General features: G+C 37.8%; 3 protein-coding genes across 5 annotated transcripts; 1 reads left to right on the plus strand and 2 right to left on the minus strand.

Annotated features, from left to right (window-relative positions):
* The first annotated feature begins 7,879 nt into the window (after positions 1-7,879).
* CLOCK (clock circadian regulator) lies at positions 7,880-115,404 on the plus strand. Of its 2 annotated transcripts, none has more exons than XM_020975287.2 (22): positions 7,880-8,205; positions 53,057-53,146; positions 63,393-63,483; positions 64,314-64,373; positions 65,604-65,752; positions 66,054-66,145; positions 70,063-70,152; positions 80,356-80,476; positions 82,102-82,215; positions 84,389-84,507; positions 86,329-86,411; positions 86,605-86,711; positions 87,868-88,015; positions 88,534-88,609; positions 93,460-93,601; positions 94,572-94,672; positions 95,014-95,103; positions 98,960-99,118; positions 102,975-103,181; positions 103,802-103,950; positions 106,970-107,237; positions 107,642-115,404. In XM_020975287.2, exons 3-22 carry the CDS (start codon positions 63,437-63,439, stop codon positions 107,816-107,818), a joined length of 2,499 nt encoding a protein of 832 aa, XP_020830946.1. In that variant the 5' UTR covers positions 7,880-8,205; positions 53,057-53,146; positions 63,393-63,436; the 3' UTR covers positions 107,819-115,404. The 2 variants fall into 2 exon arrangements, with proteins under 2 accessions (XP_020830946.1, XP_020830944.1); XM_020975285.2 differs by having other exon boundaries at positions 7,883-8,205; positions 103,745-103,950.
* TMEM165 (transmembrane protein 165) lies at positions 109,641-137,403 on the minus strand. Of its 2 annotated transcripts, none has more exons than XM_078148348.1 (6): positions 137,179-137,403; positions 127,893-128,118; positions 124,529-124,704; positions 123,527-123,709; positions 117,694-117,799; positions 109,641-114,623 (listed from the first exon to the last, which is right to left on the minus strand). In XM_078148348.1, the coding sequence occupies exons 1-6, from the start codon at positions 137,395-137,397 to the stop codon at positions 114,493-114,495; spliced, it is 1,041 nt and encodes a 346-aa protein (XP_078004474.1). In that variant the 5' UTR covers positions 137,398-137,403; the 3' UTR covers positions 109,641-114,492. The 2 variants fall into 2 exon arrangements, with proteins under 2 accessions (XP_078004474.1, XP_020830948.1); XM_020975289.2 differs by lacking the exon at positions 109,641-114,623 and adding an exon at positions 115,864-116,704.
* Positions 137,404-154,670: 17,267 nt separating this feature from the next.
* On the minus strand, positions 154,671-176,401 carry SRD5A3 (steroid 5 alpha-reductase 3). The gene is made up of 5 exons (XM_020975302.2): positions 176,033-176,401; positions 166,651-166,793; positions 163,891-164,088; positions 160,401-160,532; positions 154,671-158,605 (listed from the first exon to the last, which is right to left on the minus strand). The coding sequence occupies exons 1-5, from the start codon at positions 176,266-176,268 to the stop codon at positions 158,346-158,348; spliced, it is 969 nt and encodes a 322-aa protein (XP_020830961.1). The 5' UTR covers positions 176,269-176,401; the 3' UTR covers positions 154,671-158,345.
* Between the last annotated feature and the right edge of the window lie 111,957 nt (positions 176,402-288,358).

Genomic DNA, 288,358 nt, shown 5'->3' on the forward strand with positions numbered 1-288,358 from the left:
CAGTTACAGCAAATGGAGAAGTTTTGAATATTGTGGATAAGTTCATTTACCTTGGCAGTATACTTTCCAGGGATGTACATATTGAAATGAGGTTGACACACAGATTGCCAGAGCTAGCTAAGTGTTTGGGAGGCTCGAAAAGAATGTGGGATTGAAGATCTATAGGCTGCCTGCCAAATTGAAGGTCTACCGAGCCCTTGGGTTGACCTCATTGTTGCATGTGAAATCTTGACAGTATACCAGTACCATACCAGGAAACTGAATCATTTCCATTTGAATTGTCTTGGGAAGATTTTGAAGATCACCTGGGAGGATGAGGTACTGGATACTGAAATCCTTTCTCAAACTAAACCACCAACCGTTCAAACCCTACTGCAGAGTGCAACTCTGATGGATTGGCCATGTTGTTTGAATGCCAAACATAAGTTTACCTAAAAGACTATTTATGGAGAACTCACACAAGGCAAGCACTCACATGGTGGTCAGTCAGACACTCTCAAAGTCTCTCTGAAGAACTTTGGGACTGATTGTGTGACTTGGGAGACACTAGCACACGACTGCCCAGAATCAAAGAAGGTGCTGTGTTCTATGAGTAAAGCAGAATTGAAGTAGCTCAAAAGAAATGCAAGATGCACAAAATTAGAAAATCCACCCCAAATGTTCACATAGACTATTTGTGCCTGACCTGTAGTAGAGCATTCCAAGCTCATAGTGGTCTGATCAGCCATGGTCAAACACTGTAACTTGACTGTGACATAATAATGCCATTTTGGTCCTCTTAGAGAACGAAGTACAACAACTAAAGTGATTTCCCCCCTTCTTGTTGTAAATTTGACCATGTCACTTCAATAAACTCCATTGCCTCTAAAATAAAATAGAAATTCTGTTTAGCTTTTAAAGTCTGTTAAAACCTTCCATCCACCTATCTTTCTGCTTTGTTTTACAGTAACCTCCCTTTCCAAACTGGGTAATCCAGCCTCTCTGTGCCTCAGCCATGACGTTCCATCTTTCACGCATTTATACTGGTAGCTCCCCGTGCCTGAAATGCACTGCCTTCTAACTTCCACTTCCTTCTACTTCCTCTCTTCCTTCTAGACAGAGCTCAGGCAACACTTTCATGAAGTCTGCCTTGAGTCTGTCAACTGCTAGGGCCTTTTCTCTTAAATTACCTTACATTTAATTACTTTGTATTTCTTCTATTTATATTTATTTATTCCATATGTACTTATGTAAATAAGTCCTCTTTGTCTTTCCTGCTGAAGTGCAAGCTCTTTGTGAGTATTTGCTTCGTTTATTGTAACTGTATTCCTAGCAATGCCGCACATTGAGTAATAGTTTTTACCCCCTGATAGAATGTAAGTTTCTTGAGGGCAGGAACTGTTTTATTCTTGTCTTTATTCCCTAGCAGGTAGCACAGTGCCTAATACATAGTAAGTACTTAATAAATGCTTATCAATTCATTGATACCAAAGGCATAAAAAAAATCTCAGACAATGCTATTAACCAAAAGAGGTTACTAAGAAGATGCCAATAACTACTGCCTCACATGTAGTACTACTTTTTCATCTCAACGATAATTTTCTGAAAATAATATGCACTTGCACCAAGGACATTCTTGGTAACGGTATTGTTATAGGAGGTCAGATAGGCTTTCTCAGATGACATTCTGCAGGATTCATAGCAGTGATTGAGAGATGTAAAGAATAAAAGATCCCATTGTATTCACTGTTTCCCAACTATAAAACATCACAAAAAACCGTTGAGTCAATAAAGCATTGCTGTTATTGTTCAGTCATGTCCAACTCTTTTTAAACACCACTTGGATTGGCAAAGAATATATATATATATATATATATATATATATATATATATATATATATATATATATATATATATATATATATATATGTTCCTAACTACTTCTGAGAAGTAAGGAGAGGGCTATAACTTTGCAATAAGGCTAGAGAAGCTGTAGCATAGAGACTTGATCAGATGTATGATGCTTTTTCATAAGAGGTTTCTATCCGTTTCCATAGTCTTTTCATCCAGGGGTTAAGCTCTTTTGGAAGTCAGACAGCTAATCAGATCTCATAAGCATATGTGTCTTTGAAATCACTTCTGCCTGCTAGGAGGATCAATAGTAGCATCAATCCCAAGCCTCCAACCAGGGTTAGAAAGTCCCCTCTGTCCCTGGTCAAGTCCTGATTGCTAATCTGAATTCCCTTCTAGTAATTTTGGGGGCTATCTTCAAAAGACTTCAAAGGAGTATCTGAACCTGAAAAACCATGCTTTTCCTTGGCCCAAATCCCTTGGGTCTTGCCATTCAATTGAATATGAATATAGTTTTACAATTGCTAAACTAATAAGGCAGGGTCATTGTCTTTCTTCTGACCCACATTCCTTTTTTTATTCTGTATATGTGGCTGGTACAAGCCTCACAGATTTTGAGCTGCCCCACACATCTTTCTAGAATCATTTCTCACTATTTAACCTGAAGGAGGTTGGCTTTGGAAAGCAGAAAGGAAATCTTTTCATTAAAGACTAGAAGGAAAGTAGGAGAATGTCTGGAGAAAAAGAGAAGCTTTGAAGGAGATAAGGAGTTAAGTGGGGGTGGGGAAGGGGCATAATTTACACCAAATGACTTGAGATATCCCAATAAAGCTGAAAGTGACCAGAAGGACCTTAATAAATTGATTGATTAAGGGAAGTTTGAGGGTCAGGTAAAAATTGATAGGACTACTTTAGTAAGGGTAAAAACAGTTTGAATCCAATGGAGGAAGTGTAAAGGGAATCAAAAGGATTTGCCAAGCACCGTGAAGGTTATATTGAAGCTAGGTAGTTTGAATGTGTGGTTAGCCCCGTCTGCACAGTTCTGTGATTTCCTCTAGCAATGCTATACAGCCTAGGAACAGAACGGAAGGATGGAAGATGGCTAGGGATTAGATCTAAGGATGGGGAACTGGGAAACCTAAAGGGAGGAAAGAAAAAAGAAGAGGGCATTATTGGACGCTAGCACTAATGTGGCTGACCACTACATTCTGCCTGAGCAGAACTAGTTAAGTGGAGGAAGGAAAGGTCTAATGAATTAGTGAAGTGATGGATATGTGAAACAACTAGAGATTCAAGTGCCGAGGAAGAAAGGTTCAGTGCATGTGGATTAAGTAGCAAGTAAGGTGAATAGGAAGGGACACCATTTAAGTGAACAATTTTAAAAAATGTATTAATTCTTTTGTTTTGCTACCAGTCATTTTCTGATGAGCCCAGTCTTCTTTGAATCCTCTGAATAACTAATTTCATGCAAAATAATTTCTTCTGACATTGCATGTCACTTCTGCCAACTGTAGCCCCTCCATCTCACTGCCCCCCCCAGTCCCCATACAGAGAAAAGTAAAATGGGTTTCATCATCTGTTCTCTGGATTAAAATTGGTCATTACATTTAATCTGAATTCAAATGATGTTCAGTGTTGCAGGCAGTTACCATATATGTTGTCTTCCCCGTTCTTACCTTTTTGTTCTATATCACTTCATATTAGTCTTTCCATAGTTTTCTGAATTCTTCCTACTCATCATTCCATACAGCACACTATTCAGTTACATTCACATACCACAGTTTGTTTAGCTGTTCCCTGATAGTTGGGCACCCACTTTCTATACTTTTTTTTTTTGCTAACATAAAAAGTGCTACAATCAATATTTGATTGGACCTTTTCTCTTTCTCTAGTAGTAGGATTGCAGGATTAAACATTATTAACAGTTTAATGGCTTGTCTTGCATAGTTCAAAATTGTTTTCTAAATGGATGGACTAATTGGCAACAGTTCCCCCACTGCTCCTCCAGCATTCACTATTTCTGTCTTTCTCATCTTTGGCAGTTTGCCAGTTGGGAGGTGAAATCTCAGAGTTGTTTTAATTTGAATTTCTTTTATTATTAGAGTGGGTAGAGTGGCTAGCCTCCAATAATGACGTCTTCTTTCTTTTCTCCCTATGTGTTTCCCAGTTCCCCACTCTTAGAATTACTTTATTATTATATTTTTTTCTACATTCAACAAATAGTCTATTAATTATTGACTGTGCAAAATACTGTGTTGGGAATGCAAAGAAAGAAAAATGCCCTTAAGGATAATTAGTTGAAGGAACTAGACTTGGAAAAGTAGAAAGTAAGGGGAGGGCATGATAGCTGTCTTCTATTACTTGAAGGGCTGTCCCATGGGGGGAGATTAAACTTCCTCTGTTTGACTCCAGAGGACAGAACCAGATACAGAAGAAGCAGCTAGGTAACATATTAGATTGAGTGCTGGACCTCACCTTAGAGAGACCAGTGTTCAAATCCCTTTCTTGAACATTGGTCTCAGTCTCAGTTTCCTCATCTGTAAAATTGATAACAATAACAGAACCTACCTCACAGGTTGTTGTGAGGATCAAATGAGAAAATGCCTCAGAAAGCATCTGAGGAATGTGAGATGAGGAAGAAAGAAGAAGAGGAAATATCAATTTTTTTCAGTGAAATGTGAGATATGGTTCTCATTTGAGAAGGTGGGAGGAGGGAGAGCCATGAGAAGTTTGAGGAGGGACAAAAAGATGCAGAAAAGCCTTTGAGGTTGTTGAGATTTTGCTGAGCCACTCTTATCTGAGAATGATGAAGCTGCAGGCCAGAGACAAGTGCCAGCAATCAGGTAGCAGTTTAATTAGTTTCATTTTGAGGAACAGATATGCAAATCAGGAATTCTCCTGATCAGAATTCCACCTTGCTGAAGTGAAGAAAGAAATTATATATACATAAATCACAAGTGGGCCAAGGGAGGTGGGGGGAGGTGGATTGCGAATAATCCCTCCTGGGGCCAGAGTGGTTTCCCAGGACAAATTTCCAGGACAAATCCTGGAGTCCTGTGGGAGCAATAATGCTCAAGTCCTTGGGGTCATTACTTAGTGGGTCACAGGACCAAGTTCTGTGACAACAGGTTCTACAATCTGTGATTTGCTTCACTTCAGGTACAAAGACAGAAGGGTGCCGGTGATTGTGGGTCTTGTCAAGGTTCTTGAGTGATCAATTCAAGATGCATTGTGAGTCTGACTCACAAGCTAGAAGATGCAGCTCTTGAGAAAACTAAATTACTAGTATATTCATTACACATAGCATATCAATTAATAGGAAAATTATAAATTCCTTGCTCATGGCGAATGAGATAGTGAATAGATTGGGGGGAGAGGAGTTGGTCTAAAAGGATCGCCTTCCTGAAGTGAGAACCCAGTTGAGATTATGTAACATAAATTTGTAGTTGACCCAGTCAGCACTAATTCTACCTTTGTTGGGAAGCATGTGAATAGAATCATTGGTAATGGATGGTGGGTATAATCCAATGCTGGGCTTGGAAGGTGTGATAAGACTATACCAGCATTTCCCTGATTCAGCTTCTCTCCCCTCTCCCCAATAACATAGGCCCAGGCCCTTCATTTCCTAACTGTAAGGGATTATCATTTCAGTAAGAGGAGTCAAATCAGTTCCCAAGACCTGATTAATTTCCACTTCCCCAGACCAGCTTCCTGGTCACCTAAAGGCATAAGAAGTCTCAGCCATGAGCAGAGATTTCTGAAAACCACAGGAGTGACTCAACACTTTTCCATATGGAGACTGGGAGTGAGTGTGAGGGAGGAGGGGGAATGGCCAGAGAAGCTAAGTAACATTGTATCAATGTGTCATCTTTGCTACATTAGGGCAAAGCAAACAACCTTTTGTTATCTGTTCCATGACTTGAAAGTGCCTCATTTAGAAAAAGCAAACCTGAACTGAGAGTGATGGTGTTAGGGCTTGTACAGCAGCCTCTGACAGCAGGGCAAGATTAACTGTAGGATAAGGAGCAAGGAACTCAAGATAAGGGGATCGAGTAGACTTGAATTGGTTCATTCAGGGTTCAAGATGGAGAAGGAAAGGTAATGTAGGCAACTTATGGATGATAGCTGGGGAAAGACCTGAGCAGGGAGTGATTGAAGTCGTAGTGAAGATGAAGAACAGGGCTGAGGGTTATAAGGCAGAAAAAAGTGAGTTTAACGATAGATCACGATCATATAAAGTAATTTCAGAGTCATGAATATCAAAGCAGACGTGGGTCATGGCAAGATCAAGGGTATGACCATCCCTCTGTAGATGAGGTGAGGTTGAGGAGTTAGGGGAAATGGGTAAATTGAACAAGTAGGAGGTAAGGGTCTTTGAGGGAATATCAATATGTATTGGTCTTCTAATGAGGACAGAAGTTAGGGAGAAGAATGTGTTAATGGAATCAGATGAAAGGAGGGGTGTCTTGGGGTCAGCAGATAAAAGCTAGCAGAATTCTGATTGGGTGATAATTTTGGATTGAATAAATCTCAAAGAAGTTACTTGGGGGGGGATGGGAGGTGTAGAAGGAAAATCTGAAAGTGGCAGCGAAGAGCAAGGCATACACCAAATCCCCACTAGTGTTGGAAAGGATATACAGTGAAGCAGTGTTATAAGAAAGGAGCCAGGTCTCAGTGAGTGCAAGGTGGAAGGAGTGAGAAAAGAAAACATTAGAATATCATCTCCTCTTACCAAGTATTCTTAAGTACCTCTTCCCCCTGCCCCCATCAGTGACAGAATCCTAGGTTGTGTGGACCTAGGTTGTCTGAACAATCATATATGTCTCTTTCCTTGGACATAGAAAAAGACAATTTTAAATAAAGCTTACTGAAAGAAATGTCATTGTTATATCCAGAATGCAAACCTTTAATAAACAATATACACTGATTTTAATTCCAGGGATACCCTTCAAACATGGAAAATGCTTAAGAACTAAACTGGTAACAGCCCACCTCCAAAAACTCCAACCTGCTTTGCAAGATGGGCCAAATATTCCTTAAACACCAACTGGGTCATTAACTACATGCTTCCTAATGTTTGGGAACAATCCAGCTAACGCTCAGGTACGATCCACCTTTTATTTTTTTAAGGAGGCATCGGTTTTGACAGTTACTGCCTAGGGCCATGGCTGCTCCAGGGCATCCAACCTCCCTCCTCTCCCCCTCCAGGCATCAAACCTGGGGGCCCTGTCTTTGACCCGCAGACCACCCGGGAGAAAATGCGGAATCTAGCTCGGCCTCCTCTGGAGGGGGGTGCATTTCCTCTGGACCCACAAGATTCTGGAGAGAGGGGACAGCGAGGGTGGAGGGTGAGCGGCCGTTCTCAGCCCGGGCCACACGCACGCGGGAAAGCCTTCTTTCCTGCCGCCCACGCGGCCTCGGAGAGCAAAGCGCGGGTGGGGACGGCGCTCGGCGGCGGCAGCTGCAGGAGCGGCAGAGCTTTCCTTTCGTTCGGTCTAAGACTTTCTGTCCTTGGGAAAGCCGCTCCAACCCCACCTCCCGGCTGTCCAGTAACGGGATCCGTTCCTGCCAAATGCTGGGAAGGAAGGCAGGAGCGAGACCTCCGGGAAAACCCCAGCTTCCTCAGTGCCCGGCCAGTCTGGGAGAATAGGGACAGAGCTAGAGTCGGGTGGGAGGCGGGATAGGGGCGGGCGGGGGGGAAGGGTAGGGAGGCAAAGAAGCAAGAGGAGGAGGGAAACCGCTAGAGCCAGCGCAGGCGCACGGCAGACACGAAAGCTGGGCAAACAGGAATCCCTCGCCCCTCCCGCCTCGAGAGCCCTCATCCTGGAATCCGCATGCGCACCACAAGGATCGGGGAGCCTTGGAGGCATGGCTGACAGAAGGGGCGAGGGCGGGCTGGGCCTTCGCTGCCGCGAGGACGGCAGTCGGCGCATGCGCGGGGAGAAGGTCAATCACAGATTTGATTTGCGGCTTGCCGATTAAAAAAAATTAGGGAAAAAAAGGGTCTGCCCCTACGCGTGCGCGCTGCGGGCAAGCATAGCCTGGGCGGCTGGGCCCGGGGCCTGTCGGTTGCCGGTAGGCTTGACTTGGCGGCGCATGCGTGCTAGCAGTGCCGGCGGATGAGGGGAGGGGAAGAAAAGAGGAGGAGAAGGAGAAAGAGTGGGGTGGCCGCAGAGGCGGCAGCAGCAGCAGTAACCGCGGCGGCGGTGACTGCGGGTACTACTCGCAGGCCTCGGGTGGCTGCTGCTGCTGGCGGTGGAAGCTTGTGGTGTACGGGGGGCTCCTTGGGAGAGGCAGCAGCTGCCGCAGCAGCACGGAGGGGTGGGGGGAGGGGGGAGAGGGAAGAAGCCACCGGAGCCGCCAGCAGTTCGCACGGTGAGGACTGAGGGCGCTGGGGAAGGCAGGGGGCCGGCCGGTGCGGAGGTGGGGGCGCACCTCAAAGTTTGACAGCCGGGCAGGACAGTCTTTCTCCAGGAGTTGGCCCCGGGGCCCGCCCGAGGAGGGGACACCCCCTCCCCCCCGGGGCGAGCTGGGGCTACCTGGCGGGCCGGGGGAGGGGGGGCGGAGGCTGGGGCGGAGCGGAGAGCCGGGGGACCGAGGGTGTTTCCTCAGGGACCCGCTAGGCCTTGTGACCCACTTTATTTCTGTCATTACTCAGGCACGTTTGGAGCACAGCCCGATTGGGCGTCCGAGTCGCCCTGGGCTCTTGGTCACCCCCGCCCTGTCGCCGGCGCTCGCTCGGCCCAGTGAGCATCCCTCCTCCCCGCTGCCAGTGCCCGCCGGGCTCCCGAGTGTCGTGCCCGGTGCGGCGGGGAGCAGCGCGGCCGCCCCCGCCGCGTCCGGCCCGCCGAAAGCCGCGCCGCGCCGGGCCGGGCCGGCCCAAGCCGCCCCAAGCGGGAGGTCCGAGCTCGGAACCCCCCACGCATGTGTTTCTCTTCAGGGAGCGCTGCGCCCGCGGAGCCCGAAGGGCGGTACAGACCGCAGTGCTTTTGCCTTTTGCCCCTCTGCCTTTTTTTTGCCTCGAGGCTCTTCTGACAGCCGCTCTTGGCCTTCCCGGCCGGCCCGCCTCGCCGCCCTGGGGGTGCTGGGGCAGCAGCGTACTGGGCTAAGCCTTGGATTTCCCATTTCAGTGAGAAGTGGTTTTACTCGTGTGTGGAAGTGCCTTGTTCAGGGGCGATGAAAGAGGCTGCGACCTGGCGGGTGAAGGATGTCGTTAGTTTGTTGTTTCCTGCACTTGGGACTGATAGGCACTGGGAAAACTTTCAGGCTTTAGAGAGTGTGTGTGTGTGTGTGTGTGTGTGTGTGTGTGTGTGTGTGCGCGCGCGCGCGCTTGCGTGTATTTGTGCCGGCACATCTGTCTATGTGCATATATAGTATATATGTATAATATATACACAGACACATATAGGTACCTGCAAGCATGCCAGCGTGAGTATATGTATGTATGTGATATGTGCCTGTTGTGTGCTAATATGTGTAAATATATGCATATGTATATATGTGTGTATATGTAGATTGTGTACCAGTGCATGTATATGTATGTTCGTGTATATAAGGTATGTGTGTGACTGGGGGGATAGATGTATATGTTTGTACATATATGTGTACACATGTGTGTATTCATGCCAGCGTGTCTATATGTGTGTATGTGTGTGTGTGCTGATGTACAAGCACATATGTGTGTGTGACTAAGTGAGACTGTATATATGTGTATATATGTGCCTGCAAAGATATATATATGTGTGTGATAAAGTGAATTTGTTTATCTGTATATGTGTGTGCATTTGTATATGCATGTTTGTGTGTGTATATGTATGCGTGTGCACATCAGTGAGTACATATACTTGTGTGTATGTGTATATCATATATACACATATGTACTGTCTAAGCACCCCCCAAAACTGAAGATGAAAACAGAAAGAGAAGGAGAAACTTGTTTAGCCACACTTTATTTGTTTATTCTTATGCTCCCTAAAATCAGAGTAATGCAGTTCTATTCAGGATTGCATTGCAGTGTCTGGGTGAGGGTGTTTTGGTTGGGGTGAAGGTGTAGAAAAGGAATAGAAGAAAAAGAGACTACATTGTAGTAGACTACAATTGTAGATTACATTGTAGTGCAACTGTGGACTACATTGAATGTATTTGTTATATATATTTAAAGATTAACATGGAAACCTTTTAAACCAGGATGCATTTTAGAAAGTGTATTCCTTTTACTGAAATATGTCCTTTGAGATGCCTCCAATATGATCTTGCTTTAAAACTTGTTAGGAAAGAAAAATAATCTAGGTTCAAGTGTTAAAACATTTGACTGGAAAAAAAAAGATCGTTTCTAAAGTTGAGCATGAATAAAGTAATGTGAAAATTAGTAATATTTCTTTGCCCACCAACATGTTCATTGCCCTTTTTGGAGTAACAACTTATTTTTTAATTCAAGAAAACAAATACTAATGAAATACTCTTATTTGTGGACTTTAATTTTGACTGTGAACAGAGATTTTAAACTTCGGTAGAATACAGAATAATTTGCATTTCCACATTTCACTTCTTTGGTTTAGGTACAGATTATCATGGTGCTCTTTGGATTTGACATAGTGGTTGACGTGCTCATATTTTCATAGTTTAGCTCCATTTCTGCTTCATTAAGCACTACTGTGTACTGAGTTTTCCTGTCAACCACTTAGGAAATGTGAATATTCCAATAAGTGAATTTCATATTAGATTTGGTTTGTCTAGATATTCTGCATTTCACATTATGAAATTTAAGGATGTCAGCAAGTACTGTATATAATATTCATATTAGGAAATAAGAGAGTTCTCATGTAAATAAATATATTAACTGTTTAAGACAGTTTCATGATGAAACTTATACTAAAATGATTTTTAAAAATTTAATGTTAGTACATGTCATGTTTTATATACTTTTAAAATGATCACTGTCCTAATCTTAATGCAAGAAAGGGTATGGGGACTAAAAGGCGGTTAAAATATATATTTTTAAAAATTTCAAACTCCCTCTAGTGGCTAATAAGGTATATATCCTGTTGAAATTACTTCACCAAGGATTGGGCAAAAATATGGGGAAAGTTATTTTTATTCTGTTATTGAAGTTTTTTTTTAAGAAACTTACCAGTCTTACTTTTCTTTCTAAATTTTATATCATGTTTGTAAATCTTTGTGTTATAGGACATGTGATTTTTGTGTGTGATCTCGGCTTACATATAATTTTATTCCTTGGTTCTGAAAGATGGGCAGTTATTTCCAGTTGGCTTTATGTTAGGGGTTCTGTTCAATCTTGAACAACACTGAAGATAACACAACTAGTCATTGTCTACCATTCTCTCAACCTCCTTACTTTTTCTGCCATTGCTATTATTCCGTTGCAACCCATGGACAAATGAATAATTTTATATATATCATAAAATTTAGTTTGTCATACAAAAATGCAACTATAAGTCACATTTGAAAGGCCAGGAGCAGTTTGTGTTGCCCTAGGTATGCTCATACTGGTGTAGACTCTGTGTTAAATATCCTTGATTTCAGGGGGTCTAGTTTTAAGTATGGCTCAGTCTGCACAGCCCCTGGGCTAAGTCTTACTCTGCTTCTGCACACTTTAAAAAATTATTTAGTATTTTACTTTACCCTAATTACATGCAAAAACAATTTTCAGCATCCATTTTTAAAACTCTGAGTTCCAAATTCTTTTCCTTTCTTCCTCCCCACCCCCTTCATTGAAAAAGCAAGCAATTTGATATGTTATACTTGTATAGTCATGTAAAACATATTTCCATATTAGTCATGTTCTGAAAGAAAACATAGAACAAAGAGAAAAAACTCAAGAAAAATGAAGTAAAAAATAATGCTTCAATTTGTAATCAGACACCATCAGTTCTTTCTCAGGGGAGGGATAACATTTTTTTTTTTTATCGTAAGTCCTTCAGGCTTGTCTTGGATCATTATATTGAAGACAATAGCTAAGTCATTCACAGCTGATCATCTTACTGTATTGCTGTTACTTTGTACACAATACATTTCACTTTGCATCAGCTCATGTAAATCCTTCCAGGTTTTTCTGAGAGGATCCCACTCATCATTTCTTATAGCACAATAGTATTCCCTCACAATCACATAGCACAGTTTGTTCAGCCATTCCCAAATTGAGGCATCCCCTCAATTTCCAATTCTTTGCCACCAGAAAAGTGCTGCTATAAATATTTTTGTGCACATAGGTCCCTTTCCTTTTTGTTTTTTGTGTCTTTGGATACAGACCTAGTAGTGACATTGCTAGGTCAGAGGATATGGTTTTAAAACCCTTTGGGCATAGTTCCAAACTACTTTAAAGAATGGTTGAATCGGTTCACAACTCCACCAAGAGTGCATTAATGTTTCATTTTCCCCACATCTCCGCCAACATTTGTCATTTTCCTTTTCTGTCCTATTAGCCAATCTAATAGGCATGAGGTGGTACGTTAGAGTTATTTTAATTTGCATTCCAGTCATTAGTGATTTAGAGCATTTTTTTCATTTGGTTATAAATAGCTTTGATTAGTTCATCTGAAAAGTTAGTGACTTTGGATCATTTATCAGTTGGGGAATGGCTTTTATTTTTATAAATTTGACTCAGTTCTCTATATATTTGAAAAATGAGGCCTTTATCAGAGAAACTTGCTTCAAAAATTTTTTTCATAGTTATAATTGCTAAATGTATTTCCCTCCATCTTATTCCCACCCCCCTCCAGTTTATTCTTTCTCTTTTCGCTATGTCCCTCCTCAAAAGTGTTTTGCTTCTGGCTACCATCTCCTCCCAATTGGTCCTCCCTTCTGTCACTCCATCCCACCCCCTTCTTTTACTCCCTTTCTCTCCTACTTTCTTGTAGAGTAAGATTTCTGTACTCAATTGAGTGTGTATGTTATTTTCTCATTAAGCAAATTCTGAGGAGAGTAAGGTTCATTCACTGCCCCTTCTATCTCTCCTTCCACTGTAAAAGCTTTTTCTTGCCTCTTTTATGTGAGATAATTCTACCTCTCCTTTTCCCTTTCTCCTAGTGCATTCCTTTCTCACCCCTTAATTTTATTTTTTTAGATATCATCTCTTTGTATTCAGCTCACACCTGTGCCCTCTCTATATCCTCCTTCTTACTGCCCTAATAATGAGAAAGTGTTTATGAATTACAAGTATCATCTTCTCATGTAGGAACATAAACAGGTTAACCTTATTAAGTCCCCTGTGATTTCCCTTTCCTGTTTACCTTTTTTATGCTTCTCGAGTCTTGTATTTGAGAGTCAGATTTTCTATTCATCTCTGGTCTTTTCATCAAGAATGCTTGAAAGTCTTCAATTTCATTTTTTTTCCCCTTGAAGGATTATACTCAGTTTTGCTGGGTAGGTGATTCTTGGTTATAATCCTAGTAGCTAGGACCTAGCTCCTTTGCCCTCTGGTATATCATATTTGAATCCCTCTGATCCTTTAATGTAGAAACTGCTAAATCTTGTGTTATTCTGACTGTGGCTCTGTGATACTTGAATTGTTTCTTGCTGGCTGCTTGCAGTATTTTCTCCTTGACCTGGGAGCTCTGGAATTTGGCTATAATATTCCTGGGAGTTTTCCTTTTGGGTTCTCTTTCTGGAGGTTATTGGTGGAGTCTTTTAATTTCTTTTTTATCCTCTAGTTTTAGAATATCAGGGCAGTTTTCCTTGATAATTTTTTGAAAGATGATGTCTAGGCTCTTTTTTTGATGATGACTTTCAGGTAGTCTAATAATTTTAAAATTATCTGTCTTTGATCTATTTTACAAGCTAGTTGTTTTTCCAATGAGATATTTTGCATTATCTTCTATTTTTTATTCTATTGGTTGTTTTATTGTTTCTTGATTTCTCATAAAGTCATTTGCTTCCATTTGCTCATTTCTAATTTTTAAGGAATTGCTTTCTTCAGTGAGCTTTGATACCTCCTTTCCCATTTGGCTAATTTTACTTTTTAAGGAGTTTTTTCCTTCAGTGAACTTTTGTGCCTCTTTTTCCATTTGGCCTACTCTGTTTTTTAAGGTGTTATTTTCTTCAGCATTTTTTTGTGTCTCCTTTACTAAGCTGTTGACCATTCATGATTTTCTTGAATCACTCTCATTTCTCTTCCCAGTTTTTCTTCTGTCTTTTTTACTTGATTTTCTCAATGCTTTTTGAGCTCTTCCATGGCCTGAGACCAATTCATATTTTTCTTGGAGGCTTTGGATGTTGGAGCTTTGACTTTTTTATCTTCTTCTGAGTATGGGTTTTGATTTTCCTTGTCACTATAGTAACTTTCTGTGGTAAGAATTTTTTTTTCAGTTTGCTCATTTTTCCAGTCTATTTCTTGACTTTGAACTCTTTGCTAAAGTGGAGCTCTGTTTCTAGGGTGGAGGGTGCACTGTTCCAAGCTTCAGGAGTTTTGTGTAGCTGTTTTCAGAAATACTTCTAGGGACCTGTAAGTTTTCGGTTCTTCCAAGGTAGTATGATTTAAGGAGAGGTGTGTTTACTCCTGCTCTGGTGTGTGTGACCACAAATGTTCTTTTCTGCCCTGGAATTGTGTTAAGGGTCCCCTCTCTACTGCAGCTGCAAAGAGATCCCTGTAATCTTCTGATCAGTTTTTTGACCCCGTTATTGTCTGTGGGCTGAGAGCTCTGGAAGCAGCCACTGCTGCTGTTTGATTCAGTGGCTCCCAAAGACTGCTTCTGGTTTGCTGGGGCCTGTCTGTGCTGGCGTGGCTTGCACTGGACTGCTCTCCACTCTCACCTAGTGCTACAGACCTTTCCTGCAGACTTTCTAAGTTGTCTTTGCCTGGAAAATGATATCATCCCTTCCTTTTGTGGGTTTTGCTGCTCCAGCAATTGTTTTATGGCATTATTTAAAGGTGTTGGGAGGCGTTTTGGAGAAAGCTCAGGCGAGTCACTGCAGAGAAAATGCCATTGTGGCTCCACCCACCTTTCTGTACACTCCCCCCCCCCCCCCCCCCCCCCCCCCCCCGCAAGAGACAGGGTTTATTGTAATGCCAATAGGAGTGGCCAAGATTCTTAGGGAATCTTCGGTTTAATGGGGTTGAGACTGATGCTTATGTACAGAAAGGACAGTGAAAGGATCTGAATGGGATTAAGGAATGGTGGGCCAGATGCTATAGGGAAAGGGATATTAAGTAATCTGGGATGGGCTAGGAGTGACAGTGAAAGGACTGTCTAGTAAGCTAATTAAGTGATTTAGGTGGGCTGGAGTGGGCCAGATGCCTTGGGTGAAAGTGCCAGTGATCTGGGCTGCTGAAATGTATGGGAAAATTCAGGGACTGGGTTGCTCTCAAAGACATGATCTTTTCCTTTTAGGGGTCCCCATCCCTCCCCTCTCAAACAAATGGGACCCAAAATCTTTTGGGGTAAGGGTCATAGGTCTTGGCTTCTGAAACTGCTTCCAGCTGGCAAGAGCTGTCCCTGCCTCAAGGGGGTCCCAGGGAGGAGGTTGACTGGAACTGAGCACAGACTGCATGCAGGGGATAATGGAGGTCTGCACACTTTTAGCAAACTTGTGCCCAGCAGAACCATATTAAGCTCTGGGCAGTTGTCTGAAATCGACTTCAATCTAGACCCTCATCCCAAGTAAATCACTAGTTGATTCAAAACTAATGGCTAATAGAAAATAGAACAAAGGGTGAGGATACCCTTTGACTTGGCATATGCATAACCAGCAGCACAAAGACATGAACCATCTCTAGGTTCAGTGACTACCAGTCAAATAGTTCACCTGAATAATTTTTGCCAAGCTATTGTGTCATTCTTTTCTGTTGTTAGATTTTCTCTTACCCCTTCTAATCCTTCTGTCATAGGCACACACAAGAACTGGCAGATGCAACTAAATTCCCAGAGACAGGGAAAATCAATTGACTTTTCAATAAGTTATTATGTTCCTACTGAAGTATGTAGGTAAAAAGAGCTAAGTCATTATCACCCACTGCTAGATGCTAAGTGTCTCTGAAATATATGTCAGGAGACTACTCCTTTGCTATTGTTTTGAGAAATGCATGAGAGTAGCACGTATGTAAGTTTATGTGTGTCTATACACACATATGTAGATAGTTTTTAAAAGTCCACGTTTTTAAAGAGTATTCGTCTGGTGATGCTGTATTGAGTCAAGTCATAGAATGCCATAGTCCCTGAACTGTGAACTAAAGTTGAGGGTCACTAAAAGGATGGTGAAGAATAATGGTGGGTGTGAGTAGGCTGCAATTTATTGCGGAGCAAATATGGCCTAAGAGCATTGTGAAGGATGTCATCAGAGAGATGTTTGACCGGAAAAGAGGTCATGTGGAGAGAGTGAGAGATAAATGCCTGACATATACAGTTGGCATCTATGTGATAGCAGGAGAGCCAGAAGAGCTAGAAGCCTCCTGGGCTACTTGTGAAGAATTGATGGGAAGACATGGACTAGCATAGCAAAAGAAGAGGGGGCCACATTGGGTTGCACTCTTTGTCCTCGTAGGGAATACCCACATTTAGGAGATCACAAATGCAACAAAATATTGACATATGGAAAGAGAAATTACATCTTTGATTTTGTTCATTTTTATCTCCGCTTCTTGGGATCTGGCAGTAACAGCAGCATAGTATGGTAGAATAATTTGTGTTCTTTACTTTGTCATTGTAGCAGTGGTTTACCTACTTACTAAGCTGGACACATGGGGACAAATGGTTTCTTGTTGAAAAAAAATCACTAAAGGACCTATATTTTTGTTACTTCTATGTGATGACTCCATCAAAGATTTTGTCCTATTGTACATATATATATATATATATATATATATATATATGTTTACACGTGTACTTATACGTACACATACATATGTACTTATATATACACACCTATCACCATAAAAATGAAGACAATAAATATTCAGACTCCATGAGCGCAGCTTGAATAAGCAGTTTAATGTGACACTTGACAGTGGTTTTAGTACTATTTTTCCTTATTTATTATTAGAAAATTATATGATCTTTAATCTGATAATCATATTAGAATATACATTTTTAGTATTGTTTAACAGTCTAAGTTGGGAAGTAAACATTCCATATCATTTAATAATTTTAAATTAAAATTTATTTTATTTATTATTCTTCCCCAAATATACTCACCAGGTGACTTTTTAATATCCTTTAAAAATGCTAGAAGTAAGATAAAACTAAAGGAAATTTCTTAGAATTTCAAAATTAGAAAATATTTCGGAGGTCATCTAGTCCTGAATAATTATGTAGGAATTTTATCTGTAGAATCTGTAAATTGTTATCCAGCCTCCACTAGTAAATGTCTGCTATTTCCAGAAACATTTCATTGTTTGTTAAGAAGTTTTTCTTTACACTCAGCAGAAGTTGGTCTCTCTATAACTTCCACCCATTCTTCCCAGATCTTCCTTCCAAATCCAAGGAGAACAAGTTTAATTCTTCCTAATTACAACTCTTAAAATTCTTGAAGATTGTTATCATGTGCTCCTTGAATCTTCTCTTCTTCGACATAAACATTCCAATTTGCTTCAATTGCTAATGTTATGCATGGTTTCCAATCCTCTCAGTCACCCCAGTCTTGGGGAAAAAAAAACAAATACCATATTACAGGCTTACTGTTGTTTTCCTGAAAGCAAAGCAATAGTTAATTTCAAATGAGAAAATATATGTAAAGCAGTTTGAAAACCTTAAAATGCTATTTTGAAAAAGTTAGTTATATCATTTGTACCAGCAAAAATCTAGCTTTTTTCTAGAGGTGGAATTATAAATATCAGAAGGTGGTTTTTTTTGGCTTAGTTATTAATTTTCTATAATTATTACACTAACATTTTTATATAACCACTTGTTAATTAGCCTTTTTTACAGCCACTATTTGGTAAGGAACTGAGTGAGCAAAGTGGCTTGAGAATCTTTATTTCCTAATTCTACAGATTATTCAAAGATTAATCTGCCTGAACTCTCCCTGTGAGAATAGTTCCAGCTCTTATGGTATCACTGAAGTGATTCTGATTCAGGCACCTGAAATTCTTTTGTTGCTGAATATCTCATTGAAATACAGTAGTATTGCAGTATCTTTTTTTTTTATTGCTTTAAGCTAATATGGAAAAGTAGCTTATACAATGAATGTGTTTTACCTGAATGTTACTTCTGATTCAAAGGGTTGGGTGTTTTATAGTTCGGAATATGATTCATATTTTATTGCATTAGACATAATTAGTGTGCATTTTATTATGTATCACTTAATTTTTTGAAGATACTCAGCAGTTTTTGTTTTATTCAGATGTATCTGTCATTTAATCAGTCATCCTGCTAATTCTTTTAAAAGTAATAAGAAATGAAAGTAAACCTCAATTCCTGTTTTTTGGCATATATAAAGACTAGCCAGCCACATTAACTTATATGACCAGCCAATAGTTTTTCATTTGTGTTAAAGTTCCATCCTACCTTTATATTGGGCAACATGATAGTTATCAGATGAAATTCATCATTTGAAAAGTTTCAATAGAATGTTCTTCAGGAGGATTAGAATTCCAAGTAGAATTCTACTTGCTTTTAAATTGATATCTAGATAAAATTATTTTTGTGATTTCCTGTTAAAAATATTCTTTGCCCACATAGTTCCAAGAGGACCAGTGGATGATTGCTGGTAACAGCTAAATTTACCTTTCTAGTTATACTTTGTTTAGGTTAATGTTACAATTGATTTAACTTTCTTGAGCATTTAGAGGGCAGCAGGGGGAAGTCTAAGCAATAGTTGGGGGAAAGATTGTCTAGGATTAAAATAGTAATCTTTCTAGAGCAATTTTTTTAATAAGCAGTGAGTCTGAATTCTACTTTGTAATTTTAATCTGAGACGAAAATGTACTGTGCAGCACAGTTAGAAGTTGGGAGTAGGGAGATGATGAATTTAAACTATTTTTAAAGATTTCCTTTTTATTATTAATTGAAACATAGCATCAATTACAATTTATTTTTAAATGATCAGTTAGTAAATATTAAGTGTCTTCTGTGTTCCTGGTACTGTGCGAAGCTCTGGGGGGAAAAGGCAGGCAAAAAGACAGTCTTTGCTCTCAAGGAGTTTACAGTCTAATGGGGGAGACAACATGCAAACAATTAAGGCAAGGTATATACAGAATACATAGGAAATAATTAATAGAAGGAAGACACTCGAATTAAGAGGGGTTGGCAAAGACATCCTGTAAAAGATGACATTTTAATTGGAATTTTAAGGAACTCGCTAGGTGAATTTGAGGAGAGAGAGCATTCCGACATAGAGGTGTGGGGGGGGCACCCAGAGGAAAGAAAATAGTCTATTTGTTATCCATTTTAAATAGTGATTGTTCTCTATTCTTTGCTGTTGGGTTTTTTTTCTGGCTTTTTTTTTTGGAATATACCTTCTGTAAGTCTTCCTACTCAAAATTTTTTCTTTCTTTATATTTATACTTAGTATTAAGATTAGATTGGCAATAATGTATGAAGCATTCTGCTTTTGAAATGAAGCTCTTTTTACTTAGCTATATAAGCTTTTACATAAAATTTCATAAAATTGCTGTACCAACAAGACCCTACCATTAATCATCTTATGGTTCATTGTTACTAATTAATATTTTTACATCTGAATCAGAGCTGCATTTGGGCCACCTTTCACTTTTAATTTCAGTACTTTCATAGCACATGCCACTTTCCCTGTGCTTCTCTTTGAAAACTATGTAAGATTTACCTGTTCTTGAAGTTGCAGATATTTTGTTTGCAGCTTCTTATTTTAAAAGATTTGAGGGGCACTATTCTGAATAGATTTCCTTTTTGTTGTGATTTAGTTTTGAAATTGTTAAATCATTTTCAGGATTCAATTAAATGCAACAAAATTTTCAAGCAACTGCTATATGGAGAGATAGTTTAAGTGAAAAAGGACCCCTGTTCTTGTGAAAAATAAAGTTTATGAGAGTTGTGGGGGAGGTGATAGAGAACAACTACAATATTTTAGAGAGCTGTGTATAAAGTGCCCTGTGAATTCAAGTGAGTGAGGATGGCCTAATTTCCTGTGGAGATCAGAAAAGGTCTCATGAAGAACTGCCATTTGAATTGGGCCTTAATATCTCTGACAAAGTTCGACAGGCCAAGACTGGAATAGAAGACAGTATAGGCAAGTGGGAACATTGAGATTAAAAGTGTAGGATGTAGGAAAACATAGAACTTGTGTAGAGATCAGTGGCTAGTTTAGTTTGGTTAGATGCCAGAAGAGGGGATTAGTATAAAGTAATACTGAGAAGGTTGGGTGGTACAGTATTTTTAGGAGATCTTGAACACAAGGAAAAGGAGTTTGAACTTTAGTAGTAGTCATGGACTAATTGTTTTTAAGTAATAGAGTAACATGACTTTATGAAGTAGCATGGCATTGTGGGTAGAGTGCTGGACTTGGAGTCAGGAAGACTTCAGATAAAATCTTATCTTGGTAAACTCAAAATGGGTACAGGATTTCGATATAAAGACTGATAGTATAAGGAAACTAGGAGAGCAAGGAATAATTTACTTTTCAGATCTATGGAGAAGGGAAGAATTTACGACCAAACAAGAGATAGAGAACATTATGAAATGCAAAATGGATAATTTGATTACATTAAATTGAAAAGTTTTTGCACAAAAAAAGCCAATGCATCCTAGTTTAGGAGGGAAGCAGAAAACTGGGAAAGAAGTTTTACAACCAGTGTCTCTGATAAAAGCCTCATTTCTGAAACATATAGAGAACTGAGTAGAATTTATAAGAATACAAGTCATCCCCCAGTTGACAAATGGTCAAAGGATATGAACAGGTAGTTCTCAGAGGGAGAAATTAAAGCTATCTATAGTCATGAAAAATTTCTAAATCATTGTGGATTAGAGAAATGCAAATCAAAACGACTCTGAGGTACCACATCCTACCCATCAGGTTGGCTAACATGACAAAACAGGACGATGATAAATGTTGGAGACGATGTGGGAAAATTGGAACACTACTGCATTGTTGGTGGAGTTGTGAACTGATCCAGCCACTTTGGAGAGCAATGTGTATACCACTTCTCGGTCTGTATGCTAAAGAGATCATAAAAATGGGGAAAGGACCCACATGTACAAAAATATTTATAGCAGCTCTTTTTGTGGTGGCAAAGAATTGGAAGTTGAAGGGTTGCTCATCAATTGGGGAATGGCTGAACAAGTGATATATGAATGTATTGGAATACTATTGTGCTATAAGAAATGATGAGCAGTCAGACTTCAGAAAAACCTGAAAAGACATAATGAACTGATACAGAGTGAAATAAACAGAACCAGAAGAACATTGTATGCAATAACAGGCTCACTATGCAATGACTGACTTTGATAGACTTGGCTGTTCTCAGTCTTTATTTCTAAATCATGAACCTAATTTGACTTAATTTTGGTATATGGGGTGAGATTTTGGTCTATTTCTAGTTTCTGCCATATGCTTTTCCAGTTTTCCCAGCAGTTTTTGTCAAATAATGAGTTCTTATTCTAGAAGTTGGGGTCTTTGGGTTTATCAAATAGTAGATTACTATAGTCATTGACTACTTTGTCTTGTATACTTAACCTATTCCACTGCTGAAGTTCAGATTTAAAAAACAAAGCAAAATTTGTTACCATAAGGCAAACAATTTGTCTCCATCTGGAATATAAATAAGTAAGCTTCTTGAAGTCAAGGACTCTTTTTTGTTGTTGTTCAGTCATTTCAGTTGTGTCTAACTCTTTGTGACCCCATTAGGGTTTTCTTGGCAAAGATATGAGAGGTTTGCCATTTCCTTTTTCAGCTCATTTTATAGCTGAGGAAACTGAGGCAAACAGAATTGAGTGACTTGACCAGGGTCACACAGCTAGTAGTAGATATCTGAGGCCAAATCTTAACTCAGGAAGAGTCTTCCTGACTCCAGGCCCAGCATCCTATCTACTGCGCCATTTAGCTTTAATTCTTGTTTTTGAATCCCCAGGACTGGACACAGCACTTGGCACATAAAGGCTTAAAATATGATTGATCATTGGTTGATCCTGCAGATCTCAGTCTTCTCCTATCCTCATAGAATCTGAAAAAGAATCAACTCATGACTTTAATTCACAGACTAGAGACTTAAAAAAAAATCTTCCCCATGTTAGGGAGATCTGGTTTTGAGAACCCTTCAAACAAAGAAACACAATGTATTTGAGACTCAAAATATTTCAAACTCTTGATTTTCCCCAAAGTTCTCCCTTTTTACATATAGTTTCAGTTCTTCTGTTTACACCACTGAGTAAGATTCATTTAGGTATTTATGTGTTCTTAGCTCCTCCTGAACATTTTCTAATCTTTTAGCAAAAAGAGTACATGTATACCCTAGGCAGGCATTAGGGAACAAGGTACAGAAGGAACCCTAGTAAAGGCACCTGAAATTTAAAACAGAGCATTGAATCACCAAAACTGGAGAACTATCTGTCATTCTTTAAATAATTTTTATTTGTTTAGCTATTAGATAACAATGTACTGGATTCACTTACAAAGTACCCTGAGGAGTGTATGGTAAGGTGGCTACTTCTTGTTTACAAAGGCTATGCCAGCACAGCACAGGCTCTGGCAGGTTCTTTTAAGCTGGCAAACTCTTTACAACTATTGTCTGAGAACGAGCTAAAATCAGAGAGATTCATCATCAGGTTGGCTGCAGGATGATGAATTTTTTTGGCCACAGAAACTCTCAAAGGAGTAGTATTGGAAAAGTTGTGATTTGTGTATATGGAGTAAGTATTTGTAAATATGGTCACACTTTGTATATGAATTTTGTAGGCTTAGGGTGTTTCCCTTTGTAGCTGAGTTCTCCTAGGATTCTGTACTGACCCAGTAAAAGAGGAGCGTGCTCATAACCTCTGCTTTTCTGTCCTAAAACTATTTCATCTAATCTCCTGCCAACAGTTCTTTAGCTTGTTTTCTTCATGGTGACAGGTTTTGTTTTGTTTTTTAATTCTTAACTTCAACATCGAATAGAACAGTTGGTCATGTTCATATACATAGAACAGAAAAAGGATTGCACATGAAGCTGTAGATCTGTATTTTGTACAATTTGGTCTTTTTAAGAATATAGTAAATTCAGCCTATAGCTTTCATATCTGTCCTGCTGGTCTGTGCTTCCTGGCCTTTTTTCTGCAGTAAAAAAAAAAAAAGCTTTGATGAACCTTTTTCCTTTCTTTTTTTTTTTACAGCTCTATTTCCTCCCCCCCACACTTTTTTTTTCACTACCCCCATGGGGAAAAAAAATCCTTGTAATGCATATAAAATAGTGAAGCAAAAGTTTCATTCTGCCTCTTGAGTCTGTCCCCTCTCTGTAGAGAAGCAGTAGATGACATTTTATATAATCAGTTCGGAATTATTCTTTGTAATGTTATTGTATAAATTATTGTCCTTGTTCTTTGCACCTTACTCTGCATCAGTGCGTATAGGTCTTGTCAGATTTCACTGAAACCATCCACTTCATTATTCCTTCTGGTACAATAATATTCCATTATATTCATATAACAGAGTTTGTTTACCATTTCCCAGTAGGTGGGAACCCCCTTAGTTTGCAACTTTGCTACTACAACATTCTTATAAATTTTGTTTATGTGAGTCTTTTTCTTCTTTCTTTGGTCTCTTTGGAGTATAGGCTTAGTACTGGTATTTGGATCAAAGGGTATGCACAGTTTAGTGAATTTGGGAGCGTAGTTCCATATTGGTTTCCCAGAGTAGACAGTAAAATACAGTTCTTCTACTTCTACTTTTAGGAGCCTTTTTTTTTACTTTTAGGAGAATCAGTCAATTAACAAATGTTTATTAAATGCCTACTATGTGTCAAGCACTGCTGGCCATGCAAAGACAAAAAATCAAACAATTCCTTTTCTCAAGGGGCTTACATTCTTTTGTGAGTAGGGGACAACATATACAAATATAAGTATACAGCATGCCCTAAAAGTCTTAGTGTAGTCTATTAAAGTTTTAAAGCTTTTTAAAATTTTAAACTACACTAAGATTTTTGGAACCTGTATATGTAACATATATTCAAAATAAATATAAGGTAATTTTGGGATGAGGGGAAGGCACTAGAAGATGGGGAAAATTGGGAAAGGCTTTATGTAACTGAACTTTGAAGGACATTGGGAATCTAAGAGTCAAGGAGGGAGTTCATTCCAAGAACAGGGACAATCTGTGATGGCATGGATAATGGAGATGGAATGTAGTATGCAGTAAACCTCAAGAAGGTCAGTTTGTTAAGGGGAATAATATGTAATAAACCTGGAAAGGTAAGGTTGGAGCTAGGTTGTGAAAGGTTTTATGTGCCAAACAGAGGCGTTTTTATTTGATCCTAAAATCAGTAGAAAGCCACTGGAACTTCTTGAGCTAGGAAATGTCATGGTTAGACCTGTACTTTAGGAATATTTTGTTTGACAGCCCTGTGGAGTATGCATGGGAGAAGAGGAAGAGATTTGGAGCAAAGAAACTAGTTAGAAGGCTTTTGCAATAATTCAGGCTCAAGATGAGGGCTTAAATTAGCAGGAGTGGAGAATGATTGGAAAAAAGGTAATGGATAGGAGAGATGTCATAGAGCTAGAATCGACAAGACTTCTATCAGAATGGATATGTGAGGTTAGGGAGAGTGAGGAGAAAGAGACCAATAGAGACATAATAAAGAGATAGATAATAAGCATCAGGAATTTAGTTTAAAAAAAGTTTTCAGAGTATGTCTTGGAATAAATAGCCCATTCTTTTATGTCCCCTGCATCTGATATAATTTATTTCAGTATGAAGATCTTAAAGTACTGCAAAATAGTGATTTTAAAAAATGACTATCAAAGTTTAATATATTTTTAAAGGATTTTTAATAACAGGAGTTGAGGATGGAAAGGTTTGGAGGTCAATACTTGGGTACTTTGAAAATCTAGTTAATCAAAACAGTGAGGTAGCATGGTGCAATGCATATAGGGGTCAGCCTTGGAGTATGGAAGTCCTCTGGTGAAACTCTGCCTGATATATATTGGCTGTGAGGCCCTGAGAAAGCATTAAGACCTTTCAGTCTCCCTGGCTGCTCACTAAATTTTCATTATCCCTAAGCAACTTGCTAAGACTATAGGTTACATGGAGGTTGTTGCCAATTTTCATTGATGGAAGAAATTTTCATGCTAGGTGTTTTCTAAACATTGGAATCAGAAGTCTGGACCCAAACAATGATAATGTTCCCTGAGCATTGCTATTAATTGAGGGTTCACAGTAGGTATTTTCTGATGAAACATTTGCCATGAAATTTAGTTCTTCATATGAGTAAGATATTTAGATTCTATCCTGAAATGAGCTTTGAATTTTTAAAAAGTTTTGCTTTTTGTTTTTGCACTATAATCATCCTTCTCTTCTACCCTCTTTGATATCTTCTCATACTAGAAACATTTGAGCAAAACCAACAGAAACATCATTGTGCCCCTCCTCTTAGTGAGATGTTTTGTTTTTAATGCTTTTGGATCAAGATTATTACAATTACTGGAATGTGACAGCCTTTTAATAGTGTTTTTGTTTGCATTATTTTAATAGTAACTCTCCTAAGTGATAGATGAGCTGCTCTAGGGGGAGTTTCCACAAAAAAATAAATTTCTTAGATTTATTATTGAGATAGTTGATATGTATCAAGTGGATGGACAGATTATGTGAGTGTTAAGAGTATTAAAACTGGATTGACCAGTCCGTTCAGGAAGTCAGAAAAACAAAAAAACAAACTTGAATCTTCTGAGCAGATCAAGTTGTGTGGTAGCCTGCTTTGCCTTGCAATATGCTTTCAAGTAACATCTCATCTCAAAGGCAAAGCTTTTTTTTCCCCACTTTGTCCTTCTCATCTGCACTTCTCTTTTATAGTACAAAGAGAGACTGTAATCTCTTTTAGAAATGGGTTACTCCAGTAGAGTTAAATAAATATTGTTGTGCTATAAAAATGTGGTAAATGTGTAAAATGAACACATTCATTAAACAATAACCAGTCCACTATAAACTATAGATCTGTTTAGAGGATCTTCAGGAATATGATTTTGTGAGACATGTATATATTATACTTCTGCTTTTGGTATCTCTGAAACATTCTTTAGAAAAGTATTTAGGTGAATTTATGAGTTGGTGTCCCATAATTCTTACCTACTTTTGGAGGCAGTGTAGCATCTTTTATTTTAATATATGATATTGTCAAAGACTTTATTTTGTCATACTGGAAATGAACTTATTTTTATTTCTAAACTGTCCATGTACTTCTGAGTTACATATAGGTGCTGTACCTAGAAACTTGAGCCTCTGAAATAAAATATAATCAATGGAGGGATGAATGGACAGTGATCAAGTCATGGAGTCATCTCCTATATGGAAAGACTCAGCTACTATCAGTAGCATAAATAAATATATTTTTACCATAAGAAATTTTTAAAAATTACTGAAACCAAATTAACTGGAAGTAAAAAATCTGGAGAGAGTTGGATATATTTGATTATGATTTCCTCAACTGTAAAATGGGAATAACAATAGCATATACATCACAGGGATGTTGTGAGGATCAAATGGGATATTTGTAAAAAGTGCTTAGTACAGTCTTGGCACATAGTAGGCTATATCTAAATACATATTCCCTTCCCTTTACCTCTTTCCTTTTTCAGTTAAGAGATAGCTAGGTGGTACAGTAGATAGAGCACTGGACTTATAGTCAGGAAGACACTTAACAGCTGTATGATCCTGGGCAAGTCATTTAAACTGTCTCAGTTTCTCAGCTGTAAAATGGGGGTAATAATAGCACCTACCTCCCATGATTGTTGTGAGGATAAAATGACTGGTATTTGTGGAGTGTTTTGAAAATCTTAAAGGACTATATAAATGCTAGCTATTATTGTTTTTTATTTGGGTAGAGAAGAGAACCTGGATTATTCCATCAGTATGAGGAACTCCTGGTATGGAACTTCCTGCCACCCATGCAGATTGGCAACTGGTCTGTAACTTGTAATCTTATTGAGTTGCCTGGGACACTAAAATGTCCATGGTGTCACATAATTAATCTGTGTCAGAGACAGAACCTGAACCCACACTTTTTCAGACTTCAAAGCAAGCTTTTGTTTTGTTTATGCCATGCTGTCTCTAATTTTAAAAAAAGTTGGTATTGTTTTACTAAATTTCACAAGGTAATTGCAAACCAGAGCCAAATATGCTGTTATTTTAATATTAAGTTTGTGAATTACTGAAAGGCGTGGAGATGGGGAGAGACCAGACAAGTCATCTTCAATACTAATGTAATTGTTTTTATCACTGTAGAATGAATCATGTCTGTTATTATCCCTGAAAAGTACCCCAGTGCTCTGTTCTGGACCTTCTCCTTTCCTCCTCTCTCCTCCTTTCCCTTCTCTCTCTCCTCCTCCCTTCCACTGTACTCCTCCTCCTCTCCCCTGCCCTCTCCTCTCCCTTTTTTTTCCCTTTTGTATGTTTTGTTGATCTCATCAGCTTCAGTGGGTCCAATCATCATTTCCATGCAGATTATTTACGAATCTATATACCCTGCCCTTATCTCTTTTCTGAGCCATAGTATTGCATCTTCTATCGCCTACTGGGCATCTTCACTTGGCTATTCCATAGACCACTGGTTCTCAAGCCTTTGTCCCTGTCTTTGCCTTTGTCTGTCTTGCTCACACAGACACAAAAAAGAGAAGCTATAAATATTTTTGTACATATAAAACATCTTCCTGTTTCTTAGATATCTTTGGGGATATGGGTCTGGTAGTACTATTAGTGGGTTAAAAGGTAAACATAGCTTAGTAACTTTTGAGGTATTATTTCAGATAACTAGATCAATTCACAGTTCCAACCACAGTATGATCAGTATACCAGTTTTCTTAGTCTCTCCAACTTTTGTCATTTCTTTTTTCAGTCAGCTGTGGTAGTCTGATGGGTCTGAGATGGAACCTCAGAGTTGCTTTAATTTTCATTTCTCTATTAGTAATTTGGAATATTTTTGTCAGATGGCTATAGAAAGCTCTGATTTCTTCCCTTGAGAACTTCCTGTTCATATCCTTTGATTATTTATTAGTTGGGAAATTTTTTTTTATAAATTTGAATCAGGTTCTATATGTCTTGAAAATATCAGAGAAACTCACTGTAAAGATTTTTCCCAGTTAACTATTTTGCTTCTAATTTTAGTTGCATTGTATTTATTTGTATAAAAACATTTAGTTGTACATAATCAAAATTACACTAAATTTTATCTTCTGTGATCTTTTCTGTCCCTAGTTTGGTTATGAACTCTTCCCCTATTCATAAATCCAAAAAGTAATTCCTGCCTTGCTTCTCTAATTTGTTTACAATGTGACCTTTTATATTTAGGCTATGTGTCCAATTTAGCATATCTTGGTATGTGGTGAGGTATTGGTCTAAAGATCTAAACCTAATTTCTGCCAGACTACTCAAACTACAGTTTTCTTAGCAGTTTAAGAAAAAATAATGAATACTTCTCCATTAGCTAGAGTCTTTGAATTTATCAAACTCTAGGGTATTAGGTTTGTTTGCTGTATTCGTTGTTGTGTACCTAGTCTGTTCCACTCATCAGTCTCCCTATTTTTTGTTGTTGTGTTGTTTCATTTGTGTCTGACTCTTTGTGACCCCATTTGGGGTTTGCTTGGCAAAGATACTGGAGTGATTTGCCATTTTCTTCTCCAGCTCATTTTACAGATGAGGAAACTGAGTCAAATAGGGTTAAGTGACTTGCCCAGTGTCATAAAAGTGTCTGAGGCCCGATTTAAACTCAGGAAGTTGAATCTCCTGACTCCAAAACTGCCACTCTATCCACTGTGCCACCTAGCTGCTCTGTTTTTTAACAAATACCAAAGTATTATTATGATTACAGCTTTAGACCCCTTCCTTTCCTATTTTTTTTATTATTTCAATGTATTGTGATTTTTTACCTTTTATTGTTTCAAATTAATTTTGTAATTTTTTCTAATTCTATAAACAGCCTTTTGTTAGCCTGAATGGTATGGCACTGAATAAGTAAGTTAATTTATATAGTCTTTGTATTTTTTATTATATTGGCTTAGCCTCCCCATAAACAATGAATATTTCTCCAATTATTTAGGTATCTATTACTTTAGAGATTGTTTGTAGTTGTATTCATATAGTTCTTGTGTGTATCTTGATAGGTAGACTTGTAAGTAATTTACACGTACTGTCATTATTTTATTACTTTAAAATAAAGTTTTATTGATATTTTTTGTTTTCTTATATCACCATGCTTATCCCAAGCATCCCTCCCACTCCCCCACTCAAAGAGCTGTCCCTTGTGACTAGTATTTTTTTTAGAAAAGAAAAAAGAATCTACATGACTGATTGATACAGTGAAAAAGTCTGAAAATGTGTAATGTTTAATACTTGTGGACCTCCCACCTCCATATCTCGTCATTTGAGCGCAGCTTGATTTTTGTAATTTTTGTAATTTTGTTACATTTACTTTTGATTTTGGGGGTGTGTCATTTGTTATATTTATATTATTGTAAGTTACTGTATGTTTTCTCGTCTCTGCTTACTTCACTCTGCATCAGTTCATATACATCTGTGCTTTTCTGTATTAGTCACACATATTTCTTATGCCCTGGTAATATTCCATTCATTCATGCACCATAAATTGTTTGACTGTTCCCCAATTGATGGTCACCTACTTTGCTTCCAATTCTTACTTATCACAAAAAGTGCTTCTGTAAATATTTTGGAGTATATAGGGACTTTCTAATTGAAGGCTTTCTTGAGGTTTAAGCCCAGTAATGGAGTTTCTGGTTCAAAGAGTATGGACATTTTAATCACTTTATTTGCATAATTTCAAATTGCTTTCCAGAATGATAGTACCATTTCACAGCTCCATCACCAACAATGAATTAATGTGCCTATTCTTTTACAACCCCTCCAACACTGACTGTTGCTATTTTTTGGTCATTTTTGCCAGTTTGCAGAGTTTAAGGTAAAACCTCAAGAATTTGTATTTCTCTTACTATTAGTGATTTGGAACATTCTTTCATGTTTATCAGGTTCTGTAAAATAACCCCTTGATAATTTATTGGTATAGCATTAAAAGTATAAGTTAATTTTCATATCATTGTCATTTTTATTATGTTGGCCTAGCCTAGTTATGAGCGCTGAACACTCCTCAAGCTATTTAAGTTGTTCTTTATGTCTTTAAGGGGTACTTTTAATTGAATCTACACAAATCTTTTGTGTGCTGTCAGAAGTTGATCCCCAAATATTTTATACATTTTGTAGTTATTTTGGAATTGAATTTCTTTATTATTGCTTTTTGTGTTTTGTTATTTTTGTATAGAAATGCTATTGATTTTTGAGGATTTATTTTGTAGCCTACAACTTTGCTGAAGTTGTTATCTCAATTGGTGTCTTTGCCGATTCCGTGGAATTTTCCAAGTATTGTCAGCAAACAGGGATGGTTTTTTTTCTTCTTTACCTATTTTTATTCCTTTAATTTCTTAAGTTGCTAGCATTTTCAAGAACTAAATCAAATAATAGTGGATAGAGTGGGCAATCTTGCTTACCATCGGTATTTCTTAGAAGAGGTTTTAGTGTCTCTTCATTGCATGTGATGCTTGCTTTTGGTTTTAGTTAGACACTTTTTATAATATTAAAAAGGTCTCACTATGTTTATACTTTGTAGTTTGGGGTTTTGTTGTTGTTGTTTTTAGCACAAAAGAGTGCTGTACCTTTGCAAAGGCTTTTTCTGTCTGTGTTGAGATAATCATGTACTTTTGGATTTTGACTATTGTGGAACCATCTTTGCATCTGGATAGATTGCATTTGAGTATAAGGAATGTTTTCTTGGATAAATTAGCTGTAGTCTGTTTCATAGGATTTTATTTAAAATTTTTGAATCAGTGTTCATTAATGATATTGGTCTACAGTTTTCTTTGTGTTTTATCTTCCCCTGGTGTAGGTATTAAGACTGTATTGATCTCATAAAAGGATTCTGTTAAGATACTTATTTTTTCTCAATTTTTAAGGATAATTTATGAAGTATGGGTATTAACTGTTCCTTAAAAGTTTGATAGAATTCTCCTGTGAATCCATCAGGACCAGGAATTTTTTCTTTAGCAGTTCCTTTATTGATTTTCTTTTAGTCTTTCCAAAGAACTGGCTTTTAGTTTTATTTATCATTTATTTCTATAGGGTTTTTTTTCTTGTTTCTAGTTTATCTGTTTCTTCTTTAGCTTTTAGTATCCCCTGTTTTGTGCTTTTTTTAGATTTATTAGTAAATTTTCTAATTTTTGAAAATGTATATTTTGTTTATTGATCCTCTCTTTTAAGATTTTATTAGTATATGTTTGTAAGGATATTATTTTACCCCCCAGGATTGCCTTATTCTGTGCCCCAGAGCTTTTGGTATATTATTTTATCATTGTATTTTCTTTTTATTATAATTATTTCTAATGATTTGTTATGTGATCCACTCCTAATTTAAAATTTCATTGTTAGTTCTCCATTTTGATCTGTATCTTTTGTTTGTGGTCCCTGAACCAATTTCTTTTTTTACTGCATTAAGAACTGTAAGGGGGTATATTACCTATTTTTATTCCTTTTTGACATTTGTTTCCAGTGTCTCTGTGCCCTAAGTACATGGTCAATTTTTGTAAAAGTTTCTTGTGGTACACACACACACACACACACACACACACACACACACACACACACTCTTTTGTTGTGCCATCTAGAAGATACCATAAGTCTTTTAATTCTAGTTCCTCTAGCAGTTCGTTCAGTTCCACGTTTTCCCTTTTGTTTATCTTTGTGTTGGACTTATCCAAGAATAGAGCAATATTGAAGTCTCTTGTCATTATGTTACTCTGTGTCTTCTTGTAGCTCAGATGTTTTCGTTTATGAATTTGAATGCTAAGGCATTTGGAGAGCATAAGTTTATTTAATTTAATTTAATTTAATTTTAATTTTTTTTTTGTCTAGGCAATGGGGTTAAGTGACTTGCCCAGGGCCACACAGCTAGTAGTGTGTCTGAGGTCAGATTTGAACTCAGGTCCTCCTGAATCCAGGGCTGGTGCTCTATCCACTGCACCACCTAGCTGCCCCAAGAGTATGTTTATTACTGATATTGTTTTGTTGTCTATGATTCCTTTCATCATAATGAAATTCCCTTGTTTATTCCTCTTAATTTTTGAATGTTTTTACTTTGTCTGATACCATGAAAGTAGCTCCTGCTTTTCTGAATTCACTTGATATGTAGTAAAAAAAAATGTCCATACTCTGTTTTATTTTGTGTACGACTTTGTTTTTTAAATGTGTTTCTTGTAAGCAATAGATTGTAGAGTTTTGTTTTCTTATCTATCACTTTTTTATTTTTTGGATTGGTCATTTTCTTCACATTTAAATTTGTAAGAGTTAGGTTGATATTTTCCTTCATTTGTCTCTAATTTTTTTGCAAGTCATTATTTTTTCCCTCATTCTGCTGCAAACACAGCATTATGTTTCTCCAGTTACTTTAATCTTTTTTTTAAAGGTGATATGTTTGTATTGGCTTTCTTCTTACGTTCTTATTACCCCTACCCCTTTGAGGTTTTGTTTAGTAACTCCTTTGTCTCTCTTGCTTTTATCTGGTTTTATAATTCTCTACCCTTCCCTTCCCCTGCTCCTTTTTCTCCTCTCAGTCAAGTAAATTCTCTCTTCCTTTCCCCACCTTCAACTAATCTTGTTCATTAGTTTAATTTATTTTTTTGCACCTATCTCCAAAAGGCACTTCTCTTACCTTACTCTTTTCCTTATTCAACCCCTCTTTCTGTTGTGCTCTGGACTCTATTCTTTGATTCATGACCCCTATGATTATCCACTCTTTCTTTTTTCTCCATTTTTTATGCAGTCAAATCTTTCAAGGTATCCACTCTAGGTTCTCTCTTCTAGTGCTACTTCCTTATAGGACTTAACCCATGGATTCCCTTTTTGCACTGTGCTTCACTCCCAGAACTGCTCATTTTTTGCAGTAACTGTGTTAGAGAGGACACTGCCCCATGATAAGGCCCCTCCCTGTCCATATGCCTGGTTATGTAGCCTCAGTTAGATCTATGCCCTCCCTATTTTTTTTTCTGTACATTTGCTTCAAAATCTTATTGGATTCATGCGTTCCCACTCTCCCTGGTATCATTTGCCCCTAAGGTTTTCAACTCCTCCCCTGCCCCTCACTCCCCATCATGTAGAATAAGTATACTTTTCAAGTACCAGATTCTTACGGTTACATCCAGTACAAAACCCTCATTTCCCTTCGCAGACCCTTTTTCTTCATCCAAATTCATCCAGTGATGACTGTCAGTAGAACCCCTTCCTACCACCCAAGTAAGGTCTTCCCTTCCCCTTTCCCTAATCCACTGTAGGCTCTTCTCTTCCTGAAACCATAGAGTTTGTTTTCTCCTCATTAATCACCTGTGATGTGAGCCTAGCACATCACACTCTCTGTCTCCCTGTGACTCACTTCCCTTTCATGTACCCTCCTCTGTTGTGATATAGTCCCACAAAACAAACAAACAATAACTGATTGATTTTGCCTATAGGTGGGATGTCACTGGTTCTGACATAAAGCACTGAATTTACCTCTTCACTTTTACCTCTATCAGATTTCTTCCTCTACATTGTTTCTTTGACATTTAGAAGACTCTTAGAAAGAAGGTTTCTCTGTTACTCTGTTGCTGTTGTCCTTACTTGGTGTATTTATTCACTCTTCCTGCCTTTCTGTCTTTTGGGGTGTTCATGAAGCAAATAATCTCTTCAGTTCTAGTTTTCTTTCTAAAAAAAATATTTCAAACACCTTTATGATTCAGTATCCACTTTTTTTCTTACATGGTTAAGCTAAGATTGCAGAGTAAGTCACCCTGGGCTGCATCCTGAGATTCCTTGCTCTTGGGAAAACATTATTCCATTCCCTCCTACATTTTCTAATAGGTACAGAATATTCTTGTGTTATTTGAATGTGCTTTCCATTGTATTTGAAAGTCTTATTTCTGATCAATTTTAGAACTTGTTTCTAAGTTGAATTGTTAAATTTAACCACTATGTGTCTTGGAGTTTGCTCCTTTGAGTTTTTTCTTTCTGGAGATGATAGATGAATTCTTTCAACTCGTATTTTATTTTCTATATTCAGAAGTTCTGGGCAGTTTTCTTCTATTATTTCCTTTATTTTGGTGCTAAGGTTTTTTTGCCTGTCATTTTCTTTTGGTAAACCTATGATCTTTTGGTTGTCTCTATGCATACTGTCTTTGAGATTGTTATGTTTTACTTGTAAAGTAAGCATATTTTCTTTTAATTTATTGTTTTTTGCTTTTCTTCTTCTAGATTATGCTTCACTTCTGTATATTTGCATTCCCAATCTCTCTTGGTTTTTTGGTGAGGCTTTCCACTGCAGATTCCAGCTTTTCTCTTCTCCCCATTATTTTTGCTGTGCAAGCTATAAATTCTACCCTCATAATTCTCATTTTCTTTTTGAGGCATTGCAGAACAGATTGTTGTGGTTCCACATTCTCCTGAAATATCACAGGTTCCTTTGTCTCATCAAGTGTTGTTTTTCATGGTTTTGTAGTATTTGTTCATAGATTCCTGAACTCATTTACTAACTCTGAAGGTTATATTTCCTTCTGTTAGTGTTTTTCTCAATGATTTAGTCTGCTTATGTTCAAGATATTCGAGTATTCTTCCTCCTATAATCTTTGGTAATTTTGGTCTTTTCCCCCCATTTATTTTCCCTTTTTGCCCACTTTCTAATTCCTTCCCTTCTGTTTCTAGTGATTTATCTATTTTATTGTTTCCTGTAGAAGACAGCTTCTAGTTTTATTTATTAATGTAAAGATTTTTTAATTTTCAATTTTATTAATCTTTTTTTCCCTCAGGATTTCTATTTTGGTGTTCAATTTGTATTTTTTACTTTTTTTCCCCTAATAACAGTTGCATGCCCAATTAATTTATCTGTTCTTTTTCTCTTTTCTTTATGAAAGTATTTAAAGATATCAGTTTTACCCTAAGTTCTACTTTTTTTTTCCTTTTAGGCAATTGGGGTTAAGTGACTTGCCCAGGGTTACACAGCTAGTAAGTGTTAAGTGTTTTGCCTGAGGCCAGATTTGAACTCAGGTCCTCCTGACTTCAGGGCCAGTGCTCTATCCACTGTGCCACCTAGCTGCCCCCCTAAGTTCTACTTTTGCTGTATCCCAAAAATTTTAGTATATTGTCTGGTTGTTGTTGTTATTATCTTTAGTCAAATTGTCATTTCTATGTTTTGTACTTGGACCTACCAATTCTTTAGGATGAAGTTATTTAGTCTAGAGTAAACGTAATCTTTTTATTGAATATAATTTTTATTGCACTGTGGTCGGTAACTGATAGGTTTAATATTTCTCCTTTTCTGCATTTGTGAGGATTTTATGCCCTAACACATAAGTTAATTTTTCTTAAGACTCATACACAGCTAAGAAATATATATGCTCCTGGTTTTTTGTTTTGGTTTTTTTGGTGAGGCAGTCGGGGTTAAATGACTTGCCCAGGGTCACACAGCTAGTGAGTATCATGTGTCTGAGGCTAGATTTGAACTCAGGTCCTCCTGACTCAGGTCTGGTGCTCTATCCACTGTACTACCTACCTGCCCCTATGCTCCTTTCTATTTCCATTTAGTAATCACTAGAGATCTATCATATCTAACTTTTCCAAAATTGTATTCAAGATACTAACTTCTGTTTATTTTATCTAGGTCTCAACAGAGGTACATTGAAGTCACCTACCATTATAGTTTCACTTTCTGGTTTTTATTGTAAGTTCAGCTTTTTAAAAAGTATTTAGATGCCATGGTATTTGGTCATATGTGTTGTTTTAAAGTTAGTCTGTGGTGAGTGATGTTGAAGTACAATGAATTTTGTTCCTTTAACTCTGTATAAGTCTTTATATTTCAAGTGTGTTTCTTTTAAGCACCATGTTGTTGGATTTATAATCCACTCTTCTTTTATATGGGTGAATTCATCCTTTTCACATTCACAGTTGTGATTGTTAATTACATATTTCCTTCTATCCCGTTCTCTTATCCTTTTTCTTCACTTTGTACCCTACCTTCTCTTTACAAAGAAGGGGATTATGGAATGTGAGTTTGCTTAGCATTGATGTGCTGTGATTGATGAAATCAGCTTTTCTTCTTCTCCTCTTTTCTTTTCCCTAGTCCCCCTTCTGTAAACTCCTTTCTTTCTTTTCAGCTGTTATTCGTGATCACCCATTTTGCACTTAAGTTTTGTTTTACTTATGGCTAATCCTTCCCTGAATCTAGCCAAGCTCTTATTCTCCCTTTCCCCTCTCTCTGTTCCCTCCTCTTTTTCTGTTGCAATGAAGTATTTCTACAATTAACTATTTAGTGCATGTATTCTGTTCTTCTTTGTGTTCCGATTCTCATGAAAGTGAGATTCAAGTAATTCCAGCTCCGTACATCCCTTCCTCATTTCTATGGACCTCTATTTATGGACCCTGATAATCTGTCTCACCCTTTTTCCCCTTTTCTTCCTCAGGGTATCCTTTTTTCTCTCTCTTTACTTTCTTCTTTTAAGATCATTAAAACACAATAAAAACATTCCTGGATCCTCTCTCTTATTTGAATATGACTCCTATTATAGAGTTCTGTGAGGATACTTGTATCATCCCCTTCACCATCAGAATGTAAAATCTTTACTTTTATAAACTCTCCTCTGATTGTGTTTCTTAAACCATTTTATGTTTCTCTTGACTACTACAAAGTTTTTACACAGCTGTGGTCTTTTCATTAAAAATACTTAAATTCCTTTATTTCATTAAAGGTCCATTTTCCTTCCCCATGGCCTTCTCTCGCAAAGGATTATGTTCTGTTTTGTGGGTTAAGTTATTTTTGGTTGTAAGCCTGTACTTTTGTCTTTTGGAATATTGTGTTTCATGTTCCTTACTTCTTCATAGTGATAGCTTTTAAATCTTGTGTGAGCCTGACTAAACTCTTTCTTTTTGGCTGCTTGCAGTATTTATTCTTTGATCTAGAAGCTCTAGATTTTGGCTGTTACATACTGAGCATTTACATTTTGGATTTCTTTCAGGAGGTGATTGTTGTATTTTTTTTCTCATTTTACTTTGCCTTTAATATGTCTGAGTAGTTTTCTTTCATGATTTCTTGAAGTATATCCAAGTCCTTTTTTTTTTGATCATGACTTTCAGGCAGTTTGTGTTGTTGTTCAGTAGTTCAGTTGTGCCTGATTCTTTGTGACCCTGTGGACCATATCCTGTCCATGGGGTTTTCTTGGCAAAGATACTTGAGTGGTTCGCCATTTCCAAGCAGTTCAATGATAATAAATTGTTTCTCCTTGATTGTTGCCAGGTTAGTTATTTTTTGATATTAGAAAACTTTGCATTTTCTTCTTTTTTAAAGAACCTTTTGATTTTAATATTTTGTTGTCCCGTGGATTCATTAAAGTCTGTTCAGTAGTCCATTTTAATTTTCAAAGAGTCTGTTACTTACATAAGGTTTTATAACTCTAGTGTTAAGCTTTTAATTTTTTCCTCCAGGTATGGCTCTCATTTCTTTTCTAGTCATTTCCTCTCTCTCATTTCATTTGTACTATAATTTTTTATCTCTTTACAAAAAAAACCCAACTTTATTTCTTTTAGGAATTCTAGTTGAGGTTGTGGCCAAACTATTTTTCTTTGAGTCTTTGTTTGTAGATATTTCAAAGTTATTTTTATTTCCTGGGTTTGTGTCTTGGTCATCTCTGGTCTTATGTTATTTCTTTATCTTTTTTGTATACTCATTCTAGCCATACTTAATATTGGAACTTTGTGTTAGGATGAGGCTCTGAACGTTTTCAGCGGGACTATCGTGGCCCTGTTTGGTCCTAGTCTCTCTTATCTACAACTGTGTTATCTAGGTATTGAGTGCTGTGTTCAAGGACTAGGGTGGCTTTGGCCTGGGACATGCAAACTTACAGTGGGCTTTTTGTGGTCTAATCAAAGGCATGCTCTGATCATTGCCTTCCAGGACTTTCCAAGCTCTTGGGTCCAGAGAACATAGCTGCAGACTTGTCTCTGAATGTAGTTCTAAGAGAGTTACTGGTCCCAGCCTCTTTCAGCTAGCTGGAAATTTCTTCAGATTTAGAAGTTATAGCTGTCTGCTTAACTCTGTTCTAAACCTGGGGGGATGGGAGTTGGGGATGGGAGAGGCAGGAGTGTCCTTGATCTTAGGGTCAGAGTAACAGTTGTGGCCATGCTCTGAGCCAGGGCCTGAGTCCAAAATTTTCCCTCTAGATGGAATCAGAGTGAAAGTGCTGGGGCCCTGGCCTTAGCCTGAGATCTGGGCTGCAAGCCTCTCCCACCTTTTCCACAGTCCTACCCTGGTCATTTGTTCGTGGATTGAATTTGTGACGTTAGGCTGACAAGATGACCCTTGGTGGTTTCTCCACCCTGGTGCTGTTCTTAGCTCTTTGTGGGAAAGGTTCTAAGGGGGCAATTAAGCTGTTGTGTTTCATTCTAGTTTACCTTTTTGGCAGGTTTCCCATGTCACCTTTTTCAAGAGACTTGCCCTGATATCTCCCAGTTGTTACTGCTTATACTTGTATTTTTCTTTCTTTCCTTCCTTTTTTTTCCTTTTGGTTGGGGAAGTATACATATACATACATATATGTGTGTATGTACATTTATATTTGTGTATGTAGATACTATATGCTTCTTCAGGATAGATATTCTTTGTTTTTGTCTTTTAGTCCCTGCTACTTTCTGTAAAAGAGACAGCTAGCTGGCTTAGTGGATAGTAGTCAGGAAGACCTGAGTTCATATTGTGCATTCTAAGGATGTGCTTACTTATTGACTAAGAAAAGTTAACAAATAAGCCTGTATTTCCTTTTCTGCTCTAAGGGAAACATTTGGATTGACAGTCATTTGTGTATCTTGCCCTCAGACACTCATTAGGTGTGTGACCCTGGGCAAGACATTTAACCTCTGTTTGCCTAATCCACTTGGAGAAGGAAATGGCAAACTACTACAGTATCTTTGTCAAGAAAACCCCCTTTGGGGTCATGGACACAACTCCATGACTGAACAACCACCTTGTATAATGTATATATTTAATAATAAATTCTTTTTAATTAATTGATACTCATCCTACTTCTTTTGAAGACCATCAGTGATAAAGAACTTGATATATCTCAACATAGCCCATTCCAGTTTGGGTGTAATGTTACCTAGAATTTGTTTAGCACTTTACATGCTGCCATGGGCTTTTTCTTTTTTTCCTCTTCATAGTAGCCTAGTAAAATAGATTGCTAAGCCTGCTTCTGCCATTTCCTACTTACGTGACTCTAAGAAACTTATAACTTCTCTGGGCCTCAGTTCCTTACACTTAAAAAGGGGGTGTTGAACTAGATGATTTTTAAGGTCCTTTCTAGCTTTAAATCTATCATGATATCAAGGATACTTTACATTTTTTCTTCACAGTTACTGAAATTGAGAAATTAAGTGGTATCCTTTTTCACTTTGTGACATGGCTTTGGAAAATCAGTGAAGTACTCTAAAATGAAATCTCAGAGTTTGATTAGTTCCTCAAATAGCTGTAGAGAATATTGGCTTTATTTTGATAATTTCCATTGATATTTTCCCCATAAAACTGACAGAATGTATAAGGTTATAGAATTATGTCAACATTTGGATCTTGCCCTTTAACCAATGTGTGTTTCTGAAAAAAAAAAGAAGATAATTGGCAATTGATTAAAAGATGTTGATTTTTAGCATTTATTGCCTGGCTAGGTAGCTTAAGCATTTTGGGTTCTTGGCGTATGAGCAGGTGTTGCATCCACAGCTCAATAATGCCAAAGGTTGGGAAATTGATTGGGACACAGGCCTGAGTGTTTAGTCCAGCAGGATAAGAGAATGCTGAAGAGGGGGAGTATATTGAGAGATAGTACTCTCCCCCTTCTGCAGTGTTGGTGAGATGCGGGTGTCTGTGTTTTTAATTTAATTTTTTGTCTGTCTAGGCAAGGATGACTTACATTGCAATGAGAAAGCCCCTGTTTGTAGCAATTGCCACTTCAAAGCAAGAAAAAATAATGTTGGGGAAAATTTAGGAAAGTGTTTTCATATGTGTGTGTGTGTGTGTGTGTGTGTGTGTGTGTGTGTGTGTGTGTTGTGTGTGTGTGTGTGTGTGTGTATGAATCTCCAAATGTGTGTATAGAGAAAGCAATGGAAAAACAAAGGAAAAGGATTAGACCTGGAATGTTATTGGTATAGATAATTCCCAGGTGAGGGAACTTCCTCTACAAAGCAATTCTGCACCTTGGCTACAATTTATAGCATTAGAAAGTTGCCTAGAGCACAGAGAGAACAAGTGACTTGTTTAGGGTCACACAGTCATTTCTGTCAGTGCTAGCTCTGAGGCAGACTCTATCAACTAGGCCATGACTACCACATTGAAATATAGCATCCACATTTTTTGTTTGTTTCATCATGTTTTGGGAAAAGCCCAGTGCTTCTTAAAATATCCATCATGTTTTCTGTGACTGACCTGTTTTTCAGGTCAGTTATTTTTGGTATGTCTCTCACATCTTTTCAAATTTTCAGTCTTCAGTAAAATGTAAGTTTTTTGAGGACAGAGATATTCTCATTTTTTTCTTTGTATTCCTAACACAGTGCCTGGTGCATAATAAATTATTAATAAATTCTTATTCATTTATTTTGATTGTGCCTTGCTATTTCTTGTTGTATTTGAATTTTTTAGTTTTGTTTCTTCCGTTCTACTTTTTGGGGTATCTTTTAATTTCTTAAAATTCTCCTGTTTCTTTTTTAAGTTGTTTATTATCCTTGCAAGTTTTTCTTCAAAAGTTGTACTATGACTTATCTCTTCCTTCATCTCTTCTTTTCTTTTAGTAGGCCTTTCTCTCTCAGAGTCCTTGTGACTAATCTGGTCTTTCCCTGTTGTATTGTTTGTAATTACTGTTGAGCTAATTTCTTTTATAGAGTTTTATTCTGGGGTTCTCTTAACCAGTAGTTTTAGGAGTTTTCTAATATTTGTTCATTTTTTCAGTCTTTCCACTACTAAGATGGCTGATAAAGGTATGCTTTCCTTTATCCCTCTTGCAATATTTCTTATGGAATTCTGTTGCTTCTTTAATTGCTAGAATTACTGTCTTGCCTATCTTTCAGTTCAGGGCCCAGAGTGCAAGTTAAAGGGTTGATAGAAATTATGAAGAACTCATCATCTAAGACATTTAGTAGAGTAGCTGGCAATTGATAAACTTGTGAGTCCTTCCCTTTCTGTCAAATACTGATTAGGATAAATATTAAGCTAGGTGATAGTGGCTGCTGGGACACAGTCTCTAATTAGGTGGCTACCAAGCCATTTGATTATGTCTGTTGAAGGGAACATTCTTTATGGGGTGGATGTTGAAAAGAGTTTATTGTGCCCTTCAAGGGGCATACCTTTGGAGGTGGAAAGTTAGTAGCCAAGGTGATTGTGGTTGTTGAATGGCAAGCAGCCCCAGACTTTTCTATTTTGGCATTGATTCAGATTGTTATTTGTGGTTATATGGGGCCAGTATTGTGGCCCTTTGTTTTGGATTTTCCTTCTTTACCTGTGGGAATTAATTTACTGTAGATTAAGGGTTCTTAATTTAGGGTCCTGAGACCCCAAACTTCAAAGAGGTCCATGAATACATTTCAAGGGGTCTGTGAATTTGAATGGAAAAAAAATCTTCATTTTTATTTTCACTAACCTTTGGTATGTATTTTATTTTATGAATTTTAATACATTATCCTGGGAGGGGTCCTTAGGCTTTACCGTACTTCCAGTGGCACAAAAAAAAAAGGTTAAGAATCCCTGCTGTACTTTATTTTCCTTCATCTCTTTTGTTTGTGATCATTTGTTCTATTATATGTTTTAGAGACAGCTAGGTTTGGCTCGAAGCTTTCATGTTGCCATATTTGCTAAGAAGGCTCTTTGGGACCCTTTCCCAGGAAGTGTTAATTTATAGTGTTCTCCTTCTTCACCTCACTCCCACCCCTACTTCTTTCCCATCTAGGCAGTTTTGAATTCTAGTCTCCCATTTGTGGGCTGCACACTGACGCATACGTTCTTTATTTTTTCTATGTCCCTTATATAAGGAAGAGGTTCTGGGAGACAAAAGTTTTACTTTCTCCTGCATTTACAGATCTTACCCAATCTTTTATTCCTCATTTTTTCTTTGTTTTGTTTTGTTTGCTTTGTGAGCAAGCAACCCCCCAACCTCCCCCCCCCCCAGTTAATAGACTTCTGGTGCTCTCTCTCCTTTCTCCCTGGGAACATACTTAAATCTCTAACCATTTTACTCCATATAGGGTTATATCAGCTTCCCTTTTCTCTCTCCCTGAACCTTCTTCTCCATTGCTCAAGAGAACAAAAATATATGCTCCTTTTCTTCTTGAACCCAGGCAAGGAGGGGAGTACATTTTTAACTTCCTTCTGTCTTTAGTCTCCTCTGACTTCACTTGAGCGACTTTCTTATGAGATAATACATGGCCCTTTGACTGAATCCAAACTTCACAGAACAATTTCTTTTAATACAAGATTTGTTCTGCGTACTTGAGGGCCTAGAAGGCCACATGTGGCCTCGAGGTTGCAGGTTCCCCACTTCTGTTTTAATCCATGGATTATTGGGTCAGACTAAATTGCTGCCATGAGAATGGATGATAGAAATTATCAAAACCAAAAAAGTGGTCTTTTTAGGTTGATCACAGGCCGATAAGGGTGACTGGGAGCTTCAGGCTGCTTGATCTGTTGTTATTTCAGAAGGTTTTGCATTTTGTGATAGTGTTTCTTCTCTTCATACTGAAATTTTATTTACTGTAAATTTGACATATTCCTTGCTGTTCTGAGATTGATCTTTCAAAGATTGTTGTAAGAAGGTAGTAAAATAATTACTGTAGTATCAACTTAAGACTTGTCAACTAAATTGAATTTATATCAGAAATATAGGTAAATAAGATTAGGTTTAACAAGGAATAGGGACAGCTCTTCCTCTGAGATGGGAGAGGACAGAATATGGGAAGACATGGAATAATTTGAGAATTTGAAGGGGTTGGGGGTAGGGATGTGAGGGAATTAACTTAAACTAAAAATAAAGTATTTCTGTGCAGTATAGAGTATAGGGTTGGAGTGTCAGGTTTGAGAGGAAAAGATATAGAACAGTTGTTTGGGGAATATGAGACAGCAAGGAGAAACCAGCTAAAATACTGAAATGTAACTTTTAAATTTTTGATTCTCAATCAGACAGGAGTGTATAAAAAGAATGAGGTGTTATTCTGAAATTATGTAAAATAAATTTGTAGTGGACCCAATCAATTGTATTTCGTGATTTTCTTTACCTCTACTAATAATGTCCCATTGTTGTTTACAGTCTATACATACATACATACATATATATATATGGGTTCGGCTTTGATTTAGGCTTTTTTCAGTCTTCTCACTTTTTTTTTTTGGCTAGGCATTGGAGTTAAGTGACTTGCCTAGGGTCACACAGCTAGTAAGTGTCAAATGTTTGAGGCCTGATTTGAACTCAGATCCTCCTGACTCCAGCACTGGTGTTCTATCCACTGCGCCACCTAGCTGCCCTTTCTCTTCTCACTTAACATTTAACATGATTTAGCAAACATATGAGTGCCTACTATGCAAAAGACTGTGCTAAAGAGATAACATATGTTATTTTCTTTAAAGCAGTTTATAATTCAGTTGAGAAGGTAGGGCTATGTACATAAAAAGCTAGATAAGGATAAAGCCTCGACAAAGTCCAACTGAGATTTCCTATCTTGGCATGTTGGTGACCTTGAGTTCTTTGAAGTTGTGCTAGACTAGGATAAGTTCTGAGAGGTCCTACCAATCTGGAAAGGTTTTATCCGGAGGCCTGCTGGCCCTTACCCGTAAAAGGACCTGCCTGGCCAAATGCAAGGAGATTGATCACACATAAGCTAACTACTAAGTGATTAGTGATTTGACTGTGACAACACAAGAAAATAAAAAATTACAAAATGGCCCCTTTGCTTAACAGTAATAGTGGCAAAATAGTAGAAAAGGAGGCAGAGGATGTTAAGAATCACACACTTTTTAGATAGTCTACAAACATTGGCTTCTGTTGGCACCTAAAATATGAAATCTTTGTTTAGTGACCAGAAATTTTGGTAAGCTGCTAGAGAAAATGAAGCATGTCAGTACTGACATAAATGAAATTAGAAGACATAAGAAAGTTGCAACTAAATGAAAGACAGTTCAGAGTTTCTTCTTATTTTTGTTCATTTGTTTAATCATGTCCAACTCTTTGGGACCCAGTGAACCATAGTATGCCATAGGAGGCCCTTTTGTCCTCCACTATCTCCCAAAGTTTGTCCACCCAATTTCCATGACACTTTATCCATCTCATCTTTTGCTGTCTCCTCTTTTTGCCTTCAGTCTTTGCCAACACCAGGGTCTTTTCCAGTGAGTCTTTGTCCTTCTGATGAGTAGTCCGAATTAATTTCTTTAAGTAGTGACTGATTTGATCTACTTGCTATCCAAAAGACTCTCAAAAGGCTTCTCCAGAGTACCCTAATTTGAAAGTGTTGATTCTATATCACTCAGCTTTCCTTATAATCCAACTCTCACAGCCATATGTTGTTGCTGGAAAAACCATAGTTTTGACTATATGGACCTTTTCAACAAGGCGATGTCTCTGCTTTTTAGTGTGCTGTTCAGATTTGCTACAGCTTTCTTTCCAAGGAGCAAGTATCTTTTAATTTCACGGCTGCAGTTGCTGTCTGCATTGATCTTTGAGCCTGGAAATGTAAAATCTGACACTGTTTCCATTTCTTCTCCCTCTGTTTGCCAGAAAGTGACAGGACCAGTTGCCATGATTTTAGTTTTTGGGTTTGTTTTTTTTTAATGCTAAGCTTCAAGTCAGCTTTTATACTCTCTTCTTTTCATGCTCCTCAAGAGGCTTCTTAATTCCTCTTCACTTTCTGCCATCAGAGTGGTATCATCTGCATATCTGAGATTGTTGATATTTCTCCTGGCAACCTTAATTTCAGTTTTTTACTCATCCAGCCTGGCATTTTGCATGATGTACTCTGCATATAAGTAAATAATTAAAGGTCACAATATACAACTTTATCATACTCCTTTCACAGTCTTAAACCAATCAATTATTCCATGTTGAGTTCTGACTGTTGCTTCTTGACTCACATACAGGTTCCTCAGGAACCCAGTAAGGTGATCTGGTACTCCCATCTCTTTTGAGGACTTGCCACATTTTGTTCTGATTCATATAGTCAAAAATTTAACGTAATCAGTCAAGCAGCAGATATTTTTCTGTAATTCCCTTGCTTTCTCCATAATCCAGCAAATGTTGATAACTTGATCCCTAGTTCCTCTGCTTGAAAACCAGCCTACTTTTCTGTTAATTCTTGGTTCACATATTGCTGAAGTCTAGCTTGTAGAATCTTATGCATACCCTTGCTGGCATGTGAAATGAGCACAGTTGTTTAGTAATTTGAGCATTCTTTGGCACTGATCTTCTTTCGGATTGGGATATAAAGTGATGTTTTCTAATCTTGTGGCCACTGTTGAGTTTTCCAAATCTGCTGACATATTGGGTGCAGCACTTTAATAGCATCATCTTTTAGGATTTTAAATAGCTTTAACTGGAATTCTTTCACCTCCACTAGCCTCATTGTTAGCAGTGCTTCCTAACTCTCACTTGACTTCATTCTTCAGTATGTCTGGCTCTAGATCAGTAATCACACCATTGTGGTTATCAGTGATGTTAAGATCTTTCTTGTGTAGTTCTGCATATTCTTTCCACCTCTTCTTAATGTCTCCTACTTCTGTTAAGTCTTTACCATTTTTGTCTTTTATGATGCCCATTTTCACATGAAACATTTCCTTGATATCTCTAATTTTCTTGAAGAGATCTTTTGTATTTTTCATTCTGTTATTTTCTTTCATTTCTTTGCATTGCTCATTCAAGCTCTCCTTGCTATTCTCTGGAATTCTGTATTCAGTTGAGTATATCTTTCTCTTCCTCCTTTCCTTTTTGCTTTCCTTCTTTCCTCAGTTATTTGTAAAGCTTAATCAAATAACCATTTTGCTTTCTTGCTCTTCTATTGCTTTGGGATGTTTTTTGCATTGTATTTTGAATCTCTGTCCATAGTTCTTCAGTCACTCTTTCTGCCAGATCTAATCACTTAAATCTATTTGTCATTCCAACTTCTTATTCATAAGGGATGTCATAACATCTGATGGTTTTCTGTACTTCACATTTTGGATGTCAGTGAATTTAAATGGACTGGAATGGGTGAATTTAATTCAGGTGACCATTACGTGTACTACTGTGGACAAGAATCCCTTAGAAGAAATGGAGTAGGCCTCATAGTCAATAAAAGGATGAGAAAAGTAGTACTGTGGTAGAATCTCAGAGATTATAGAATGATATCTTCTCAAATCCAAGGCAAACCATTCAACATCACAGTATCTATGCTCCAACCACTGATGCCCAAGAGCCCAAAGTTGTGCAGTTCTATGAAGATGTACAAAATGTTCTAGAAATAACATTTAAAAAAAGATATTACGTTCATCATAGGGAATTGGAATGCTAAAGTAGGAAATCAAAAGATAAGTGGAATAACAGGCAAGTTTGACTTTTAGTACAAAATGAAGTAAAAGCAGAGGCTAATAGAGTTTTGTCAAGATAACTTGCTGGTCATAGCAAATATTTTTTCAACAACTCGAAAGGCGAGTCTACACATAGACATCACTAGGTGGTCAATGTAGAAATCAGATTGATTATAGTCAGTTAAAATAAGACCTGGAGCTGACTCTGGCTGAGATATGGGCTTCTTATTGCAAAATTCAGACTTAAATTGAAGAAAATAGGAAAAACCATCAGATCGTATAGGTATGACCTAAACAACAGTTTCTTAAGGAAACAAATAGATGAGTTTACAGAGTTGGATTCAATGTGTGCCCAAAGACAATTAGAAACATCATTTCATTAGACATATAGTCATTCCTATGTTGAGTTACTCATAATGGGTATAAATAAAAGGACTGTCATGAAGATAATTATAATTGTGGCTTAAATGGTGACATCAGTTGCAGAGTATGAAGAATTAGGGAAATTGTGCAAAGATTTTGATATAATCCTCAAAATGAAGTCAACATATATTGTAATAGTTGGTGACTTCAGTGGGAATAGGGAGAAAAGTAAATTTTTTGTTTATCCTGTTACTTTGAGTTCTACCAATGTTAATAGGCTATAATAAAAATAAGAGAAAGAAACTCTTAATAGGTAAGTATATGCTATATGTGTAAGATTTGCTATTTTTATCCAGCTATTTGTAGAGACAATGTAGCCTAGGAAATAGAGAATCTGCCTCAGAGCCAGGAAGACCAGAGATTAAGTCCTGTCTCTGAAATACTGTTTTTTGACCCTAGGAAACTGTCTTAGATGAGAAATTGCAAAGAATGTCCCAGCCTATATTGGAACATTATTACCTTACCTGGGGGTTTCCTGTGCTAATGAAATCATAGGTCCTGTCCTTATCCCCTTATTTACAAAGGAACTTAGAATGCAGATTTTCACAAGTTACTTTTTTAATCTCCTGTTTCAGACAAATTTCTGAAATTTGCTTTTAACTTGATTGAACTAGTTTTTAGATGGATGTGATGAACTTGCTTGGCCTACTTGGCTGCAAAAGCAGCTTGGCAGTTAACCCAAGTTTTAATAGGTCAAAACAACTGATCCTTTTTATAAAGCAGTATGCTGCAAAAAGTTAGATGTTTACTTGTGGCCTTGGCTTACCTAACATATTTTTAGTGACATTTTAACTAGCTCCAGTGGCCTCATTGATGCGGTATGTGTGTCATAACATAGTTCTAGATTTATTTATCCGTATTAGTTGCAAGTCATTGTATATCTCATGAGCCAGCTCTAACCCACCATCTGTCAGTATTTTCATACACTGCTGAATAATCAAATTTCAAAACAAATCCCTTGAGTTTTGTAGCACAAATATAATTCTGCCTATATTTTCTTCTGGAAATCCATCTAAATAAGACAAGAAGCTATTGTAAAAGATAAAACAGACAATGGCTTGCATAAATCTGGAAAAGGTTTTATAGGGAAAAAAATCAGTTTATCTAGAACAAGAAGGAAACTGTCAATTTGAAGAAAACTTTGTAACTGACAGAGTTCAAATAGCCAAGATATATAGGTAATTAAGACACATCTATATCTGTATAGGTGTGTGTTTATGTATATGTACATATATATATCTATGTATAAATATGGTCAAAGGATATAAGTAGTTCATAAGATCGTAGATACTTAGTGCTAGAAGTATTTTATCTGTAGCTACTCCAACCTCTTCATTCTACAGATCAGGAAATTGAAGACCAGAGAGTTTGAGATTTTCTGAGGGTCCCACACAGGTAATAAGTATCAAAAGTAGGATTTGAGCCGAGGTCCTATCACTCCAAATTTGTGGGGTTTTTTTTTCCCAGTTCTTTTTCCAGCATCTATCTTTGCGTAGGCAGTTCATGTACATCCTGAAATGTACATCCAGTTTTCTGGGTGTTAAGTAAAACTTTAAAACTGTTTTAATCTGCATTTCTTTTAATATTAATGATTTGGTTGTTAGTAGTCTGTAATTCTTTTGAGACTTGGTTCTTATTCAACAAGCGTTGCTATGTACTTCCTACAAGAGACAGTGTAATATAGTGCACGGAGAGCTGAATTCAAGAATATCCAGGCTCAAGTCATGCTGGCTTCGTAACCCTGAGCTAATCACTTAAGCTATTAGTGTTTAAGACAATTCTCCAAGACTGGAAAGTTGCATAGAAGATGGTGTCTTGTGTAGTTTCCTCAGCTGGGAGTTCCCTTTACTTAGCACAGTGTGTGGCATATAAGCAGCCCTTAATAAATACTTTTGACTTAACTATCTATGTGCCAGTCACTATGCCAGGTTCTGGGGGTACAATGAAGAAAGGTCTTCTCTGTCTCCCAGGACCATACATTCTTCTAGAATGTGATTTTCTTAGAATCTGTAGCTTCGGGGGCAGCTAGGTGGCACAGTGGATAGAGCACCGGCCCTGAAGTCAGGAGTACCTGAGTTCAAATCCGGCCTCAGACCAAACACTTGACACTTGATAGCTGTGTGACCCTGGGCAAGTCACTTAACACCAATTGCTATAAAAAAAAATCTGTAGCTTCTTTCAAGGCTTAGGTCATAGACCAATTCCTATAGTAAATACTTCCTGCTCCTCCTATTTTTTAGTGCTGTATTCCTCTTCATATTGTCTTACATTATTAATTTTTCTGTTTTATCACATGGTAGAATTGAAGTGTCTTGAAGGGCAGAAGTACTTTTCTTTTTTGTACCAGTATCTAATGCAACACTTGGTTCGTGGGAAGTACTTCATTAGTGTTTGTGGAATTGGATTACTACTAATTAAGGAATATGACTGTCTGAAGAGCACAAGAGTTTCTCCAGTTCTTTCAGTAGGCAAGGATCCATGTTTCATTGATATGAGAGCTCTGCCAAGGCAGACTATAACCCCATCTTTTAACTTTGAAGATATATAGTAGGGAGATACATGAAATTTGAAACAGTTGTGAGCTGATCGTGGTCATCCAGATGTCAGAGAAAAGATTAGAACTTAAGACGCTGACTTTAGCTCCAGTACTTTAGCTACCATACCATGCTACACTTTAAAATGCTGTTCTTTTTTTTTTGTGGCTGTGGAATTTATTTTAATGTCTGGAATTTAAACACTTATGGTTACCTATTAAGAATTCAGTGGACAAAAATTGGTAAATACTTCAATTCAATTACAATGTTAGAATAACCAAGAGTCTGACTCTTGGATGAAATATTTTCATTCCAAGAAGATTTGGGCACCACTAACCATAGGCATCCACTTTGGAGAATTGAATCATCTCTAATACAGTTTATTTAAAGAACGCAAATTAGAATATGTAAAATATTAATAGTAAACTTTAATGCATTACAAAAGTATATCAGACCCTGTTTTCAACTTAATATACACCTTGACTTATTGTTTCAAACAGTTTTTTAAAAATGATCTTTTAAGAAAAAAAGCGCATTTTCTCAAATGAGCTTTCCATTTTTGCAGCATTTATGTTTTTGTCTTTAGTGGCCTGGTTAATTCATGCAAACCTAGTATGATACAGTACTGTACCAGTTTTCAGAGGGGGTGCTGACGTGTCATCAAATAGGCAGTTCATGATACAGAGCTTTGGTGATCTGATTGTCCAGATCCTCTATAACTCATGTTTTGCGAGATAGTTTTGGTGTCTTGTAACTTCTGGTAGTAGTAGCTTCTTATGAGTACCAGATTATTTCTAAACCAACAGATAATACCAATATAGATGTACACATAGTGAAATAGAACTACGATGTATAAGTTCATAACAAACATAGAAATACAGAAAAGAGTGAGAATATAAAACTGAACAAAAATGCCAAAATAAATGTTTATATTCATCACATAGGCTGTGATAATGCTTATTACTTTCTTTAATTGAAATTGATAAGCATAAAATGGAATAAACATAATTGTGATCTGTTGGCCGTCTGTTGATAAGTAAATAATAGCATCAGATGAAATAAAGACCTTATTTTGGTAAAGTAGCAATCAAAATATGGGTCATTTCTATTCATAATGATTTGTGCTCCTAACCTACCTAATTCTTTTTAGAATTCAAAGAATTATAATGCAACTGTGTACCAAAGAATTGGTCACTAGTCAATCAAGTCACTTCTTTCAGAGCACTCTGTTTTGTCCTTTCAGTACAAAATTATTCTTTTTCTCATATTTAAATTATTCAGTTTGTAACTACATTAACATCTAAATATGTAATAGTCATAAATACATTGTTTTGATAGAAAATCCTGTTAATTTATTGGGAAAAAACTAAATAGAAAAGGAAAACATAGAGAAATATACACTTTTATGCAAATACAGTGCTTACCATCTGTTTTTGAGGAGATTACTCATAAGTGCCCTATTTGAGTTGCTAAAAGGACCAGAACAAATGAATAATTTATATTTGTTTCTTGCAATTTCTCACTTAGTTTTTGGAACAGTGTCATAATACTGAAAACTGTATAGATTACTTGTAGCTTTTTGTTAATTGTGATATTTTCCTTTGAATTCTTTGAAAAGATCAAAAAATTCATTAAAGAAATTTCAGTGGAACCCCCAAACTCTTTCAGATTGAAATATTAAGAACATTTATAGAGACATCAGTTTCAAATTATGGTTAAAAAAAAGGCTACAGTAAAAAGACACTAGAAATAATATATTAACATTCCAATATTAGGACATGAATGTTTTAACTGGTATAGTTAGTGAAACCACTGTATTGGATCTCATTGGCTAAAAAAATCAGTCAGCCATCTCTAGTTCTATGGTTCTACAGATATGCTTGACTGAAAAAAAACCTCAACAAAATACTGCTCTGTTTCTTGGCGCTTAAGTAGCTACGGCAAAGTTTGGAAGGTTTCCACTTTTGATTTCAATCTCCCTACTCTGTCTAGGCCCAAACTTTCTGAGTGCAGATATGTGTTCCCCCCCCCCCAATTTTGGTTTTAATTCACTCTGCTTTTACAAATTTTAACTAGCAAAATATTGTCACCCAAGTTTGTTTTAACAGTATGACCTAATAGTATATTTCACCATTGTCTCATCTCCTCATAAAGAATTATTAATAAAAGAGGTTTCATTTTTCCCTTTGTGATTTAGTTATTTAGGTTTTCATTTTTAGTTATTTCTTATTGCTTATTTCTTCAGTTTTCTTTCTATGATGAGCCATTTTAAATCATTAAGTAAATCACTGTCATATGAGCATGTGATATCTTTTCTTTCTATCCATGATATTTACCTAGTCTGTAATCTGCAGAGGAAGATTATGAATTTTTCATTATAGTTGTGTTAGAACCTCAGTAATGATTGTGCATTTTATTATTGTTTCAATCAATCAGATTTCAGCATTTTGCTTAATTAATATACTAATAGGAATTGTCTAAATAGTACATTAGCATGTAACAGTGTAACCATCAAAATAGGTCAGTGGGCCACTAGGTTATTAGGCCAGAAAAAACCCCCAAAACAAAACAACCCATCCCTGAGTTAGTTTTACATCTTGTATCGATGTTATAAAAATAGAATCATTTTACTTTTTTAAAGCCATGTAACATTCCATAGTTTGTTACATATAATTAGCTTTATGCGTGTATATACACATGCGGCATATGTTTATATGTATGTGTGTGTATGTATAGACATACATATATGTAAAATATATAAAATATGTGTGTGTATAGACACATGTGTGTGTGAGTGTGTGAGAAAACATGGTCTCTGTCTTCCACTGTATCCTCCAGGAGCTAACAGTTCTAATTAGTTCACATGGAAAGGTGTTCCCACAGGTTGTATTAGGTGGGCCTGTTGTTATTTTTACATCAGTTGTTATCCTTATATTTGATAACCATTTGGTATCATTAATTCACGTGCGAGGTTCATCTACTTAGATAAATTTGGAAGGTGGTATCAATAATCAAACCCTGTAATGGCAGTTCCTGCTTTGTCAACTTCTTGTTTTCTCCCTGTTGCCTGGCAAAGCTGTGGAGATAGTAAGTACTTGGAGTAAATTGATAGCACATATTTTGAGCCATATTTTCTTACCTTTAAAAAAAAAGAATGTAGAATTAAATTGCAAGATTACCTAAAACTATGGTCTACTTAAGTCTGTTTCTTGGTATTAGAGATTCATGTGATTAAAAAACATTATGGATTTCTTAATTGTTATTTTTAGTTGATCTACAGTAAGCTTAAATTTTTTACTTATGTATAATTATTTGGGTTTTATTTTGTGTTATTTGAGTGGTTTTATTTTTTGTAGAGAAGAAATTACAAATTTTAAATAGTGGTATATAAAATGCCCAGTGTTATAAATGGACTTTTGTCAGTGCATGCTAATCTATGCTTGTGGTACATGCGGGCAGATTCACATTCTGGACATCAGAAAAGTGGTTGTTTTTATTTGGTTTCGTGACAGCTTTTTTTTTTTAAGTTAAATCATTCTCATATTCTTCCTCTTTTTTTTTAACTTAAAAACAGCATTTGGAGATTTGATGACATGCTACAAAGAACACTTTGAGCCTACATTTTCCTGAAGAATTCATTTAAAAGGTCTCAGAAGAACAAGAGGTAAAGAAAGGGCTGCCACAATGACTACAGTGTTCTAGGAAAGTTATATTGATTAACATCTCTTATGAACAGTTAAAGAAACATGTATTAACTATTTTCAGTATCATTCAAAAGCATTTATTAAATACCTCAAATATTCCAGGCATTGTGTTATATGTCAAGGAACTTAACATTCTATGGAAAGTGGGGATGGGGACATGAAGGAATACAACATATAAAGAAAATTAAATACAAAATATAAACAAATACAAGATAAATTCTAGCAGGAGGGAGATAGTAGCAACTGGGGGAATTAATTAACAAGAGCTTCAAGTAGGAACTGGTGTTTGATCTAAATTTTGAAGGAAACTAGGGATTCTAAGAAACAGAAGTGGGGAGGAGGGAGTGTGTTCTAAGTATAACCTGTGCAAAGGAATGGAGATAGGGAATGTAATGTGATGTAATTCTCTCCAGAGAGGACAGAATATCCAGGAGAAGAAGGTGATTAACAGTGTCAGTAGCTGTAAGAGAGGTCAGGAAGGATGAGGCTTGAGAAAAGGCCAGTAGATTTGCCAATTAAGAGATCACTTGTGACTTTGAGAAAGAGCAAATTTTTCTCAAGTGATCAGGTTGAAAGCCAGATTGAAGAGACTTTAAAATTGACTGAGAATAGAGGAAGTGGAGTCACTAATTGTAAATGGCTTTCTAAAGGAGTTTAGCTGAAGAGGGGAAGATAGATATAAGATGATGGGATTATAAGGACAAGTAGTGGGTTTTTGTTGTGTTTTTTTTTAAGGGATGTGAGAGAAATTGACATTTTTGGAAGGAGCCAGTCATAAGGAGAGACTGAAGATAAGAAAGAGATTGGAGATAATAAGAGGGGGAAGGCTGCTGGGAAGGATGGGGAAGGGATGGAATTAAGAATGCATATAGAAGAATTTGCTTTGGCAAGGAGAAGGACCCCATCTTCATAGAGAGTTGGAGTGAAGGAGGAGGTAGTTGGGGAAAATAACTAGAAATGTGAGATGAGAGAGGAAGAAAAGGAATTGTCTAAATACCCCAGCAGAGATGAAAAGGGGTGCCAAACAAATCAGTAATTCAATAAAACCAAAGAGTCAACACCAGTAAACACCTACATCTATTCTAGGACTGCAGAACATGTCTGGAAGCTTGTGGGCATTCTGGTTGGAGGGTCTTTGGGTGGTGGTAGAGATGTTCCAGAAGCTAGGAAGATCTGAAGTAAACAGGGACTAAAACCTGTTGGAACCACAGGAGGAGAAAAAGCCAACTCTGAGGTTCATACCTAAACTAGTCTCAGGGGACAAAGTCAGCTCCAGGTAGGTGACTAAAAAAAGACAGAGGGGCTGAGGTACTGTGGCTGCATTCATCTCCAGGAGGCCTGAAGTCAGGATGATCTGATCGCTGATATCTGGTTGTGTCCTGTTGGGGATATCCCAGGAGACAAAGCCAAATTCTGATAGGAGACAGAGAAGGGGCAGACCAGCAAGTATTTTGAGCCACCAGGGGACCAACGCAGAATCTGGGAATGAGTCAGAAGACGAAGCCTGATCCCAGGCCTGGGGCTCAGATTCCTATGCTAGGCCAAGGCTTTGTAATTAGGGCATAGAGGAGGATCAGGACCGAGTCACCCTATTCTGAATTGCAGTAAGATGACATCAGAATTAAGGCTTCAGTGGGTAATAATGAGGACCAAGCTACCTCATCCAAAAATTCAAGTGGAGTGTGGAAATGACAAAAAGTCCCAGTCTAGCAACTGAAGCTAGAGACATATGCATAGAGATGATAATTGAGTCCATGAGAGCTGCTAAAGTTACCAAGTGGGAGAGAATAGAGACAAATACTATTCCACACATGGAATAGTCAGATGCTGGGCTTATCTATTATAAATAATATCATATGATTCTTAAAAATATACTTTTGTAGTTGTAGTAAGCAAATGAAATAGACTTATTTCTGTATTTGATTTTTTTAGTAGCATCTTCTCAAAATTGTTTGGCAGCAATAGCAGCTTACCATGAGTATTTAGAAAGATAAGTTTTTGTTGAGATTTATATAAGGCCCATGCCATTAATGACTTCTGTTGTCATAAGACAGTAATGTAGTGCTTACTCAGCTGGTGAGTTCTACTACTGGATGACTTTGAGCTCAAATTCCTTACATAAAAAGCTTTTCATTCTTGAAAGTAATTTCATCTTTTATGATAAGTAAATTTTAGATCCTAGTAACTGGAAATAATTTTCCCCCACCCTCAATTTTAAAAAGAATGTTATTTTATCACACTTTTTTTAAGATCAGGGTTTTGTTTTTGTTTTTATTAAGCAAATAAAAGCCTAAAAATATAACTTGTCTTATGTTAGTGGATTTTATATTATTTAAGATTTGTTAAAGTTATATGCAAGGACATGGTAGACTATGGAGACTTAGAATCTTTCTTAATACATGTGGCAGTACTAGATTGATTCTTTAAAAAATTATTTAAACATTTTTATTATGAAAACAAAAACATAAATAAATGTGGATATTTCAGTAGATAAGGAACAGATAAAAGGTTTATATGTGAAATTGTTCACATTAACTCTTAACTGTTAATTATGTAACTTGTTTTTTTAAACATTTATTAATTTTAACATGATAGTAACAAAACTACTTTTTCTGTTTTTTAACTTCTGAGCTTTCATGTGCTTTTTCCTGTATTTTTTTAATATTTCATTGATGCTTTTTTGTTCACTTCTTTTTTTTGCATCACTGTTGCTATTCACTAAATCTTCCCCCCCTTTACTCTCTCTCCCCACCAAAGCCTTCCCTTGTTACCTATAAGAATATCGAAATAAAACAAATCAGCACATTGTTATATCTGTAAATGTATGTCAGATGTGATTACTGTACTTTCTTGTGAAATGTGTTCTTGGATAGCATCCTAAAAGAAGGTTCCTTTAACACATTCCTTTCATCACTTTTCTTGGTTAACTTTCAGTTGATACTATCTTGGGGAATATAGGGTAATCCTTTTTATTGAGACTGACAGCTGGGCCCTTTCGCTTTTTATCCTATTTGCTGTTGCCTTGCACACATAAACAACCAGTTCAAAATGTAAAGAAAACCACTACAGTATTAGAATCTCTGGATAAAAGCTATGTAGCAGATAGAGCACAGATGGAAATCAGAGGATCTGGGTTTAAATTTTGTCGTTTACTACTCGTGTGACCATGGTTAGGTCCCTTTAAATCATCAAGCATTTATTAAGCATTTATGTGTCAGGCATGGTGCCAAGTGCAGGAGATACAGCTATAACAGTAAAACAGTCTCTGTCATCAGGGAAGTTATATTTTAAGGAGGAAGATAACATATACATCTAAAGCTGTATTCAACATAAATAAAAGTAGACAAAAGGTAACCTTAGAAGGGAAGGTGTTACCCAACAGTGAGTGAGCTCCAGAAAGGCCTCCTGCTGAAGGTGCTACTTGAGCTGAGTCTTGAGGAAAACCAGGGATTCCGAGTGGTGGAGGTGAGGAAGGAGAGCATTCCAGGCATGAGGGACAGCCACTGCAAAGGCACGGAGACAGACATGGAGTGTCATGTGTGAGAAACAAAAATCTGGCCAGTAGCAGCTGATTTGTAGAATGCATAGAGGGCAGTAATAGGCAAAAAGGTGAGAAAAGTAGGAAGAAGCCAAATTGTGAAGAGTTTTCAATGTAATACTGAGTGGATGGTATTTGATTCTGGAGGTTTTAGGGGGCCACTGAAGTTTATTGAGTAGAGGATGACATGGTCAGATAGGTACATTAGGAAGATAATTTGACAGCTCAGTGGAGACAGGACTAGAATGGGGAGATAAAGAACAGGACTATTATAATAGGCCAGGCAAGAAATGATGAGGGTTTGAACAAGAGTGGTGGCTATGTGAATGAAAAGAAAGAGGCATGCAAGAGATACTGTGGAAGTAGAAAGACATGGCAAGATTTTGGTGCAAGATATAGCAACTGATTGGATAATGTAGGTAATGTGAGGAGTCAAGTATGATACTGAGATTGAGAATCCACGTGACTAACACGATGGTAATGCCCTTGAGAGTAATAAGGAAATTCTGAAGAGAGGAGTAGGTTTGGGAGACAAGATAATGAATTTTATTTTGGACACGTTTAGTTTGAGGCACCTACCAGACATCCAGTTAGAAATGTCTTAATATGTAGCTTATGATGAGAGTCTGGAGCTCAGGAGAGAAACTAGGGCTAGAAATATAGTTTTGTGCATCTTATGATCTATATAGAGATGTTAATTGAGTCCACAGGAGCTGATGAACTGAAACAGAAAAGAAAAGAGGGCTCAGGACAAAGCATTGGGGTATACCCACAGTTACAGGACACAACATGGGTAAAGATCCAGTGAAAGATTAAGGAGAGGTCAGAAAGGTAGAAAGAACCAGCAGAAAGCAGGGCCATGAAAACCTAGAAAAGAGTTAGAAGAGAGTGGTCCACAGTGTCAGATGCTACAGTGAGGTCAAGAAGGATGACAACTGAGAAAATGCTGTTTTGTTTGGCAATTAAGAAATCATTGGTACTTTTTAAGAGAACAGTTTGAGTGATAACTTAAGCGAGATTGCACAAGGTTTAGAAGAAAGTGAGAAGAGAGGAAGTAGTAGCAATGAGTATAGATGGCTTTTTCAAAGAATTGCAATAAGTGATAACTAGTAGGAACACTAGGATCTCGTGAAAATATTTTTAACTAATAGAAAGACTTTGCTGGGAAAAATAAAAGAGGATGAAATCAAGAGGACATTTGGCCAGGTTGAAAGGGACTTAATAAGCCATCTAGTGCTCTCTGTACCTGAGCAGGAATTATGAGCAAATGGAGTCTAGGACAGGACCCTAAATTTTAGTCCCAGGTGTGTGGGGTATGAGCCAGCTTTTTGTGACTAATTTCCCCCATGTAAAATGAGCTAGTACTTTTTATTCAGTCGTTTTTCAGGTGTGTCCAACTCTTTTTGATCCCATTTGGCATTTTCTTGGCAAAGATGCTGGAGTGGTTTCCATTTCCTTCTCTAGCTCATTTTAGAGATGAGAAAACTGAGACAAATAGGACTAAGTGACTTGCCCAGGGTCACATAGCTAATACATGTCTGAGGTCAGATTTGAACTCAGATCTTCCTGATTCCAGGCCCAGCACTCTATCCACTGTGCCACCTAGCTGTTACCTTTAATTATAAGATTTAAAAAATATCATATCACTACTGGTAGTAGTTCTCAACGGAAGTAATCTGTATAAATGCAATATAAATGTATTGTTTATTGTGTAAGTATTATTAAAGATTTTGCTTTGAGATGTCCTCAGTTCTATGTTCTATCTTTGCTTATTAGCTAATAAGAAATGTATGACACAAAGGAAAACAACACTAAGACATCAGAATTCAGGTCACTGAAATGACTAATTTTGAAGACTAGTGGTATAACAAACTTCCCTCGTTTCTGCAGAGAAATGGTAGACTTTGGATGCAAAATGAATCCTGCTTTATCAGATATGCTCATTGTGTTAGTTTCTTTGACTTAACTGTGCTTCTTTATTGCAATGAAGTATAGAAGGAAAGAGTTTTGGGAAATGGTAGCAGTATTAAAAGTATTGATGCTTCTTGATGTTTGTGATCCATATGAAGAATGACTATAAAGTAATGAGATTGCTTTATAGATATGCTTTATATTTCAGGAGAAGCCGTGGAGTATGAATTAGGCAGAAGAAATTTTATTATATTTTTCTATTGTTTGTTGGCTGCTTTGCCTGAGAAAAATGTTTTACACATTTAATGGCACTGTTTGTTTTTGTTTAAAATTATAATTCTTTTCTATTTGCTGAACAGATTTTAGATTTCAAAATATTTTGATTTTCTGTACAAATGTTAATACCTGCTGTATCTAAGGCATTGTGCCAGTTGGTTTTATTTGTATTTCTTAATAGCAGTGGTGTCAAACCCAAATAGAAATGGATTTCTGCCAGCTGGATATTGACTTAGAAAATCACAAATTAATATTGTCTGTTTTATTGTATTTTTATTTATTCTGTTAAGCATTTCCCAATTACATTTTAATTTAAATATTTATGAGTGTTTCAGGCTGCACGTGCCTGTCATTTTGACACCTTCGCCTTACAAACTCCTTCTGAAAAAAAAGATCTAGTTATTGAAGTACTATAGCACAAGTGCTTTCTAGTATTAAGGCAGTCAACACTTATAATTATGGAAAACCTGTCTTCTTCTTTCAGAAAGCCTGTAGTATTAAAAGGTAAAGTACAGGGCTGTGTTTTAATTTTTACAGTCAGTCACAGCAGCAAATCCATTTAGAATGTATGTTGTTTGAGATAGTTAAAACAGCCTGTATAGTGGATAGAATTTGACACTAGTTCTGTGACTAAAGCAAGCCACTTAACCTTTCCAAGACTGAGTTTCTTAATCTGTAAAATGAGGACAATAGTATCTGTAGTGCCTCCTTCGTAAGACTATTGTGAGATGATATATATAAAGAAATGAGCAAACCTTAAGGTGTCATACAGATATCAGTTCCAATCCAACAAACATTTATTAAAAACTATTATACGAAAAATAAGGGAGCAGCTACAGTGAATAGGGAGCCAGCCTCAGAGTCAGGACTGCCTGGGTTCTTCTCAGAGAAGTAGGTCTGACCATTTGAGGAGGAAGAGAGTACCCATGGAAACCAGGAAAGCTTCCTAGAAGAGTTAACATATGACCTGAATCTTGAAGGAGGCTGCAGCTTTCAAAAGGGGGAGCTGAAGAGGAAACGGATTCCAGGCAGGGGCAGGGGTGGGAGGGGTGAGGGGGGTTGGCGCAGCATGGGCAACGGTGCTGGAGGCAGGAGAGGGAATGCTGAGGCTAGAGAAGACCAAACAGGCCAATTTGACCACAGCAGAGAAGGTGTGGTGGGAAGTAATGTGAAATAAGCCTGGAAAAGTATGCTGGAACTGTCTTTCCAAGGGATTTAAAAACCAAACTGAGGAGTTTGTATATTACAGTTAGTAGGGGACCACTGAAAGTTCTTGAGTTGTGTGTATGTATTAGTTGTGTACATATAGGTTCTTTCCCTCTATCTTTGACCTCTTTGTGGTATACGTTTAGTAATGCTATTGCTGGGTCAAAAGGTATACACGCTTAGTGACACTTTTTTTTTTCAACCTGGACTGTTGCCAAGCCAAATTCTAATTTGTCACCTTGTTTCCCTTCTCTTCTGCTTCAGTCCATCCTACACATAGCTGCCAGAAGTACCTTCCTAAGCGCATCTGACCATGCCCTGGCCTGGCCCTATCATGTGCTCAAAAACCTTCACTGGCCCCCTGTTGACTCTATTATAACATACTAACTCCTCAGTTTGGCTTTTAAAAAGCTCATCACAGTATGGTACCATATAATACACATCTATAATTTATGTACATACACACACACACACACACACACACACACACACACACAGAGTCATCCCTTGCACATTCCCGGATTTCACATTCTGGGTTTAGATTATTTGAGGGATGGCCAATGATAATTAAGTGGGAATTTGTGGGTTATGGAAAATCAGAAGTAGGCAACACAAGTATGTAAAGAAAACTAAAAAAATTTTTAATAAGTCATAAATGCACAAATACTGAATATTAATCTTTTTTATCACTTACAACCATAAGTATGCATATACAAATTTATTATAAACAGTTAAATTTTGTTAACAATTTCAGTGCGTTAAAGAACTAAGCTACAACCTTCTCTTTGGGAGCACCTCTTCTTTGTATCTTATGCTTTTCATAGACAAAGCAGTTGGTGAAGCAGGTGCTGCAGCTCTACTGGTGGCTGCAAAGCTCAGCATAATGTTTGAGATACTAACCTTTCCTAGAAGCTGCAGCTGTTTTGTGAGCACAGTGTGTTGTTTTACTTGTTTTGAGGGTTAAATATGATCAGAATTATTAAAAATAAAGATTTGGGGTGGGGCCTAAAGTTATTTGTGATTTTTCACATTTGTGGGTGTCTTGTTTCCCAAAATCCCGTGAATATCAAGGGAGAACTGTGTGTATATACCACACACCCATACACATACATACATATGTATTTATATAGCTATATATCAGCATTTTTATTATAGCAAAGAACTAAAAACAAAGTAGATGCCTATAAATTTAGGAATGGTTGAACAAATTATAATATTAATTTAATGGAGTATTATTATGCTATAAGAAATAGTGATTATGAATGAGTCAGTGAAACGAGAGCTAGTACATAATGAAGTGAACTGAACCAGGATATCAGTTTATCTGGCATCTACAGTAGAATAAAGAAAAACAACTGAAAAGTCTTATAAACTGTGATCGGTGTAGTGACAGATTATAATTTCAGAAGATTTATAATACCTGCCTCCTCTTTGAAAAGACATGCTGTACAAGAGGTACAGAATGAGACATTTTCAGATGTAGCTAGCATGATAATTTGTTTCATTGACCATACTTAGTTGTTATTATGTATATATGTGTGTGTGTGTGTGTGTGTGTGTGTGTGTTTGTGCACAAAAGGAGTTTCAATGAAATACTTAAAAATACTTAGAAGAGAGCAGAAGGGAGTTTCCCACATAAGCATTTTATATTTCCCACAAGCAGGGCAGTTTTGTTAACTACCAGGTTAGAGTTAATATCCACTTTTAAAAGTATATAACAGAAGTTCAGTTTCATATGCAGTCATTTTTTCTATTCATTGTATATTAAACTATTTTATATATTATTAATTAGTTAATAAAATACAATAATGTATAAATATAAGTCTGATAACATGGAGGGAAAACTAATGGTTTTGTTAACTGTCTTACCTACATGCAAATGTATAAATATTAAAAATAATTATTAAAATTTCACAATATGAATTATTTCATTCAATGGCAAAAGAAGTGACTTCCCACAGACTTTTATTTTTGCCTAATTGAATGAAACTCTCAAAACTCTCAACTCTGTTTGTTGATGTTTAAGTTCATAATGAAAAAAAAAGAAAAGAAAAAAGGCCAAATGAGAGGTAATAATGGCCGAATGAGAGTGACCTTGTGAATGCAGAGAGAGAATGGAGGAATAGTGTGGCCATTAGAATCAACAAAACTTGGCAACTTAGTGGGTACAGAGGATGAGGATGAAGAATTTAGAATAATTCTAAAGAATGAAAGTGAGGAGAAGAATAGTGGTGTTCTTGATTTAAAAAAAGAAAAGGAGATTTAGAGGAGAAATGGGTTTATGATGAATTCTTTTTTGGACTTAGTGAGCTTGAGATGCCATTGAATCATCCAGCTAAAGATGTCCAGCAGACAACATAGGACTAAAGTTCAGGACACAAAGTCTTCTTTTTCTTCTTCTTCTTTTTTTTTTTTTTTTGGTTAAGCAATGGGGTTAAGTGACTTGCCCAGGGTCACACAGCTAGTAAGTGTTATGTGTCTTAGGCCAGATTTGAACTTGGGTCCTCTTGAATCCAGGGCACCGGCTCTATCCACTGTGCCACCTAACTGCCCGGACACATAGTCTTCTAAAACTCTAACTTCTAAACTTCTGAAACTTCTAAAACTATGTTTATAAGAGAGTTTTAGAGAGTTGCCTAGGTCACTAAGAAGTTAAGTAACTTGCTCAGGGTCTCAAAGCTGCTGTGTGTCAGAGAGTAGACTTGAATGCAGGTTATATGTGCGTGAGAATGTATATGTATATGTTTATACATATTTATGTGTGTGCATATACTTATATGTCTGTACATAGCTTACACAAATATATAATGTGTATAAGTATGAATGTAATTATATAGATTTGGAATTCATTCATAAGGAAATGATAATTGAACGAAAGAGAGCTGATGAAATCACTAAAAAACAGTGTTATATGCAGAAAGAAGATAAATGAGTCCAGGTGTTTTTTTTTTTATCCATTTACCAATTAGGATTTCTTTTTCATAATACCAGTAATTTTACATTTTTAAAATTTTATGAGGGAAAGTTAATAGTACAGACTTAGCTTTTACATTCTTCCAGAGTTCTTTTTTTTATTTTTCAAAAAAGTATGTGTACATGTTCACATGAGCTGGAAGTGCTTACCCAATAGTTTAGTAAGTAAACATTGAACTAAATTTATTGAGTAGACTTCAGTAAGTTTAAAAAGCATTTTTTATGTGTAGACATGTATAGCTTTGACAAACCTACTTAGTTTACTAGGAAGTTAATATCTTCTTATTTCTCTTCTTACTCAGGTAGATGTACAAATGTCTACCACAAGACGAAAGCGCAGCATGTTATGTACTTTACCATAAGCTGTCATAAAATGAGCTCAATTGCAGACAGGTATGTTATTAGATGCTATTTTATGTTATATTAATTTTCAAAGGCAAATTAATAATTTATGTCAAATACGTAAAAAGGCTTTTATACTTAAACATAATTGTTTTAAAGTCCCATCTTTGGGTTAAACTGTCTTTTTTTTAATATTAGATAAAGTACAATATTATAGTTTAGAAGCAGCAACAAAGTAAGTAGGGAAGATTGCAGTCTGGTTTCTTCCATAAAAAGGATATGTGAGAGAAGTTCTTACTGGTAAGCATACCTTTTCAGATGAAAAAGATTTGACCACAGGAACTAATGACGAATTAAACCACTTGAAACTTTTATATTGTTGAGTAAGAATGTCAAGACCACTGATAATGGAGATAATTTTTAAAATTTGCAAATATAACTCTAATAACATTAGGGGGGAAAAACCTAATGGTTTTGTGAACTGCCTTACCTCAGTGCAAATGTATAAAAATTAAAAATACATTATTAAAATTCACAATATTAATTATTACATTTAATGGCAAAAGAAGTGACTTCCCACAAACTTTTATTTTTGCTTAATGGTGTTATACTTTATATTTTACTTCTTATCAGAATTACCTATTATAGAGGTGGGCAGTAATAGATATTAAATAGATACTTGTTGAATTGAACTAAAAGTGAGTTAGTTATTGAAAAGTTTTAATTTATATGATCAGTTGGTTTTGTAAAGCAATCATAAAGCCTACTTAATTAAGATGATTTTACAATATATGGGTCAAGTCAAGTAATAAGATTTTTTTTCCTGTTTCATAATGAGTATGCCATTAATCTCTGTTTTAATGTTTCAATGTCTCCTTTAGAGATGATGGTAGTATTTTTGATGGGCTGGTGGAAGAAGATGACAAGGATAAAGCAAAAAGGTGGTTATTTGAGATGTGTACTTACAAGTAAATGATTAAATTGGCTGCCTTAAATATTCAAATGTATTATTAAAGTAAAAGATCTTTTAATATTGATATGCTTCTATAGCATAGCATAACTTATCCTGAATTTTGTAGTATATTTTCCTTCAAAAAATTGATACTGGCAAAGACAACCAACCTTACCAAGCAAATGAATATGAAATGATTATCATGTTACAAAGAGATAAATTTACTAAAACTATTCCTTAAGTGTTGTCAAATCATTTCCTTATGGATAGACATGAATAAATACCCCAAAAAACTTAAAGCTTAGGGTGATTGATTTTAGACTGGCAGTGGATTGCTTAAATAAATACAGATAAAAAATGTCTGGAATTATGGGTGACTCAATAGGAGATGTAGTTAAATCAGTGAACATTCAGTTTATGTATAACTTTTCAAAGAGACTTTGATGTATAAGTATTTTCATCTGTAGCTGTATATCTTACTTGATCATAAATGCTCTATAAAAGTTGGAATGTTTTGAAAATAGTACTTTAATTTCAATTTCAACTTCAACTTAGCCTTGCTTAAATTGAAATAGTAAGACATTAAAACAAATGAACATGAGATGGCCCAGTGCTAGGGCACTGATTTTCTTTCATCTCCACTAACTGGAATACTTAATGTTGAGTTTGATTAATGCTTTAAACACTTGGTTTGTTTGACCTGTAAATGAACTTAATTTCACATCAACAAATCAGTAAGTAAATAAATAATATAGCCACTGTTCTTCATAAATAAGAGTTTTACTAATATGAGCTATGTTTAACTTTGTTTACTTTTGTAAGACATGTAAAAACTTAATCTATAGTATATTTGGCTGTAAATTCAATATAGTGTTTTTTGTCTCCATAAAGATTCATGAAACGAATCAAAAACATTTGTTCAGATGAGTTGAGAACATTGTTCAATTTGATTTTATGTGAATGGCAGCCTTTTTGTAATTATTTTCTGGCTTATGTGGAATAAATAAATGAATGTCTTCTATTAGCTTCCAAAATAAGTGGCACATTCATTTGTATAATTGTTATTTAAATTTTTTTAAACATCCATAATATCATGGCCACTGGATTCTGAGTCAAGAGATGTTGATTCTCCAGTAAATGTCACCTAATAATGTGGCCAGTAGACTAAATTGGATGATGATTCCAACTCTACATTGAATGATTGCTAATCTTTCTTCAGAGTCTCCAGAAACAAATCTGAGAAGAAGCGCAGAGATCAGTTTAATGTTCTTATCAAAGAATTGGGATCTATGCTTCCTGGTAATTCTCGGAAGATGGACAAATCCACTGTACTACAGAAAAGCATTGATTTTTTACGGAAGCACAAAGGTATTTCAACTTAATAAATGTATTAAGTAGTACAAACTGAATCCAATATTGGTTTTATTTGCTTAAAAGCAAGGTATAATTTACAAAAGAAAACTCATGGGTAGAACTTAATCATTTTAATTTTTCCTGGTTGTCTTATTTGGATGTGGGGAAAACTTCAAATTTTAACTCTTGTTTTGTAACTTTAAAAAGAGTTTTTATGTGCTAATAAGTAATCTGGAAGTGCAAAGCAATTGGTCTTAATTAGTGATTATTGTAGGAAAAGTGTGTAAAATATTATCTTTTTATTAATCTTTTACAGAAATCACTGCACAGTCAGATGCCAGTGAAATTCGACAGGACTGGAAACCTACATTCCTTAGTAATGAAGAGTTTACACAGTTAATGTTAGAGGTATATCAAAATTCATCTTCTTAAAAGTTTTAACTTTAAAAGATTCTCTTTGACTATTGATAAATACTGTATCATTTTGATTTAATTTAATTCAACAAGCTGTGCCTTCATTGAACAGTGATCATTTTGTTTTTATATTACAACTTTGGGAAAACCAAGGCTAAATTTTTCTAGATTTTATATTATTTGAGTTTTTTACCATCTTAATAAGAGAAAGATATATTTTTGATTGTCCTTATTCTGAGGCTTCTCTGGGAGTAAGTAAAATATTCATTATTTACTATGCTTTAAATGACATTAGATACCTTGTCATATAGGTTGACTAATGCAAAACCTGTCTTAAAACATTTTTAAAAGGAGCAGCTAGGTGGCGCAGTTGATAGAGCTCTGGCAGTCAGGAGGACTTGAGTTCAAATGCTACCTCAGACACTTGACACTTACTAGCTGTGTGACCCTGGGCAAGTCACTGAACCCCTATTGCCTCATCAAAAAAAGAAAAAAGCAAATAAATACTTAAAAAAATTTTTTTCAATGTATTGCTAGAAGATAATAGTAAAACATGGCTGTAGGTTTTAATATTACAAGAAAAAGTAATTCAATCTTAATTCATTAGAAATTCTTTATAGGAAATTAACTTATATGTTCTTTTGTAGTGAGGAAGTTTACAAAATCCAATTAATTTGAGTGCTAGTAGTGATATATTTTTATCAAGATTGTCAAATCTGTTCAGAAAATCAAATAATATTTTTGGAATCCATGATTTCTTTGATTTCTTTCCCATGGGTACTGCCTCCACCAGCATAGATTGAAACCCTTCTATGCTTCAGTCACTGGTCTTTTGGAATTGCTGTGGCTTAAAAAAAAATTTCATCACCTACCCTTTGGTAATGAAATTTAGTCTGATTAGTACTTTGCTAGCAGACAGTTTGACATTAAGTCTGAAACTCTGCATCTTTCCAGCTTGTTGTTGTACCTGTCAAAGTTCACGTCTTTTTAAGACTTCAGGTTCCTTAGAGAAGCCAAAATTACCTTCATGCCTTGATGAGGCTTTGGAATGATACTTTAGTGGATGAACCAATTGTAAATGCCATGTAAATATTGAGATGCTCAATCACCAAAGTTAATCTAGCATTTTTACTTCTTATGAGTATGGCAGCGTAACAGCTGCTATCCTGGTATGTCAAATGTATTTAAATATTAAAAATATTTGTATGAAAACCTAACAAAAGAACTATGGGAGGTAAGAGAAATAATATTTTGGAAGTATACAGGCTTTGGTGGAGGAGGAAGAATAGGAAGGTGAGAAAATGCATGAATAAGAGAGAAAGGTAAAAGAAGTAATCAGCATAGAGAAGCACAGAGGTTAATTATTAAAATCTTTCCTCACTTGCTGCCTAATTTTCTTTTATTTTTAATAATAAAAATTTATTTAATAAAAAGAATTTTTAGGCCATAGGCAAAAAGGTATATTCAACTATTATACTATTATGTTTATATTTCCATATGCCAAAAGACCAAATTGTAGCGGAGAGGAGAAAGAAGCGTATTCATGAATTATCTTTTGTTGATATCAGTTGTAAATGCTAATTGTTAGGCTAAATAAATCTTGTTATTGTTAGGTTAAATTGTTAGGTTAAATAAAGCTGAGTTGTTAACATGAAAATATTGATGAACATAGCTTGTGATTTGAAGTGAAAGATTTGTAAAATTCAGTCATATTTGTGAAGTCTAAATACAATTTGTTTTTGATGCCCATGTGCATATCTATAATCAAAACTCAATATCTAACCTAAATAAACATGTAGTTAACTTTTTTATGATTGCAGAGTAAACTGAAGTGTAACTTATAATTTTGCTAATTCTTTTTCTCTTACCAGAAATTAGCTTATTATTTAGTATTACTAATTTAGCTGTCATATCAAATGTTAGTGATGTGGTTGAAATAGTTTTTGTTTTTCAGAAATTTTTTTTAAATATAATTATTAAATCCCACTTATTCTTATAGTATTTAGAATTCTGCATCTGAAATTTTCTGTATTCATATTTCATATTTTTTGTGTAAAGCATATTTTTTGCAATTAGTAAATATATTAATAGGTATTTATGATTACTACAAAATAAATTTGTTGTCTGAATTTATAAAGATAAAGTCTCTGAGACAGACAGAGAGAGAGAGAATGTGTGTGTTATTCTTGGATCTAGATTTTGATATAAACATGATTTGGCCTATTTGCAGAATTTTCATTGTTTCAAATCAAGATACGGAGGGAGGGGGAATCTAAATATCTGATTTCAGTAGGCTACATTTCACCTGGCTATGGTTTGTCTGGCCAGAGCATATACATATACATATCCACTCATACATAGACACATATAACAATATATATACCTATATCTGCATTAAGATGTGTATGTTTGTATATGTCCATTTACCTGTACGGTGTTTGATCTACTTATTTGCACTATGACTGATAAAAATAGCTATTGCTGACATGACAATATACCACTTTATGTACTGGCCAGAGAAGCTTTAGCCAATTGAAATATGGCCTTCTATTTAGATTCTTTTTCTATGTCCTAGATTGAAACATTAAAAATATGGCAGATGGGTAGGCCAGTTTACGTTTGAATAAAGTCTAGATTGAAGAATATACATATGTGCAAGACTGTGAGTAGGGATTGTTTCCTTCTTTGTGTTTGTATTTCTAGTGCCTAGCACAGTGTCTGGGTCTGACAGGGGTGGGGAGACTGTGGCCTCGAGGCTGAAGATTCCCCACTCCTGGTAGGAGATACTAAGTGCTTAAAAAAAACTTGCTTGCTTAATGCAGATATACATATGCGTGATAACTGTGTGTGTATACATTTTAGTAATAACAGTAAATATTTTGTTCAGTTGTGTCCAACTCTTTGTGACCGTGTTTGAGGTTTTCTTGGCAAAGATACTGGAGACCATGGTTTGCTATTTCCTTCATTAGTTCATTTTGCAGATGAGAAAACTGAGGTAAACAAAGTTAAATGACTTGCCCAGGGTCACACATCTAGTAAGTATCTGAGGCAGTATTTACTAAGTGCCAAAAATATATTTGATTTGTAATAAATGGGAAATATTATATAGCCTGTTTCAGGGCTGTACATGTAAATGCTATGAAGATAATGGAGCAAGAATTTAATTTTTAAAGAGGTTTTAGAAAGAAGGAAATCCATTTTCATTTTCCTTTTTAAAATGTTTAACATATATACATGTGTGTAACTGTATACACACATATCTTTCAGCTATACAGGATAGACTTTTACATATTTTCCTACGGCTTCTGATGTTTGGTTGTTTTCTCAATTTAATAGCCATAGTTCATGGACTGGTAGTGGCACTTATTGATTAATTAGCTGCCTATAATGAGGATAAGCAGCAGTAGACTAATGTTTTATTACATGCACATTTGTATATTTTATTCTCATTTCAGTAACAGTTTTAGTATGAAAAAATGTTGAGAGACTTTATCCATAGTAAAGGTTATTAGCACATCAGAAGTGTGAATTGGGTTTTTTTGTACCTGATAAGTTTATATACATTAACACCTCATGAGCTATAACACCTGTGTGTACAGAGCACTGTATATAGCATAACTGAAGGACAATCATTGCCCTTTAGTAGTGTACAATCTAATAGATGATCAGAAAAAAAGGAGTGAAGTGTTCTTTGTTTTTGTTTTTTAATCTAGATACCTGAGAGGAGACTAAAATTCACATATACTTGTACAAAGAAAAAGGGGAAATAACTCACAATATTTTGGTAGTGCCCTCATAAATCTAGATGAATTATATTTAAATATCTTTTCTTTCATTCTATGAGATGATATTTTTATTTATTATATGAACTTTTTTCTTTTCATTTAACTTACCATTATATTTAATTTCAGGCTCTTGATGGTTTTTTTTTAGCAATCATGACAGATGGAAGCATAATATATGTATCTGAAAGTGTAACTCCATTACTTGAACATTTACCAGTAAGTATAAAAATGGTTACTAATGAATCAGACTTTAGACTAAGTTTCACAAAGGGGTTAGAGTTCTGTTTTTTTGTGCTTTTTTTTTTTTTTGCGAGGCAATCCAGGTTAAGTGACCTGCCCAGGGTCACACAGCTAGTAAGTGTCAAGTGTCTGAGTTCAGTTTTGAGCTCAAGTCCTCCTGATTCCAGAGCTGGTGCTCTATCCACTGTGCCACCTAGCTGCCCCTAGAGTTCTGCTTTTAAAATATCAATTAGTGCAGGTATCACATCTATTTAATTTCTTTGGAACCATGCTTATCATTGTGTTTTGCACAGTGCTTAATAATGTTTATTGAATTGAATGACAGTAGTCTTATCAGACTCTTGTGTTCATTCTCCGTTACTTGTCCTCACTTCCATCTTCAGTAATGCCATAACATATTAATATGCTGCTAAGAATGGAGTATTTTAATTACCGTCTGTTCGCTTTGCTCGGAATCATCTCCTTCATAACCTTCACCTCTAAAAATCTCTGGCTTCCTTTAAGATTGAGATCAAAAGCCCCCTTCTGCAGGAGGCCTCAACCTAGTTCATACAGATACCAATGCCTTCCCTCTAAGGTTACTTTCTATCTAGTTTTCGTGTATCTTTATGTGTATCTATTTATGTATTTGTTCTGTCTTTATATGTAAGCTCCTTTAGGGCAAGGACTGGTTTTTATTTTTATTTGTATCCTAGCACTTAGCACGTTGTGGTTAGTAAAATCTGAGACCATCCCAATTCATGTGCTTGTTGATTGATTTAATAAAGGTTTAAGACCTGCTTTGATAAGAGGAGTAATAGTAAACACTATGGTGGTTGTGGGGTGGGAATCCAAAGATGAATAAGACATGCTCCCTCCCCTGGGGGGGGGTGAGGTACTCTACTGTGGACAGATACTGTAGACAGGATTCAGTATTGAGATATGGTTTGGATGACTTCAGAGGCTTTTTCTAGCTGTAAGATTCTGTGATCTTACGCATACTAAGACACACATATAATAGTTATAACACAAAGCTGTATGTAAGTTATCAGATGGTGCTGACTTTTTACATGGTCATATGCACATCCCTAGAAACAAACAAAAAAAAAGTAAATGGAACCCAAGTGGATTGATACTATCTCCTAGATGGTGAAGAACTAAAGCTTTAAAAAAAAAAAGAGAGAGGATGGGATGGGAAAAAATCTAGCCTCCCTCAACCAAGAATAGCAGGGCTGAGACAGATAGCACATTAATAAGTCTTAAGAGTGAAAGTCAGAAAGATGTAATAGAAAATGGAATTTTAAGAGACAAGACCCATAGGGACACTACCTAAATTAGTGATCTGCTCAACAAACTGTTAGCTGTTTTGACCATTTTACTGCTGTTTATTAATTGATTGATTGCATGGGAAGAGAAATTAAGATGGAGAATCCTTCAGGCAATCTGTTCTGGGGAGCGTTACAGTTGTGCTTAAGATGGGGCTGCCTCCTTCCATTATATGGCTTGACTGAGGTGTTATTATAATAGTATTTTATTAAAAACTATTTTCTGTTGTCATTCAGCTTTTTGGGTTACTTTTCAAATTCATCTTATTATATTGTTACTATATTGGTAAGCTAACAATACAGCTATCTTTCCTGTCTTTTCTTCATGTGAAAGAGTGACAATATAGTGTATTCTAAAATAAACTTTGTTTTAGAAAAAAAACCAATGTATTTCTTACTCAGAATATATTAACTTATAAAATTCAGCCTATAGAATATGTGTTTGTGCATAGTTTTTAAGTAGAGTTTTGTATTTGTGCCATGTTGTTAGTTTTCTTTCCAATTCTTTCTCCCATAGCTCTCATTTATTTTCCATCTTTTTCCTTTGATCACTTTCATTTTACTTAGGAAATCAGTTTAAACTCTTGCTTCATCTCTTCCAGGAATTCTAGTTGAATTTATATACAAGCTGTCTTTTGTTTTTTTCTTTTTTTTTTTGGTAGCTTTGCTTGTAGATATTTTGGAATTTTTTTACTTCCAGAATTGTGTCCTGAGTGTGGTGGTATTCTTTTTTTGTTTGCTCATTCTTCTAATCCTACTTTCTCACTTCATGCTTTACATTAGAGCCTTATTCTGACGCTTCCGGAGAGAATTTCTGGGCTGAGCTTTTATCTTTTTGGGCCTTGCTATTGCTTTCTTGGGATATTGGATGTAATTCTAGGATCTCAGTGACAGCCCATGTTTTCAGTGCTCCCAAGTTGTGTGTGTATGGAGGTGGGGAGGAGGTAAAATAAGCATTTATGTAGTAGCTACTATGTTCAAGGTACTGTGCTAAGTGTTGTTTACAAATATTATCTCATTTGAGCCTCCAACAACCCTGTAAAGTAGTTGCTGTTATCCTCATTTTACAGTTGAGAAAACTGAGGCAAACAGTGATTAAATGAATTTCCTGGAATCATACAGCTAGTAAGTATCTGATCCTGTATTAGAACTCAAGACTTTCTGACTCCAAATTCACTGCTCTATTCACTGCACTACCAGCTGCCTCTGAAAAGCAGTCTGATCCAAGGCATTCTTAATTGTTGCCTTTCTGGTCTTAGCTCTGCAAATTCTTGACCCAAGTTTGAGTGTGAGTAACACAACCCTGGGCTTGTCCCTAGTTGGAGTTCTGGTGGAGTGCTGCTAGACTCAATCACTTTCAGCTAGCTGAGAAGCTCTATAGATTCAAAGTGACAGAACTTTATGCTCCTCTTTGGTCTTGAATTCTTGCCCTGCTTGGGCTGTCCTGCTATGAGGGTTAGTCATACAATTATCTGCGTTGATCCTTGCTCAGTACCTGGCCTAGGGTCTGCAAGTCTCCTTGCCCTGGACCACCACCCTTAAGCTCAGTTCCATTCTTGACCATGTATTGGATCTGTGTCCCAGAATTGATTAGTAAATGGCAGAGCTGCCATTTGACACTTGTTCCTGTTCCCAGAATGAGTTTGGGTCGCTCGGTGTGGATCTGGGACTTCTTTCTTGCCTGATGCATTGAAATGCACCACGTGGCCATTCCTGGCTAGATAGACCCTATTGCCTCTGTCCGCAGACCTCTTTGTCTCCTTATGCTGACCTTGCCTGGAAAAATGGCTCATGATTTTGTCTTGAATTTCCTGATCAGTACTTGGCTGGTGTGTTTATACACACACACACACACACACACACACACACACACACACACACACACATTTTCAGACAAGTTGTAGGAAAGAACTTGGCAGGGATTCTTCCTGCCATGCTGCCATCTTGACTGATCTCTTTGTATGTGTGTTTTTTAAAAAGACATACTAATTAGTCAGCATCTTTGGTTTGCAGAATATTAATTTAACCTTTTTTTTCCGCATAGTAGAATTAATTCACCTATATATTTTCCCTAATGGTATTAGTCTAGATAATATGGTAATACAACACAAGAAGAATAATTAGCATAACTCTGAATCACACTTGTTTTTATGCCGGTTTAAAAAAAAATTAAAATGTACTATCCTGATCAGAAATATTAAGAGTATGAGGGCAGGTACCATGTTTTTGCCTTTCTTTGTTTCCTCAGCTTTAGTGCCTGGCACATAATAAGTGATTAATAAATGCTTATTGATGATAATGGATGATGATGGATGAAATACTTGACTTTTGCAACTTAAATGAAGCAAGTTAATAAAGAATTGAGACTATAGTTTATTAGTGTACATAATCAGTCACATGATTTTATAGTAAGTCTAGATTTGTGAAATAGATTCAAATATATTTTCATATATAATGAAAATAGAAGCTTTTTACCTAAATTTACTTTGGAAAATTGGTCAGTTCAATTCAGTAACTGCTAAATGTTAGGTATTGCACAAAGCACTGCAGATAAAAAGACAAAAATGAAACAGTACTCCACTCTGGAATATTAAATTATACTGGAGAGATGAAAAAGCATAATCCAAGGTGTGGAGTGAAGGAGGCAAGGAAGAAAGTACACTTTTCAGCTTTAAGAAAAAAAGAGAAGGGAGCAACTAGGTGGCACAGTGGATAGAGCACTGACCCTGGAGTCAGGAGGACCTGAGTTCAAATCTAGCCTCAGACACATCACACTTACTAGCTGTGTGACCCTGCGCAAGTCACTTAACCCCAACTACCTCACACACACAAAAAAAGAAGAAGAAAAGAGAAGTAATAGAAATGATTGAATGAATTTACTTCGTTAATACTTTGTTAGGGTTGTAGAATTTAGAATTAGAAGGTGACTTAATCCTTGAGTTTACAGATAAAGAAGCAGCCTCAAGGAGATAGTGTTTTGCCAAAAGTTATAGTGATTGATTGTTAGACCTAAGAACAGAAATCTATTTTGCTGATTCCTAGTTCCTTCCATTACTCTGACAGCGAAAAAATTTGAACAGTAGTTGTTTAAATGCTAAGAAGATACATTTTAATGTATTTGTCAGAGTTTGTTGAAAGGGGTTGCAGAACTTTGAACAAAGGACTTTTTGAAAAGGGCCAGTTGTATCCTAGCCCACCAAAATTCAGGCCTATAAAATGCTGTTAATAAGGGATAGAGTTTATATGCTATGACAGTTACATGAAAATGACTGGGTTTTTGTTATTGTTGTTGTTAAACTCTTTGGGCAGACAAATTTTTATGTTTAGGAGGCAGATGAAAACCTGGATTCCCTGAATTTAGTGTATTTGAATTAGAATTAGATATTAAGCAGAAGCTAAGTGGAAAAGTCCAATCTCCAGTATGGCAATAAAATCTCTTTAGTGTGATGAGCTTCATTAAAAAAGCTAACCTAAGTATAAGTTAAGTTAATTGAAAAGTTGATATCTAACTAATTTTATGATTACCTCTTTAAGTGGTAAGAGTAGCTCAGCTTCATAAAAGCAAAGACAGTGTAAGGCCAGGCCATGAAGAGCTGCATGAGGCTTTAAATATGTAGGGAAAGACCAAGCTGTAACCCCTAGATTGAGACCAATAATAATAATTGTCAATAAAAGAAAAAAAAGTGAAAACTAATTAGTATTATCTCAAAAAAAAAGTCTGCTTTTTTTGGTTTGTTTTTTATTAGTATCTCATTGAATATATCTTTTTCCTGGTTATCTATAGAGTCAAAATTAATGCTGGTGTTTTTAAGTAGTAACTGCTAAATGTTAGGTATTGCACAAAGCACTGCAGATAAAAAGACAAGAATGAAACTCCGCTCCAGGATACTAAATTGTACTGGAGAAAAGAAAGGAAAGAAACAAAAAAAAAAGCATAATCCAAGGTGCCCTTGAACTTCAGTTTATGTTTGTGAAGAGAATGTAGGTTTTAGCCATCCAAGAAAATTCTGCCATCTTATGGTGACCATTCAGAGTGCAGACACAAAGGTCTCGCTGAGAGAATGAAGGGGAAATGATTGTTTGCTTCAAAGCATTTCAGTGACAGTGTCATTTTGTAGGCCCTGAGTCTATAGGATTTCAAACTTGATTGGAGAGTTATTTAGTTTAACCCTCTCATTTTTGGATTAGGAAATTTAGGTTGAGAGATTAATAACTTGTCTAAGGGTAAACAGGCAATTAAGTAGTAAAACCAAGATTCTAACTCAGGATCTTTGACTCTAAATCTAGTGCTTCTGTTATTGCCTCCCACATATGTCTGGCATTTCTGCCTTTCTGGGATACTGTCTTGTGTCCTGTAGTTAGGGCCAGTCTTATGAGTAAATGCATTGGTTTGTCAAGGTAACTGAAATTCCATTATCGTAAATTAATCTCTGTGTCTGGCAGGCTTATCAGTCATCAGGAGTCAGGAGCCCTTTATTAGACATGCAGCTAATGTTGGGAGAGATAACACTCAACTCAATAAGTCCTGAACTAATTTGGCCATGGTACATTTTTAGGCTTAAAATATGTTGGCAAACCCATAAAAGTTATCCACTGGGATCTGTAGAAGCAATAAGGAAAACTTGCTCTTCTTTTATTTTAAAAATTTTTTTCCTCCTTTCATGTTGAAATTTTGCCACATAATACATATTTTTTAATTACGTCAGCATTATGCTATGGTGGATGGCTAGAGAGCTAGCCTTGAAGCAAGGCAGAAATATCAGTTCTATGTCTGACACATACTGGTTGTGTGACTCTAGGCAAGTCACAGCCTCTTAGTACTCTAAGCAACTCAAGTAAAGTACAGAGACAATGACAGGCTGCATTGATAGAGGGAATTTCCTCACTTGTAAGTTCCTTATACCAATAAAAATCACAGGTTTTGTCTTTGCTTCTAATTTAATATTTTAGAGAGAAAAGTACTACCAACATCAAATTTCTCTTACTGAGAAATCCATTCACATTGCATAGAGTGGTTTGGGAAATACTGCCTTAATTCCTTATTCCCTAATATTGTGGTCAGCAAACATCTGATTTGTGTCTAGGAATGTTCAAGGAATCATTTTAGGCATAGTCTCTACTAACAATTAATTTATTTTAATGTCCAATATAGACAGAATGATCTCTCTCTGTCTCTCTCTCTACATATAGAGGTACGACCTAGAGAAAGAATACACCAAGTGAGGGGCACAGAACATTTACTGAAATATTTTGTGGTAAATGGAGAGAAGTTGTTAACTGGGGAATGACATAAGTAAAATAGTGTTTGAGCAGTGATTTGTTTATCATACTATTCTTCATTTTTAATAGCTGGCTAAAAGGAAGCCCCTGTGGGAATGAGACGTAGGCTGAATATTCATGAAATTGAGATGTGGGATAGCTGACAACTAAAGGGCGGGAAAGGTGATGCCTAAAACAAGTCGTTTTCCCTGAGACAGCTGTAGTAGTAGTTTATATTGCCATGAATTTTTTTTTCTTCTTCAGAGGTTTTGGTACATGGTAGACATAGAGCCCTTGACCATAGATTCAGCTAATCAACCCAGCTTTAGCAGTCAATTAATAAGCGTCTGTTAAGTGCGTACAGTGTGCCAGGCACTATGCTAAGCACTGGGGATACAAAGAAAGGCAAAAGCTCCCAAGGAGCTTTTATAACAAGGAAGACATGCATAAAGAGATACCTACAAGATGCATAGAGAGTAGATGGAAGGTAACCCAAGAGGGAGAAGTGTGTTGGATTCAGCCTAACAAAATACGAATCTTTCCCATACTGTTCAAAAGTCATTTTTATTAAAGATCTTGATTTTAAGCTTTATTGTTTTTTCTTTTTTGTGTGTGAGGTTAGAAGTGGGATTGGTAGTGTACATAAATCCTAGATCTCTTGTAAAATTGCAGGCTTGTAAATGTGCTAACTGAAGACATTGTTGTTAATTGAGGTTTCATTCAAAATTTCACTCAAAGATTATTCTAGATGTGGTTGTGTTAGTTTTAATAGTTATTTCTTGAAGGCATTTAATATTATTTTAGTCCTTTGGGTTTAGATAGAAGATATTATGTAGGAGCTAAGTTATTCTTATCTATCTATCTGTATACACATACATGCACATGCATACACATGTGGAGTAGATATATTTGCTTATAAACAGAATTATGTACTTATATCTTAAATCAACAACAGATTTTTAAAAGTTGCTTTTACATCAAAAATGACTCCAAATGAAAAGCAGTTTAGAAATACATTTCTAGGTTTGGAGAAGGAAAATTAAAATTCTTCTAGCTGTATTCTGACCAAAAGGATCTTCACTAGTTGAATGGATTATTAGTAGAATCCTGTTATCAAAGTTAACAAAGATAATCTTTAAAAAATGTATTTTAAATTTAGGCATCAAAAAAGAGCATTTCTGTAAAAGAAGATTGTGTGTTAAGCCATGAATCTACATTTCATATCACTTATTTCAAGTATATAATAAATTCTACATGTTTCTTTCTTTCCTTTTTTAATTAATTATTTTTTAAATTTATGGAATAAAACAAGCATTTCCATAACACAGGACAATAAAAAAGATGATTGCACGTGAAACTGCCCTTTATTTTTTTGACATTAATATTGGTAATCTCCTCTCCTCCGCATTCCTACCTTCCCTCTGCCCCATTAAAAAAGAAAACAAAACAAATAATAGTTAAGCCCCCCCCCCAAAAAAAATTCACCTAGTGGCCTTTTCCAAAACTGTATGTTTCTTTCTGCACCTGGAGTTCATCACTTCTGTATCAGATTGGGGGTAACATGTTTCATTCTAAGACCTCTGGAAACATGATTGGTCTATGCATCCATCAGCGTTCTTAAGCTTTTCTTTGCAATGTTGTTGTCTTTGTATAAGTTGTTTTCTGGTTCTGCTCACTTGACAGTATTTCCCAGGATTCTCTGAAATCATACTTTGTATCATTTCTTATGGTAGAACAATAATCCATTATACTTGATATCACAATTTGCGCAGCCTTTCACATTTGGTGGTTGTTGATGATTAAATTGCAGTTCTTTTTTTCTTTTCTCCCCCCCCCCTTTAATACTCTCGTTAGGACAAAAAAATTTGTTTTACTTGTGACTACTCCCTCCCCAGTTTTATTCCCCACTCCCAGCTTCTTCACTTCATTCCTTGTTGAGTTTAATTCTATACCAGACTGTCATTCAGTCAGTCAGCAACATTAAACATCTACTACGTATCAGACACTGTGCTAAGTTCCAGATTTACAAAAAAAAGTAGAAAAAATCAATCCCGAGCCCCCATTCTAATGGAAGAGATAACATGCAGACAACTAGGCAGAAATAAGATATATACAGGATAAATTGAGGATAATCAATTGAAGGAAGGCACTAGTGGAGATTGGGAAAGGCTCCTTTAAATGGTGGGATTTTAGCTATGACTTGAAGCTGAGTGTGTGTGTGTGTGTGTGTGTGTGTGTGTTCAATCCCTTTTGTCTGTTTCAGGTAAGAGTGAGATTCATCTGATAAATCTTCCTGCTACTCCTTCTATCTTCTCATATACCCCAGTTATGAGGAATAATAAATACTGCTTTCTCCTTCCTCCCTCTATCTAAATGTATTCTTTTTGTTCTCTCTTTCTCTTAAAACCCTCAGAACAGAACCAGAATGCCCCTGGATCATTTGTTTTTCTAATTTTATTCCCTCAATAGCCTTTGAAGACAATAAGTGTCTGAAAGGAGACTTGTTTCTTCTTCCCCTATTAAAGTGTTAACACTACATTATTAGACAGTCCCAGTTCTCGTAATTTGACCTTTTTAGGTTTTTCTGGATTCTTTTGCTTGAATTTCAGAGGTCCTGCTATGATCTTTCCATCAGAAATACTTATACATTCTCTATTAAAAGTTTATTCTCCCCTTTCTACAGCCCTTTCCTCCCCCCATTATATTCACCTTTGTAATTTATTTTTTGTTTCTATAAGCCTGTCTCTGACTTTTGGAAAATCATATTACAAGATCTTCTCCTATTTATAATAGAAACTGCCAGATTTTGGGTGATCCTAGCTCTGGTTCCTTTAACACTTGAACTGCTTCTTTCTGGATACTTGCAGTACTTTTTTCCTTTTATTTGGGATCTCTGGATTTTGGTTATGACGTTCCTGGGGCTTAATCCTTTTGGGATTTCTTTCAGGAGATAACAGGTAGACACTGTGTTTAGATAGAGCCCATTTAGATAGATGGTTCTCATTTTTTGATTTTTTGAAACATAATGTTTAGGCTTTTTAAAAAAAAATCCCACTTTTGAAGGAGTCCAGTGATTTTTTAAAAATGAACTCTTCCTGATCAGTTTTCTGAGTCATTTGTTTTTTATATCAGCTATCTCAGTTTTCTTAATTTTTCAATCTTTGATTTTATTCCTGTATTTCTTGGTATCTAATGGAATCATCAATTTCTGTTTTGTCTGCTGTAATTTTCAAATAGTCTGTTTCTTGGATGAGGTTTACAGACTTTTCTTCTAAGCTATTTATTCTCCTTCCAGTCATTTCTTCCAGAATATTTATTTTGTTTTTTAATCCCTTCATTATTTATAGGTATTCATATAATCCTTATGGATTTTTTGATCATTATTCTGTCTGATGTGGATTTCAGGCTTTTGAAATAATAGGTGTGGGAGAGCCTCTTTTCATTTAGTCAATAAGCATTTACTAAGTGCTTATTACTATGTGTCAGGCGGCCAAGTTGGGTAGAAACTCAGAAATGACATAGTAAAATTATGTTTTTCTTTGTTATTTAATAAATTGTGACATTTAAAAAATATACTTGAATGCATTATAATTGTTTTAAATTCCCCTTTTTTTAGTCTGATCTTGTGGATCAAAGTATATTTAATTTTATCCCAGAAGGGGAACATTCAGAAGTTTATAAAATATTGTCAACTCATCTGCTGGAAAGTGATTCATTAACACCAGAGTATCTAAAATGTAAGTAGTGGGTTTGTGATGGATAGTACTTGTTTTTTTACTTGATAATTCAGATAAATGTAATATTTCTATAAGTGACTTTTGTCTGTACTTTTTCCCCTTTGTAACATAGGTAATTTGATATTTCTTAAATATTATTGAAACAAATTGTCCACTTTCTAATTTACAATATGAAGTGACAAGAAGGAAGTCACTGGTAGCAGCATTTAAGAGAGCAGTAACATTAAGAGAGCAGTGATGAGTGTGGAAATCATACTGCATAGGGGTTAAGGGAAGAATGGAAGGGTAAGAAGTGAGGGCAACAACTACTAGTGCTCTATCCCAAAGAGATCATAAAAAAGGAAAAAGGACCTACATGTACAAAAATATTTATAGCAGCTCTTTTTGTGGTGGCAAAAAATTGGAAATTGAGGGGATGCCCATCAACTGGGGAATGGCTAAACAAGCTGTGGTATATGCATGTAATGGAGCTACTGTGCAATAAGAAATAATGAGCAGGCAAATTTCAGAAAAACGTGGAAAGACTTCTGTGAACTGATGCAAAGTGAAATGAGCAGAACCAGAACATTACAGTAACAGCAACATTGTGTGATAATCAGCTATGAATGACTTACCTCTTCTCAGCAATATAATGATCCAAGACAGTTGCAGAATACTCATGATGGAAAATGCTATCCACATTCGGAGAAGAAATGATGGACTTTGATCCAGATTGAAGCATACTATTTTTACTTTATTTTTTTCATGGATTTTTTTCCTTTTAGTCTGTTTCTTCTTTCACAACTGTGACTAATATGGAAATATGTTTTACATAATTGCATATCTATATATAACCTATATCAAATTGCTTACTATTTTAGGAAGAGGGAAGGAGAGGTGGGAGGAGAAAAATTTGGAACTCAAAATTTTGTAAAAATGAACGTTAAGCCAGGTCTTTGAGGGTAGCTATCTACCCACGATTCCACATTGCCTACCAATGAGAGAACCCAGAATTGAAAAATTCACATAGGTAGAGGAGAATGCTGACCTGTGTCAGAAGGTTGGAGGGTCTAAGACTGTGATGGACAGAAGAACCACTGAATCTTTGAAGTTTTGTAATAACTTTGGGACACTTCTCATAGGCAGGAGATCTTAATCTATTTAGTATCATTGACCCATGGCACTCTGAGGAAGTCTGCTGACTCCTCAGAATAATATGGTTAAATTCATGAAATTAATTATATTGCATTATAAAGAAAGCCAATTATCTTGAAATATGATTTTCAAATTGTTTTGAATTTTTATTTATTTTATTTTTAATTTATGGAATAAAACAAACATTTCCTAACATAGTATAATAAAAAAGATGATTGTACTCAAAACTGCAAATCTATTATATATAACTTGCTATTCCTTTTAAAGTTGTAATAAAGTTATCATGTAAACAATGAATGTTAAAAATTGTCTTTACAATAATTAAAAAAATACTATCAAAAAAGAAGTGAAGGCCACAGGTAGGGACAAGTTCAAGGAATTTGGGCATCAAAATGAAGAAAAGAGATTACATGGTAGCTAGAAGGGAGTAGGACAGCCAAGTAAAAGTTTAAAAAAACATTTTAATTAGTAATACCTTTTCTGCTCCTCAGCAAAAAATCAGCTTGAATTCTGTTGCCATATGCTCCGAGGAACAATAGATCCAAAAGAACCACCTACCTATGAATTTGTGAAGTTTATAGGAAATTTCAAATCTTTGAACAATGGTAAGTTCTTAGAGGATCCTGCTTCTATGGGAATGTTTAATTTGAAGTTAAAAGACTTATATATCATAAATTTATAGTGGCTAACCTCGGCCTAAGCCTGTTCATCAGTTCTTCCACTCTTTGTTTACTTGCCATTCTCATTCCTCACAATGACTGTTCTCAGTCTTTTCCTCTCTCCTCTCCATACTCGCAACCCTGCACTTAGAGATGATATAGAATTCTACTTCCATGAGACCACAGAGGACATTTGCCAAGACTTCTCAGTTTCCTATAAATCACAATATCTTTTGCAACCCCTCATTTCCTTCTGACAATAGAGGGAAGAGGTATATATATTCCTCATTAAAGGCTTACTGCTACTCTGGTACCTTAGTCCTGTTTTTTTTTTTGGTTAGGCAGTGGGGTTAAGTGACTTGCCCAGGGTCACACAGCTAGTAAGTGTTATGTGTCTGAGGCCAGATTTGAATTCAGGTCCTCCTGAATCCAAGGCCAGTCCTCTATCCACTGCGCCACCTAGCTGCCCTTTTCCTTAGTCCTGTTTTCTTCACCCCTCCTCCAGGACCACTTTGTTCTAGGAATTGTTCCCTTCATTTTAGGTATCTTCATCTTTCCCTCTATGCTGGCTCTTTTTCATTTCCTTACAAGTATGTTCAGGTATCTATAAACTCTCCAAATCCTCCCCTTAACCTTTATATGCCCCCCAGGTAAAATCCCATCTTTCTCCTCTCCACTACCAAACTTAAAAAATTTTTATCTATACCTCACTTCTCACCCAATCTCTCCTCTGTGGCTTTGCACAAGTTATTTAATTTCTCTGGGCCTCAGTTTTCTCATCTGAAAAATGATGTGACTTGTAAGGTCCCTGTTAGCTTTAATGCTATGATCCTGTGATTCTGAGCCTCTTATATTCTGGCTTCCAAACTGGATCTTTGCCTCAGCCCAGATATTCTATTGAAACTGCTTTCTCCAGGTCACCAATGACCTGTTGGTTGGCCAGTCTAACAGCCTTTTTTCCTTTCTCATCACCCTTCACCTCTACAGCATTTCCTATTGTTGTGATCTGTTGACCATTACTTTCTTCTAGTTTCTCTTCTTCCATGATTCAGATATAGCATATTCTCCTTGGCTTTTCTTCTTACCCACTGTTTCTTCTCTCTGTCAGTCTCTGGCATCTTTGCTTGGCAGTTTCATAGATTATTATGGCTTCTGCTGTCAGCTACTTTCAAAAGACTCTCCAATCTTCCCCCCCCCCCACCCTCACCTGCCTCTCTATCTGCTTAGAGCATATATCTATTCCAATGTACCAGTAGTACTGTAATCATTCAAATTATTTATCTTCCCCCTCAACCTGCTTATCCTTTTGAATTAATTATTTCTTACAATGACCAAACTCCAGTTTTTGAAACCTGTATGTTTCAGATCGTCATAGTATACAGGTCTGTGTTATTATCTGTCTCAACTATTGGACTTGTCTCCTGCTAGATTTTCTCCCTCACCAGTATGCTCCCTATTTCAAACTATTCTTCATATAACTTCCTGACTTATCTTTCTTGTACAGTTATCTCATTCTTGCTCGGAAATTTTGGTGTTTCCCTTTTGCTTTCAAAATAAAGTTTAGTCTCTTTTCTTTTTTAGCCGCATTCAAGGCCCTCCACAAGTAGATGTCACCCTGCCTTTCCAGCCTTACCTTATAGTGCTCCCCTCCAAACAGTGTCTAGGTAAATTGGACTACTGTGCCCTACCCCATATTCTTCTATCTTTGTTGCTTTGCTTAGGCTAAACCGTGTGCCTGGAAAGTTTTTCCCTTCTTCTTCCCCTGCTGAATTCCTACTCTTTCTTTAAAATTCAATTCAAATTACCTTCTCTTTCATAAAGGCTTCCCTGATTCTGTCTGGTAATGACCTTTTCCTCCTCAGACCTCATACCTCTATAATAGAGAGATGTTTTACACCATTCTGATGTAGTTATTGTGGTTTATAGTTATCTGTATATTTATTATTCCTGTAATAAGCTGGAGCCAGGACAGGTAAACTTCTTACCTCCATTAGCACCTACCACTGTGCTCATCTCACAGCAGGAGGCTAATGTTTAATTGAATGGCATTGACAAAGAGAATAGAAATTTGAAATAGGTGAAATAATTGCTGATATTTTTTTCTTTGTCATTCATTCAGTATCCAGTTCATCACACAATGGTTTTGAAGGAACCATACAACGATCTCATAGGCCTTCATATGAAGACAGAATTTGTTTTGTAGCTACTGTTAGGTTAGCTACACCTCAGTTCATTAAGGTATGTTTAGAATTTTGCTTCCCACGTAGGATATGATTTAAGCCTATCATTTGAACTATCTATAGTATTTCCTGTTTCTAAAATAATAAAAACTGATTGAAATCCATTGAAGTCTGTGGAAATCATGAATTGTTGAGTATGTACAATCATAGCATTTCTCAGGCAGTTAGTTGTTTAAACTCTATCATTATAATTCAGTTATGTAATTTTTTTCCAGTTCTGATAATTTGTATTTATGTGGCGGTTTAATGTTTATCAGATTTTATCCTTATGACAGCCTTATGAGGTAGTACAAATACTATCCCATTTCACAACTGAGGAGGCCCAGGCTTAGAGGTTAAGTGATTTGCCCTCGGGTCCAAGGACACTGGGCTGACACATTACTGGGTGAAATTCCATCTCTAGTTCTCTTACTGTCCCACTGGTGTTGCTTTAGATTCACTGTGGTGAGCTGTATGTACACTTTAATTGCTTATTGTTATTTGTTTACTAGTTTCTGCATTTTTTGAATACTGTTATGCTTTTATAACAGTATAGTTAGCTCTTAGCCCCAGTGAGGAGGAGCCATAGTCTAGATAATCTTGAACAGATGATTTTTAAAATATTAATTGTACTTTGAAATGCCATCAATAACTCGTTTGCTGTAAAGTTACCTTCTCATTTTATTAGCAAGTTATTTCTTGTTTTATTAATAAATTGAGCTTGCATTTATAGGAAATAAACAACTAAAGGTGAGAAGATGATGAACTAGACATATACTAGAAGAAAGATGAAGTCAGCCCCTGGATTTAAGATTTAGGAATGTAGTATCTGTGTGACTGGGGACAAGTCAAATAATAACTTTTCAGTTCTCAGTTTTCTCATGTATAAAATGAGGTTGGACTAGATGACTGTTAAGGTCCTTCCAGCCCTAAAATTCTTGTGTGTCTGAGCTAATTCACAATAGAATATCCAAATGTCGATTATCAATAGTTTGTTCTACCTGTGATTTGTTAAGGGCTCACTGAAAAATTGATGAGTGTAAGTGTTTCCTAATAGCTTAATCTACCAATAAAAGGACTTTCTCTTTCCTTTTACCTCTCATTCTTACAGTGGGTATCTCAACCTTTTAAATCTAACCATTGTCTTGTTCTGTATCCCCCAAAATATTGTGAAAGTAGTTGATCAGTATCTGTCAGAGTCACAGCTAACCTTGCCATCATTCCCCCAAAAGCAGTTTGGTGGCAGCTCTGTTGTCAGAAGACCTGTCCATTCATTTTCTTTTCCCATGACCTGGGGTCAGTAATGGCCATGGGCTTTGGGGGTTTGTCCATTGTTTTTCCTAACCTAAACCCAATAAATGAATAAAAGTGCTTAATGGTAGCAATATTTGATAGCCTTTCCTACTTAGGCTTCATAGCCTATTCTGTGCTACTTCTCCATATGCTACAGAATTGTACTGCCCTCTAAATATGTACTTTTCCACATCATAATGTAAGTCCTTCATAGAAGTTCCACCAAGTGCTCCCTTTCATCTGGTTCCTTTAATCTCTAAGAGGTAACACTGGACCATTCCATCTGCTCTCTCATTCTCAATACATGCCTTTGATGGTAGTCTTTTACTCTATATCTCATACCCAAGTAAGCATTGGAAATATGCTATAACCCCCCCAGTTTGCCAGGCTTACCTTGCATTAAAACTTTTTGAGATGTTCATGTATCATACAATGCCAGCTAATGGTTTTATAAGAATATATACAACTAAAATCATTTTGAATTATTCAGAAAAACATTTCTGAATTATGATCCATTTTATGACTTTTTTTTTTTGCTTACTTATAGGAAATGTGCACTGTTGAAGAGCCCAATGAAGAGTTTACATCTAGACATAGTTTAGAATGGAAATTTCTCTTCCTAGATCACAGGTAGGGCCTATGAAAAAATTTAGGGCAACACATTCATTTTTTTCAAGCTAATCAGAATTGACTTTGAAATTTTTACCCATTTTCCAAAAATTGTCTCCTGAAAGATTTTACTAGCTGTGTGATTTTATCAAAATAAGATAATATTGCTTTTCTTTTCTTTTCTTTTTTTTTTTTTTTTTTTTGTATAATCTAGGGCACCTCCCATAATAGGATATTTGCCATTTGAAGTTCTGGGGACATCAGGGTATGATTACTATCATGTGGATGACCTAGAAAATTTGGCAAAATGCCATGAACATTGTAAGTAGATGTTAATATTTCACTGCATTCATAACTGTTTTCTCAACTGTTGAAATCGTTCATAATAAAGGGTAAGAGGAAGTTACTATAATGTGACAGTTTTTAGTGTCAGAATAAAAAGGAATGGAGAATTTCATTGCGTATTTATGTTTGCATTGAAGTTAGATAAGTAGTAAGTAGGTAAGTAGTTAGTAGATAAGATAATAGTGTTCATTTTCTGTTATTGTAATGTTAAATAGCATATCATAAATAGTATATAATGGACAAGAACCTCTCTAATAGTTTGTAAGTTACACCCTTAGGATGAGATTAAGAAAATTCTTTTGGAAATTGAAATGGCTGGTTAGGCTGATTGGTTCCACTGAGGAAAATACTATGTCATGAAATTTAGGTTTGCGAAGATATAGAATATCCACTCGGAGAATCCACTAATACACATATTTTCTTTGCTTCTGATTTTTAAAAATAATGTATTAATATTGTTTCATTTTTAAAAAATAATTACTGAGATGTCATCTGACTTTAATTTTAAAAGCTAAATTTGATGTTTAAATTTTTATTTCCCTGTATTGATTGACTAGAGTTCTCTAAATAAAGCAGGTTAAATAGCATCTGCTATCCTAAAACTCAGAAAATTTTGTTTAAGTGAAGCAGTTTCGGGTGTAAAGAAAATATTATTTGCTGTTGAATGTTTAGTTTAGGCCAGGGGACTGCCTGCCAGGTGGGAACCTATATGGCTGTAACTTCCCAGTGTAGTTTTTTAGCAGAAATCCACAGTGTACCTGCTTGGTTGATTTGAAGTCAGTTGTTTATTAGAAAGCAGATAAGACTAGACCTCTCGACTGTGTGTATATATGGACATGCGTGCACGTGTGTGTGTGTGTGTGTGTGTGTGTGTGTTTTATGTATATGTAATTTTGAGGTAAATAATTAATAAGATTAAGTGCTTTGGAAGGTACATTAATCGCTTAAGTCACTAAATTACCTCAGGGGAGTGGTTTGTATTTGACTGAAGCACTGTAGGTGGCAGAGTCAAGTGGAAGTTGATTTTGCATAGATCTTTTCAGAAATTATAAACTTTTGGGCAAAAACTATTCCTAATAATTGAAAATGTAAATCAAGAAAAAAAAGTCTTGTGTTTTTTTGTCTCCTCTAGTAATGCAATATGGGAAAGGCAAGTCCTGTTATTATAGGTTCCTGACAAAAGGGCAACAGTGGATTTGGCTTCAAACTCATTACTATATTACCTATCATCAGTGGAATTCAAGGCCAGAGTTTATTGTCTGCACGCACACTGTAGTAAGGTAATAGTTCTTTTAGAGAGTCTTAGATAATAGTTAATAAAAAATTTAGTAACATTGTTAATTAAAATGAAATAAAATGTGTTTATGGTTTTACATCACCAATTTTTAAAAATCAATCTTGGCAAGCTTAAAGAAGTAATGAAAAATATCTTAAAAGTATAGTCATCATAATTACAATTTGCATCTTATGGCAGAAAGTACAACATGTTTATACAGAAATTAACTAGATTTACTTTTAGAATTAAAATTGGGGAAATTTTCAATAATAACTTTCTCTTCATTTACCTGCTAGTTAATTGGTAATAGTTTTCAGCAGTGTGTAAAAACTTTGCATTATCTAAGAGAAGTACTGTTTTTGAAAGGGGAGTAAAAACTATAGCTATGGTTTTGATGTTGTATATTACAAAGAAAAGATTGTAGGAATAGTTCACAGGCAACCAGCAAAGACCAAAAGTAAATGTTTTAAGTGATCAGACCTACAGTATTATATGTCCTTATATTTTTGTTTCCCTTTTTAGTTATGCAGAAGTTAGGGCTGAAAGACGACGAGAACTTGGTATTAAGGAGTCTCTTCCTGAGATAGCAGCTGATAAAGTATGTTTCTTAAGATTTATAACAAATCAATGTATTTTCATTCATTATAATGACTTATGAAATAGCATTTTAAATTAAAATTATTTGACTTTTATGTTACTCATTTTTCCTGTTATAGAGTGAAAATGGTTCAGTGTGAGAAGATTAAAAAGATTAGATCTTAACTCAGAGGAGGAGATTCAGTACTTGAATTTAGGGGACTATTATTATCTGCACCTATTGAAATTTGATGAAAAATGATGAGAGTCAGGAGTGTAAGAAGATACTATTATTAATTATATTTTCTTATACACTTGCTACTATGTGACCCTGGTCAAGACACTTAACCTCTGTTCGCTTCACTTTCCTCAACTATAAAATGGAGATAATAACAGCACTTACCTCAAAGAGGATGAAATAAGATATTTGTAAAAAGTACTCAGCATAGAGCCTTTCATATAGTTCCCTTTCCTTTCACCTCCTCCCTTCCTTAAGGGCAGGGTGTCCAGAGTGTTTGATGAAAACATTTATGTCTTAGGGAAAAAGTTACCTAAAAAGAAGGTCCTTTTAATGTGAAGATGTCTGTGCATCTTTCCATGTCTCTTCTTTCTCAGAGAAGATTTTACATGGAAGTTGTTTCTCCAGGTGTAAGGAATATCTATGATACCTGAGAAGGATTGCCTTCATTTGACTGCCTTCTCTCCTTTCCAACTTCATTTTTTCATGCTTTCTATATTCTCCTTGGATGCTGCTTATCCCTTTCCATTGTTGATACTTGGAAACTGTGCTTTATGTGGTAGGGGAGGGTGATTTTTATCATCCTCATTGCTGTTAATTATGTTTACAAACACAGGATAAAAGGAGGATTTTGGTAGCATCACAAATGAGATAAATTCCTAACATTTTTCAGGTAATAGGATCATAGGTTTGAAGCTGAAAGGAACCTAATCCAGCCCTCTCATTTATGTTATCTCCTACTTTGGGAGTGACCTCTCAACTCAAGCTCAAGACACTGTGGTTCTGCACTCCTAAAACCATAGCTCAAAAGCTTCAACTAGCACATTTACCTTTAATAGACTTTTTGCTGAGAAGGAATTGTAAAAAACAATAGTAACAAAACATTCCCTTCATAAATCTTGGAAGATGACCTTTTATCATTATGCACAGCATCAGTGGGAAGAGAGGACACATCCACAGATGACACTAGTAGAGAAACACAGAAGTGGGTAACATTCATGTCCAGCGTAACTCACGTCTCTGGCACTGTAGCTTCCTGATGTCCTCTCCTTACTCATGGTGTCTGTTCTGCTCCCACTATCTCTGTTGGGCAGGTCGTTTGGCTGGACCTACATCTGCCCTGGTCCAAAGTTTGATTCCTGACTTCCAAAGCTAATTCTCTCTGAAGAGAATCTATACTTGTCTCTTTGCTGTCATGAATTACACTTCTCAAGGCTATCTTCTTCCTGGACTCTTCATTTAGAATAAATGTCCAGCTTTTTAGAAGGACTTAACAGGAATGTAAGCCAACTGTTTGGCCAGCCAATAGACAGCCAATTCCATCAAGCTTTGCTGAATGTTTTCATACCTCTGAAAGGAGTTATGAAGTATAATCACTTATTTTCACTTCATTTAAGACTGAACACTTCACTGTTATCTCCTCAGTACTTCCGATGATTTTATCAGCTGTATTGTCAGAAAAGCAATTGAAAAGCTGCGTTCTGTTTAACTCTTGGATTTCCACAAATGTTTGAGGCAGCACCTTCACAGTTTATAATTCAAAGTGATGTCAGTGCTATTTTTTTCTCAATTTTATGAAAGTAAACTTGCATAAATTGACTTTGGACACTTGTATAGCTCTAGTCTATAGTTTCATAATATATAGTTTCATAATATAATAATACATATAGAAAACTTCATTTTATTTGATACCTTTGTTATTACTTTATTTGAAATATCATAGAATGCTGGAAAAGAAATTAGATTAAAGATATCTATTCTCTCTTTTTAGAGAAAAGAAAAATAAATTCCATGTAACAAATATACATACTGAAGCAAAGCAAATTATCTCATCAGTTGTATTCAAAAGTATAGATGTCTCATTCTCACCTTAAATCTGTTACATCTCAGTCAAGCGGTAAATAGTATATTTCATCATGGTCCTCTGGAATCTTGGATAGTCAAGATATTATTGATTGATATGGTATTGATCATAGTTCTTACAGCTTTCAAAGTTGTCTTTACAGTGTTGTAATTGTATAAATTGTTTTCCTTCATTAGTTAATTTCCTTCATCAGTTTATAAGTCTTCAGAATTGTTCATTTTTATAATTTTTATAATTTATAAATATTTTTATAATATTATAATATTATATATATTATATATGAATATATATATATGAATATAATATTATAATATTGATGTGATAGTATGAATTGTTCTTCTAGTTTTGCTTACTGCACAGTATAAGTTCACTTTATGTCTTTGAAATCATCTGTTTCCTGATTTCTTACAGCACAGTAGTATTCCGTTACATATTCCATTACATTCATAGCTACAACTTAATCAGCCATTTCTCAATCGGTCCCTTTAGTTCCCAGTTTTTTGCCACCATAAAAAATACTGTATATGTAGAATCTTTCCCTCTTTTTTAAAAAATCTCTTTTGTGTATAGGCCTTTAATAAAATAAAAGTTCATTACTAAACAAGAGACACATCTCAGTGTTACAGCTGAATCAAAGGGTGTACACTGTTTAGTAACTTTTGTTTATAATTCCAAATTGCTTTTCAGAATTTTTGTGCCCAGTCACAGGTCCACCAATAGTGCCTCAATTTACCTGTTTACCTCCAGCCCCTCCAACATTTACTGTCTTCTTTTTTTCTTCGTCTTTGTTAAAAGAGGAAAAGAAAACTATAGACTAATATCTGTAATGAATATTGATGGAAAAACTTTAAGTATTAGCAAAGAAGCTAAACCAACATATCGCAAAGATTATATACTATGACCAGTTTGGATTTATAACAGGAATGCAGAGTTGGTTTAATATTAGGAAATTATAATTTTAATTGACCATGTTAATAACAAAATCAATTAAAAAATTTATTATTACATTGAAACATTCAGGAAAAGCTTTTGACAAAATACAATTCTCATATCTAATAAAACATTAGGGAAACATAAGAATATATGAACCTTTCTTTAAAATAATAAATAGCGTAAATCTAAAATCAAAAGCTATGATTATATATAATAGAAATAAACTAGAATACTTGCCAATAAAATCAAGAATGAACAAAGATGTCCATTGTTGCTCCTTCTGTTTGACATAGTAAGACAAGAAAATAAAATTAGAGGGGAAAAGTATAGGTAAAGAAAAAGCAAAATTTTCACTTCTGTAGGTGATATGATGGTATACTTAACCCCATAATTGTCAACTAAGAATTATCTGAAACAGTAAGTGACTTAAGCAAATTTTCAGGATATAAAGTAAGTCCACACACATCATCAGTATGTCTGGATGATGCCAGCAAAATCTAGCAGGAAGAGATAGAGAAATTTGCACTTAAAATAATTATAGAAGTAAAAAAAAAATAGAATAATTACAGAATGTTTAAGTACTTGGGAGTCTACCTATTAAGATAACCTGAAAACTATGTAAATACAATTGCAAATCAAAGGTTATAAAAATAAAGACAGACATAAATAGTTTGGAAATACTAATTGTTCATGGATAAGATGAGCCATCATAGTAAAAATGGCAGTAGTACATAAATTAATTTACTTATTCAATGTTATACTAATCAGACAACCAAAGAACTAAATAAATTAAAACTAAATATAGAACTAAAATTTTAAAAATAATGAAATTTATGTGGTAGAAAAAAAAGAATCCCTGAGAAATAATCAAAAGAAGTGAGAATGAAGAGGGCCTAGCAATGCCAAATTTCAATCTATATTATAAAACAGGATTTTCAGAACAGTTTGATATTGATTAAAAAATAGAGGCTGATTAGTAGAACAGATTAGGTATGTAACATGCAGAAACATATATATATATCCACTACCACAGTATTTGTAAACACAAAGATAATGGATGCTGAGAAAAGGAATAACTGACACAGATTTCTGGGAAAAATGGACAGCAGTATGGAAAAACTTAAACTTATACCAATACTGCTTCATATTTTATGCCATGAAAAGCTTCAGTTGGATTGGTGACCTAAATTAGAGAGTGTGGAGAAAATTATCTGTCAGATTGATGGATAGAATAAAAGTTCATTACCAGATAAGATTTCAGAAGATAAAATGGGTAATTCTGATTACAGAAGATGAAAAAGTTTCTGTAGAAACTAATCCAATACAGCTAAGAGTAAGAGAAACAATGAACTGTGAAATATTTTTGCAATGAGTTTCTCTGATAAAGGTCTCGTTTCCAAGATGTGTAAGGAACTGATCAAAATTCTAATAAGAGCCGTTCCCCAATTGATAAATAGTCTAAGGATATGAACTGTTAGTTCTCAAGGCAAGAAACCCAGACTATCTATAACCGTATGAAAAATTGCTCCAAAATATTGCTAATTAGAGAAATGTAAATGAAAGCAATTCTGAGATTCCACTTCATACCCATGATATTTATCCTCTGTTTAAACTACTGACTTTTAGATTAACCTCTCTATGATATGTAAAATGGTAATAATGGTGGTTGTCCACCACTTAGATGTGAGAGCTACTGTTTTTGATTCTTTGGAGAAAGGTCTGCTTTTCTGATAAATGAAAAAAATAACAATTTTAAAAATATGTATTTCAGAATGGATTGTGTTTGTGTTTGAAACACAGTAGGGTGTTTATTTTGAAAATTATTATGTCTCTTTAGAGCCAAGACTCTGGATCTGATAATCGCATTAACACTGTTAGTCTCAAAGAAGCATTAGAAAGATTTGATCACAGCCCAACTCCTTCTGCTTCATCCAGGAGTTCAAGGAAGTCATCTCATACTGCAGTGTCAGATCCTTCCTGTAAGTAATGCAAAAGGAAAGCAAGTCCCCTCTTTAAAGAATATTAACGTATTTTTTCTTCTTGTCTCATTTTTCACAATAGTATATTGTAAAGCTGTCTTTATTTTAAAAGATTGTGGTATGAAGATATTGTATGGATTTGAAGAGTTAGGGAGAACTTAAATTGGTTTTTTTTTTTTATCAAATGTCTCTAATAATTAAAATCATGTTGTTGCCAAGTTGTGTCCAATTCTTTGTGACCCCATTTGGGAGTCTCTTGGCACAGATACTGTAGTGGTTTGCCATTTCCTGAGGCAAACAGGGTTAAGTGCCTTGTCCAGGTTCACACAACTAGCAGGTATCTGAGGTCGGATTTGAACTCAGGTCTTCCTGACTTGGGGCCCAGTGCTGTAACCATTGCGCCACCTAGCTGCACTAATTAAAATCACAAGTGTTTATATTTCTGCAATATATGTAAAGAAAAATCTTACTATTAAATAGGAAGAAAGTTGCTCAATTTTTAAAAATAATAATCTCTTAGATCACCAATTAAATATATTTAAAGTATTGATTTTTCCCATTACCCATTCAAAAAAGAAAACGTTTGCTTCCCTTTTACAGGTAGGGAGAGCAGATGTTAAATATTTATTTTTTACAGCTTTCTTACCTCCAGTAGACTTAGAAACTTTATGTACTTTTTAGAATGTATTGACCACAAAAAGACAACTTTATAGGTTTCATCTAATCTGCAATCTGAAAACATGTTTTCCTAATGAAGTTTATTTTTCTTCTTAGAGTATTTCATATGTTGCTTAAAAAGAATAGAAATGATAAGGGACCAAAAAAGCATTCCATAATTATTATACTTAAACTTTAATATTCAGAAATTAATTTGTATTAAAACTTTTTTTATTGAAAGATATTTTGAGATGAATATTTGAAATTTTTTTTTAATTCTAATGAAATTTTTTTTTTTGCTTTTTAACACCAGCAACACCAACAAAGATTCCAACAGATAATAGCACTCCTCCCAGACAGCATTTACCTGGACATGAAAAAATAACTCAAAGGAGGTCATCATTTAGTAGTCAGGTAAAGTCTTTAGTGAGTAATTTTCTTATAAACATTCACACAGATAAATATCAAGAAGATCCATGGTATTCATTCACTGTTCTTTCCAAAGAGATAAAGATAGAGCTATTACTATCTCATTTACCTGGAGACTAAATGTTTTGTGAAATATTTTCCATTAAAAATATTAAAATAATTTTTAAGTAAAAAATATAGGTTATAAGAAAACAGTTTAAAGCTGCAAGTTCTTAAAATCTTAAGTTTAGGCAGCATTCATTTTAAAGTAATGTTTATTTCAAGTGGAAGTGTTTATGTTAAAAAAATCCCAAACCAATGTGTTATTGTTGTTGTTTTTTTCCTAGTCCCTAAATTCTCAATCTGTTGGTCAGTCTTTAACACAGCCAATGATGTCTCAAGCTACAACTTTACAAATTCAACAAGGAATATCACAGGTATGAAAATGATTTTTGGTTTTGTTTGATTATTTTCAGTGAATTATGTACAGGCTAATAATTATGGTTTTGAGATTTCAAATTTATGTAACTAGTTTATTTGTATACATAATTAAGATGGAAAAAATGTAGTTGTTTTTCTTCTTCCAGTGTAGAAAAGGCAGTTGAATAACTTGCTTTAGTTTGAAAAGTTACTGAGACTAATGATATGGTTAAAAAATATTACTCATTGCCTTACATATAGTAAATGCTCATTATGTACCTGAATGAATTATCCTCATTTCCAATTTGACATTTGCCATCTCTGAAATAGCTTGAATTTTCAAGACATATTCTGAAGATTTGAAAGACAAAACTCCAGTTGTTTTTTACATCCATTTCTCTGTGATGAACCATGAATAATCAATAGACAGTCTGCTTAACATGTAAAAGAAATGATAATTTGTTTTCATATTTTTGGGAGAGAGAAAGAGAGAATTATATGTTGGAGTTGTTAACAGAACTAGTATAATTCATCTTTAATTTCTCAATGGATAGAAGACTGGGTCTGGAGTCGGGAAGACCTGAGTTCAAATACACCTGGCCTCAGACACTAGCTGTATAACTATGAGCAAGTTGTTTAACTTCTGTCTGCCTTAATTTCCTCAGCTGTAAAATGGAGATAATAATAGCACTTGCCTTCTAGAGTTGTTGTGTCAATAAAATGAAATAATAATTGTGAAGTGTTTTTGCAAACTTTAAAGAGCTGTCTAAATGCTAGCTATTATTATATATGCCTATTTATAATCCAGTAGCTTTTGGATTATCCAATCCTTTGCTACTTCTCCATCTACTTTTCATCTGTTGCACTTTCACTGAGTGGTGTTAACTCCAGAAGGAAAGATATCTGTCATTCAAGCTTCATTATTTTAATGACCAGTTGAACCAGTGATCTTTAATATTTAGAATATAGTGCTAATGAAGCCAGGTCACTGGTTATATATCTACTAAGTCCACATAGCTCCTTAATTTCCCCCAGATTAAATTTAGCAGGCGTAAAAGTTCTAGCTTCATCTTACACTTGAGAGCCATTGGTTATTGGGGTTGTTGTAGGAATTGTTTCTCACTTAGGTACCTTATCCCTGAGCTTTTACCAGATTCAGTGATTTCATTGTGGGGCCTTAGGCCTTTAACTAGAAAGCTGATTCCAAGAGTCAGTGTTGCCTTAGTTAGCATAATTTTTAGGCCTAGTCTCTTTTTCTAAGCAAGTCATTTGAATTTTAGAGCTATATACATATGATCCAATCATTTAATTTTTTTTTCTGTCAGATTATATTGGCACAAAAATAACAGAATTCTTACTGATTGAGAAGTTATATTTAATGATTAAGTTTAAGAGAATATGCTTTAAAGCAAAAATTTAAAGAAATAACAGATTGGTACATTCTGACTATAAATTAATCATCAAGTGTTTCTTACTACAACTCACTTCTTAGAACCAAAAAACATTCTAGGCCAAGTTCACTTGGAGTGTTTCTTCTTTAGGCTATAGATCACCTCTTGAATGAAAACCTGCTACTTTGTCCTGTTTGCCTTGTAGCCCCTGCTTCTGGGCATTAAAAAAAAAATCATGTAGATTTTCATCTAACATATGTGGTATGTGAAAAGAGCACTGGTTCTGGAATTGGGTGTCCTTGATTCAGATCTCACCTCTCTCACTCTCACTGCCAGCGTGACTCCTTGAGCCTCAGACTCACCATCTATCTGTAAAATGAAGAAGTTGTATTGTATGGGTCTGTGATCCCCTCTCGATTTATGATCATTACTACTAGTAGAGCTCTGTGCTACTAGTGAGCCCTAGAACAGCTTTCCATGACTATGTTCTCTTTCCCTTTGTATAGACAGTATTAGCTCTTTTATTCTAGGTGATGCTGATTCCCAGTAGGGACATGAATTATTTGACTTACACATTAAGCTTCTTAGAGGATCTTATAATTCTTAAAACAACAACAACTACCACCAAAAAAACCCCTCTAAAACTGGATCCAAAGCATTATTGAGTATTATCAGGTTCCTGAAAAGTTTTCTGGCTCTCTTTAATATGTCTCTGTCAGATATTCTCTAATTTGGTAGTTTTACTTGATACTCAAAATGTGTTTTTTTTCCTTCAGAATTTATCATTGTTTTCTTATTGTCATTAAGATTGCATATATAAACAAAAAATGTACACAGTTCATTAGTATGAGCTAAAATATCCAATTTACTATAAATTTTTGGATAGTATACCACCATATTAGGATTTTATAACAACTATATTTGGCTCCAATGAGTCAAAAAGAATTTAGTTACAATTTTTATCAGCACCAGGTCCATAAAGTACTCATTGTGAAGGTTTAACATAATCCTTAAGATTTCTTTAAGTATTTAGTCATATTTTTTCAGAACATTTTCAGAATGCTTAATATGTATTCATTAACTCTTTTAAAAATGTTAACAAAGGGTTACTTGTATGTAAAATGTCCTATTATTTCTACTAAGAGAATAGGGATTGGGACTGGATGTGTAATAAGGTGACAGGCTGCTGAGGGAGTTGTGGGGGTAGGGGTGATGAGCTCTAGAGATCCTAAAATCTCCCAAGTGGGATGATCCATTTTAAAATGTAATTGGTAAATGGTTAGAAAAGAAGTAGAAGTACAGTACAATATAGATAATGTTAATTTGTGGTTTTCTAAGTCAGTATGTAGCCTACAGGATTCTGTTTCTCTTTGAGTTTGAAATCACTGGTGTAGGGAGCTCCTGCTAAGGAAACTCCCTCTACAAATGCAGAATACCCTCTTTCTCTGTAACTGCTCTACTTAAAGCACTGAGGAGTTAAGTGACTTGTCCAGGGTCACATGGCCACTGTGGGTCAAAGGTGACCTATTTGAGGCTTGAGAGATCTCACTCAGGTTTTTGTGACTTTGAGGCCAGTTCTCTATCTACTGTCCCACGCTGCTTCTCATTTCTGCTATATGGAGAGACAGTAAAAATTACATGATTTGTCTAAAACCTTACTTATAAGCAATGAATAAAGTGTGCCATTTTCAGTCTTTTTTTTCCTTTGACTTTTTGGTGTTACCATTTTTAAATTCATATTTAATTGAAATCACTTAAGTTATAAAAGCATAATTTTAAAAAATTATTGCCTTTCTGTTAAGGTTTTTTGCATCTCTAGTGTTATATAAAATGCAACTCAGGTAGTCCCCACTTTTAGGGACAATGTGTTCCTTGGGACAAAATCTTAAAATGCATGTGGGTACTGTTGCCTTCATCTGTTTGGCCCTCAACAAGAAGGCAATAAAGAAGCCGTTAAAGGAAATAAAGTAGTGATCTCATTACTAAGCAATATCAAACAAGCAAAGGAGCAAAATTAGAAACGACAAGAAATGGGAGCCGCCTCCATGATGTTATTTCAGAAGAAATATATCTTTGATTATATTTTTATTATGATTGGAAGGTTTTTCAGTTCCTTTGGTCCTCGTTAACATTACTTATCTGAGAGCAAAGTCTTAGTGGTAACAGTTTATCAAATTAAGTTTGATTCTTTTGCTGCAATGACTCTAAATGGTGAATACACTTTGTTTGCACCAAGAAGAAATAAAGAATCATGTAAAACATTTGCAGACCTTCAATACAAATATGAGTTAGTATTAGTATTATGATATTTTAGCAACCAAATAGGGAATTTTTTTAAAGTGTAGTTTATGTGACAAGAGTAGTTATACTTTCAGCTTAGTGGTTTTCACTAGCATACGTAACTAGTAAGGACAATTTACTTATTCTGTAATCATAAGGATTAAATAGTTCTAACAAATCTGATTTATTTATGGTACTTCAGCCCATGTTTCAGTTTTCAGCTCAGTTGGGAGCCATGCAGCATCTTAAAGATCAGCTGGAGCAACGGACCCGGATGATAGAGGCAAATATTCACCGACAACAAGAAGAACTCAGAAAAATCCAAGAACAGCTGCAAATGGTCCATGGTCAGGGGCTACAAGTAAGTTACAGTTCAGTTTGACTACCAGCATTTGTGAATCTTTTCATGCTTTCACGTGTGTGTGTGTGTGTGTGTGTGTGTGTGTGTGTGTTAGAGAAAGGGACATTCTTGCATAAATAGACTAACTGATTGAAAGGTGGAAGATTTCATTTTCTGAAGTGAATTCACTAATCAGTCATGCAACAAATAGTTATTAAGAGCTTACTATGTGCTGGACACTGGAGATATAAAGACAAAAAATGAACAGTTCTGCTCTTCTGGAACTTACTTTCTGTCAGAGGAGACTATGTATGTGTGTATATGTATATGTGTATATTTTTATGTGTGTGTGTGTGTGTGTGTGTGTGTGTGTGTGTGTGCACGCGCGTGTGCATGTATGTATATATACCTAAGAATAAATTTTTGTTGTTCAGTCATTTCAGTTGTGTCTGAGTCTTCATGACCCCATTTGGGGTTTTCTTAACAAGGATACTGGAATGGTTACTCATTTCCTTCCCCAGCTCATTTTACAGATGAGAAACTGAGGCAGAGTTTAGCGATTTACTCAGGGTCACACAGCTAGTAACTGTCTGAAGCTGGATTTGAACTCATGAAGATGAGTCTTCCTGACTCCAATTGGGCCCTAAGCTGCCTAAGAACAAATACCAGATAAAAGATAGGTAGAACACTAACAGTTGCGGCTATCATAAAAGGCCCATTGTTTCTAGAGTTCAGTATGTTATCCCTGTCACAGATTCTTGTTGTAGATTAACCTGAGGGGCAGCTAGGTGGTGCAGTGGATAGAGTGCTGGCCCTGAAGTCAGGAGGACCTAAGTTCAAATCTGGCCTCAGACCAAACACTTGACACTTACTAGTTGTGTGACCCTGGGCAAGTCACTTAACCCCAATTGCCTAATTAAAAAAAAAAAAGACTGAAATTAGATTAACCTGATGAATCTGTCATTTAGGCCTTCTAAATTTAAGTCAGTGTTAAAAACATTTGAACAAATCAGAACCATCGGCAAATCCCTGGGACATTCCATTGGCTAGACCTCCCTCTAGGTCAGATCTTAACTTTTTTTGTGTCATGGATCCCATGGGGAGTCTGGTGAGGTCTGTGGATCCCTTCTCAGAATGTTTTTTTTTTTTAATTATTTTTAGTTTTCAATAATTACTTCTATAAGCTTTTGAGTTTTCAATTTTTCTCCCTCTCCCTCCCCAAGACAGCATGCAATCTGATATAGGCTATACATATACATTCCTATTAAACATATTTTTACATTAGTCATATTGTAAGGAAGAATGAACCAATACGAGGAACCACCAGAAAGAGGAAACAAAATAGAAGAAGAAAAAAAAAGCAAATAATATGCTTCAAACTCCATAATTCTTTCTCTGGATGTGGATAGCATTCTTTTGGAGATGTCTTAGATCTTTGCATTGCTGAGAAGAGCTAAATCTATCAAAGTTAGTCACTGAACAGTGTTGCTGATACTGTGTACAACGTTCTCCTGGTTCTGCTCACTTCACTCAGCATCAGTTCATATAAGTCCTTCCAGGTTTTTCAGAAGTCTGCTTGCTCATCATTTCTTATAGCACAATAGTATTCAATTACATTCATATACCACAGCTTGTTCATCCATTCCTCAATTGATGGCATTCCCTCAGTTTCCAATTCTTTGCCACCGCAGAGATTGCTGCTATAAATATTTTTTGCACATATGGGTCCTTTTCCCATTTTTATGACCTCTTTGGGATACAGCCCTAGAAGTGGTGTTGCGGGGTCGAAGGGTATGCGCAATTTTATATCCCTTTGGGCATAGTTCCAAATTGTTCTCCAAAACGGTTAGATCATTTCACAACTCCACCAACAATGCATTAGTGTTCCAGTTTCCCCCATCTTCTCCAACATTTATCATTTTCCTGTTTCGTCATGTTGGCCAATCTGATGGATGTTTTGAGTTCAGTTCAGAGTTGTTTTGATTTGCATTTCTCTAATCAATAGTGATTTAGAGCATTTTTTCATATGACTATAGATAGCTTTAATTTCTTCATCTGAAAACTGCCTGTTCATATCCTTTGACCATTTATCAGTTGGGGCATGACTTGTATTCTTATAAATTTGACTTAGTTCTCTATATATTTTAGAAATGAATCCCTAATAAGAGACACTGGTTGTAAAAATTATTTCCCAGTTTTCTGTTTCTCTCCTAATCTTGGTTTCATCGGCTTTGTACAAAAACTTTTCAATTTAATGTAATCAAAATTATCCATTTTGCATTTCATAATGTTCTCTGTTTCTTGTTTGGTCATAAATTCTTCTGTTCTCCATAAATCTGACAGGTAAACTATTCTTTGCTCTCCCAGTTTGCTTATCAGCCTTTATGTCTAAATTGTGAACCCATTTTGACTTTATTTTGGTATGTGGTGTAAGATTTTGGTCTATGCCTAGTTTCTGCCATGCTCTTTTCCAGTTTTCCCAGCAGTTTTTGTCAGATAGTGAGTTCTTATCAGAATGTTTTTAAATGCGTAAAAACAACATACATAAGTTTACAAAGGAAATCTAAGGTTAGTGAAAATAAAGATGTAATTTATTTCTCCTGTAAGTCCATGAACTCCTAAAATCTATCTGTAGATCTCTTAAGGAGGTCTGTGGATGCCCAGTTAAGAGTTGATTTGAATCAATCCATTAATCATTATCCTTTGGGTCTGTTCATTCATTCAGCCAGATTTCAGATTTACCTGTCTCCATTGCTCATATTTCTCCCTCTTCTAAGTGTCATTATTCCCATTTTACAGATGAGGCAGTTGAGGCTTAGGAAGGTTCAGTAGCACACCCTTGTACATATGACTTATAGAAAGTTTCACCATTGGAATCCAACCCGAGATCTCCTAAATTTAAGTTCAGGACTTTCACTCATACATTATAGTTATCTACCTCTACTGTCTTTCACATACATTTTGGATTCATTTTGAAGTTCCAAACAACTGGTTTAGAAAGTGGCATTTCACCATACCCCTTAAGCTTATAATTAATTAATAAGTAACATTGAAACATAACTGATGGTATTTTTTTTCATTTCCCAAGACTATAAAGTTAGTTTCACTTGAAGAAATCGAATTTAAGAGTTTTATAGTCTTTTCCCAAGACTATAAAATTAGTTTTACTTAAAGAAATCCAATTTAAGAGTTAGGCTATAGTCACCCCAGAAAAGCTAACTTCTACCTTAAAAAGCTTCCTTGGGGGTATCCTTTTAATATCCAGTGGGAGGTATAATTATCCCATTTTAGCATATCCTTAGACAAAGCATTTTCCAACAGCATGTTAGCAATATACTTAATATTTTACTATGAATCCATTTTTGTTACAGCAGTAGTTTCTAACAGTATGTAGGCAGTAAGTTCCTTGTTTTTCTATAATCCAACTTGTAGATTATCTTTTTGGAGTCTCAAATAAATGCTTTTTTGATTGGGGAGAAAAAAAAGAGTTAGGCTACAGCAGACAATTGAAGTGAGATTCCTGAAACGTACTTAGCATTTTTGGAGTTGTGACATGCTGTTGTTGGATTTTGTTGCAACATTCTTCCCGTTCTTAAATGTTATATTTTATGTACGTCTGTATTTATGAATTCATTTATATGTGCATATGAATTTAAATTGTTTTGTAGCTTTTGTGATGTCCTTTGGGGTTACCTTTTTAGTATTTGAAAACACTGAGGTATTGTAAAATAACCTGATAAAATTTGAGAAGTCGCTTTATGAAACACAATTTTGGCATAACATTTTGAATATTCAAAACTGTTCTCATCATTGAATTGGTTTGAGTTATTGTTTGGATTTTTAAAAAAACACAACTTATTTTAGAATATTTTTAAAGATGTTTTTACAGCAATCATCCCCTGGATTGAATTTTGGTTCTGTTCAACTTTCTTCTGGAAATTCATCAAGTATGCAACAACTTACACCTATAAACATGCAAAGTCAGGTTGTTCAGACTAATCAGATTCAAGGTGGAATAAATACTGGACACATTGGTTCTCAGCACATGATGCAACAACAGCCTTTACAAAGTCCAGCAACTCAGGTAAACTATAAAGTGCTTTCAAGTCATGATGATCATTGAGTGACTGAATTTATAAAGTTTCTGAAATAAAATAAAAACTTGTTTTTAAAAAGTATATTTTATATTCTTATGAATTTAAGAAGTCCAATGGATAATGTACACCAATGATTTTTAAATAACTTTATGCAAAACTATTTTAGTAGCACTATTAATGTTTTAGGTGCTGGGACATGTCTTGAAATTTAATAGATATATTCCAAGTCTAGTCTGTGATATGCAAAATGTTAGCCCTGAGGCATTTCAAACAAGTAGCTATTCTCTGTGTCTCCTTCATCTACCAGAATCAACATTTTTGTCTCTCTAGTTAAGGGTAATTGGTGACTTTAGAAGGCAAATATACTTTCTTTAACTGCCGTTAGTCTTTGTTGTGTGTATTGTTCCTCAGAAGTACTTTTATAGTCATTGCTATCCATCACTCTAAGTTTTAGTAAGAAATTCCCAGGGGCAAAAATAAATAAATGGCACTGTCCTTGGAATACATTTAATTGTTTTTTAAGTAGTCTATAAAATATTATCTTTTCTAGCAAACTCAACCAAACATTCTCGGTGGGCACAATCAACAAACCTCTCTTTCCAATCAGACTCAAAGCACGCTGACTGCTCCACTGTACAACACTATGGTAATTTCTCAGCCAACAACAGGAAACGTAGTCCAGATTCCATCTAGTGTACCACAAAACAACAACCAGAGTGCTGCAGTAACTACTTTCACCCAGGACAGACAGATAAGGTAACTGTTATATGTAATTAATTTTATGTTTCCATTCATAGAGTTTAACTCATCATTAAATCAAAGTTTAACTTATTTGATGAAAACTAAATAACTGTGTTGCTGCAATAAGAGTTATTTAGTTTAAAGCTGGGAATGAGTTTAGAGGAATAATAATTGTATTGCCAAATATTGGATCTAAACTGTGGTGTATTGTTATTCCAGTTTGAACTTTGTATCTTCATCAGGTATGAGTAATTATAACACTAAAAATTTATCCCTTCCCTGGTCCCTTGGAGTGCCCTGGAATTTTCACATAAATGTGTGGTTAGTTATGACTGTCACTATAATTCAGTTACATTTTGGATTAAATGAGTTTTTAAGGACTATCCTTGAAACCCAACTGATATTTATAACATTACATTGTAATACTATAACATTTTTGCTTTTAGAAGATGTATTTCGAATTGTAAATATATACAAATAAACTTATAAACACAGCCCGTTCTTAAGTTTGGAATTACCCATTTTAAGTTATAAAGCCATATTGTCCTTTTTAAAAAGTCTTTTAAAAATATATATACACTCCACTGAAGTCTCTATTAATAATGTCTTGCCAGGGCATGAAAGACCCTGGGCTCTTGAAGGCTGTGCCAGAGGAGTTCAGGTTTTGGCAGATCCTCCCCAACTCAAAAGGCTTTAAGTATGTGCCCAGTGATGATCTTTGTTGTCCAAGGACTAACCTAGCTAAGTTCAGAGAGGTATAGCCTCAGGCTGCCTGCAGGGTAATTAACATTGTGGCCACTGACTTGTTGGAAGGGCTGTGTAAGCTTCAGTGAAGGGAGCACCTACCATGATGAAATCACATACTTTTGAAGTAATATTCTAATATAATACTAGTAGAATGCTAATATTATGGTAGAACCATATGCTTTATAGAATACACTATCACTTCTATTATATTAGTAGTCTGTACTTATAGGACTGTAATACTAGTATACTTTATACTCACATTGGCATCATAGTGATATTTTAGTGTAATGCCTATACTTTAGTGCAGTGTTCTGTTCGTGTTGTAGTTGAATATTCTATTGTGTTCTACAAAGTGTATTAGGTTTCTTTCAAACTCTTGCAACTAACAATCAAGCAGCACTGATGATGGGCTCCAGAGAACAGGAAGAAGGGTCATTTTAAAAGCTAAGAAAAAAATATAATTTTAAAAGTTGGACTTAAACTTGGACAGGTTCAATACTATGTAGTAAATATCTGAAAATAATCTCTGTCCTACAGAGCAAGAAACAAAAATAAATTGAAGAATTTAATTTTGAGGATTGAGATGATGTTTATCATAAACTATAGCCCAGCAAGATAATTTATATCTGTACTTATGTTATTTTACTTGTATTAATTTTTTGAGAAATGACATATTTTCTTGTTCTGTTTTTTTTGTCTTGCTGTTAAATAAGCTATTTCTTTACTGTGACTGGTTTCTTTGTGTTTTCTATAATCTTTTTACAGATTTTGCAGACTGAAGATTTTATAGGTTTCAAGTAAAATATATTTATTTTAAAAATATGAAATAGGCAAATTGTAAAAAAAGTAACCAACATTTTGGGCAGCTAGGTAGCACAGTTCATAGAGTGCCAGGCCTGGAGATAGAACGACTCCTTTTCCTGAGTTCAGATCTGGCCTTAGACACTTACTAGCTGTGTGATCCTGGGCAAGTCACTTACCAACTATTTTCTCTTTTTCCTGATCTATAAAATGAAGTAGGAAAGGAAATGGCAAACCACTCTAGTATCTTTACCAAAAAAAAAAACCCAAATGGGGTCATGAAGAGTTGGACTGGACTGAAATGATTAAACAACCAACATTTTATTTTTGTGTTTTGTGTGTATGTGTGTGTGTGTGTGTGTGTATTACACACACATGTGTACATATATTTACATGTATATTCAAAACATAACAAAAATGTAATATATTTAAGTACAGTATGTTATGCACAGGACTCTTAAGTAAGTTTCAAGTATTCTAATTTCTTTATATAGTCTTGTTGAAAAGTAATGTTCTTTCAAAGAAGGCAAATGGGAATCTTTTTCCCAAAAGGAAAAATGCAATAAAAAAAAGAAATTGAATTATGATCAGAATTATGCTGAGTAGACAAAAATATAAATCAAGATTGTATTTATCATTGATAAATTGTTTGGCAGCATTGTATAGTGGTAGGAGTGCAGGACTTGGAGTGGAGATAGACTTGGGTATAAGTGCTGGTTACGACACCATCTGTGACCCTGTACAAGTCACTCAACATTATCTAGGCCTCTGTTTCCTAATCATAAAATGAGGATAATAATATCCACAGTACCTGCCTCTTAAAGTTCTCTAAAAACTTTAAAGCACTAGATAAATATCAGTTATTGTTGTTGTTATTAAACTGTTATGTTTCTAAAACCCTAACATTAAGCCTGAATACCTTTATAAACATAGAGATTATCTTTATTTCCTTTACTCTGATAAATTTCAGCTTGCTCATGGTTGACAATGAACCAAATGCTGTACACATCTTTCTCAGGGTACCAAAAGGAAAGCTCATTTGTATTTTCTGTTATTTGTACATATTTTTGTTGTGAAAGACAGTGTGGCATAGAGGACAGAGTGCTGGATTGGAGTCAGAAAAACCTGGGTTCAGATCCCTGCCTCTGATGTGTGACCCTAGACAAGTCACATATAACATCCATGAATCTCATCCAGTTAACTAAGACTTTTCTATTGTGTTAGATGAGTTACTGTCTAGGCTGCACTGAGGAAAGCATAGGTCCTTGACATTTTTGTTGTATGTTAATTTTAGGCTGAAGTTTTAAAATTTGGATTTATGTGTCCAAAATAGAAACTAAGCACATCCACAAGGAGTCACATTTTTTATTTTGCTAAAGCATCACTAAGTATAAACTAAATAAATATCTCTATTCAATAAACTATTATTTATTTATCATATGTGCCTTATATGTTTGACCCTAGGGTTTTTTCTTTCCCTTTGCAGATTTTCTCAAGGTCAGCAACTGGTGACTAAATTAGTTACTGCTCCTGTAGCCTGTGGAGCAGTTATGGTACCTAGTACTATGTTTATGGGTCAGGTGGTAACTGCCTATCCCACTTTTGCGGCCCAACAGCAGCAGCCACAGACATTATCAATAACACAACAGCAGCAGCAGCAACAACAACAACAAAGCCAGCAGGAACAGCAGCTACCTACCATTCAGCAGTCATCTCAGGCTCCGCTGACTCAGCCATCACAACAGTTCTTACAGGTCACTCCTTTGACGTAGAATTTTCCCCAATACTCATTTAATTTTAGGTAATAGATTATTATTGGTAAACAAAATTAACTTTTTTTTGGTAAATAAACAAACTGGACTTCCAAAGGGGTTCAGTGTATAAGTTTGTTATATGCCCAAAATAGTCTTGATTCTAGTTGGCCTTAAGGCACAGTGAGACTATTACTGTTTGTCATAGTGACCCTTTTTCCCCTATTAATGACTCTTGCTAATTGCAAAATATTTACATACAGGGTGATTCAAATCTTAGTACATAGCTTAAAACAGTACTAAGACTTTTGGTCTTTAAGGAAAAAAAAAGTAGGTGCACTTGAGCAAATCTCTGTTCCCTGGATAAAGGAGCAGGGGCTAAATAATTGTATATCATTTGTTTTTAGACTTCCAGGCTGCTTCATGGAAATCCTTCAACTCAGCTTATCCTCTCTGCTGCTTTTCCACTACAACAGGGCACTTTGACTCAGGCCCATCACCAGCAGCATCAGTCTCAGCAACAGCAACTTCCTCGGCACAGAACTGATGGTTTGACTGATCCTTCCAAAGTTCAACCACAGTAGCGATTTGCCCCTTTTCTGACATTGAAGGGGAGAGAGTAGCTATTTCATAAAGAGTTGCACTGATGACCCAATGATGGTAGGAAAAATTTAGACTAAATAAGATGCAGTATTGGAAATCTGTCAGAAGTGTTCTGTGGAAGTACACATTAAATACTAGCCAGCAGGAAGATGATCATAGGGATGTGGCCAATTCTGACAGTGTTTTAGTTGCCCAGACATTTTTTTTTAATAAATAAGAAAAGAGCATCATGCCAAATGTTAATTTGCCCAACGGAGCCCGATCTAAAGTGAACCAGAAGGGCACTAACAATGTTCATTTCTGGTAATTCTGTGCATTTTATCAAATGTTACAGTAGACATGCTGTTGCCACACCAGTGGTTTGAATATTGCTAAAAAAAAAAATGCCATAAAGACAGTCCAGAAGACTTTGTCCTTTGTCAGGTGATTATGGGACAGTAAATATTTTCAGAATGTTGTGTGGAATCAAATTCTCTGTTGTACAGATGCTGTAAAATATTGTGTATATGTCTGGATAAAAAGAGAGCGCGCAAAATATTTTATATGCTGCATGGAAGCATACTCTCTTCTTTGTAGGTTTGAATACATTTCCTTAAATTCTTGCACCACATTCAGACTAATACATCCCTTTCTTTCCCTTTTGTTTACAACGCGATACATCGTTCTTTTCACTCTTTTGTGGGGCACAAGTCTATTTGTATTTTATCTGTGATGTCACAGTTTGTTCAGTGAGGTATGATGTGCTACTGGGAGTGGATTTTTTTCAGGTTAAATTATTGATGCAATTGTTGGAACTGATGGTCGTGCAACAGGGTTTTCAGGATGTTCAGAAATATCCCTTGTATCATAATTATTCAATTATGTTTGAAAATAGGATTTGCACTGTTTTATGTATGTAGATGGTTGGGAATTTTGCTCCCTGGAGTGATCACATCTTTTGATATAGTTCATAGTTGGAAATATTTATGTAAAAGTTTTAAAAAATAATTTCAAGAATATTTCAGCTATAGGAGTAATTTGCACAAAATGTACTTACATTTTAGGCACTTTTTAACTTTCTCTGTGGTGGGAACTGTAACTTGTTAAAATGTGTTGGAAATCTTTTTATTGTCTTTTACAACTTCAGTGTTTCTTTTAGACAGAAATGATTCAGGGTTGTTTGAAAAAAAAAAAGCCCCATAGTGCCTTGATTTTGATTCAGGTGATAATGCTGACCATTGTTTGAACTATGTTGTCTTGATTCTGTAGCAATATTACAGTTTTTGAAGTCTTAGTACAGTTTTAACAAAATCAGAGTGTTGACTAATATTGTTATTTTTCTCCCAGGGAAGACTACTTTATTTCAACTGGAGATCATGCGTAATTTGAAAAAAAGTGACACCTCTTTGTTTTCACAGTCATTAATATTATCCAGAAATTCAGAGCTTTCTTAAATGTAGACTTGGCTGCTTTCAAGCCACAATATTTATTTAAGAACTGAGTTGTAAATTGACTTGATATTCATATAGTTTAATAGAAAAAATTAGGAGGCAAGATTTGGATTAGTTGGATACTCAAAAATTAAAGTAACGTATTCAGCATGGTTTCTAACATGAACTAAGACTTAAGGCAACTTCATGTTACAAAGATAATAAAAAATTCCAACAGAAAAGATATACTTTAAAAAATGCTCTACAGAAGAAATTTTTTTATGGTACTTGTAATTAAGTCCACATCTACAGAGGAAAAAAAAAATGCAGAGGAAATCTTATTAGGATATTTGAAATTGCCCCCCACCACCACCAAGAACATTTAACACAGCAGTTATTGGTAAATAGTTTTATTTTTTCATGAAAATAACTGAACATGGAATGCTAGATAACTAAGATTCAAATTGAATCCTAAGGCTTTTTAAGATCCACTGTGGCTGAAACATTGTTATTGTTCTTGCATCCAATCAGCAACTAGTACTTAAAAACCACAATGGAAATGAAAAATAGAAATGAAAAATAAAGAACCAAAGAAAGGTAGGACCTGCCTCTGTAAAAAGGAGCAGGACAAGATACCAATATTTAACATATCAAGAATCCCTTTTCAAGCTGTGTAATCTTTCAGAAGAGATTTGTCATTCCCATAAATGAAAGAAAACCAGTTTTCACCCTGGTGTCTATATCTGAATATAACTATATATAAGCAAAACTGATGGTTTAGAATGTTCAAAATGAGATGTTATTTTTCCCTCACCTAAGATTGCCTTGTTAAAATTGTTATACCATTCCACATACACGTATCTGAAATAAGACTTTATCTGTTAGAGGTGTGTGCTGATAAAGATGAGATAAATATGTAGACCTATTTAAGGTATGCCAGGTAACTTTAAGCAAGCACCTGTCATTAAAGGAAAAACAGGGTGACCTCTGAGCCCTGCAAACTCAGGTTGATACAATCAAAGTGAAGCAGGAGGCTCTACTCTTAGCCAAGGAGTTAGTAAATCAGTAAATCTAAGTACCGTATTTACTCATGTTCTCCCTGTTACCCTGCCTTAAATAGTTCCCACCCAATACATATTTTGAATAGAAAATCAAGAGAAATTGTTTCAATGCATAATTCCCACTCCCCTCTTCCAGACTCTCTCTTGCTTTGAAATGGCAGCCACTGAAATGAAATACTTGGCTACTTTTCATTGACCAGGGTGGTGTAGGCTAGTCTCCATCCAGCTGCCACTTACTCTCCATCCCCTTATTTTTGTCTCTCACTCTCTCTCCCACCTATCTCTCTTGGTCTAGGGCTGGTGGGGCACTTGCAGTCTGGAGGCCATTGTAGGTTTCCCAACCCGGTAGGTATGCGAGTTTCTAAAGTACTTTCAACTATATGGTGAAGGTGTTAGGTGAAGCTATGGTAGCAGCTGCCTAGTTCTTAAACTCAATCTGTCTCTTAAAAGGAAAGATCACAAATTAAAATGCTACCTTTTAGAATTTAGAAAATCCACCAAATTCTCCCTATCAAACATATCTGAAAGAAGCTTTCGACACTAAGCAGCACTTTTAAAGAACAAGAGAGGATGCAAAGAAAACGTTAGGAGCTCTAGCTTTTTTGTGTGTGTTAGCACGCTGGGAGAGAATTTCAGAGACTAATCAACATTGCAGAAAGTGGTGACTCATTGGAACCCAGAGGCTCATTCTCCTGTTTTTTGAGCCAAAAATCTGAAAGGAAAAATGAGATTATGTTGTCATAAGCATGATGATTCAGGATTGATTCTCTGTACCACCTTATCTGATGAAGATAATCCTTTGTCTTTGTAAACCTGGTATGTACCAAGAATATACTGGTAGTAATAGGAAACCAAGGCAATCTACTGGTTTTAGATAAAGAAACTTGGAGCAGAATGTATTAAAAATATTTGGATCTTTTGTATGGTATTGTAGGCATTGCCTTAAAAGGAATCTGTTGTCCTGTGAGCTATTGAATTAGCTATATAGAAGGGCTCTGTGATTCAGACAGGTCTTAAACAAAAAGCCTTAGAGAAGAGCACTTAAAATGGAATTGTTTCCCCTGCTAATTACTTATGGAGAAAGATTCCATGTAACTGGAAAATTATTCAAGACATTTAGACCACTTCTGCCATTTCTAGGTAAACTTTTTTTTTAAAGAATAGAAAGCATATAGCATTCTACCTGAAACCCATTTTCTATCTACTTTATTTCTTTTTTGTCCTACACTTTCATTAGTGACTTTGAATGTATGGGTAAGCATATTTTGCTTGTGTCAAACTCATTCACGTATATAGCCTCTCCAATGTCTGTGACCCTGCTTATCAGTCCCATGGGAGTAATAATGTTGGAAGGTACAAACACTGGATATTAACATTGCTGAAGTGAGTCTGACAAGGAAGCTAGAGCACTAGAATAAGAATTGTGGAAAAGAAATTGCACAAAGGCACTTATCCATTTTAAGGAAGATTAGATGAAGATGTGCATTTTTTTTGGTTTGTTTGAATTAGGTAAGAACTTTCTGAACTGAGCTCCTAAAGTCATTGCAAAAGAAAAGAAATATAAATATTTTTATAGTATATTTAATATATATATATATTTGTATATAACTGTAAAAGTATAGTAGGAGCCCTTCACATGCCTTCCATTTTAATCTAGTTTACTTTTGCCATAGCGCTTAGTGTTTTTCCATCTGTATAGGTAATGTGCCTACTGTCAGCTTACCAAAAGATAGTATTGCTGCTTTCTGGGACAGGTGAGAACCAATTTCTCATGCCTGGGGATCCTTTTACATGGGGAATAATGACAAACCCTTTAAAAACTCAAGTTTAGTACCGTCTAAAAACATCATCTGGATATCTCATGAGCACTTTATTGTAATTACTCATTTTGACAAACAGTTTATCATTACAGATGTTATTCCCAAAGGGCCCCATGTCACCATTTGAATAATAAAGTGATACGTTTCAGGTCTAAGCATTTAGACTCAGTGAACCTTAGGTTTATGGGAGTGATTTTAAAGTGTCAAAAACCACTTGGCTCTGTTTTTGTTTTTCAAATGTTGAAGGAATTGTTTGTAGGTGAATAGTTCCATTTAGAGATTTTCTTAAATCTGTCTTGCCTTTTGTGTGGCCACCAAAAAAAATATAAATAAGACCAATGAGCCTGTTTAGTTTTCAGAAGTCTAGAAAAATTTTCTTCTGACTAGGGGTATAGACCTAATGTTCAATAAATTGGTAGTAGCAAATCCTTGAATATCAGTTTTAAGAAGCAAACCAAATTGTTCTGAATGTTTTAAATGTTGTGTCCTACAGTGTTGGCAGGCCATTTTAGTGTCTCATTTAAATTGTTCTTAAAGCAGTTCTGTACTAGAAAACCTGGGGAAATGGCTGCTTTGGACAAGATTGAGAAGAATCTGTCATTCAATCTTATGTTGTCTCCTTTGGAAAAACTGGAGATAACTGAAATGTATTGAGGTGGTCATTAATGCAGGATGTTAGAAACTGAATGTTGACTAATTCAGAAGAAATGAATCAAACTTGGACATTAAAAAAATTTAAAACCGCTTGTGCACAAGAATTTTGGAAGTTTCTTCATGTCCTAATTTAACACTACATTCCTTATTTTTCTTAAATAAAATAGTAATTTAAAGGTTCTGTGATGTTTTCAGTGCTTTATGCTTTGTTAATTGCCTAGGTTTCCTCAGCCTGATGCTCCTTAATGAAATAATATATTATTTGTAAAGAAGGTATTACAAAACAAACCCTTACCCACCAGCAAACACTGAGAGGTGCTGCACTGAGACAATCAAAATAGTATTTATAAATAATTTGGAAAATGGTTTTAAAGGAATAATTGCTTTGAAAGCACTTATGTGACTTATTAAAAGACTAAAAGTATTTATTTTAAAATAAATCTGAGTGTTAGAAACTGAATGTTAAGGTGATCTGTATCATTTTTTGTTTGCTTTTTGATTGGCATAAAGAAACCCTTTCATTTTGGGCCCCTGCTATTTATCATTTTCATGTGCATCTGTGGCTGTCCTTATGTAGGTCAGCCGTGAAGGAACTATAATCCTTCACCTAAAATATAGCAAAACTATCTCATTGCCCTACTGCTCTTAACTGGTTTTAAAAAAATCAGAATAAAGGTAACTCCTTCAAAAGACTTTTATTGCACTTGTTGCCTTTTCTGTTCTGTAGGGTTTACTTCTTTAAGGTTTTAGTTTTTTATTAAAGTATAAAAGCACTTTATATGTAATTCCTTCCCTAGTGCAGCCTAAGAGTGCTCAGAACCTATGGCACATTTTGTCCAATAGTTTGTCTCCTTCTTGAACTCTTGAGAAAATGACTAGTATCTTTTAATAGTTATGTTACCACTACTTTATCCTATGAAGCACAGTAGAAGTGGTGCCATCTCATCTGCATAATAAAATCTTTAAATGCCGTTATATGTTAATGTTGGTCAAACCTCTTGACATCCCCCACCCAATCTTCCATTAGTTTCTGTGTCCATTTCATAGCATGTTTCTGAGGAAGTGTTATTTGGACAACTGAAGGCGGGTAGGGAGGATTTCAGGTTTCAGATGGTTGTAGGATTTATAGTTTAGACATACCAGAGGAGTCTCCCGAGTTCTGGATGTCAAAATAAAGCACAATGACATTTGGTAATGTAGAAAACTGTCTTTGCCTCGATGGGTTGAAGTTGAATATGTGATAAGCATACTTTTAAATTTTCTAGGTAAACAAACTGACATCATTTGAAGGGTGACATTGTTTGAATGTTCTCTGTGCTTGAGTTAAGACTACTGGTGCAGGTTTATTGCTGGCAGCGTTTGCACCAAAATACCTGGCACCAAAGAGTTACTTGGGGGAAGCTCTGTAAATGTTTTATCTTGAAATCCTTGATCCCACCCTGAGGTGTTACTGCATTAAGTAACTAGACAATCAGTTTTTAAACAAAATTGTCAGAAAACATCTATTTTTTTCCCATAGATGCCAATCAAAATAGGTATAATTTAGACCACTGCTAGAACTGTTTTTCAAATTCATTTTACTATGGTATACATTTGAAAAGGGCCTCAGTGGCAAAGAAATTAATTCCATGTTCACTTTATATAAAAATTAAAACCCAAAGATAAAATTAAGTTGATGCTGTTCTGGATACAAATTTAATACAAACATGGTTTATCTCTGTAAATTTCTAATTGTTAACATCTGCTGATAGTTGTAAGAAGAATAAGAATTGTCTGGATTTCTATGTAGTTCTTCGTGTGTCTCTGTCCTGTTATTCCTGTTCCTCTTACTTGATTCTTGATCTGAATTAGATAAAAAATATGCCTCAGTTTTACAGGGGTTAATCACCAGATTAAATACACAAAATTTTAATTCTCAAAGGGGACTGCTGAATGAATCTTCCCATCTAAAACATGAATCTTCCATTTAGAACATTTAGTTAAACAATAATGGTCGTTTTTTTCTGTATTGCTACTTAAATGTATTCTGCCTAAAATCCTACACTGCAGTGACGTATGCAGTGAAGTATGACAGTTAAAGAATGGTTTCAGTGGTGCTGTGTTAGGATCTCTGTGTAGTTACAGAACCTGTAGCATCATTCTCCTTAAGTCAAATGCCTACTTTGAAAAGTACCCTGTTGCCTCAGCTACTAAATTATGGGGATATAGTACATGGGGAACACACCATTTTAATTTTGTGCCATGAAATTTTATCAATTTAGTGTTGCCTTTTGTGTTTCAGTATTACAGCTGGTTATGCTTGTTTTCTGGCTACACTCCTATATGTAACTGTTTGAAAAGGTGAGTTAAGTAGCTTACTGTCTTTTGTTAATATGGCCAAAAATGTCCTATAGTCTACACTATTGTTTTGCCAAGTTATCCTTAGGAATTTGTGTAAAGATTTTAAAACAAACTGTACTACTAACAATGCATTTTCCCTTAGAATACTGTACTCAGAACTTTAGCAAAAGAGCCAAACCAGTAGCATATTTTTTTCTTCATGTAAAAAAAAACCAAACCAAACCTAACAACCTTTTGTTTCTCTTATTCAGTTTTGAAAATAAAAACAGTACCTCAGTGCTAATGTTTTTTAATGTCACCTATATGATATAAATTACTGTGTTTATCTGGCACAGAACTAGAAAATTAAATATTTTCAGAATTATTGACAGTGACCTCTCCCTTTATATTCATCTAACTAACTAGTTGAATTGCATATGTGCTTTATTACCTTATCTTTATAAGATAGATTGTAGTATTATTGTGGTAGGAGAATTACGGGAAGCTATAATACTAGCTTAATGCTAACATTTCTTATAAGCCAATGTTGTGAGCAGGAGGAAGGCTAGTTGTAGTTACTATATAATCAGTCTTCTTCCCTTCCCTAGGAGATGTCTCAGCGCAGAGCTAGAAATTATAGGCACCCTGCCTAATAAGCATCCCTTAAACAATAGTTAATCTTGCCTATTTAATGTTTGTATTTACTCATTAGACACTCTTTTGTAAGCCTCTGCAAGATAATTTACACAGAAAACCCACCAGATGTTCTTACAACTATTTTTATTTACATAATTTCCATATTACATTTAATATTTGCTATAGAGAAAATATAAATACAGTATTTTACTTTTTAATTTGGTAATTCAGCATTGTCAAATATTGACCATTACTGTATATTGTGAGTTTCCAACCCAATTTTTTAAAAAGCGGGCCAGGAAAACAAAAGTCCTATGAATTGCTTACTGTTAAATAGCAGTGAAATCAGCCTTTCTAATGTTTTATCCAAAAAGCCTAATTTCTAAAAAGATTGCTGGCTTGGGGTAGAAATGCCAGTATTTCGGAAATTTTTTTCAATATTTTCCTGAGTCATACACTTTCAGTTATATCCTGTTATTAATACTGGGACAATCTTAATTGTGAACACACTCAAAAATGAATCTATTCAGTTTACCAGATGGTAATCCAAAAGAAAGAGAAAAGTTCTAGAGACTTATCAGTGAGTTAGTACCAGATGCCAGAGCACTGGTTCTAGGTACAGGGATGGAAGGAAGGCAGGACTGGGAGGGGGAAAAAAAATACCACCATTCATATTTAACAATGAACCATCTAAAAAAAATTTACATTGCAGATAGAATCATTGGTTATCCTTTTTCACATAAAACTACCATCTTATAGTGGGCTAAACTCACAAATCAATGCTATAAAATAAAATACAGCATTTTTCATAGTCACTATTATATACACTATGTACAAAAAGATAGGCAACACCCCATCTTATACTCTAAATACAAATGGAGAGGACTCTTATTAAAAACCATAGTCTGGACTTATAAATAATGCAGAGAAGGCAAATGCCAAGAAGACAATTCCTCCTATGATCGTAACTGGAAGAGAAAATGGGAAAATGGTTAGAGTTCTTATCTTTGCTTTACTGTAGAAAGACCGTATACAAAATGATGACTCAGGTAGCTGTGTTCACCTATGGTTTCATCCCCTCAAAACTGCATCTAATCAAAAAAGATTAAAAACTAAAATCTAGAACTATTAAAGAGATTCTACTTAAAATCACAAGGTCTGTTGGAAGTGCTCAGTTGTAATAATGCTTTGAAAAACGAATGTGGTATTTGACTACCACTAAAAATCCCTTACATTTTATGTTTGGGAGTTTTCAAAGTGCTTCTTTTGTTTGATCCATGCAATGGCCTTGAGAGGTGGAGGCCGAACAAATGGTAACTTCACCATTTTATAAATGAGGAAATTAAAGCTCAGCCAAGGTCCACAAACAGAGATGGGACTGGATCACTACCCACTCCCAGTGCTCTTTCCACTGAGCTCTCATGGGGCTGCTGCTGAAAGGGCATTGCAAACCTTCCAGTATGACACAGACACGAGTTTTTATTTAACTAACCATTGTGGTAACCCAGCCTACTTTAAAGAAGGCAATGTATAGTCCAGTGAATTATGTGAAGAGAGTAGGGCAGGCCAACCACAGGATACTATTTAGTAACAGTAAGCAGTTTTTTGGGTATTTAGCATGACAAGCTTAGAAAACAAAATCAGCTGATGAGATAGTCATGAATTTTAAAATGAGAAAATTAAACTACAAATGGGAAGGTTAAATGGCTAAAAGCTAATGCTGAATATTAACTGGGTGAGCTCAATGTTTCCTAACCATAAGGACCAAGTCCACTTAAAGGGTGACTACTTGGAAAATTTTTTGTTCCTCTATGTTCTCAGAAGCAGGTACCTGCTATGCTAATCAACAGCTTTGCTCCCTATTATAGTCCCCTCCCCAATCTGAAAATAAAGGCAAACAATGCCTAGCTTCAGTTTTGTGATTTAAAATAGTTCTATAAACCAATTAGGGACTCACCAGTCCTAACAGATATTTTTTGTGCTATCATTCTTCCTCCAATTACTGCCAGTCCAGTGCATAAGCAATGTCCCACTGTTCCACCTACTGCCACACCATAAGGATCCTGAAAAGAAACGCAGTTACCATTAATGTAAAAACAAGGCTAAAATAACAGCTTATGAAGAAAGATTGTTAGTAAGCCTTAAAAAATTAAGCCAAAACCAAAAAGGCAAAAGGATTTCTAGGAACAAAGATAAGGACAGATTTTTTTTGTGGTAGTCAATTAGTTTTGTCTGATGCTTTGTGACCCCATTTGGGATTTTCTTGGCAAAGACACTGAAGTGGTTTGCCATTTCCTTCTCCAGCTCATTTTACAGAAGAGGAAACTGAGGCAAACAAAGTTAATTGATTTGCCCAGGGTCATACATTGTGTCTGAGGTTGAATTTGAAATCAGGTCCTCCTGACTCCACACCCAAAACTCTATCCAGCTTGCCACCTCGCTGCCCAAAGGCAAATAACCTACATATTATTAATACATTTATGAAAAGTATCAAGGCTGCTAGAATGAAGTGGGTAATGGTTACGTAAACATGGCCTGAAGCCAGAAATTATTATCCTCCCCAAAAGCTAAGACACATGAGCCTCTGGGGCAGACAATCAATGCTATAAAGTATATGTGAAGCACAAAATAGATAAAAGGTATCCTTTCAGGGGAAAGCCAAGAAAAGCCTTAAGCCGGTGACTGAGCTGAGTCTTAAAGGCAACTCACTCAGGATTCCAGGTGGTGGAGGTGAGAAGGGGAAGCATTCCAGGCATGAGGAACAGCCAATGAGAAAGCATGGAGGCAGAAGATGGAGTACCATGTGTGAGAACATGTACCTGACCATGTAAACGGCCTGTATGGCTGGGTCAGAAATATGTGGAGGGGAGTAATGTGTAAGAAGGCTGAAAAAGTAAGATGGAGTTAGATTGTGAAGAGCTTTCCAGGCCAAACAGAGAAGCTTCTATTTAATCCTACATGTAAGAGAATTTATTGAGAGGGGACTTGGGGCAGAGGGTGGGAGTGACAGACCTGTGTAAGCACAATGATGGCTGTGTGGAGAAAAAACCATAGCCTGCCCAGGTAAGAGATGTTGAAGAGATAGAAGCAAAACTGGGCAACTTATCTAGTGAGAATTTTTTCAGGATGAGAGAAACTTGGGTGTATTTGTAGTCATCAAGGGAAAAACATCTAGCCTTTGCTTGAAGACCTTCAGTAGTGCTGAAGTGATTATCTCAAAAGCAGTCCATTTCACTTTTGGATAATTCCAATTGTGAACGTTTTTCTTTGCATCAAGCTTAAAATGCAGCTTTTCCCCATGGCTACTGTTTTTGCAGAACAAGTCTAATCTCTCCCATATGACAGCTATTCACATTCTTGAAGACAGTTAGCTTTCGTGTGTCCTCTCCCACCCCATTATTCTCTTCTTCAGGTCAGACACATCTGGTCTTAAAATTGTATGATTTTTCTTTTTAAAAAATGAAACCTGGATTTAAATCAGGCTTCAAATCAAGCTCTTTGCTACTGACTACCTGGGTGACTTTAGGCAGCTATAAATCCTAACTATAATTAACTTTTGATTCCATGAACCTCTGGGACAGTTCTAAATTCTACCACTCCAGATCTTTGGTGATATAAATACCTGTACTAAGTCTTTCAACAAACACTGAGAAGAAAATACAGCATTTTAATGAAAAGTTATTGGGGTTCTCTAGTGAAATTATTTTTCAGCTATCCTTTTTTATAATGAAGAATCACACCTTTAATGCAAGAATTGCAGTTCCAGTAAACTTTGGAAACTGTAAGCCTTCTTAATGTTTCTGCCGTACTTTAATTTCCAACCTAAAGATTTTTACTGTTTCAGTTTAGACTTATAAATAAAAGCCCAATCTAAAGATTTTTTTTCTCATTAGTATTCCTAGTCCAAATGATAGAAGCAAGTGAATTATTCATTTAGTAAGATTTAGTAAGCACAGGTTTGAAAAATAACAATATTCTACTACAGCCTATGCCCAAGTCAAACTTCAAAGGAATACGGTTAGGAAAAAACATTAACCACAACTGGTGACAGTATTTCATAGTATAATATTTATTTAGAAATAAGGCTCAAAAGTTTAAAAATATGGTCACTTTTAAGTACTTCCTTCTCTATGTTGAGCAATACTTAATAGTGATAGGAAATGCTTAAAAGTCAGGGAAAAGAGCTTAAAATTTTACTCCAGTCAACAGATAATAGGGATAATGACAGGGCCTGAACTTGTGGTTTCACTAGTGTAGGAAAGGCAAGGGCACCTTCTCTGAAGTTCACAGCCTTTGTTGCCTAGAGCAGAAGAGTTGAACACACTGCCCACTCCTGAGTGCAGTCCCAAACAGATTAAAATAATTTGGAAATTTTTTTAAAGTATGTAGAAACATAATGAAACATAGATAATATTAATATGTGGTTTTCTAGGCCAATATGACACCTGCAGGGATGCTTATGTAAGGTTTAGTGGCCTCATTTTTATTTCAGTTTGATACTCTGGCCTGGATCTGAGAGGTTAAGAAATTTATCCAGGGTCACACAGCCAGTATGTAGTGGAGGTGAGGGTCAGCTATCTATCCATGATTATATCCACCAGGAAAATTATGTGAAGAAATTTGGAACTATAAATGCAATATGAATCTGTCTCTAATTTTAATAGGCAAAATGCCCCAAGTACTAAATTATAGCCACAATATTCAGTACCTTTCAGAGTCAAGAAAGGATATTCAAACTACCCTCATTTGATTCTGTACTTCAAGAAAATATATTTCATACTGTTAACATGGAAACAAAGTCTTAATGGGATATGGAATATAAACATTATGTCCTAACTTTATCTGCAAATTTTCTATTACATTTTTTTCTATATTTTATTTTCCCCCAATTACATGTACAAACAATTTTTAACATTTGTTTTTTAAATTTTTGAGTTCTAAATTCTCATTCTCCCTTCTCCTCCCTGAGATGGTTAGCAATTTGACAAAGGTTACCCATGTGCAATCACGGAAAACATTTCCATATCAGTCATATCTACATTTAGAGATAACACTGAATCACAGATTTACATTTGACCGTTTAGGAATCTGGGGTCCACAGAGGTTAGTGGGTCACAACGTGGCAGAGGCATGTTGTTCAGTCGTATCTGACTCTTTGTGACCCCATTTGGGGTTTTCTTGGAGTGGTCTGTTAACTTCCTTCTCCAGCTCATCTTATAGATGAAGAAACTGAGACAAATAGGGTTAAGTGACTTGTCCAGGGTTCACAAATTAGTAAGTGTCTGAGGCTGGATTTGAACTTGAGTCCTCTGACTCTAGACCTGGTGCACTATCCACTGTATTGCCTAGCTACCTGGTACCTAGGCAGAGGCATGATCTGAACCCAAATTCAGAACTCATTCAGCTTTTATGAGGCTGCCTTACTCAGGCATGTCTTCCTGATTTCTTGGTCAAAGGGACTGGCAGATGACCTGTTATCAGTGACCTCACCAGCAAATACGAAAAGGCTCGTAACACTAATGCATTGTTGGTGGAGCTGTGACTTGGTCCAGCCATTCTGGAAAGCAATCTAGAACTGTATCTCTAAAGTAACTAAACTGTACATACCCTTTAACCCAACTATGCCCCTACTAGGCCTGTGCCCCAAAGAGATTTTTGAAAAGAGGAAAAGGACACAGGTACACAAAAATAATAAGAGTAGCACCTCTCATAGTAGCCCCAAACTGAAAACTAGGGTAATGTCCACCTATTGGGGAATACCTAAACAACTGTGGTATATGAACATAAAATATGACTGCTCCACAAGACATCACAAAATGGAGAGTTTCCAAGGAAACTGCAAAGATTTTTATGATCTGATGCAGAATAAAGGGCCAAACTAAGAGAACAATTTATACAATGACAGCATTACAGAGAAAAAACAACCTTGAAAGTCCTTATAATTTTGAATTTGGACCTGGCCAATGTGGGGATTTATTTCGCTAGATTCTGCACATTTATTGTTATTGTTTGGGAGGTGGGTGGGTGGTGGGAGTGGAGAGAGAATTTAAAAAGAAAGAAAAGGGCTCATGGCTATTGGACATTAAATAAAGTGGAAAAAAATTCACTGAGCTGTTAAGAAAAACTATCAACTTCTCTGTTGACCATATAAAGGTATAAATAAGGGTATCAAATAATCCTCCTTAAACCTGGAAGGAATAAAATTACCATTAATGGGGTATTCTGACAGCGAGCTGGCAGATTTCCCCAAGTTTAAATCTGATCTCAGACACTAGCTGTGTATACCTGGGCAAGTCATACAACCCTGTTTGCCTCAGTTTCCTCATCTGTAAAATGAGCTAGGGAAGGAAATTACAAATCACTCCAGTATCTTTGCCAGGAAAACTCCAAATGGAGTCACGAGTGGAACATGACAGAAATAACTGAACAACAATGGGCATTCAAATAGGTTAGCATTTAATAAGGCTTTAGTCAGTTATATTACTTAACTGTAGCCTTTTGAAATAATTTAGCCTATACAATATTACCTACCTCACAGGGGGGAACCTCTAGCCCGAGGCTTAGCTCTCTATATTCCAACAACTGTCTTTTGCTGCATCTCCACTTCCTCCCTTGCTGCTCCCCTTTAATAACTATAATATGAAACTAAAATGATTTATCATACTTGTTTTAAGCAATTGAAGAGTTTTACATTCCCAGTTCTTGACCTTAAAAAGAAAACACATTTAAAAAAACCAACCAGCAATATTCCTAAATTGAGTTGCTTTTTCTCATGTGGAACTTTCAAGTCAGTGGTCCTTACAAGAAACGATTCTGATATGAAAGTACCACAATCTCAAAGTAGCAAAATATGCGGAATGTTGTTTAGTATATATACACATTCTGCATCAGAGGGGTCAAACACAGCCCGTGGTCAGCAATCAACATTCCAACACTGAGTACAAGAACCAGATTAAAATGTAACTGGCAAATATTTAACAAAATAATTAAAAATAAAGTAAAACACAGATAATGTTAACTTGTGGTTTTCTAAGTCAATATGTGCCCTCAGGGCACAGTTTAGTGGCTACACTTGTATTTGATTTTGACACCACTGCTCCAGTAGTGCTTATACATTGTAATGACATTATAAATAAGCAACTTCTACACAAACATCTTGATTTGCTTTATTATTTTAAACCATTTTCTTGTGTTTGTTATTATAAATTAAGACATGACCAAAAAGCATGGGAAAGGAGAAATACCAAGCCTAAATTTATAAGTGTAGAAACATCTTTTTTGGCTTAATTTAGGAAGACTTTTTATAGAAGGGAGGGCAAGAAAGATTTTTAAAGGGTCAGATGGTCCCACGCACGTAGAACAACATGAAATAAAACATGAATCTGAAAGCCTGTTTGATGGCTAAGACGAAGGGAAATGACCAGGAAAATAAAGTGAGCCTACTTTTCTGAAGCACTTTCCATACATTACCTAATTGGGTAATGGATAAACTAAAAGGGCTCCTCTTTCACAAAAGAAAATGGCTACATAAACCAAGGATAATTTTGAGAAAAAGAGTGATTGAATCAGAGAATTCTCTATAAAAGATAATATAATAACATTTTAGAAAAACTGGAAGTTGAAGCAATGTAATCAGTAAAGACAACAGAAGTCCAGGCATTCCAAACAATACCCTAATGAATGATGTAGCTGTAGGAATTAAGGAGTATAGTAGATTATTACACTAGAATGAGGTATCCCACATATGTCAAACAAAAGCAATCCTAATAGGTACTTCAAATATCACTCACCTCTCTTGCTGCCAAAACAATTGTAGTTAGTTGAGAGCGATCACCCCATTCTGCTAAGAATGTTAAAGTAAGAGCTTGAACAAAAATAGGAGAAATAAAGTGCAGCCACTTTTTCTGAGGTATGGTTGTGCTTGTACCAGTCTCAATATCTCCTGGACCATTTAAGAGTTTGGTTCTTTGAAGCTTAAAAAAGAAAAAAAAAGTCATGATATAGGGGCACTCAAATTCCCAAAGTGAAGCAAAGTATTTAAAAAGTTACGTAAAGAAATACTTCTATATTCACTGTCTGAAATTCCACAATCCTTCTTTAGTATTAAAATATTCACAACTACCTGCAGTTTTTTTTTTTACAAAGCTGATCATGGCTAAGGAGTATTTGTGCTCTACAAGACAAAAAATAATGTTCCATCTTAACAAATGCCAAATGAGTTAAAACAATGAACATAATATTTTTAAAAATTTAATTGAGAGCAAGAAGTATCATTATTTTAGGGAAAATGATCAAGTGAATTAAGTTATATAAGCTGAAGTCACCCATCTGGGCTGTGTTTATATCTAGAATTCTAATCACCTTGTTTTTTATAAATTTGCTGGGCGCCCACTACATGAGAGACATTGTACTTGGTGCTACCAATAAAAACAAGGATAAGAATGGCCTCCTTTCTAGAAGCCTGAAGGCTAAGGTTTTCTAACTTCATAATTTTGTTTGAATATCAATAAAATGCTTCTCACCTCACACAGACGATCCTTTGGGCTCACATACATTTTGAGCTGGAAACCCACAGGATGGCATTTCTTCTTCTAACAATTCTGACCCAGCAAGAACCCTTGTTATAACCAGCCCTTGAAACAGTAACCAGGAAAAAAAAAGCTTTTTGTGTGTATGCGCAAGCGTGCACAGTGTTTACATCTGTTACACACTGACCTAGCCACAGCTAAGACTCAGTATTGTGTTCTCAGTTCAGCATCTTACTGACCAAAATATTAAATACTGGGACTTACTTCTTCATCTTTTTTCTTTATTTCTGCTTGAACTTCTTCCAATTCCTCCTGACCCTCATCTGGACTCATCTTCAAGCCTTCCCTAAGCATTCTGATACCAAAAATTGCAAATAATGCAGTTGACACATAATATGTGTATACTCTGGGAATAACCGTGGTGGCATAGCCAAACAAAACTGAAAGAAAATAAAATTGTGTTGCACTTTAAAGCACTGAAAAAAATACTATCTTCTCTTCCTGCTTATAAAATATTTCTATAAAAAAATCATCATAAAAATTAGATCTACTTTTTACCAATTGACCTAACAGATTTACTTCATTTAATATTTTTAGTTTTAAATCTTAAAAACTTTGAAGTATTGGTTACTTGCCATAAAGTATTTTAAAAAAATTTTAACCCAGTTTATTTCAGAAATTCTATTACAAACCAGTATTTGTGGCTATAGACCACAAATATAGTTTACAAAAGTACTGATACTTATAGTTTGTGTTATCATATCATGTGATAAGTCAATTTATTAACACCAATTTGAGTCACTGGTAAAAGATGAAAATAAGAACTTAGCAAGAAGGTGGGCAGGGGTACAGTTTTAGCTTCTACAAAAAGTTTTCCATGCAAAGAAATATAAGGAAACAGCAAAGAGATGCATCTTAATTATGCAACACAAACAGTAATTTAAATTTGCTAACAGAAAGCAAACATATGCAAAATCCATGGGATGTAATAACTATACTTCATTTTTAGGGCAGATTACATACTTCTCAAAAATTGCCTGAAAAGCAAATTTATACACTTGTATGTATAATTTTTTATACTGACTTCCATTATAAAATCTAAAAGATAAAAAAAAAATCACACAAACATGAAACAAATTTGAAAATCACAGAAGGAGCTTTCATTTGTAAAAGGTAATGAGAAGCAAAATTTATCTATATTGAGAGTACCTACAGTTCTTCGTCAATTATCTGTTCAGAAAGAAGTTCTTTCTATTTGAGCTAGTACCTATTTCTTTAGTTACTTTTGGTTGCCATTTCTGCTTGTTGTTCCAGTCATTTCAGTCTTGTCCGGCTCTTGGTGACACCATTTGGGGTGTTGCTAGCAAAAATGCTAGAGAGGTTTGCCAATTCCTTCTCTGACTCATTTTACATTTGAGGAAACTGAGGCAAACAAGGTTAAGTGACTTGCCCAGGGTCACACAGTTAGTAAGTGTCTGATGCTGGATTTGAACTCAGGAAGATAAGTCTTCCCAACTTCAGGCCTGGCACTCTGTCCACTGTGCCACCTAGCTACCCCTATTTCTGCTTTACTTAATCTTATTTTATATACAGCTTACATCGTATCAATAACAACCAAACAAGAATTTATTAAGGGTCTCAGTGGCAGGCATTGTGCTAAGTAAGATGTTAAGGAGAAAAAAGAAAAAAGTAAACTGGCTCCTTTCCTCCAGCAGGTTATGTTTTAATGGGACGCAGCAGAAGAGAAACCCACAGATTTAACTCCTGTCCTTACTCTGAGAAATGTGACAGACAGCAGTTACATTCAAAGGAGTTCAGAGCAAAGTAACCAACAAAGTCAGAGCTATCCTATTTAAGTGCTTCTCCCCTGGCCCGGTGAGTTCTCAAGGCTGACTGGCCCACATTCTGCATAACGGGATGAATGACCACGGCACTGACCAGCGAGTAAGAGGCAGGCTCTGGCCAAGCTGAGTCACTAACTGTAAGACTTGGGTCAATCTGCTTCATCTTTTTGACCCTCAGCTTCCACATGTAAAACAAAAGGGCTTGATAACATTTACTTTTGTAGCTCATCCCCCCCTCCCCCCAGCACATCTAAAATTCTGATTCTCCTTAAACGTAAGTACAAAAACTTTTTCCAACTAAATGGCTTTGGGATTACTTACCAGTTGGGATTATCTACATTTCTTTTTCGATTATGTAAATAATCAAGTTATCTTATTTGAAAACCAACTATAAAATTATGAACAACACTCAAAATAAGCTCTTGTCATATTTTTAAAATGTGTGCCTGTATTTTTCATCTGTGCAGTGAATTCTCAGTAGGGATATTTGACTGCACCAATGTAGACCCACACTTGCTTGTAAGGAGCTCAGAGAGCTGCCTGAAGCATAGAACAGAGGCAGACCTCAAGCACAAGTCTTCCTGATTCCAAGACTCAAAATGTTACAATTTTGAAAGATGCTGATCCTTTTTATTTCTGGCATAATCAATTACACGTCTGAATGACAGGGAATGGATATGTGATTTTACTGGTACAGGGCACTCCTGGATGAGCAAATTCCTTCAACAAATGCAAGTCAGCACTTCCTCTGTAAGCCGCAGCCTCAAGAGAGCTGTCTGAGTTGAGGGGTCAAATATGTGGCCTAGGTTGCTCCTGAGTGCAAAGGGAGCCAGATTAAAATGTAACTGGTAAATATTTAACTAAATAATTTTTAAAAAAAAGATAATATTACATTTTTAAATAACTATGTCACTATGTGGCCCACAGGGATCCTCTGTGAGGATTAGTGGCCACTGCTTCTACACCACTGACAGGTACTCTGTCCAGGGTCACAAAGCCACAAAGTCAAGTCAGAAGTGGAGCTGGAACCCAGGCCTTCCTAACTCTGAAACCAGTTTTTTATCCCTCTATCACTGCCTCTTTTTGAGAGGAAAAAACGCTGAATAAAAAGCCAGTTCAACAGGGAGATTATTAGCCAGAAATTTGATGGGTATTTCATTTAAAACTTTCCCAGTACAATAACAGATGACCGAGAGGCACAAGATTCTGAAATACATTTTAAATCAAAGATTAAAGTTCTATTTTATAGAAAAATGTATTTTATATAAAAATGTAGCTAAAAGAACACTCTATTTCTTAAGCAAAATAAATAAGAATTTTTCCCAATAGCTTAACAAAATACAATGAATTGAAAGTCATTAACTTCTCAGCTAGTAATCCATTTTGTCCCCAGTGTCATTCAACAGGAAATAGGCAATTCTCTTTTGTGGAAACTTTAGAAAATTTTAGAAATTTAATTAGATTTATCCAGATTGAAATAAGGAAAAGCAGGATTACAGCAAAAAACAGTGCAGTAAGTTAACAGGATAGTGACTCAAATGGCTGAATTAGGAAAGCTAGAAATTATGCAAAATTAGTTTTCAAGTAGTGCATAAAGAATAAGTTCCCTAATTTATAAATTCTAGCAGTAAATTTCTGAGTATAATTTCTATTATAAACCTCCAACTTCAATCTGTTTAAGATTTAAATGTAAACAATTTAAACAATGTTTTGGTTGTCCAGTAAATAAACACACACGCACACTGTCCTACCTCCCCCACCCCCCCAAAGGAATACGTACTTACCAGATAAACACGTCATTAGGCCCAGGGCCAGCATAGCACCTGCTAGCACAGTCAAACGGTTATATCGCATTGCCATGATGGCAGCTATAAAGAATGTCTTATCCCCTAATTCAGAAACAATAATAACTGATATGGCAGCCACAAATGCATGGATAAATCCCAAATTAGTCTGGCCAGCAGGATCCTCATTATTGATATGAATTGGGGAAGCTGGTATAGGTCCTTTCTGTAACAGAAAAACAAAATTTGTTGTTTTTTTAAATAAAAATATGACTTTAACAATAGATGCAGAAAAAGCTGTTGACAAAGTACAACATTCACTTAGATTTGAAAATCCCACAAAGACGAAAAATCACCTTTTTTTAACATAAGGAAAAAGTTGATATCTAAACAAAAAGACCCAGAGTTATTTGCAATGGAAATTAGAAATTTTCCTTATAAATACAGGAGTAAAGAAAGGACACCCCCTTTTCTCACTGTTGTTTGACTTAATTTTAGAAAAGCTAGCCAAAGCAATAAGACAAAAGCAAAAAATTTAAGGCATAGACATAGGCAAAAGGGAGACAAAATTATCTCTATCTCCTTTTATTATATTTTACATAGAGAATCAATAAGGAAACTAAATGAGATAGTTAACTTCTTCAGCAAAGTAGAAATATACAAAATACACAAAAACAGCAATTCTATATAGCAATGATAAAAGCAAAGAGAGAAGAATAGTAAAGAGCCCCCATTAAAAATAACTACAAAATGCATAAAATATCTTGGAGTTAACTACCAAGGCACACTCAAAACTTACATAAACACAGTTACAAAACACTCTTTAAAGAAGTTAAGAACTTAAATAGCTGGAAGTGATATTCATTTTTTATGGTTGGGCTGAGTCAATATAAAATGCCACAAAAATGACAATACTATCAAAATTGATTTCCAGGTATTCTGCTCTACCAACCAAATTACCAAGAGGATTCTTTAAAGAGCTAAACAAAATAAAATTCACCTGAAAGAGGAGAAGGTCTAAAATCTCAGAATAAACAATTTCTTTTAAGTAATCAGTCAACATGTATTAAGTGCTAATTATTTGCCAGGCACTATGAAAGGTTAAAAAAAAAAAAGGCCCACCCCTCACGGGGTACACAATCTAAGCAGGGAGATACCATGTAAATAACTAGGTACGTGCATACATCATATATATACATACACACACACATACATGCATACATACATACATACATACAGAGCAGATGAAAGTAATCTGAAAGAAGAAGGCATTAGCAGCTGGGGGGATGGGGAAAGGCCTCCTATAGAAGGTAGAATTTGAGCTGAGCCTTGAAGGAAGCCAAGGAAATTGTGCACATGTTGTACTTAGTGCTACTTAGTTTTTGCAAACTATTTTACCCTCTTTTTTCCTTCTTGGTGATAAGACAGAAATGGTTCTCTGAGACACGGAAGAGAGAGAGGACTATTATTACTCAGGGAAGAACTCCATGTTTAAAAAGAACTGCTGGGAAAACAATAAATGCTTTTTGGCAGAAATTAGGTAAATAATTTCTCTATTTCAGATAAACTTCTTATACCACATATTATAATAAGTTCAAAATGGATAAGTGATCTGAATAGTGAAGCTTACACCATAAACATGTGGCCTCCAGGCTGCAAGTTCCCCACCAGCCCTAGACCAAGAGAGATAGGTGGGAGAGAGAGTGAGAGACATAAAGAAGGGGATGGAGAGTAAGTGGCAGCTGGATGGAGACTAGCCTACACCACCCTCGTCAATGAAAAGTAGCCAGGTATTTCATTTCAGTGGCTGCCATTTCAAAGCAAGAGAGAGTTTGGAAGAGGGGAGTGGGAATTATGCACTGAAACAATTTCTCTTGATTTTCTATTCAAAATATGTATTGGGTGGGAACTATTTAAGGCAGGGTAACAGGGAGTAAATTTAAGCATGAATTAAATGATTATATGTGGAAATTTACCACATTCACAGAAATCTCTCTGATAATTCAACTCGGTAAACATTTATTAAGAACGTACTATGTGCATAGCACTCTGTGGGGTGCTGCAGAAATGGGCAACAAACCAAAAACAAACAAACAAAAAACCCCCAAAAATGAAATGATAGACTTCAGAGTTGAAAGGGACCTTAATAGCCATCCAGTCCATCCCAGACCTGAAAGGAATATCCACTATATAACATACTTGACCGGTGGTCATCTAACCTTTGCCTGGAGTCTTCCAAGGTGGGGGAACACACTAACTTTTTAAGGCAGCCCATTCCATTTTAATTGTTAAAAAGTTTTTCCTGATATCAAGCCTAGATTTGCCTCTGCAGTTTCAACCCAATGAGCCTGGTTCTCCCCTCTGAGGAAAGTCTAATCCTTCTTCCACATACAGTCCTTCAAACATTCAGTTATTATGTCTTCTCATATCTCCTACGTCCCCCTCTGCCCCCAAGAACCACAAGTCAGTTAATAAGTATTAAGCACCTATTATGTGCCAGGTACCATGCAAAGGTGACAAGGATACCCCCTCACCCCAAAAGAGGCAAAAAACAGTTCCTGCCCTCAAAGTAAAGGATAAATTGGAGATAATCTCAGAGGGAAGGCAGTAAGATTAAAGAGGTCAAAGGACAGCTTCTTCCACAAGGTGAGAGTTTAGTTGAGGCCTGAAGGAAGCCAGAGGAGCCAAAATACAGAGCTGAAAAGGAAAATAATTCCACGCACAGGGGATAGTTAGTGAAAATGCCTGGAGCTGGGAATGACATGTTTGAGGAACAGCAAGGAGGCCAGTGTCATCAGATGGAAGAGTATGGAGAGAAGAGTAAAGTAGAAGAAGTCTAAAAAGGTAGAAGGAAGGGGTCAAAACTCTTAGGGAAAAAAAACACCTTTTTCAGAAGTCTAAGGAAAGCCAAAGTTGTCTTGTCTCAAAGAAAAACATGGCCAAGTTCTTCAACTGATTCATGATATAAACTCAAGGCCCTCCAGATGAGGTCTGAGGAGGGCCAAGAACCGTGGTACTAATACCTTTCTATCCCTCTCAATTCAATCCAAAATCGAATAAGCTTTTTTGGCTGCTACATCACAGTGCTGACTCACACTGAGTCTGTAGTCAACTAAACCTCTAGGTCTTTTACAGAACTACTGTTTAACCATGTCTCCATCTGGTCTTTGTGAAGCTGATTTTTTTGTATCTGGGAATAAGACTTTACATTTAGACCTACTGAATTGCCCCTCATTAGATTCAGGCCAATGCTCTTACTTCATCAAAATAATTTTCAATCATGATTCCACTGTCCAGTATTAGTTATCTCCTATAGCCTTGTTTCATCTGAAACCTAATAAGCTTACTATCTCTGATATCAAAATCACTGATAAGAAATGTTAAAAAAGCACAGGGCCAAGTACAGATCCATGGGTCCCCGCCCTTAACATCTTCTAAGGAGATGTTATTCTTAACAACTATAACAAGGTGAAATTTATATAACACTCTAAAACTTGCAAAGCATTTCACATAAATGATCTCATGTGATGGTCACAACACTGTGAGGTAGGTGCTACAAGTACTGCTACCCCTGTTTTACTCTCCAGGAGATAAGCTTAGAAGTTAAGTGACTTGCCTATGGTCACAAAACTAATGGGGGATGGGCATGGCAGGCTTGACAGCTAGATTTTCCAGAGTCCAAGTCCATGACATCAGGATCAGTCTCAAGAGTTAAATGATAGAAGATAATAATAAGGGCTCATATTTGCATAGCACTTTAAGGTTTGCAAAACACTTTATATATGGTATCTTATTAGATCCCAGGACAATCCTCATGAGGCAAGGTTGATTATTATCCCTGTTTTACATATAAGGAAACAGACTCAGACAGGTTCGATTACTGGACACTGGTCACACAACTAGTAAATATCAGGGCGGGATTTAAGTGCTCCGGATTCCCAGGCCAGCAATCCTTTGGAGTATTCGCTTTTTAGGAAATGAGAAAAAGGAGAGGAAATTAACAACTGGGACAATAAGGGAAAGCTTTACATCAGGAGTAACACCTGAGCTGGACCTTGAAGAAGGTAACAATTTAAACAGACTAGAGAGGGAGAGAGAGAGAGAGCGCACAAGAGCGCATGGGGGGGGAAGGGACGGGGACAGCATATGTAAACACACCGAGTCAAGCGATGACAAGTCAGATTCAGGGCACACCTCACAGTCCAGTTTAGCTGGAATACAGAGTACATGACAGGTGATAATGTGTGAGATAAGCAAGTTGGACCATAATATAGTGGACCTCAATTGCAAGGCTTTGAATGTGTATCATATACTTAAAGGAACAAGGAGCCACTGAAAATTTCCAAGTATAACAGTATGATCTATACCTGAAAAAAAATTATTTTGGCAGCTACATGAAAATGAAGAGGAGAGAGAATGACAGCAGGGAGCTCAATTAGGAAGTCAAGGTTAACAGGCCTAAAATAGGGCAGTGATTTGGTACAGAAGACAAAGGAAAAAGAATTGGTGAACTTTGTGGTTAAAAAAAAAAGAGAGAGGAGAGAATTTGCTCTGGAGCCAAAAGCTGCTGTTATTCTGTCACATCCAACTCTGTGTGTGACCCTATTCGGGTTTTTCTCAGCAAAGATACTGGAGCGGTTTACCACTTCTTTCTGCTTATTTTAGAGATGAAGAAACTGAGGCTAACAGGGTTAAGTGACTTGCCCAGGGTCACACTTTGAGCAAGTGTAGGAGGCCAAACTGAATTCTTCTTCCTGACTCTAGGCCTGGTGCTCTATCCATGACATCACCTAGCTGCCCCACTGGAGCCAAAAGACCTGGGTTCAGATACTCCCTGATACTTACCATGACTGTTCACAAGTCACTGATCCTCCTGGGCTTCTCCTCTGTAAAAGAATTATGAGGCCTGGAGAAGATGAAATATTAAGTTCTCCTCCAACTCTAAATCTCAGTAGGTATGGGGAACATGAGGAATATGGGAAATAAAAGTCCAGGACTAACTTAGGTGCCTAGGGTGGCACCTTTGACAGAAATAGGAAGACATTTCCTTAAATTAACTCCAAAGAAGTTGCCTTCATAACTAACTCAAGCTCTGTCAAGATTTTAAAGAAGAATCTTTACATGTGTCTAGCAGAAGTCTGACTTTTTATACTAAAACAATAAAGCATGGGAGAAGTCATAGTGACATGCTGGGCAGGGAAGGCTGAGCTGGCCCCTAGGCTTCTATCTCATACCCTTGTTCTCTATTCTTGCTCAGAGCCACAGTTTAGAGGATTCATAGGCCCCCTGGCTTTAAATAGAAAAGGGATCTTTAAAACCATCTAGCTCATTCAATTCATTTTGAAGATGAGAAAATCAGACTAGAGAAGTGAAATAACTTGCCCAATATCACACAGATAAAAAGCATCGGAGCTAAGACTGCCTCTTCTCCTTGCTCCCTCCTCCCCCGCCCCTCCTCAATGAGTCAGAAGACTCTTCTCCATCCCAGCCCAAGTAGGAGTAAATCTCCACTTTCATTAACCCAGCTAAACATTCAGAGGCATTCACTGGGAAAACATGGGGAAAGGAAACAGAATTCTACATAAATTACAAAGCAACAGACTTACCCAATTCCTGGTTACAAATTGTTTTACACTAAACCTTGATTGTCCTATCATACAAGTTAGAAACCACTTAAATCCTTCTCCAATGCCTGAATCTAAGACAGAACTCACCCAAGTTTTTTGAAGGCAATGCCAGCAGGGTATAATGCTATAAACAAAATCAAAGGACTCCCAGTACCAGAGCTATGTGACTGCTTCCCAGAGGCACAGCCTAGTTCAGATAGGCTTGCCCCTAGGCAAGGTGACAACCCTTAAGGATCATCTATTAAGTTGGAGACAGGTTGTAATTTTCATCAGTACTCTCAACAGAAAAAATTACTTGATCCTTGAAGCACAAGTATCTTTAGAAAAACACTGAACAGATGTAAAGATAACTACCGATGGTTTTAAGCACAGAAACCCATACTCAACTTTGGTAAGACAAGTTCAGTTTTAATATCCTACTATTTAAAAGGACATACTGTATACTGTTTGTAAGCAAATTACCAAGATGAAATAACTTTGTCACATTTCACAATATATATAATAGGCAATGAAGATATTTAATCATATTAACACTTTAGTTTCAATCTAATGAAAACTACAAGTATTTTTAAAAAAAGGATATAACTGCAACAGTTCCTAGTCCTCAGAAAGTGGAAGGCCAGAGATGGAAGACAGAAACGTGCTAAGGGCTAGGTTAATTTGTCAGTGGACTAGAACCATTCTTTCCAAATTATGTTTGCTTTAGCTATTTTTAATAAGAAAATATTCTGGTATTTCTTGGACGTGCAGGAACTTTATTTTGCAAGCAAATCACCTCAAGTTTTTTGAGAACCCATCATAGTACCATTATTAACAAATATATAAATCAAAGGATACTAAATTTTCCTCTTGTTGATTCAATGTGCTGGTTAAAATTTTTGTTTTGTTTACAATGTTCAGCAGCAATTGGTCTTTATAACAGTTTGATTTTCCTGGGTTTGAACTACTGTATCACTTAATAGCAGCGAAGTACTACAACAAAAACTGACTCTTCCAGATAAGGTTACATTTATGTTTAGCTTCTCCAAATGGATAATGATTCAAAACTAGAGCAGAAACTATTTCATCCATTCAACAGCTATTTATTGAGTGCCTACTATAAAATAGTACAGTACTGTAGAAAGAGCCCTGAAAAAGGAACAAGATTCTAGTCCCAGTTTTCTATTAATTAGCTGAAGGATCTAGGGATGAATTAAATTATCTCTCTAGTCCTTCATTTTTTAAACTTAATTCAATGAATATTTATGAGATGGCTACTACGTACCATGTACTGTGATATGATAAGAGTCTTTATCCTCTAGGAATTCATATTTTACTAGGGAGGGAGCATATATACATAATACAAAATATATACAAAGTACATTAATAAATTGGGGGAGTGGGCTATAAAAATTCTTCTGTAGGAAGTATTTGAGCTAAGCCTTAAATGGAATCAGGAATTTTAAGGGGCAGATGTTAAGGAGGCAGGGCATTCCAAAGAAAGGTGAGGGTGGGCGCAGCCTGGACAAAGGCCCAGAGGCAGGCAATGGAATGGTATGCTACAGGAAAAGTAAGAAAGGTGTCTAGCCTCCCCCCTTCCCCCAAGAGATTACTTACAATTAATTTTGCAGAAGAAGAAGATAGAAAAGGAAAAAGCAGTCAAGAATCAAATGCAACAAATAGGTAGAAAAAAGGACTGGTTTGGGTAATTAGGTTACTAGCAACTTTCAAATGGTCATTTTCAGTCAAGCAGTGAAGGGAGAAGTCAGATTAGAAAGAGCTGAAGAGTGAACAGGTATTAATGAAGTGGAAGCAGCCAACATAGATGACACCAAAGTTTGGGTCTGAATGAAGGAGAGTGAAGGGATGGCATATTTAACTGGTTGAAAGATTGAAGGAGTTTTTCAAGATAGGAGAGACTGGAGCATGTCTGTAGATAGAAGAAAAAGAGAAACTGGGGAAGGATTCATAGAGACTTGTGGTAAGACTGAAGGGAGGTAGAAAGAGCAGCTAGCTCTTCTAAGATAGGAAAGTATGAGATTGAGATAATAGACAAAATTTCTTAGGTATGGAAGAGCTGAGTTGAAGGAGTAAAGAACAAGGAACTGAGAAAAAGACCTGGGTTCTTGTTCCAGTGCCACTAACTAAATGAGTGTCTAAGTGATTTAGCAGGATCTCAATTTTCTTTTTCTTTTTGTGGGGGAGGCGGAGGGGCAGCAGCAGGTATGGGAAGCTTTAGCAGTCTTCTGAGTTTAGATAGGGTAAAAATGTGCTGCCTTTATGAATTTTAGGAAAGGCTTCATGGAAGAGATGGCAATTGAGTAGGCCCAAGAAAGCTGGTACACATTTATTAAGCCCCCACTATACACCAAGGCACTATGCTAAGCACCAGAAATACAAAAATGTCAAAAAGCTCGCAATCTAATGAAAAATAGGTAGGTTTTTAATAAGATTTGGGGAAAGAGGTGTTATGGAAATCGGAGAAGTGTATTCTAGGTGAACAAAAGCAGAAATCTGAAAGCTCAAGATACAATGCACAGTGTACAAATGGGCAGTGTTGAGATAAAGTCTGGAAAAATACACTGGAAGCACGCAGCAGACGGCCTTGAATGCCAGTGAAGAACCTGAACTTTATTTAATCAAGGAACCAGTGAAGTGGAAGTGAGTGGAAGACCGATCCAATCCAGTGTTGAGCTGTAGGAATCTGGCAATGGATGGACTGAAGGGCGGGTGCACAGACTGCTTAACCTGTTAGGACACTACTTCAATGGTACTAGAGAGGGGGTATACACCTGAAATAGGGAATGGAAGGTTGGAGAGGAGGGAGCCGGCAAGGAAAGATCTCGGAGACGTCAAGGAACAAGACTTACAACAGATGTTCAGAGAAGGACTAAGACTGCTGACAACTTTTCAAACATGGATAATAAGTGATAGTGCCATTAACATAAGTAGGGAAATAAATCTTCAATTTAATTAGGTTATACCTTTTTAGTTTAAACCGTCAAGATCAAAAGCACATGAATTTGTGTAAACGATTAGTTTCTATAGCCTAACATCGCTGCACGTTTAAGTTAAACTAGTTCTTCTCGAGTTCCTAAAGAAATACTTACTATGATCAAAGGATATTAAAGAGTTATTGCTCACAATCTACAACTGCTATGCACACGTACACGTTAAGCGCACATGCACCCCGGGGATGCTGGCAGGAAGAAACATACCCAAACTTCAGACGGCTCGGACAATGAGCACAGTCCAGAAGCCAAAGAGAACTAAAGGTCTGCTCTTTCATTAGGTGGGCTGAGATGCTCTTCGGACCCCGAAAACGTCGCCCTCACCCCCCTTCCCTGCCATTTCCCCACCCCCTCAATGCTACCCCTTCCTGCTTGCTGCTTCTCCCCCGGCAGCATCGCAGGAGCCTCCCCCTTGAGGTTGGTTCTTTTTCCTTTGCTTCACCTGGGCAGCCCCCCCCATCGAGATGTCCCCAGGTGAGTGCCGAGGGGCGGGGGCACACACCGATCCCCAAGAATGAAGTGCCGTCTGCTCCGAAGGGAAGGGCACGGGGGAGGGGGAGGACCGACTGCCCCTACTCCTAGGCCGCAGGGGCGCCCCGCCCGCCTCCCCTCTCCCGGGGTGCTCTGAGCACCCACCCGCCGGCAGGACCCGGGCAGGTCCAGCCTCACCTCGGCGCGGGCCGCCTCGGGCCCCTGAGCCTCTGCCGGCTGCGGCTGCAGCTGTTGAGGAGGTGCCGGGGGCTCCTTGTTCCGGCTGCCGGCGTCTTCCTCGGGCACGGCTCGGACCCCGAGCGGGGTCAGCAGTAGCAACAGCAACAGCAGCGGCGGCGGCGGCGGCGGCAGGAGCAGCGACTGAGGAGACCCCCGACGGCCCCCCAGCGCCGCCATCCCGCCGGCCCAGAGAGCCGACGCACCAGGAGGGCGAGGAGAAGGAAGCGGGGCAGGAAAGCTGCGGCTCGGGCAGCTGCGAGACTGCGCAGGCGCGCCCGGCTAGAGCGAGGCCGGCCCCATCCGGGTGAGGAGCCGGGAAGAGGAGGAAGGAAGCTGGGAGGAGGAGCGCGGGGGAGGGGAGAGGGAGCGAAACCGACTTGGGAGAGTCGGAGGAGCAGAAGGCGACTCGCGAGGCCAAGCGTGCCTAACAGTCTAGAGTCAGAACTCGAGCGCCGACTCCGCCCGCTGCAACGCACGCGGCCCCAGTCCCGGGGCCGGCCGCCCATTGGCCGGGGCAGAGCCCCGGCGTCATGACGTCGGCGCAGCCAGGTTCAGGTGCGTCCCGAGCCTTCCTCCGATTGGCCTCGCACCCGAACGCCCAACTTTGTCACGGGGCAGGTGGCTTGGATGGCTCCCTTTGCCCATCCCTCCTTCTTGTCCCCCGCCCCCATCCCCTTTCCGTAGAATCCTCCTGAAACTCTTCCTCTCTAAGGCGCTCGTCGCCTCCGCTCCATTCTTCTGCATTTTTATGAAGCTGGCCAGTCTCCATTCTCTCATCACCTAATTACCTAATCCGTAATTGTATTAGTAAGGACCCTGGTGAGGTGGTAGTAGCACTAATTTTCACGACTTGCCCTCCCTCCCTTCCCCAGCACTGATTCATTTGTTGATTAGTGAATTCATAGTGTATTATTAAAGTACTACTTACATGCATAGCACCTAGAACAGGAAAGAAGAAACTTTAGACTGAGTTGTGGAATGTGTGAGCATGACATACAAATAAAATGACACATGACATTACCTGTAACCGAGGCACCAACCTAAGTGCTTTGTGAGGTCTGGGTAAGGAATTTTAGTTACTCAATACTTAGTTACTTTAGTCAGAATCACTGACAGCTTAAAGAGTGAAAAGACCTCAGTCTGAACATTTCTTGTGGTGTCTTTCTGAGTAAGTCAGCCTCTCTAAGACTCTATTACTTCACTTATAAAATGGAGATAACCTAACAAGGCTGCTCTGAAGATCAAACAAATGTATATATGTATATGTTTGTATTAGAATGTATATATGTATAATGTATAACTGTGCATTTATCTATAATGTCTAAAGATACACATGTATATGTGTTGTATGCATATCTATATACATATACATGTATGTATATGTAAATATGTATATGTAAATATATTAACATAACCATTTGCAAACATTAAAGCACTATGTAAAAGTCACTATTACCATTACTCATGGTAACTTTTGCCTTCCGGTTTCATCTGATAAAGATGAAAGCTGAGGACAATCCATATACAGGGAACAAAGGCAAGTGAACTAAGATAAGGAAGCTGGAAAGTTAAACAGGATCAAAATATTTACTACTCCTTCAGCAGTTTCTAGGTACCTACCAGCATAGGGAGGAGGAAGGTAAAAAACAAGGTCTGTGTACGTTTAACAGGCTCTTTAGGCCCGTAATGTTTGGGGGAAAATTTCCCCTACTAGATAGTTGGAGATTGTTTTTGGAAGAATAATGTAAAAACAATGTTATAATTTATTTCAATCCCATTTGAATAACTATGTTATTCTGGTTACATCTTCACTTTCCCTACCCTATGACACAAATCATCACAGACACTGTGTGTTGTAATGGAAATAACATCGAATTCAGAGTCAGAAAACGGGCATTTGAGTTCTGGTTTTGAGACTTGCTGTATCACCTTGAGCAAATCACTTTACCTATGTGAGCCTCGATTTCCTCATCTGTAAAATAGGTATATCTGTTCTACCTAACTCTCAAGGATTTTGAGGGGATGATGTGAAAGCATTTTATAACTATAAAATGATAGATAAATGTCATTTCATGACTTAATGAAATAAATTGCAGGTTACATTTTAGCTTTTTTGTTTTCCATTATCACTTAGTATGAATTAAACACTCATGGTACCATCATTTATATCATATTGAAGAAGGGTGTCATTGCCCTCAGCCCACCTAACAGGATAGCACTGTCCTACTCACACTGACAGCAGAATTTGCCAAAGCCACAACTTCCCTGACCACCTGTCCTGACCTTAAATTTCATCAACTGATCAGCCCATACTTGTATAGCTGTGTGGCAGGAAGATCCATAGCTATTCTGGTGGGGCTGTACCCAGAAAACAGGCTAATCATAGGGTGTGACAGGCTGTGGGTGTTTGGGAGGGCATAAATCCAATCACTGAAACCTATTTCCTTTAAGAACTTCACCCCATTTCATGCAGATTCCAATAGGGAGCTGGCTATGATGTGAATTTATTTGTATTGGTCCATGTATGAATAACTCCCTATCTCAGCCACCTAAAAAGGGACAGAGGACAGTCCCCAGCCAGAGGCTCTAATGAATTTACCTGAATATAAATGAAAATCCTCAGAGGGCTTTCCCAACCTATGGCACTCAGCTGTGGAAAGCATCTCAGCTTTGTTTCTGTTAGACCAAACCCTCAGGAGCCATTGTTCTGGTGACTCATGAGATATCTGTTTGAATTTCTGAAACCCCTCCAGTTCTTTGGTGGAGAAAGCCTGCCCAGGCCCTGCTCCCTTGAGGGAGGGGAAACACCTGCCTACTGGAAGCAGTCATAAGAAAATTCTGGGGACTTTTTGCCACTAGTGGAAATTGCTAAATCTCTTCCTCATATTCGTTACTCCTCCTTTCTCATGGCTCTAATCTCAGTGGAATTCGAATCTCTGGAAACAGAACCTCTGGGTCAAAGATTATATGGTGGGTTCCCAGTCCCATTAGGAAAGCATCCTTCACTTGCATGGACACAAGCTCCATTTTCCTCCCTCTTAGCTTTCATTGCATGGTCCCTAAAAACTGAAAACCGTCTCAAGTTGCTGAATGCATGGAGCCAGTTCACTTTCATTCAGTCAGTGAACAAGCATTTATTAAATATCTACAGTGTGCTAGACACAGGGGACACAAAGAAAGGCCAAAGACAGCCCTTACTCTCTCTTTTTTTTTCTTTTTGGTGAGGCAATTGGGGTTAAGTGACTTGCCCAGGGTCACACAGCTAATAAGTATCATGTGTCTGAGGCTAGATTTGAACTCAGGTCCTCCTGATGCCAGGGCTGGTGCTTTATCCATTATGCCATCCAGCTGCCCTGACAGCCCTTACTCTCAAGGAGCTCTCAATCTAATAGGGAAGACAACATATAAACAGCTATCTACAACAGATATATATCTATAGCAGACTGACTGGCTGTAATTAACTGAAGGAAGGTAGGGTTGAGAAAGGGTTCTTGTAGAAGGTGGAATTTTATCTGGGATTGGAAGAAATTTGGGAATTTGGGAAATGAAGATGAAGAGGGAAAGAATTCCAGGTATGGGGGACAGCTGGTGAAAATGCCCAGGTCAGAAGAGTAATTGACTTGTGTGAAGAACAGCAAAGAGGCCAGTGTTATCAGATTGCAGAGTATGTGAAGGTGATAAGGTATAAGAAGCCTAGAAAAGTAGGAGAGGGCCAGGTTCTGAAGGGCTTTGAAGGCCAAACAGAAGATTTTATATTTGATCCTAGAGGTGACAGGGAGCCACTACAGCTTATTAAAGAGGGGAATGACACCGACTTGTACTTTAGGAAATTCAGTCTTCTTATTCTGTCAGCCCACCTTCTGTAAGACGTCAGCAACAACTACAGAATGCTAGAATTGGAGCTTCCTTTACTGTCCTTCACCACAGCATCCAGCACTCACAGAGCTAATTGCTCAGTATGACCCAGAGACTGCTCCCTGTCCCATTGAGAGGACTCTCCATAGGTGATCAGAAGGGCTCTTGTGACTGGTTCCATGCAGTGTCTGGTCACCTGATTATCTAGCCCTTGTGCCTGCCCCCAACTCAAACAGGACATGAGCCACAAAGCCATCTCATCTCAGCTACTGGTGACACCCTAATGCTAGCACCTTCTTAGTTCAGTTTCACTTAAGGTACTTGTAAGTCATGGAACAGTTAACAATAGAAGGCTTATTTGCCCAAAAACAATGCCACAAGGATACCATGGCATTTCTCTCCCATAGACCTTTCCATATGGAAATACATTTGATCTGCAGGATAACTCCTGTGGTCTTCAGATATCTAGAGTGGCCTTAACTACATCTAGGTGGGACTTTAAATTCCTTAGGAGATCAGGAAGCCCAACATGGAGGCAGGGGCCAATCAGATCCTAGAGACAGTTTTCTTGCCTTTTAGAGAAAACTAGTCCTTGTTTCAGGTGTTAATCTAGCATTACCCATAGGGGCTGGAGTATATAATACTCCCTATTCGGTACCCAGGTATGCAGCTGGCCTCTGGTGAGAGCAAGTTCCCTTTTCTTCTGTTCATTGGCTCATTGCAATTGGCTCATTCCTGGTATTCTGGGGAAATGAATTGGGTAGGGGGGATTAGGGGACAGGTCATTTATTCTTACACACACACACACACACACACACACACACACACACACACACGAAAGGCTAAAAGTTAAAAAAAAACAATATACCCAATTCATAAGTACATATTAACACAATATGATTCACAAACTTTTAACTACTGGCACAATTTGTGTGGAGGATGTTGCCCAAGCTTCAGAGTGAATATAAAGCAGTTTCTGGGATTTCTGATAAGGCATTTCGCATATGCAGAGCTTGGCTCTACCCCATTACTCCTCTCTGAATCCTGACCTCTTCTGAACTAGCTGCTTCATTTGCAGCTACTGATTGTTCATGCATACTCAGCAATCTGATGCTAACTATGGCTCATCTTATTGGACCCTGGACCTGTCAAACTCACCAGGTTGCCTGCAATCCTGGCTATATCTGCCTTAAGATCACTGGTTGTTCACCTACTCAGGAAAGGAAACCCAAGACAGAAAAGACAAACAGAGGCAGAAGCACAAGCTCACCCAGTGGAATCCATATGGAGGAGTGAGGAGACAAAGAGTGTTGCTCATCCCCCAACCCCCTTGCTTGGCTGAGTCAAAGACAAGAACTCCTTTCCTTTCCAGAAAGTCACAGCCAACAAAGCCATGTTAGAAGGTTGGGTTTTTTTTTTTTAAACAGATGCAGCACCCAAACCTTTTGCCTCTATCAAAGGCAGGGGAATAACCAAAGGCCCACTCAGGATTTACCATGACATTAAAAGGCAAAGTCCTTTCAGTGCTGGGCCTCCTGTAGCCAAAAGCGGCGAAAGAAGTTTGTCATCCTTATATGAACTGATGCAAAGTGAAATTAGCGGAACCAGGAGAACACTGTACACAGTAGTAACGATATTGGAGTATGATCAACTGTGAATGATTTAGCTATTCTCCGTGATACAACTATCCAAAACAATTCCAAAAGACTCATTATGAAAAATGCAATCCATCTGCAAAGAAAGAACTGATGGAATCTGAATGTGGATCCAAGCATACTTTTTTTACTTTCATTTTTTTTCAGGGTTTTTTTTTTGGTCTGTATTTTCCTTCTAATATGGACTAATATGGAAATATATTTTACATCAATATGTTTTGACTACACATGTATAACCTATATCAAATTGCTTGCCTTCTCAATGGAGGGGGAAAGAGGAAAAGAATTTTGAATTCAAACTTTTAAAAAAATGTTAAAAATTGTTTTTACATGTAATTGGGAAAAACAAAATATTAAATAAGTATTTATTTTCTAAAAGAAGCTTGTGTTCTCCCAAAGGCCCAGGCAATCATATCCTTGGAGGCTCCCAGGGGAGTCTATAGACCAATTCAAGTTCCCTGCATTATATTAAAGTTCCAATTCATTGTTATTAACATTGATTAAATAACTTTGGCAAGCTAGGCATCATAGAGAACATCTAAGAGGGTCCCTGCTATGACTGAGCCTACATCTTCTCTGAGGGGAAGAAACAAATCTCTGCACTATTGTGCCATAAGCCTAATACATTGAGAAGAATCCAGTGAATATTATTTAGCATTTTGGTGCTAAAAACATTATTCTATATTACCCATTATACTTTGAGGATGTCTTCTTGAAAGACCAAAAAATACACTGGGAATTATTTAGTATCCAGCTGAGCCATCAGGTTGAAACAGAAATACAGAACCTTACTTGCCTCTTGAAAGTTTGGTGTATAGAATAATACTGATGCTGCTTCTCATATTAGATGGGACAGCTGACTTTCGTGCAAATTTTGAATATTTGAATTACTAGAAATATGATGTCTAGAACAAGGAAGATGGTAACCTCATTGTACTCTGTGCCATTCAGACCATATCTGGAGTTGTGCTCAGTTCTAAGTGAGAGACATTTTAAGAGAGATAGTGACAAACTAGAGCATATCCAGAGTGACTTCCTGGGATAAATAGGAGATGTGAAATCATGTTATATGGGGAATGGTTGAGAAATATTTTGAGAAGAGATTTAGAGGGATATGACTGCTGACTCCAAATATATTAAGGATTGGTATGAATGGGTGAGATTATTCTGCTTGACTCCTGAGGAAGGACCAGGATTGATGAGTAAAACTGTAAGGAAAGATTGCAGCTCCACCTACCAAAAAACTTCCTAACACTGAGAGCTGTCTGAAAATGGAATTGGTCATCTCATGAAACAGTCTCAGAGCCCCATCACCAGAGGTGTTCAAGCCCAGTTTAGACAATCACTTGTCCTGGATGTTGTAAAAGGCATTTTACACACAGGGTTGTGTTAGGCACAGGGTTGAATTAGACAATCCTTTCACTCTGTCATTGTTGTTGTTCATCCTTTGTTCTCAAAGAGGACCAATGACTTCACAAGCATGATGTCTTGACTTGTGAGTGAGTTGGACTGGAGTGAGGCAGAGCTTCCCAACGTCATCAGCCTTGCTCTCTCCTCCAGAATCATCAAAGTCCAGTAGCAAGACAAAGGTCAAGATGACTGGTGATGGCTCAGGATAATTCTATGATTATATGCAAAAGAGGTGCTAATCTAATTCCAAGTCTTTGTGAGGTGTCAGAGTCCAATGTGAAGTGGGAAGATTATAATACTAAGCTAATGCAGCTATTTTAAAAGTCTAAGATTGCTTTAAGGTTATGGAGAAAAATGAAATAGCTAGCATCCATCTCTTTCCTTCTACCTATTGCTCCTTTCTCATTTCTGCTACTTGTCTGACTTTGTAGATCACAGAGGAAGGACTATGGAAGAGATTTCTGCTATAAGCCAGACTAGGGTCCTGGGTCCAGACTAGAATCATGAGCATTTTCCTTAGTGCATAGAAACAATGGCATTCTCTATAGTCTGAACCAAGGTGAGATAGCAGGTTCTGATTTGGACTAAAATACAAGAAGCCATGTGATTAGAAAAAACAGATTCTAACAGGGAATGTGGGAGTGGAAGAAGGCAGAGCCTAGTCAATCTGAATCTGAATTATCATGAATTGTCATGAATAATGATCTTTTATTAAAGATTGCTCCTTTCAACAGTCAAGTCAGGAAAATATTGCCTTGCCATGTGGCAAAGGCAGCAGCTTCACAGTCTCCAGTTGTTGCATTTTTTTTTCAATTTCAGATAAAGTTTTGACTTTCATTAGGAGGAAGTCAAGTTTGGGGAAAACTCTGAGTCATGAATATAAGATGCAGACTTGAACATTTTTAGGCTAGTTACCACAAGTACTTTGCTTTAAGGTTTGCTACTCCCTTCATCTACCTTTACCAACCAGTTTTTAATATGGAATCATATACCAAAATGATTTCTGATCTTATCAATAAACCAACACTTTGTGCAAAGTTTGTTAATGTGCATAATGTGCAATGAACAAAGTTTGTTAATGTGCATATTGAGAAGGAAGGGAATATGCATTTACATAGCACCTACTATGTGCCAGAAACTGTGTTCAGTGCTTTACAAATATTAAGTCATTTGATCCTTACACCAACCCTTTGAGGTAGGTGCTGTTATTATCCTCATTTTACATGTTATTATCCTCAGGAAACTGAGGCAAATAGATTAAATGACTTAATATGGCCTACTGATTTCACCTTTGCAACATCTCTCAGTAGACCCCCTTCTCTTCTCCGATACTCTAGTGTAGGCCTGATCACCTCACATCTGGACTATTGTAAAAGCTAGCTGGTGGGGCCACCTGCCTCAAGTCTCTCTTTACTCCAATCCATCCTCCAAGCACTGAAGTGATTTTCCTAAAGCACAAGTCCAACCATATTACCCTCATACTTAGTAAACTACAGTGGTTACCTACTATTGCCTCCAGGATCAAATACAAAATGTTCTGTTTGGCATTCAAAATCCTTCATAACTTAGCGCCCTCCTACATCTTCAGTTTTCTCATACCTTGTGCCCCATCATGTCCTCTTTGATCATGCGACAGTGGCCTCTTGGCTGTTCCATAAACAAGATACTCCATTTCTAGGCTCCAGACATTTTCTCTGACTATCCCCCATGCCTGGAACACTGTCTCTCTCTTCCACTCTACATACTGCCCTCCCTAGCTTCCTATAAGTCCCAACTAAAATTCCTTCTTTTTACTGGAAACCTTTTCCAACCCCTCTTAAGAGTGCCTTCCATCTGTCAATTATTTCCTACTTATCCTATATATAGCTTGCTTTGTATATGTTTGCTTGTTGGCCTCCTTATTAGATTGTAAGCTCCTTGAGGGAAGGCCACGTGCCTTTGCCACATGGCAAGGCAATATTTTCCTGACCTGCCTGTTGAAGGGAGCAATCTTTAATAAAAGATCATTATTCATGACAATTCATGATACTTCAGATTCAGATTGACTAGGCTCTGCCTCTTCCACTCCCACATTCCCTGTTAGAATCTGTTTTTCCTAATCACATGGCTTCTTGTATTTTAGTCCAAATCAGAACCTGCTATCTCACCTTGGTTCAGACTATAGAGAATGCCATTGTTTCTATGCACTAAGGAAAATGCTCATGATTCTATCCCTAGCACTCAGCATTAAACCTGGCACATAGTAGGTGCTTAAGAAATGCTTATTGATTGATTGACTTGCCCAGGATCACACAGTGTCTGAGGCCAGATTGAAACTCAGGTATTAACAGTATACCCAAGTGATACTCTTACTCTGTTCATTCCCACAAAGCCCTTATGTATCTGTACCTAGAACACTACATACAATTCTTTATTTTGGAGACTGGGGTCTCCCCATCTCCATCAGGCTGAAACCTGAAAACAGCACTTACTGCCACAAAAGCTTCAATGTGTTCCATCTCTCCAGTGTGGGCCAGTTTGCCCCTTTCTAGGAAGCCTGGTGGCCCTTTCCTCCTGGGTCTAACCATTTTGGTGGACACCTGATCAGCTTTAGCCCCAGTGAAGCTTAGAACTGCTGAATTCAAGTAATCTGTCAGCCTCAGCCTCCCTGGAAGCAGAGACTATAGATATGCATCCCAGCTACATGCAATTCTTACCCCACCCCAAAGACAGATAAGAGAAGTGAAAAGTACAGAGAAGAACAACTAAAATTTTCAGGGTCTTTAAATGGAGAATCACCTTTTAGTCTTTCCAGGTTTTTTCTAAAATCCGCCTGCTCATCATTTCTTATAGAACAACAGTATTCCATTACATTCGTATGCTACAACTTGTTCAACCATTCCCCAATTGATGGGCATCCCCTCAATTTCCAGTTCTTTGCCACCATAAAAAGAGCTGCTATAAATATTTTTGTATATATGGGTCCTTTTCCTTGAGAATCACCTTTTAAAAAGCAACAAGGCTAAATAGTTTAAAAGAAAAGTTTAAAATGTATAAAATTGTGTGGGTAGGGACCACTAACAGGGCCATGAAGTGGTGTGTAGCTGGCATGAGCAGGATGCAATACATTATAAACAAGGGATTATAAAGGAAAAGCTGTATAAAGGATGTCAAAGAAATGCATATGAAAAAGCACATGGGCTGCGTTTTTGAGAGCAAGAGATAGCCAATGGACACCAATGGACTCCATTCTCATCTTCACAGGTCAAGAGAACTGGAGGACAGCTCCTGATACATTAGTGTACCTATGGAAGGCCATGATCAAGATCTTGATGATTGGAAGGAATGTCCTCATCGAGATCATAGATCCTTTTGATTATGGGTAGAGGGACCTGGGAGTCATCGTATTAATGGGAAAAGTATTGGTCTTGGGGGCCGGAGACCTATCTGGTCATTACTAGCCCTGCCACCATCACTAGCAGTGTGACTATGAGGAAGTCACTTAACGTCCCAGAACCTGTTTCCTGATCTGTAAAATAAATTGAGAGTAGACACTCTCTTTACTTCACAGGGCTGTTGTGAGGAAAGCATTCTGCAAACCAGAAAGTCCTATCCAAATGTGAATTATTATTCATCAAATCCTGGGGTTCTAAGATTGGCAGCCCTCAGAATTTGAGAGCAATTTCTAGGACAAATAAAAAAAAGACCTATTGAGCAGAGTGGGTTGTAAATTTGTTAAACGCAATACCATGAAAGAAGTTAATAGGCTGAAAACAGAAAGACAGGCTTCTGCATTGGTTTTGATATCTCTCATGAATCTGTCAGGTTTATAAGCAAGAATCTGGGAGCTTTAGAGGTAGTGGCCTTTTAATCTTTTGAGATTGATGTAATGGAAGGGAATCATGCTCTGACATGAAATGCCCCTTGGTGCTACTGTCAGGGGTATGACAGGCTTATAGATTAGTCACTATGAACTCTGATTCCCTAAATTCCAGGGCAGGATAAATAACCTTGAGAAATGAAATCACAAGAAGAAGCTTCTTTTCTGTATAATTTAATAATTCTGTAAAATGTAGAATTTTAGATCATGAAGGCATTTGGGAAACCATCTATTCGAATCCCCTTATATTGTAGATGAGGAAACTGAAGCCAAAAGAAGTGAGTTGCCTAAGATCACACAATTAGTTTGGTCTAATCTAGCACTAGGACCCAGGTTTCCTGGTTGCTAAAAGTCAGGAAGACTTCTTTTCCTGAGTTCAAATCCAGCCTCAGACACTTATTAGCTGTAGGACCCTGGGCAAGTCACTTCACCCTTTTTGTCTCAGTTTCCTCATCTGTAAAATGTGCTAGAGAAGGAAAGAGCAAACCACTTCAGCATCTTTGCTGAGAAAATCCCAAATGGAGTCAAAGAGTCAGACATGACTGAAAAACAACTAAATTAACAACAAAATAAGAACAGTACTTTTTCTATTTGTGGGAATTAAAGATGAAGCCTCCCCTTTGTTACTTTATCCCAGGACTTTGTACTCTCCCTACCCTTCCATAAGCACAGAATTGAAAGAAAGCTATATAAGAGGGAGAAAATAAGGTCCCTCTCTCCAGTTTTATAGATTATAGAGCTTCTGTGGCAGGATTTACCTAGATTCTAAACTAGAAAATATCTTAGCAATAAAGTCCAACCCCTTATCTATAAAATAAGAAGAACTGAGATTCAGTGACATTAAGTGACTTGCCCAAGGTCATACAGGTCGCAACTAGTCTGGCCCAGATTCATGCTCAAGACTTCTGACTCAAAGCCAGTACTCTGGAACTTGGAAACAATTCCCCTTTTAAATCAACAATTAGCAACTGAATGACTGCTGTGTGTGGTGGTTTGGGCTAAGTGTGATGAGTCCCTAAACCAAGTGGATAACTAAACATGAATATTATTGTACTGTAAGAAACTATTAATATGGAAAATTCGGAGAGACATGGGAAGATATATCTGATCCAAGAGTGAAATTAAGCAAAGCTAGGGAAACAACAATGGAAATGGAAAGAACAATGAAATGACCTGAAAACTGTAATTATAGCGGCCAAGCTTAGAAGAAAACCGAGGAAATGCACTTCTTTCCCTTGGAGCTAGGGAAAGATTACTGCATATACCATCACAAGTAGTCAATGTATTGGTTAGTTTTGCTAAACTTTTTTTCTTTCTGTTAATCTTTGCTACAAGAGAAGGTTTGCTAGGGAGGGGTGGGGAAAAGGGTTAAATTCAGAAATAATTATGATGGAAGAGCAAAAGTCGCCAGTTTTTAAAATGGAAAAAAAGATGAAGCCCTTGCTCTCTTGTCTGATAAGGCAAGGTACATTGTAACACAAGACAGAATATTAGTACCCTAAGAGAGATACAAAGTGTTAAGGATGTTCCAAAATGGGAGGTTCCACATCTAGAATCAGGAAAGGGAAGACTCAGAGAAGCACAGTCTGGCTGGAATACTGAGTACATCAGGGAATAATGGAAGGCAGTGACAGAAAGGTAGGTTGGAGCCATACTGTTGAGGAATCCAGAATGCTAGGCTAAGAAGTTTGGGAAGAGTAGGCACTTAATTACTTGCTGAACTAATTTCAACAAATTATTTGGCAGGCAGTGATGAGCCACTGAAACTTCCTGAGCAGGGGTCTGACATGATTAGAGCTGAAATTTAAGATCGGTCTAGGGAACCTGCAGCCTCAAGGCCCCATGTGGCCCCCTAGGTCCTCAAGTGCAGCCTGAAGTCAAAGGGAGACAGGGAAAATAGCTAGGAAACCAATGCAGTAGTTCAGGAGAGGAGTTGAAGGCCTGAATTAAGCTTGTGATAATAGAAATGCAACAGTGGTGTTTAGAAGCTATAGACCTTGACAGCAGATTGGATGGGGGGGTAGGAAGACAGGCAGGAAGTGGGAGGAGTCAAACATGACTCCAAGGTTTGGGGCCTGAGTAAGTAGAAGGAAGTGTCAAAACAGAAAAAGGGAAGGAATGCAGTTTGGTTTCAGAAAAGAAAATGGAATTTGGTTTTAGACACACTGAGTTTAAAGTGTTATCAAGGCACCCAAATGGAGATATAGAACAATAAGTTGGAAATGTGGAAACTGCTGACTGACTGCATTTGTGAAGAGAGGTTTGTGCTAGAGATGTAGATATGGGAATCATCTGCACAGGAGTGATAGCTGAAGTCATGGGAGTGGATGAGGTCATTAAGGGAGAGAGAATATATAGAAAAGAAAAGGCCATGGACAAAATGTATGAGCATAGCTATGGAGTAGGAGCAAGAAAAGGAAGCAATGAATAAGGCAGGAATGGTCAGAAAGGTAAGAGATGACTAAGATAGTATAAGATGATCACAGTAGCCAAGGGGGAAACTTTAAGGAGGCAGTGGTCAACAGCATCAAATGCTTGTAGGGCAGTGTCAAGAGAGAATTGGTGAGCAAAGCCAGCCTTAATAATTAACCATTCATGATAAAGTGAAGACAAGGAAAGGTGAGAAATAAGACAGTATTCTGAGGAGTTAGCAAGTTGGTGGGAAGATTTTTTTTAAACACCTATTTGTAGGTCAAATGAGAGAATAAATGTAAAGTGCTTCATAAATGTCAGTCAGTTAATAGTAAACAAACATTTATTAAGTGTTTACTGCATGCCAGTACTGTCCTAAGCCTAGGCAAAGCAAGAAAGGCAAAACCAAACCCTATTCTCAAGAAGCACACATGTTGGGGCAGCTAGGTGGCACAGTGAATAGAGCTCTGGCTTTGGAGTCAGGAGGACCTGAGTTCAAATCCACCCTCAGACACTTAACATTTACTAGCTGTGTGACCCTGGGCAAGTCACTTAATCCTGACTGCCTCACCAAAAAGTGGAAAAAAAAAGCACACAAGTTAATGGGGAAGAGAACATGCAAACAACCATGTACAAGCAATTATATAAAGAAAAATTGGAGGTAATCTCAGAAAGAAGGGGCGAGCTTTAATGAAAACTGGCTGCAGAAGGTAGGATTTTAGCTGAGACTTGAAGAAAGCTAGGAGAGCCAGGAAGCCAAAGCAACAAGGAGGGAGGGCACTCCAGGCTCGAGAGGTAGTCTTAAAATTTTAGAACATCATGGAAGGAAGTCATGCTCTACACAAGATGCCCCTTGCTGCCCAGGGGCATGAGACCAGGTTGGAAAATGAAGAGGGGGTACTATCCCTATTACTTTTTTTGCTCATAAATCAATTACTATGAGCCCTGGTTATATGGTCATCCTAAATTCCAGGGCACGCTGAATCTCAAGTAGCCTTGAGAAACAAAATCATGAGAAGAAAGCAGTATAGATACTCTAGACAGGAAATGAGGAAGATGACTTCTCTATACAATTTGACTATTAAATTTAGAATCCAGGCATAGGAAAGGATAGCCAGTGTAAACACCTAGAGTTGAGGGATAGAAGTCTTGTGCTAGGGACCACAAGGAGGGCAGTATCACTAGAATATAGAGATTGACTGGAGCAAATTGTAAGGAGATTGTAAACGTAAAAAGGGGCCAGATTATGAAGAGCTTTAAAAGCCAAATAGAGGATTTTCTTTTTTTTTTTTTCCTACAGGTAATATAGAACTACTAGAGTCTATTAAGTGTATATGTGTGTGTGGGGGGCAGGGGTTAACAAAACGCTTAGGCATCTGAGTTGAAGATGAATTGTCATGAGGGAAGACTTGAGATGATCAGGGCCTGTAACAGTGTGGTAGTTGTGTCTCTCCAAGTGGATGCTACAAGAGAGTTTTCGAAGACAGAATCAACAGGACTTGGCAACAGATTGGATATGTGGTTGGGGGTGAAAGTGAAGAGTTGAAAATGACATGTAGGCTTCCAGTTCAGGGAAGGTGGTGGTGCCCTTGAGAGCAATAGGGATGTTCAGAAGAGGCAACAGTTTGGGAGGAAACAGTTCAGAAAATGATGGCACACCATTGGGCTTCTGCAGTTGGGGTATATAAAACTGGGAGAGAGGCCAGCTGTTTATTTACTGAGTCAGTAAGAAGACAGGAACTGTTCAATAAATTTTGTGATTCCGACCTTTAGGCCCAACCTATTTCTACCAAGGAAACTAAAACTAAAAAATTACTTAAATTTACAAAGCTTTTTTTATGATTTCAAGGGTCAGCATGGCCAGTGATTAGAAAGCTGGTCTCAGCAAACTCTGGGTTTCAGTACATGGTGGCTGTCACTAGGCAAGTCAGAGAAGATACAGATCTGTACCTGGTAGGAGTTTCTTCATGGAGGATTCCGATATATATATATCAATATATCAAAGAAATCACATGTTCAGTCCTTATTCTCAGCCATATTATGGTTTACAAAGCACTTTGTTCCCTCAACAAAAGGCAGCAGATGCATAATGATTTTGGCCCCAGAGCTTTGGGAGGAGACTGTACATAATTGGGGCTCCACTTATTTCTTTTTCCATCCCAAACAAGCCTTTAGTTAGTATCAAGTGTGGGTTTTATGGGATCATATATCTTACTCCTTATTTTATCTATGAGGAAACTGAGGCCCAGACAATTAAGTGACTTTCTAAGATAATATAAGTAGCAAAGAGCTAAGCTAAGAATCAAACTCAGATCTTCTGATTTTGTCCACTCTATCTCTCCCCTAAGTGGGAAAGGCTTACAAGGCAACGAAAATGTATTAAATGCTTACAATGTGATATATATAGATTTTTGAATTCTGGATTTCGAATTCATTATACTTCTAGATTGAATATAACTATTAATAATTATTATTCTGGAAGGCGGAGAAGATAATTAGTGAGAAAGAAGATAACTGAGCCAGATTCTGAAAGAGGCAGGAAAAATGGTATGAAGAGGCAGAGAGAGACAAAAAGGAGACTTTTGGGCGTGAAGCTATAGAGAGGTTTTGAGGTGAAAAGGGAGAATGACACCAAGGATTTATGGAATTCACATGTCAAAAACTCAAGGTCAGAGTAGAGGGCCATAGGAGAATAGGTCCAAAGACCAAAAGTAAAGAAACAGTGGGAATTTTTTTTTAAAGTTGAATCATAAGAACTAGAGGCATGGGAGCCTAAGCTAAAAAAGTAAAAATAAAAAAACTAAGGTCTTTCTTTGGTAAACGCAACTGAACTTTAACATTCTAATGCAAATGCTCTTCTACCTGTTTTCAGTAACAGCCTTTCCCATTTGGGGGTGGGGGAACTGGACCTGCAGCCTCATGGCCACATGTTGCCCCCTAGGTCTTCAAGTGTGGCCCTTTGTCTGAATCCAAATCAGTTACAGGGCCACATGTGGCTTCGAGGCCACAGGTTCCCTATCCCTGGCCTTTCCTAAAGATACCTGAAGGAAGCATGGAGATAGGGTCATAACAGCACAGGTTTCTCAGGTTTCCTGTAACTATCCTTCATTTTCTTTCCTCAGCCTCAGACAATAGATGGTTACAACAGTTTCTTAGTAACCTGCATGTACTCCTAGAATGCCTGTCATTGGAAAATTGCTGCTCATGTGTGCTGCCAACATAAACCTTGTACTTATCTCATTTTACATCTCAGTGAAACAGGTAGAGGCCTAGTGCTTTACCTCAGGCCACTCCATGGCAGCCTGAGAAAAATTCAGTTGTCTCTATACCTAATCCTTAACTTACACAGCCTTTTTAAAAAAGTCATGCATATTACTACCTGAGACAGAGAACAAATCCACTCCTGACTGCTTTCTCTTTCTCTCTTAACTGGATATGCGGAACTCTAAAGAAGATCGATCTTTTTTGTATCTGAGAATGTTTTTTTCCAGGAGCACTTCTCTGTTTCCCAATTGCTTTTAGTTTACCATTTCATTCATCTATCACAGGGATTCCAGGAGACAGGAGTCTTTCCTTCTTAAGAATGAACTGTACACAAGCTAATACCTATGACATAATGGAAATGCCAAAAGAACTCCAGACCCACATATTTCCACTCAAACATGGGGAGGGAGGGAGATTTTTCTTTCCTGTGTCTTTCCCCAAATAAAAGAGAAATAAATATCTTTGGAGGCCACAAACAGGTCTTACACTTCTTTTGTATTTCCCGTAATGCCTACCCTAGAAATGGTCAAAATAGGTCCTTGAAAACACCATTTGGCTGGTTGAGTTTTGCTTCCCTTCACATCCAAATTCATGATTTTTGAGAAGAAATGCTACCTTTAAGAGAGGGAGTGAATAACAGTAAAGTACCATACAGTATGTGGTACTTCTGGGGCCGTGCAATATATATCATCTTCTGGGTGTGTTCTTGTAACAGAATTTACCAGTGGTAAGTACAATACTGATGCAAGATGTGTGCGGCTACGGCAAAATTTGACTAGGCAGGTCACGAGGGCTATAAAATTGCCACTGCTAGCAGTTGTTGAGGCAATATTTTATGAGGTCTTCTAACAATAAAACAGAGTTTGAAATGTGCTGTGTAACATTATTCCTTTAATTTTATGGTAAGTTCGACGTTACCCAAACATTATCATTAAATTGTGCACAAGGGAGTAAAAAAATACACAGGGGAAAAAGAGATACAGAGGAAAAGAAAATCTGGAAAAAATATTTTATTGCAAGATATCTATGAGCACCAGTAAACTGAAGCAAATATATAACCCAGAATACAACTGCTTCCCTAAGGGCCTAATGCGTTATCATGATGTGATGAAGACCTTCAGCCCTCAAAGGCCATGCCAGCAGAGCCCCAGCTCTAGCCATAACAAGCTAAAAAGGCTCCAAGTGTCTGTTGCTTAGAGACCAGCCTAGCTAAGCTGAGAGACAAAATGCTAGAAGGCTGGCCATTGTATACATTTCTTTTTTTGGTGGTGGTGGGGGAGGTTGGAAGGATGGGAGAAGAGGTTACAACAATTTATGAAAACATCTACTAAGGCTTGTGCAGAGGGGAGACTCCCACAAATGAAATTTTGGATCCTTGAAGTATAGAGCATAATTAAGGGATAAGGCTAACCAAATTATATTTATTGAAGGCCAACACTAGTATACAAGGGTGAATCACACAAGACTTCTTCTCAGTATGTTTCTGGTCACTAGGTAAGCCACACAATATTATTATGAGGTAGCACATGATTATCTTTTGTATTGAACAGACAAAGTCAGAGAGATCGAGTTAATCTTCAGCATTGCCAAAGGCAGCCAAATGAAGAGCTCAAGACTTTATACTACCACTGGAACATTTCTACATGGGCAGGATAGGATATTTGTGGAATTTTCCGAGAATTTGACAGCTTTCACTTAGGCACAAAGGGCTGTTCACCATGATCCTTCAGAGTACAATGCTGACTCCAGTTTTGTAAAGATTCTCCAGCCAAAGGTAACAAGTCAATGGCCAATGGCTGGCTCAGGTCTCTTTCCTCTGCCTTCCACTCCTCTGGTGACCTTCCCACTTCCCCTGCTTAGCCTACAGCCCCACAAAAGTTGGAAGGGCCTTTAAGGAGGCAGATGTTAGACTCCGGCCCACATCTGGGTTCTACAACTGGACCTTTCTGGCTTTAAAAAAATCTAAACAATTGTCTCTACAAGTGTAACTCAAATTATCCTGGAAAATTAGAAAGAGATAAAGAGGACCAGGAAGAGGAAGACAGAATGATGAAACTGAAGAACTTTCTAGTAACAGTGGCTTCTGGCCAGGGGACTTATTATTTGGTTTGAAGTCCTTTAAATTCCTGGAATATCAGACAGATCTAAATTCTAAGATACAAAAACTCAAAAAAGGTGGGCAATTTCCCTACATAGGGAACTCCTTCAATTAATGAACATTACAACCCCTCCATGATTTGGTAGATCAATCCTAGGGAGTTGCATGACTTACCCAGGGGTCACAAAGCTAATAAGTGGCAGAGGATGGGATCTGAACCTAGGTCTTCCCGTTTTCAAGCCCAGCCCTTGTTGGGCTTAGCACATTGCTGCTATAGTCTATATTCCCGAATTGAGTTGGAAAATGTCTTCTAAAGACAAATACAAATGACTCTTTGATTCTCTGATGTTTGGGATTATTTGTACCATATGAGCTTAAATCAATAAGTGACTGCAACGTGTTTGACACTGCCAGAGTACAAGTAGTTTCATTCCTGAGCTATGCTAAAGATTCACCCTTTACTCCTGATAACTGATGTATCTCTCTGGAAAACCTTACACCACTGGTCTGAACATAGGCTGCACTGTTAAATCTAAAAGGAAAGACAAATACATGGAGACAAAGCAGAAAAATAAAAAACCCAAAACATCAAAGCTTATAGACTACACTTAAACTTCATACAAGCCACATTTGGGAGGGGAGAAAAGCATGGGTTATATTTGGACCAGCACGATTTCTAATGAAGTGAAGATTAAGGGAGAAAACAAAAGGGAGGGAAGAAGCTTCTGATGTTTTTTTTGGGGAAAAAAAAGGATTCTGCAGTAACATGTAAGAAGGCAGATTCCCATTTATAAGTAGAGGATAATGGTTTTGTGTTGCAAATATTCACCTATAAGGGAGATGACAGGTCAGCTGAACCTTAACCCTTAGAAATCTAAGCAGCTTTTGCATGAACTCAAAAGGAACAATTGCTTACATCCCTCTTCTTCTGCTACCATCTACACAATTGTCTCTAATTGTATAGTTACATGTCATATACATAACAGAAAACATAATTGACTTGGTTGAGGTAAACACACTAATATCTTCTAATCACAAAATTACATATAATCGCAAAGGGCAGTGTTTCTGTAAGAATAGGATAATAACTTTAGAATGTGCCTAGTCAGGCACACATTTGATACTAACAAAAAACCTGAAGTTAGAAAGAGGTCAACAATAGCATCTGATTTATCTGTACTTCTTAAGGGAATAGAATGTTTTTGGATTATGCATCATTATACCTCCAGCCAATGACAAAAGTACTTGCTCTTAGAGCAGAACACAGTCATCACATCTTTGTGCTTTTAAAATTATGAACTCAAGATTACTGTAAGGGAGCTTAAAAGGAATTTGACTTAGAAGTAATGTCAACCTACAAAACAGAAAGCCTGGTGCTATGTTCTTAATGTTGCACTGAATTCCAGTGAGGGGACTGGACAATTTTTTCCTGTTTAGGGATCATTTGCTCATGCATTACAAATCATTCTTTCATTAATCAAGGATGATACTTCATTCTTAATGGCTTATTATTAGAAGTGTAAACACTATCCCTTTGCTATGTAAATGTGAACTTTTTCAGTCTGAGAACAGAAATACCTTCTATTACTTTCAGATGTAAGTATCAATAACTCCTTTGTGTGGAGGCTAGTCAGCACGTCACCATTTGTTTACACAGTGCTGCTTAAATGATTAAATCCAATACACTCACTAGCTATTTGAAGGCTCCTCGCATAATGGAAACCAATTCAGGCAAACATGAGTCCGTTGGACAATGACAACTCGAGAATGTCTTCCAGCACTATTTGCTACAGAACATCCAGGAGCCAGCCAGTTCCAGACGACCTAGCCCCTGACCTGTCAAAAAGCTGTCACTTTAAGAAGGTTGCAACTAAAAGGTGGTCCCATGACATGCAACCTGAAAATGGGATTTTCGCTGAGCATTCAAGTTAGACGGTGAACCAAGCAAGGCGTCTATACGTGCTTGCAAGTGCTTGGAGCTTTCTGATAGTGGCTTGCAAAAGCACAAGCTGGCTCCAAAAAACTTGTTTTCCCTGAAACCGCCTGTAAGCTGCTGCAATATTTTGTCATCTTCAGATGTTAAGAGAGTGCAGAAAGACTGGAGAAGTGTCCTATATTCTTGATGGGCCTTTGCTGTACGGCCTAGTTAGTAAACCTCAGACTGACTGGACAGACCATCCAGAGCCACAGGCCATCTTATTTCTTCTTTTTTTTCTGAAACATAATAGTTCTTCTTGGTGTGCTTTGAAGTGGCCTAGAAAAGTCTCATCTACTGCAGTTGTTTTTTTTTTCTTTCTAAGTTCCACTTAGGATGAAGGACTAGAATCCTCCTAGAAACACTTATTTCTTGAAGTTTATTTCTTTCTGTCCATGAGGCTATTTTATCCATTCTGGTTTTCATATAAAAATGAAAGCAATATTTCTGGATAGTTCTGTCCAGCACACCAAGCCTTAGCATTAAATAATTCTCTTCTTAACCATTATCCCATCACTTTTGCTCTTGGGAATATAAATCCTCTTGCTCAGAACCTGAAAAGGTTTTGTTTTGTTTGTTTTTAAGATGCAGACAATCTTAAAACAAAAATGGCACATAAGCCTTCCTATGCTTTGGATAGGAATCAAACTTGCTCAGGTAAAATCTGTGGCTCAAAACAGCAGCCAAGGCCTGGCTGAAGAGGACGTATGACACCACAAGCCACCATGTAAAATTACAGAATCCAAAGGTGACGGCCAAGGACACGTAGATCATCAGTTCTGCCAAATAATTAGGGCCAGAAACATATTCAAACCAGTCTCCAAAAGGAATTCTGTAGTTAGAGTGAATGACCTTTCCTGAAATGAAAAAAACACACAGCATGAATTTGAAATAAAGGTGTTTTCTGAAGTGAGTTCATGCTCCAGAAAACACGTAGTTACACTTGTATCTATATTAGTCTCACCCACCTACATATAAAACACATAACCCCGACATAATATGACCTATTTCTATATAAAAAATTATTCAGTTCAGAAAGCCAAACATTAATAATCATAAAAGAAAAACTAGCACAAAAAGTTTGTGTAAAAAAGGTATATAAATTAGCACTGTATTTGAAAAAAAAATCCCAACTTAAAGTAATAACCCCACCTTTTATATAAGCTTGATGACAAAAACTGAGATCATTACATGTTAAGGGCAACTTCCTATAAAAGACTAAATTTTTTTAGATCGAAATGAATTTATTAGAAGAAACAACCAACCACTTGGCAGGCCAATTCAGAAAATAAGAGGATTCTCAGGCTAACCATGTAAATTATCTGGATTATTTTAGGCCAAAAAGTATACTTTGACTTAAAGGTTACTTTCTGCAGCGTGATTATCTTGTATTTTTGCATATAAAAACAACAATAGGAGCTAGCATTTCAAAGTTTGCAAAACCTCTTAAATATCTCTCTTTACTCTCACAACAATCCTTTACAGATGAAGAAACAACCTATCCAAAGGCTGATGTTTAATTTTACTTTTAATGAAGGAAAGACAGCTTAAAGAGCAGGGTAACTGCAGATGGATAAACAAAGGGCTAAAGTTAGAGAGGTTATAACTTAAATTTTTTTTTGCCCTTTTGGCGTGTTTACACATAGTTTGAGGCCAAGATAGGTTCTCTCAGAGTCAGTATTCCAAATCAGACAAGACTTACAAGGTTCTTAGAGAGAGGAATTAAAAACACTTACTATCTGTGCATTTTGGTGGCATAAAATGTTAAATACATGCTAAGTAAGGCAACAAAATTCCATAACCCCCAAGACAGCGAGCATATGAATTAGGAGCTCCATATTCTTAGGAATTCCAAAATTTCCTCATTGTCAATGGATTTAATTTCTTCCTCACCAATTTTTTTTTACTAGAAAAGCAGTAACTGATCAATTTGGGTTCTCTTTTCTTCCTTTCCCATGATTCTAATAGGAACCAAGACAAATGTTGCTAATGCTTTATGGTATGCTTCCAATAACCCTAGGAGATAGGTGGCTGGCAGTATTATTATTCCCTTTCTCAGGTGTCAAGATGTCTGCCCAAAAGGTGGGCAACATGATAGAACTTTAGAATCACAGAATTTTGTTTACTTTAAATGTTTTAAATTATAAACTTAATCACCCAACATGTACATTTCAATGTACAAGGATTAAAAAAGAGAATTACATGTAAAACTGTAAACTTGTTAGATTTTTTTTTAGCGTTTTTAAATTTTAACAGAGTGGTAACAAGACTGGCCTATTTGTGTGCCCTTCTGAATTTCTATTTTTCTTCTGCATATTTTAAAATGTTTTATAGATGCTCTTTTTTTGAATCTCTATTACTACCCATTAATTCTTTGTGTACCACCTCTCCCCAAACCCTTCCTTATAACAAATGATTGTCAAGCAAAACAAATTAACACATCAGCTGTGTCTGAAAAATGTAAGAATCCTTGAACATTAAAGCTGGAAGGCATAGAAATCATCTAGTCTAAACCTCTCATTTTACAGATGAGAAAACTGAGACCCTGACAGTAAAGTGATTTGCACTAAGACATATGTCTGGTGAGTGAAGAAAAGAACAATTATGCTCTGAAGATTGGCAATTATAGGCTGGAAATTTCAATAAGCTCACCTGAATCATTTTTCCTCATATTAGCCAGGATGACATGGCACCTGTGTTGATGGACAGACGACCAGATGTACATCATCATCCCCAGGATATGGAACCAACGTGTTTGCATCAACAGACCTTTCCCTACATAAACTGTGGATGTGATGTGACAGTTACCTGATTAGCAAAATGTTGTTGACATCAGAAATACAGTGTGTTTGAAAAAAGAAAAACCTTGTTGAGTTAGCTCAGGGGCAGAACTCATGTATCTATCCTACCAGTCTGATTTTCTCCTTCAGGACTTGGAAGGTGCGCCTGTCTGGATGCAGAATGGAGAAACTCCCCTTCCCTTCCCTTCAGTTCTCTAGACAAGGGTCAGCTTTGCTCTCCATTGGTTGACAAATTCTGGAGCCACTGGCAGAAAATCCTATGCTATTCGATATTTTTCTCCATCATCATACTCTAGGTTATGTCCCCTTTCAGAAATGGAGACCTACTGCTCTTGCTAGCAATAATGATACGATACATAAGGTTGTGGGGTACCATTACTTCCACCATGAAAAAGTATAGTGACAGGTTTTTGGCAGGGAAAGCAGTGGGTTCTATCCATGTCACAAAACAACTGTAAATAAATCTCTGTTCACAAGCTTTGCTTAAAGGTGATTCATTCTTTCTAATATCAGAAAAAGTTTCCAGAAAAATGGAAAGTAGTCATTACTTCTGCATACTACACAAAGCTACCATGAAGTCAAATTAAGCAACTGATGGGAGGGGTCAGAAATGAATTCTTCTTTCACAACATGCCTAATGTGGAAATACGTTTAACATGATTGTACACATGTAACTTATATTGGATTGCTTGCTGTCATGGGGAGGGGAGAGGGAAGAAAGAGAGAGAGAGAGAAATTTGGAACTCAAAATCTTATTAGAATGAATGCTGAAAACTTAAAAAAAAAAGTTTTCCAAACCCAAAAAACCACAAACTATAGACATAAAAGTAGATCGATACCTTCTGAGTGAAGGGATCCTAATCCGCGGTTACAGGAGTCTTACGGATTATAGGATCAGAGTTTTAGAGTGAAAAGAGATGTTACCTAGTGCTGTTCTCTCATTTATAGATGAGGAATCTGAGACCCAGAGAGGTATGACTTCCCCAACATCATACAGATAGGAATTGAATGTAATTGCAGGAAAATAATATCCAGGGGTAAAAAAAAATCTTAAAATCCTGAAATAAGTCTAAAAATAATAGATGGGAGATGGCAAATGGCACAATCTTCCTCCTAAAAGATTATTTTACTTGGGGCTTGTAACCAGGTGGCTCAGACAGCAATGGTCCAGGTGACCTTCCTAGAAAGCAGATAGGATGGCTAAAAGCTTCTATGAACAGTAAGGGAACATTTGCTAAATTATAATACCATAAAGGAGGTGGGGCAGAAATGTGTATACAGTACATGGATAAAGATAGCAGAAGGTGGGATGAAGGAAAAGGAGAGGTCCAAGTAAGACCCTCTAGGAATACTGGAGCAACACAACACTGGCAGATGGGTGCCTGGCTGTATTATTAGAAGGAGTCGGGTGAAGGGAAGGTTCAATAAAGGTTACAGTATCTATTACCTGGCAAATGCACTCCAAAGTCCATGTGTGCCCACTTCTCCCTGGAGTTCTCATAAGAGAGGTTCAGAAAGCAATCCAAGTGGAGTGGAAACAAAATCTGGCCTACGGCTCCAAGAGAGCTGAGTGATGTCAATCACCACATCAAAACACAAACATTTATAAAGTGATAGCTATATGTCAGGCACTGTGCTGTGTGCCGGGGAGTCAGGAGGCTGGAAGCTAACAGCCAAAAGCCCTTTGGAAAAAAAGCAGAGCTCTTATTGCAGAAAACCCAAAGGTGGCTGGCATTCATCAAGAATGTATGAAAATCATGACATTAACTGAAAGTGTGTCAAAAAAATGTTCTTCTCAGTATGAAAAACACCACATCTCAAATTAATTTAGATAATTAAATTCAGAGTAACTTAAATGAGTCACATTATTTGTGGGGTATTGAACCATCAGAGGTTCATCTGGCTGTGTCATGACCCTAGGAAGAAAACGAATACAGCACAAAGAGAGAAAATAAGAACAAAAATAATTTAAAGAAGCCTCCTCTGAAAGCCTGCTAATGCCTTCTGGGGAAATTTAGATGGGGTAGTAGAAATCAAATTGAAACATTGCTTAAGTATTAGAGGCATAGCAAATTCCATCTAAATTTGTATAGATGACATAAGGGTCACCTTTAGGAATCAATGGGGAAATATGATTCTGGGAGAAAATAGGTTCATGTCAGAGAGAAATACAGTGCTGGAATCCAGGTGGCTACAGCTGTAATAAAAACCAACTTGCACTACAGATGTTAATGCATTAGCTGGTAGAAAATTTTGAGAATGAACACTGTCACTACAACCCAATTTCTTATAGTGTTCAATACCACTGTATAGAGGTTAAAGGACACACTGCTCCCTTCTCTTAACAAATGATAAACTGTTTTCTAGGAATGTACCTTATAGGGGTGTTGCCTGGGTGTTTGTTGGGAAATGTTGTGTCAAGACAAAGTTTATAGGTAGCATTTAAAAATTAAAACACAATTCATGATCTTGATTTTCCTCTTATCAGTAGTTTGTAAGCCTTTTTGTATCACGGGCCCTTTTGGCAGTGTGGTGAAGATTGTGGACCCCTTCTTAAAATAATGTTTTTAAACAATTAAGGAAAATATTTAATTTCAGTTAAAGGTTAATGAAAATAAAGTTCACGGACTCCCAGAACTCCAAGTTCATGGACTTCCAGAAATCTGTCAGATCTTTGGCATCTACGGATCCCAGATTAAGAACCCCTGCTCTAAATACAAGGAATGTAAAAAAAATTTGTTTTAGTATGCTATTTCAGTTTCAATCTCATACTACCCTTCTCCTCCTTTCTCTGACCCTCCCATTAAAATAGCTTATTTGTGATGTGGAGAAGATGCTAAATTAGTGGCTCTGTGTACCATATCCTACTCTGACAGGAGAGGGGAATGTTTTGTTATTTGCCATAGGATTAAGGGTTTTTCTCATTGTAAACCTGGATTTGAATAAACCATTCCCCTGAGGAGAGGGGGTCAGGACCCACAACATAGCAACCTGAGCAGAGCAAGAGCTTAGAGGCAGTAGCTGGGCCAGGGAAAGATAGTCATTGTTCTTTGGCTGGGGTTTCATCTGTCATCTCAGCTTGACCTCACCTATGCCCCCTTGAGGACCACTCCCTCACTGAAATAGCAAAATCATATTCAGGCATACATTTCTGTTGCTTGTACTTAGAAATGGGTATTTTTGCTTGCCGCTCACTTTCCCATAAGATCACAAGCTCCTCACACCCAAGGGGCTGTATCTCCAATTTTCAACTTTCCCATACTGATCCAGCATTCTGCCCCAAACTACAATGTTAATGAATCCCAAAGAGCTAAGCCAGCAAGACCAGGGGAAGTGCTCACCATTCCTTCCGTCAACTGGCACTTGGCTCAGTATGGTTAAGCCAATAATGACATAATAAGAGATTCCAAAGCAGTACTGAACCATGTGAATCACGCCATCGGAAAACACGCTGATGAAGAGGCACTCAACCAGTCTTCGTATACTGTGGAGCCACATAAACACTAGAACCAAGAAGGCAGACAGCACTAGCTCATCACCTGCAACGGAAAGGCACAACGCACTCAGCATGTTTCTCTCCTGGGGCTTTCAAAGCTATTTTTCTATTGTCAAACATAGAACCTTCGAGCTAAAGAGAGTTTAGTACTAGCTTAAATAGCTTAGTTTAAAGACACTTTCGTACAAACTCTCATTTTTATAAATATTCAGTAACTAATGTCCACAGTTTTGGCTAATCAAATGGCAGTCATGGGATGGGAAACTGGATCCCCTGACACCTTCTTCAGGCGTGCCGCTAGGTGGCTCAGTGGAGAAAGCACCAGACCTGAAATCAAGAACACCCAAGTTCAAATCCAGTCTCAGCCACTTACTAGCTGTGTGTCCCTGGGCAAGTCACTTAACCGCTGCCTGCCTCAGTTTCTTCAACCATAAAATGGAGATAATAAGAACACCTATCACACAGGGACGTTGTGGGGATCAAATGAGATATTTATAAAGTGCTTAGCAGAGTGCCTGGCACATAGTAGAGCTATAAAAATGTTTGCTATTAATTATCTTAAGCATCTTATTATAGCTCTGCTACAGATTAGGCCTGCACAATCTGTGGCCCAAGGGCCACTTACAGCCCGCGGGACGCCAAAGGATTTTGAAAAATGTAGGCCTGATATAAATGATACTTTCTGAGCTATATGGAAAGCACAATAAAAATTATCTGGTCTGAAAGACAAGAGAAGTTATTTGGGAGTATGGGTTTTATCTTGTGGAGGTCCCTATATCTGCCCGTGCTTTCTAGCACTCTGGGGCAGACAAGACTAGCCTTGGAAAGCTGAGAAGGCATTTATATGTTACAGATGCAGATGAACTCCTCTGCATCCTTCCTTATTCTGGTCCATGTGGGGACAGGGGAGAGAACAAGTCACTTTAAGAGAAAGAACAAGGAAGAGTCAAATAGAGACACAGACTGAACCAATCTTAAAAACCAAATTAAAAACCAAACCCAAAGCAGGAAAATTGCACTTCATATGACAAATCAAATCACAGGACAGCCCTGCTCTGGATCTTCCCCTCCTCTCCCTTTAAGTGGCACTAACTGTCCAATAACACACCCACACCCACATACACACCCCCACCCACCCACACCCACACCCCAAGTTGTAATTCTTTAGAAATAGCCAAAAGTGAAAAATCCAAACTCCTCTTTCTAAGGGTAAGCTCCAGGATAATTCAACCAAGTCCTGAAAAATGCTTGTTTAAATGAGATGTGGTGGAATCTTCTCTCCTTTCAAAAAGGGAATGAGTCCAGTATTCCCCTCCTAGGTAACAAGTTCTCCTGGTTTGACAGCCCCAAATCCTTGTTCCTAGGGAAGGTGTGACAGGGTTTAACAGCTGGGGGACAAAGGAGATTTTCATCTTGCTCCTCACTGGGGTTAATTTTGGTTTAGGTCAGTTGTTTTTTCCTTCTACTTCTCCATTTGGAAAAGCATAGCTAATATGAAGAGGGTATTTTGTAATTGTCTAAAAAATAACTTGCAAAAGTAGGATTACTGTTTTACCACAAACTCATATTTTTATTCTTTTCTTCCCAAAGTTTTGTATCAAGTTTTCCAGTCAAAGTCCTGAGGCTTTATGCTGATTACTTTGTGACAGTATGTTTCTTAGAAACTGATGTTTCAAAGTAACATTAAAGGACAGGGCAAACTTTTTTCTTCTTTTCAGAAATGGAAGGCTTCTTTGATGTTTCCATGGATCCTCATCCTCACTGATGTGTGGACACCATCTGATGGGACAGACTGCATCCTTCGCTGCCTTCTGAGCTACGTACAGAGAGGCCAGGGCAGAGCCCTTGCCTCAAAGTCAGGAAAGCAAGTTCAAAATCTTGGTTCTGACATCAGGAGTAAAAGCCATTAGCTCCTCTCTATAATTTTCATTCTCTTTTTTTCTTCTACTTTTCACTCTAAGACTTGTAATAATAAAAATTATTTGTTGTCATTAGTCATTTTCAGTTGTGTTTGACTCTTCGTGACCCCTTCTGGGGTTTTCTTGGCAAAGATACTGGAGAGGTTTGCCATTTTCTTCTCCAGCTCATTTTACAGATGAGGAAACTGAGGCAAACAGGGTTAAGTGACTTGCCCAGGGTCACACAGCTAGTAAGTGTCTGAGGTCGAATTTGAACTCAGGTCTTCCCAACTCCAGGCCTGGTGATTTATCCACTGTATCTCCCAGCTGCCCTAATAATAATAACAGCTAACATTTATATATAGCACTTTCAGGTTTGCAAAGCACTTTTCATATGATCCTATTCTTACAACTCTGTGAGGTAGGTGCTACCCCATCTACAGATGATGAAGATGGAGGCTGAGGGGTTAACTGATTTGCCCAGGGTCTCACAGCCAATAAGTTTCTGAGGCAGGCTTCAATCTTACATCTTCCTGTCTCCAGATCCAGTGAGCAAACTCTACAAAATACTTCCTAATTCACCAGGTGGGGGTAAGGATTGATTTTTACTCTATCTATAAAATGCCATCAGCAATTCTTGCTAACTTGACATTATCAAAGCAGGATGAATGTTTGGAACTGAGGCTTTTGTGGAGGGGGAAGTTTACCTTGCATTTGTGAAGCCCCGAGTTTTCTGAGCAAATCCTGAAGCCACACAGGAAAGGGTGCTCCTAGGAACAGGGCTTGGATAAGACACAGAAGCAAGAAGCCATTCCACACCACTGAGATGATATAGAAATGGCAAAACCACCTGTAGAAAATAACAGAAACTTGGTGTAAGTCAAAGGGGTTTGGGCTAAATCAGCCTGGACAAAGTCTAATGCTTCTTAGGATTTGCATTCTATCAGAAAGCTAATGCAAATTTACTTTTGGAACAAGGCTCCCTGGCAGGAGGCCTCCATGGGACTGACTTTTAAAGTTTAATAAGAACACTACAAATCTTACAACATTTAGATAGAGGTTCAGCTAGAAACATTTCTTATCTCTCAATGACTCCCTAACCTGGGTTCAAGTTCCAGAGCCAGGGCCATAACTGCATTCAGGAAAAACCAATGCTATGCCTTCCATAGCCAAATGAAGGCAAGATTTCCACATACTGCAATAATAGGTGCATGATGGTTTCCAAAGATTTTGCGAGACTGTATCTCATATAAACCCTCAAGCACCACACCCTGGGGGGCAGGTTAACATTATTTGTCTAGAGAGATTAAATTATTCTGCTTGAATAATTAGTTAGCATTAGATTCTAGGAGCTTTATTTGAAAGTAGCTAGGTGGTGCAGTGGAAAGAGTGCCAGGGCTGGAGTCAGGAAGACTCATCTTCCTGAGTTTAAATCTGGACTCAGACACCTACTAGCTGTGCGACCCTGGGTAAGTCACTTAATCTTGTTTGCCTCAGTTTCCTCATTTGTAAAGTGAGCCAGAGAAAGAAATGGCAAACCTCTCCACTATCTTTGCCAAGAAAACCCCAAACATGTCACAAAAAGTCAATCACAACTGAAAATGACTAATGACAACAAATAATTTTTATTATTACAAGTCTTGCTTAGAGTGAAAGGCAGAAGAAAAAAAGAGAATGAAAATTATAGAGAAGAGCTAATGGCTTTTACTCCTGACGTCAGAACCAAGATTTTGAACTTGCTTTCCTGAATAGAAATGATGAAATTAGCAAGAAATATACATCTTGCCCCATTTCCAAGACACTCTTAGATTTAACTGAGATACAGGGAGCATGGTATAGTGTATCAGAAAGCTAGTCTTGGAGTCAGAAAGACCTAGGTTCAAATTCGACCTCTGATACTTCATGTCATAGCCGACTCTATGGCTATGGGGGAACATAATACACTAACACTGTCCATGGGGTTTTCTTGGCAGGGATACTGGAGTGGTTTGCCATTTCTTTCTCCATTGGATTAAGGCAAACAGAAGTTAAGAGATTTGCCCAAGGTCATACACCTAGTAAGTGTCTGAGGCTGGATCTGAATTCAGGTCTTCCTAATCCAAGCCCTGAGTTCTAACCACTGGGCCACTTTGCTGCCCTGTCTGATACTGACCTGCTATGAAATCCTGGACAAGTTACTTAACTTCCAGGTGCCCCAGGCAAGTCTCTAAGATTGTACGTGCTACAAAAAGGCCCTTTGAGGCCATCTAGTTCAATCTTTTCATTTTACAGATAAGGAAACTGAGGTCTAGAGGGGTTCTATGATTTACTCAAAGTCATATGTGTGTGAGTCAGGATTTGAATTCAGGTCCTCATGACACCAAATCAAGCACTCTACCACTCTAAGAGGCCATCTTGTAGTAGGAAAGTTGTAGTTCTGCATTGCTAGAGGGAGTCTCATAACTGGGAACTCCCCACATGGATGAAATCGAATTCCAGTCCCCTCTCATACTCCCTCTTAAAAAAAAAACACACCCACAAATAAGAATCAATCAACAAGCTTTATTAAGTGCATGTGCCAGGAGCGTGCTAAGCCTTATATATACAAAGCAAAGCAAAAAACATAAAAGCAAAAAGAAAAAAACAACAAACCTTTCCCAAGAAGCCAATTATTCCAACTTGCTCCATTTGTAGTCTGGAACAAGACGCTCAAACGTCAAACAGTCATTTATGGATTAAGGCAGCCTTAACATCAACATACTGCAGTTGTTCCTAAACTCTACTGCTAGCTAGCTATACCAACAGAAAAGGATTAGTTTTCTTTATATACATATATATATGTATATATATATATATAATATATATATGTATATATATATGTATATACACACACATATACACATATATATATATATAAACATATAAACATATACACACACAAGTATAGATACACACTATATATATGTACACATATACATATACATATACACACACACACACACACACACACACACACACATATATATTTTTAGGCAATCAGATTTAAGTGACTTGCCCAGGGTCACTCAGCAAGTAAGTATCTGAGGCTGGATTTGAACTCAGGTTCTCCTGATTTTAGGGCTGCTGCTCTATCCACTTTGCCACGTAGCTGCCCCTCCCAAATACTTTTTAACAAACACAAACATGGGGGTACAGCCACATGCTGCCTCCTTAGAATCACCCTGGCTTCTTCCCTGTGCACTATCAGATTTCTGTGGGAGTAATCCTGGTCCTCCCACTACCTTCTACTATGCCCTCTCTTCTTTCACATTCCCATAGGACCCACTTCAGACGACACTTCAGAAATGTCATGCACACAGTGTAAGCTTCATGAATGTTGCTAAAATGCCTGAATTAGTAGTATGCCCCAGTCAGTGGAGTTCTGGGGTTAATGCTTAAAAAAAAAAAGTGCGCACAAAATAGGAGTGTAGGGGAAGGCTGGCTCACAGAACTCTGGAGCATACTGTATGGAGAATTCAAAATTACAAGCTCTACCTTCATTTGTAGATTTTTAAGACACCTGAATAAAGGGCACTGACTTCAGTCAACAGAATTTTGTTCACATTTCTCTTCTGATGTTTCCTGCTTTCATGACAGGCTGCTTTTCCTGGAGAGGCTTTCAATCTCCTTATGTGTAAAATGAGGGGAGTTGACTTAGATGAGCCCCGCTTCTAGGTACTGAGCAGTTATCTGAGTTCAAAGTTTAAAAAAAAAAACAAAACGCCACACTCAAGAAAATCACTGCAGAATGAGCTTTCTAGGTCTTCAGCACAAATCTGGAAGACCAGAGTTTCAAAACCGTGCAACCGAATTGCTTCACATATATAGCTGACTTCTGAGAAAATTAGTATAAGGCAACAGCATTTTAGGAAGTCAAGTCTCTGGCAGCTAAAAAGGAAATTTGAAAACAACAAAGAACCCACAACATCCCCTGTGCAAATGTAATGAAGATGTTTAATGTATTTGAGCTTTAATTCTCAGACTGGTTTGCTACACCGATAAACAAACATTCAAGGTTTAATCATATTTAAGCAGTCAATGAAGTGGAGGGAGGGGCAGGAAAGGTGACTTCAAGCCTGCCAGTACCAATCACTGACTCAATTTAAGCATTAACAGTAAATTTTCTGAAAAAAGTAAACTGGCCACCTTCAGGCACGATGAGGCTAGGAGAAGAGAGCAGAGGTAGGAGGGGGAGGGGTGCTAGTGAAAGACCACTGGATCTGTAATTAGACAAACTGCCAATAGCACCTTGGGCGCCTTTTTTCACTGCTCTCTAAAATCAGAGGGATGGACTGAGCCCTTCCAGATCCAGATCTGGTCCCTTGAATTAAACAACGACAGCACTCTGATTCAGGCAACTGTGATTATTCAGTGTCACATACACCCTGGAGAATGCTCAGGCTATTACTACTCTATCCAAAAGCAGTTACACTGAAATTTGGCCTCACATACGACCAGTCAGTGAATAGTTATTAATTGCCTACTACATGCCAAGACGTGCCAAGTGCCAGGGGTACAAATAAAGGCAAAAGACAGTCCCTCGGTTCTAGGAGCTTACAATCCAGTGGGGGAAGCTGTTCAGCTGTTCAGTCGTATCAGACTCTACATGACCCCATGCTGTCCAAGGGGGTTTTCTTGGTGAAGATGCTAGAGTGGTTTGCCATTTCCTCCTCTTGTGGATTAAGGCAAACAGAGGTTAAGTGACTTGCCCAGGGTCACACAACTAGTAAGTGTCTGAGGCTGGATTTGAATTCAGATCTTCCCGATTCTAAGCCCAGGACTCTATCCAGTAAGATACCCAGCTGCGTCCAGTTGGGGAAAGACAACACATAAAAAGCAGGTGGGTGGGAAAGGTGGGGAGGGAGGAGGTTGGAGGGGAAGAGACAGGGTGGTAATGGCTTCGGAGAATGATATAATCCATTAGAGTGAGTACCCCAGGTTTAGAAAGATTAGATGGCTGCCCTGGGGCCCTCCAAAGTGAAGCAGCTGGGAGAAGCTGTTCCACAGTCACCCTCTCCAACCAGAGGAAGGGAGGGGCCCCAGGGCCAGGGGGGACCAAGCAGGTATGAGTTTCAGGGTTGATGGGATCTTGCAAGAGGGAATGAAGAAATATCAACCATGGGGCAATGCAGTGCTCGAGGACCAACTCACAGGACTATAGGAATATATATATATATATATATATATATATATATATATATATATATATATATATATATATATATATATATATATATATATATATATTTTGAGCTGGAAGAGCCCTCAAAGGTCATTTAGTTCATGCTCCCTCATTTTACAGATGGGGAAAATGGAGGCAAAGAGAGGTTAAGTAACTTGCCCAGAACAGAGATGGCAGTAAGCAGTGTTTTTTCCACTACAGCATTAGTTGTTCAGTCATTTTAAGTCGTGTCCAACTCTTTGCGACCCCATTTGGGGATTTCTAGGCAAAGACACTGGAGAGGTTTGCCATTTCCTTCTCTAGTTCATTTTACAGATAAGGAAACGGAAGCAAACAGGTTTAAGTCACTTGCCCAAGATCACACAGTAAGTGTCTGAGACTGGATTTGCACTCAGGTCTTCCTGGCACTCTATCCACTGAGACACCTAGCTGCCTTACTACAACATAGGCTGGCCCCGATAATAAGGGCTGGTAGGTGGCTCAGTGGTTAGAGATTGTCCTGGAGTTGGGAAGACTTGAGTTCAAATGTAGCCTCAGACACTCACTAGCTGTGTGACCCTGGGCAAATCACCAAACCTGTCTGTCTCAGTTTCCTCAAGTGAAAAATGGTGAATAAATGCCTACCTTCCAGGGTTATCATGAGAATCAAATGAAATCTCATCATGTTGTTTCCTTCGTTAGATTGTGAGCTCCTTGAGCAGGGACTCTCTTTTGCCTCCTTTTGTATCTCCAGTGCTTGGCATAGTGCTGGCATACAGTAGGTGCTTAATAAATGTTTATTGATTGATTTATAAAGTGCCTGGTACATAACAGGTTCTTAATATATGCTTGTTCCTTTCCCCTTCAAGTAGTTCTCTTTCCTGGCATAAAGAATTAAATTTCTTCATTTGTGTTCTTCTGGAATGACATATGATGGGATCATGGGAGAGCCATCCAGCCCAATCCCCCACTTTACAGATGAGGAAACTGAGGCCCAGAAAGCTGAACTGACTTGCCCAAGTGGCATGAAACCCTGGTCTTTTGACTCCAAATCCTTCTTTTTCCAATGAACAAAGTGCCTAACTTACCCTTTTGTTTTTAATTTTTAAAAATAATTCAGATGTGACCAACTTTGATAGACTTAGCTCTTCTCATGAATGCAACAATTTAAGACAATTCCAAAAGACTAGTGATGTTTTTTTTTTTTTGGCTAGGCAATGGGGTTAAGTGACTTGCCCAGGGTCACACAGCTAATAAGGGTTATGTGTCTGAGGCTGGATTTGAACTCATGTCCTCCTGAATCCAGGGCTGGTGCTCTATCCACTGTACCACCTAGCTGCCCCCAAAAGACTCATGGTGAAAAATGCCATCCACACCCAGAGAAAGAACTATGGAGTCTGAACACAGACTGAAGCATACAATTGTCTCTCTCTTTTTTGTTTTTCTTTCTCAGAGCTTTTCCCTTTTGTTCTGATTCTTCTTTCACAACATGACTAATGTGGCAATATGTCTGATTGATTGTACATGTATAGCCTAGATCAGATTGCATGCCATCTTGGGAAAGAGTGAAGGGTGGGAGGAAGAAAAATTTGGAACACAAAATCTTATAAAAATGAATGTTGAAAACTAAAAATAAATTTTAAAAAGGAAGAAAAAAAAGAATCCTTATATAAAACAAAAAAATAATTCAGATGGAATACAACAAATCAAATATGGGTTTTCAGTACATTCAGACTTCCTTCTCAATAAGAACTATGGTTAACACACCTTTCATTGTTTAACTGGATCTGTCCCATTAGCTTCACTGACAATACAAAAAGAAACTTATTGTTTAGACTTAGAAAAAAACAATAGCTGAGACATATCTTGGGAGGTTCCGCCCCAAAACTCTGGAGGAAGTCCTCCAGTATTATTTCATAATTTAGTGGAAAGACAAGAAGTTACTAGAAGCTCAAACAGAACTGTTAATAATAATAAGGAATAAAGGAAAGTCATTAAGTCCTTGGGCAAATAAATCATTTAACCTCTGGGCCTCTGAGTTAGATCAGATGATCTCCAAAGGTCTGTTCGGTTCTAAATCTTAGGAGGTCTCAAGCTTTTGCTCACCATATGACAGTGACGGGCTGTTTTCCTATGCCAGGGTAGGATCCAGAGAAATCTGTGATAAACTTGGTATGTCAATGAAGGAAAAGCCTGGAATTTCATCAGTATAAAGCACTCCCTCCATCTAAAGATGGCCTATGATTTAGTGACACGCACAGGGTTATAGCATTAGTAAGTGTCACAGGTGGATGTGAAGCCAAGTCTTCTTGGCTTCTAGCCCCCTTTTTATCTACTGCCCCTTTTCAACTACTGTGCAGGGATATCAAACATGTTTTTTTTTTAAGATAATTAAATGGGAGATTCAACATTCTGCAAGGAGCAATTTCTCCTCCATTTTATGGTAGTGTGTTAACAACAGAAAAGGTGATAAATGAACGAAAAAAAATTGGAAGGGAGAGAAAAGATTAATTCTGATTAAAACCAGAATGACAGAGAATTTCCAGTTAGGAGATTCTTTGGCAAACAAATTATAACCCCTTTGGCTTAGTGATGGGGATAATCTCAGAAAGTTAAGATTTAGTTAAGGCAAATTTTGTCTCCAATTTATTATATCTACATTCCTCATTCTCTTTTTCTCGTCAGAAAAACTGCTGCCATCAAGTCATACCAATGTATATGATCACTGAGGCAGACATGCCCGGGACCTTTGGAGCCACCTGGTATAACCTCATTTTGCAGATGAGGAAGCAGAGGCTGTGAGAGGGCAGGTGACTTGCCTAAAGTTCCGTGGATGGTTTTGTAAATGCCAGAACTAGATACAACCTCAGGGTCAGTGACAAAGTTCTGGGCTCTTTCTATCCCCTGCTGCTCCTCCACCAGTCAGAACACAGTGGTTATTTACATCTCAGAAGTCAGGCTGTATTTAGCCTTTCAGCCATGGAATATAGATTAGATTGCTTTGGGATTTTGTTTCGTTGGCATCTAAAAGATTCCACATTCTTCTCTCCTAAATGCCAAATATAAACACATTCTCAGCTGTATCCTGGCATTCAATTTTTTAAAAAAAAGTGAAGATATAACCAAAACCACCCCTTTCAAATCTCTGATTCAGAGAACTGCTCCTCAGCCCCAATTTAATTTTTAGCAATTTGATTTTATACTTCAAGAAAACAACAAGCCTTAAACATCTTCTCGACATGGGATATGTTGAAAACCTGATATTCCAAAGAGGCATTTTAGAGATGGAAGAGATTAGGTCCTTGTACCTTCAGAAAAACTACACAAATGTGTTGTCACTTAACCAGTCAACTCTGGTAATCACCAGAAGTCAATTCTACCTGAAATGGGTTCATTTAGGAGATTCATGCCAGATATGAGAGGGAGCATTGTTTAATACAAAAAGCTTGCCTGTTACACTGAAACAAAGGCCCATGACTAAGATGGTCATGGTGACAGGGTCCAAATCCTAGAGAAAAAAAGGAGGTATATGTCATTCAATATAATGTTGAATGCTGATAGGGTTGATTTTCCTCTTATGTGGATTCTCCCTATTTAAACTTTAGGTTACTCAACTTTGTAACTCACCACTCAAGGGCCCTGCTGTCCTGATTAGTGAAAGTGGATAGAGAGCTGGGACTGGAGTCGGGAAGACCTGAGTTCAAATCTGTGTGACCTTGGGTAAGTCACAATCTCTCTGTCTCAGTTTCCTAAACTATAAAACGGGGATAACAGCATCTGCCTCCCATGGTTCTCACGAGTCTCAAATGAGATATTTGTAAAGCTTGTTCTCTCTCGCCTTCCCTACATCTAGCTAGCTTCAGATACTCCCTGCCCCCAAGTCTTACCATTTGCCCTGCTAATATAGTATCATACCCTGCTCCAAAACAGTTATCAGATCGATATTGCCACAGCTTCTGGAAAGGGTGTGGGTGTGCCAGCTGACTGATATCGGTCTACTTATCACCGCTGTTACTTCCCACTAAAACATTTTTTCCCTGGCCTCCCTTCCTCCTCTATTTGGACCGTCTCTTCCACAGAATGTTTTAAGAGACCAATTAATGCAATAATGACCTTTTAAAGAAAACTTGAAAGACTTAAGAATCTAATCAATTCAATGAAAGTTGCAATTCTAGGGAACCAATAAGGAAGCCCCATATCCACCTCCTGAGACAGAGATGATGGACTCAAGGACAGGCGTGAGATATACATTTTTGGATGCAGCTTATGTGGGAAAATTTGCTTTTGTTGACTAGGTATATTTGTTATGAGCGTTTTCCTTTTCTCAATTAGGAGGGTAATTAATTGAAAATATCAAATTTAAAAGTAAGTTCCTGGAAAACTCGTACGGTTTCTCTTTTGTTTTTGCATGCCCAAAGCACAGTGTCCGTCTGTCAACAGACGCTTTTTCATTCACTCATCAGAACACACACAGGAAAGGTATGAATGAGTAAGGGGTTTTGGAGATTTTTTTAAAAAAGGCTTTCACCTTTAGGACGTCAACCCAAAGCTGGAAGATGATGCCAAAGAAGGGTGAAGAGGTGGGTAGGGGAGACTGTTAAGAAAAGCCTTTCCCTACCCAAAGCAATGGCTTACGTTTAGCCTAGGACAGCGTGTTCTGTACCTTCGGTGCCTAGCACGGCGGGCAGGCTGTGCCGGGAAGCATTCGCCCCATCCCAACGGAGCCAAGCCCACAGCCAGGGCACGGTTCCGCACATTTACCCCAGGCTCCCCAGTCGCCCTCACCATGCCTGCCCTCTGCTGCCCCCTGCAGGCCACACTAACAGGCGGCGCACCGCCTCGGAGCCTTCTCGAGTCTGGCCCAGGCTCCTCCAAGAGCGAGCTACGAAGCCGAGACCAGGGTTAGTTACCTCTTGGGGACATCGAAGACCTCATAGGAGGTAGGACGCTGCTGCCCCACGCTCTTGGTTTTTCCATAGCGGATCAGGTCGTGGAAAAAGGTGGACAGAGCCAAGGGCCCTTGGGGAAAGGCGCTGGGCGGCACGGTCTGCAGCAGCAGGGCCAGGAGGAAGGCGGAGGCCAGGATCAGCCACAGGGCGCCGATAGGAGTGAGCTGGAGGAGCCCGGCGCCCACCCAGGGAGCCATGGCTAGCGAAGCCGCAGCGGCACACGCCTAAAAGCTGCCCGGAGCTGGGCGCCCGAGCATTCCCCGCGACGTCTCCTCGGCCCGCAGGCTCCGGGCCTCGGGACGCGCTTGACGCCACGCTGGGGCGGAGACTCGGGGAGTCCCCGCCTGGCTGGGAGAGCGCGTCCGCAGCCCTGCGCTGCCGGGGCCGTGGTCCCCGGGCTGCCCCTGAGGGTGCACGCTTCCTCTCCGGGGTACCCCCGCCCCGCCTCCCTGGGGGATCCTCCCGCTTTGGAAGGCGGGGCGAAATTAAAATAAGCCCGAGGGGCGCTTGGAGGTTGTAGAAATAAACAGGGTCTATGCAATCAGCTGAGCTTGTCCCACTCTCACTGATGCACGTGGGCCCGTGCCTTGTTCACGGACTCTTTTGTCCAGGCCTCCAGGCAGAGCCCACGGGAGAAACATTTAGGCCACAAATAGTGTGACTAAAGTTAAGGTGGAAATAGTTCTGATCTAGGGCAAATAGGTTTTTATAAGTAACTCCAAGCATGTTCGAAAGTGTGGGGAAGACAAAAACAGAGGAAGAAACACTCCCAAACACAAGGCGCTTACATCCTAATAGGTATGTGTAAATATGGAGCGAATAAGTATAAATAAGTAAAATGTGCTCAAATATAAGTAAGGTAGTTTGGAAGGGAGGGCACTATGAGTTTGGCGGATTTGGAAAGGCAGGTGATGCTTGAGCTGCATCTTAAAGGAAGAGGACTCAGGTGGAGGTATGGAGGGAGTACTTCCAGGCAGCTAGTATTTTGTTTCATCAAGTCATCATATGGTTTGCGTAGCGGTGAACAATAAAAAGGGTCACAACTTTCAAACTTTGCCCAGGCTACAACCATACCTTGTATGGTTTCCACCTAGTAGGCACCAGGAAGCAGGAAATGTCAGTCCAAGGAATGTATAGCTTTGCAAATTAGACAAAACCTCTATTACAATTTCCAGTAATGCAATTAAGTTGAATACATTTGTAAGTATATACTTTGTCATGTTTTTTTTGTTTGTTTGTTTTTAGGCAATTGGGGTTAAGTGACTTACCCAAGGTCACACAGCTAGTACCGGGTCAAGTGTTTGGTCTGAGGTTGGATTTTAACTCAGGTCTTCCTGACTTCAGGGCGGGTGATCTATCCACGGTGCCATCTAGCTGCCCCTCTTTAATCTGTCATGTTGATGACAAGTGCAGAAGACAGTTGAAGATACCACAAGTGGCATTGTTACATAGAATGATTAGTCACTGATAAAAGTCAACACATATTGCTTGCCATTACAATTGCAGAGCATTGCACTAAGTTGTCATCAACCACAAATATTTACAGATGCTTGACTGGACACCTTTGGGGGAAGGTGCTGTGCTAGGGTACAAAGAAAAAGTGAAATGAGACCACTGCACTCACAGACCTTACAATCTAGAAGGGGAGATAAGGTATGTAAACATGAAGAAAAATACTATGGTACAAATACATATGTGTCTACTATTTCAGAGAAAATTAAGAACTCCCTTTTTGCTTGTTTGATAGCATATTCAACAAATATTTTTTAAATGCAAGACCCTAGGGGCACAAAAGCAGAAAAGCCCCTGTCCTTTGGAACAACTAACATTTATTGACATTAAACACAACGCACAGACATTATCGCATTTGATCCTGTGAGGTAGGTCCATTGCAAATGGGGAAAGTGAAGTTGATAAAGGTTAAGTGGCTTGTTTATATTCACAAAACTCATAAGTATCAAAGGCAGAATTCACACCAAAGTCTTTTCTTATCTCAGGCCCAGGGCTTTTTTCACTACATTCATAGCAAGCCTTTCAAATGCTGACATTCGACTCTATGAGCAGATACAAGTGCAATACAGAGTAGGGTGGAAATGGCGTAGCATAGAAGAGATAAAGGAATATTTGAAGAACAAAGCTGGAAAGATCAGGGAAGGTTTCATGGAAAAAGCGTTACCTGAGCTAAGTGTTGAGAGAAAGCATGTGCCTTCTATGTGCCAGGCACTGTACTGAGCTTATTTTATAATTCTTGCATTATTTGATACAACAACTCTGGGAGAGAAGTGCTATTATTATCCCCATTTTACAATTGAGGAAACTGAGACAGGCAGAGTTTAAGTGACTTGCTCAGCATTGCATAGGTCATTGCTGAGGACAGATTTGAAGACTTGAACTCAGATCTTTCTGACTCCAGTCCCAGTGTGCTATCCACTGTACCTCCCATGAAAGAGTTCATTATAGGCATAAAAGATAGCTTGTGTGAATGCATAGAGATAGAGGGGCGTGTTGAATTCTAAGAATATGTAGTTGTAGACTCCGTGTAATATAGTAATGTAATCAAAGATTAGGAAAGGTTCGAGCCAGAATGTGAAAGACCTTGAAGGCCAGGTTGAGGCATTTGTTTTTTATTCTAGAGGTGATAGGAAGCCCCTCAAAGTTTTTAAGCAAGGGAGTGATAGTATTAAGACTTGTTAAGCATGTAAAGACATGTTAAGACTTAAGCAAAGGAGTGATGTGTTCAGAATTATATCTTAGGAGGATTATTTTGGCATATATGTGGTGGATAGTTTGGAAAGGGTGATAAACTGGGTTAGGATGCTATTCAAATGGTCCAAGGGAGACATGATGTAGGCCTGAGCAAGGGTGATGGCTTTGTGAGTAGAGAGAAAGTCATAGGTGCCGGAAAGGTCAGGGTACATTCCACAAAACTTGACAATTGATTAGAGATGGAAGGTAGAAGAAAAGGAAGAGTCAAGGGTCATTGTGAAGTTGTGACCCTGGGTGACTAAGAGGATGGTAGTGTTGTCAATAGAGAGGCAGGTAATGCTTGCAGGGAAAATGATGTTCCATTTTGGACGTACTGAATTTGAAGCACTAGTGAAATGTACAGGTGGAGCTGTCCAGTAGGCAGGTAAGGATGTGTGACTGCTGTTTGGGAAAGAGATTAGGTTAGATATATAGATTTTTGAGATGAGCCCATGAGGGTAGAGAAGGGGGTGAAAGTCAGAGAAAAGCATGTGTCATGAGATCTGTCTTCTGAATTCACTGGATCCTAAGTTGATATCCCATGTTGCTGAGGAGCCAAAATGCCAGGTTCAAAGTTCTTGAATCTTCATCTAAAAACTTCTAGATGAGTGAATTGAATGTCACAAGTGAGCTGTGTTGTATTGCCTGCACTTCTTTGCCTTTTCACAGGGGGAGTATGTACATTTAACAAAACTTGACATGTATCACATATAGTACATATATCTAGCCATAGCTGCTAGAATATGTTTGGGATTCAGCTGAGACAGAGCAATTTTTGCTAAACAGGGTCGAGTTAGTGGCTAACAGTACCACCAGATGGTTAAATGTAATATGAGAATATTTGTGCTACCTGCTTCGCAGGGTTGTTATAAGGAAAGTAATTTGAAAACTTTGAAACAATGTATAAATATGAAGCTACTTCTTTTTTTTTTTGGTTGGGCAATGGGGGTTAAATGACTTGCCCAGGGTCACACAGCTAGTAAGTGTTATATGTCTGAGGTTGGATTTTAACTCAGGTCCTCCTGAATCCAGGGCTGGTGCCTATCCACTGTGCCACCTAGCTGCCCCTAACCTATTTTCTAAATAACTTGTCACCCCATGTAGGGCATGCTTGCTGATAGTTGATTTATCATTTCCTTCATTAGAAGGGAACACTGATTTCTTTTTCTTGTATAGTTTTTCCTTTGTATGTAACTCCCAAATTTAAATCTTTAGCTTATTTCTCCTTAGAATTTAACTGGTAGATTTAGTAGATTAAAAGAAGGTCCTTTTTTGTTTGTTTTTAGGGTAAAAGAGACCTGATGATATTTATAAAAAGGAACTGGCTGAGAAGGAGATATTGAAGATACAGAAGAGAAGGAGAACCTTTATTTGAACAAAGTTGTAGAAGGCAAGTTCTCAGTTTGACTGAGCTCAAAAAGGTCAAGGTCTCAAACTGCATCCTGGGCCATCTCCAGGCATCCTGATTTATATCTTGCCACTGGACCCAGATGGCTCTGGAGGAGAGAGTGAGGCTGGTGACTTTGCACAGCCCTCCCTCACTTAAATCCAGTTCACCTACATATCATGGCATCTTCCTGATGTCATGGTCTTCTTCAAGAACGAAGGACAAACAACAAGAGGGCAAAGGATGGCCTCCAGGGTACCAGTGAAAGTTATCTTTGGCAAGAAAAAGGACCATTTTATTTTGAGACTGGAGAGAAGAAAGAGAACCTGGGTGAGGACATAATACATATAGGACATAGTGGAGGAAATGATTTGAGGGCACATAAGTTGGATGGCTCTAATCTTTTTTGTAAAATGAAAGGAGGCAGAAGAGAGGAAGAGTGGATGGAAGTAATGGCTTAAGAATAGAAGCCAAGATGGCGGAGTAAAAGCAGGGACTTGCTTGAGCTCTCCTCCAAACCCCTCCAAATACTTGTAAAAATAACTCTAAACAAATTCTAGAGCAGTAGAACCCACAAAAAGACAGAGTGAAACAAGTTTCCTGCCCAAGACAATCTGGAAGGTCGACAGGAAAGGTCTGTTGCACCAGGCTGGGAGAGCAGAGCAGTTCAGTGTGGGCCATGCTGCCAGCCCAGCAAACCTGGAGCAGGCCTTAGGGGACTGAAATGGGGGAAGCTGTGGCAGTTTCCAGACTTATCAACCTACAAACACTAAAGACAACTTAGAAGGTCAGTGGGAAAGGCCTGTCAGATCTGGGTAAGAGAGAGAGAGAGGAGCAAGGTCCAGCCCTGGCCCTAGCGCAGCCCCGTGTTGTGGTGGTAGCCACAGTGGCAGCAGTTGCTTCTGGAGCTCTGGGGCCACAGACTGAGGGGGGATCAAGTGGCTGATCAGAGGAGGATGGCAGGGATCTCTTTGGTGGCACTGAGGCAGGATTTTCTTGCTTTGTGCATGCTTGAATCTGGGTCCCAGTCCTGGGGTGAGGAAGGGCACTGGCATAGCAGAGTTTGTAGCAGCAGTGAGAGGGAACCCTCCTCTCACTTCCAGGGCAGAAAAGAGTGCTTGTGGTTACTTGCAGCCCAGAAGAGCACAGGCGAGGAGAGGAGTAAACACCTCTCCTTATATCACGCCACCTTGGAAGAACTGAAAACTTACAGGTCCCTAGAAGTATCTCTGGGGCAGCTAGGTGGAGTAGTAGATAGAGCTCTGGCCTTGGAGTCAGGAGGACCTGAGTTCAAATCCAGCCTCAGACACTTGACCCTTACTAGCTGTGTGACCCTGGGCAAGTCACTTAACCCTGACTACCTCACCAAAAAGCAATAAAAAAAAAGTATCTCTGAAAACAACTGCACAAAACCCCTGAAGCTTGGGACAGTTAATTTTCGACATTGGAACCTTAACAAAGAGTTAAAAAGTCTAGTGACTGGCTAGGAAGATGAGCAAACAGAGGAAAAAAGCTCAGAATATAAAATCTTACTTTGGTGACAAGGAAGATCAAGGCATGCAACCAGAAAACAACAAAGTCAGGGCTCCTATATCGAAAGCCTCCCAGAAAAATGTGAATTGGTCTCAGGCCATGGAAGAGCTCGAAAAGGAATTTGAAAACCAAGTAAGAGAAGTAGAGGAAAAATTGGGAAGAGAAATGAGAGTGATGCAAGAAAATCATGAAAAATGAGTCAATAGCTTGCTAAAAGAGACCCAAAAAAATGCTGAAGAAATAACACCTTAAAAAATAGACTAGACCAAATGGCAAAAGAGGTCCAAAAAGCTAACAAGAGGAAGAATGTCTTAGAAAGCAGAATTGACCAAATGGAAAAGGAGATCCAAAAGCTCATGAAGAAAATAATTCCTTAAAAATTAAAATGGAGCAAATAGAAACTAATGACTCTATGAGAAATCAAGAAATTATAAAATAAAACCAAAAGAATGAAAAAATAGAAGACAATGTGAAATACCTCATTAAAAAAAACAACTGACCTGGAAAATAGACCCAGGAGGGATAACTTAAAAATTGTTGGACTACCTGAAAGCCATGATCAAAAAAAGAGTCTAGACATCATCTTTCAAGAAGTTATCAAGGGAAAATGCCCTGATATTCTGGAACCAGAAGGTAAAATAGAAATTGAAAGAATCCACCAATCACATCCTGAAAGAGATCCCGAAAGGAAAACTCCCAGGAATATTATAGCCAAACTCCAGAGTTCCCAGGTCAAGGAGAAAATTTTGCAAGCAGTCAGAAAGAAACAATTCAAGTATTGTGGAAACACAATCAGGCTAACACAAGATGTAGCAGCTTCTATGTTGAAGGACCGGAAGGCTTGGAATATGATATTCCAGAGGTCAAAGGAACTAGGATTAAAACCAAGAATCACCTACCCAGCAAAACTGGGTGTAATCAATGAGGGGAAAAAAACTGATATTCAATGACATAGAGGAATATAATGCATTCTTGAGAAGCCAGAGCTAAATAGAAAAATTGTCTTTCAAATGCAAGATTCAAGAGAAGCATGAAAAGGTAAACAGGAAAGAGAAATCATAAGGGACTTATTAAAGTTGAACTATTTATATTCCTACATGGAAAGATGATATTTGTAACTCATGAGACCTTTCTCGTTATTAAGGTAGTGGGAGGGAATATACCTAGACAGAGGATGAGTTGAATATGAAGGGATGATATCTAAAAAAAGAAAATTAAAAATGAGAGAGGAATGTACTGGGAGAAGGAGAAAGGGAGAAGTAGAATGGGGTAAATTATCTCACATAATAGAGACAAGAAAAAGTTTTTACAGTGGAGGGGAGGAGGGGAGAGGTGAGAAGGAAGGAGTGTACTTTACTCTCATCAGATTTGGCTTAAGGAGGGAATAACATACATACCCAATTGGGTATGGAAATCTGTCTTACCCTATAGGAAAGTAGGAGGGAAGGAGATAAGAGAGAGGGGGGTGATAGCAGGGAGAACAGATTCGGGGAGGGGGTTATCAGAAACAACCATTTTTGAGGAAGGACAGGGACAAAGGAGAGAATAGAATAAGTGAGGGCCAGGATAGGATGGAGGGAAATATAGTTAGTCTCTCACAACATGACGTTTATGGAAGTGTTTTGCATGACTTCACATGTATAGCCTATGTGGAATTGCTTGCCTTCTCAATGAGGGTGGGTGGGGAGGGAGCAGGGGAGACAATTTGGTATTCAAAGTTTTAGAAACAAATGTTAGAAATTGTTTTTACATGCAACTTGGGAAATAAGAAACGCAGGCAAAGGGGTATAGAAATCTATCCTGCCCTACAGGAAAATAGAAGGGGAAGGGGATAAGAGAAGGGGAGGCAGTAATAGAAGGGAGAACAGATTGGGTGAAGGGGGGGAATCAGAATGCAGGCCCTCATGGGGTGAGGGGGAGGGGAGAGATGGGGGGAAATTTTGGAACTCAGAATCTTGTGGAAGTGAATGTTGAAAACTAAAAATAAATGAAAAAAAAAGAATAGAGAAAAAGTCTGGAGCAATCATGAAGAACAGGATCACTAATAAGGGTAGATAAAAGAAACTGTCTTACGGCAGTCAAAGCTGAAGTGAGGTAATTTAAAGTTGTAATCGACCTATTCAGCAGCCATCCCATATCTAAAGATGGCAGGATCCTTAGGTCCTTAGGTGCAGAATCTCAGAGCTGGGAGTGATCTTAGAGTCCAATCTAGAACCTGAACAAGAGTCTTCTCTATGATGTCCCCCACAGATGGTCACCCAGTCCTTTGTACTTTTGGACAGCTCTAACATTAGGAAGTTTTTCCATATATAAGGCCTGTATATTCAACTTTCACCCTTTTTTTCCTGGTTCGTACCTTTGAACTATCATTGATTCTTTTTTATATCCAAAAAGTCACCCATTGATTCCTTCACAATAACTCTCACGTTCCTTTTCTTCTTAAAACAGTAAATGTTTTATTAAGATTGAACGTTGAATATCAACACAACCAATTAAACTTGCATAGTAGCTATTTACATTTAAATTAATTAATTTTGGCACATAAAGTATCCTAATAACTTAGAAGTGGCCACTTCTAAGTCTCTCCTGGGATTCTTTGTCCTTTCATTGTTACACTTCTCCTATAGTCGGTTTATAGTTTGTGTGGACTCCATCTTCTGGTTCTGCTCTTCCTTGCTTTGCTTTATTTCATTAAATGTCATTCCAGAGTGTTTCGTATTCCTCATACTTGTCAGTCTTAATTGTGTTATACTACGCTTTACAAAATATACCGCAATTAAACCATCCTTTGTATAGTTAGTTTGTTTCTAGTTTTTTGCAATTACGTGTCCCAGCAGGAAAATCTTTAAAAATATAACTTTTCTTTTGTTTTTCATAATCCTTTCAAGGTCTATTCTCCAAAATGGAATTATTGTGTTGAATGGTATGATTATTTTTGTAACTTTTAATGCATGTTGCCAGATCGATCTCTGAAAATATTCTCTAATAATATTTGTTATTCCACCAGCAATGAACAATTGCACCTGTTTCCCATAATTTTGCTATGGTTATTTTGTTGCTATGTTTATTTTTGCCAATTAGATGGAAGTGAGATAGTATATTTTAAAATTGCATCTCTTTGATATTTATTTCTTCAGCTGTTTGCTAACAATTTGTATTTTTCTTTGAAAATTGCCTGTTGGGACAACGAGGAGCACCAGTCCTAGAATCAGGAGGACCTGAGTTCAAATTTGACCTCAGGCACTTGCTCACTGTGTGACGCTGGGCAAATCACTTAACCTCTTTTGCTTCCCTCACCCCCCATTTACTGTCCATATCCTTTGACCTGTTATCCATTGTGGACTAGGAATTACCACTGTGGTTTGTTTGTTTTTTAAATCCTTGTACATTTAACATGGAAAATTTTCATGTGGCTTTCGTCTCCCTGTTCCTTTTCATTATCATTGCCACTTTTTTTTTTAGGCAGTTGGGTTTAAGTGACTTGCCCAGGGTCACACAGCTAGTAAGTGTCAAGTGTTGGTCTGAGGTCAGATTTGAACTCAGGTCCTCCTGACTTCAGGGCTGGTATTCTATCCACTGCGCCACCTAGCTGCCCCTACCACTGGGTTTTAACAGTCACCTAGACTCTCTAACCGGATTTCGTGCTTCCAGGTCTCTCTTCACTCCAATGTATCCTGTACTTTGCTGATAGAATGAGCTTTCTGAACACTGCTCTAAACATATTGGATTAAACTTAATTAAACTTCCTAAAGTGACAGGTAAGGCCCTCTACAGTTTGGACCCAGTCAATCTACCTTTTGGGCTTATCTCTTTCTCCTCTCCTTTACAGCTTATGCTGTAGCCTGGAATAGTCAGTGTTACAAAAACATGCTCTCTTAGAATCATAGCCATAGAGCTGGAAGAAATACAAGAGATCATCCAGTCTAGTGGTGAATGTGGGGGTTGTGAAAAATCTGGCAACAGTAAAAGGTTTCAGAATGTGCAATGACTAAAAATTAATTCAAAATCAAACGCGTAATGAATCCAAGGTGTGTCTGGCAGCGCGTGCTCATGTTGCATTGAGCAATGTCACTGTAGCCTTGGTTCTGAACACACAGCTTGCACACTTTGCACTGTGCGTGCTGTCATGCCGCACGATGTCAACAGGCACTGCCAGAAACACCTGGGCTCAGATTTGAGACTATTGTACATTACGAATTGCAGTATTTTTACTGTACCTAGAAAATCATTAAATGAATTTTGGCTTGGGATTAGGACAGAATTTCCAACAATTTCTGAAATGGCCCTAAACATACTTCTGCCATTTTGTACTACATATTTATTCGAAGCAGCCTTCTCAGCATTGATGATTATAAAATCAAAATATTGATCAACTCTGAAAAACATTGAAGATGCTCTGTGTCCTATAGTATCAAATATTCTGCTAAGACTTAATTCTTTATGTAAAAATAAGCAAGCACATCCATCTTGTTAGTATGTAAATTTGCTTTCATCTTTAATAAACAATAAAATTATATGTGTGCCAAAGAATTGTTTTAAAATAAATTTCTTTATGATTTATTAAAAATGTTTGATTTGTATACCTATTTTATATACCTATATATCTGGGGTTGTGTAAAAATTTCTCAGGTGAAAAGGAGTTTTGAGTGGAAAAAGTTTAAGAAGCCCTGATCTAGTCCACTCCCCAACCCCCCACCCCACTCCCGCCATTTTACAGAGAAGATAGCTGAGGCCCAGAGATATAAAGGAACTTGCCTAGGGTTACACAGGTAGTGTGGAAGGTAGGATCTGAAACCAGGTCCCCTGACTCTGAGGTCAGTGTCCTAAGTGCCTTTATTCACTTTGTTCCCCCTCCCTCCTACCCCCCAACTCAGCTCTGTTTGTCTAGCACAGAGCCACCCCTGAGGGGCCAATTGGGTTTTTTACTCCAAGGACCTGTATTCCCATTCTGAGGTTGGCATTTTTAACTGAGTGATCTCAAACAAGTCACTTCATGTCTTTCACTTTGAGTTTCTTCCTCTGATGGGTGGAATACTTAGGCCACACACGTCACAGAGATGTAGATAGAGATGTGATAGTTATGTCAAAGTGATTTATAAACCCTAAAGGTTCAGTTATGTAAGTCTGAGCCTTTATTAGTATAGCTTAGTAGAACTTCAACAGGAAATGGTCTCTTTCCTTTCCAAGCTTCCTTTCTTTTGAACTTTCATCTTGTACCTTGTATCCCAGTCATTTCTTTAAATGTTTTCTCTCCTTTAATACAGTGTAAATTTGAGTTTTCTTTAGTAAAGGACTTTATCTTCTTTATCTGGTACCCCCCCTACCCCCAGGGCACCTAGCATAGGCCCTCCAAATATACTTTGATACTTCAATACAAAGACAGGAAAAGTTAAGGATAAGGAGAAAAAATACATATGGAAAAGTATAGCTTAAAATAAAGAAATAAGAGATCAAAGACTTGTAGATTACACAGAAACTTCACACCTCTTTATCATGAATACTTCAAAAAATTAAAGAATTGGTTTAATATAGGTGTGGACCAAATTACATCAAAAGAAAAATGACATTATGAATGAAAAACTCATTGTTGTGGGAGTTATTCCTGAGTTATCTGTCTTCATATATTATTTATTTATTTTTTTGCTTTTTTTGGCTAGGCAATGGGGTTAAGTGACTTTCCCAAAGTCACACAGCTAGTGTGAAGTATCTGAATCTGAATTTGAACTCAGTACCTCCTGACTTCAAGGCCAGAGCTCTATTCACTGCGCCATCTAGCTGCCCCTATCTGTCTTTATATAATCAGGTCATCAACTTATCAGAATTTATAATAGACAAAAAAGAAAGATATGGCATGTAGTTAGAAAGATTTAAACTCTGAATTATTTAAACAAGTGATTGAAAATCAAAAAAGGCAAATGAACAACAGAAATGACATTTATACTAGCTGAAACATTCTCATCCAGCAGTTAAACCAATACAGATGGCCACAACAAGGATACCAAAGGAACCAAGAAAGCTCCTTAGTCAGCAAACATTTGGATTATTTACCAAATGGGCAGAGATAACTGTCAAAGGTAGCAGATGGTTAGAATATGAACTCATTGGAAAACTTATGAGGAAAGATGACGCAGTTATGAACAGCATTTTGTCATAGAACAGAAAGAGGCAGGGGAGGGTAAAACTAGTTTAAAGAAAACTTGGCGAGAGATCCAACTAAGCAAAGTCATCCCGAGGATGTTCAAAGATGAACATAAAAAGCGGACTACAAACAGAAGAAAAATGCAAAAGATGTACACGAAAAAATTTCAATAAACTGCTTTCTTTATCAAGGCTAATGGAACCATCAGAGTTGGACCCTAAGATCACGATCCTTAAGGTGCTTATCGAAGATGTAGAGAGGATGCTAAAGAGAACCAAAATGGGAAATGCTTTAGGATTAAACCATGGATGTATGGAAGATACCTTTAATATTGGTGGTATTACTGTCAACACATTGAGGAACTGATGTGCAAGTTATCTAAAAGAGATGATAACTAAAGATGGAGGAAAAATTCTTAGATCATATTAGTAGAAAAGGACCTGAGAAAATATTACTAATCACCAATTTATATGCTTACTATCCCATCTGTGCACAAATTCAGGGCATCCTCTATGAGATCATTAGTAGGGAACAAGCTGGCTTTTGCACATAATATTGAACAATGGACCATATTTTTTGTTATCTCACAAGTAACTTAAAGATGTAGAGGCTTTTAATTTCTGTCACTAATTGTGACAGATTGTGACTGTCTGAGGTTCTGCTTTGTGCTGGCTTTCCCTAAAATCTCTTTCTTTGGACTCCAGTCCACTATCAGCATGACCCATAAACCCAGGTTTATGGGTATTTCACACAGGTATTTTGATGAACAGCACAAGTTCCAGCCGTGGTACTTAGAGAACTTTCCAAACAAGTGCTTAAAACACTCTGGTAGAACAAAAGGTCAAGAATATCAAGGGAATTAATGAAAAGAAATTCAAGGGAAGGTGGTCTAGCCATACCAGATCTAAAACTGTATCATAAAGCAGCAATTATCAAAACTACTTGGTACTGGCTAAGAAATAGAGTGGTGGATCAGTGCAATAGGATAGGTATACAAGACACAGTAGTCAATGACTATAATAATTTACTATTTTTTCTTTTTTTCCTAGGCAATGGGATTAAATGACTTGTCCAGGGTCACACAGCTAGTAAGTGTTATGTGTCTGAGGTCAGATTTGAACTCAGGTCCTCCTGAATCCAGGGCTGGTGTTCTATCCACTGCACCACCTAGCTGCCCCCAATAATTTGCTATTTGATAAACCCAAAGACTCCAGTTTCTGGGATACGAACTCATTATTTGACAAAAACTGCTGGGAAAACTAGAAAAGAGTATGGCAGAAACTAGGCATAGACCAACATCTTACACCATATATCAAGATAAGGTCAAAATGGATACATGATTTAGACATAAAGGGTGATACCATAAGTAAATTAGGAGAGCAAGGAATAGTTTACCTGTCAGATCTATGGAGAAGGGAACAATTTATTACCAAACAAGAGATAGAGAACATTATGAAATGCAAAATGGATCATTTTGATTACATTAAAGAGTTGTTTCCCCCCCCCCAGGCAATTGGGGTTAAGTGACAAGCATAGAGTCATACAACTAGTATTATGTGTCTGAGGCCAGATTTGAACTCAGGTCCTCCTGGCTCCAGGGCTGTGCTCTATACATTGTGCCACCTAGCTGCCCCCCAAATTAAAAAGGTTTTGCATAAAGTCAATGCAACCAAGATTAGAAGGGAAAGCAGAAAGCCGGGAAACAGTTTTGACAGCTAATGTCTCTGATAAAAGCCTCATTTCTAAAATATATAGAGAGCTGAGTCAAATTTATAAGAATACCAGTCATTCCCCAATTGATAAATGGTCAAAGGATATGAACAAGCATTTTTCAGAGGAAGAAATGAAAGCTATTTATAGCCGTATGAAGAAATGCTCTAAATCACTGTTTATTCGAGAAATGCAAATTAAAACCACTCTGAGGTACCACCTCACACCTATCGGATGGGCTAATATAACAAAAAAGGAAAATGACAAATGTTGGAGAAGATGTGGGAAAATTGGAACACTAATGCATTGTTGGTGGAATTGTGAGCTGATCCAACCGCTCTGGAGAGTAATTTGGATCTATGTACAAAGGGCATGTCCTTTGATCTAGCAATACCACTACTAGGTCTGTATCCCAAAGAGCTCTTAAGAAAGGGAAAAGGACCCACAGGTACAAAAATATTGATAGCAGCTGTTTTTGTGATGGCCAAGAACTGGAAATTAAGGAGATGCCCTTCAATTGGGGAATGGCTGAACAAGTTGTGATATATGAATGTAAGGGAATACTATTGTTTGATAAGAAATGATGAGTCAGCAGATTTCAGAAACACCTAGAAAGACGTATATGAACTGATGTTGAGTGAAGTGAGCAGAACCAGAACATTGTACACAATAACAGCAACATTGTGTGATGATCAACTTCTACAGACTTAGCTCTTCTCAGCAATACAATGATCTAAGAAAATTCCAAAAGATTCATAATGTAAAATACTATCCACATCCAGAGAAAGAACTGTGGAATCTGAATACAGATCAAAGCATACTATTTTCTCTCTCTCTCTTTTTTCTTTCTCATGGTCTTTCCCTTTTTTTCTGATTCTTCTTCACAACATGACTAATGTGAAAATATATTTAATATGAATCTACATGTATAGTTTATATCAGGTTGCTTGCTGTCTTGGGTGAGGAGGTAGAGAGAAAAACATTTTATCTTTACATGTAATTGGAAAAAAATGAAATACCGTTAAATGGGAAAAAAAGAAAAGGAAAAAAAATTATGATGTCTGAAGAGGAGTGGAGAAGAAAAAGTAAGTATCTGGAAGAGTCTTCAGTTCATTACAGGATTCATGAGCAAAACCGTATATCAAGTTAAATCAGTAAGCATTTATTAAGCACTTGCTGTGGGCTCATGTATATATGGGACAAACAATGTAAGTGAATGGTGAGCTTGGGCCAAAGCTAAAACAGAGGAGGAGAAGGAGCTGGTTTGATTTCTGGAAATTGCAAAGGTCTTTTACTAAACTCAAACTTCCCATGAAAGCAATTACCCATTTTTCCATATTATCACGTTACTGGTGTTGATGTGATAGTGAAACATGTACCATTTGCCTCTGAAGAATTAGAGATTAGTATCTCACTGTGGGCAAGGGAAAGGTGCATGGTGTGTGTGAACAGGCTAAAACCAATGAAAAACTCAGAAGGCTGATAATGGCAAAATACATCATCAAGGAATTGTATGACAGGAAGATAAGGTGGACTAGTCACATGGTGAGAGTGATGGATGACAGATGGAGAGCCAGAGTGCTCCTCTGTATCCTGCTGAAAAACTGGAAGGAAGGATGGCCTCCTATATCATTGGGTGCTCCCTCCCGCATAGGAAACTTCTGAGAGAACATGGACTTGAGTCACATGAGATAGGTAGACGTGAATTGGTGGTGATCTGTGTCTTTGGCAGGAACTCCCAACTCAGTGATCACAGATCCATGAGAATGTGAAGTCACTATACCACATTCTTCAGGGGCTTTTCTAAATAACCCATAACATGTACTTTTTTTACTTTTTGTTTTTGAGAGCAGTCACTTAGTTAACGTATATTAAGTACCTATTATATCCAGGAAAAGTCCCTAGAGGATCCTGGGGATACAAAGAAAGTCAAAAAAATGAGCAAAACCATCAAAATTAAAAAAAAAATTAAAAACAAGAAATATGTGTGTATGTGTGTGTGACACACACACATACATATACCTTTATAATCCATATTGCCTAGTGCAGTGCTTTGCACATAGTAGGTGCTTAATAAATATTTGTTGTACTGAATTGAATTAAATTATCTGCAGAGGCAGAAGGATCCTTGGAAAAGTTTTTTTTTCCCATCTTTACTTTTCCAATGACTTTCTGCCTGTAGGGGGCACTAGAGCTCTTTGCTTCAATTACAATGGGGCTTATGTAGAAAAGGTCTGAAATTCTTGTTTGAGAAAAGTAGTGGTCCTTTAGTTAATGGTTTTAACATCTTTTATTGTCAGTAGGCCTGTGGATTAGATTCTCTTTAACCTAATATGCCCTTTAGAGAGATCTTATATGTAAAAATCAATTAATACTATGACATAAAGTTCATAAACACTGTCATTGGTTACATTAAAGTAAGTAATGTGAGACAAGGTAAAAGGAAGTCGAATTTTTCACTCAGAATGAAAGAGTAATATAATAACGATCTTCAACTGTATGAACAGCTCTTAAGAATGTATAGTGCCTAGCTGTTCTCTGTCTCTACTTAGGACAGAAAAAAAGGAAACAGGAAATCTGTAAGAGACATTTCAGGTGCATTTAAAGGAAATGTTTGCAGCTTTGTCCTGGATGTCTTTAAAAACAAGATCAACCATTTATCATACCCTATATGAAATGGTTTAAGTGTTAACATGCCTGCAAGTAGGAGAGACTTAGAAGGGTTTTTAACCCTGATTTTGATACTGTAATTCTGGGCCCATCTGCATATGTGCAAGCGTCCCCTGTTAGAAGAGAGGAAGTCAGAATCATAAAATGCTAAAACTGGAAGGAACCCTTAGAGATGGTCTCATCTAACCCATCTGTGAATTTCTTCATGATTTGTCGTATGTTCTGACCTAAGCTATACAGTAAAATTCCAGCTAATATCTTCTTTTGGGATTGCTGATTGTTCTGCCTCTTTTAGGAAAGTCTCTAAATCCCAAAGTAGTTTCAATTGAGTGGCATACTATATATTTGTAATTGAAGGGAGGGTTGAAGAAACTGGGGATGTTTATCTTGGAGAAGGGGAGACTGGGACAAGTTGTCTTTTGAAGAGGGGATTTCATGTGGAAACACATTAGAACTTATTCTTCTTGGTCTCAGTGGGTATAACTAGAATCAATGAATAGACGTTGCAGAGAGGCACATTTTGACTCAATATGAGGAATAAATTCCTAGCAAGTAGAAATTTGAAAAATGTAGAATGGACCACCTTTGTGGGTAATAGGCTCTTTCTCACTAGAGTTCTTTAACTAGACTTGTCAGAGATAATATATATACTGCCTAGATGTTAATAGTTTTAAGCTATTAAACCTTAAAACTGCACCGAGACTTTTGGGACATACAGTGCTTCTCAAACTTTTTCCACTCGTGACCCCTTTTTGCCTGAGAAATTTTTACATGACCCCATGCATATAGATGTGTATATATATATATATATGTGTGTGTGTGTGTGTGTGTGTGTGTGTGTATATGTATATATGTATATATGTGTATATATGTATATATATGTGTGTGTATATATATATATATATATGTATATATATAGGCAATTGGGGTTAAGTGACTTGCCCAGGGTCACACAGCTAGTTTCAAGTGTTTGGTCTGAGGCCGGATTTGAAGTCAGGACTTCCTGACTTCAGGGTCGGTGCTCTATCCACTGCGCCACCTAGCTGCCCCGGCATATAGGTATATAAATCAAACATTTACTGATAATAAATTATACAGAGATTTATTTTAAAACAGTTCTTCCATTTACTAAAGACAATAGTCTCAATTGTGTGGTGTGATGGCCTGCACAGTACAAAGTGCGCATGTTGCGTGTTCAGAATCAAGGCTGCAGTGAAGTTGCACAATGCAACACAGGCAAGCACTGCCAGAAACATTGCCGATGCATTATGCATTTGATTTTGAATTAATTTTTGGTCATTGCTCCTTCAGAAACCTTTTACGGTTTTCAAATTATTTATGACCCCTGCATTCAGTTACATGACCCCATATGGGTTTGGGACCCACAGTTTAAGAAGTGCTATATAGAAGAGATTTCTGTTGAGGAATGGTTTGGACCTCCAACCATGGTCTCCAGTCTAATCCCCTGGGTGGAAGAGGCAGACTTCTCCCTGTGCTCATTCTCTTCCCAGATCCATAAAAGCTCCACTCATCTTGGAATTTCCACCCTTGGAGATATGGTCCTTCATGGCATTCTGCATAGTGCTGTCCATCTCTGTCTCCCATCACTGATCTTGAAATTTCTCTCTGAGGTTCTTTCTGAATCTGACATTCTGTGATCCATACAACATCAAAACTTGAAATAAATGCCACAAACACATCAAATGGTTTGGCATATTCAGAGGAAGTCTTGGTGCCTAAGAGAAGGACTCAGATTCCTGCTTAAGGGCTAGTTCTCATTATATTGGTGACTTCATATATATCTTTGGGCAGCTCCCTGAGTCTCTATGGCCTAGACCTATAAAAATGAGACAGTAAGAAAGTATGTCTCATGGTTTTATTGGAAAATATATTTTTGAGTAATTCGTGATTATAACTTACTTTGCAAATACACAAATATATTTTTTGTTGTTGTTTTATGTATATATACATATATACATATACATATTCATATATATGTATATATACATATATATACACATGCACACACAAATATATAGAGGCCAGCATAGTCAAGTATTACATATATACATAAAATCATGCACTAGATATTCATGAACACCTTCCCATAAATCCATGGAACAAACTTTCTTAACTATATCAATTTTATAGTTATGCACAAATCTATGTAATATCTGACTACCTCAGCCTCCTGATAATAATAATATTTACCTTTGTATGCTTCCCTCAGTATTGGTATTCTCATGACATCTTCCTCAACATAGTGCTTCAGAGTTTGTAAACTAAGCTGGTAAATCTTTTGATGTGCATCAGTTCTGACGCATAAGATTCTCTCAGTAGAAATTATTGAATATGTATACAGTTATTTTTAAAAATTTTATTTTATATATTTAAAAATGTATTTATTTATTTTATATATTTATATATTTTTTATATATATTTATATATATCTTTATATATTTTAAAATTTTATTTATTTATTTTTTGTTTTCAATGCACACAGTAATAATGCCATACAATGTACTCCCATGTTCATTGTTTATCAAAAATGACCCTGAAAAGTGAAATCAGGTATCTGAGGCAAAGAGTGGTTGAAGATGTCTACCTTACCAGCAATCTTTACACAGCCTGCCCCCACCCCAACAATTTGGGGAGGAGAGGGAAAGCCCTGCATTCCTTAATAATGCAGACCAAATGAGTATTGTGTCTAAATTATCTAACAATGTGCTTCAACTTTGTTTTGGCACTGACAACCATGTTTTAATAACCTCTTTAGAAAACTGGCTTACAAAAGCATTCTAATACTTAGCTTCATATCTTATCCAAATTGTCTGGATGAAAAATATGTCCTTCCTTCCCACTTTTCAGACAGAAGATTTATCATTACATTAAATTATTTTTCCAGTGACAGCCTCTTGCCTCAAAGTCTCCAATATGATTTTCTTATATGCATTTATTGGGGGGGAAATAGAATAAGAATGGGGAAAGAGAGTCATCCCCCCAAACGGAAATGGATGTTCGTCATGTAATAAGAGGGATTTCTGCCTCAGCTGATAGTAAGACCCAATTAGCTTTTTGCTGTGTTCATGAAAAGCTAAGATACCTCACCAGTGGGAATGATTTCTTCTAACCGGAAGCCCTCTTTTGTTATTAGTACCAGGGAACCTACCTTGGGCAATGGGAGTGTCACAATTCACTCCTCGCATGGAGAGGTGAAAAATCTATTTCAGTTCCCCAAAGACTGAAGGGTTGGTACTGATTATCTCTAAATGCTGCTGTCAATGACTAAAAGTGGCACTGGAGTCTTGAAAGAGAATCCTGGAAAAAAGGATTTAGGTGTGAAACGTGATTCCAGAATGTTTTCAGAGGACTTGAAGGAGGCTGAACAAAGAAGGAGTAAGTATAATATTTCTTCTCCAATGTGTGTTTGGTGGCAACAATTAAAATAAAGAGAGGCCGTCATTTTACACAGATACTATCCTGGTGTATAGAGATGGTTTAAATGTAATAATTGCATAGCATATAGAATGTTGGGTTAAATACAGTTTGGATTCTGATAAAGAATTTCCCACTAGGGGTCCAGTATTCTTACTTTATTTCTGAGGAACACTTGTTCATTATTCATTCACTTCATAAAATACTAAGTGCCATCAGTTATTATTATGATTATCCTTTTATTAATTCATTCACTCAACAAATACATGTTAGAACTTGCTGTGTAAGGGGGGAGCACTGTGCCAACACTCATTTCTCTCTTTAAAGTTGGGATTGGGAAGGTATTAACTGATGTCAATGTGCCCACTCTTAACAGGTGAGCCAAGTGAACTGATCTTCACACCATCTTGGAGAACAGAAAGTGAGTCATGAAAAGAAGAACCAAGAAGACTTTGCCCCCTGATTCCCTGGGCACTGAAAAGTGAGCTTGCACCTGATGTTGCCTGGAATCAGGCTTCCTCGTCATTTCTCCACCACATCTGGCTCTCCTTTATGTGTTACCCTCCCCCATTACAGTATGAGATCCTTGGGAGCTGGTGCTCATATTCATATCTCCAGTGCTTAGCTCAATGCCTGGTACACAAGTAAGTGCTCAATAAATGCTTTATCAGTTCAGTTGACATCCACTGAGCCCTAGCTGGAACCAGCTTGTATAGGCTTGAGAGACCCAACTGCTAAATTTGCAGTTTGAGCATTTATACCTTGGGAGAGGGTAAACTCCAAACTGGGGTTTGTTATATTGTTTTGTTGATTGTCTACTTAAGAAAGTGATGGAGAAAATGTTAATGATTCAGATTAAACTTAAAAGTGTGTCATGGGTACTTTTTTTCCACTAGAGAACCAGTTGTGAAAACACTTATCAGCATGGTAATACTGGTTCTAGGTGCTCGGAGGAATCAGGGGATTCTAGTAGGACTGGAATAACAATGATAAGAATTCACATTTGTAGAGCACTTACCGGTTCACAAAGAATTTTCTTCATGATAACCTTGTGAGGCAGATGGATTTGGAATTGATTGAATGAATGACAAATTTGTGAAAATAATCCTTTATGATTTGATCTCAGCTTGGAGGGAAGTCTTTAGTGTCAGGATGCCAGGGATCTGTCGTTGGCCCCAGGTGGTCTAACATCATTTAACAGTGACTTAGATAAAGGCATATATAGCATGATAGGCAAATTTGCAGATTACAGAGATCTGGGAAGGATAGATAGTACACTGGGCAACAGAGTCAGGTTCCAAAATCCTCTTGAAATGTTAGAATGTTGGGCTAAATCTAATAATGTATATTTCTCCTTACTAAATGTCAAAGTTCTCCTTTAGGTTAAAAAGAAATCAATTTCACAAACACATATTGTGAAGAGATGGTTCCACACAATTTTGTGAGGAACGTATCTGAGGTTTTGGTGGATGACACTCAGTAGAAGCCAATAATATTGTCTAGTAGCAAAAAAGGCTGATGGATTAAAATTGCATCAAAAGAGGGATAATCAATCAACCACAACTGAGGTGATTGCCCCAGTGTCCTCCGCCTTGGTCAGACCACACTTGTAGTGCTAGCTTCAGTTCCTGGCATACATTTTAGGAAGAATGTAGTTGATAAGCTAGAAAATATTGTGAGGAGGGCAGTCAGGATGGCAAAAGGACCTCAAGAAATCACGCCACATAAAGATCAACTGAAAGAAGTGGGAATGTTCATCCTCAAGAAAGAAAACTTAGGGGTGAGGTATGTAGCATGATAATACTTGTCAAATGTTTTGAAGAAAGAGGAATTAGATTTCCTCTTCTTAGAGGACTCAAAGGATATGAACAGGTAGTTTTCAATGGAAGGAATGCAAGCTCTCAATACCCATATGGAAAATGCTTCAAATCGCTAATAGTAAGAGAAGTGAAAATTAAAGCAACTTTGAGGGTCCATCTCATACCATCTGATTGGCAAAGGTGACGAAAGAGGAAAATAGCAATTGTCAGAAGGGCAGAGGGATGATAGGCATGTTAACATACACTGTCAATGGAGCTGTGAATGGGTCCAGACATTCTGGAAAGCAACTTAGACTATACTCCAAAATCATGAAGCTGCATGCCTTTTAATCTGACAAACACTACTAGAAATATAGTCTATAAAGATCAGAGCAGCGAGAAAGGACCTGCATGTTACAAAAATACTTATTGTAGCTCTTTGAGGGGTGGCAAAGAACTAGGAACTAAAGGAGAGAGGGAGTGCCCAACAATTGGGGAATGGCTGAATGAGTTATGGTATGAGAATTTAAAGGAATATTATTGTGTTGTAAACAATTATGACAATGACAGATTCAGAGTAACCTGGGAAGCTGTAAGAAGTGATACAGAATGAAGTGAGCAGAACCAGGAGAATAATTTATATAATGACTACAATAAGACTTAAGAGCTCTGGTCCATGCAATGACCAATCACAACTTCAAAAGACTGATGATAAAGCATGCTTCCCATCTCTTCAGAGGTAATAGATAAGAGGTGTAGATTGAAACATGCATTTCCAGACACAGACAATGTGTTGATTTGTTTTCCTTGATTAGATTTATTTATTTCAAGGGAGAGTTTCTCTTTGGTAGGGGGAAGAATTTGGTGGAAGGGATAGTGATATTAAAAAAAAAAGGAAGAAAAAGAGAGAATTGCGTGTCAAAGACGCGTTATAAATATATGGAAGACAGCAAAAGGATGTTTAACAGGAGACAAACAGGGCAGTTTTGTTAACTTTTGTCCATTTTAATATGCACTTAAAATTAAACTTGAATTTTATAATTAAAAATTTAAATTAAACTTTAATATGCATTTATAATAAAAATATAAATAAACATATATTATACTATAATACATTATGCAATATAAATTATACAATACAAATATACATATAATATACATATATTTATATATAAATATATACATATAAATAAAAACATAAAGTTCACAGCTTTACATACAGTTCTCTTTTCTGTGCTTTGCATATTGAAATGCTCATGTGTGCTAGTGTTTAAGTTCTTAATAAAAAAGAAAATTAAAACAAAAAGATTTTTTGCAAATGGCCCCAGAGGGCAGAACTAGAAGGCAAGATCTAGGCTCATTGTAGGGAAAAAATTTGCTAGGATAAGGGCTATGCAAAAGTGGTAGGGGCTCCCTTTGCAGGTAGCAGAATTCATTTTTCTTAAAGGTTTTAAGCAAAAACTGAGTAGCTATTAGTTATGTTGGTGAGGGAATTCTTGGTCAGGTACATGATGAATTAGATGGATTTTGATGTATGTCACTTCTGAAATTCCATGATTCTGAGGAAACTGAGGCTTAAATGATAGGCCTGGATTTGGAGCCAGGACTTTGAAACTAGCAACTCTGTCCAAATTAGCCTAAAACTGCTCTCATTTAAAAAAAATTCAGTGTATTATTTATCTTAAATATTCTTTTCTTTTAAAATTTTGAGTTCTAAATTCTCTCCCTCTCTCCTACTCCTCCCCCACCCACTGAGAAGGCAAGAAATATAATATCAATTATACATGTGAAATCATGCAAAACATATTTCCATATTAGCCATATTTTTTAAAAGCAAAATAAATAAAGTGAGAAAATTATACTTCAATTTGCACTGAGTTCATCAGTTCTCCCTCTGGAAATGGAAAGCATTTTTCATCATGAGTTCTTTGGAATTGTCTTGGATCATTATATTGATCAGAGTAACTATCTTCATCTTAAGGAAAGTGATTCTAGATTTGAATGGCTAAAATGATTTGTTTTATTTCAGATATTTTTTCAAAGAGCAGTTAGCTATCACCACTCCCTGGCTATCACTAAGGGAATATAGACTTAGAAGGCCAACAATACACTCTTCATGAAATTTAAGGGACCATTCTGGGATTTAGACTGGCAGAAGATGAGGGCAAGTGTGACCAGACCCATCACCTTTTGTGGTTATCAATCCTAAGCTACAGGGTGTGTGGTTTCAAAAGTTCGTTGGATTTTTGGTCCTCATATTTATGTTGTTTTTTCCCCTTTGGGGCATTCCTAGATTTGAATTGTGAGTGTGTGATTATGTAGAAAATGCCTATTAAAAGCTACTATTTGAGACCCAAGCAATTCAAGAACATAGCATTGAAGGGGGGCAAATGTCAAGAATTGCTAGAGAAATATAAGGAATTAAATACACTCCCTAGCTTAAAGATTGATTCAGGTTCTCTGAAGACAGGAAATAAATTTGTAATCCTGAAGAGATAAAGTATGAACCACTACACTAAGTTCCTTATCCCTCAAGACCTGGGAAAGTTTAAATATATGAGGTCAAGTATTTGAGTGCCTAAAATATGAAAGGCACTGAGGGTTACAAAAGTAGTAACCCTCTGGAATGCCTGCTTCATTCTCAATGAACTAGATTTCATCTTAAACCCCCTTTCCTTCCTATCGTCTTCTTACACTCACTGAGACCAGGCTCCCTTCTGATGACTCACCTTCCCTGGCTGGTTGTGCTGGTTAAGGTAGAAGAGTTGGAATACTCCTTGCCCCCATTGCTACTACCACCATACTCCATAATCTCTCCTCTTTTGAAGGTCATTCAATCCATATTTATTACCAGATCAAGATTCTCTAGCGTTTGTCTACAGACTTCTAGGTCACTCTCCTTCCTTCCTTAAAACTGGCTCAGACTCAGGTGGATGTCAGAAAAATCTGGAAAGACTTACATGAACTGATGATGAGTGAAGTGAGCAGAACCAGGAGAACATTGTACAGTAATAGCAACATTGTGTGATGATTACTTTTGATAGTCTTGGTTCTTCTTAGCAATAAAATGATCTAAGAGAATTCCAAAAGATACTAAATGGAAAATGCTAACCACATATAGAGAAAGAACTATGGAGTCTGAATGCTGATGGAAGCATATTATTCTCTCCCTCTCTCTCTCTCTCTCTCTCTCTCTCTCTCTCTCTCTCTCTCTCTCTCTCTCTCTCTCTCTCTCTCTCCTCTGTTTCTTCTTGTGGTTTTTCCCTTTGGTTCTAATTCTTACAACATGACTAATGTGGAAATATGATTAATATGATTGTACATGTATAGCCTATATCAGATTGCATTCCATCTTGGGGAGGGGGAGAAAATTTAGAACTCAGAATCTTATAGAAGTAAATGTTGAAAACTAAAAACAAACAAATGAAAATTTAAAAAAAAGTGCTAACCCCCCCCCCCAAACCCAACAACAACTGGTTCAGACTTTCTCCCCTCCCTAACTCTTGTTCTCATACTTGGGAACTTCAGCATAAGTAGTGATACTCCCTCAAGCACCCTCATCTTCCAGTTCCTTAACTTACTCTTTTTTATGACCTACTCCATCACAGCTATCTATCTTTCTTTCTGTATGTGTGTGTGTGTGTGTGTGTGTGTGTGTGTGTGTGTGTGTGTGTGTGTAGAGATGGTCATATCCTTGATCTTGTCATCATCCATAAGTGTTTTACGTCTGCGTTCATTAACTCTGAAATTATTTGATCAGATTGTAATCTGTTGCCATTCCTCTGCCTCTGTCTCTGCCTCTGTCTCTGCTTCTGCCTTACAGCTCCAAACCTGGTTCTTCTACCACACCATGACTTTCAATCTTTTCATCCTTCAGTTTTTCTTTCACCTCTGAACGAGGAGTGAACCTGAACTCTCTTCCCTCCTCCATCTTGATCTCTTGAGAAACACTTCCTTTTTCTTTTGGGTTCTTTGTACCTTTATCCTGTCAAAGCTTTTTCCCTACCACACCCCAGCCTTGGATTACTCCCACCTCTACTTACCATTTTTCCTATTCATGTGCTTCTGAGGAGAAAATCATGAGAGTACTAACATGTCCACTACAAATTATATAATCTCAACTAGGCCCTCACTGTGCAAGGCAATTCTTTTATAACTTCCTCATCAATATGCTGTCCCACTCACCACAGAGAATTTTACAAACCTTTTCATCCCTCCTTAAGCCTCCTATGATTCTCCTTCCCTCGCCCTCTCATCTGAGAACTTTGCTTCATATTTCACTGAAAAAAACTGAGACCATTCAGAGAGAGCTTCCTCTCCTCCTCTTCTCACATCATTCAGATGTCTTCTGCCACTGTCTTCTCCTTCACTTGTTTCCCACCAAGAGGTGGCCTTTTTATTTTTTAAGACAAACCTCCCTATATGCACAAATATATTCTATCCCATCTTCTCCAATAGCTTGCTTCATCTATCAACCCTCTTCTCTCACTAATATTCAATTGCTCCCTGTCTACTATATGCTTCCCTGCTGCCTACAATCATGACTATGTCTCTACATCCTCAAAAAACTCTCCCTTGATCTATCTCCACTAGCCACTGTCCTACATTTCCCTTCTCTCTCTATAATAAGTGCCTCCACTTCCTTTCTTCTCACTCTCTTCTTAACTCTTTGCAATCTGGCTTCTGAACTAATCATTCAACTGATGCTGCTCTCTCCAAAGTTACTAATGATCTCTTACTGACCAAATCTAATGATATTTTCACAATCCCTATTCTTGACCTCTCTGTAGCCTTGCATACTGTCCTTTACTCTTTTCTCTTTGATAATCTCTTTTCTCTAGGTATTCATGACATTGCTCTTTTTTCTAGTTGTCCTTCTCCCTAACTGATGGATTCTTCTCTGTCTCCTTTGCTGGATCATCTTCCACATCACATTTGCTAACCATGAAGGACCCTCAAGACTCTGTCCTGAGCCCTCTTCTCTTCTCCTTCTATATTATTTCACGTGGTAATCTCATTAGCTTCCATGGTTTCAGTAATCATCTCCATGCAGATGACTCTTACATCTTCTTGTCTAGTCCTAACCTCCTCCAGTCTTACGTCCCAACTGCTTCTTGGACATCTGAAAGTGGATATCCTGTTGACACTTTAAACTCAGCATGTCCAAAACTAGATTCATTAGCTTTGTCCCCAGACCCTCCTTGCTTCCTAACCTTCCTGTTAACTGTGAAGGGTACCACCATCTTCGCAATCACTCAGGTTCACAACCTGAGCGCCATCATTGATTGACTCCTCACTATCTCTTATCACCTCCTTCCCCCATATCCAATCAGTTGGCAAATCCTGTCAATTGTAACTGCACTTTTTGTCCTTACTAATGGTGTGACCATGGGTTAGTGACAATCTCTGTGGGCTGCAGTTTCCTTATATATAAAAACAAGGCAGTTGTATCTGGGGTCCCTTTTAGTTCTACACCTAAAATCCAATGATCTTGACTCCAAGGTTAGTATTCTTTTCACCACACCATAACACACAGCCTTTCTTCCTCATCTTCTCAGAGATGGGAATGCCCATATCCTTAGACTGTCTCCTCTCAGAACCCTTCTCTTTTCTTTCAGAAAATGTTCAGCCCTCTAGAGCTGAGGCCACCCCTTCTTTCCAACACTTCTTTGTTCAATGAGGGGGTTTGACCAGATGACCTCTGAGGTCCCTTCTAGCTCTGGATTAGGATTCTTTGATGCTCCCTATCACCATGAACTGTCTGAGCCAATGGTCACTCCAGGCATGATTAAAAAGAGTAGCCCTGTAGGAGCCTGGCATGCTTAAGAAGAACCAGCTTGTTGAAAGATGATGAGTGAATGTGTAGTTCCTAGTCTACTGAGACCTGATTCGGCCTCACTGCTGACTCCTCATGTTTCTGGATTTGCTTGGTTTTTTTGGCAAGTGATTTTGATTTTCTTTCACACCACAAGTGCCACCCGCACTACTTCTGGCTGATGTCCTTGGCCAAAGGAGAACCCAATGACACTCTGCTTGCTGGCTGTGGCCACTGATGTTGGAGCCTGGCTTGTCATGTAACACAGCGCAGAGCCACCTCGTTTCATCTCCTCCCACCTTCTGGGCCAGTGCCATCCCTCTCTCCCAATCCTTTTTTTTCCACAGAGCAGGGTTACCTCTTTTTCATCTTTCCCCCAAACAATCACTTCTATGACACTAGCTAACTGTGTGACCTTGGGAGTTTGACTAGGTGATCTCTGAGGTCCTTCACAGCTCTAAAAGATCTATGTACCTATAGTCAGGGTTCACAATGACCACGTTCTAATGCTTGGGCATGCCCTCACATGTGAGCCTCTGGTTTTTTCTAGTCTCAAAGTTTCTGCCCTGCCTTTATCAACAAACATGTATTAAGTGCTCTCCATATATGCCAGCCACTGTCCTAAGCACTAAGGATATGTATATAGGTAAAAACATGGTCCCTACCCCTCAGGGACCTCACTTTCTAATGGGGAAGACAACTTATGAACAGGTATGTATGTATAAAAATATGCAGCATAAATCAAGATAATCTCCTAGGGAAATACAAACAGTGGGGGCAGGGTGGGAGAAGGACTGGGAAAGACCTCTCTTATGGAAGGTGGAATTTGAACTGAGACCTGAAGGAAGCTAGGAAAGCCTAGAGGAGGAGGTGAAAAAGAGAGAATTCCAGGCCTGGAGACAGTCAGTGAAAAGGAATTGAGTTGGGAGATGGAGTGTACTGAGCAAGAAGGCCTGCATGGTTGGGTCACAGAGAGGAATAAAGCTTAAGAACACTGGAAATGGAGACAGGGGACAGGTTAGAAGGGTCTTTGAATACTCAATGGGGATTTTATATTTGATTCTGGAGGTAATAGGGAGCTATTAGAATTACATGGGGTGACATGGTCATACCTGCAGGAAGATCACTTTGTCAGTTGAGTGGAGGATGTATTGGAACGTTGAAAGAGGGAGACCAATCGGCAGGGTTTTAAAGTATGTGTATGAGGTGATGAGGATCTGTATCTGGGTGGTGGTGGTGTCAGAGAAGAGAGAGGGGATGGGTCTGAGAATGCAGAAAGGACAGGACGTGGCAGTGAACCGACTGGATAGATGGGGAAATGGACGGAATTGTTGCTGAGGTAGTTTGGAGCCTGGGTGACTGATGGTGCTTTCAACCGTAACTAGGAAGTTAGAAGAAGAGGAGTTGGGGGGAAGAGAGATGATGAGTTCTGTTTTGGTCATGCTGAGTTTGAGGTGTCTACAGGACATCCTGTTCAAAGTTGGAGATCCGAGACTGAAGTTCAGGAAGGAGGGTAGGGAAAGACCAATAGATCTGTGAATCCTTCATAGAGAGAAAGAAGACAAGTCTGAGGACAGTCTCGGAAGAGAGTATGGAAGCACCTAAAGCTCGCCAGGGACACATCCTATCACACAAGCAGGTTGACTTTGTTCTCAGAGGTGCACAGTGCATAGAAACAAAAGTTTGCTTTCAGCTCTTTAGCCTGATGCTTCCCTGATTTCTCTGAGTTATGCCTATAATGTGCAGCTAAAGACAGGATTTCACTTGCTTATTAGAAACAAAGTCTAGAGCAGAAGTTTTTTTTTTTTAACTTTTTTATGTCTTGGACCCTTTTGGCAATCTGGCAAAGCCTATGGACTCCTCAGAATAATATTTTTAAATGCATAAAATGAAATATGATCAATTACAAGGGAAACCAATTATACTGAAATGCAGTTATCTCTCTATATCTCTCCATCTATTTATATTTTTTTAAAGTTCATGGACCTTAGATTAAGAATTAGGTCTAGGGCAAATGTAAAAAAAAATGACAATCAAGATCCCTTCACTAATTATAAATATCAAATAATAATTATATGGAAAAGAAGCTAAATATAATTTTTGAGGGTGAGAAATTGTCCTCTCTGTTTCTATAGGTAACAGTAGCACAGAGCTGTATCTGCACTGGCCAGCTCTCTGAGGTACAGGTGCCATCACTACAATGAAGGAATAATGTATTTTTTAAAATGCTTATTGTGTGCAACCCTCCCTCACTTACATCTGATTCACTTGCAAGTCAGGGCATCACCTTCCTGATGCTGTTGTCCTCTTTGTGAAGGAAGGACAAACAACAACGATGTGCAGGGCACTGTGCTAAGCACTGGGGACACAAGTCAGAAAATGGGACAGTCCAGGCTCCCAAGGAGCTCACATTCTAATGGGGGGTCAGCACATGCAGGAGGCTTCAGGGGCAAGTCAGATGGAAAGGTCTCTCTGTTCCTATGGTACAGCAGCAGAGCAGATGTTAATGCATCTTCCTTAGTTCCATTTCCACTGATAAAATCCTATCAGTTTCTGATGTTGACCCATGAAATAGTAACAGTGACTTTGGTGAGAAGAACTTTCTCTTCTGGGTCTTCGGGAGCAGTGGCTGTAGCACCTACAGAAGCAGTTAGTTGCTGGCTTCCTAGAATGATGCCTGAAGGCATTGGGCAGGAAGCATCACTATTCCCAAGGCTATTCCCAAGGGTTCAGGGTCCTGGGATGTCCCCACCAGGGTTGAGGGGAGATGGTGGTCAGATAGCTTGGTTTAATCTACCTGGTGCATGCCTTCTCCTGACTCTCCTCCAGGTTGCCTTACTGCTCCAACGAGGCTGGCTTGCCTGCCCTGTATATGGTGGTTGGTTGGCTGTTGGTGGGGATGGCTGAGCCCTTCTTTCCAAGAGTTATTTTCCTGGATGATGGTTGTGAGGGCTGGCATGGAAGCAGAACAGGTGGTCTGGAGCATACTGCTGAACCTCATCAGAGAATACTCCTAAATGCTTCATTGCTATGTGACCCTTGGTCCTAGAAGGCCCCTCCCAGTTCTGTTGGAGCTCAAACTCTAGCAGGTCCTGCCAAGCTGGAAAGGGAAGGGAATAAGCCTTATACAGTGCCTACTATGTGCCAGGCAGTGTACTAGGCACTCATTTGATCTTCACAACAATCTCATTTTACAATTGAGGAAACTGAGGCAGACGGTTAAGTGACTTCCCCAGGGTCATACAAAACAGCTAAATGTCTGAGCTGGATTTGGGTTCAGGTCTTCTTGACTCCAGGCCCAGTGCTTTAACCATTGTGCAACCTAGCTGCCTCTAGGCTTTCAGAATGGGGTTATTAGTTGCCTGGATAGCTGTGGTCCAAGCATCAGCTTAGCTAAATTCGGGTAGGTCCAGTACCACGTTGGAAACAGGGTAATGACTTTTTAAGCCAATTCTTAAAGACCATCTAATAAACTAGAGAGGCCCTGTAATTTGGAATTAGATTTCCTTAAAGTACTGAAGTTATTTTCAGTTTTTCTGCAACAAAAAGAGGGTTGTTTTGTCCCTTTGCAAATTTGTATTACGTTCTGTCTGTTACAATGAGCAAGTTCCTCTTCTATAATCTTCAATCTCCTCCCCATTCCCCACTAGCCTCGCACTAAGCTACTTGAAAGCCAATAGCTATTATATGAATTGTTGTTGTTTGTCTTTCATTCTTGAAGAGGACCATGACGTCAGGGAGGTGATGCCATGGCATGCAAGTGAGTTGGATTTAAGTGAGGGAGGGCTGTGCCAAGTCACCAGCCTCACTTTCTCCTCCAGAGTCATCTGGGTCCAATGGCAAGACACAGATCAGGATAACTGGAGATGGCCCTGGGTGCATGGGGGTTCTTGGCCTTTTCTGTACAAATTTATGCTGGTATTCTAGTACCTACCACAGTGCTTTGCACATAATGCATACTTAATAGATGTTTGTGGAATTGAATTGGTTGAATTAATTCAAAATGGTGTTCATTGGCAAATTTAACATATGTAAATATACTATATGGATACTGTCTGGATAAATAGCTCTCAGTAGGCTTAAATGAATGAATCTTACTTATTTTGAACCTAATATGAAGATTATTTGTTAGCTGCTACTATATTTCCCTCTTTTTGAATCACAGTTTATTTAATTAAAGCTGTATGAAGTTCTAAATGATGATTGATATGATTTTCTCCAGAACAGATGGCTCTGTATTCAGTATTTAGGAAATGCTTGCAGAAATTCTCTCCTCCCTAAGTGGGCCCAATGATTCATGGAAACAATTATTTAACCAAAGAGATTTATTTCATAATGTGGACCTTTGTTAAAAAGTGCTGAGACATCACTGGGCTCCTTCTCAGAAAGCAGTGGTCTCCTGGCCATGCTGAACCTGTGACTCACTGAATCTGTACCTTAGAAATAGAGTTTGTTTTTTAGGTCAGTAGATAAATTTTGGGTCAGGTTGTAGGGATTATAATTACAAATGAAATTTTCACAATGCCCTGCAAAGGGTTCGAGTGTGCCAGCTCGAGATGGTTGGCAGATAAAAGTAACATGTTGGGCAGCTAGATGGCTGGGGTTAAAACAACACATGCAGATTCTTAGTGTTCTGGGTATTAATAGGTGATTACTGCAAGACATGGGCCAGCCAGCTCTTTAGTGTGGAAGTGGGCCGGTGACTCTCTCCAGTGTCTCTGGTAGACCAAGGCATATGCAAAGGAGAAGGAAAAAAAGGAGTAGATGAGGGAAGAAGAGAAAGGAATGAAAGAAAAAAAAGGAAGAGGTAGATAGTCAAAACAGCACATGACATTTGCATCTTCCTAAAACATAGGGATATATTATTCCCCTGTTCCTATCAAGAATGTTTGGTAGCTCCTTATAGCCTATTGGATAAGACACAAACTTATCTGTTTGGCATTGAAGGTCTTAAATAATCTGGCTCCAGCCTGTCTCTCCAGATTTATTTCACATTACTCTTATTCATGTACTTTATGTTTCAACCAAGCTGGCCTGTTTGCTGTTTCTTGTACCCAGTATGCCATATGCTGTCTCTGGGCTTGCCATGGGCTGTGCCCCATGCCTGGAATGCTTCATCCTCTCCACACTGTCCGTAGAATTTCTAGTTTTCTTTAAGCCTTTACTCAGGTGCCATCTTCTGCACGCTTCCTGATTCCTCTCCCTTACCCCCATTTGTTACTACCCCTCCAATTACTTCGCTTTTGTTTTGTATATAGCTGTTACTTACTTATTCACACATTGTTCTTATTTACTTATCTGTTGCATGTTGTAATCTTCCAGTTGAATAGAAGCTCTTTGAGGATAGGAACAATTTCATTTTTGTTTTTGTATGACCACCACCTAGCACACTGCCTTATACATAGTACTGAATATGTAGGTACTTATTATTTTTTTGGTTCAGTCATCTTCAGTTATGTGCAATTTTTTATGACCTCATTTTGATGTTTTCTTGGCAAAGGTATTGGAGTGGTTTGCTATTTCCTTCTCCAGCTCATTTTATAGATGAGGAAACTGAGGCAAATAGAGTTAAGTAACTTGCCCAGGGTCACACAGGTAGTGTCTGAGGCTGGATTTGAGTTCAGGAAGATGAGTCTTCTTGACTCCAGGACCAGCACCCTATGCACTATGGTGCTACCTATAGTGTTCTTATAGTATAAGTATACTTCATATACCTTATAGTGTAATACTTATAATATATGTTTGGTACTTAATGCATTTTTGTCAAATTGTAGTAGCACTTAATTTCTGTCTTTAAAGCATTTTGTTAACCATAAACTCAATGGACCCTCACAGCAAAAGTGAGAGCTAAGGAGTGTGAATATGATCACCTCCATTTTACAGGTGTGGACTCAAAGTGGCAAGTGACTTGGCCGAGAATACATGGCCAGTCAGTGACAGATTGGGACCAGAACCGGGTCTTCTGAATGTAGGACCTGAGTCCTTTCTATTATTCCCTATGTCTTCTTCCAAGGTAGAGCGGATGTATGACAATATGTTCTACGGCAACTCTCCAAAGAGTGAGAGAGTCCAATGTCATGTGTGAACAGAGTTTCTTTCTCATCTTCACTATTATGTCTTTTGTGGAGACAGAGAGAGAAGAAAGAAATTTGGGAAGCCCTTCTCAGTCACGTCTGCTATTGCTCATCACTCAACTTCCCCTAAGGTGCTTATCCCAGGTTTCTAACCTTCAAGTAATACTCAGGGTTTACCAATGGAAGAAGCATCTGGTTTCTCCCAAAGTTCTATACTCTGAACTCCCTTTATTAGAGAGCTTCTTTTTTCCTTCCAACACATCCAAGGATCTTCATTCCTTCTGGCCAAACCGTTTTAAGTCTTTAAACCTTGTAAACCTTGTTAAGTCTGATCTTTAGAAACAGTGGCCTCTTGTTATATTTCCTTTCAGTTATGTTTTAAAATTGACTGTAGATGCAGTATATTTCAATGAAAAGAGCACTGGACATGTACCTAGGAGACCTGGGTTTGAATCTGACTATCTGTGTGACTCTGGGCAAATTATGTAACCTCTTTGAGCCTCAGTTTCCTTATTTGTAAAATGAGGACAGTAATAACTATAACATCTCCTACAGAGGGTTATTATAAAATAAAATGGTACAGTAATTTATTTTATACATATATTTCCATATAATTGCTTTCTTTTATAATCCTACTTATTTCATTTTATGCTTTTGAAAACATTATTCTGAGAAAGGTTATTTAGGTTTAACCAGACTGTCAAAGAGACCCAAGACACAAAAAAGATTAAGAAGCCCTGAAGTCTAGGCTATTGTCACTGCTTTTCTCCCTGCTTCCTCCTTCTTGTTAAGTCCATTTACAGAATTTACTGAGTGACCTTTTTGTGTAGGGAAAAAAGAACTAGCCTTTATAAACAATGATAATAACAACACGAGAATCTTGCCATGCTTTAAGAAAGGAGTTTTGAAAGTAATGTGAGGCACAAATGGTGAGGGTGGTAGAAATTGTCAAGGGATCCCATGGCTACAAGAAGAAAGAGAAGAAGGCTGAGAATTGACTTCCCAAAATGCAAAGTAGCATATGTTTTGAGAACATTTACACTTGGCTCACATTTATAAAATTCTACAGGAAGTGACAATGATCATTCCACCAACTTTAATAAGAGAGTTTAATGTATATTTTCTTTTATTATTTTTCCAGCAGCAAAAATCAAAAGTAAAAAGAAAGTGTGAAAAGGTGAAGAGTGAGCCTGGAGCTCGGGTTAGGTTATTTGTCTTTACAATTGTTCATGTCTCCTCATTAACCCCACAAAACTCAACAAGAGTTCGAGTTGGAGCCTGGGGGGACCAATTTCAAAAGACTGGGAGGGTAACTTGGCTCAGTGCCCAAAGACTTCTGATGCTTATACAAATATGTTCCAATCTCTTTGTTCTGGGAATCAGGCTGGCCATCTCACCAGGTTGATCTCTTGGGACCAACTGACTGACTTGTATGACCCTGGGAAAGCTACTTAATCCTTCTTTGCCTAACTCTATTCCTGCACTTAAGAGGCAGTGGCAATTCGTTGAAATTCACTTTAGGGAATCATTGGGGTGGAGATACTTTGATGGCAATATTTTTAACCACTAGGGGATAGAAATAATTCAATCCAACAAATATTTGTCAAACTTCTGTTTTGTATGCAGCAGTGCCCTGGGTACTAAATACAGTGACACAAAGCTTCTGTCCTCAACGAACTTAAGAGTGTCATTGAAGAGCCAAGGTTTACTCAAAAAAAGCAGTTAATACAGGACAATTTATAGTTAGGTGCCAATATGAGTGGTATAAGCTGTAAGTATCATAGGATTTCAGGGAATCTTGTGTGTTAACTAGTTGTGTGAAGGATGGATTGGAGTGGGTAGAGAACGGAAGGGAAGATGCTAGCAGGAGGCCATATCAGTAATCTGGACAGAAGATGATAAGCATAGGTGCTAAAGTGTTACCAGTGGGAATATAAAAGAAGGGACAGATGTCTGAGGTATTTTGAGTGTAGAACTAACAGGCTTTGATAACTGTTTGGATATGGAAAGAGAGGGAGGGAAGAGAATTAAAGATGACATGTTTTCAAGGAAGAATGACAGTGCATGGTGGGGCCATTGACAGGAGATAGGAGAGTCAGAAGTACTATATTTTTGGTGGGGAAAGATAAGTTCTGTCCAATGCTTGGCACAGTGCCTGGCACATAGTAGTAGGCACTTTAATAAATGCTTGACTGACTGTTTTGAATGCATGCATACCTTCTCCAGACTTCACTTTTTCTGTTCAGCGCAGCCTCGTCTTTCCACTTAAACAGTGTTACCACCTTGGGTCATCCTTGATTCTTCCATCTCCTTCAACCTCTGTATCCAAGCAGTTGCTAAGTCTTGCTGATCCCGATTCTACCGCACTTCATGAATTTGTCCTCTTCCTTACACTTACACTCTCCTCCAATTTAGACCTCATCCCCTCTTGTCTTTACATATTGCAAGAGCCTCCTAATTGGATTCTGTCTTTCCAGGCTTTTCCCTCTCTAATCCAACCTCCATAACAAATTCCAAGTTAGTATTCCTAAAGCCCTGATCTAACTATGTCACCACCCTATTTAACAATCGTCAATGCTTTACTTTTTCTTCTAGTACTGAGTTCAGACTCCTCCTCAGACTTGTGTTCAAAGCCCTGCACAATAGGGCTGTATTTTGCCACCCCTCATACACTATTCCAATCAAATTGTCCTTCTAGCTGTGCCTATTACATGATATTCCATCTCCTATCTTCACGCTTTTGTACAGATTGATCTTCCTACCTGCAATGGTCTCCTTCCTTAACTCTGCTTTAGAGAATACTTATCTTCCTTCAAAGTACTGGTAAAGTACCATCTTGTACATGATGCTTTTCCTGATCTCACCAATTCTTAGAACTCTCTCCTTCTTGAAATTAGTATGAGCTATTTTGTTATATGTTTTATATCAACTTATCTGCTTTTGTTGTTTTTTTCCTTTGTTTTTTTTTCACATACAACCAATGACACTCCCCGTAATGTCTTGACTTGATTTGCGCATGAATTGGATTTAAGTGAGTCATAATTACACAAAGCTGTCAGCCTCAATCTCTTTTCCAGAGTCTTTGAAGTCCAGTGACAAGACAAAAGTCAGGACGACTGGTGATAGCCCAGGATTCAGTGGATAACCTTAGCATCTTCAATATCTCACCAAACTCTAAGCATTCCACAGTGCCTGCTTCAGCTGCCTTCATGGCCATTGGAGCAAATTGTTCCCATCTGCCCATTCAACCAGAAGAATCTTTGCGTACTCACCAATGGGTTTGAGGCCTGTTGATTACCTTCAACCTGGTTTAGCCTATCTGCTGAGACAGTTTTACTGGGGTAAGGCTGCTATGCATGTTACAACTTCTTGGAGCCACAAGTGAGAGTTGGGTGAAAGGTGGATGCTAAAGATGGATGAGCAGCCCAGAAAAGGGCTTGGCAAGTGTTGACACCAGAGATGCCAATCCTCCTTGAATACCTCTCATGCCACCTTAACTTATCTAAATACATGCTATATCCCTCCAATCCCAATCCCTCTCATTTTTGTGGGGCTTTAAGGGAAGAGACTATTGCTTTTGTCTTTGTACGGACAGTGCCTAGAACAATGTCTTGAGTGTAGAAGGTACCTAATAAGTATTTGTTAAATTGAATTGAATTGAATTTGTTGAATTTAATTTAATTTACATAGGGGTCTTGATTGGGCTTGTTGTGAGGGAAGATCTTGCTAAGGAAGGTAGTGAAGAGAGAGAAGAGGATTGAGAACAGGACCTTCGGGAACACCAATGTTAAGGGGTATGGAAGAGAACAGTGTTGGAGTCACTAGATAGAGAGGAGAACCAGGAGAATATGGTATTATGGAATCCAAAGGATAAGAGAATATCAAAGAGAGAGGTAGAGGAGATCAAGTGTCAAATGCTACAGAGGAGTCAATGATGAGGAATGAGAAAAAGCCACTGGATTTGGTGATAAGGAGATCCTTGATGACCTTTGAGAGAGTAGTTTCCATAGAGTAATGTAGGGCTATGGATGATGGGTCTAGTGTTGATGGATAGTTTACAAATTATGTCAAATGTCTTGTAACTAGACTCTAGTCAGCCGTACCATGGTCAAAAGGAGGCAAAACGTGGACGTGTAGAATGCATTTCCATCCCATTGTGAAGATGTTTTTTTGCTTCATTCCTTCCTTCTTGGGTGGTATTGGAAACCAAGGCCAGAATTAAGTTTCATTATTGCTCAATTTTAGTATCAAGTTATATTCTTTCTTTCTTTTAAATCAGTACATACATACTCCCACATGCTTCCTGTGTGATAATAGTTGATAAATATTTATTGGAGCTGAGTTTTGTTAGATCTTTTTCCCAACATATATTTATTTGAGGGTTAGTACTTCTGAATTCTGAAGAATTACCACAAAGGTTGACTATTATTTTCCAGGCTTTAGAAAACATTATCTGCCTTGTTTAGTGAGACACCATTGGCGTCTGACTCATTAAAAATAGACACCAAAATTTAATCTTAATTTCAGATGCTAAGGTACTTTTTCTCAGTACAGATTATGTTTTACGTAAAACAATTCAAAATATATTGGCATTTGCATGGTACTTCACAAACATCTTCTCAGTGTCCTATTTTTCATTTAGCACAGTACATGGGACATTAATAAGTGATTCATAAATGTTTTTCTTCCTTCCTTCCTTCCTTCCTTCCTTCCTTCCTTCCTTCCTTCCTTCCTTCCTTCCTTCCTTCCTTCCTTCCTTCTTTCTTCCTTCCTTCTGCCTTTCATTCAGAGGTGCTTAATAAATACGTATTGGATTGATTTGGATTTCAGGTTCAGAGAAGATAAATCATCTTAATATTACTCAGTGGGGAATTTAGGAACCAAGCCTCACCCTTCAGATTCCCAGGTTATAGAAGCATCCTGGAACGTTTTACTTACTAATTGTAGAGGTAGCTTAGCTTAAGGATATAGTGCTGGACATGAAATCAAAAAGAGACTGGGTCCGAATTCTACCTCTGATCCTTACTCTAGATATGTACCCATAACCAAGTGAATCAGTTGAGGAGTTTAACTGAGAGGAACAATAACTATACATATAAATATATACAAAGCAGATACAAGAATATTTTAAGGGGTGGTACCAGTGTTTGGGGGAGTCAGAGCTGAAAAAAGCATTTAAATGAAGTTGCATTCTAAGTAATTGTTATGCCCAGTCATGGGCCTGAGAACACACGAAGAAATGTACTTGTCTCATTTTAATAAAGAGGCAGGGACTTTAAGTGTGGAATGTGGCTGTAACTGTCAGTCATGGTTGTGATGTCTGTTGGATTTGTTAAATTATTTTTCTTTGTTACAAGGAACATTGGGTTGGTGAAAGGGTAAAAATAAAAGTAAAAAAGGCAAAGGGGGAAAAGCCCCAAACAACTGGTGGGCATTTCAAAGAGGTAGATGCTGGCTCATCATTAGGAAAAAATTTTACCCACCACAGGTGTCTAAAAGTGGAAGGAGCTACTTGGAAATAAAATTAGCTGCCATTTGTAGAACATTTTAAATTTTGCAAGATTACTGTATACATACATACATACATACATACATACATACATACATATATATGTATATATATGTATACACACACACACACACACACACACACACACACACACACACACATATATATATATATATATATATATATATATATATATATATATATATATATATATTTCTCATTTGATCCCCACAACACTCTCTGAGGATGTAAATTGCTATTGTTGTCATGATTTTTCCATAAGAGTAAACTGAGACTGTTAATTCTTTGCCCAGGGTCACACAGTAATTATTGTGTTTAAGGTTTTGAACTAAGTTCTTCTTGACTCCAGTGCTCCATCTAACATAATTCCACCTAGCTGGAGGTCTTCAGGTTGAGACTAGATGATCACTTCTTTGTGGATATTAAAGAGGAGAGTCTAATTTCTCTGAGCCTTGGTTTCCTTATCTGTAAAATGGGGATAACAATGACCACTTCTTTGTGGATATTAAAGAGGAGAGTCTAATTTCTCTGAGCCTTGGTTTCCTTATCTGTAAAATGGGGATAACAATACCCATACTACCTACTTTACAAGGTTGTTGGGGGGCTCTATTGACATAATCTATCTAAAATGCTTTACACTTTAAAGTGCTATATAAATGTCATAAGAAGTTTGTGTGTTAATGGGGCCCCAGCATTTGTGATGGGTCACATCAAATGTGTGCCCCACTCTTCTTTTTCATTATGTGGAGCTTGTTTTTCTTTTTAACCTTATGATAAATCCATATATGATTTTCAAAATTATCCTGCTTGTGTGTGATTCCTTCTGTCCTTTCTTTTGTTTTCTTCTCTTTTGAGGAGAACCCTAGATTTAGTCTCCCCCTCTCTCACTTCTCCTCTCCCTTCCTCAGAAGAAAAGAAAAACAAAACTTTTGTAATAAACATTCAGTCAAGAAAAATAAACTCTCACATTGGGCCCCACTGTTTTTTAAAAAATTAATTTACTTATTTGTTTTTAATTTTCAACATTCACTTTTATAAGATTTTGGGTTCTAAATTTTCTCCCCCTCCTTCCTCTCCCTCTTCGCAAGACAATGTGCAATCTAACACAGTCTATGTATGTACACTCATTTTAACATAGTTCCACATTAGTCATGTTGTGATAGAAGAATCAGAACAAAAGGGAAATACCACAAGAAAGAAAGAACAACAAACAAAGAAACAAAAAAGAGAAAATAGTAGGCTTCAATCTGCATTCTGACTCTGTATTCTTTCTCTGGATGTGGATAGCATTTTCCATCATGAGTCTTTTGGAATTGTCTTAGATCATTGATTGCTGAGAAGAGCTAAGTCTATCAAAGTTGGTCATTGCACAATGTGGCTGTTACTGTGTACAGTGTTCTCCTGATTCTGCTCACTTCAGTCAGTATCAGTTCATGCAAATCTTTACAAGGCCCCCACTTTTAAATGGCTTTTAATTTCGCATGCGTATTATCCATGTGTGGGATGCAACAGACATATACTTCAAGCATCAGGGTAGTTCTTTATTGCTGATATAATAGGATTCTTTTTTTTGGTGGCCATCTCTGCTTCTGTTCTTCCCACATAGTTGTAGTCTGTCTTTTTGCAAGAGAAGAGAAATAGTGTTAGTTTCATGACTACAATTCTAATCCAAGAGCTGATACATATCAAAGATCGATCATAAGAGGATAGTTTTAGATCTGGAAGGAATCTGAGAAGTCAATTGAGTTCCTCTTATTTTATAGTAAGGAATTTGAGGCATAGAGAGGTGACATCATAGAGCTGGTAAGTGTCTGATGTGGTATTTGACCTCAGTTAACATCCTAGGCACTGTACCACACTGCTTCAATAGAAACACAGTATTGTTGACAATAGTATTGACAATAGGGTTTTCTTCAGCTTGACAAATTGTTTCCTTGACTCATGCGTTGTGTCTTCCTGAAGAATCACATCAATGGGAAGAAACAGCAGAGATGGCCTTAGAATGCTGAAGGTCAGAATACCAAATGAACTTATCCCTTCAAATCCTGGCCAACCTTGGAATAGCAATGCTGATGAACTCTAACTGCCACATTTTAAACTTGTCTTTTGGACACTGGGGGTAAAGTGGCCTCACTCTGGATGAACAATAAAAAAGAGATGACATTTAACTTGCAATCAGTTTTTATAATTAAGTTAATTTTAATAATTAGCCTTCTTGTGGATAGATCAATAGTCAACCATGGGTGAATGGGTACCTTCTAGCCAACGTATATTTATTAAAGCAGAAATTTGGACAGTTGTGGACCAAAGGGGCTAATTCTAATCTGCTTTTGCCCCAAGGAGGACTTTCTGTGACTGAAGCAGTTAGGTGACCAGTCTCTGAAATTAGTAACTTTGATAATCAATTCTGGACCTTTTCAAGGCTTCAAAGAGGAGGAGAAATAGAGTCAGCTTTAATTGGTTCTTATAGAGTCACTGATAACTTAGCCAACCAGTGACAGGAGAAGCATTCTGTTTCTTTCTTCTTTTGATTTAGCATCATCCCATCATCATCATCATCACTAACATCCATATAGTGCTTACTATATGTTCTAGGCAGTGTGCTAAGTACCTTACAATTATTATCTCATTTGATCCTCACAACAATCGTGGGAGTTAGGAGCTATTATTATCATTATTCTTCAGATGAGGAAACTGAGTCAAATAGAGGTTAAATGACTTGCACAGAGTCACACAGCTAGTCAGTGTCTGAGACTGAATTTGAACTCAGGTCTTCCTGACTCCAAGTTGAGTGTTCTACATTCTATGCCTCCTGCCTTACCAGATTTGGCTTAACATTCTAGTCCAGAAGTGGGGACAGCCTCAACGTCAAACGTGGCCCTCTAGGTCCTCAAGTGTATCCCTTTGTCTGAATCCAAACTTCACAGAAAAATCCCCTTAATAAAAGGATTTGTTCTGTAAAACTTGGATTCGGTCAAAAGGCCACACCCATATGTGACTTCAAGGCCAGAGGTTCCCCACCCCTAATATCAAGCTCTTTATAGGATCGGACTCTGAATGAAAAAGCTTTTATTAAGCACTTACTCTGTGCAACCAATATGTTTGCTATCACGTTCTGCTTTGCTATCATTTGCAAATTTTCAATTAAATAGAATATTCAATTAATCACAATATGAGTTCCCTGGCAATGTCAGATAACAAGTAGTTTGCCATTTGTGTAACTGCAGAGACAAAGCTAAAAGTATTCAACCAGATTGGGAAAATCTTAGACCAATTCTTTTTTCCAAGAATTTTGCTGAGGTAATTAAAATTATGTCATCTTTTTGCTTTTGTATGTGAAATTAGTTTTAGTCTAACTGATATTTTCAATTGTTCTTCCATGTTTTCACATTTTGCAAATGGATTGTAAAAGCTTACAGTTGAAAATGTTACATTCTAAATTATCACAACAAAAGAGCTTTCATAAAATTTCAAATTCTTAAAATACAAAATTCTTGAAAAACTGCTTTTTCTACTTTTTCTTTCAAATTATTTTTATCTCATTTGAAACAGTAAATCGTAGGGTAACTTACTTAGACTGACCTCAACCCAGATAAACTATTCTAGATACACACAATTTTAACATTGTTTTGGAGGTAAAGCTGGTTTAGCCCAGCCATATTAAGATAGGCCTTATTTTTTTTACTTCTCTATAACATAAATCAGTGTCTATAGATAGATATAGATATGTATATCTATGTGTACTTTCTGCTCATTTATAGACCATTTCTTTTTCAAACAAGTGAGGCATAGTAGTGATGACCTTACTAAGTAAGAGTTACACAAGTTATTTTTGAAGGGACAGATGGTGAGTCATCATCTCCATAAGGCAGACTATTCTGTGCAGAAGGCCAGCAAAGTTGGCCTTTCCTTCTGCTCTGAAGTCTGAAACTTTGGCATTTAAGGCATCACAGAAGATCTTTTTTCTCTCTCTCTCTAAAAATAGTGCCATGAGAGTCTCACAAATTTGTTACATGGATTATATGTGTAATGCCTTCCTTGCCTGTACTGCAGCTCTTTGGCTTTTAGGTTATAAACCCACTAGGAAGATACACAGTGCCCAATTTGTGAAACGGTTGTCAGTAAACACTCATCATTCATCTCCTTCCCCATTATACAGTGTCCTTGGCAAAGGTCATATTTTTATAAAATGAAGTAAAAAAAACCCAAGTCAGATTTTAGAGTGGGTGTCAGTGTACTCAGTGTTTCGAAGGATTGCACAGAACCGGTGATGATGGAGAGCTGGGGGGAAATGCCGCTTTGGTTGGCACGAAGACAAGTAACATTTGGTATGTTAAAAAAAAATCCATCTCTCCTTTTAGTACAGTTCAAAAACCAAGTGCAAATTCTTCCTATTTTTATAAAAATGTGATACAGCATTTGGTCCAAGGTCATCAGACAATGGTATGTATCCTGTATGTATTCAAAGAATCTTGATTGACTGAATTACCCTTGTGCCTATGGGAAGAAAATATTGGATTTGAATTCTTATGAAGTCTCATGTGATTTAAATCCTGGGGAGTGCTCACCTAATGAGTACATCCTAAGTCAAATCACTGTGTCATTTGACCAAGAACCCAAATCACAGACAAATAGGCTTTTTGGAAAGGTGAGATGAGGGGCTGTCTCTGACTATCAATCATTTGAATTTTTATTTGAAGCAACTTTAACTAACAGCAGAGTGCTTACCAAGCTCACTACACACTCTTTAGAAATTACCAAGTGTTGGAAATGGCGTCCAAGGAGTTTGCACTCTGCTAGGATGCAAAATAAAGACCCAAATCATATGACGTGGAGGGAGCCACCGATTAAGAGATCCAGAGAATGGTCTCTTTGCTCATGGTAACACAGTTAAGAAGTATCAGAGGCAGGATTTGAAGCCAGTACTTCTAAGTCCAACACTAAATTGCTATAGTAAACTGTCTCCCCAAGTTCATACAAGTCTTCCCATGAAGCTCTGAATTCCTCATATTCATAATTTCTTATTGTATAATATAATATTCTGTAATATTCATATGCTAACATTTGTTCTGCCATTCTCCAGTCAATGAGTAGTCACTTTGTTTCTATCACTTTGCTCCCCTAAAAGTGATGCTATGAATGTTTTTGTACATATGAGGCCTTTTCTTTCTGTTGTTAACTTCCTCAGTAATACAAAATAATTTTAAAAATATTTTATTGATTTATATTAATGAAGAGACTGTGTGGCATAGTGGGTAGACAGCTGGCCTCAGATGGGGAGGGGAACTGGATTCAAGTCCTCCTTCTGACACATCCTGGTTGTGTGACCTTGTGCAAGTCACTTAGACTTCAAGCCCTCTAATCTAGTGGTGTCAAACTCAAAAAGAAAGGAGGGGCACAAACAGTACATAAGGATCCCTGGCAGGCTACATATGGACGTAGAAAATCAAATATTAACACTAACTATGTTTATTATATTTTATTAAATATTTCCCTGTTATATTTTAATCAGGTTGGGGGCTGCATGGGACCAGCAGGCCCCCATCTCTGCTCTAAGCAGTTAGTCTCTGACTCTTCATAAACCCAGTTGGGGTTTTCTTGGTAAAGATGCTAAAGTGGTTTGCCTTTTCCAGCTCATTTTATAGATGAAGAAACTGAGGTAAACAGGGTTAAGTGACTTGCCCAGGGTCACACAGTTAATAAGTATCTGAGGCTGGATTCGAACTCTCAAAGATGAGTCTTCTTGACTCCAGGCCTGGCACTGTATCCACTGCACCTCCTAACTGCCCATTAGGTTACAGAGAACATATCAACTTGTGTTCAGGAAGTTCTTCACTGGAACTCATCACAACAATGAAATTTATAGGTCCAATCCCTAACTCTATGCTGAGGATGTCTTTTGTTTTGTCTATTAGAATTGTTTCTGGATAAGACCCCTTCTTCTTTCCCCGCCAGAACTGAACCTTCTCCTGTAAGAAAGAAAAATATTTAGGCAAAAACGATTAATACAATGATTGTATCTGATAGTGTAGATGATATTCTGCCCCATAGATTAGGTGGAAAAGTAGACATAACCCTGAATTAGCAGGTGAATTGAAATCCAGCCTTAGACAGTTCCTAGCTATGTGACGCTGGTTAAGTCATTAAATCTCTGTCTGCCTCAGTTTCCTCAACTGTAAAAATGAGGATAATAATAGCACCTACTTCCCAGAGTTTTTGGGAAGGTCAAATGAGATATATTTGTAAAGTGGTTAGCACAGTGCCTGGCACATAGTAGATGCTTAATATTTCCTTCTTTCATTGCTTCCTTCCTTCCTTCCTTCCTTCCTTCCTTCCTTCCTTCCTTCCTTCCTTCCTTCCTTCCTTCCTTCCTTCCTTCCTTCCTTCCTTTCCTTCTTTCCTTTCTTCCTTCCTGTTTTCTCTGCTAAAGAGAGATGTCTTTATTATTGTTTGGTTCTTTGTCTCTATTGTCTTTATTATTGCTTGGTTCTTCGGAACCAAGGTCAGTTAGTACAGTCACTCAGAGTTGGGCCTTCTTTTAGTGTTATTTTCATTTATAATACTGTAGTTGCTGGCTTTTTGTTTTTATTGTTCTTCTGGTTATGTTTACTTGATTCTGCATCAGTTCTTTTAAATCTCCCTATATTTCTCTGAATTTGTCATATAGCTACTTCTTATCACATGGATTATCAGAGGGGTCCGTGACACAAAAAAAGATTAAGAACCTCTATGTCTAACCTTTTTGTGGGCCAGAAGACCACATTAATTAGCTTGTATTGTTCTTTCTCTATTTCTCACTCTTTTTTTTTTTCAGCCAAAGACAAGATTTATTAGAACATCTGCCATGTTGGCCATACTCTTAAGGAATCTGAATGTTAGTGAGCTATTGGCTAGATTATAAGAATCTGAGCAGTGGCTGGATTTTAAGAATCTGAGCACCTTAATGCAGACAAGATAGACTTTACATACAGAAAGACTGCGAGAGAGATCTAGGAGTGGCCAAGTAGTCTGCGTGGACTGTGAGGTAATAGAATGCCAGGGTAGAATGGAGCCTAGTTAGGATTAAGGGTGGGAAGTGGCTGGGGGCCATAGGGAGGTAAGACAATGGAGAACTAGGCTAGGTTAAGGGTAACAGAGAATTGGGAGATTGGCCTAGCCACAGTGAAAGGCCAGTTGATGGGATTATAGCCTCAGGAGAGTGCCAGAGATTTGGCCATGTGGGAAACTTCAGGGTTTTTCCTTTCTGGGGGTGCAGATCCCAACCCCATCATTCCCCCCTCAAACAAATGGGACCCAAATTCTTTTGGGGTAAGATCTTGGCTTCTGAAACTGCTTCCCACTGGTAAGGGGTGTAGAGCTCTCTCTGCCTTGAGGGGGTCCCAAAAAGAAGGTTGACTGGAACCAAGCGCAGGCTGCATCCAGGGAATGATGAGGGGACATTGGCTGGTACCCACTGTTTGCTACCAACTGTAGGTGAATGGCCTGTAGTCTGGAAGACACAAATCTAACAGAAAAGACTGCAGGGCCCAGATACGATGGGATAAAACATCCTTAGTTCTGTTTGGATTCAGATAATTCAGTTTTCCAACCATGTAGTATCTAATCTACCTCACATCCAGACTCAGGAATAGCCAAGTGGGTAACATTCCTTTTTAAAGGAACATAATGGGGAAACTGATCTAGGAAGATCCCATCTTAGACTGAGGCTAAACTTGTCCTCTCGGATTTTCCTGATGCTGACTTCCCACCAATATCACATTCTCTGAGTAGCCTGTGGCATTTCTCTGTGGATTATTAATTATCAATGGATTATGATCCATCAGACAGCTCAAAATAAAATCCTATGAGCTTTTACCTCAAACAGCAAGTTTCACTAATCACAGTTTAGGAAAAACTTTTCCAGGATTTACATCTCAAATTTAAATTTGTCCTGGTGTAAAAAGCCAATCGTTAGAGATTAATTTTATATACTTGCAAATTCTTCAGCAAGACAAAAGCCAAACAAGCTTTCTGGCAAGTTTACACATTATAACAATAACCAACAATAGCCAAATTATTTTAGCAGTAACCAAATTATGAAAAGTTGCTTGACATAACTGAAACAAAAAGTTTTCTAATTTGAAACAAATACATTACCAATCAGGTGACTTCAGTTTTGTTAAATGTATTTCCAAATTACTTTACACAGAGAATCAACATCTCATCATTAATAGTTAAAACTGCAACTTTATTTATTTAGCTAGGCGATGGGGTTAAGTGACTTGCCCAGGGTCATACAGCTAGTAAGTGTTACATGTCTGAGGCCAGATTTGAACTTAGGTCCTCCTGAATCCAGGGCCAGTGCTCTATCCACTGCTCTATCCACTGCACCACCTAGCTGCCCCTAAAACTATAACTTTAAAAGAGCATGCTTACCCAAGTTCGGAGGCTAGCTTCTTTACCTCGAGCAGGATGTGCTGAACCTGGGTGATGCTTCTAGGCAAAGGTCGCCCCTAGGGCCCAACGCCATTGCCAGTGGGACCCATGCTGTAGCTGCTGTCCCTCCCTCCTCCTTCCTTTTCCTGGGTGGGGAAGGGCAAAATCAAAGGTTAGGGAGAAAAGGGTTAAACTGTCTTCTCCTATAAGAGGGTTAACAGATACCCTCTTGACTCAAGGGAAGGGAGTGACTAGGTTGTACAGAGGTGTTTCAAAACTCCTTAATGATTGATCACAAAACCTTCAGAATCTGCTAAGATATTTTCAGCTGTTCTAACTTTTCCCTGTAACCTCCATGAAGGAGAATCCAGGGGTTTAGAGGGAAGGGAATAAGAAAGACTCAGGGAACCAAAAAACACCTGCAGTTTTCCCAATTCTCTAGCACTGAGAGAATTGACAGAATTGGGCATACGCTTCTGGATAGGGCATCTGTCCTTGTCTTCCATGCTGTGGAAGGTATATCCAGGTCCTTGAACTGAACCAGTGGACCAAGAGCCTGGGAGAGTCAGGCAGAGTGTGAGACAACTTTGTAACTGTCTGCCTGAAAAGCACCTCCAGCCTTCCTAGGTGCTTGGAGAGTAACCCTAACTGCAGGCAAGAAAGAAGTGGGGGAGGCTTACATACCTTCTAGTCTTAGCTGGAGAAGAAATTGAGGTTAGGCAGTTTTTCCCACATGAGCCACCAAAATGTTGAGGTTCAGGGATTTAGGGGTGCTGGGCCCCCAAAATCATGACCCATATATTCTGCCTGAAAGAATTCAACCCAAGCCTTCTTGTAGCCAAAGACAAGGTTTATTAGAACATCTGCCATACTGGCCAGACTCTTAAGGAATCTGATCATTAGTGAGCTATTGGCTAGATTATAAGAATCTGAGCAGTGGCTAGGTTTTAAGAATCTGAGCCTCTGTTTGTCACTCTTAAGTATTCTATAGCAAGTGTGGGAGGCAAGGAAAAGAACCATTGGAAAGAATCAGATTGAAGTGCTACATTGGAATGGGGAGGAAGAAATCAATTTCTTCTTCCAATTCCTTTTTTTTTTAATCCTGTGCAGCCTTGGGATGATGATACATTTATTTGAGGGAGGGGTGAAAGGTTGGTCCCCAGCAAGTTGTCCTGATACAGAGAAGCCATTAGTAAAACTGAAACAGGGCAAGTTAAGTCAACAAGCATTTATTAAAATTTACTTTGTGCCTGTCACTGTGCTAATATGAATACAAATGAAAAGAAAGGCAGTTCCTGCCCTCAGGGAGCTTATGTTTTAATGGAGAAAGCAATACAAAAAAAGAAAGAAAGCTGGCAACCCAGCACTAAAGGTAAGGGACTAGGCCATCCTGGAGAAGTCTGGATACAGCCTGCTGAAAAATTAAGAGGTGGCTGGCCTGGGTGCCCTCCTGCAATGGAGATTCTGGGAGGAACCCTCCATTCAGAGGACATAGTTGTAAAATCCCTGGAAATGATATGCTCTCCTACCTTTCTCTTTATGTTGAATGCTATTTACCTGCCAGAGGGGTGATGGACTTAAAATGCAGAAAGAGACATTTTCATACACAGACAATGTGGGAATTTGTTTTCCAGCACTATGCAGCAATGTATGGAGCAATTTCTTCTTCATTTAAAAAAAAACCAAATTGTTCAATAGAAGAGTAGTGGGAGGGACAGATTAATAAAAATTCTTATTAATTAAAAATAAAAAGAAGAAACTATTAAAACAAACAATAGAATGTAAATTTTATTTCTTCTGCACCCGGCTAAGCTATTGATCAAGATTAAGGTGGGAACCAGGACTTCTATTTAAACCAAAGAAATTCAAAACAGGTGAAGACTAAGTCAGGAAAACTGAAGTTTAGAGGGAAAATTATCTTGAAAGGTTTTTGCAGTTAATGTGTCACTATGGCAGGAGACTTAGAGCTGACCAGAAGGCTAGCAAGGGCAGCTTGTGTCTCATTACTTCTACCAGTTCAATCAGAATGAATAGATAGCTGCAATTATGATGAAGAGGTGGTTGTAGAATTACATTCAGCTCTGGAAGATGTTCACCCTATGAGATACCTATTGGAAGAGAGTACAGCTGTGAGGATAGCAAATTCATGGCTCTGTCTCATACTTGTTCCTAGGCATATGCTGCTGAAGGAGATGGTTCAATGATTGGAATGGCAGCTGAAAGAGTCCACACTTTGAAAAACCTCTTTCCCTCTTTCTCTCCCCTCCTCTCCCTCATTCCTTGCCTTCCTACTTCCCTTTCTCACTCTTCCTAAACCACCACCTGCGTGCATGATAGCCCTCTGTCCTTTCCGAGGCCACCACGCCCACTCTGCCTTTACTTTTCTCCCTTTCAATCCTTGGCCTAATGTTTAAGCGCATCTGTCTTTGAGTCCCTTGTCCTTTTGTCTTATTTCAGCTAATTCTTTTCCAAATTGCAACCATGGATTACTACTCCCATTCCTCTTCTTCACCCCTGCTTGGATGCTACTGGAAGCTGATACAAGAAATCACCAAATGGTGCTCACTGAGTACACAATAAACTAAAGTCATGTAATCTCAACCAGGATCTCATGACTGTGCTCCAATCTTTATGGTTTTCCTTGATGGACTCTCTATTCCACTTCTCACAGCATATATCACCAACCTTTTCTTCTCTCCTCAAACCACCTATACCACTCGTTCCCTAGGCACTCTTAGTGGAAGACCTTCCCTCATGCTTCACTGAGGAAACTGAAACCATCCAAAATGAGCTTCCTTTCCTCCCCAGTTTTATAGTCAGTCACTTAGTCAGTCCAGCTTTCTCCTCCTTTGTTCCAGGCTTGGAAGAAGTGGCTCATCTTCTTGCCAATGGCAAACTCTCTATTTACTCACTGTATTATCATGCACGTCCCACTCAGTATATATTGCTGTTGCTCAGAGACCGCACCTCTTCTTCCTCTTCTTCTTTCTTCCTCCTCTTCTCCTCCCCTTCCATTCTTTCCCCTTCCCCCTCTCTCTTTCTCCTCTTTCTTCCTTTTCCCCTCTCCCTCCTCCCTCCATTTCTCCATCTGCCCCCCCACCCCAACTTATCAGTTCCCAGGTTTAATTATCATTTCTACACATATGACTCTGAGATCTCATTATCTTCTGCACTCCAGGCACATATCACCAATTGTCTGTGAGACATCTCCAAACGGATGTCCCATAGGCATCTCAAATTTACCACATACAAAACAGAACTCATTATGTCAGCCACCCTCCCCCAACCCACCCCTTTTCTGAACTTCCCTATTTCTGTTGAGGGCACCCAGTCACCCAGGTCCACAACTTTGGAATTATCTTTAACTCATAACTTTCCCTCATCCACCATATCTAATTAGTTGCCAAGTCTTGTTGGCTCCATATCTATAACATTTCTTACATCCATACTCTTCTTTTTGTTCACATGGCCACCACTTCACATGATTGTTCAGGTTTTCAGCCTTTCTCACCTGGAGGATTTAAATAGAATCCTTTTTGGTCTCCCTGTCTTTTATCTTCTCTCTAGTTTGTCTTCCACACAATTGGTATTCCTAAAACTCATTCTGAGCATGTAACAATTCTACTCAAGAAGCTACAAGCAGTCTGTCTTGCCCTTATTATAAAATTCAAACACTTCTATTTAGGATTTAAAGCCTTTCACCATCTAACTCCATTCTGATTGCTCATGATTGTCCTTCAAGTCTATCTCTTGTTCATGACATTCCATTTACAACTTCCTGGCTGTTTCATGAGCACTCTTCTATGTCTGGAATGAATTTCCTCTTCAGCTCTGTCTTGTACATTCCCTAGCTTCTGAAAGCCTCTGCTGATTCTCCGTCTAGAGCCCTCCTCTTCAAAAATACAAAGTAGAGAGAAGCATGACATTGTGGATAGAAAACTAGCCCTGAAGCCAGGGAGACCTGGCTTCAAATTCGTCCTCTGACATATACTGATATATTTTTTTTATCACCTTCATTTCCAAATATATCTTCCTGTGTTTCTCCCCAGAGTCATCCCTTATAACCAAAAAAAAAAAAAGAGGAGAGGGGGAAGAGAGGGAGAGATTGGGGATAGAGGGGATACACACACACACACACACACACACACACACACATATATACAGAGAGAGAGAGAGAGAGAGAGAGAGAAAGAGAGAGAGAGAGAGAGAAAGAGAGAGAGAGAGAGAGAGAGAGAGAGAGAGAGAGAGAGAGAGAGAGAGAGAGAGAAGAGAGAGGAGAAAGTTCATACAAACCAATCAACATAATACTTTATTCCCCTCTGGAATCCTCTCCTTACTCTCCTTGCCACATAGACTTCTCACACTAGAAGTACCTTCTGCCTCTGCTGCCCATTCCTCTGATTGGTCAGTTCCTTTTATTTTAAGGACAGTGCCCCAGCCAGTCACCTCTTCATTCCTCCCACCTCCCTGCTTTTCAGCTTCCTTTTATGTGTTGACTTCCTCCGTTAGATTCTAAGCTTCTCAAGGCCAAGGACTATCTTTCTTCCAGCTTCTTTTAGTATTCCTAGCACTTAGCGCAATGCTCAACACATAGTAAGCCCTTAATCAACCAATCTTTCATTTCCCCCCCCCACTCAATTTATTGTATTTTATTTTTTCCAATCACATGTAAAGATAGTTTTCAACATTTACTTTTATAAGATTTTGAGTTCCATTTCTTTTCTCTCTTTCGTCTTTCCCTCCCCTGTCCCCAAGGCAGCAGGCAATCTGATATAGGTTATACATGTACAATCATATTAATCATATTTCCACATTAGTCATATAAAGCAACCTTTCAATAAACATTTATTAAGCACCTACTTTGTGCCTGGCAAAGAGCTAAGCTCTAGGAATACAAAAAGAGGCAAAAGAGTAGTCTTTGTCCTCAAGGAGTTTCCATGTTTATTGACTTGTTAACTAATATATCAACCAAATCTGACAGTCAATAACTATGGTCCCTCAACTCTGCAAAGAAGGCTTTTTTTTTTCTTAAAATGAAATGAAGAATTAATCAGGTTCTTCCAGGCATGTTAACTGGCAGCAAATTCCTTCCTAAACAAATATTTCTGTTATAAATTAGCATCCACACTAGGAAAGGAAAAGGAAACACACACACACACACACACACACACACACACACTCACACACACACACACACTCACACACACACACACACACACACACACACACTATTTGTTAATGATATCTAATGAGGGAATATTCTGTACAACCAACCAACACTTGAGGAATGGAGGTGGGAGGTGCTGCAAATGTCCGAGGTAACATCCAGGACAATTCATGTGTCTGGATATGGGAGCTGATCACTCCAGCTGTCCCTCTTTGTACAGGAGAAGTTATGTTAAGGATCCGCTAGCTTCCTAGAGATCCTGGAGCAATAAATGATAGGAAAACAAGATGTTATTTGTTACCTCCACTCCTACATCTATGATCTGCAATCTTTGAGCACTGTAATTGGTGGAGCTACAGAGGAAGGAGAAAGGCAAGGGGAAAGGGAGTCTGACTCATTCCTTGCCTGACTCAGGTCCTTTTCTCTTGGAGATAGGATCCTTCTCTTCATGGCCTTGGCTGGACCATGAGAAACTCTCCCCTGCACAGGTGGTCATGAGCTCATACCAAGAAAAAGGATACCCAAGTTTTTCACATGGCCTGAATTTCTGATTTAACCCTTAACTCTAAAACTTGCCATAGGTATAGTGAAGAGGTAGAAATTCACACAGGGCACTTTGCTCAGTGTTTCTTGCATCTATAGTAAAGACTAGCAGGAGATTACCTAGGGCTACAGTAGGCCCTAAAGCAAATCTCAAAGAAATCTTACAGAAGAGAGATTAGATTTATTCTTCTTGACCCCGGCAGACAGAACTAAGACCACTAGGTGGTAAATTTTAGCTGAATACGTGGAGGAATCTCCTAAGTCTTATTGCTTTCCTCAAATGGATAGATTGCCTCATGAATTACTGCCAGAAGTCTTCAAGTGAAGGTTGGAACATCACTTACTGGAGATGAGACTTATACTTCAGATGGGTTTGATTTCTGTGTGATTTCTCGCTCCCTCCCAACTTTAAGATGTTGGCTGTGTAATCTGGGCAATTGTTAACTTCCCTGAGTTCTAGTTTCCTCATCTGTAAAATCATGCTAATAATCCTTGTACTACTTACTTGACAGCATGGTTAAGAGGATTAAATAAGATAAGGAATGCGAAAGTGTTTTTAACTATAAAACAATATAAAGATATGAAGTAATCATTATGCATTGAATCTGAAGTTCTCAAGAGACTTAACGTAATCAGAAAGAAAGACCTTTAGAACAATCTTGGAAGATAATGTTAAGGACTATAGAGGCCACATAGTGTAGTGGGTGAGTCAACATGTATTTATTAAGCACCTACTGTGTGTCAGGTGCTGTGCTAAATTCTAGAGAAGCAAAAAAAGTGGCCAAAGACAATTCCTGCTCTCAAGGAGCTCACAATCTAATGAGGGAGAGTACATGCAAACTAGGCAGGTGGGGGTGCAGTGGATAGAATGAGGGGCCTGGAAATCTGGCCTCAGACACTTACTAGCTGTGTGACCCTGGGCAAGTCCATTAATCCTGTTTGCCTCAGTTTCCTCATCTGTAAAATGAGCTGGAGAAGGAAATGGCAAACCACTCCAGTATCTTTGCCAAGAAAACCCCAAATGGGGTCACAGAGAGTTGGACACAGTTGAACAACAACAACGGCATGTGAACTATATACAAACAACACATGATGAATTAAAGATAATCAAATGAGGGAATGGCTAACTTACCTTAAGGAAGATCAGGAAAGCTTTCTTATAGAAGGTGGGATTTTAATTAGAACTTAAGGAAGCCATGGATTCCAGGAGGTAAAGATGAGGAGGGACATGAAGAATAGTCAGTGAAAATGCCCAGAGTCTGGAGACGGAGTGTTCTGTCTAGGGAACGGCAAGGAGGTGAGTGTCACTAGATCATGGAGTAAGTAATGGGATATAAGATATAAGAAGACTGCAAAGGTAGAGAAAGGTGGTGTTGTGAAGAGAGCCCTGAGCTTGGAGTTAGGAAGACCTAGAGTTGAACCTCAACACCGACGCTTAGTAGCTGGATGATCTGGGCCTTAATGTCTAAATTCTGGTAACCTACAGTGGTAGAATGTATACCCATATCAAGAGTTCCCTGATATCCAGGGTAATTACTGTCTGAATTTGTCTTGTAAGATCCATCATGACCAACAATGTGTACCATGCTTTGTACCTGTAAAGACGGGTTTTGAATTTTTAGCTCGCCCCATTGTAAGCAGAACCCATTATTTTTCTCTTCTCCATCTTCTAGACTTACTCAAGAAGAGTTGTTTACCTCTTGCTGGTCCAGGCTGCCTGAATTGCTGTTACTCTTTAAGCCCAAGCAGTCTCCAGCTAACCCACATACTTTATAAATGCTGTCATTCAGTTGTGTCTAACTCTTCGTGACTCCATGGAGCAAGCACATCATTACTGTCCATGGGTTTTCTTGGCAAAGATACTGGAATGGTTTGCTATTTCCTTCTCCAGTGTATTAAGACAAACAGAAGTTAAGTGACTTGCCCAGGATTACACATCTAGTACGCATCTGAGCCTGGATTTGAACTCACATCTTCCCGACTCCAGGCCCAGGGCTCTATCCACTCAGCCACCCAGCTGCTTCTTATAAACAATACATGACTGGAAATGGAGCCTAAACCTGTCTTACTGTTAGGACCAAGGAGGGTGTGTATCTCAAACTATGGAGTTTCCTTTCAGCCTTCTGAAATTCACCATCATTACAATTTTTCTAATCTGTTTTTTCTTTAACATTTTTCATCATTTTGGCCTTTGCCTCTTGTCCATCTTTCCTGAGTTATCAGTGAGTCAGCAGAGCTCTCCTGGAAGTCAAATCATCGGATCACTGAAGCTGTGATTTATTATTCTGCCTATATCTATTCGACTAATCAGCAGTGTCAGGATTGGCCCAATGTCAGCTGTTGGCCTGTGGAGGGCTGTGAACTTTTCACTTGTGACTTTTCACCCCCTCCCAGGGGTCCAGTTCAGTGATAACTTTCAGTGACCATCTTTTCCCTTATGTCTTCCCCAGGGGAGTTGTTTTTTTTTCTTGCTCAGAAAGACGGAGCAAACCAAGCAGGCAAATGACGAACTTCGTCTTCATAAGGAGACCAAGAATGAAGGTCCTTTAGGAGGAAAAGGAAAATCAGCTCTTTGATTGATCTCTGTGGCTTTCTAGTGACATGTGGCTAACAGAAATGGGCTGCCCCACCATACAAGGGAGCCCCAGTGCTACTAAAAGGCCAAAATGAATGATTTCTTTTGGAACCAACACTTTTTATGACCTTCTTCTGCTCCTGTAGTTAAATTAATGCAATATACAACTAATAGGGACGCCCTACAAAAAGGAGACCATGGCCATGAAGGATTCAATCATCTCCCATTAAAAACAAGAAAAATCTGGGAACACCCTCCACCAACTCAGATGGCAGCCAACGAGTCCTAAAGAGTTTCCTGAGGCATAAAGACGTTAAGTGACTTGTTCAGGGTCTTGAAGCTAACATGTGGTAGAACCCAGATTTAAACCCAGGTTTTGATGACAGCAAGTCTAACACTCTAGCTACTATGGCTCTCTGCTTCTCCCACTAACTTTATCTCCCACATTAAAATTTCATGTTCTGAGCTTTAACACATAAATAAGTAACAGTCCTAAGACCTCTGAGACATGCAATTCACTCATTTATTTATTTCTTAAAAAGGATTATATTTATATCTTGCACAGTACCTGGCACATAGTAGAAACTTCATGAATATTTGTTGATTGATATCTTTCATTTTTGTATCATAATCATTTCTGAATACAGCTATTCTTTTCTCGAATGACAATAATAGCTTATAGCTATTAAATATTATTGAATAATTATATTTATAATAATTAGAATTATTTGGAATAATTTATAATAAATATTATTATAAATTATTGAATAGTTTTATAGCTTTCTTATTCTCTTGAACTGAACCTCATTTTAGTAAAAGAAAATGATTCAGCACAAGCAAGCATTGAGGTCACCTTTTCGATAGTATGCAACATTTTGTCCCTGTAGTTCCCCATCTCTTTGCCTAGAAAAGCCACCTATTCATTCAATAAACATTTATTAAGCATTTATTACATGCCAGGCATTGTGCTAAGGGCTGTATATACAAAAAGAGGCAAAATACAGTCCCTGCCCTCAAGGAGCTTACAAAGTAATGGAGGAGACAACACACAAATGAAGATATACAAAACAAACTATATACAGAATAATAAGAAATAATTAAAAGAGGCATAGCACTGAAATTAAGAGAGGTTAGAGAAGGCTTTCTATAAAAGATGAGATTTTAGTTGAGACTTAAAGGGGGAATCATTGACCATTATAATTATTCAGAGTTTAGCTTCTTTTTTAGTGTTCTTTTCATTTACATTATTATGTCACTAGGGTTCATTAATTTCTTTCTTTGGTCACTTGTATTGTTCTCTGTAGCAGACAATATTGCTTTCTCTGTTTCCTCATTTTGTTTCAGGCAGAAAATGTTTTTGAGAGACTTGTAACTTCTATCTGGAATTTTTATGTAATCCAGAGATTAGGTTATGTGGATAAAGCTGATAAAGAATAATCCTTGCTGCACCTCATACTGCTTTAATTCTGAATTTGGTTCAGAAATATCTAATTTAAGCCTTGGGTTTACATATGAAAGAAATTCTGACTCAATGAAGCTTCCATGTAAGTGTATCTTAGCATGTGAAGCATCAAAGAGTGAGGTAGGGGGAAATAACTTATCTATAGAAGACCAAGAGAAGTTTTGAAGTTTGCCTTGTGAGGCTGACCATGACAAAGAAATCCAAAAATTATTTGTTTTTGTGATTTTACTAGCTAAGAGAATGGCTGTTTATTTTCTGATGTTGCTTTATACAATTTTTTTTCTAAATTGGACTATTTCATTTTCATGTTGGATGAAAAGTTATTTTTAGGAACCAATATTATAATACATATCACACTGATTTCAAGTGTTATGTATAAATAGCAAGGGATTACACTCTGATGCTGAGTCACCAGCATCGGTGGTGGGAACTGTTCCAGGAACAGCCAGCCAGGATATTCTCTTCTCTTTGGGGGAGACTCTCTAACAAGCAGTCCTGAGGTAATTGTGTAACTGCCCAGCATCCTGAAAAAGAACACAGGAGACAGAAAAAGAAGAAGAAAGAGAATATGAATGTCTCCCAAAACTCTAGAGACTCCATAGGAGGAGGGATGGGGGAGATAAGAGGGAGGGTAGGAGATATGCTATCAGGAGGCTTAGTAGAAGCAGGAAGCAAATACCTATGAACTCACCATGAGCTAACTTGGGGTGGAAAACAGGGATGTGTTTGAGTAGTCTAAGAAAAAAGCATTCCCTTAGTGTCTGAGATGAACTTTTATGTGGGAGGATCAGCTGTAGGACCTGGGTATATGATAGTAGAAGGCTTAAATAGGTCACAGACATGAAAAAAATCTATAACAACAATAGCAGCTAACATTTATATAATAGTTACTATATACCAGAAATTGTGCTAAGTGTTTTACAATTATTTTATCATTTGATACTCACAACAACCTTGGGAGGTAGGTGCTATGCTATTCTCATCTGAGCTTCAAGGTAAATTGTTCCATGGGTCAGCTATTCAAGAGCTAGTCATTGGAGAGATGCTCCTAATATCATCTGCTGAAAGAGAGCTCAAGACTAGGGATCAGTGAACAGAGACTATAGTTGTAGTAAGAAGAACCCACCACATCTTCCAAAAAAGGAAACTGATATGGAGATCCAGTGATTAGAAGACAGCTATTGGTATAAGAGCCACACAGAGCCTAGACATGTAGAAGAACAAAATCTAGCTCTCCCTCCTTGGTGGGATTCTACCTAGGGCAGTACTGTGAGTCATAGGAACTGTCCAGGGACAAAGTGACCCACTGGAATAGAGTGGGGAATGGGTAGTTTCTTGCTTTTCATAGGACTGTGTGTATATATATATATATATATACACATATATACATATATACATATCCCTTCTGTATCTGTCAATGTGTGACTAAAACTATTCTGTGTTGAAGCTTTGTGAAACCAAGTGCTTATAAGAGGAGCTGATGGCCACCCTTTGGAGAGTTCCAGATACTAAACTTTCCCAAATTCCACTTGTGTGGGGTCAATAAACCATAGAAGTGAAAGACTTTCAAAATGTGCTTAGATCCTTCATGTGAAAAAGAACACAAGGTTGATGTGTGTTGACTAAAAGATCCTAAAATTTGAAATTATTTTAGAAACGTATTAGGTCATTCAATAGAGGACACCAAGTGGTAAAAGAGCTACAAAAAAAGAGTGAGTGGTAAAGGGTGACTCCCTCTCATCCAGGCTCTGTAAGGTTTACATTATATAGGATTTAGACAAGGGTTCCCACACATGAACCACAGGTACACAGTTAAGCAAAGTTTCCAAGAGGGCAACTTGAAAGCAAGCTAGATTGAGATAGATATGAGTAACTGGAAACATTTAATAAAATTTGAGTGAGTCCCAGACACAAGCTTGGGTGGATCTATTACAAGTACTGGTGGGGAAACCCAAAACAAAAATGCTTTGAGGAGATCCAGGACCTGGGAGAACCCAAAATACCATATAGCCATCTGCAGCATTCTTAGAGAATTACTTGGGTCAGGTGACATTCTGGTTGCAGTCAACCTTTAATCACATTGTGTTGGCTTTAAACAGTGTAATAATTTATTCCCAAACAATATAATAAATCATTTTTCCCACACCATGAAACTTTTGCTAATCAAACTACTTGTTCATTTGAGACAAAGGATATGAAGAAGCAAGTGCCATCAGATCTTAATCACACATATTCTTCCTTGCCAGTTTCTGTCCAACAGCTTGGTCTGTTGTTGTTGTTAAGTCATTTTTAGTCATGTCCAACTGTTTGTGACCCAATTTGGGGTATTCTTGGTAAAGATACTCATGTTGCTTGCCATTTACTTCTCCAGGTCATTTTACAGATGAGGAAACTGAGGCAAACAGGGTTAAGTAACTTGCCCAGGGGCTTTCTAGGTAATCTATTCTCTCTATTCTATTCTTCCCTTTTCTTCTCTTTCTTTCTGTAGACCGTATATAGAAGGTATTTGCATGTATACATATATGTATGTGTGTGTACGACAATGGCACTTGGTGAGCAAATGTCTCTGTGTCTTATGTCACTTAAGGTTAATCATAGCAGTGTTGAATAAAGTCACTTCTATTGTTATATTTTTAATGCATATGTTTTTAACTTGGGGTTCACCAACTTGTTTTTTAAAAATATCTTTTGATAATTGTGTTTCAATAGAATTAGTTTCCTTTGTAATCCTATGAATTTTTTACGCATTTTTCTCAGACATTATTCTTGGAAAGGATCCGTAAGCTTCACCAGAAAGAGATCTGACACACAAAAAGGTTAAGAAGGTCTGCTTTAAAGGAATCTTGTATAATTTTGTCATATGCATGGGAGACACTTTAAGGATGGTGTTTTACCCTACAGAATCAAATGATTATTTATAGTCAACAGACTATAAGCACAGTGGAAAATCATATTCACTACATGTCAACCACTACATTTCATTGTGTGATAGTAGAGGTGTGTCTGCTGTGGAATACGGCTTGCAAAAGCCTATCTTTTGCCTCCCCATACCCTCATCAAGTATGTGCTCCATGCATATGTAGATGACTCTCATACAAATTTTATATAAATGAGAAATAGCCAGTGGAGTTGGTAGTTATTCATGTGCTCTCAGTCACTTTGTTTTACTTTGTAATAACAAGGTACAAGATTTTTTTCCATACCCTGGTATTTTCCTCTACTTCAGAAATCATGAGAATCAATCCCTTGGCACCCTCAAGTGTCTTGCCTCCTGCCCAGACCTTTCCTGTATGTAATTGGTCTGGTCCAGATGCTTTTCCCATTTCTATTTTCTTCAGTATTCCTTCCACTTCCTCAAGAAGCACATCTGGGACTCTGATGTGCGAGTCCAAAAGTGGTGGGTGCACTGTCCTTGATACTGGAAAGAATTTATTAAAAAAGTCTTTGCAGACTCTTTCTTTTTTTTTTGGTTATCTTCCTTCTAGTTTCATCCTTAAATACCCTCAGATTATGTTTGATTGCTGTCACTTGCCAAGGTTTGTTTAAACTAGTTGTTCCTTCCACTAAAAATTCTCATTGTTTTATTAGAGAAACTGCTCATAATCTTTCTCTGGAAGTCCCCTGCACAGGACTAAAGGCAATTTTGAATCTGTTATTAAATGAGTTGCCTTGACTAAAAAGTGTCCAACCTAGCACCAATTGGAGCGTGCTGACCTCTATTCCTCCTCTCTCATCTCTGGGAATGCCTCAGGGAAAAGATATACATCAGTATTATGATTGACAAAAATATAATAAGAAAAGAGATTTTGCTGACAATTTTCTTTACCAGATGACAGCTTCAAAAAATTGAACAAAAAGTGTAGAGAATAAAAAATCCTCTGTGTTTCTTGACTGTTGACTTCAAATAAGTTTTTTGCTATGTCAAGTGAAAGGAATCTCTGATGGCCCTCCTCTTCTGCCTAGGGTGATCCCCGTACCAATGTTCTGATCATACGAGATTCTTTGATGGATGCAACTGCAAAGATCAGATCATGAGTATCATTTGAAGCATAAAACACAAACATTTGATCATAAATATGTTCAGCTTTGTCATGGACAAAGTCCTCCATAGATTCCAAATGGAAGAAGAATTCTTTATAAGTGTTCAGGCATTCCAGAGAGTCCAGTTCGCTGATGACACTGTGTTGATTGCACCAAGGCCTTCTCAATGAGATCTATAACCACTTAAAAGAGATTGTTTTTAATAATCTGCATAGAAAACCTAGATGGATGAAAATTGTCCATTATTCAGACACTCACATGCAGTTGGTTAGTCATTTATTATGTGATGGTGGACAAGTTGCTTGAAATCTATAGATTTCAGTGTCAAAACTTGTAAAATGAGGAAATTGATATTTGTGGTGGCCAGCTCATGACGCTGTGAGGATCAAATGAGTTAATACATGCAAAACATTTGGCAAACTTTAAAGAATTATGTAAGTGCCAGCTATCAATACTATTTGTTGAGATGGAGTCTATTCATCAATACATTCTAAATGTATTTCTTTCTTTTCTACCAAGATTAATTTTCACATTGGGAAAGGTAGAACAAAAATGATAACCTACGAGTTGGAACCCAAGACAAGTGAGGGTAAAATAACAGGAGACTACTTTGTGCCCTGAATCTGGTTAAGGTACTAAGGCTTCCTTGACCTAGAATCTAAGGTGATGAAAAAATTGGCAAATGTCATTGTTAAATGTCAATAATCTTTGAAAAATTTTGGTGATTAGAACAACTGAGAACTGAGTATAAATGTTGCCCCCAATTTTCAAAAAAGGGAAGAATGGAGAACTGGTGATTTTAGGTTGCTAAGTTTGATCTTTTTTCTTGGCAACATTCTAGAACTTATTACAAAGGGAATGATTGTTGGTGTCTAAAAAGGGATATAATGATCACTCAATATCACTAAAGATTCCCCAAGAAAGGATCATGCCAAACTAACCTAATTTTCATATTTGATAAATTGATTATACTGGTAGATTGGTGAAAGCTAAAGATATGTATTTCATCAAACCATTTGACAAAGCCTCCTACATTATCCTGTGGAAAGAAAGATGAGGAAATGTGGGCTAACTCATAATTCAGATAGGTAGATTTATTTGTTTTGTTTTTGGTGAGGCAATTGGGGTTAAGTGACTTGCCTAGGGTCACACAGCTAGTAAGTGTTATGTGTCTGAGTTCATATTTGAACTCGGGTCCTCCTGAATCCAGGGCCGGTGCTCTATCCACTGTGGCATGGATAGGTAGATTTAGAACTGGTTGAATGACTGGGACTCCAATAGGTTAATATCAACTTGGGTTGGGGGTCTCTAGCAGAGTATCTTAAGGGTCTATCCTTGGCTCTGTGTTTTGACATTTTTATCAATGATGAATAAGGGTATATATGTCATTCTTATAAAATTTGCAGATGGCATCCCTCAGAGGGATAGCTATTGGTGACAGGCTAAAACAATGGGTCAAATATAAGAAAATGAAATTTAACATTCACAAATATAAAAAAAGGTGTACTCTTGATTAAAGAAATCATCTGTACTGGATGGGGTAGGCTTATGTAGACCATGGTGTGTGAAAATGATCTGGAGATCTTAGTGGACCCCTAGCTCGATATGTGTCAATAGTGTGACTAACACAATTTTAGTTTACATTAAGGAAAGCAGAATGTTCTGAACCAGGGGAAGGGTGAATGATAATCCTGATGTAACTTTTTTGACCATACCACATCTATGAGTATCACATTTAGTTCCTGACATAAAATTTTAGTATGGACATTCATAAATTCCAGCACATCCATGATGGGACAAACAAAATGGTGCTATTAGAATATTGTTCGAAGGAACTAGAGATGTTTAGCCTGGAGAAGAGCCTGTCATGCCATAGGCACTAAATAAATGCCTAACGATTTATTGAAAGGAAATGTGGGTTGAGGAAATAGGACAGTCTCCGTGTTATTGAACCAGTTCTAAATTCACCTAACTATACTATTTTTCAGTATATATTTCTGTTTTTCCATGAACATAATGTGAGAGACTTTGGTAAGTATTTGAAGGACTATATTGGAGAACACAACAGACTTGTTCTGTTAGACCTCAGAGGACAGAACTAGGAAGTATCAGAAAGGGCAGATTTAGGCTGTCCCAGTGTGGAATGGCTGCCTTGGGAGGTTACAGGGTTGTTGTCACTGAATGTCTTTAGGAGGAGACTGGATGACCATTCATTTATCAAAGATAACACAGAGGGGATTTCTGTTTACTTCGGGGTTGGACCAGATGACCCCAGCTATCCCTCTGACACTGAGATTTCGGGGGCTCTGTGAATCTCCCGATGAAGCCAGGCCTGTGGCAGTTGCATAGATTCTCCTTAAGTTTATTACATTTCATTTAGACTTGTTACTTCATTTCCTTAGGCTCAGCGCACCTGCAATTCCCAGTGCTGTTAAAGTCATTTATCCAAGAGCAAATAGAGTACTTTATAAGTCCTCACAACAACTCTGTGAGGTAGTTCAAGATGAGGAAGCTGATGCCTAGGGGAGAGAACAAGTGATTTCAGGTCACAGGCAGGGAGCGAGGGAGCCCTAATTGGAAGCTGAAGATTTGGAGCCCTAATCCACCCAGCCGACCTCTAAAGCAGAAGGCCTCCTGCAGTACAAGTGGAGCCAGCCAGAGAGAATTCGATTGGTGTCTATTTACACCCACCAAATTCTAATCTGTATTAGACTTAGCCTCTCTTTTAGCCCCTTAAAAAATCGATCTTTATTTCTATAATTTCCTTATGCACAGATAGCAAAAATGTCTAAGTAAAGCTACTGCGAATATCTGGGATTTATGACCCAGAATTTTATAAGGCCTGGAGAAGTCTGGTAAATTAAAAAAAAAATGTGAGGCATGGTAGTATAATAAATCTTGATTCCAGTGGAAGTTTGGCTCCTTGGGTGGGAAAGAGACAAAACTTGTTAATCGTTCTTGAACACAAGCAAGAACTGAAAGCAAAGAGACTTTTACAAAAATTAAGAAAGTATGATCCTCAATAAAATTATGGGTAGTTCCTTCTATTCTGGAACACAGGATTGTTTTCTTTTGTATTCTCATATCTCCACAATGGTTTCCCCAGGGTACTTTGATGTTGACAGAGAAAGACCAAAGAAGCTTTTGTGACTTCACCAAAATGTCATAACAAAAGAAAGGTTTACCATGTTTCTGAGGGATTGATTTTCAAGCAGGAACTGAGCTATTTTGGAAACTTCGCTAATGACATTGTTATTATTTCTCATGAGTGATAAGGCTGATAATAGATCCATTCCACTTGCATTTAGTCTAATCCCTTTAGACTTGAGCTCTGAGCCTATCACTTGAAAGGTAATGTGTCCCTAATACTCTGATACAGCTCTCAAAAAACATGGGTGACATGGCGTTGCCTTCTCATTTTTACATCTGACTGCAGTTTAAAGGGACTAGTGAACTCAAAGAATAATGTTTGCTTAAAAAGTTTACTTAAAGATTTTGCATTATCCCTTTGGATGGGGTCTTCAACTGTTCAAGACTCTAAAAGGACAACTTTACAGAGAACAATAGAAATACAGAAGAAATGAAAAACAGAAGGCAGGCAGGCGTCAGAGAGATTGAGATTCAGGGAAATAAGTCATTTAAACGAGTTTGGACTTAGGCACAGAACTTCTGTGACTCCTCAAGTCATTATACAATTATATTTTCACGAGTGTTAGTGGAAGGAAAACTATAATCATATCTCCTTGACCTTCTTAGATCTTTGGTGCACTGTTTTGACTGATCTTAAAAAGGTTTTAGTTTACAAGGAGAAGCCTATAATAAAAACTTGATTTTTACCATCTCCTAACACTTCTCAAAGGTCAAGAGGGTAGATAAACAACTTCCTGCAGCTGCTGCTACATCTGGCACACGACAGCTGCAGAAAGTGGGCAGGGAGAAGATAAACATGTCAGGTTGTATCTCCCTTTCTGGATAAGGCCTAAGGAGCTGAACTTGACCCTTTTCACTATTAGTAAGTAATATTAAAAACAGATTTGACACTAATGAATAAAAACTCAATAGGAGGTAGGGGAGAGGTGGTATTGTACAGAATTTAAAGTACCAACAGATCTAAGGGGGATGTGGTTTCCCTGGTAGGCTTGAAATTAAATTTTATTTCTTAATATGAATTCAGTCTCTTATCTTTTTTGCTTCCTCCTGGGAAACATGACATCTTGGGGTTTTCCCTGAACCTTAATTATTTCAGAGCATGAATTTTTTTCATTGTTGGTTCAATGATATGGAAAACTGCCTTCACTCTGTGAAATCTGGAAGCTGAGAACCTTCCCAAGGTAGGATTTTGGGTCACTCACGTTGATCATCAGGTGATTCTTTTAAAAAATCATGATACCAAACCCTGTACTATCTGATTATAAATAAATGCTAGTGGAGCCTTACAACCTCTCTTTTTTTCCATTACATTTTCACTTTATCATTCATTCGTTCTATACATATTTACTGATTGCCTATCATGGACAGCTGGCACTGTGCTAATTACTTAATGTTCTTTCACTGAAGATCTTAAAACTTGACGTAGAGGAAAGTCTATGGACTGATGATGTGCACATAGCATATTCTTAGTGGTGAAGCTGGGGTTCATCTCATAGGATCACAGGAGCAGAGATTTGGGGTCATAAAGGACCTTTGAAGGCACCTAAGTGATTTTTCCAAAGTCTGGTCTGACCATGTGGGTTGATGTTGTTTGGCCTTCATTTTCAAAATAGGACCAGTTACTTCATGGGGTGATGTCTTGACCTATTTGTGAACTGCATTTAAACGAGGCAGGGTTGTACCCAGTCATCAGCCTCACTCTCTCTTCCAAAGTCATTGAAGTCCAGCGTCAAGACAAAAGTTGGGACGACTGGTGATGGCCTGGAAGGCAGTGGATGACTTTGGGATCTTGGATGTCTGACCAAGCTCTAAGGGCTCCATAGCACCTGCTTCAGCCATCTTCATGGCTATAGAAAAATTGTTCTCATATGCCCATTCTGCTAGAGTAAGTCTTCACCTGCTTGGGGTAGACACCTCCCCACCCCAACTCACTGACAGGTGTGAGACTCCTTGGCTACCCTTAACCTGATTTAGCCTGTCTGTGGAGATAATTTCATCAGGGTGTGGCCTCTGTGGGAGCTACAGCTTCTTGGTATCTGTCACATGTCACTCCTCTATTCAATAAACACTGTAGGCTCCCTATCACCTCTGAGATCAAATATAACATCTTTTGTCTGGTTTTTATAGCTCTTCATAACCTAACTCCCCCTCTACCTTTCTAGTCTTCTTATCACTGTCTCTAGTCCCATATATTTCCTATGTATTCATCCCCAAACTTGCCAAAGAGCCAGGCTTTATATTAAAGCATATAAAAGAGGAAGAAAAAATTTCCACAGAGCTAACAACACATTAAAAGTCTGATGTTCTATACAATATTCCATACTCACAAATGGTGTTTTTTTTAAACTTGGATTTTCCATAAAGATATATTTCTTATAAACTTCTCTTTGTGTGGGTATACACAGCCTGGGTTTATTACAAGCCCTCAGCATTTGATTAACTTTTACCACAGGTAATATTGTCTGGAGCCAGTGATAGGGCAAGATGAACTTTTATGTAGTATCTTCTCTAGGCAAGTACTCAAAGTTTATAATCTGAAAGATTATAATTCATTTTTTGTCCTGTGCAATTTTCACTTACCATTTCTTGAAATATAGCTCTGAAAAAACAGGCCTTTAAAAAAGCCCTTTGTGTTTTCAAATGGAGCTACTTGACTATGCCTTTAAGCCCAAATCACTCTGGCTTTCATTGAATGGCCAATAATAGCCCCCAGCCCAAGGCTCTGTGACTCATTGTTAAGTTTTGATGGCTTAGAATGAGAGTAAAGAACAATTGTTTTCTGTTCTGGCCAGAAACTTTGAGGGTCTTCCCCTCCCAGATTGATATTTTGTGATAGTAAATTAGGCCATATGTCTCAGTTCTTACCTAGGCCATCCTCATTGAAGAGGCATTGCCTCAGACAAACTGACACCTGGGAAGGACCTTAATTTAGAAAGGCCAAGGTCACCCACTGCATCCTGGGTCTGGCCACTGGACTTCTATGACTCTGGAGGAGAGAGTGAGGCTGAAGACTTTGCAAAGCTCTGCCTCTCTTAGATTTAATTCATGCACAAGTCAAGACATAACCCTAGTGATGTCATTGGTCCTCTTAAAGAAGAAGAACAACAATTTGGCTAATGAACTTGGGGTAGAATCCTCAGGGAATATTAAATTTAATAAAAGGAATTTGTTTAAAAATATGGAAATCTGCCTTTCATTTTAAAAGAAGCTCGGACTCTCTGACAAACACTATGATTCTGTACTAGGTGACCTATTAATCTTTCAAGAAAACATCAAAAAGAATGAGGCCCCTTTATCTACAAGGCGACATAGGGCTTGGGAGAGGAAAGCGATGAAGAACAGTTAGGCTTTTTGACTTAAACTATACTTAACAATCTGTTAATCAATTAGTCAATGATCATTTATTAAGTGCTTAGTGTCAGGCACCATGTTAGGCTCTGGGGACACACACACAAAAAGCAAAAACAGGCCCTGACTTCAAGGAGCTTACATTCTAATGAGATGGATGATGTCTATGGGAAATAGGAACATATGAGATACATAAAGAGTAGAGGGAAGATAACCTGAGAAGGTAAAGCTTTAGTGTCTGGAATTACCAGGAAAGCCCTCCTACAGATGGCAGTGTTTGAAATAAGTCATGAAGGAAGTCATATTAGATATCACAAGGTATTAGGAAATGCAAGCAATATTATTGCCTATTAATTAATTCATTAATACCTATTTTGGGTGGTGCTTCATAACACACAAGTTGGAATAAGAGTTCTGAACCTAGGATCCATAAAGTTTTATAACTTCCTACCTGGCTAGCTAGCTCTATCTATTCACTATCTATCTGTCCATCTATCCATCCATCTATCTATCTATCTATCTATCTATCTATCTATCTATCTATCTATCCATCCATCCATCCATCCATCCATCCATTTATCTATCTATCTATCTATCTATCTATCTATTTATCTATCTATCTATCTATCACCTATCCATCGATCTATCTGTTTATCTATCAATCTACCTATCCATCCATAAGGATATGTGTGTATATATGTATGTTCTTTGAAGAGGTCTAGGGGTTTTGGGGTGCTGGGACCCCAAGATCACGGTACCAGGCCCTGTCTGAAAGAATTCAACTCAAAATCTTCTTCAGCCAGAGGAAAAGTTTATTAGTGGTAAAACATATAGGCTGGGTGACACCCGTAAGGACAAGCGGGCATGAGAGGTTCTCAGCTTTGTGGGCCTGAGATACTCAGCATCTGAATGAGGGCCAAGGTGAATCTTAAATACTAAAGTAACTTTGGGTGGTCAGAGAAGGGGGTTGGGAAAAGGGTCTAGGTAAGAATTCTAATTGGGGAGGTCAGAGAGATTGAATAGACAATGGGAATAGATAATGGAAGGAACAGGAAGGCAGAAGTTTGAAAAGCATCTGCACAAAATCAAGGTGGGGCTAGGACTTTCACAAGGAGATAAAGGAAGGCCTTTCTGGGGCCTATAGACAAAAGGGAGCCAGATTCTTTTAGGGCTCATCTGAATAAGATTAAAAGGTAAGGCTAAGGCTTTCAAAGGGAGATGAGGGTCTGGGACCTGTGAGTCAGATTCCCTTTGGGGGCAAAGGGCAAAGATCTTGGCTTGGGCCCCGCCCCCATCATTCTTGATAATTGTATTTAAACATATAGTCAGTTCTGCCATAATACAATATTTCTGTTTCTAAAAATCACTGCGCTATACAAAATCATGCAATAAAAACCATAGGGTTTATGGGAAAAAAATGGGTATGGAGCACCACACTCAAAACTTTCATCACTAACACACAAAATATTGATAGGAATCTGATTAAAAACAGTTGTATAGTTTTATACCTGTTACGTTGTTATGAAACAGAAATGTGAACTAAGGAAATACTAAATAAATAGTGGCCATGTCCATGGCCTCATGACTGCTCAGTCTGCACTTGGGTTCCCACAGGACCTAGGCTGGCAAAGTCAACAAGTTGCTGGCTGAGGCAGAGGGCAGCCTCAGCTGGGTACAAGGCCATGGACTTGGGGGCTGTGGGGGAAGGGAGAAGGGAAGTAGGGAAACAGAGGTCTTAAATTTGGACCAATACTCCTGTACCCACAGCTCCTACTGCACTGGAAAACATACCACAAAGACGGTCCTTTACCTTGACAAAGACCTGAAGTTTACTTGTGGAAGGGTTGCAGCTGGTGGGCTACTGTGAGGTGCAGTTTTTTGTATTCTGGAAAACAAGTGAATAAGAAATTTGAGCAATGCTGAATTTGTTGCCTAACGTGTTAATTGAGTTAGAACAAATTTGGGTTTTCAAAACAAGTTTTTATAGCAGAACTGAGGGCAGTTGGTTTCCTTTGTAATCTTATCTACTCTATTTTTAGGAATTTAAAAACGTTATTCTTGAGAAGGGGTCTGTGGGCTTCATCAGACCGCCAGAGGGGTACGTGACATAGAAAAGGTCAGGAACCCTGGCTCTAAGGTAATGAGGCCTATGTGTGGCTGAGTTTTATCATTTCAATGCACTTGTTGAATGCTTTTGGCTTCCTCAGACTGTCAGGGGGACACAAAAGGAGTATTCAGTACTCTCATCCAAAGTAGAGATACTGCCAGAAAACTCTTCCAAACCATTACTTCAGAAACGTGACTTTCAAACCAATATTACCATAATGGAAGTTTAGCACAATAATTACTGTCAGAAACTCATTCCTGCCATTGTAGTGTGGTTTAAAGAAAAGAGCTTGAATTTTGGATTTTGGTTTCACATCCAGGCTCAGCCACATTCTGCCTGTGTGACTGTGGGTTAGTCACTTAATTTCTGTGGCCCTCAATGTCCTGCTTTCTAAAATGAGGGAGTTGAAATACATGATCTTTGAGATATCTCACAGCTTTAGATCCTATACGTTTAAAACCCTGTTCCTTTCCATGAGTAGTTTAGGATGTAGTTGGGGAAACAAACCTAATACCACAAAAGCAGTAGCGAGTTTGCAAGACCATCTAGAAATGAATTCTGGAGGATGCATTGCAGACCTCTACGACTTGGATTGTCATTCACTGTTATATGCTTTTCAGTGATAAATTGTATAGAATTTTTTTTCTTTTACTTTTCTAAGTTTTTATTTCTTTATTATTCCTTCCTAGAACACCTTCCTCTTAGACTATATTGTAGGATGGCCTCTGAAATGAGACTAATTGATAGCCATTTCTCTTTGTTTGGAAATGTTGACCTCCCTTCTTCTTCTGGCATGAGGGCCTGCATAGACCCTCCCAGGGAGGTGTGTTAAATTTTAACAACTGGCTCTCTGGGGGGAAAAGTATGAAGGATTCATTTTTAAGTGGAGTCTGCTTTGTGCAACTCTATCTGACTTGAATTCAATTCACCCAAGTCAAGACATCACCCTTGTGAGCAAAGGAGTAACAACAGCAACAGCATTGTTAACATTTGCTCCAATACTTTTTAAAGTTTATCCACTCTATTGTCTAATAGAGTAAGCCCCGATTCATAGCTTTTGCTGATTTCTGTGGTATAAATGCTCACACTGAAAATTTAACCTTCAGTTTCCCAAGCCAGCTTGGGGCCACTAGGTGGTGCAGTGGATAGATCCAGGAGCTTAGAGTCAGGAAGACCTGAGTTCAAATGTGACCTCGGTAACTTACTAGTTGTGTCACCCTGGGCAAGTCACTTAACCCTGTTTGCCTCGATTTCCTCATCTGTAAAATGAGCTGGAGAAGGAAATGGCAAACCACTCCAGTATCTTTGTCAAGAAAACTGCAGATGGGGTCAGGAAGAGTCACACACAACTGGACAACAACAACAAAATTCCCAAAGCACTAGGAGCTGTCACCAGCACCCTGTTGGACCTCCCCTTACACTGAAAAGTCAGGAAGAGTATAGGCCAGTAGGTAGGTGGCTAGAAGGGGAATTTGGAAAAAGGAAGCTCTGAGTTTGAATTCTGCTTCAGATAATTACTAGTCTTGTGACCCCGGGGCAAGTCTCTTTAACCTCTCTTAGCTTTAGTTTCCTCATCTATAAAATGGGAATATCCATAAGACCCACCTGTAGCTATTGTGAGTATTAAATTACATATAAAAACATTATACAAATGCTGGCTAGCATTATCATTAGTAGTAAGTTTTTTGTTGTTTCTCCATTTTTCTCTCTACAAATACAATTGACAACAGTTTTTTTTTTAAGTGAGGCAATTGGGGAGTTAAGTGACTTGCCCAGGGTCACACAGCTAGTATGGGTCAAGTGTTTAATCTGAGGCCAGATTTGAACTCAGGTCCTCCTGACTTCAGGGCTGGTGCTCTATCCACTGTGCCTCCTAGCTGCCCAGACAATAGTTTATAAAAAGACCAAACATATGTAGTCCATTGTTAGTGTTGCTCAGTAGCGTCTGACTTTTCATGACCCTGGGAACCATACCGTCCATGGGGTTTTTTCTGTAAAGATACTGGAGGGGTTTATCATTTCCTTCTCCAGTGGATTAAGGCAGAGGTTAAATGACTTGCCAAGGATCACACAACTAGTAAGTGTCTAAGGCTGGATTTGAATTTAGGTCTTCCTGACTCCAGTCTGAGCCTTCTATCCACTAAACCAGAGGTTTCCAAAACCATTTGGCCTACTGCCCCCTTTTCAAAAGAAAAATTACTCAGCACCCTCCTGGAAATTTGCTTTCTTTAACCCTTAAATGGTTTTTTAAGAAAAGATTACATCATTTCAAAAAATATAGATTAAAAAATGCATCTTATTAAATTAAATAATTTATTGTAAATTTGTGGGGTTTTTCTGCATTGAAATTTTGATGACACAATATTGCATTGTGTAACTGTATAGTATCATATTGTAAACAAGTCATTCACACAGATGTTCCTGCTGATATATGCTGGACTTCCCAACAAAGCGCAACACACTTATCTGCCAACACTTGCTTTTTAAGACCTGTTGGCGGACTTGACCACTATCCGTTATAACTTGCATTTTGTGTTTATTTGGAAAATCATGTAATCACTCTGGCTTTAACTCTGTTACACAACAGATGAAACATCGAACAGTTTTTCAAAATTTTCTTATCTTCTCTCCTTATGCTTTCACTGCCCCCTTAGTTTTATTCAAAGCCCCCCAGTTGCACCCAAGGCTACTACCATACCCCCCATCATTCCAGCACACCTTAGGGGGTGGTATCACTCACTTTGGGAACCTATACACTAAACCATCTAGTTACCCCTATGTAGTCAATTAACAAGCTTTTATTAAGCACTTACTATATGGCAGGGACTGTGCTAAGCTGTGGTCAACAAAGGCAAAAAATAGTTCCTGCCTTCAAAGAGCATTCATTCTAATGAAAGAGAACACATTTAAATAATTAGGTATCTGCAAGATATACACAGAGGAGATGAAGGTAATGGGGAAAGGGAGACATTAGCAGCTGGGGAAGATCAGAAAAGGGTTTCTGCACAAAGGTGGAATTTGAGCTGAATCTTAAAGAAATCCAGGTTAAATGAGAGGCGGAGATGAGGGGGCAAAACACTCATTACGTGGGGGACGATCAGAGCAAAAGCACTGGAAGTAAGATGGAGTTTTATGTTGAACAACTGCAAGTGGCCCAAGGAGAAAGGGAGGAAGGGGCAAGGTTATCAAGGGCCTTCAATGCCAAACGAAAGATCTTATATTTGATTCCAGAGGTAATAGGGAGCCACGGGAGATCATCGAGCAGAGGAGGTAACATGGTTATATATACACTTTAGAAAAATCACCTCTTAGGGGCAGCTAGGTGGCGCAGCAGATAAGCTCTGGCTTTGGAGTCAGGAGGACCTGAGTTCAAATGTGGCCTCAGACACATGAGACTTACTAGCTGTGTGACCCTTGGCAAGTCACTTAACCCCAATTGCCTCACCAAAAAAGAAAAAAAAATCACCTCTTTGACTTGTAAACGAAAGGTGGACATTTGTCAATGCCACTTAATAACAAGCATAGTTTAAATACCCTGGTTTTATCTGTGAAGTTCCCTAACTATTAGAGATTAACATTCCCTGGTATCCTATCTTCAGTCTATTGAAACCTTTGAACCATTTGTGGTCAGCTGTTGGCAGGGTCCCTGCAACTCCTTGAATTCCTGAATTCACCTGATCTTTTCAGCATTAAACTTTAAAATTGGTGGGAACTACTTAAAAGGAACTAATGCCTTTAAAAGTCAGACAGCTTAGTGAATAGAGTGTTAGGCCTGGAATCAGGAAGACCTGAGTTCAAATCCAGCTTTAGACATTTACTAGCTGTGTGATCCTAGGCAAGTAACTTCATCCACTAGAGAAGGAAATGGTAAACCACTTCAGCATTTTTGCCAAGAAAACCCCATACAAGGTCAAGAAGAATCAGATATGACTGAACAATGATCCCTTTAAACTCTGTGGGAATTTTTAAGCTTATTCTTGTCTAAAAAATTAATTTTTTGATTTTTTTTTGTTTTTACATCCTCTGTCTTTTTCTTTTGTGTCCTCCTTTCTCCTCCTAGAGAACCACCCTTATAATGAAAAGTAGAGGGAAAATTTTTTTTAGTAGAACTAACCAATATATCAAAAATATTTTTAATGTTCCACACTCATAGTTCCCCACCTCTGTAAAGAAAAGGTGGGGAGGGGCCTTCTCATAGTTCTTCTTTGGTGCTAAGTGTGGTCATTGTTATTTCATAACATTCATTTTGTTCCGTGGTTCTTTCTACTTACATTATTTTAGTCATTGGGTATAGTCTTTTCCTGGTTCTACTTACTTCTCTTTGGTTATGTCTAGTCTTTACAGACCTTTTATTTCTTCTCATTTTAATGGTAATTTGTAGAATTAATACTCTAATCCTCACGTTGTACATTGCTAATCCTCATTCTCTCTGTAGGGTCATCTTGAGTGGAAACTCCATGGGGACCGTTGGTGCGTTACAGAAAATTAAAAATTTTTGCCACCTTGGTAGAATGGGTGGTTTAGCAACAAACTTACATTTGAATTCACTTCAACCAACCCCAACCCTCATTTAAAAAAAAATCATTCTAAAAGACTTTAAGAAAAAAGACTTTCTGATGAGTCTCAGCGTTCCCTCTAGATCAAGACTTTTAACTGGGGTTTTAAAGAAATATTTTGGTATCTCTATTTCAGTGTAATTGGTTTCCTTTGTAATCCTATGTATTTTGTTTTATGCATTTTAGACTGTTTTTCTGAGAGTTTTAGCAGATTGCTAAAGCGGTGCAGGACATACACAAAAGGTTAAGAACCCCTGTTCCAGAAGGATTTGCAGGAGCAAGCACTCTTGGCCCTCAGTGTATTGGTATCGATTACATTTAATACACCCTGAGGGGTCCTCAGTTGTGATTACACCCTTGGATTCCAGCTTTGTAAATAGGCTGTTAAAAAGTGGAGACAAAATAAAGATGTGATCTCCTTTGCTGTTAGGGTGGGATCGCTGCCTTCTTGGGCAGGAAGTATTCAGACGTGTGTGCTGACAATGAGGAAACAGGCCATGTTTTTTGTTTATTTTCTCATAAAGTGCTGATGAACAAATGAGAGAGGTTCATTAAGAGGCCCCGAAGTCAAGCTGTGAAAAGAGATTGGAGTTTATCAGCTCTTTAGCCTGGTTTCCTATGGAAGGAATGCTTATAAAATCTCTCTGCCTCTGCGTGCCTGTGTACAAGCCTCCCTTGACCTCAACTCCTTTGGGTAACTTTAAATCCCTAAAACTGATGTTAGCCCATTTGGGCAGAAAGGAAGAAGACAGACCTCATGAGTCCCTTAAAAATAGAAATCCGTGGAAGAGAACCCTTTTTCTGCACTCAATTCTTCATTGTTCACTTCAACTCAATTCAATTCCACGATTCCAAGTTGTCAAGTCAAGTCAATAAGCCTTTGTGCCAGGCCTGGGTGCTAAGTTGTAGGAATACAAATGTAAGTAGACAGTCCCTGCCCTCGGGGAGCTTACATTCTAGTGGAGGGACACAACACATAAACTGAAAAGCAGGGTTATTAGGAAAGTTAGGAGGACTTATTGGATCTGGGGCATGATAAAGTCCAGAGAGTCAGCAGTGCTGCCTAGAGAGGAATGAAGATATGGCTGGCCTCACCATCCACAAGCATTTATTAAACACCGACTGTGCGCAAAGTACTGTGTTGGGTGATGGAGATACAAAGACAGAATGAAATGACGATCCTTATCTGCAAGGCATTTATATTTTACTAGGGTGGAGGTTCTTAACCATTTTGTATCATTGCCTTCTTCAGCTCTCTAGTGAAGCTTGCAGATTTCTTTTCAGAGTAATGTTCTTAAATGCATAAAATGAAATGTATTAGGTTGCCAAGGAAACCAATTATATTTAAATTATCAAAAAAATTTAAAGAGAGAAGAGGAGAGGAAGAGAAAGAGAGAGAGGGAGGGAAGGAGAGAGGGGTCTGAAGGGCAGGGAGAGAGAGGGACAGAGAAAGGGGGAAGGAGAGAGGGGAGAGGGGGGAAAGGAGGAGGGAGGAGAGGGGAGGGAAAGAGGAAGAAAGAGAAGGAGAGAGACAGAGAGAGAGAGAGAGAGAGAGAGAGAGAGAGACAGACAGACAGAGAACACTAACAACTTGGGATCCTATAGGCTTCCTGTAGCAGGTGGTATGTGAACTAAGCTTTGAAGGAAGCTAAGGATTCTTAGAAGAGGAGGTGAGTAGAGAATGTATTCCAGATGCGGAGAATGGCCTGTTCTAAGGACTGGAGGCAGGAGAAAGATTGCCAAATTCAGTAGGTATGTTTGGTTTTGGATTCATTCCCTGTTGTAGGGAGCTCAGTGACCATTTTAAGCTACATGGTCCCTTCCTCTTCCAAATCTAAAATCTAAGGGTAGGGATCACTCTAGATAATTACCCCATCCTACTTGAAAGCAGTGATAAAATGCCAAGTATTCTTATCAGGTGAGAATGTAACTCAGTTGCTCACTGGGTGTGAACAAGGTCTGGATACCTTGCCCCTAGGTGAGACAGGAAGTCTGTGCTCACTGGTGGAAGGACTGTTCATACCTTATAGGGACTTATCTATATAAAACCATCAAGCTCCTTAGTCAAAGGAATCAAGTGCCTGACAGATGAGTCTGTATCAGCAGGCAAGGGCTGACTGGATGCAATGAGGAAAGCAGGTTCAAAGAAGAGGGGCTATATAACATCCAAGGGGAACATCCTGATGGCTCTAGCAGAGGGACTTCTGGGAACTATGAGTTACTGCATCCCCCTACCCTTTGCCACATAAGCTCAAGCTTGAGTATACTTTTCCTGGGCTCTGAATGCATTGGTAGGACAGTGTCATGGATTTTTAGGGGATGTTTTATACTAGCTATACAGAAAATACCCTTTTCTGAAAGATGAATCTGGATGACTAATTGATATCAACTGATAATCATGGAAGAAGCATACTGGTGGGGGCTCATGAGCTATGGTACTAGAAAAACCACCTTCCAGCCCTATAATACAAAGGGGAAATGTAAACAGCTTTGTTCTGGAGATCTGAAGTTTAAGAACATGGAGGAATTGGGATATGGGCTATATAAGAGTTAGTGACACACTAATCATTCCCTTTTCAGTTAAGAGGAGCATCAAAATTGCTTTTCTACTTTATCTGGAAAATAAAAAGGGAAATACCATTTTCTTTTTAATTTATTTATTTTTAGTTTTCAACATTTACTTCCATAAGCATTTGAGTTTCAGATTTCTCCCCCTTCCTCCCCAACTTCCCCCCCCTCCAAGATGGCATGCAATCTGATGTAGGCTATACATATACATTCCTATTAAACATATAGTCACATTAGTGATGTTGTAAAGAAGAATTAGAATCAATAGGAAGAACCACAAGAAAGAAGAAACAAAATACAACAGAAGAAAAAAAAATAGCAGATAGTATGCTTTGATCTGCATTCAAACTCCATAGTTCTTTCTTTGGATGTGGATAGCATTTTCCATGATGAGGCCTTTGGAGATGTCTTAGAACCTTGTATTGATGAAAAGGGCTAAGTCCATCAATGTTAGTCATTGTACAATGTGGCTGTTACTGTGTACAACGTTTTCCCGGTTCTACTCACTTCACTCAGCATCAGTCCATACAAGTCTTTCCAGGTTTTTCTGATGTCTTTCTGCTCATCATTTCTTATAGCACAATAGTATTCCATTGCATTCATATACCACAACTTGTTTAGCCATTCCCCAATTGATGGGCATTCCCTCAATTTCCAGTTCTTGGCCACCACAGAAAGAGCTGCTATAAATATTTTTGTACATGTGGGTCCTTTTCCCATTTGTATGATCTCTTTGGGATACAGTAGAAGTGCTATTGCTGGGTCAAAGGGTATGCATGTTTTTATAGCCCTTTGGGCATGGTTCCAAATTGCTCTCTAAAATGGTTGGATCAATTCACAACTCCACCAACAATGTATCAATGTTCCAATTTTCCCATATCTCCAACATGTATCATTTACCTGTTTTGTCATGTTAGCCAACCTGATAGGTGTGATGTGGGAAAAACACCATTTTTATTAACCTCTGATCACTGTTACAAGGACTTGGTATAACCCAATTTAGTTTTGAATAGGATCCTTCTGAGTCACAGGGTATAAATTATTTCTCAGAAGATAATAATTTCAGTAATGTTTTCTAAAGAACAATAATCCCTGGGTATAAGAAATAGCCCAAAATACCTTTGTGGGGATTTCATCTAAAATTTTTTAGGGATTTTTAGGTGGTGATTTTTTTCAGCTATTTCCACTAAAGTTCTCTACTGATGCCCTAGCAATGGTTTAGAAGGGACCCTGGGTTCTCAAAAACTAAGTCAGCAGAGCACGATCAATCAACCACTCATTAGCAAGCATTTCCTTGGTACCTACAATGTTCCAGGAACTGAGCTAGATTCTAGGGCTACAAAGACAAAAATGAAACGAAAAATTTTAGTATATAGGAGTTAGCATGGACAGTATGTGCACATGTAAGTATATAGAAAATAAATATAAGGCTAGTTAGAGGGGAGGTGCTAGCAACTGGAGGAGGGAATGTTGGGAAAGGTGGTATTTAGGATGCGATATTTGACCTGAGTATTGAAGAAAACTAGAGATTCTTAAGAGGCAGAGGTGGAGAAGTATATTCTAGGCAGGCCAAGACAGGCTGTACAAAGATACAGAGATAGGAAATTGAGTATTTTCTGTGAGGAACAGCAAGAATTCCAGTCTGGCTGGACAGTGCCTGACACTAGAGCATCTCTGAAGGAGATTAATATGTAATAAGATTGGAAAGGTGGGGCCAGCTTGTGGATTGGGACGAGACTTGTGATTTCATCGATTTACAAAACTCCAAGATGAGGAAATTCCCTCTATCAACGCAGGTAGCCACCTTCTCTGAAATACACACACACACACACACACACACACACACACACACACACACACACATATATGTATGTATGTGTGTATGTATGTATGTATATGTATATACACACACATACACCACTATATACATTTTAATGTTACAGTGAGGATTTATAGCTGCACTAGGTGGCTGCTAAAATCCTGTCCAACTTTTGAATTCAGTGGCTCTGTGATTCCATGACTGGGGAATGGTCAAACAAATTGTGGTATATGAATATAATGGAGTACCATTGCTCTGCAAAAACAATGACAAAAATGACTTTAGAGAGATTCAGAAAACTAAGATGAACTAATAGCGAGTGAAGTAAGCAGAACCAGGAGAACAATATTTTCAATGACTGTAATAATGCAAATGGAAAGAAATAAAGCAATATTGAATGCTGTGTAATTAATACCTAACCCTTGTCCTGTAGAAGAGATGAGAAAATGTACCTCCTTTCTTTCTCTGCTGAAGTGGGGGTCTGTGGGGGTGTAACTTTTTTTAAACTAGTTTTTAAAATTTTATTTTCCCTCAATCACATGTAAAAACAATTTTTAACTGAAACTTATAGTTTTAAAGAGTTGTCTAGAGCACTGAGAGGTTAAGTGATTAACCTAAGGTCATACGGCCAGAAAAATAAGTGTCAGAGGTAGGATTTGAACTCAGCACTTCTTGGCTCTGAGGTCAGCTTGCTATCTTTAGGGTAGGAGTAGTAAAGTTGTAAAGGGTGTAAATGACAAATAAAGGAGTTTGCATTTTGATACTAGAGGTCATAGGCCTCTAGCTAAGCAGAGGATGGATTGGAGAGGGGAGAAATTGGAGGCAGGGAGGTTAATTAGGAGGCTGTTGGAATTATTGGGGGAGAGGTATGAGGTCTATCTGACTGGGGAGAACACAGATATTATAGATGTTATGGAGGTGGAATTGATGGAGAATCAATTGACAATTGATTAGATATATTAGGTAAAGGAGAGTAAGGTGTTGAGAATGGCCTTGAGATTGTAAATTTGAATGAAAAAAGAATGATAGTGCCTTTAACAGAGACAGCGAAATGTGGAAGGTGGATAAGTTTGGTGGAACAGATAATGAGTTTTATTTAGGGTGTGTTAAATTTGAGATACCTACAGGATATCTAGTTCAAAATGTGTAGTAGGTAGTTGACGTAAGACTGAAATTCAGGACTAGAAGGAGATATATAGATTTGGGAGTCATCTGCAGAGAAATGATCATTGAACCCATGGAAAAGAGAGAGTTTAGAGAGAGAAGAGAAGTGGGCCCAGGACAGAACTGTATGGGATGACCACAGTTAGGTGGTTGGGTGTGGTTGAAGATTTAGCAAAGGAGACTGAGGAGACTTCAGAGAGGTGAGGGGGGAACCAAGAGAGAGTCACAAAAACCTAGAGAGGAGAGATTATCCAGTGTGTAGCATACAGTATCAGGTGTTGCAGAGAGGCCAAGAAGGATGAAGACTGAAAGAGGACCATCAGATTTGAAAATTAAGAGATTGTTGGTAACTGAAGATAGTAGTTTCAATTCAGTAGTAAGTTTGGAAGCCAAATTGCTAAAGGTTAAGAAATGACACGAGAGGAGATGGAGACAACAAATAGAGAGTTTTTTTGTTTTTGTTTTCCCCTAGGAGTTTGACTGTGAAGGGCAGGAGAGATATGGAATAATAGCTTGAAGAGATGGGAGAGTCAAATGAGGGCTTTTGAGAATAGGGAAGAACTGGAAATATGTGCAGTAGCATGGAATGAATGAGTAGATAGGGGAAGTTTGGAGATTAGGGGTGAAGGGAAGCTGATTACTGGAGCAGAGGAGACATGAGTGGATTGGGATCAAGGGTGCAAGGGTTGGCTTTGGCAAGGACAAGGCCCATTTCTTCCTCAGAGCCTGGAGTAAAGGAGAGAGTCGGGGATGATGTCAGGATGTTTTGAGATTGAGAGCGGGAGAGAGGGAGGAGATTGTAGCCAAAGGCTACAAATGCAGGGCTAGAGAAAAAACTGGATATTTTTCTTCTTAGGACCAGCCTAATAAGGTACATTTAGCCAACTAGTGGTGATTTTGGGGGGATGAGGGAGGGGAAGGAGAGAGGGGTAGAATAACTTATAAAATTGTTTACTAAGGCACAATGGGGTTTTACTCCCTATTAGTATAGGAAGTACCCACACTAATGAAATCAGGCACATTTTAGGGCAATGTCTAATATTTCTCAATGTCTTTACATGAATAGGAAAAATAGGAATATGTTCTTGAAAATGATTAGAAAATATATGGGGAACAGATGAAGTGCATAACATGAAACTCAGTGATGATATGTAAATATTGGTCTTCTTTGGCATGTATTTCCATAAGACAGTGGGTGTTATTGAAGCTTGATACCAAATGATGCCTCTAATATTAAATGGAGATCAATATCATGGATGACTAAAATCTTTTTGATAACTACTGAGGACGAGCAGCAATTTAAGGTCAAATAGCCAAAAATGTTGAGAAAGAATGCCCCTCTAAGAGAAGGATAGGCTGCTTTAAAAAAAAAAGATTTGTGGAATGCTACGTGCATAAAATTTGTCTATAAGTAGGTCCAGTGAATGGCATGTTAGGCCTAGGGAAATCTAGACTTGAGTTTGGTCTCTGCCATTGTGAATTCGGAGCACTTAGAACATCCGAGTCACTCAATTTTTCTCTCAGGAAAATGGACTAATAAGAATGGTAACTTACCTAAGTAAAGAGCAATGAGCCAAGATATGCAAAATATTTGTGCTTCTGTTATACCTCACATCCAGGAAGCACCAGAAAGTACTGCTTATCATTCTTTGTGTTCCATTATTTTGTCAAGCTTCCATAATTTCGGTGGTCTAGGCAGCCTAGAGATTTCAATAGCACTTTAAAAATTAACATACGTTAGTAGAGTACCATAACTTAATAAAAATACTATACAGGAAGAGCTCAGATCAAAGACACTATTTAAATATACAGCCTTATTTTTGTTATTTTTAGAGATATTACTCAGATTTTCCTACATGAAAGGAAAAAATATGTTTTGCAAGCAGATAATAGATTTTGAACTGCAGGGGAACTTGGAGTCATTTTGTCTAAAACTCTTGTTTCACAGATGAGCCAAGAATGCTGAAATGACTTACCCAAAGCCACACAGCTAGTTACAGAACCAGGTTTTGAACTCAGGTTCTTTGACTCTAAATCCAGTGTTCTTTTTGACACTAACACAAAATGCCACAAATATTATTGCTCTAGAAAGAGAAAAGAGTCACTGCTAACAAAACGATAGCTACTGCATTGCCATCATTGTGAATTTATTTAAGAAATTTTAACCATAACCCTTTAAACATTCTTTTACTCAAAAATTGCTGAAAGACTGAAAATTAATGATGAGACCTATTGCTGAAGGTCAAAGCTGGGTGGGATTATGATCATGTTGCTTTCATTTTATGGAGGAGGAAACCAAGGCTCAGAGATAAAATAGAAACGAGATTAAATAAATTACTCAAAGACAAACACTCAGTCAGAGATAGAGCCTGAATTGGCACTCAGGTCTTGGGCACTTCCTTTAGGAAGGATTTTGATAAGTGGTAGAGCATTCAGAAGAGGACCGTTAGGATGGTGAAGGGCTTTGAGATCATGCCACAAAGGCATCGGTGGAAGGAATTGGGGATGTTTAGCTTGAAGAAAAACTAATGCTTAGGGATGCTTGATAGCCATCTTTAAGTGTTTGGAAGACTTTCATGTGGAAGAAGGATTAGGCCCATTCTGCTTGGTCTTAGAAGGCAGAACTAAAAGCAGTGGGCAGATTGAACAGAGGCAGATTTCAAGTTCATGTAACAAGAACCTTCTGAGCAGTGAGAGATAACCAAGGGAGGGACGAGTTATTTTGGGGGTTAGTGGATTCCCTCTGGCTTGAGATTTTCAAGGAAAAGCTGGATGACTACTGCTCTGAGGCTTTGTTGGGGCCATTCTTGGTCAGGTATTGGTTGGAATGGACAGGTATTGGTTGGAATAGACAGAGGATCTCCTTAGGTCCCTTGTAATGGAGATTCTGTTGTGTTCCTGTGTCCAGGGCCCTTTCCAACATAGCCGCTGGTGACTAGTGAGTGTTGTCTTGGCTTCCTTCGAAAGCTGTTGTTTCTGTCTGTTTTGTTCCCATTTGTTTTGAGTTCAAAATCTGATTCTGTCACTATGATTTTAGGGAAGTCAAAGAACCTCTCTTGGCTTATCTGTGAAATGAGGGGATTGGGCTCAATGTCTGAGTCAATGAGAATTTGGCTCACATTTGGGACTTTCTTCTTCCAGAATATGAATTCTTATAATCAGTTGAAAAAGGACTTAAAAATCTATGGGAAACAGGAGAAAAGAGACATTTTAACAACTAGCATTTATATACATATATATGTGTATGTATGTATATATACATACACATATATATGTATATATACATGCATACATATGATATCCTTTTAGGGTTTGCAAATTCCTTTACAAATATTATTTCATCTTATCCTCACAAGAACCCTGGGAGGCAGGTACTATTATTATCCCTGTTTTACAAATAAAGAAACTGGGGCAGACAGATGTTGAGTAACTTGCTTGGGGTCACCCAGTTAGTAAGTGACTGAGGCCAGATTTGAAATCAGATCTTCCTAACTACAGGTCCATGTCTCTAGCCAATGCACCACCTACTTTTATGAAATGAGGAAATTACTCAATCCAAAGAAATATGCATGGTGCCTTTGGGGTCTAGATCTTCAGTGAGCAAAGCTGGAGCATCAGTTGGACAGATCTGGCAAGAATTCCATGCCTAGGATTGGAGAATGGCTGTGCTAGCTGAAGAGTGACCAATCTCTCTGATACAGGATGCATGTTATCAAAACAGTCTAGAGAGCAGGTATTCCCTCCTTCCTCAGGAAGAAGAATGGTTTCCATTGTGGAGAGGTCAGGGTGGGAAATAATATAAGGTACTTTTCAGTTCTTTTTCTTCTTGATGAAAGGGAAGCTACCCAGCAGTAAGTATGAATTTCGAGTTTACCATGTTTTTAGAGGTGCTCTAATGGAAGGCAAGCTGGTCATTTCAGGTCACAAGATCATTGTTGTAGCAATGTCAGTGCAATAAAGTAAGTCAGAGAGTTGAGTCCAGACAGTTCAGGTCCCAAGGCCTAAACCTTTTATTGATATTATTTGGGATTTATTTTGGGTGACTACTTTATTCAGATTAGCTATGTTCAGTAACCAAATTAATTGGATAAATAAAAATAAAAGTTTTCCTATTCCACATGTAAATATAGCCTGAAGTCATCCTCCCTGGCATCAACTCTGGTGGTGTACCAAGGGCAGAGACAAGGAGGGAGCATGTGCTAAATCACTAGCACCACCTTGGCTATTACCTTCCCTACAACCGTGGTGGAGGCACCCAAGGATTCTGCATCCAGGAGTTATGGAGCCGTGAAGGCTACTAGCTCTGCCTCAAACTCTGCCCCTACTGCGATCCTATTGGGTAGCAACCCCTGTAGAGGCCAGACATGTTAGTCCCTACTACAGCTGTGGCAGTCTCTGCTTTCTCAGTAGATACCTCTCCTGAAGACCCAGGAAAGGAAACTCTTAACCCCAAAGTCCTTGGTGTCCTTAAATGACTCAAAGTCAGAAATTGATATGATTTTGTGAATGGAAATGACACTGTAGAAGATGCATTACCATCTGCTTTGCAACTATTCTCTAAGCAACACGTCTGACTTATAGCTGTAACCTGTTGTATTTTCCCATTAGAGTGTGGCTTCCTGGAGAGCAGAAACTATTTGTATTCCCAGTGCTTCACACAATTCTTGGCACATAGTAAGTACTCAATCATTTTTTATTCATTAATTTATTTATGTCAGTTTTATTTACTAGTCTCTTGGTAGAAATTATCCCTGGAAGAATTCACCATGAAGAATGAGCAAAAGGCTATTTGTACACATTGGAGAAGACTTAACTTATACCACATGGAAGAGGATTAACTCTGGAAAGGACTTGAATCACCAGGGTGATACAACTTGACATAGATCATAGAATTAGAACTCAAAGGGATGTAAAAGCCATTTGATCTAATCATTTTACATATGGGCAACTGAGGCTCAAAAATATTTAGCAATTTGCCTGAAATCACATGGGACAGGTATAAAACATTATATCTTTTTTCACTTAAAATTCTTATTTTCCCCATGTTTAGTCATTTAACCCTGTTTTATGTGTGCCTTAGCACATTCTCACTAAAGATCCCATTTCATCAAAGCCCTTGGATATTTTTAGTGGGTTGCAAGTGACATGCCATTTTTCTCCTGCGACCATCCAAAAGCTCACGTCTGTGAAATGGTCAGTGTGCTCACACCCATGGTGGTGTTTGAGATCTCACGTCTGCTAAATTTTGAGCTCCAGACCCAAAGCAGTGGGACCATGAGTCAGGAAACCATTCATCTGCTTCCATTGTTGGTGGGAATGAAAATGGCAAAAACAATGTTATCAGAGGCAACACTCACTACTGGAACGGTCCTCAAGGTGGTCCCAACTAGCTCTGCACTTACTACGGCTGTCAACAAGATATATACATGAACTTATATCCAAACACACTGAACACATGGAGCATATAGGTATGGCGGCTAGGACCAAACAGGGAGCAGCAATTAGCAAATTATGTAATTGTGCTTCAACGTTCACTTCCATTCTCAAGGCCAATAATCTTCTGATCTAGTTAAGGACCTCAGCATTAAAGAGAAGAAATATCTGAAAAATCTGATAAACCACATTTCTTGGTATGAAACTTTAACAAGCTTGTGAAATGCCATCTCTTTTCTTGATAAAGATCTTCAAGTGACAGAAGAAGCTTACACTTAAAGAAACAATAAGTCTGTAGATTTGAATTGGTGTTTCTCTTTGGCTGGCATAGTCTGGTTTAGAAGAAGCAGCATTAGCCTGGGAGCCAGGAGATCTGGGCTAGCTTTGTGTCCTTGGGTAAATCCTTTCCCCATTCTTGGCCTCAGCTTCCTACAAAGCAAGAGGTTGGATGAGAGTACCTGTAAGATCTTCTCTAGCTCTAATGTTCTATGGTTCTATTGTTTGTTCTGGGTGATATGCCAAATGAGATGCGTTGATGGATCCATGATCTCCTCCATGAGTTAGAATCTCCAATGGGGGGAGCACTTACAGACAAAAGCAGTCAGGATGGCTGATGAACCCATAGGAATAACTCTTTCATTCTGAAAGAGTTGTGCCAATCTCTGTGGTCATCCTCACTGAGCTTATTTTAACATCTGGGACCTGCTTTCCCTAGACTGTCTCTTCTATAAAGGGGACCAGATACCTTTATTTATTCTTTTTTTTTCTTTGCTTTTTGGTGAGGCAATCGGGGTAAAGTAACTTGCCCAGGGTCACATAGCTAGTAAGTGTCAAGTGTCTGAGGCAGATTTGAACTCAGGTTCTCCTGACTCCAAGGCCAGAGTTTTATCCACTGAGCCACCTAGCTGCCCCACTTTTGTTTATTCTTGAGTATAAATCAAGGGCTTCTCATGGTCAGTCTGCCATAATGGTAGAGCTGGTTACCTCCTAGTTGGACCTATATTTTCAGTCACATATTCCAAATCAGAAGAAGGGGATACGATGTGGTTATATATATGAGGTTGGCATATGCACTTACTGTATCATTAGGTTTTTTTTTTTTACTTTTCTCAATTCTGCTTTAATTACAACAAAAGCAGAATTAGTAAATAATGCAGTGAGAGAGGATAGAGTTGTCTGGGTAACTTTAAGTGGTACTTCTGAGTTAAGCCATGTAGTAGTTATGTCTCTTGTCTTTAGTTATGCCTTCACATAGAGAGAGAAAACCCTGTATTCTTATGCGCCCACCCAAGGTGTGGGTTATCACAATTCTCTTTTAAGTGAACTGCTGGAATAGAAAATGAGCAAGTGAGTTCTAAAGCTCCAAGTAAGGAACGAGCCCCTACCCCATCTCTGCCATCTTCCCCCTCACCCGCCATCAGCATCAAACAATTTGTTTCTGAAGCCTTAAGATGTCATTTCATAATTCAGCAAATGGTTCTATTGGTCCTGCCAGATTTGTTCAACATTCTTCTGGATAGGTTCTTGCTGATGCTGAAGATGAATAATTTTAATTGCCATTTTCCTGAAATGATGTAAGATGGCATCTCATGGTAGCACTGTGTTTTGAACTGCCTTGCTCAGCAGCTCACAGCTCCATGAACCCTTTAGCAGCTGCTTGGTAAGGATGATCATTCCATCACTCAGTATGCAGGCATCCACCTTCTCGGTGAGCACACACCACCACCCTGCTTCATAGGACCAGTCAATTATATCATTGGTTTTTATATCAATGTTAAACCTTGCTAATTTCCCTCTAAGATTCAATTATATTTCTCTCTTAAATCCTAAATAGACCAGAATAAATCCCAAACTGCACTCAGACAGAAAAGCTGATCTTTTTTAACACCAATATTCCTCTGACTAGTCAATTGATCAGCAAGTATTTAAGCATTTTTAAGTGCCTACTATGTGGCAGGCATTGTAGGGACAGAAAGACAAAAATGAAACAGTCTTTGCCTTCAAGAAACTTGCATTCTTGGGCAGATACCACTCATACATATATAAATATATATAAAATTAGTTAATTTGACCAGTTATTTTGGGGGTACAACCAACTTGGGGGATCAGGAAAAAAATTTTATATAGAAAATGGTACTTGAACTGAATATTTAAGGAGATTTGAGATTCTACAAGGTGAAGGTGAGGAGGTACTACGTTCTAAGAATGGAGATAGCCAGTGGAAAGGAAAGGAAATAGGAGATGAGCATTCCACATGAGCAGCAGAAGGAACTAGTTTGCCTAGACTGGAGAGTATACAAGGGTGAGTAATGTGAGATGGGCTGGAAAGGTAGGTTGGGATCAGGGTGTGAAGGGCTTTAAAAGTCAGACAGAGGGCCTTCTTTTTGATCCTCAAAACAGTAGGGAACCTTTGGAGTTTAATGAGTAGAGGAGTGACGTGGTTAGGACAGAACTTTAGGAAAATAAATTTAGCCTCTGTATGGAGGAAGGATCAAAGAGTGGAGAAATTTGATGTTAAGAGACCAGTTAGGAGGATATTACGTCAGATTTGGGAAATGGCTGTTCATCCCTTCTACTATTTGGGGAATAGCTTTTGTTATATATTGGAATCAGTTCTTTATATATGAGAGATATGAAATGTTTATAAGATAAATATGCTGCAAACTTTTCCCCCAGGTAATTGTTTCCCTTCTAATTTTAATAAAGCATTGATTTTATTTGTGCAAAAACTTTAAAATTTTATGTCACTAAAATTGGCAGTTTTATCCCCTGGGATGCTTTCTATTACTTGCCTGGTCATGAATTCTCCTTCTGTCCATAGTTATGACATGTATTTCCTTTTTTCCTCTCCTCTCATTTGTCTGTAATATTTTCTTTCATATTTAAGTCATAAACCTTTTGGATCTTGTATGGTATGAGTATGACAAACCTAATTTCTGTCAGATTGCTTTCCAGTTTTCCTAGTGATTTTTGTTGACTAGTGAGTTTTTTCCCCTAGCAATTTAGGTCTTTGGGCTATGTTTGTGTGCATATTACTAACAGAAATGGAAAAGGCCTAGAGGAAGGCTTCCAGTGGATGGATTAGCTCCTCTAGGCCAAGAATTATGTAAGATAATAAGATGGGACTGGGTTGTGATTGACTGTATTGGAGTCAATGACTGTAGTGAGGAGAGAACAGATCATTGGTATATTGAAATATAAGTAAATCACACTTGAACCTCTTAGAACCATAATTACATGAACTCAGAACCCAGGAGATTATGACATTTAATTCTTTACCCTTCAACCTTAGGAGACTAAGGGTCTACTTGATGTTATCCAGTAATAAGATTCTGTAACCTTTTATAGATAATGTTTTGTAGCATTGTTATCTTTAGGGTGAAGAAATGCTTTCCTATTTAATCTAGATTTCTTTTGTATTTATTTCCTCATAGTCAAGTTATACATTTTTCCCCAGGCCATTCATGTTTGTGTTATTTATGAAGATATGAATGAATGAATGGAAAAGCATTTATTAAGAGCTTACTATGTGCTAAGAACTTTTTTATCCTTGACTTCTTACCCCATATATTCTTATAGTGCAGATATGACCAAGTCTCTCACCTGCCTAAGAAGCTTCCTATTGCTTTAGTGCTAAAATACAAATTTATAAGATCCATAGAACTAGAAGGGACCTCAGAGCCCATCTAGTCTGACCCCTCGTTACCCTACAGGTAAGTTAACTAAGTCCTGTGGAGGTTAAATGACTTGTCCAAGGTCCTACAGGCAGTAAAGTAAGTATCATGGGCAATTCAATTTAACAAGAATTTATTGAGGTCCTGTAGGGACTGTACCAGGCGCTAAAAGTATAAAAACAAAAATAAAAAAAGGTAATAATCTCTGCCTTCAAGCCAATTTCTTTGCTGTGCAAGAAAACAACATGTATACAAATGAACACATTCTCTCTCTTTCTCTCTCTCTTTCTAGATATATTATATACACACATATACATATATATTATGAATTGAATAAAGACTTTCTACACTGGCAAGATATATCTAGTCACTTCTGTAATGCCCTTCGCTTACCTCCCAAATTATTTAGCCACAATGAGGTCACACCATAATAAGGTTGTATATTACTGATGGGTTGGAATGTATTAATGTTCTTATGTCAGAATCTTGTTGGACATAGGTGATAGGACTTCAGCCGCACCTCAAAGAATTGTTAGGATTTAGATTAGAGAAGAAAAGGAAGCCTTTTCAGGCATGAGAAAAAGTGAAGAGGTGGGTAAGGACGTAGGGTACTCAGGGACAATAAGTAGACTTAACTGTGTTTGTACTAGGGAATAAGAATGTAGATTAAGAGCTAGAAGGGAATGTAGAGTAGTAGGAGGTAAGCTTGGAAATATAGATTGGGGTCAAACTGTGGGTGGCCTTGACTGCCAGACTTCAAGCTAACATTTTACCTGTAGCTTCTGAGGGTTCTTTCCTGGAGACATGTTGATCCATACCCTCAAGTTTTTTGAGTTAAAAAACCAAACCCTCTGAGATGACAGTGTAAGGTTTCAGCTTTTTAGAGAAAAAGATCTTTAGAAGCTGAATGTATTATCATGTACTAATAATAATCATAAAACATTATTCATATAACTCTCCAAACCAAAAGAAAATTGAAGGAAATGAGGACGTGGTTTTGTGGAGTCATGGAAACTAGTGCAGCATACAAAAACCAAAAGTATGAGAAATTGCAGTAATGTCGGCAGTGCTTGAAAAGAAAAGCAAGCCCTGAAAACAGTTAAAGGAAAGAGATATGGGACCCATCTTGGATTCTTCTTTCCTCCTCCCTGTCCCAAGCATACCCAACCAAGTGACTTGCCTCGTCCATTGTACTGCCATGACATCTTTCACATCTGTTCCCTTTTCCCTACTCATGTGGCCACCACTCTAGTTCAGATTCCCATCACCTCTTGGCTGGACCATTGTAAGAGCCTTCTAGAAATCAGACTCCTTGCTTTTATTCTTTCCCCCTTCTGGAGACTTTTACAGTTAATAAGACATGTGCCTAAAATATAGATCTTTTCCCCCATTTTGGTCCAGACCTGTGACATGCTGCTGCTGCTGCTGTTGTTTTGAGTTGTTTGAGTTGTGTCCAACTCTTTGTGACTCCATTTGGGGTTTTCTTGACAAAGCTATTGGAGTGATTTGCCATTTCTTTCTCCAACTCATTTTTTAATACAAAATGCAAAATAGTATTTTTTGACACTATATCTTTATTCTTAATCTGTAATAGGTGGGATTAATGTTTGCAAGTAACAGTGCACTAAGAAAATTTTAAAAATAATGTGCTCTTCTGAACCTTATTTAGATATTTCAAATCACTCAAAGTATCATTATATGCCTTTTCCCATATCTAAATTATTTTTTAAAATTTTATTTATTTTATTTTTAATTCATAAAATAAAACAAGCATTTCCATAATATAGTAGAATAAAAAAAGATGATTACCTACAATTTGCTATTCCTTTTAAATATATAATAAAATTATTATGTAAATTTTTTTCCTTTTTTTTTCTTCTCTCCCCTTACCCACCCTAGAGGTGGCTACCATTAGATGCAAATATGTACATTTGTAAAATCATTCTATACATACTTCTATTTATCAATTATTTCTCTCGATACAGATAATGTCTTCCTTCCTATGTTCTTTGTAGTTAATTTGGCTATTTATAATAGTCAAAATGACTTAGTGGCTCAATGTTATTCTTAAAACAATATTGCTATTACTATGTACAACTTTCTCTTGGTTCTGCTCATTTCACTCTTCATTATTTAGTGCAAATTTATCTATGTTTTTCTAAAATCAATGAGCTCATCATTTTACAGATGAGGAACTGAGGCAAACAGGATTAAGTGACTTGCTCAGGGTCTTACAGCTACTAAGTGTCTGAGGCTGGATTTGAACTCACAAAGATGTCTTCCTGATTCCAAGCCCAGTCCTCTATGTTTTGCACCTAGTTGCCTAGCTTTGCCATAGGGAGAACCCAATGAGGAAAGTCCCTCTATTAATGCTGATTGGCCACTGCTATGCAATTTATTTCCTTAGAAGAGTTAATTGTCTGGAATAATGAAAATCAATTAATCAATTAAGAAATATTTACTTATCACTTCCTATGTGTTAGGCACTAGGTAAGCAATTGCAGTACAGAGAATGAAATAATTCCTACTTGCCAGGAGCTTACATTCAGAGAATGTAATACATATGTGTGTGTAGTATATACAGCGAACAAGTAAATGAACATATTTACATCATAAACATAAGGCAAATAAATAGAAATATATACAAAATAGTTAAATACAAAGTAGGTTAGGAGGGAGGACACTGGCAATTGAGGAGATCAAGAAAGATTTCATACAGAAGATGATGTTTGAGATGTGGCTTAAAGGAAGAGAAGAACTTTGTGAGGTAGAGAGAAGGAGGGAATGCGTTTGAGATGTTTGGATCCAGCCAGAGACATGAAAACAGGAAATAAAATGCGTGTGTGAGGCACAGAAAGACCTTCTGGGCTAGAAGAGTGTGGGAGGGTGAGTACTATCCAATGAGACCAGAGGGAGGAGAAAAAGAGGCAGAGGGGAGAGGAAAGGTAGGAGGAGAAAGAAAGGGGTGGGAGAAAATAGGAAGGGGAAAAAGAGGAGGGGAAAGGGAGAAAGAGAAAGAGAGAAAGAGGGAGAAGAAAAGAAGGAGAGGGGGAGATTTGCTTTCTAGTCATTGGAACCTTCCCAACTGGGGCTTAAGAGGAGCAGAAGGTTTTATTGATCATATTTTTATTGTTTCTCCAAAACAATAAGTTAATAATAACAACAAGAGGAAATAAATGAATCTGGAATATTCTGTTTATAGAATAAGCCCAGCAGTTTGGTGGAAGCTGTGTTTAGTATTTAAGGTGATGCATAAGATAGTTTGTCTACTTTGTGGGTTTGAGGGCATTGACTAAAACTAAAGTCAGACCTATAAGGGGTAAGTTGGGGAAGAGGAGTATTACCTACTGAAGGGTGGGTGCCATAAACTGGGAGCAACTTGCACTGCTCGTTAGCTTTTCACTTCTACCCCAGGTATTACTAGAAAGATACAACCACCATTGCTAGACTAGAATGAATGTATAGTTTTATTACATTTTCAATGTAGTAAATGACACATATTTCATAGATGGATTTTTATGATTCGTCACTATACATTTAATAATAACTCAGTTCTACATAGTACTTTACATTGATTATCTCATTTGAGTCTAACAACTCTGTGAGTTAGGTTTTAGAAGCAGCTAGTGGATAGAACACTGGACTTGGAACTAGGAAGACCTGAGTTCAAATCTTGTCTCAGCCACTTACAAGCTGTGTGAACCTGGGCATGATACTGCTTCACTTTCCTCATCTGTAAAATGAGAATAATAATAGTAATAGCACCTACCTATCAGAATTGTTTTAAGAATCAAATGAGATAAAATATGGAACATGGTTTCACAAATCTTAAAGTGCTATATAAATGCTAACTATTACCTTCATTTACAGATGCAGTAACTGGGGCTGAGAGAAATTAAAATCAACCTGCTCATCATTTTTTACAGTACAGTAGTATTCCATCACAATTATATACCACAACTTATTCAACCATTCCCCAATTGATGGGCATATCCTAAATTTCCAGTTCCTTGCCACTACAAAGAGTTGCCATAAATATTTTAGAATGTATAGGTTCTTTTCCTTTTTCCCTGATCACCTTGGGAAACAGACCTAATAATAGTATTTCTTGGTCAAAGCAAATACACAATTTTATAACCCTCTGGGCATAATTCCAGATTATTCTTCAGAATGGTTGGATCAGTTCACAGTTCTACCAACAATGTATTGGTGTTCCAATTTTTCCATACCCCCTCCAATGTTTCTCATTTCCCCTTCTATCGTTTTAGCAATCTGATGGATATGAGATGGTATCTCAAAGTTGTTTTAATTTTCATTTTCTCTAGTCAATAATGATTTTGAACTTTTTTTTCATATTACTATGTATAGCTTTGATTTCTTTTTTCAAAAACTGCCTATTCATATCTTTTGACCATTTTTCAATGGGGAATGACTCCTTTATAAATTTGATGAAGTTGTCTATATATTTGAGATATGAGGCCTTTATCTCAGAAGCTGTCTATTAAAAATTTCCCCAATATTTTGCTTTACTTCTAATCTTAGCTACATTGATTTTATTTGTTAAAAAACCCCAAAAACCCCCTTTTAAATTTAATGTAATCAATTTTACATTTTACATCTCACAATGCTCTCTGTCTCTTGTTTATTCACAAATTCTTCTCCTATCTATAAATCTTTTAGGTAACATGTTCCATGTTCTTTTAATTTACTTATGATATCTTCTTTTATATCTAGGTCACATATCCATTTTGACCGCATCTTGTAAATGGTGTAAGATATTGGTCTATACCTAGTTTCTGCCAGACTGCTTTCCAGTTTTCCCAATAATTTTTACCAAATCATGAAGTTTTAGCCCAAAAGCTTAAATCTTTATGTTTTCCAAACACAAGTTTACTGTAATCATTTACTACTATGTATTGTATATCTACTGTATTCCACTCACTCACCTTTCTATTTCTTAGCCAGTACCAGATAGTTTTGATAATTATTGCTTTATAATACAGTTTAAAATTTAGTACTGCTGGACCTCCTTCCTTGACATTTTTTCTCTTAATTCCTTTGTTATTCTTGACCTTTTGTTCTTCCAAATGAATTTTGTTATTATTTTTTATAGCTCAATAATTTTTTTTGGTAATTTTATTGGGGTGGCACTGAATAAGTAGGTTAGTTTAGGTAGAATTGTCATTTTTATTGTATTGGCATGGCCCAGCCATGAACAATTACTATTTCTCCAATTACTTAAATCTGACTTTATTTGAATAAAAAGTTTTTTATAATTATGTTCATGTAGTCCCTGGGTTTGTCTTAGTAGGCATAATCCTAAGTATTTTATATTATCTACAGTTATTTTAAACGAAATATCTCTTACTATCTCTTCTTGCACTCTTGAACCCAGAAATTCCTGACATCTAGCTCAATTTCTGTCTAATATTCTATTCTGCCTCTGACAGTGTGTAATGGAGAAGAAAGCTGGGCATAATCTGACATACCCTAAATTCTGCAAGAACTTATTTTGAAGGGTTCAGAGGAAGCATAGGTAGAGTTGCAGAGACTAAAATTCAATGTGGGAAATGATCTGAGGAATGATGAGAAATTCTCAAAAATGAAATTTGAAAGAATAAAAATAAATAAACAATACTTGCAAAAAAGGAAAAGGTAGCATAGTCAAAAGAAGCCCATGTTGTAGCAGGGCCATCTCAGCAACCTAACTAGATTTTCAAAAGGACATTTAATAAGATGGAAACAAGGGCAGAAAAGAGAGAGTGAACACAAAATCATGGCATAGCAGCAAAAGAATGTGAGGAGTGTTAAACCTCAGAATGTGTCTTATCCAGGATCATGTGGCCAGGATGAAATCAGAGGCAGAATTTAAAATGTAGCTCTTCCTGACTCCAAAGCTATCTCTTTCTATACCATGGCTGCCTCTCACTTTAGCACATGCTTTGTTAAAAATCTAGGTGAATAACACTCCCTGGTTCTACCAATTTAGTAATCATCAGAAACTCATCAGAAAATAGAAATAAGGTTAATTTGGAATGATCTGTTCCAGATGAAGCCATGCTGACTTTCTATCCGCACTACTTCTTTTTCTAGAGGTTCACTAGCCCATTCTTTAATGATCCATTCTAGAGTTTTCCCAGAAATCAAAAGTTCAGCTCACTGATTTGTAGTTTATAGATATAAGGAGAGGAGTGGTCTTTACATGTATAGTGAGGTCCCACGTGTGGTGAGGAAGCTGTCCTTATCTATTTTGAAGGGAGGCAGAATAGACTTCTCTAGTCTCTTCTCCCAGCACCAAATCTAAATTGATTAGAGCATTTCCAAGTCTCCCAACTGTCCCAAGTAAGAAGTTGGAGCTGGAGACCACCATTCCGCTCTCTTAAATATTATTTGTCTAGGAGATATGATTGGGTTCCTAACTTCTGATGCTTTCACATTTTGGAGAGAAGGGAGACCTCAAGCTCTAAATCCAATACTTGATCCTTTTCCTACATAATACCAGTTCCAGTTATAAATAATAGCAAAACCCCCCAAATATCCAAATTGTAGCAAAACAGAACTCAGAGAAGTTCTGCATAGGAGAATATGTACCGGAAAGTACAGAGTAAAGGAACTCTCCCATTGGAAATGAGGTAACTCATCTCAATCAAGAAGACATGTCCTGGATCTTCAAGGGGAAACTCTTCGGAGTTTCTAGACTAGTAAGCTGGGAGTAGGGACATGAAAGAGATTGCCCACTCCTCTTACATTTTCCCAGAGTCTTTTGCTTCAGCAACCTGAAGGGGCTTGGCCTTTTCCATCTTCTTTCTTGAAGCTGGAATCCAAAAGACTTGAATGATGAGACCCCAAAGGGGAACTGGCTGAGAACTGAAGCTCTTGCCTCTCACCAACTCTACTCTCCCCATTTATCTCCACAAATAAAGAGAGTCCCCTACCAATGGGTTTTGAGTCAGGGGTTGCATCGATTTTATTTTTTCCTACATTTTTTGTGACTCAGGATAACACTTGTTCTCGGTCAGTCAGAAATTGTAACAGCCATTCTTATAGTATCTGAAGATACAGATCATCCGGGCCAGGTGACCTGATCTCATCAAAGAAAGAAATAAGCATTTATTGGACATCTCTTATGTGCCAGGCACTTGTGTGCTAAATGCTTCACAAATATCTCATTTGATTTCACAACCACCATGTGAGGTAAGTGCTATTATTATCTTTATTTTATGATTGAGGAAACGGAGGCAAACAGAGCTAAGTGACTTGCCTGGGCTACACAGCTGGTCAGTGTCTGAGGCTGGATTTGAACTCTTCCTTCTTCTGATTCCAGTCCCAGAACTCTATCCACTGAACCACCCAGCCCTGCCTCCCAGGCAAGCTACCATGTTCCTCCCTACCATCACGTTACATGCTTTGGTCATCAGCTCCCTGGTTTTCGTTCTGTCCTTTGTAGCATAAAGGTCATTGGTCCTGTCAGAGAAAACAGAAAGAAAATAAAGATTGACTACTCCTTCCCCTCCACTTTCAGTTATCATTTTCTCATCCACCCCACACTGGGATCCAACCTCTCTTCTGCTTTTCCTCTTTCTCCCAATATATCTGAAAGGAATACCTTTTTTGATCTTAGCTTTTCTCTCCTGCTTCTGATTATTCTGAGTTTTGGCTCTACTGACCCTTTTTACAGGATCATTCCATGTTCTACTATTCAGCCTGTTACCTTATTATGCTTTTGTTTTCTCTACATAGCTCCCCAAAACCTAAATTGGTTGGAGCATTTCCAAGTCTCCATACCTGTCTCTTCAACCAAATCCTCTTTTTCCTCTTCTTTGGAATTATTTTCTTCTTCTTTGGAATTGTTCCCTCTTTGGAATTCCTCCAGAAATTCATTCTGGAGCATTTTCAGCCCCCTCTGGGATGACTGCTCTTGCAGAATCTTAGTCCGTGGGATCCTCCCTGCCTTGTGGTCTGAATGTTGTCTCCATCATTAGAATGTGAGCACCTTGAGGCTTACAATTGTGCTTTGGCCTTTTTTTGTATCCCCAGAGTACCTGGTGTATAATACGTGCTTAATAAATGCTTGGAACCCTTTGAAATCTGCTCTCCCCAAATCTAGGAAGCACGTCATGCCAGACATATAGTCTGGCTTTCCTATTCTCTACCAAAAGCTCTAGGAGGGATAGATACTTACCTTTCATGGTTGCACTTTTGAACTTCAGTAACCAATTCCTGCTTCTTTCTGAGAATCAGATCCACAAGAGAATATTCCTTTATTGCTTGCCCAACCTCTTGAAGACTTATATTGTTACTAAAGGAAGTCAAGAAGTCTTAATTGCTGTCCTTGCCTCTGTCAGAGCAGGAATTCCAGCAGATGCCCCTATATCTGAAGTCACCCATTAGTACCGTGTTGTAACTCTATGTCAGGCTTGGGATTTGTTCCCTAACTCCTCTGTTCATAGAGACTGGAGTATATTCTGATGACAATATTATTTCTGTGTCTGCCTTTTCAGCTCTTCCTTCTAATGTTTTCCATCTCGTTTCTCCTCTCTGCTAAATTTCTTTCCATAAATAGATCATCTTAATTTGTACCTGTACCCCCTATTTTTACCTGTCTTGTTTCTTTGGAATGAATGAATAAAAGAGCATGAAGTATCAAACAATAGCACTAGGGGTACAAATAGAAAAAAGCAGAGCAGTTCCTGCTTTTAAAAGTTTATACTCTAATGGGAAGTGCATCTGCATATGGGCAGCTAGGTGGCGCAGTGGATAGAGCACTGGCCCTGGAGTCAGGAGGACCTGAGTTCAAATATGACCTCAGACACATAATATTCACTAGCTGTGTGACTCTGGGCAAATCACTTAACCCCAATTGCCACCCCCACACACACACAAGAAGTGCATCTGCAAGGTGGATGGAAACCTTGTAAGTCCTAGGAATTCAGTGGCAAAGCCCAGAGTCCTTAGGGTACATTGGTGGGTTATATGGCAACACCTGGGGATCGTGAGGGGCATGGTGGCAGGACAGATGCTATGGCCCAGGAGAATATTAGGAAACAGGAGAAGGGCAGATACTAAGAAAGCCTGGTGCTTTTCTGTCTTATCAGAAGGATTGGAGTTGGTAGCTCTTGGCTCGTGAAAATTGTGTGTGTGGCCATGTTCTTTCTATCCAGGGATCCGGTGGAATCTGGGGAGCCCAGGCTTCAAGGGAGGAACAAAGAATAGCATCCTTCCAGAATCATATTTTCTTTCTTCTTTTTTTAAAATTTTTAGGCAATTGGGGTTAAGTGACTTGCCCAGGGTCACATAGCTAGTAAGTGTCAAGTGTTTGGTCTGAGGCTTGATTCGAACTCAGGTCCTCCTGACTTCAGAGCTCTATCCACTGCGCCACCAAGGTGCCCCTCAGAATCATATTTTCACTTGGGTCTCAGGCTACTGAGTTTTAGTGATAACTATCAGGTCAGATTCGTCATCTTGCACCAAGATCTCAAATTCCTCTTGTTTGCTACCTCTCTATGTAGATGTCTACAGCATGGATTTCTTAGACTTTGTTTCCTGTGAAATTCTGGGTGTTTTTACTACTCTTCTTCCAACATTGTTGCTCCTCTTTATGGTCTTAGCTGGGTAGATGCACCTAGCGTTCTTTCTTCCTCATGCTTTTGAGCGTAAGGGCAATTTGACTAGACCACAGGCAAAAAATGCCCACTTGGTATATGCCCCAGAAGGGACAACTCAGACACTGTATATTTTTCACTTAAAAAATTTGTTTTCTTAAAACAAAAAAAAAGACCACTCAAGTGGGGCCAGCCAAAGGTTATCTGCTGGAAGAAAACTCAAAGAAATACTTACTTTTCTCTTCGAAAGCACTGGGTTTCCTTTCTCCTTCGGCGTCTGATTCTGTTCACTAGCCCATAAAGGGCTTTGGTTTCAGGGTTGCTGAGGGCCGCCTCTGAATGTGGTTGCCCAAACTGTCTGGAGCAAATGTTTTATTAAAAACAACATCAAAAAACAGAAAATATACTCTGTGTAATGATAGGGGGCAAAAGGCAATTCTGGCCATGGCTCTTACAGAAGTCAAATAGAAGTGAAATATTTAAGTCTCAGAAGGAAAAACAGGAAGGGAAAGAAATTCACTTTTCAATGGAGAACCGAAGGACTTCATCTGTAACACTATCTTCTCTGCCAGTGTTTGTGTAACTAATACCCTCCATATGCACAAACAGCTCAAGGGATACACTGCTTTGGGGGTGTTTCTGGGAGGAGGTATTTTCTATCTGAGGATTTAAGCAGACAACTTCAGTACTAATTGATTCCACCTTAGAAGACAGGAAGGATAGTTAATGAGTATGGTTTTCTCAGCACATTTCTAAACTAGTTTTGGTTCATGAAAATTGTGTGTGTGGCCATGTTGTTCTTTCTATCCAGGGATCTGGTGGAATTTGGGCAGAAAAAGAACGGTATTTTTTTGGGGGTGGGGGTTACTGGCCTATTAATCCTGTCAGCAATTCAGTGATTGACAACATTTATAAAACAACACCTCAAGGGAGAAGAATAACAGGTAAAATTGTTAAAAATTTAGATGAGATTAAGGGAAGAATTTACAACCTCACATTGGATACCTGGAGCTTTCAGGAGATGCTCATGTTGGACTTTACCAAGCCCTCTTAGCTCATACAAAAGAAAATTAATCATAACTGTCTAACCTCATTCTGAATAAACTTGAAATTCCTAGTCACCCACCCACCCCACCTCAAACAGTTCCATTGCCCTGTTAATGCGTTTAATTTTTGATTTGTGCATCACAAATATACTTAATCATACCTATTTACAAACAGCCCAAAGGCTCACAGATTAAGGTATAGACCCAGTACAGTATCACTGTGTGGGTATGTACAGGCATGGAATATAGTTCCAAATCATTTTCTGGAATAGCTGAGACCTATTCCCAGTCCCACTCACATTTGCAGCAGTGGACCTTTCTTTCCCCAGGCTGGGCCCTCTTCTCTGTTCTCTCTCCTCTCTTAGTGACTTCATGGGCTCACATGGATTTGTTGAGCATTTCTATGAAGATAGAATGCATATTATTGATCTATACATCCAGTTCTTGTCTCTCTTCTAAGCATTGGTCTTATATCATCATTAACCTAGTAGACATTTCAAATTGGATGTCCCAGTGATATCTCAAGCTTAACATATCCAAACCGGAATTCATTATTTTTCCTTTCAAACCAATTTCTTCTAAACTTCTTTATTTCTGATAAAGGCACCACCATTTCCCCAGTCTCTCAGATTTGTAACCTTGGTATTATCCTTTTTTTTTTTTACTTTAGCTGAAGTATAATAGATTCTGTTCCAGCCCCTTATTTGAATGCTGTGTGTCTTTTCTCTTTCATGTTTCTTGTAAACAGCATATTGTTGTATTCTAGATGCTAATACATTTTGCTATCCACTTCTGTTTTAACCTTGGCACTATCCTTGACTGATTCCTCACTCTCCTTTATCTCATATATCTTTGCCAAATCTTGCTGTTTCTAATTCCACAACTCTTGCTTCCAAACCCTTCTCTCTATTTATCTAGCTAATAATTTAGTTCAGGCCCCCACCCCTTCTTGCCTAGACTATTGCAATGGCCTCCTAATTGGTCTCCCTGCCTCTAGGTTCTTCTTGCTCCAGCCTAGTCCATCCTCCATCCAGCTTCCAGAATGATTTTCTTTAATCACAGACCTGACCATTTCACTCCCTACTCACTAAACTCTGATGGCTCCCAGCAGCTTTCAGGATAAGATACAGACTCCTTTAACTGGCTTTTAAATGACCTATTTCAACCTGTCTTTCTAGTCTCATTTTATATTACTCCTTTTCCCTATCTGTGTGATCCAACCAAACTTGCTTTTTCTCTGTTCCTTATATATGGCTCTCAATTTCCTATTTCCCTGTTTTTGCACTGGTCATCATCCCCCATGCCTGGAATACACTGTCTCCTCATTTCCATCTCATAGAATTGCTTTTTTTCTTCTTCAAGATTAAAGAACCATCTTCTACATAAAGCCTTTCCTGACTCCCCCTTATGCTGTTGTTCTTCCTCTCTAACTACCTTATTCATAGCTACTTTGTATTTATTTGATGTTTGTTCTAATGCACTTATATACATATGCATTGTTTCCCTCAACAAAATATATAAACTCCTTGAGGGTAGAGCCTATTTCATTTTTTTTTTGTATTTTTCTTCCTCATACCTAGCATATTGCCTAACACATGTTTGTTGATTGATTGATTGATTGATAATGTGAAAAGATCAAAGTATTCTAAGAAAATGATATCTAACTACATATTCATGAACATGTGTTTATGTACTCTGATCCATTCCAAATATGATTCTTTCCTTTTTCCAAGCCAAATTCAACACTGAAATATTTACAGTATTTGGTAATGATCCCCTAATTTTACCACAGTTTCGGCACACATTTGTACACAAATTATTCTATGAGGCTGGGTGCCTGCATCAGTTACTGTTGGGTTTGGGATCTGGGCAAGAGCGTGTTGTGACAGAGGGCGGGCCTCACATTGGATTTGCAGGGATATGCTGCAGCCAGCTCATACCAAAAATGTTAATAATACTGATTAAACTTAAAAATGGGTCATACGTTTTTGGAGAGCAGGTTGTTAACATTTACGAATAGCCCCTGGTTAGCAGGCAGGTATTGACTGACTCTTCAGACAAAGAATACTGAGTCTTGACTGAACAGAATAGTGAATATTCTCCCTCCCCAGGCCTTGGTGAAGTCGGCCAAAGTTGGTACCAAAAAGATAGGAAGTAGGGTTGGTCAGACTTGTTATTCTTTGACTCCGATTCCATGTGCTATCTCCCCCAGGAAGTCTTCCTTGATCTCTCCTCCCATAAAAATGACCCCCCTCACTTCTAATTTCTCATATAATTTTGTTTGCACTTGTATTAATTTGTAATATCATTATATATATATATACATATATATATATGTATATATATATATGTGTGTGCTTTATCACTTGTTCCATAAAGTTAGCTATTATATCTCATCCAGGCTTTGAATGGAACCCAGAGCCTAGCATGGTGCCCTGCACAAAGGAGGTGATTAACAAAGGTGAGGTAAATTGAATTAACTTCCCATGTCACCTTTCTTTCTATGCCTAAAACTTAATGCTTTGTGGAATGTCTTCCTTTCTGTTTTCTGAGTAAGAAAACTGAATGAATGTTATCTGGGATGCTGACCTTATCATGGAGTGCTAAAGCATGTTGGAGATGCTTTTTCCATTCTTGTCCTGCCATCCCAGATCCAGAGACCATTTGAGGATTGTATTTCCTGTACTAAGATCAAGGTGACTGATAGGACTCCTCCCATCACATTTCCTGTTGTTGGGGTGGGGGTTAGGGGCAGGGTAGGGATGGCTGACAGAGAGGTTCCTGTTTCCTGTTAGTTCACTGGAAAACACAGATTGCAGTGGTCCACAGTCTCTGGAAATGTAGTTGTCCTCTGTCCTCGGACTACCCTCATGGGGAGTCACCTGTCAGTCTTTGCAGAGACGATTAGTCCTCTATTGATAAGGAGCAGAGCTTCCTAGACCAGAGACTGAATACCCCTGGATCAATGATTGAGCTGAGATGAAGAAATTTAAATGGTCAAATCCATGTCTGAATTTTGACTTAATGAAAGAAAGTTTAACTATTAAATCAAAACTAAATTATTATTAAATTATTTATTATGTCTTATTAATTTTAAATATTATTATCTATCTCCAAAATGTTAATTTTTACAAAGTCTATTTAGACAAATTTCTTTACATTGTCAAACAATAAATTATTTTATTGTCCTATAAACTGTTGAATCAATGGATCTGAAAATAATTTCATACTTCATCAAATAAATCAGAGTGGTTTCACATTTAATGAAATATATAAGAAGACCACCAAATTCACCAATGGACAAATAATTTTACTTTTATGTGAATACTGGCTTGGTGTCCAAGGCCCTCCATAATCCATTCATTAATTCTTTCAATGATTCTTCAGCAATTACTAATCAGTAAATTCTAATTAAAGAATGTAAAATACGAGGATAAGGAAGGAAATGTGATTTCTGACTGAGTTGATTACAGTAGGCATCTAGAAAAGTGCATATTTGAGCTAGGTCTGAAAGAACAAGTGGAATTTCAAAAGGTGAGAATGGAAGAAGGACATTCCAGGTATAGGAAACAGTGTGAGCAAGAATATGGTGGCAGGAAAGACTAGTGATTGATTGCAAGACCAGCTGGGAAGCTATTAGAATAGTCCAGGAGATTCTCAATGAAGGTCAGAACTGGAACAATGGCAGGGGGAATGGGAAGGAGGGGAGGGATCCAAGAGGTATCATGGAGGTAGAGTCAACAGGCTTAGTCACTCTTCTTGCTCCCTCATCTCTCATATCCAAACACCAAAGTTTCAAGCCTGAGAAAGAGGGCGAATTATTTTCCACCTCTGTGGCTTTGCTCATGTCATTCCTTCTACCTGTATTGTTTTTCCCCCATCTCTGCCTATCCAGATCCTTCCTGTCCTTCAAGGTTCAACTCAAATCCTACCTCCTCCATGATCATCCCAACTGGAAAGTGATCTCTCTCTTCCCTAACCTCCTATCTCATTCATTAACTAAACCACTCGTACACTCAAATAGCATATCTTACAATGAAATTATTTCACCTGTACAAGATTGTGAGCTCCTTCAGGTCAGAGACAACACCTTATAAATCTACCTGGTATGGTTGTAATACCACTGGACTTAGGCATCTGTATACCTGGTTCCAGCCCCTCTTCTTGTCCTTAGCAGGCCGAAGTGACTTTGGGTAATCCAAATAATGTCTCAACCTTAATTTTCTCATTTGTGAAATAAGGAGGGTGGCTAGACAATCTCTCTTGTTGCAGTGGATAGACCACTGGGCCTGGGGTCAGGAAGGCTTGAGTTCAAATTTGTTGACCTAAGGCAAATCACTTAACCCTTATTTGCCTCAGTTTCTTTAGTTGTAAAATGGACATAATAATAGTACCTATATCACAACATTGTGACGATCAAATGAGATAATATTTATAAAAAGTGCTTAGCATGGTGCCTGGCACATAGTGGATGCTGTATAATTGCTCATTCCTTTCTCTTCCTTCCAGAGCCAAAGTGGTGATGCCTAGCCCCAAGGCAGGCACCCCAGTTCAACAGAACAGGGGATTCCTCTAATGACCCCTGTACAATAATTTTAGATTAAGTTGAGAGCACATTTTCTGAACTTCTCTAAATCAATAAAAAGCAAATCCTGAACCAACCAATCAACCAAGAAACATCTATTAGGCACCTACTATGTATCAGGTGGAGAATTAGGTAACACAGTAGACAGAGAGCCAGGCTTGAAGTCAGGAGGACTCATCTTTCTGAGTTCAAATCTGGCCTCAGACACTTATTATTAGTTGTGTGATCCTGGGCAAGTCACTTAACCTGTTTGCCTCAGTTCCTCATCTGTAAAATGAGCTGGAGAAGGAAATGGCAAACCATTCTAGTATCTTTGCCAAGAAAACCCCAAAAGAGGTCACAAAGAGTCAGAAAAATGACTGAACAACCAATGTGTCAGATACTGTACTATTCACTGGAATTACAAATATAAAGAATGAAACTGCCTCTAATCTCAATAAGCTTGTATAACACATATACAGCACATTATAACACACATGCAAAGCATCCCCAAAGTCTTAATGAAGTTTTAAGGTGCATAAAGCTTAAAATGTCATGAAGACTTTTGGGCAACCTATTGTAAGTATTTAAAGAGAAGACGGGGACACAAGATACTAAAAAATGGAGGAATCAGGAAAATGTCACTGTACAAATATGAGCAGAACATCTCACTTTAGCTACCAAAAAAAGGGCAAAACTTTACCAAAAAAGAGTGTAAAAGAAAGCTCCATGTCATCATTTTTGAGGCTTAGGAAGCCCAACATTAGAAGGTGTGTTTTCTAATTCTGCATGTGCTCTTGACTGACTTTATTAGACCCTCAAATGAGGATTCTTCAATTTCCCTTGTCTTGGACTCTGTCTGCCTTGGCTTCTCATTTTCAGAAGTTTCTGTTTTGTTTTGTTTTGAATTGCTCAAAGAATGAATTAATCAGAGAAGAACACATTACATCTATTCAAAGCCCTGCATTATAACCATCAAATTGACAAAGATAGATAAAAACCCATGAAATTCAACATTATCCAGTTGAGAAACAGGTGCACAATTATGCTGTTTGGTGGGGTTGGGAACTGGCACAATCTTTTTAGAAAGCAATCTGACAAAAATGGCCATACGTCCTTTGACCCAGCGGTCCGTTGGCTAGTTTTGTGACTCTTACTTGGTGTTGCCACAGATTATGTTCTAAAAATATTGCAACAATCCACAGCTCCCTCAAAGAGTATAATGGCTGAATCAACCAACCAATTTACAAACAGTTATTAAGTACCTCTTACGTTTCAGGTCCAGCACTAGGCAATTTGGAGACAAGGAAAAATGAAATTGTTTCTGCCCTCAGGAAGCTTCATTCTATAACAGTAAACAAAGCACATGTGTGTAACGATGTGCAAAACCAATAGAAGTTAAATACTGGGGAATTTCAGTGTGGAACAACTAGCAGCTAGAGGAGTGGGGAGGGAAGGGTAGTCAGGAAAGGGTTTGTGTAAGATGGCGCCTCTACTTTGAAGGACAGCAGGGATCTTAGGGCAGCTAGGTGGTGCAGTGGATAGAACGTTGGGCCTAGATGCGAAAAGACCTGAGATACCAACTAGCTATGTCACCTTGGGCAATTAACCTCACATCTATTTGCCTCAGTTTCCTCAAGTATAAAGTGGGGCTCATAATATCACCTACCTCCTAAGGTTGTTGTGAGGATAAAACAAGGCAATATTTGTAAAACACTTAACACAATGCTTCATATGTAGTAGGTGTTACATAAATGCTAGCTGTTATTATTATTTTTAAGAAAGGGAGGTAAGAAAGGAGTGTATTTCAGCCCAAGAGAGGGAGTCTGAACAAAGTACTGATGCAGGAGATAGAATATGATGAGTGAGGAAAAGCAAAAGGACCAATCTGGCTGTCCTGTAGAGTGCCTGGGGGAGTGATAACTGGAAAAGGGTTATATGTCATTCCAATGTAATGGAATATTGTTGGGCCATAAGGGTAAAAACAGGAAGAATAGAAAGAAATGTGGAAAGATCTGTACAAAGTGATGATGGGCAATTCAAACAGGAGAAGAGCACATTGACTATTAACTACACGTGAAATAGGAGTGACAATACCAAAGTCTTCCAAGGACAGAAACAAAAAACAGATCTGAAGGGAAGACAGAAATGAATGACATTACTGTTATTATGTTAAAGTTTATTAACGACAGCCAGGCTGCACACTGGATAGAGTGCTGGGCCTGGAGTCAGGAAGACCTAAGTTCAAATCCAGCTTCAGACATTTCCTAGTTGTTTGACCTTAGGCAAGTCACTTAACCTTTGATGCCTCAGTTTCCTCATCTGCAAAATGACAACCTACCCTTCAGAGTCGTCGTGAAGATCAAATGAGATAATAACTGTAAAACATTTTGCACATTGCCTAGCATATAGTAAGCACTATGTAAAGATTAGTTATTTTAAGTGCCTACTATGTGCAATGCTTTGGGCTTTAAATGATCATTTGTTGGGGATGCTGAGGGAAGGTGAACAATTCAGATGCACGTTGTACTGTATCATCTCTGAGGTCCCATTCAACTTTAGGATTCTGTGACTATAGTCTGAGAATAGGAATACTTAGAGATCCTTGACTGTTCATCTTTTTTTGTGTGCGTGTAGACCCCATGCAGGGCATATTCCATGATGCTAGATATGGTACAGTGGAAAGACTGTTGGAGCCAGAGGTTTTGGAATGGGAATTCTGCCTCTTCCAGGATTTCTTGAAGAATCTTTACTTTAGCTTGTATGACCTTGAGCAAATTACTCAACCTCCTTTAATTTTGGTTTCCTCATCTGTAAAAACTGAGGGTTGAAGTGACTTGATGCATTCTATGTCCATTCCAGTTCTAGATTTATGATCTATGTCCTGTGAAAGATTCTTGGGGAGAACATGGGCAAGAATTACATCAGACCAGGTGTAGAGGGTCAGTGAATCTGTATTAGTGGAGGAAGTTCTCATATCACAGAAATCACTGATCCTTCAAAGTAGCAGAATATCAAAGTAACCTCAATTTCTGTTTTCTTTTAGAAGGATTTGGGAGATTATACTTGGAAAGGTTCTGCCCTGATTTGAAAAGGAAAACTCCGTAACGTAAGTCTAAAAGATAAAGCAGCCATGTAGATTAGCACTAGCCTACTAACCTAAAATTAACCATGCTTAAAAAAAAGTCAAACATTGTCCATAACATGAGCAATGTATTTATTCAATCTTTTTCATTTATATTAGATGTGTTATCTTTATGATATGGATCTTTTTTCTATTTTAATTTTATTATTCTGACCTTGACAGATATCAACAAAAAACATTTCTGAATTCAAAGAAGAACAGAAAAAGTATATGAAATGACAAATATTTATTCCATATAGCTTTTTAAAGGAAGTATATAACAAATTAAACACATTAATCCAAAGCTGTTGTGTTTGTCTACATTTCCCTTTCAATTTCTTTTGGTTCTCTTCTTTGTATTTTTTATGAATATTCATTGACACTTTCAGAAAATGTCTTCGTCTTGGGGGAGGGATATTACTAGTACTAACTTTTTTTCTCCTCTACCTATAAAAAGGCCTCCATTTCAACAATAAGCATAGTGAAGTGAAACAAATTCATGTACTGATTATGTCTGAAAATATATGTGTCATTCTCTACCTTTGGTCCATCATCTCTGTGTCAAGATGTGGAAAACATGCTACATCAATTGACTTTCTGGAGTCATAGTTGGTCATTTCTTTGATTTGAGTTCTTATGTCTTTCAAAGTTATTTTTCTTTACAATGTTATAGCCATTGTATAAACTATTCTCCTGGTTCTGCTCACTTTACTCTGCATCATTTCATATAAGTCTTTTCAGTTTTCTCTGAATCTGTACTTTTCATTATTTCTTCTGGAGCAGTATTATTCTGTTACTTTTATGTACCATCATTTGCTCAGTCATTCCCCAAATAATTGGCACTCCTTTAATTTCCATTTCTTTTGCTACAATAAAAAGTGCTGCCATGAATGTATGAGTCATTTCCTTGTTTCTTTGATGTCTTTTGGGTATAAGCAAAGTAGTAGTATTCCTGGCTTAAAGGGCATGTGAATTTGTTGCTTTTTGGTTAACTACATTGAAATACAATTATCATAATATTTTGCAAAAACAAGTTCATGAACCCTAAGTTAAGTATTCCTGTTTTAGAGGAACAAAAGGTTAGGAATCTCAAAGGTAATCATGAAAAAAGTGGTAATAAAAGGAGTCTTGTAATACCACATTTCTAATTATACAATACAGCAACAAAACTATTTAGTACTTATTAAAACATACAAAGTTGATCAGTGAAATCAACTAAATATACAAAAGAAACAAGGAAGTGAATATATTATCATGGTATTTTATAAACCCCAAGACTCCAGCTACTTGGGTAAGGCTTTGCTAGAAAATCAGAAAGAAATTTCTGACAGAAATTAGGATTAGACCAGCAACTCACGCCATGATGTAGTTATTCTCCACAAAGACTGGGCTAACTCATGGCTTCATCCCTAATGTATTGGTGTGTCCATCCTCCGACAATTGTCATTTTCTGTTTTTGCCATTTCTGCCAGTCTGTTGTGTGTGAAGTGGAGCGGAAGAAGTGTTTTAACTTGTGTTTTTCTTAGCGATTTGGAGCATTTTCTCATATGGTTACTGGTAGCTTGCTTTTTTTTTTTAAGAGAACTCTCTGTTCATATCTTTTGACAATTATCTATTCAAGAATGGCTCTTGTGTTTATTCCAGTTCCATATGTATCTTGGACATCAGACCTTTATCAGAGAAACTAGCTGCAAATATCTTTCCCAGTTACCATTTTATCTTCTAATTTAACTAAATTGATTTGTTTGTGCAAAAACTTTTCAATTTTTTATGTAACCAAAATTGTCCATTTAATCTTCTGTGATCCTTTCCAGCCTTTGTTTGGTCAAGATTCTTCCCCTAACCATAGTTGTAAAAGATATTTCCTTCCCTACTTCTCTAATTCGTTTATAATGTGACCTTTTTATTTCTAAGTCATTAGACCATTTGGATCTTATCCTAGTAGATGGTGTGAATTGCTGGTTTAATCCTAACTTCTGTCAGAAAATTTTCTGATTTTCCAGCAAAGCCTTACCCAAGTAGTTAGAGTCTTGGTTTTTATCAAACATTATGATAATATATTCATTTGCCTGTTTCTTTTGTATATCTAATTGATTTCACTGATCAACTTTCTATGTTTTAATCAATACCAAGTAATTTTGTTGAATACTGCTTTATAGTATAGTTTGAAATATGATATTGCAAGGATCCTTTTATTACCGTATTTTTCATGATTCCCTTTGAGATTCTTTGCCTTTTGTTCTTCTAAAACAGGAATACTTAACCTGAGGTCCATGAATTTGTTTTTAAAAATAGTTTGATAATTATATTTCAGTGTAGTGAAGTAGTTTCCTTTTCAGTCCTATATATATTATTTTTTGCACTTAAAAACATTATTAGAGGTCCATAAGCTTCACTAAACTGTCAGAGAGGTCCCGACACAAGAAAGTTAAGAACCACTGATCTAAAAGAGGTTTATTATTATTTTTCCTCTCTATGAAGAAATCATTTGATAATTTGATTGGCATGTCACTGAATAAATAAATTATTTTAGGTAGTATTGTCATTTTTATTATATTGACATAACTCACCTTTAAGCAATTAGTATCTCTCCAATTATTTAGTTCTACTTCTGTAAAGAGCGTTTTCTAGTTGTGTTCACATAATTCCTATGTATGCTTTGGTAGGCGAATTCACATAAGTTTTATACTTTTGTAATTATTTTGAATATAATTTATTTTTCTATCTCTGTTGGGTTTTGTTGGTCATATTATAGAAAGACTGATGATTTGTATGGGTTTATTTTACATTTTATGGGCAGCTAATTGGCACAGTGGATAGAGCACTGAAATTGGAATCAGGAAGACTCATCTTTGTGAATTCAAATCTGGCCTCAGACTCTTACTAGCTGGGTGACCCTGGGCAAGTCACTTAACCCTGTTCGCCTCAGTTTCTCATCTGTAAAATGAGCTGGAGAAGGATATGGCAAACCACTCCAGTATCTTTGCCAAGAAAACTTCAAATGGAGTCACAAAGAGTCAGACACAACTGAAATGACTACACAACAAAATTTTATCCCGCTAAATCGATTAATTTTTACATTGAATTTCTAGCATTCTAGACTGTCGCTGTCTGTAAAGGTGATCATTTTGTTTGTGATAATAACAATAATGATATCTAGCATTTACGTGGTGCTTTAAGGTTTGCAAAGCACTTTATATGTTATCTCTTTTGATCTTTATGATTACATATAGGGGTTGCTTAATAATTTATAGATCAGTAACAACTGTGATAGACTCAAAGGGATTAATTTTTTTTTTTTGCAGTCAGCAATTGCCTAGCTCATTGGTTCATCTCTTGCTAGATTTTCCCATTGTGGAGAGTGGGGAAGTTTTGGGGAGGGTTAATATTTTACCTTAGATTACTGTGATTTTTGTGAATTGAGTTGGTACCTACAGAAAGTTAGACCACAAAAGTGAAAACCAAACAAATAAATAAAGAAATACAGAGACCAAGAAGGGAGAAACTTTTTATACAATAATCTAAAATACTGGTCCTCTGTTTCTCTTTCCTTCTCTCAATCTATTCATTAAGGCAATTTGTTTTCTATTTTTCTGTCAGAGATAAATATGTCACGAACATATTGTAGGCTTACTGGCCTCATAGACCCAGCGGAGCAAAAGCCTAATTCCTTTCAAATGGCCCCACATTGTCTTCCTTTGCCCTTATCTACTTCCTGTCCTGCTATAACTTTCAACTGTTGCAATGTTACAGCTGAGGAACTGGTCAACAAAATACTTACAAACCAACTTTTTTTTTTCTTTTACCCTCTCTTGCACTTTTATATTTGAAGCAAAGAGTTTTTATAATTTTGATAACAGAACTAAAGATAAAACAACATTCTGAAGTGGTTAACAGTCAGCCAGGTCTACATTTATGTTATGAGGCCACTTCCTCTAACTCACCTTATTTTTGTTCAAAGCTCTTGGGTTAACTTGCCTTCATTCAGCTCAGTAAGTGTGATTTCTGCACATGACCAATTTCAGTTAGTTAAATTGTTTTTTTAGAACACAGGTTATATTCTGCCTTATTTGCTAACTACTAGTTTGGGGATCAGGCTGATATAAATTCACTGAGTTGCTCTGTCAGGATAAGTTTGGCCCCGTGTAAAGAAAAGATTTAAATAGCACCATAGATTTTGAACTGGAAGGAACCTTAAGAAGTCCAGATCCCAAATCATCAAGTCCCCTTATTTTACAGATATGACACTAAGGCTTAGAGAGATTAAACAATTTACCCAGAATCAAACAGCTACTGAGTGTCAGCAGCTAGGTGGTACAGTAGACAGAGTGCTGGGCCTGGAGTCAAGAATACCTGAGTTCAAATTCAGCCTCAGACACTTATTAGCTGTGTGACCCTGAGCAAGTCACTTAACCCTGTTCGCCTCAGTTTCTTCATCTGTAAAATGAGCTGGAGAAGGAAATGGCAAAACCACTCCAGCACCTTTGCCAAGAAAACCTCAGATGGGGTCACAGAGAGTTGGATACAACAACAAAATCACGTCACATTACCTCAGATTTCTTTAAGCTGGAGGTTTTCCATTACCTATACTGCTGGAAACATAGTAGCTGCTCCCTCAATGCTCATTGTTATGAAATTCCTAGACTTCCTTCACGGCCCAGCTCAAGTGCTGTTTCCGACATGAGACCTTTCCTGATCCTCCCAGTTGTGAAGGGCCCTCCCTTTCTGACATCCTCCCCCTTTCCCCATATTACTTTGTATTTACTTTTACATATTTTAATTTTTATTTAATGTATACATGATCTTTCGTCTCCCCCAGTGGAATGCAATCACAGGGCAAGGACTGATGTGATGTTTGTCTCTGTATCCCCACGGGCACAGTGCCTGCTGAGTCCATAGTATACCCCTAATAAATACTTGTTGAACCAATGAATTATTGTCCTCAACCAGCAGGTTGCTCTCTCCAGATGTTTAAGCCTCACCTGGTCGATCTCCCTCTGCATGGCAGCTGCCCCTCCTCAGTTCCTCCATCCTTTCCTCTATCTTCCCTGCCTCTCTCAAGTTTAACAGGATTATCCTGAGGAAGGGGAAA

This window comes from Phascolarctos cinereus, unplaced genomic scaffold, assembly GCF_003287225.1.
Source record: "Phascolarctos cinereus isolate Bilbo 61053 unplaced genomic scaffold, phaCin_HiC Scaffold_9;HRSCAF=440, whole genome shotgun sequence".
In the NCBI taxonomy this organism is placed as follows: Eukaryota; Metazoa; Chordata; class Mammalia; order Diprotodontia; family Phascolarctidae; genus Phascolarctos; species Phascolarctos cinereus.

Bases quoted from the DNA above. Each gene is read 5' to 3' on its own strand.
- TMEM165 (XM_078148348.1), bottom strand. From the start codon at position 137,397: ATGGCGGCGCTGGGGGGCCGTCGGGGGTCTCCTCAGTCGCTGCTCCTG. The intron at 124,705-127,892 runs GTAAGTACGTAT...ATTTTCTTTCAG, and splicing joins CCTAATGACGTGTTTATCTG to TTTTGTTTGGCTATGCCACC. The intron at 123,710-124,528 runs GTAAGTCCCAGT...TTCTTTTTTAAG, and splicing joins TAAAGAAAAAAGATGAAGAA to CTTCAAAGAACCAAACTCTT.
- SRD5A3 (XM_020975302.2), bottom strand. From the start codon at position 176,268: ATGGCTCCCTGGGTGGGCGCCGGGCTCCTCCAGCTCACTCCTATCGGC. The intron at 164,089-166,650 runs GTAAACTTCCCC...TTTCCGTTGCAG, and splicing joins CGGGGCTTCACAAATGCAAG to GTGATGAGCTAGTGCTGTCT. The intron at 158,606-160,400 runs GTGAGCTTATTG...TTTTCATTTCAG, and splicing joins TATGAGGAAAAATGATTCAG to GAAAGGTCATTCACTCTAAC.
- CLOCK (XM_020975285.2), top strand. From the start codon at position 63,437: ATGTACTTTACCATAAGCTGTCATAAAATGAGCTCAATTGCAGACAG. The intron at 80,477-82,101 runs GTAAGTAGTGGG...TCTGCTCCTCAG, and splicing joins AACACCAGAGTATCTAAAAT to CAAAAAATCAGCTTGAATTC. The intron at 103,182-103,744 runs GTAAACTATAAA...TATCTTTTCTAG, and splicing joins TACAAAGTCCAGCAACTCAG to CAAACTCAACCAAACATTCT.